Raw genomic sequence first — 243,793 nt, 5'->3', positions numbered from 1 at the left:
TCCTACAAGCATTTGGTTCATGTGCCTCTCTGTGTTAAGTTGTTAACTGCAGGCTGGCAAACCAGAAAGATGTCTCGGCCAGCTGCTTATTTTGCAGCAGTGTGGCTCCACAGGCAGAGTAATGTAATTAGTAAGGTAACTGTGACACCTTAAGGTGTAACACTTGACCAGGTAATGGCACTGAGGTTGTTGCGTTTGTTTGGTATTAGGGAATATGAATAATTTTATGTATAGCACCCATCGCTGCCATCATGAGCAAATTAAATTGTGTTTACTCTTTGCATCACCAAAGCACTCAGGGATGTCCCAGGGTGAGAGATTGTGCTGCTAAAAGCCAGAGTTGCACAGAGTCAGGCTCTTGTCTTCCCAAAGATGTTGTCCAGCAAGGGGAAGGGTGGGAAAACACAATGACATTCCTCATTTTGTGCAGGGAACCATAGATTCAGAGAACTTTGCTCTCTCTAAGATGCTTGCTGTAGGCTGAGACTAATAGGAAAATTAAGGGAAAGGCTCTTGGGTCTCGGGAATCAAAAAGCTGTACCTGGAAGGAGAAGCAGCAAGATGTGAAGGCTCAACAGGCAGCCAAAGAAAAACTCTTCCAGGTTGTGTCTTGATCTGCCTTTGAAAGCCCAGCTGAACTGATGACAACCAGCCCATGGTAAGTTCTCAGCCTAGTCAGGACCATTTAAGAGAGGGAATGACTCTCTCAGTGCAGTAGCAAGAAAACACTGCGTTTGATACCCTGACAGGTCCTGCTTTCATGGGCTCAAGACTCTGGGCATGAGGAGCAGAGAATCTCTGAGGAATGGCCCAGCCAGGGCTGGGGCTCTTGTCCTCCCCAGCAGCAGGAGAGACAGAGAAGGGCACTCTCAGGGATAAGGCTTTCCCTGAAGCATGAGAGTAAGTGCTTACACCTCGTGTCTGACCTTCCTCTGGAAGACAGACATGGAAAGCAGCAATAAATAAATGATTCTGCACTCTATTCCTAGAAAGCTGACTTGAGTTTACTTATCACTTCCTCCTTGCCAAGACTCAAATATGTTTCCTTCGTTGAAATATTCATTTTCCCCATCCCTTGAAAGGAGCATTACAAACGAAAGTGCAAATTGCTCCTGGGCAGAGCTTTGCTCCCTCCCCGCTCGCCTCGGGAAAGCCGTGTGCTAACAACTGCAGCGTTTACCTTGTGAGCCTGCCAGGTGCTGGTCAGCTGCTGTTTACAGGGTGGCAGAGCAGCTCGGCAGTTCCTCTTTTTTTTGTGCCTGAACCCTGTTGGAACACAGGGTGGGAGTGTTGGTGGTGCGGGATCGCCAGTGGTGCCTCAGCGTGATGAGTGTCCTACTGCTGCTGCTCTGTGCTGTGCTGGGCACCCAGGCTGCTCATGGCTTTGGGTGAGTGAGAGTTTCTGAGGCCGCATGCACGGGAGGACACGAGAAACCATCAGGATCAGCACAGGCTCTGGTGTTGTACCCTAATTGCTGTCGTGAGTGATTTCTGGGTCTCTAATGAATGGCAAAAGGCGTCGCTCTGAAGCCAGCGTAGGGCGGCGTTTTCCGCCTTCCTGGTGATGAATTGGAGCTGACAAATTGCCACGCTCGTGTTGTAACGTGGAATTGTTTGAACATGCAGCCTCCTCCCGTGCTGGCTGCCCCACAGAGCGCTGGGCGCACAGGGGGTTGTTTCCTTCGAGTGCAGAAAGGGTGAGAACGTGGCTGAGAGCTGTTCCTTTCTCGGCTGGTGTAATAGATTTTGCTGTTTCAGAGAACTGCGTCTTGTAATCTTTCCAATCTAACTATGTTTTTGTGCTGTTCTCTGAACTTTGAGCTTTGATTTCATGCCTCAGCAAGCTGATGAGGTTTTGTAATTCCTTTATTCCATGTGATTTTTAATATGCTATAATGGGAACCCCATGCTAGGCACTAAATCATACTTAAAGCTTCAGCTGATGCTGTTCCTTGTCTGGGTGGAAGAATTGGGAACATCGCTGTGGTAGTTTCCTTGTCAAACTGAGTATGAAAAGAAACTAATTGTCAACATTTTCCTAAAGCTCCCCACTTGAAGGAGGTACAACAAGGGAGCATTTGTCCGGGCAAGGATTTAATCAGAAATCCTGAATCCACCAAAAGAGGAGGCAGCATTTTAACTGTGGCATTGTGGAAACCTTGGAGACAGCTGTCACGTGAGGGAGCGAGATAGCGGCTGGGGTTAAGAGTAAAGTCTCACACTTGGGGTTCAGGGTTGTTACTGGGTTGAAAGGAATTAATGGGTTAATGACTAGTGAACTGAGAGTAGAATCTAAGACTAGTGGCTTGGCCAGCTTGGGGGAAAATGGGCTGCTGGGCAAGGAGAGACACTTCAGCCTGGTTTTCAGAAACGCTGAGTGCATGCCAGGCCTTTCCTTGGGACTGATGTTTGTTGTGGAGGTGTCTGACCTTGGAGCCACGAAGCGAGGGCAGCAACTGGTGGTGGAGGTTTTACTGCTTGCACAGCTTGAGGTGAAGCTCAGATTGGTGGAAACTAAACCCATGGTTTAGTTTCCCAGCGGAGAGTGGATCAGGTTTCACGCAGAATCAGTGCCAGTGGAAATCAGTGCCATCAGGATGAGGACTGAAATCCAGAGGTTGCATGCAAGGCGTGGTGAGTGTTCGTTCTCCTTGGTGTGTGGTTTCACATGGGCATAGGCTGAGATGCCAGGTCCTCGCAGCTCACAGTTTCACAGCCTGAAGCTCTCGTGTTGTTGGGCACAGTGGCCAGGAGTCCCCAGGCCCCAGGGACAGGCACATCCGCTCTGTGAGTGTCCTGCCGCAGCCCCGCAACTGCGCCCTCTCCTCCTGGTCCTCCTGGAGCAAGTGTGACCCCTGCCAGAAGAAAAGGGTGAGTGTCTGAGGTCTGGGGACCACCCCAAAACCAGGAGGTGGGACCTCCTTCGAGCCTTGTCCTCTTTGTCCGTGGGGTTGGGCAAACCAAGGGGGGCTGCCGAGAAAAGCCCTGTACAGGTGAGGCTGAGGGTTTTGCTTTCAGGTGGTTTTCAGCTCACCCACCCCCAGTAATTCCAGTGTTTCCAGGGTGCCTCACTGTCCTGAGAAGGTGTAAGGCCAGGCTTTGCAGGGACTTACCAACAGTCCTGTCCTTCCACCATCAGTGCGAGGCACCTTCCCCGCTTAATGGTCCCCTGTGGGACCTGGAGACACTCGGTGCCTCTGAGGATTAAGATGCTTTTTCTTGTCTGCCAGCCAGAATTTTCCACCCGAGAAGCCCCATCAAATGAAAGTAATGATCCCAACAGTGTGAAAAGCAAAATCCCCGTTGCTGGAGAGACCTCTGCTAACAAGTTGGAGAAGGTGTTCCCAGGCTTAAGCAGAAATAACCAGTGATGGGAGCTGGGGGGAGAGTGAAGCTTCGTATCAAAGAGTTAATCTCAGAAGCCGGGGAAAAAAGGAGGGCTAACATATTGGACAGAGTAATTGACTGCTTCACAGCAGTGTTGTGGGCGGAAAAAAGTCCCTAATGATACAGAGGGACAAGTAAATACACTGACAGAAAATAACAAGGGATGTCGTTACCAGCACTAATTGAAAGAGAGGAGATGGAACTGAATCCTTCCTTACTCTTGCAAAGTCCCGCACTGCACTGTCAGGCTCATTTAAACAAACTGTCAAAGAAAAGCAAACTTTCCTTCATCCCTCCCAATCCTCAACCCTCCCTCAGTAAAATTAAAACTGTCGCAGATCAGAAACCTTTGAAACGAGGCAAATTACCAGCACCACACTTCTGTGCTGACACTTTTCTCTTTTAATATGACAGAGTGCGCTTAGATCAGATCTCGGCGACACCGAGTTTGTTTTTCAACCAGAGAGGCGTAAAATTCACCATTTCTGTGCACTTGAGTCAATATTTTTTATTTCATCACAGTACAGGTTTGCCCGCCTGGAACAGCCCTCTCAGTTCAGTGGAGATCCCTGTGATGACTCTGACAGAGAAGCTGAGGAGTGTGACACCAGCAGCCCTTGCAGGAATAGGGTTCGGTGTGATGGGTTTGTGTGTGCAGTCACAGGTGAGGATTTGGGGACTGGGGAGTGCTGCTGCTCAGGCAATCAGGTGTCACTTCTGATGCCTCTCTGCTGAACTTTGTGCTCCTACAAGAGTTTGCTGGGCCAGAGGGATGCCAGGAATTGACCTGGCTCCTTCCACGCTTGTGTTTGTGTCAGTGGCTTTGAGTGAGTCTATTAGCCATCTTCAGAATCCCCAAATAGGGAATTACGACCTGGTTATATCAGCAAAATCTGTAGCACAAGTGACAGCAACAGCAGCTCAGCACCTGAGATGGGGCAAGGAAAAGCCTCTGCTCTCCATCTTCCAGTGTTTTGGTGACACTGAAAACACTCAGTAATTGTGGACATGGGAAGAGAGAGGAAAAAAAAAACATATACAAGGCCTGCTGAAACACCATCTTCATCCTCTCAAAATGAAAAAAAATTCTAAAAACACTCTATTTTATTTTCTTTTTTTTTTAATACTTTTAATTATTGTGGATTTTTTCCTAAGATGAGCAAGGAATTTTAAGATTATGATGCTTCTGAGTGAAACAGAGCAGATGGATTTGGGAATCCATGCAGATAGAGAAGAATTTTTTTTTTTCCAGCTAGATTTGAACCATTAATTCCAGGAATTTCCTGTTTTGCTCCTAGACTCCATGTCAGGGAGTGTGATCACAGATTGTTTTATGAGTGGCTTTCCCCTTCCATCCCAGGGAGATGCATTGCTCGGAGGCTGCTCTGCAATGGGGACGACGACTGTGGGGACCAGTCAGATGAGAAAAACTGCAAAAAAGTGTTCAGGAAATGTGACCAGAAGATGGAAGAGTACTGGGGAATAGAGAATCTGGCAAAAGGGTAAGCCTGTGACTTTGGTGAGGTGCTCTCTTCCTTAAGGCTGAGAATGATCCGATGTGACTTCAGACAAACACTGAACAGAGAAAAGCTGGAGCAGTTGCTGTATCCAGGAGTGAGTTGGGATCCAGGAACCTGACCCAAAGCCTGGGGGACAGTGACCTGCTGGAGCAAGTCCAGAGGAGAGTCACCAAGTTGATCAGAGGGATGGAGCAGCTCTGTTGAGAGGAAAGGCTGAGAGAATTGGGATTGTTCAGCCTGGAGAAGAGAAGGCTCCGGGTTGAGCTCAATGCAGCCTTTCAGTACCTGAGGGAGTCAACAGGAAAGATGGAGAGAGATGATTTACAAGGACCTGGAGTGACAGAACAAGAGGAAATGTCTTCCCATTGCCAGAGGACAGGGTTAAATGGGATACTGGGAATAAATTCACTCCTGTGAGGGTGGTAAGGCCCTGGCACAGGGTGCCCAGAGAAGCTGTGGCTGCCCCATCCCTGGAAGTGTCCAAGGCCAGGATGGGTGGGGCTTGGAGCAACCTGGGATAGTGGAAGGTGTCTCTGTTCATGGCAGGGGGTGAGACTAAATGACCTTTAAAGATCCTTCCTACCCCGAGTCATTCCATGATTCCTTGGCTTTGTGTTCTTACACCCTGTGTTGGTTTGGTGGGGAGGGGGAAAGGTGTTCAAATTCCTTTGATTTCTTCCATAGCATAGACAGTTGGTGGAATATTTGTGCTTCGTGTGAGCGGGGTGGGGTAAACCTGCATATTAGCAGCTCTGTGGGGATTAAAATCTAAGTCTGAATTGATTCAGCTTTTGCAGGCTAAGATTGTGACAACTTTCTGTAAGATCAGACTGTGTGAAAAGAGGGGTTTTTTTTTCTTACTCTGCAGGGAAAAAATTGCTTTTTACATTAAAAAAAAGAAAAAGGAAATCATATTGCAAGGAAAAAATATAATTTTCTCATTATTCTCTGGAGATATGGCTTCTGCACATGTCATTGCTAATGCTTTGTACTTCTGAGTTTAATCAAAATTAAAAATAATGTTGGACAATTATAGGAACATGCTTCTCATCTCTTTGAAGCTACAACTGCTCACTAATTTGCTTTTAGTGGACTTCCCTTTTTTTTTTTCCCTGATAGTTCTAAAATTAGAGTTAATTTTTTTACAGCTTCGGAGTCATTATCATGCAGCTTCTCTCCCCAAAATCAGGAAAGGCAGATCCAACAGAGTCCTGGAGTGCTGGTAGTTTTTGGTGGGTTTTTTTAATGAAGTTTCATCCCACCAGCAGCAATGGGAAAAGCGAGTGATGGGGTTTAATCTCCTCATCTCCACAAACTGAAGTGTTATTTCTTGGAGCAGACAGGTTAAGGTGTCTGTCCATCATCCACTGAAATAAAAGGAAAACTCCCTGTGGTTTCAAGGATTAGTTGAGCTGCTGCTTGAGTACCTCTTTTCTTGTTCCCCAACAATTTTTACTCTTATCTACTGGCCTCTGGCTGACCCTTGACCAACCTGGCAAAGGTTTTGGCTGATAAACCAGAATGAAGAAGTGTGAATTAAAAATCAGTCTGGATCGATGGCATGGATTGGCAAACCTGCCGTTGAAGGTTCTGATGGACACTGTGGATATTTGGGGATGAGCAGCCTCGTGGGGTCGGGGTTTGGCTGCTCCAGTTTGTTCTGCCTCTCCTGGAGAGTTCCAGTAAAGGCCACAAAGCTGCCAGTGCTGGTGGCAGTAACACTGGTGTCATTCACAGCTGGGGGATGCAAATTGCCATTTATATTCATCAGCTGTCAAAATTCAACTCTGTCTTTTGCTTTCTCATTAGTCAGGTTCTTCTGCAGCACCTGGGTTGGTTGGACAGTGAAAGAGGCCAAGCTTTTTTTTGGAGTTTCAAAATAAAGAAGTGTGAAACAAAGAGCCTGTGGCCAAATAAAACACTCTTTTGCCTTTCTCAGCCAAGGCATTTGGTGTTTAGCTCTGAATTGATGGTACCATAAAATATTGCTGTGCTGCTTCACCTACAGGTTGAATATCTTCACAAACAGCTTGGAAGGGCTGGTCCTTGACCACAGGTACTATGCTGGGGGATGTTCTCCCCATTACATCACGGACACGAGGTTCAGGAAGCCGTACAACATAGAGAGCTACACACCAGAGGTACGTGCCAGGTGTGCCTGCAGATGGACTTACACACACATGTTCCCATGCCTTTACTCCCCAAAGCTTCACTGCTGGATCGTTTTGTAAAAAAAACCTCACAAAATTCTGGACACCCAGGAGGATCAGGCTGATTTTTACCCTATTCTAGAACATCCTCATACCCCGCTGCACTCCACGATGTTGAACGCAGCACATGCTTTGTGTGAAAAGCTGTTCCTGTCATGCATCAAAGCTGCATTCCAAATATTATTTATTTGACCTTAGTGCTTCTGGTGACATGATGTTTTTGAGCGCTGCCCACTAGGAAACCTTTTCCTTTCAGAATTCGTACTTTAATTGGTGCTTGTGTTGAAGATTTCACCTTCTTTGCATAAGATTGACATATTAAGTGAAAGCCTGAGGACCTTGCAGTATGGAGGAGATAGGAGCTTTCCTGCTGCTGTAAATGAAGTATTCTTGAAGTACCTGTGTTAATAATAATAGTGCTTTGCAATTATACAAGGCTTTTCATCTTCAAAGTGCAAGCATTAATTCACAAGTATGTTTGTGTCTGCATTCCTTCCCCACGCTTCAGGTGTACAATCACTGTGCAGGAAATGAGACGTGTTGTTTTTCCTTTCTGTTTAGACCAAAGGCAAATATGAATTTACAATGACGGAATATGACTCCTACTCAAATTATGAAAGCAGTGTCCTGAAGGCAAAAGCTTCACAGACAAGCTTCGGCATCGGTATAAACATACCAAAAGTGTTTGAACTTGGTTACAATTCAAATGACATGAGGTTCAAGAAGTTCATGCGGAGGATGAAAAGATTTTCCTCAAGTGTAAGCACTGCTCCACTTAATTCCCTGCTAACGTGTTCCCTGTAAGTGTGTGTGTGTGTGTTGAAGCTCCTCCTCAGGTCAGCAGCCAGGACTGGGATAAATCAAATCCTTTCCCCAGCTGGATTCTGCCATTTGTTCAAGTCTTGACTATCCGCACCATGCCTTCCTCTGTGTTTGCAACATCCAGGAGCTTTTCCATTCAGCTCTCAGCCAGGATCTGGGCTGCTTGGCCTTTGAAATCAGCCACAGCTTGTTGAGGGGACTCAGTGGTCCTTGTGGGTCCCTTCCAGCTGAGGATATTCTCTCATTCTCAGTGTGGTCTGTCCACTGCCCTGCTGGGCATCCGCCTTTGAATGTCTATAGTTAAAACTAACTTTTTTTTAATTGAAAAATTGAAGCTAAGAAGCTTGTTCAACTTGAATCTATAACTCCTACGACTTCCATAATTTATTTTCTTTTTTTTTTTTCATCTGTTATTACCATAAACAAAGGTAGCTCCTATCAGTGGTGTAATAGTATCAGCAATCTGTGTGTCCTTTCAGTATAAAGGGTACTCAGGAATGGCAAAGTATTCCTTGCATTTGCTTCCTGCATAGTGGGAATTCTCACAACAAGATCAGAGGTTGATGAAAAGCATTTGCAACAGATATCCATAAAGAAAACCAAATATTAAGTCCTGATTTCATTATTTAAGCTGCAGCATTCTATACTGATCCCTCCCTGATGTGGTGGTCCTGCTGGCCCAGACAGCTGAACACTAAATCCTTTGAACATAATGAAAGACATTTTCTGTTCCAGACTTTAATGCCAGAAAGGGAAAAGAAAATAATTATCCATGTTTACATATTTATCTACACAGAGACATATAAATATGTGTGTGTATGTGAGAGAGAGGGAGAGTGTTGGTGTTTTCTTCTTTCTTTTCAGTTTTGATAAGGGCATATTCTGTGAAATACAAATATGAATCTGGCTCAGCCAGAGAATGACCATTTCCCATACAAATCGTGATTTCAGATGTCAGAACTTTTCAGGTGAGAGCATGTGAGAGGTAAAGTTCTGTTAGGGGTAAGGCCGTCCTGCAGGGTGCTGAGGTGTCCTTGCATTCTGGATGTGCCACATCAGAACCTGGACCCTGCCTTTTCCTGTGTCCCAGCCATGGCCTGACACTCAGGAACTTTTACTACTAAAAGTTTTGCTTTAGCAGAAGTTAGGACAGTTCCAGTTGTGAGATTCCCAGTCGGAAACTGTGAGAAGAATAAATCCTGACCAGCGCTGATAATAATAACTGCAAATAACAAATTCCCGTTGCCATGAGAGTGACATCCCTGACTCCTCCTGGCTCCTGCTGTGCCTTTCCCGCAGTCCAGCAAGTTCATCCATGCCCGTTCTGAGCTGGCTGTTGGTGTTTACAAGCTGAAGCCCCGGGCCCTGATGCTGCACCACGAGTTCCTGCGGCGCCTGCGGCAGCTTCCCGCCGAGTACAGCTACGGGGAGTACCGGGAGCTCCTCAGGGATTTTGGGACACACTTCATCAAGGAGGCCACTGTTGGAGGCATCTATGAGTACACCTTGGTCATGAACAGCGACGAGCTGCGCAAGGCAGGTGTGTCTGATGGTGGGGAAGGAGCTTTGGGGATGGGTTTTGGGGTGGGAAAACCTCCCCGCGGGCACACAGGGATGGCTCAGCTCTGAGGTCAGGAGACGGGAGAAGGAATCCACAGCATCTCAAATAAATCCTGCAGGAAATGTGGGAGTAGAGGTGCTCGTTGGCAGTGAGTAAAGAGGTTTTCAAGGCATGCTCAGCGTCACGGGCTGGGTTTAGTTCGCAAAGAAAGGCCCTGTGGCAAGCATTTTAGACAACACGTTTTAGAGGCTGACAAGATGTTGAGATGAATGAGAATCGCGGATCTTAACAGTTCTGTTAGCTTTGAAAACCTTCACCCAAGTCCTTTTTCCACTGCCTTTCAAATGGCAGTTTTGAAACACCTTTAGCCTGGAGAGCTTTTCCAGCACGTAGGAAACAGTAAATAATTTGCTGGGTGACTCTTGTGCCTGACATTGCTCCTGCTCTTTGGCTCTGGCTCTTTCTTGTGAGAAATGATGATTGTTGTGTAGGACAGAGCGAGCAGTGTGACATTAATCAATAGCTGCACTCTCAATTATTTATTCATTGGCAGGGGAGTGAGGAACTGCCTCTGCTGTCTGTTTGCAGAGGCATTTACTGGACTCTGCTTTGTGTAATACTCTGTTTGTTCTTCTGCTGTGTGGGAAGTTCCTTACCCTAGAGTCAGAGGGAGGGACAGAATTTAGGTTCACATTTCAGGTATTCAGATTCTAACAGAGTTTCCCAGTTTCTCTGCTGTTGCTGTGGGCTCATCACAAGCCACGCTGGTTTGAACTAAAGTGTATTGTTGTTTGCATCAAAATGGTCAGTGTCTGCTGACCCAGATCAGGATCCTGCCGCAATAACAACATTTTCACACAAGTGCTGAACTGGGCTGTAAGTTCTCAGCAGGATTTTGTAGGCCCAGTCTGAGAATTCAGGTTTTTCCCTTCAAATCCCTCATTATGTTTGTACTGTCTGTGCTGGAACTGGAATTTCCTTTTGCAGATCTGGTGTCACACACTGTGTGACATGGTTGGCACTTGCTCTGCTCTCACTCAGAATCCAATCTGCCACATCTTAGACTCATGGAATCCTTTAGGTTGGGAAAGCTCTCTAAGATCATGGAGTCTGACTTAACCCAGCACTGCCAAGGCCACCACTAAACCGTGTCCCCAAGTGCCACATCCACTTGTCCTGTGAATCCCTCTGGGGTTGGTGACTCCACCCTTGCCCTGGGAAACTTCTTCCAGGGCTTGAAAACCCTTTGGGTGAAGAAATGTTTCCTGATATCCAGTCTAAATTTCCATGAAGCACTTAAGGTTCTTCTGGCAGCAGAGGTTTGGAGATGTGAGCTGGTAAAAGGAGGAAAAGCTGTTTCATCTATTCCTCTTAAAAAACCTGGATCCTGGGGATGGGGAGGGGTGATGGGTAGTCTGTGGTTAGACATCCACTGTTTTCCTACCCACTGCAGCTCTGCTTAACCCAGTACAGCTGGATGGGTGCATAAAATCCTCCTCTTCCAGCATTTACCTTGCATTTCCACTTGGCTTCAGAGTTCTGTAAAACCCAGAGATTTCATTTCATATGGTTCTGTTAAGTATTTAAAAAAAAAAAAAACCACAAAAATAATGTTCTTCATCATATCTTTTTTTCTTTTCCTTAAGCAAAAATACTTCTCAACTCTCAATTTCTGCGTACGCGGACATAAAACATGGAACATTTGTATTAAAACCTTCCAATTTTTGTGTATTGAAGATTTTTCTCTGAGCGATGTCCAGAAATGTGCACAGAAGGGCTTTAACATTGCTGTGAATCTTCGTATGGTCTCTGTGGGGCTTGGAGTAGATTCAGCTGGCTGTAAAGCCCTTCTGAAAGAGATTGGAGGTAAGCATGAAGCACTTCTGCCCTTTCATTTCTTTGTCACAGTGGAAGAAAGATTTTGTGATCTTGCCTGCCTGAAATATTTCCCCACTCCCTCACAGCCACTTTTGAGTCTGCTGGCTAACCCCAGCCAGGCTTAAAAGAGGGGGAAATATCTCAGAGCTCGGGGTTTTCCCAAGATTTTCTGTGCAGAGAGTAAATATCTGCTCAGCATCCCAAGGAGAAACAGGGACAGATCAACCATTACCCACCTGCTGTGTTAAATATCAACCCCCACCTCTCAGCAGGGCAACCCAGCAGGGCTCTTTCTGCATCCTGATGGGGAGAGCAGGGAGGTGATGGTGTTGTGGGAGCCTCTGGGGGTGTGCAGGGGAGGAAGGTGCACCTGGAAATATGTGGACAAGAACAGAGAATGTTCCTGGGGCTGAGGAGCATCGGGCTGTGGGAGGACCCGTGAACTTAAAACCGTGGGGAAGGAACTCAGGGGAGGGATGCAGGGTGGGGAATTCCTGCAAGGGAGCAGCAGGGACACAGGGCACACTTTGCAGGGAACCAGGTGAGCAACACCTGTGGCCTTTCTCCCTTGCCCTCTGAGTGGGGCAGGTCCTGTGTGGGAGCATTTTTGCTGTGAGCTGATAACTGCAGCCCACAGAGGCACAGCCTGGGCACTTCTCCGAGTGCATTTTTTTGCAGACAGCACTGCCAGGAAACAGTTTGTGGAGGATTTCCTGGTGCTGGTCCGTGGTGGAGGGAGTGAAGACATCACCACTCTGGCCCACAAGGACCTGCCCACGGCCCAGCTCATGCAGCAGTGGGGAGATGCTGTGCAGTACAACCCTGAGATCATAAAGCTGAAGGTACTGCACCCTCCACTCTCTCCATCCCCAGCTGAGCCCCCTTTGGAAAGCTCTGTGCTTAAAGAAACAGGATTCAGAGAAAGATAAAACCCCCAGGAATAGCAGACCTTATTGTGCAGCGTAGCTTCTGGAAGTGAGTGCTCAGAAATGCAAAGGTGAGATGCTTTAAAGGGACTGTGGTTGGAAATACACAAAGTAATCAGCTTTAACCCTTTAATTTGGCTGTGCAGGTGTCATTTCTTGCTGCCTGCCAGGCACATCAGATGATCCACCTTCTGTTTTACCAATGTATAACTTACTAAAAGTTGTATCTGGCAGGATATATTTTATAAGGACTTCTGTTCTCCTTGATGGTTATCAAATTCTGGGAGCACCAGTGACTGTTCTTTCTGGTTCAGAAGGTCAGGTGGTTCATTGTGCAGCTTTAGCTGAACCTTAAAACCAGGAGTCAGGCTTTGAAGAGTCAAGGATTTTTGATCCTGGATAGTTTTAGAAATGGAGAAAAGCAAGCAGAAGTGTGCATCAATTCTGCCTCGTCATCTTTAGTGTCAAAATGAGTGAATAGTACAAAGGTGCAAGGGAACATCCTTTTAAACAGGAGTTTGGACTTGTAGAGGTGGAAGTTGATTTACAGTTGTTTTTTCATTGTGAAATTTAATTTTAGGCAAAAAATCTCTACATTTGTAGAAGGGGGTTGTTTCACAAGAAAGAGGTGAATTCTAAAAAAGGTGAAGCAAGCAAAAATCAGCAATTTGGAAATACTGCCAGTGCCCATCTGGCACTTGCTGCAGCCCCTGGTGTGCTGTGGATTGACCTCCCAGAAATGCCCTGGGAGGTCTCAGGGCAGGAGGCAAGAGAAATACAGCTCTCTGCACCAAATCCCACGCACAGAAAAACCTCCCATGAGGAGCTGAGGTGTTCTTTGTCTTGCCTGGCATCACTGACCAGGCTGCCCAGTGAAAAACCTCAGGCGGATGTGATTTGGATTTGGTATCTTCATTTCCATATCAATATCCCTGTGGGGCTTGAAGATCAAAAGTACCAGTGGAGTGTGACTAAATGTCAGCCCAAGAATGCTTAGTTAGGGAAAACTAAAGCAAATCAGTTCATAAATCATCTGCTGGAGGGACTTGGCAGGTCACTCTTAGTGTATTTCCTCATTTGTATGGTCTGAATTCAGAAAAGCAAAGTATGGATCACAGATAATTGATGAAGAGTGGATGTACAGCAGCAGGAAATGAGCTTTTTTTTATTATTGTTGGAACATTCTTTAGGTCGTGTAGTTTGAGCCTGTGATAGCAGGAGGGTGATCTTTCTTGCTTCCTGTGTGTGCCCTGCATGGCAGCATCTCTGCAGTGAGGATGGGAATTTGGGATGGATCCTCTGATGGCACATGGATCATCCCACTGGCAGCAGTGGGTGACTGGCACTACTGACACCCCACTTTAACTTTCCCTTGTTCTCAGGAGGAAAATTAATGAGTGAGCCAAAGTCTCCTCAGTCCCTGCACTGTGCTGTCACTGTGCTGTGCGCACCTTTGTCTGCTCTCCCTGACCCCATCTGCAGGTAGAGATTAAATCCTCTCCCTCTGGGAGGCAGTGAAACCCTGATCTGGGCTCCATAAGGATGGAAACCAGCCTTGAAATGCAGGAGTGGTGAAGGTGGAAGTGCTGATGCGAATCCCTGTGGCTGGTGCCTCTGGCTGTAGGGGGAGATTTTTTGTGGACGGTTTTTAGGGGATGTTTTTAAAAACACAGTAGGAGATCACTCAGAAAATGTAAGTTCGAGCAAATCTGATCTCCAAATGTCTGTACCAGAAAAATGGATGAGAAAGGATTTTATGAAACTCCTGTGCAACTTCACCTGTTTCTTATCCAACAGTTTGGCTGCTGTATTTTGTTACACATTTCCAAGTGCTCTGGTGTTGGAAAGCAAGGGGAGCATCCTTGGGAGTGTTCCTGGTGCCGTGGCCTTGTTGTGCACAAGGTTTTAGCAAATAGCAGTGGGAAACCTGGAGATTTTAACCACACAGCCTCCATTTCCCCTTCCAGCTGTGCCACCTCTGAACCTTGGGATGTTCATGGCCTTTTGAGCTTGGGAAATAATCCAGTTTCTCCCCTCCCTTTAGGCAGAGCCACTCTATGAGCTGGTGGCTCCCTCTGACGTGGCTGACTCCACCAAAATTAAGGAGAATCTGCGCCGGGCTCTGGAAGAGTTCCAGCAGGAGACCAGTTCCTGTCGCTGTGCTCCATGCCAGGGGAATGGCATCCCCTTCCTCAGAGGTACAGGGCTCCCTGCTCCTCCTTTCTACCATCTGGATTGAAATTAGTTGGGGAATTTGTGGGGAGCACGTGGCAAGCAAGGTGCTCTTTAGTTTTCTCCTGTCGTTTCTTTATCAGGGAATTACTCCGTGTTTTTAAAGTTGCTCTGCTTGTAGAGTCCTGGTAAGTAAAGACAGTAAAATCCCTTTATTTTTCAAGGGATGTCCTTGTCATGGGAGTGACCATTATCTGTATCAGTTTTACAGAAGAATTTGTCACTTGTCAATTATGCATTTAAAAAAAAAGTCCTTGACATCTTTAAGTCTCCTCCTTTTGCTTTTAAGATTGCTTCCACCCTCCTGGAGAAGTGACTACTGTCTCAGCATCAATTAGTGTTTGTAAAAGGGGTTTTGAAGATGAAAAGCACCATATAAGTGCCAAGCACAGTGATCACCACCTCCCCCTGTTTCTGATAGAAGCTATCCTCCTCTGTAAGCAGCCTGTGATTTAGAAAAAAAAACGAAGGGGAAAAATAATCAAATTAAATGAAAACCGCTCTGCCTAAACAAGAGATATATGATGTGATGAGAGCTTCTAACAAAGGGACCATTTTGTCAAGTGCCTAATTTCAATCTGCATCCGCAAAAGTCCTGATGAGAATTGTTATCATCAAATTGTATCTAATGCAGAAGGCATCACTTCAGGTACCAGCCAGCTGATTGTAGCATTTCAAGCATTTGTCTCATGGTGACCTCTGTTTAAATAACTTTGTAGGAGCTGAGTCCAGTGTTCCATTTAGGATCTTCTCAGCAAAGGTTTTAAATGACCATGTGTTTTCCTAAGCGGGAACACTTCTCCAGGTTCCTGACGTGGGATGCACATCCCTGGGTAGCCAGAGCAGGAATATTGGGCTTTTCCTCTGCCACAAAGCAAGGTTAGAATATTCCTGTCCTGCTCGCTCTTTCTTGATGCTGCAGTTTGTTCTTTATGAGCTTAACCAAGAGCTCTCTCCAGAGACCCCACCTGCAGTGCTGTGTCCAGGTCTGAAACCCCAGATTCTAAAAGGACATGGAGCTGCTGGAGTGAGTCCAGAGGAGGCCACAGGGAAGGCAGGGTTAGATGAGATGCTGGGAAGGAATTCCTGGCTGTGAGGAGGGTGAGGCCCTGGCACAGGGTGCCCAGAGAAGCTGTGGCTGCCCCTGGATCCCTGGAAGTGTCCGAGGCCAGGTTGGATGGGGTTTGGAGCAGCCTGGGATAGTGAAAGGTGTCCCTGCCCATGGCAGGGGATGAGATGAGAAGAGTTTTAGGGTCCTCCCCAACCCAAACCATCCCAGGATCCTGTGATCTCCTTTGGAGAAGAGCAGGAGGACTCTGTGGTCCCCTGTGGAATCGCCCCAGCGAGTCTGAGGTTGAGCTGCGGGGCAGGAACAAATCTCTAGGCAAGTGAGAGGGGGAGCAGGGCAGTCACAGCTCCCCTCTTTATTGGTATTGATCCCTTCAGCAGTGGAGAAAAATTACGACATTTCACCCACTGTCCCTTCCTCCCAGAAGATGAAGTGCTGGAGGGAAGTGGCTGCCTGCTGGGAAATGTGTCCCCAGGTCTGTAATTCCCACCATCTGTGCTTCCTTTCAGGAACAGAGTGTGAGTGCCTGTGTCCCCTCGGCTACAGCGGCACCGCCTGTGAGATCAGCAGGAGGAAAGGTGAGAGACAGCCATCTCCTGTCCAGGGGACAATCCCAGCTGTGCTAGGAGTGTCCAGGGATGGCAGGTCATTTGTGGGGAGTGATGCCAGCCCTGGCTGTCCCCAGTCTACCCAGCCCAGTGCACCCAGCTGGGCCCCTGCAAGGGGGACAGATGTATTTTCCCTGTCCTCCTCTGAATTCCCCCTTGAGGAGGGGGGTTTGGTTTTTTGCATGTACATGCCTTGCAATTGTACCAAAATAGGAATTCCTGCTTAGTTCACAATCCCTGGAAAGCCTCAGGTCTCCTCCTTAGGAAACAGCTCTGTTTCCTCAGTTTTTCCCTTTGATAAAAGCAGCATGTTGCAAACTGTTCTTCCCCAGATACGCCACCGTGCATTTTAATCTTAAAATCTTATTATGCTGTTTTGAAGCATTTATTAATGCTCCGTGGTCACTTCATGTCTCCGCTGTCTCCTGACTGATGTTCTTAACTCCTTCCAGTTTAGGATCATCTATGAATTTAATCATTTTGTTTACTTCTTCCAGCTCATTAATTTAGATGCTAAATAATACCAGATCCCAGGCACCCGGAGCTCTGGCACCAACCCACAATTTGATGCACTGCATTTATCACTGGCTTTGTTTACAGCCTCACCCACTACTCATTCTGCATGGCTGTGTCCAAACTGAGCCAGGCTGAAATGCACTTTGGGCCAAGATTTCACTGAGCAGGGGCTCATTTTTTGGGTATTTCTATGGCAGTCCATGGAGCCTTGAATGGTGGAATCACTGACACCTTAGTCCAGTCTGTTTTACTCACTCATAGTCACATCCAGCCCTCCCAAAGCTCACATCCATCCATTTGTCAACACTATAACTTCATTTCTCACTTGCATTTCCTCCTTTTATGTGTTGCCTCCGTGATTCTTAGGATTTTGAATTTATGTCACTCACATGCTCAGGGTCCAGAAGAATCAGTGTAATAGGAAAAGCAATGGAGGGAAAGCTGAATAGTCAGGCTGTTGTTCACTGAACTGCTAACACTGCCCCTACCACCTTGAAATGTGGCTAAGTTTAGTTGGTCTGTTTCCTATCTAGGCTTGGACTAAAACAGAGAAACATCCTTCAAACAAATATAAAGCTAATTGCCTTTTCTTTTTCCCCCCTTTCATGTCTTCCTGAAGTTCAGTTTGAACAAACACCAGAAATGCTGAACAGGGAATTAACATCTCTGAAACAATCACTCGTCGTTAATGACTCCAGTAGACTGTTGGTGATGTGGACAGGGGCTGAGCTGTTTGTGCTCAAATACGATTCATGGGAGCTGGCATCTTCTCCTGTGGAAAGAGCGGCTTGTTTCTGATGGTCCTTTCCTGCTTTGTTGTTTTTTCTTTTCCAGATGCTGCTGTTAATGGAAACTGGGGGTGCTGGGCCAGCTGGTCCCCGTGTTCAGGAGGCCAGAGGACAAGAAGGCGACAGTGCAACAACCCTGCCCCACAGAAGGGTGGCTCCTCCTGCTCAGGGCCAGACTCTGAGACTGTTCCTTGCTAGAGGGAATCAGCAGGAGCTCACACAGAACTGATGGGCACTTGGCAGACTCCTTGGGAAGACATCACCTCCCTGCCTTTCCGAGCTGGCCTTGCTCTGCCCATGGGTCTCATCCAAATCAGAAACATTTCAGAAGGCACTGGGAGCTGGGAGGGTGTTGGGAGCTACACCTTTGGACATGCAGCTATCCCATGGGATTGAATGTGCTTACTGACCTCAATATTATGCCTTTTCCCTGTCTTTATTGCAATGGGCTATATGAGACAAGCTTTATCTCTGTCTGTATTTGGTAGCTGCATGATTTCAAATTACACTGTCTTGTTGCTGAAGGTTCCTTTGAGATAAGAAGAGACGCTTTGATCTTACGTGCAGCAGGATGTGCACTGATGCACAGCTTCTGTGAAGGCAGCTGTGTCATGTGGAGCAAAATCCAGCACATTAAAGCCTAAATCTCAATGAGCACAACAGTATCTAACGTGACATTCAGAGCCCCCGTGCCTCACTACCCTGCTTCCCCAATTTATTGTGTTGTTCCCACCCCTGCCATGGGCAGGGCCACCTTCCACTATCCCAGGTGGCTCCAAGCCCTCTCCAGCCTGGCCTTGGACACTTCCAGGGATCCAGGGGCAGCCACAGCTTCCCTAGGACCAGTGGAACATTTTGAAAAAGCTGTCTGCACATCCCCTGAGCTCTTCTGCCCTTAGTAGCTGTGTTTTTCCCAGACAAGCTCTGGTTAATAAGTTTGATCCCATGAAATCCAGTATTCCAGCTGCTGCTGGGTCCACCCAGGGTGGGACATCTAACCCAGAGAGAGTTCACTATGAAGAGAAATTGGTTTGCCTGTTATTACCATCCCTGGAGCTGTGCACCAGAGGAACTTTAAAACTGTGCACCATTTAATGAGCCCGCATCCTTCCAGAGACTCGCCTCCTACAGCTTTGTTGGTGGCAAATGATTTTTGCCAAGACATTTGCTTGGTCCTGCTGCAAAATAACCAGCAGTAGAAGTTATTTTGGCAATTCCACCAGTGCAAAAGTTGTTCGTGAGGGCCGTGAGTCTTTCCAACATCTGCAAGGTCAAACTCTTCCTCTGAGGGAATTTTTAGCAGAGCTGGTGATGGTGGGCTGGTATGGCCCGTTCCTTTCCTTTCAGACTGACGTTGTCTGAATGCAATTCCTGTGAGAGCAGCTCAGGCTCCCTGACACCTGAACAATGGAACATGCATTTAGCTGTAGCCCTCACGCCGCCTCCACGCTTATCGACAGGGCTCCTGTGACAGCTGTAAGAAAGGCAGAGCACGTTGCATATGTAAAACAAGAGGGCTCTGTGCTCATTATGGGCTTCATCATTAAGCTGCCAACCCAAAACATTTCCCTTTCCCACTCTGTAGCTGCAATATCTTTTGTGTGATGGAAATTTGCCAAGAGGTTCTTTTTTGCGGGGGTCATGGTCAAAGAGGTCACTGCTTGTGTGGAGTGGGATATTCCTCCAGGTTTTTTGCAGGGTCTCTGTAGAAGCTCTGGAGGTGAGGGCCCTGAGCATGGTTCACTTCTGAGGACACAAACTGCAGTGTCATTGCCTGCCCTTCTTGAGAATCATCGGTGTAATCTGATTAAGTACATTTCCCAGATGAGTCAAGTGGCTTTTGGAAATTTAACCACCTTTCCTGCTCGTCCAGCTGGTTAAACACACAGCAGTGGTGCCTCTCTCCACTGCCGTGGCAAGGACAGCCAAGTGCAGTGACCTGACTTGGGACTGTTGTTCCCAAACCAGAAAAACGCAGACTTTTTGAAGTGATGACAGTACCTGAGTTTGTATATTTGGGTTTGGGGGGTTTTTTTGGAGGAAGAGAGGAGAGATTTGACAGTCACCAAGATCATCAGGATAGTCTGAATGAAGTATGAGTTCAGCAGTGGCTGAAGAGTCAGCCTGTAGGTTTAGAAGCCTCCCATAAAGGGCATAACTTCATCTTGTCCTTGTGATTTTGTGCTTTGATTCGCCTAACTAATGATTTATTATAAACCCGGAGGGTCATAAAAAATACTACGCTGAAGCTTTTATTGTTTCATTTTGGTTGGCATTAAATTTTGGTACCATCTTTTTTACTGGTGTTCCTAATTCTCACTGCCTGTGTAAGTTCAGATTAATAACCCACGTGTGAGGGCTCGGGAGGGCTGCAGGCAGCTGTGCACGTGTTCAGCACTGCTGCTGCTGCTCTAGCCCATTCCTCTGCATAAGATTCTCATCTCACTGGGCTCTCCTACATCCCATGTTGTATTTTCACCAGTTTTCTTGAGGAAAAAGGAGAGGATAAACACAGAGAGGCTGTATTTGTTTGTACCTCACTGCTTGAAGTCGTTGCTGCTGGAGTGTGGTGGTACTCAGGAGCTCCCAGAAGGGTATTTCAGGTGAGCTGTAATTGCCTCCTCCAGCTTTCCCAGGACAAAACCAGCTGGAATTTTGCCACCCCTAATATCTCCATCAGCAGTGGGAAACTGGACTGCTTTCCAGGCTGGATTCACGTGCTCCCTGTTGTGTTGTGTCACGCAGACACTTCACCTGTGAGGCTGGGACCTCGTCCAGGCTTGCAGGCTTGCAAACTCAGTATTGCCAAATCACTTTATCACACTGCTGTTTCTCCCACTTTGGGATGGATGTTGTTGTTCCTGCCCAGGTTCTCTGCCACATCTAGATGTTTTGTTGAAAGAAACTCAGAAAAGGCCATGCAAAGGTATTAGCAGTCCCCAGATTTCAAACTCCTGGCTTTACCCTGGTGGCTGCAGAGCCCAGTGAGCCACCCAACACAACTGCCAGATTTCAGGTCAAATCATGCCTGCAGATACATCAGACTTTTACATCCTGTTTTGATACCTCCTGTTTCTGTAAATCAAAAAGCTTGAGTTGAATACAGTAATTATTACCATTATAAACAAATATTTTTACTTATTTGTCATGTAGCAACACAGATCCCACTGTGGTGGACGTGATAGGGCAGCACCATCGAACTCACCAACACCAGTCCCTCCCCAAACTCACCAGAACCTGGAATTTCTTTTGTTTCCGGTTTTTCTGGTGGGATTAAGTGCTTTGTATCTGCCTGTGGCCGTGCATTCCTCTGTATAAAATGGGAAGGCAACAATTTTTGAGCTGCCCCCGGCAGGGAATTTCTGCCTGCTCTAAACTCCCAGGCTCAGAGGGACGCAGGCGTTGGGGCAGCTGATCTGACTTTGACCCTGAGGTAGAAAACAGCTCTGTCTCAAGCACTGCCCTTATCTCCTCTCCTGTTAGCTGGTTATCTGGAGCCTACACCTTGCAACCTCAGGTGTATTGTCATCAATCATTTCCTATTTTCTTCTGCGTGCTGGTTCCTCTCTGCCCTTCCTTTGTTAATAACCCGGTTTGCCTATATCCATAAAAATATCTGATTGTGATACCATTTATCCAAAGCGCCATACATCCATCATGTGCTTATGAGCGAGATAAACAAGGTCTCCTGGGAAATATGCCGCCAGAAATATATAGGATAAATAACTATATCAAATGTATGTCAGCGTGCAAGAGGGGGAAAATCCATTCATTAAAACCCGGCTGGAACTGCGGTGTTTTATTGTACCCTCCAAGCTTTTAGTTTAACTAAGAAACATACATTTTTGCTGCTTATCTCATCTTGCACAACTCTCCTGCTGCCCACTTCAGCACGAGATATATTAGCTTCTTCCACTGCCATTGTAAATGTGTAATTGCTCATAATCTTTTCTTCTTTTTTTTTTTTTTTTTTTCTCCTAGACCTTACAGGCAGCTTCTTCCTTTCTTCTGACTTCAGCTTTGCTGCTCATGGCATTCAGCATGTGGATGTTTGAGCTCTGGGGTGGAGGGAGAGGAGAGAGAGGGGCACTGCCCACCTGCCTTTGGTGTTTGAAGGAAGCCCATGGGTTTGTGTCTCAGTGCCTTGGGCTGTGAAGTGAGTGACGAGGATGAACAATTGAAGGTAAAACATTGTTTTTCTACTCTTATTTATGTGTTTCATGGTCGGATTTTGCATGCAGTTCCTTTAATCACTTGGATTTATTCTTTTTTTTTTTTTTTTTTTTTTTTTAAATTTTTGTGGTTCTTCTGTGATTTATCCTTCTGGAAGCAGCTCTAAAAACTGAGGATGCAGGTTGTTTTCCTGCAGGCCCCATCTTTTCCCAGCCTCCAAGGCATCAGATCTTTCTGTTCATTAATTTCTCCCCTCTGGTCAAAAAAAGAAGCGCACTTGGTTTTCTGACTGAGGTGACTTTGTATTCATTTACTTGCAGGTATTTTCCTGAGTCCTAAGAAGTCAATGTAAAGGTAAGAATTGCTTGTGAGCCAAACTGGGGCTTGGTGTAGGAGCCCTGTCTCGTGTTTCCACATAACCTGGCAGCCAATGCCAAACAACATTCATTAAATCATCTGTTGTGATCCTACATTTCACTTTCCTTTGGATGTCTAAGTCACACTGATCCATGGGTGCTTCGTGCTGCTGCATTTCCCAACACAGAAGACATCAAATTCAAGCTCTAGGGAGCAAATTCCACTATGGGTGAACAGCTCCTTCACCTGGAATAGCAAGGTTGGCCCAAAAGGCCACAGCTTTGCCCCCCAGCAAAGGGATTTTTCACAGAACAATCCATCTCAGGGTTTGAGACAACATGGTTTGTTGTTTTCAGCCTGTGGTTTCATTTACAAGCAAAAAAAAAAAAAAAAGTGGTGAAAAATTCGGCCTTTGGCAAACATGCCCACAAAAGAAAATATGGGGCCAGATCTTCAGGTGCCATAAATCAGCTGCAGTGAAGGAGCAACACTGATTTACATCAGCTGAGTGTCAGCCTGTAAATCCCCACTGACACACAGTTGAAAAACAAATATTTCCAAGCACCTGAGCAATTTCTTTCACTAAACCACGAATTCCTTTCTACTCCCTCTCTCCATTCAAATGTCTACAGAAGGGCTGCTTTGTGCTTTGAGGTTTTGGTGCTGTTGTTGTTCATAATGCCTGATTCCTTCTCAGGGCTTTTTTTTCCCCCCCTTTCTCCCCCTGCAATGAAAAGCTCAGTAAAATGAAGTGCCATTTGCCTTCCGTCCATCCCGGGTTTTTGTGGCAGTTCATTAAGGAGAGGGAGCTGCAGGCTCTCGCCGTGGTCTCTGGACACAGTTCAATACTGTGTGCATTCTTGTGCTGAGATTTACGTCTCACATTCAAAAAAGCCCCTTAAATCAAGCAGCCTGTTAGCATCTTCTCAGGCTCTGTGTGCCTGGGAGATAAAATGCCTGCGTGCTAATAGTCAATTTATCACTGATCTTACAGAGGAAAAGCCTTTGCTTGTGTGGGAACATCCTCTGCCCAACGGTTGCGCTCGAGCCTCCCCATTTATCGCTTTACTTATTTATTTAAAACCCCTCACCAGCTCGGGCTTACATTTTGCAAGGATGCCTGGGCATCTTTCGGCTGAGGCCTTCTCCATGCAGAGCAGCATATGGCTTTGCTGCAAACGCAGCCCTGGCCAATATGCTGGACTTACAGATCTGACAGCGCCAACTCACAAAAGTTTCCTGCTACATATGTCAATACCAACTGCGTGGATCGTGAGCTTTTCCTGTGTCTCCCAAAGGAAAACACATGAACTCCCTGAGAGTCACGCTCAGCTATGTAAACACTCGCAGTGAGTTTATTTCATGACACGCTGCAAGCCCCAGGGTCACCCAGCAGCTGCACCTCCTTTGGGTGCTATCTCCTGGGCTGCAGCAGCCTTGCTGGACACTGGTGGGGCTCCCATCACGTCTGGTGGGGCTCCCATCATGTTTGGTGGGGCTCCCACCCCATCCTCTGGGGCAAAGCCACAGGAGCAGTTGGTCAGGTTTTACACAGCAAATCCAGCACATGTAGAATTGACGCATCACCGGGCAACTATTTCTCCCCGGGGGTAATTCCGTTGCATTCCTGGAGTATCCATGGCCCAGCTTGGGTTCCAAACCTTGCTGTCCCAGGCAGCTTGGTCTTTCAGCAGGCTCTGCTCTGGAGGTCTCTGCCAGCACAGGGCTGCCCCCCGTGTTGCGGGGCAGGGTTGGAGCAGTGCCGGCTGCGCCGTGACGTCCCCGCCTGGCACGGGGACCAGCCCGACCAGCAGCTCCAGCGCCCGTCCGTCTCACCGCCTGGGAACACAGAAAAGAAAAGGGGAAAACGAACAAAAAAAAAGAGGATTTCAAGTCTGGCTGAAACTTCTCTGGATATGGACTCCCTGCTCTCTCCCAGCCATGGTCAGGCTGTTAAGATCAAGGCGCTTTGAAGCCAGAGTGGATGAATCAGCATCACCCCGAACGCCAAGAGCTGTTTCTTGCCCAGCTCATCTGAAACCCGCTGCCTTTCCTTTCACAGCTCTCTCTGCAGCAACTTTTCTCCTCTGACCAAGGCAAAAGTCTCCTAACGTTGTGGGGATGTTGTGAGAAGTCCTTTTGGAGATGGGGCATTTCAAAGCTTTTTCATTACAGGACAGACTGAGTTGTCAGGAGCGGTCGATACTATGGATTATGGCTGTGCTCCTGAATGATGGGAATGCTTGATGGCTGTCATTTACTGTCGTTTTTTATTTACTCATCTGGCCTTCATGCCTGGCTCGGGCACTTTATTAATCCAGACAGCACAAATGGATGCGTGTGCTCTTGCTTGGTGCTGGCTGGGAAAGCTGCGTTTTCCATCTGCTGGAACATTGTGCTTTTTTTTTTTAAAAAAAAAAAATAGATTAGTGTGGTCTTCAATGAGTGTTGGAACTGAAAATTTGAAACTAAAAATTGCCCATGAGTTAGAAGTGTGCCTGTCCCCACTGTTGCTAAAATCAAGGAGCACAGGGCTGGCTGGTCCAGTGCTCTGCTTTGGTGGCAGGTCCTGGGCTTCCCAAGCAAATTCCTGAGATTTGGAGGCAACTTAAAGAACCTGAACTTTTTTAATAAATCTACTTTGCAGTCACTGAAGCAAAGCTTTGGAATCCAGCCTCCTAAACCATCTTTGCTCCAACTCCTTATCTTGTAACAGCTTTGATTTTCCACTGGTGAGACCCCAGTGATGAGCCCATGGTTGGAGGCCTGGAGCTCTGCCTGGTGGAACTGCTCTGAAGATGGATTTTTCTGCCAGCTTCATGTGCTGAGATTTAGATATTTTTTTCCTTTTTTCCTTTTTTTCTTCTTTTTTTTTTTTTTTTTTTTTGTCAGCATGAATCAGGACAAAAATATTCATCCAGAACTGCAACTTTTTTTAGAAATGAAAGAGCCTGTTCCGACCTCGGCTTTTTTTGCTACCCACTTAACTTTCAGGATAGTATAGAAAGTGACAAAGAAAACATAAATATAAGCCTGTCACTTTGGAAAAACATATTTTTCCACCCCAAAATAGACACTCTAGTCAAAATGCATTCTGGGAGGGGGTGGGAAATCTGGCAGTGTAGCAATTTTTTACTAAAACAGCTTTTTTGGTGGTACGTTTTGTGAGCAGTTGCTTCACCTGAGCCTTTCCCCTTCCCTCCCCTCCGTGCCTGCTGAGGTTTGTGCTCTCCCCCTTGGAGCAGCCATCCTTAGTGGGATGCTATGAGCCCTCCAGAGGATTAATCCAGCAATTAAACACACCCTCATTTCCACCACCCAATTTATAGTAATAATAGAATACAGAACGGTTTGGGTTGGAAGGGAACATCTCATTCCAACCCCTCTGCCATGGGCAGGGACACCTTCCACTATCCCAGGCTGCTCCAAGCCCTGTCCAACCTGGCCTTGGACACTGCCTCACCACCCTCACAGGGAAGATTTTCTTCCTCCTACCTAGTCTAACCCTGCTCTTTTTCAATTTAAAGCCATTCCTCCATCTCCTGAGCTGCTAATCTCAGTCTCTTGCAGGGCTGCTCGGCATCACACGGCAACAAAACACAGAAGGGAAGGTGAGATCGAGGTGTGGGTGCCAGGAGCTGTTGGTTTAGCCACGTGGAGAGGGAAATGCATCCCCTTGGCTGCCTCTCCCCCTGCCCTGCTGCAGCCTGGGCTCTCACCTGGGCGCTCACCCTGCTCACAGGCAGAGCCCCTGTAGCCGGGGCGGCACTGGCAGGAGCAGGTGTCCCCCACCAGGATGGGCTCCCCGTTGTTGTGGCACTTCCCGCAGCGGCAGGGGCTGAATTCCAGCAGGAATTCCTCCAGAGCCCTCTTCAGGTTCTGCCTTTTGGTCTCCACGTGGCCGAGGAGGTCGCTCCTGCCGAGGATTTCATGGATGGGCTGCAGCTGTGGGGGGAATGGAGATGGATGGTGTGGAAACAATTTCAGCTGGGCATCAACTTGGGATGCTGTGACATTGCTGGATGAATTCAGGACTGGGGGAAAAACTCATTTGTCTTCCTCGACAGCTGCATGTACATCATGCAAATGTGTTGCTGCCCCAGCGAGGAGCCACCGGTCCAAAACCTTCCTCATCTTGGAGGTTTGTGTGGGATTGGCTTTTCTGGACATGCTTTGGAGTTTTAGCACGGATTGGAATGATAAGTTAAAACACCCCAGTAAGCCTGGGGGGTTTTTTTGACTGATTTCTTAGTGCTGTCACAGTCTCTGAGATTTTTTTGCATGCTTTTTGCCTTTTTGAAGAAAATGTTTTGGTAAGAGCTTTGGACAGAGGGTATCATCAAAATTTATTGCCATCCTATCGCTTGCAGTGGCCAGATTGTAAAATATCCAGTAAATGCTGAGAATGAGGATTTTTGCCTATATATTTTTTGCCCTTTGATGTAGTGAAATAATACTGTCATCTACAGCTTTGGGGATGTAACTCGCTCATCATATTTTCCAGCAGCAAAATACAGTTCCTATATATACCAGTCAGCAAAAATAGTCCAGTCTGGGCAGCAATTAAAACTTGCCCAACTGAATATTAATATTCAATGGGTAGTAAAGCTAAGAACTTGGGACTGTGTGAGGACACTTGTTTACACCTGTGCAAACACTCCCTGTCTAGGCCAGGAATTTGTTCCAGAAAAGCCCTGGGTGTCAGCTCACTGTGCAAGGCACTGTGAGAGTGATTCGTGGGGAGGATCAGGATCAGCTGGGCTTTGGGACGAGCTCTTAGACAAATTTGCACAAGCCTGTTTGACAAACTGAGGGGGCTGCAGATAAGAGCTGCTGAAGTGGGCGGTGGTTGCAGGGTGACTGCTCAGCTCTGGAGCAGCCAGCAGAGAGGTCGGGGCATGGCTTACTGGAAAAGGGCAAGAAATTCTGCCCAGAATTGATGGGAACTTGTGCGAAAAGGTGAATAACCTGCAGCTGGAACTGAAAGCACTTCTGTGTTATCAGATCTTTCTGTCACCAGGTGCTGCCCAGGAAGGCTTGCACAGTCCTTCTTGCCCTGCCAATAACACAGATAATTCCCAAATCCATTTTCCCTTCTCCCACTCTCTGTCAGAGCTTTCAGACCTGCTTTCAAATGAAGACAAGAGGGATAGAAAAGGCATGACAGAGATCCTTCCCCCAGCATCCAGTGAAACCAAAGGGAGACTGGAGCCTTGCTCATTTTTATGGCCACAGACCTTCTTTTTGGAGTGTGGAGAAAGGACCCACCTGCCAAAGCAGCCAGGAGCTCCCTGCTCCGAGAACTCCTGGAGGGGGCCTGTAACGAAACACCTTCCCCAGCCCTCAGTGAGTCCCCTGCTTACACAGGAGGGCAGACAGCATCAGGGAGAATACCAGGGGTGAATAAAACTGCAATTCATTGTGAAGCTGTTGGGGAACACATCAGAAACTTAACCTGGCACTAATCCAGCATTAAGCTCCTTGTCCATCTCCCTGTGGATGCAGTCGGTGGGAGATGTACTCCCCATTGTGAAATGAATAAGAGGTTACCAGATCAGTGGCCCATTACATTTAATCTTGTTCTGTGATGGGATCACAATAAAAATACGAAATGATCTGCTCGACTACACTTTCATTCCTTAGAGCGGCAGAGTTTCTTGGACTGCAGAAAAGCCTTACCTGGAAATCAATAACTGCAGGATTATATTTTAATGACCTGCCCCAGTGACGATACATTTTGCCATCCCAGCTGTTCAGGAGCCCTCCACTGTAGCTGGTATCTCCCCCTCTAACCCGGGGAATAATATCTTCCACAACTGCACTGTGGCTCCCAGCATCTGCAAAGTTGAATTGCACACGTGTTACTCAGCTGCTGTGTCCACACAGGCTCCAGGAACTGCCAAATGGAGCTGAGATCGGGGCTGTCAGGGAGCTGCCTCCTGGGATCAATGTGAGCTCAGTGCTCCCTGCTTGTGGGGTGAGCCCTGCCACCTTATCACAAGGTGACAAGTTGAGCATCCCAAATCCTCTAAGCTGATAAGGCCTGAAGAGGCTGAATTCCTGCAGCCTTGGTTTCTGGGTAGGTCATGGGCAATAGATCCCACTGTCTATAGCTCATTATGAAATGTACAAATCTGGGGGTTCCACCCTCTCTGAGTACTTTTTAAAGTAAATTTTGACTTTCTATCATTACTGAGGACTACCGCCTCCCAGCCTTCCCAGAGCCTCTGCTTCTAATCCAGATACTTGCTACAATAATTCCGCTCTTTTAAGAGGAGTCAGTGCTCCTGGAGACATGGACCCAAAGTTTCTGTGGTCCCACCTTGTCTGGGGGATGGCACTAGAGCTCATCACACCTTGTGTGACCCTACACAAATCTCTGTGCCCAAGTGACCAAAACAAGCGACCCAAGGAGCCTCAACAGCCCCCTGCCCTGCTGCTGTACCAGTTTCCAGGAATCCTTTCTTTCTGCAGTCAGAGTGTGTCACAGTCGCACCCAGTTGCAGCATCTCCTTGCTGGCTGTAATCCCAAGGGACAGACCAACACAGGCACTTATCTCCTCGGTGCTGATGGCTGCAAACCAGAAAGCAAACAGGTAAATTCTGTGACTCGTGGTCTTCATTTTTCCTACTTCTTTTTTCTATCATTGAAGAAAACATTCAGTTATTTTCATGGCTTGTGTTTCAAAGCCAAAAGCTATTCTGGGCAGAGGACAGTGGAAAACCCCAATATTTTGTTGGGGTAAATTGGGCCTTTCATATAATAGGTGTAATGTTTTTTTCCTTAGAAAATATTAGAAGAAAGTAAAAATCTTAAGGCTTCAGGCACAAATGTCCCTGTTTGATCTATATATTTAACAACAAACCTCTGGGTTTTTTACAGACTAACTCATAGCTACAGTAAAGCCAGGAACAGCAGCTGAAATCAGTAGATCCTCACTAATTTTCCTAAATTCATTTTCTGACCCACCTATTAATGGCCTAAGCAGCACCTTAAGGAGTAACTAAGAAAAGGCCTGTGTGCTGAGAGCTGCCAGAGCTTTCCTGCCTGCTGCTGCCAGCACCACCACATACATCATGAAAATATGTAACTGGAGAGCCATGAAGCGACTGCAGAGGGGAGAAGGGAACTAATGAGGTGGTTTCACCAAGGTAAGCAATGTGCATATTTCATACAGCCTGGTTTTATGTAAGCACTTCAGTGTACTGCAAATATAAGGCTGTCCTCTTTAGTAGTTAAAAAGTCCATTGATTTCAGTAAATGCGGGTACTGTAAGTAATAGGTAACTTTTATGTTGCTCTTTGTTGTCAGAGGACCTTAAAGTGTTTTCCAGAGGGGCCTGGTGATCAATACCATGGTACTGGAAGGAGGCACCGAGGTCAGCAGGGTTTGTGTGTTGTGGTTTAATGGTCTGAAGTTTAAACCTCTGCCTCAGTCCCACCCTGGAGCATTGTCCGCTGAACAGCTCTCACCTCAGCTCCGGGGAGCAGGGCCTTGCCTTGCTTGTGTTTAAAATATTGCTCAAACATGCACGGTTCTGGTTTCGTGCAGTTATGGAATGGTTTGGGTTAAAAGGAACTTTTTATGGGCCAGCTGGTCCAGCCCTTCTCCCTCCTGGGCAGGGGAATCTTCAACTACACGAGTTTGTTCAGAGCCCCATCCAACCTGGCCTTGAATATGTCCAGGGATGATGCTCCTACCACCTCTTTAGGCAACTTCTGCCAGTGTTGCCCCATCCTCACTGTAAAAACTTCCTTCTTTAGTCTGCATTGACCCTCTTTTAGTTGAAAACCATCACCCCTTGTCCTATCACAACAGGCCCTGATTAAATCCTGTCTTTCTAACAGGCCCCTTTTGAGTACTGGAAGGTTGCAGTGAAGTCTCTCTCCTTTTCTCACAGGAGAGGTTCTCCACTCCTCAAATCAGCTTTGTGGCCTTTTCTGGGCTTGCCCCAACAAGTTCCATGGGGACCCCAGAGCTGGATGCAACACTGCACATGGGGCCTCACCAGAGGGGCAGAATCCCCTCCCTTCACCTGCACGTGGCTTTGTTGGACCTCATGAGGTTCCCAGAGCTTGTCCAGATCCCTCTGGGGTGTCACCTGCAAACTTGTTCCCTTCTGCACACCCTACAGGAGAGGCTCACTGGAGCCAGCTGGGATCTGCTCCTTGGCTTGGTGGATCCAAACCCTGCTTAGGTCCTCAGCATCCTGAGAAAGGGGTGCAATCCTGGCTTCAGACTGGTGAAGGAGACCTGCAACATGCTCCAGACTTGAGTGGGAACTGCATCCCACTGCAAAACTGGGCCCTTGAGGAAGATTAAACGTGTAGCACTCAATTACTCGCACTAAACTGTTCAACAGTTGTAAACACAGTGGGTAAAGTTCATTCACCCAAAGCAACATGAGCGATTGCTTATCTTGGTGCTGGAGTGCCATAAAATTAAACTTGAGGAACGCCCTGATTAATTGATTTGCCATGGTTCCCGTTGAGTAATTATGTTCAGTGAGGGGCTGTCGATACCGTTCGCTATTGGTCTCAGCCAGATCTGGTCCTGATAAATGAAAAGTGGTGATCACTGCAGAAGGGTGGCCTCAGTAAATATTGGCGCTTGGAGGGGGGGGGAGCTCTGATAGGGTTTATTTTTTTATTTTTTCATGTGATATAATTTGCGATAGTTAAAAAGCTCGAGTGATAAGATTTACTGCTGCGTTTTGAATTAATCAGAATATACGAAGACCCTTTCTAATTTACTCCGCGCATAATGTTCCTCCCATAAATGTTCTTGTAATGTGTGAACACATTATACTGTTTTCTGCTAAATAATAGAACCATAACAATCTATTTTAAAAACAAGTAATGAAAAATATTGATGGCAGAGCAACCAGGGACCTCGTTCTGACACATGTATTTATTTCACTCATGACCACATCCATATAAGCCCTTGCAGCCCTGGAAGCTGGGAATGGGTCTGGCAGCAAAACTGCAGCCCTAAGCTCTGCAGCGAGCTGTGGGTATCTAAACAGAGAGGGTGCTTTCATTTTCAAAACTCGGGTTTCCTAAATGCTCGAAAGTCCAGCTCTGTGCTCAGTGCCCACCTAAGCTGGGTCTCATTTAGGGAGGACTCAACCAAGGGATCTTTCTCCTGAGTTTGTGCTTTAGGCACTGCTCTATAGAAAAATGAATCTTCTCTGTTGCAGAGCGTTTAGCAAACAGCCTCGTGGGCTGGGTGGGCCCTCAGGATGCAGTGGCTGATCTAAAGCAGCTCCATGCTCAGCCCTGTGGGGACTCAGTGATGCATCTGCAGAGCTTCAGACTCATCTTAGGAAGCTCTGATTTTAAGACTTGAGCACTCACATCCTGATCCTAACCATTCCTCAGGGAAGGAGGATAATCCTCTTGCAAACACAGCCTCCAAGCATGGCTGTGATCAACATTAGAGAAATCAGGGGGGGTTTTTGCTAAATGCTTTTAGACAGTGGCATATCAGACACTGCAGGTGGGTCCTTCTGGGTCAGCGTTGTGTGACACAGAGCACTGCTGGCTTGGGAAGGGTGGACTTCCTGACAGAGCCTGGATTAGATGAAAATTACGGAATGGTGCTGCATTAGAATGAAAATTGCATCTCTACTGGGCGCATTTTTGTCTTTTGCTGGACTTCAGCATCTTTCTTTCCTAAGATAAGGCATCTCCTAGCAGTAAATCTCCTTACATACACAGCAAGCACAAGATAAAGCAAAATAATAGCCTCCCTCCACATGCTCTTGATTAATTCTTCCTCTGAAATTGGCAGTCTGCTTCCTGAAGACTTGCTTGCCAAGACCTTGTTCACTTCTATATCACTCACCCTTCAAAGTGAAGAAGTAATTTGAAAAAGCATCATGTTTCCAAACATTAGGGGTGCAGGAACTTGATGAAAATTCTCTCAATCAGTAATTTCTTGTGGAAAAATTGGCGTGGTTAATGTGCACTATGGAGTGCATAGTTATCCTAATGCTGATGGGGCCAAACCATTTCGGACCAGAGGCAGAATCTGGGGCAGCACCGTGAAAATTATGGAAATTCCTGAAATAACAGGAATTTGCACCTGTTGTCCAAGATCACAATTTCCTTCTGCATCAGTGTCTGGCCAATGCAGTGGTACCCTCAGCACAGCAGAGTGATGGCCCTTAGGGGGAATGGGATCTATTGCATTATTGACACCTTTACAGAAGTTGGCAACCTGGTTATTGAGCTAAAATCCCATATTATTGCTCTGCATCCCATGTTTTTGATTAGGAAGAATGTTATGCTTTTGACTTGCCAGCAATGGCAAGTCTCACGCTCTCGGCATCTGCAGTGGGTGTTCTGTATAACTGAGATTTAGAGGTAGGGCTCTCCAGCCTCATACACTCCAATTTGTTGAGAACTGGAGCTAACAGGGGTCTGTTAGTCTCCAGATGTGGCACTAAGCAGAGTAAAGTGGCAGAGGTATTGCCAAGTGCACTGTGATATTTCCATTTACAGAAAATTGTGCTGTGAACAGGCTGGAACGTGAGAGGGCTGATTTGCTGAGCTCTGGGTGCCTTTGCAGCCTTCAAGCATTCATGGTGAACAAAGATGACAAGAAATAGGAGAAGATTAGCAAGTGACACTGAAAAAATTGTGAAAATAATGCTCAGGTTCCTTCCTTAATGACCAAACCCTCACCCAGGCACTTCTGAAATCAGAGCAGGAAGCATATTTGGTGACACTCAAGCTAATCCCAAGCCACGTGGCCAGTAGTGCCAGCAGGCTGAAAATGCCAGGTTTAAAGCAGAAAGCTGAGAACAGAGAATACATTTTGATTTTTCTGACCTTTTCTTCTCATTTCCTCCTTATTGATGACGAGGATGTACTCAAAGACACCCCCCATGGTGCCAGATGTCATGAAGTGGGTGCCGTAGTCGTTGATGAATTTGGCATACATGCCATAGTTGTAGGTGTCTGGGAGGTCCTGCAGGGACAGCAGCACATCTTCATCCAGAACAATGTTGTCCCTTCTCATCTTGAAGCGGGCTGTCTGCACCTTGGTCACAGCTCTAAAGAATCCAACATCCTGCAGGTAAAGGAGAGAGGAGCTGCAGTCAAAGTTAATTTAAACAAATGAATTTCTAGTCTTTAGGCTTGCAGGGGAGTCTCTGACTGTCAGTGCATGTATGAAAACAAGCCAAATTTTAAATGAAATAATGGTAATTCTTTTTTTAAAGTCTCTTTCTGGTGTGCTGTGGAGGTGGAGAGCCTTGGGGGGTTGGATACTGCGGGGGTTTTATTGATGTGTGAATATGATCAGAGCTGGGCTCCACACGATTCCCCTCCATTCTCTGTTTCTGCGATTTCTTTTTCTGGTTTCCTTTCCATACTGTTTATTCCCTTTTTGCTTTTTTCACAAACTCCATGAGTGACAAAGGGTCAATCCCAGCCCAGCAGAGGAGAGATTCCCTGGCCGGAAGAGGCTGATGGATGGAGAATTTCCTGGATATACCACTAGCTCCAAGGCTCCACCTCTGTATTTGCTATTGCTTTGGACAAGTCTCCACTGCAACATGAGCAGCCCTTTAAATGATTCCTTCAATAACCGATCATCATTTAGCTGCAAACATCATGTGAGTCTGGACAAGGGCACAGTAAATACTATAATGGTGCTCATTTCAAACAGCTTTTAAGGGCATTTTAACTCGGAACACCACCAAAGTAATTCTTCTTTATTGTTTTCTGTCAGCAGCCGGGAGAGAAGTGGAGATGGGGCACGGTAAATGTGGGAAATACCAGCACTCATGTTATTAGATTGGAAAGAGGTCAGCACAGCCAGTCCATGATGTAAACCCTCTGTGAGAAGTACACCCTATTATCAGGTACTATTTTTTCAGCGTGGTATTTTAACCTCCTGTAAAAAGTAGCCTATTTCCCCGTCACGAGGCAGCTCGTATTAATTTGAGCAAGATATATTTGCTACCAGAGATCATTCCTCGAGGATAATTGTTTTGATCAGCATCTTGATATTCCCTCCTCCCTCATCGTCACTTTTTAAGCATTTTTTTATTTATGTGCTTTATGTAGCCATGAAACAGGATGGGGTGAGATGACATGTGCCGTGGCACTCCGTAATTCAATTTTATTCCCACTCCCTGTTTGCTGAAACATACCAAGAACAGCAAACAGGATTACTAACGATCATACACTTGCAATTACGTGAACAAATTAAGGTACAATTACCCTGTGTTAAAAAATGCAATTGAGAGAATAAACTGACATAAGTTACAGCCACACCATGTGATGCGCAGATGATGCGACTGGAGCAGATGCAGCACTGATTTGGTTGGGGTTTTTTTTGGTGGGTTTTTTTTTACCTTTGCATCATATTGTGTGAAATTCTTCAGGGATCCTTTGCCACCTGATAATGTGAGGCCCAGGTTTAGCATGAAATCTGCACCTCCAGGCCCAATTCCAATGGTGAAGCCTGTGGTTTTGGATTCATCTCTTTTAAGGGCGTCAAGCAGGTCCTTTGAATCGTCATAAAACTCAAAAGTAAATCCAGAATCAGCATGAGCCTAAAATGCAAGGAGCAGACATTAATTTTTCAGGTGCTTCCCTTCCTTTTTAATCTCTATTTCTTGAAGCAATACCTCTGTTAAAACCCATGATGCTCCTGACAGCACCAGCACTGACTTCAGTGAATGTGGAATAAGGAATTACGTCCCGTGCCATTTCATTTGGAAATATGTGAGAAATGTGGATGAAACCAAACATTTTGCTTCATCCATCTCCAGGCAGGGGAGAGGTTTGTGTTTAGCCACTCAAAGCCAGAGCTGGTAATGGTACCTATTAAGACAGCCTGACACTTCCCGTTATAAAACCCTCTTTCCAGTTCTTTACAGCTCCGCCAAATCCCAACAATTTGGACTGAATTTTTTTCTCTCCAGCCTGCTTCTGGATGAATTTATTTAGGTAAAGAAAAATTCAACATCTATTTACAATGGCAAGGCTAGAAAACAAACACTGTTTTGCCTGTGTTTTAGAGAAGTGACCTTTTCCTTGACAGCTCTACTTTGCTGGCACGTGGAATCAAGCAGCTCTGCTGAGTCTGGGCTGTGCCATTTGCCAGCTGTGTAAAAACCCAGCCCCAGTGTTCAAACTGGGGGCTAAGGGACTCTGCCTGCTGGGTGGACATGAAAGCTACTTGCATTGAGTAATATTTCCCAGGAATAATGTGTCTTTATTCACTCATTCATGTCAAAAAACACGGTAAACGCTTAACAGTGTGGCCAAGGCATCCACTTACGATGTGGGAGACCCAAATGAATCCTTGCTGTGCTTGGATCAGTGCCTAGCATCAGACATGACCGTATGGACTGTAGGTGTTGTGATCCCTGGTGATGGGTTTCAGGATCCCTGTCTCACTCAGAATTTGGATTTATGCTCCTTGTAGCCATGCCACAGACGTCAAATGCTTTCAACGATTGAACCAGCAGCATTGTTACCATTTTACACGTGGCCAGCTCCATCCCTAGAGAGGCAAAAGGCTTGTACAAGCTCTATAGCTCATTAATAACAGAATTTAGAGAAAACACCTTGCTCTTGGCTCTGGCTGGGCCAGAGGAAGCAGTGGGGATGCCTGGATGATAAAGCGAGTGAGTTCCTTGACGTGCCATAAACCAGCATTTCCACCATTGACTGCCTGTTGAGCTACCTTAAAAACAACCTGTGCTTGGTTTCTTTGTGGGAAGTTGGGCTTTTTCTTTTTTTTTTTTTTTTCAGGAAATCGCTGCTGTGTTTGTCTTCCCAAAGCACCCACCAGGAACTGGAAGACGTGGAAGTTGTAAGGCTTGCGGAAATACTTCTCGTCGTCCCTGTAGTGCAGGCGCTCGCAGGCGGCGTCATAGTGCAGCTCCCGCCACTCCCCGTTGTACACGTACTCACAGAGCCCTCCAAAAAACCCAGGGTCGTAGATGTTCTGCCTCCCTTCCTGCGTCAGGATGTTGTACCTTGGAAAGGATCAACAGTTTGGGAGGCTGAACTCTATTTCAACCCCCCATAGCTTATCCATAGGTTATCCATAGCTCTGAGGTTTTATTTCCTCGGTCGCTGTCACGGGGTTCTCCTGACACTACAGGTTATCTATGCTCAGGCCTCTTGAGGAGCTGGAAAAGAGCTTAAAGCTGGGTTGGGTTTGTTGTCTCATTGTTGTCTCCTTCCCAAAGCTACCAGGAGACAAACAGCCATTTTATTTCTAAGGCATTAGTTTGGACTCGACATGCGAGAAATGGAAGAAATCAGGGAAGTTGCCCAGCCCCTCCCAGCAAGTGCAGCCATGAAAGTCTCAACGTCCTGGAATTCCTCCAGGTTCCTCTTTAGCCTAATGCATCTCATTGTCACAAAGTGCTTCCTGGCATTCTCTGCAATTATTTTCTATCTTAATTTCATCTCTTTCTTTTTAATAATGGTCCCCTTTCTCAGGGTAGTTAACACCCTCCCTAGACATGAAGCCTGTGCTTTGCCAAGTCTGTCACTTATTATTTCCTTATTCCTCCTTCTTCCTGCTCTCCAGCCCTCACAGCTGCTGCCCTCTGAAATCCCTCCTATTACTTAATATTCCATGTAATTCCGTAGCCCAAAAAGAAAGCATTATTCAAACTAGACAGCAGCACTGCTCTTCTCAACAGGGAACCATCTTTTAGGACTAAGAGAGCAAATGCCTTTGCTTCTGTGTGTTCTGCAGGAGAAACACTTCAGAGAGCAGAATTAAACAGGGTTCTCACTGAAGATTAATGCATGCCTTGTAAGACTTTTGATGGACCCTCCCAGGCCCTGGGCCAGAGGGTCATTTATCTCGGGGACTCCAGCGAGTGTTGGATTGAGCTGATGGGAAAATTACACAATGGCTGGCTCCATTCTCATCCTGTAGCCCATGTTCATAAAATCCTAGAATGGTTTGGGCTGGGAGGGACCTTAAAGATCATCTCATTCCAACCCCTCTGCCACAGGCAGGGCCATGCTCTCCAAGGGAAACTGAGCAGTAGCTTGGTTAAAATACAAGGTCTTCAACAAGAGTGTCACAGTCACAATTTGCCTTTCAGTTTCATTTTATTCTGGGTTTCTCTTTTGCCTGTATTACTTAATAAAAGTTTGAAAATGAACGGGGAAACACTTTTCATGGATAGGAGTATTTACTTATACTCGTGTGGAGCTCAGGCTGTCTGCCTTGAATCTGTGCTCGGAAGTCCTAAATCCTGGAGTTAAATCTCCTTAAGGATGAGTGCCAGTAGGGTGCTGCACCTCCAAAGTCTGCTGTTTGCTTTAGTCTATTGCTTTTAACAACAGGAGAAAGCTGTGAGATAACTGGAATCTACTTTTTCAGGAGTATAACAAAGGGCATCACAAGTGCTGTGGTCAGGTAATAGATCCGAGACAGAATTTGAAACAAAAGCTTGAATGAACCCATGGGACATGGGACGGCTCCTCCCCTTTGGGTTTTGCACAGCCCCATATCAATTCATGGATCACCGCTATTACTAAGGAAGAGCAATGGAAGAAACATAATCCTGTTTTGATTGCTAGAGGAGCGGCTATTGATTAATTACTCACCCTTGGACTGCTTTTTCCACCCCTGGGATTGGGAACAGATGTTCACAAGGGCTTTCAATATCTTCATCCTCACAGTTATCCTCATCAGACCCATCTCTGCAGTCTCTGTCCCCGTTGCACACAAGATGCCGTTTAATGCAGCGCCCTAAAGTGCACAGATGCAGGCGGTGGCTTATCCGCCCTCCAGAAATCCTGGCTGGCAGCTCGCATTGATTGTGCTGTTTTTCACCCACCGCTCAGGGCCACAAGGACTCATGCTGGGTGTTAAACATGGCGTTATTCCATGGGGAGTTTGCTTTTCCAAACTTCTGGGACCTAAACACAGCACAGAGTCCAAGCTGGCCACTCCCATGGGCTTCTATCAGCTGGGAATCAAGGAGAGGTCACCTCACTGTCCTGACTTTTATTTTCTAAAATCACACTCTTGGAAAGTTGCTATAGGAATAGCTTCACCCTTTGCCTTAAGGGAGTCAACTCCATCTTATTAAAGTGCAAGTTTCCCTCTTCCCATTGTGGGAGGCATTTGGGAAGTTTATTGCAATAAGAATGGATATTTGCAGGAAAGGCAGTGTGGAAGGGCTTTTGCTTCTGGGAGCGTGCAGAAAGCCTTAAGGAGGGAACTGGCACTGCTGAGATTAGCCCAGTGGAGTGATGATAACCTGCTCCAGCTGATGAGCTGGTCACAGAGCTGACCTGTGGCTCCAAATTTCGATAGAATTTTTGTGAAATGCTCGGGAAAGAAGTTTGAGCCATTTGTGTAGAAACAAAAATCTGTCAAGGCTAGTCAAAGTTTCAGAGAACAGCCGTTTTATATAGTAATCCTCAGAGCTGGAGGTGGCTAAAAATAACTAAATCACCCCAACAGATTGCTGGTTGGATTGATGATTGAACTCTGTCTCTAGCAGGGGAGAAAGCAGCGCGTTGTGGGAGCGCTGTGCCCGCCGAGGGGAGTGTGAGCGCACAGCAGTTGGAGCAGAATATTCCCACTCTCTTTGTTCCACTGAAAAATTCACATTCTCCATGCCACACAGCCTTCCTTTCTACCCAAATCTGAGCGCAACATGGATGGATTTCTGTAAAAGCGGGGGAAAACACTGAAGAGGGGAAAAAAATTCCTGCTTTCTCTTGTACCAGTTCACCTTCCTGCTGCCTGGGGCAGGGGACTGATACCCCCAGGGACCAAAAAAAACCTCTGTGGCAGGGGTTTGTGCCTGGCTCACTCACCTGTTTCCTCGCACTGGAAGTCCTGCCCACACCCTGGTGGCCCTGTGCACGCTGTCTCAGCTTGGCAGGCTTGTTCATCCCAGAGGTGCCCCGCGCAGCGTCGTCCTCCAAACTGTGCCGGCTGCTCCAGCCGCCGGTACCGGTGCTGCACAGAGACACAACCACCTGTATCCCCCACAGGCATCCCCTCCAAGGGCCATAAAGCCACCAAAACTATCCTTTTAATACACATTGCTATTCTTATGTGTGTGTGTGGCTTGAAGACTTTGTACCTGATAAAGGCAGGGGGGTCAGCAGAGAGTTGGGGGCTCAGATTTGCCTGGAGTTCATCCATGTGAACTTAAAGGGGGCTGGAATGGCCGTTTTAAGAATGTCTCTATTTTATATCTTGGGAAAATACGGCATTTTTCCAGCTGCACGTGCTTTGTCCTGCAATGCACCAGGCTCAGATGGACACAGACACTAATTACGAGACTGATCCTGCAACATTTCTGATGGATTATTAATGAGAATCGCTGCTCTTTAAACTAGGAAGGGGGAAAAAAAAGGAAGGGAGAAGAGCCATATTATTTACTGATAATATACTGTCTGTAAGCACAGGAACAATAAAGGAAGGGATAAAATAAACTCAGTAGAAAGCAGAAATATGTCAGGTATTTGAAAATAAATTCTCCAACTATGAAGACATATGTGAAATGATATAAAAATATGAGAACAGGAGCTGATGCATGAAGGCTGCTCCTAATTTCTTTTCACTGGACTATTTGCATTAAGAATCGGGGGATACTTAATTAAATCTGAGACAGAAAATGAAGAAAGTCTTGGGCAAGTACTCTGGCCTGATTCTTCCACCATTTGCCTTGATTTTGCTTTTCCTGTTTTGCTGCCTCGAATAAATTTATTCCCCAGTTTACACCAGGGTAAATAAGAGCCTCTCTAGCAGAGGAGCATTTCCATCATATTTGGATGAGTTTACTGGATGCTTCAGAATGATGAATATGTATAATATATATAATTAATGTGTGTACATCCTCATCACAGACACATCTGAAGATAAATGAATACATTACAGTGGATCCTTACTTTTTTCTCTTGGCAGGGGAAGCAATCAGTCCATCCTGACCACTGGCTCAGATGACAGTCGACAGGGGCTGGAGAATTAACTTCTCTGCTGCTTCTTCTAGGGAGGGGAAGAAAGAGTGGTCTAAGGTCTTTGAAGCTGTGTTTTGAGAGGGGCTGGAGGCTGGAAGGGAGAAAATTATCTCTCTGTGTGTGTTTTTCCACCAGGAAGATGGTTTGTAGGAAATGGGAAGCATCCCAAGATGTCCCATCCAAATATTCACCATCAGAATTGAGCAGGGCCTGCAGGTGCTATACCTCGGGATTTTTTCTTGGGATTCCTGTTCTTCCAAGATATCTTTGCCTTTTCCAACAGGTAGATTGCAATTTTATATATATATATATATATATATATAACCAATCATCCTTAGTAAACAGAAGTAATGTTGTGAAGGGACAGGTTTTAAAGAGAAGCTAATTTTTTTGCCTTTCTTTTCAGAAGCACATCACAATCTCCAGGAGCAGGGATGTTTATCATTACTGAGCCTGTTTTGAGTTCACACTTTCTTTACACCAGTGTGAACTCGTGGTCAGGATTTTTCCTGGTGAGTTTGAGATCAGATCCTGGTTTCTGTGGGGTTTGTGGAGGGGTGGGAATGGCTGCACCAGCAGTGCTGAGAGAACAAGGTACAAAGCACCTTGACTAGGAATCTGTTGGCTATTTCTGAAGCAAACTACACAAATTCTGAGAAGAAGAAAATAACTCAAGGAATATTATAAGGAGAAGAGGGCAAAGGTAAGATATTGTAGTGGCTCTTGGATCAGAATCTCTGCACATACTCCAAATATCACTACACAACAGCCAGAAAATACTTCTCCTTCCTCTCAGCCCAGTCATTACAATCTCTAGTTCTGTCTCCACTCCTAAAACCTCAATTCGTATGAGCCATTTCTTCGTCTTGAGGAGCAAACTGTGGCATGCAAATACAACCCTGCTTTTGCCACAGCCTTTGAAGCATTTTGAGGGTTTATTCTGAGCCAGAACATTATTATTTTTATTATTATTTTGGTGATTAACTAATGAGCAGTCTGTTTTACTTCCAAGACTGCAGTCCAGAGAGAAATATTGATAATTAGCAGAGGTATATAACTCATGGGAGATTCATCAGAGGCTGGGGAAGAGAGATTTACTAAATGAAAGCCACAGCAGCTCAGTAAGGGAGGCTGTGGGTGCAGATCCCTGTGTGAGATGGAAACCCAGGAGCCTGCAGATGAGCCCAGAGCTGGAGGACACGCAAGTATTGATGCCTTTTTTGCTCTGACAGGAGAGGATTTGTGGGCTGCATCCTTCAGCACTTCGCAAAGTAGTTAATTGGCTCACCTTCGATTGGATTTTACATTTACCTCTTCATTATTCTGCCTTGTTTGATAAGTTCATCAAACATCAAAAATCTCGTCTTTGTTCATTTTCAAAAGGGATTATCGGAATAAGCCCTCATAATTAAGTGTATCACTACCACAGTTTTTTTTCCTTTCTGCCTTCTCCTTGTCTCCATATTCCAATTATCACCGATACCTTTTTTTGATCCTCCTAAATCATATTTGCCTTTACAACAAGCTTGAAATTAATAGCTCTAGAAAAAAAAAAATAAATCCACCCATTTCCCCATCATGACACTGTAGCTTTAGAAAAAATGTAACTTGTTTATTCCTTTCCTTCAAAGCCCAAGTGACACTCAGATAGGTTAATAATATTGTTCATGGGGAAAAAAAAACCTGAGGTATGAGGATCTGGCTGGGACTGAAAACTGGGTTATTCACATGCACTTGTTAGCTTCATGTTGTAGAGTGTAAAATAATTATAATGCAAAAGAATATGAAAGATATTAACACATAAATCATCCTGTATAGAGAATTCATTTCAAGTGCCCAAACCCAGCCTAGGTAATTTCAGTAAGGGACTTTAAGAAGGCTTAATAGTCATCTGTAAAAGGAAAACCGTTGTGCAAACAGTTCCTTTAAGAAGGAATTACAATGCCTGGCTTGGGCTTTGGACAGCTGCCAATTTTTAATTTTTTCTTTTTTCCCCTGGTAGCTTTGTGCACATGCCTCAAAAAGTCAGGACAAAACTGACGGGCTGATTGACGTGCTGGTAAAATTCCTGTATGGAAACCTGGGGAAGGGAACAGACTTACCTGTGGGAAGGCAGTGCCTGGAGCTCCCCGCACGCCGTGGCCTGGACTGGTGTTAAAGCCAGTGAGCACATAGACAGGATCAAGGCACAGAGCTGAGCCAGGCCCCACCACATTGCTTTGCCATATGTAAATGTTTGCTATAGATCAGCTGCAAACCAAAGCTTTTAAGTTTTCAGGGCTGCTGGAAGGAGCAGGGAGCCCACCAGGCTCCGAAATGCTGCAGTAAATCATTGACAGCAGCACAGATCGAATCACAAAGAATCAGGACACATCCCAGAGGCCTTTGCCCTTTTGGAAACAAATTCCCAGTTTTCTGGCAAGGAAATATATTAAACTGTGCAACTGTTTCCACATTAAAGTCAATCAACTCCTATTGCAGCAGTGTGTTTCTTCTCCACCCCGCGCCCTCTTTTAATTTGAAGGAGGAGGAAACTCGTGTTATTTCCCACAGTGACTTCACTGTAATTTTGATGTGTCTGGTTGCTGACCAGGGAAAAGCCTCCCAGTACAGCAAATTGAAGATTAGCACAAAATTGTGTTAGGAGGAACGTGTACCTTCCAGATACATGAAGGAAATGTCAGTTCAGCTTCCCGCCCTCGCCAGCCCCACGAGGCAGTTTCCAACCTCTTAAAGCTGATGTGAGTTATCACCTGGCTTTTGGATGGCCCTACACGGCCACTGCAACATGAAAATCAAATTCCTTGTGCTCTAAAGTGATTTGGGGGGAGGAAGACACCCCCTACATCTGAAATTTTTGTGGCCATACCTTGTGCAAACCCATCTGCTCGTGGTGGCTCCAAGGCTTTTAGCTGGGTGGCATCTGAGTGCATGTGCACAGGTGTAGGACAGCAATACCAGAGAAAGCAAGAACACCACAGGTTATTTCCTTTTAAGATAATGGTCACAAGATGACAATATTAAATTCTGTCATGTTAGAAGAAAGTAAAAACGGCCATGGGAGAGACACTTGGTCACAGCTCAAGTTGCCTCATAGCTGTTTCTTCAAGCTTTTACAGCCTCCAAAGTGCCCCTAAGGGCCCTGGGCAGGCACAAAAATGCACAAGGAATCTGTATCTTCATTAGGTGTCAGTTAAAAAAGGAGTAAGAGGTATATGGAGACAGACAAGTGCCTGTTTCTCCCTGCTTTTTCTTCTGCATAAGCAGGCTGAGCTGCTTCGTGCATAAATGAAGTGTTCCCAGCAGACAACTGGAAGTTTGAACCTCAATAAATTCAAGAGAAAGTGTAATTATTGTAGGAAAGTCTGGTCTTGGGATATTATAACTGTTAAATAGACAGTGAATTGTCCTGTGTCCACAAAAGGCAGGGCTGGAAGTGTCATTTTGTGTATTTCCCAAATCAATTGCAAAGCTCATTTCAATAGCTGGCATTGTGAATTATCGAAATGAAAGGACCTCTTAGCAAGTTATTTTCATGTAATTAAAGGTCAGACTGACCCTGGGGCTTGTCTTTGCAAACCACTAAGAAATGTAGCACAGGGGTAAACTCAGTATTGAGATGAAATGAGCAGTGCCCTTGTGTGACCTTGGGGAGTACCTTAATGCAATCCTTCACCTACTAATGCACTGCAGATGGGCTCAGAAAGTCCTTCTCCTCTCTTTGCCTGTGCTAGAAGAACTCCAATAAGGGGTTTAATATTTTTTTAATATACTATTAAACCTAAATTGCTTTTGCCTGGGAGAAAAAGTAGGGAATTGTAACTGGCCTGAGGCGATCCTCCTCGTCACCTCCCTGTTGCACATCACAGCCTCTCTGCAGGTGGCTGGTAAGGCAGAATGACACAAAAAGGTTCTGGCCATGCTTATAGAGGTCTGGTGGGGATGCACCCCACTGATTTCCATCCCAGCCTGGGCTGTCCTGTGATACAAATGGCTGTTCTGCACAGCCAAGTGCCTCCTCAGCATCTGAGCAAGGCTGTCGAAGCATTAAATCTTTTTTTTTTTTTTTCCCCCTGATAGCAGCATCAGAAACACCCCCCCTGTATATAATGGAAGTTGTTTGTGGCACATCTCCCAGGTAAAAGGCTGGGCAGGTTTGTGCAATCAGGCACAACACCAATTTCTCACTGATAGGTGAGGTCGTCTGGGGGAGAGGCGTTCAGGAGAGATTTAAGCAGCCAGCAAGGCACTCCATGCCAGAGGTGAAATTAAAGAACCTTTCTCAGAGGTGTTATGTTCCAAAAGTGAGATATATAGAGATATACAGATATGAAACCTATGGTTCCATTTAGAAGGTTTTGGGTTGAATGTGTCTAAAATGTTTGTGTTGGATCCTTCACTCCAAACCTGAATTAAATTCTGGACCTCTGGCTTGCAGTGCTGGCTGTGCTGTCCATGGTGATGCAGTCACCTTCAGGAGGATGGAAAAAGGGCTGTGAGCAGCCTGGGGTGGGCAGTGAGCTCACATCATCACTTTGTGGCTCTTCCCACCACCCTGACACTGCAGAACCCTTTTTAATTAAAAGACACACAATTCCTTTCTCACAACTCTTAGGTAACTAAAATCAGAGCAGATTAGCTAAGTGTAAACCAACTCCATGATAGCAACACAGGATTTTGTTCCACTTCAAAAAAGTCTCCACTTCAAATGTGTTTGGCCCAACAAAGGGAATTCATTTCTGCCTGAAGAGTGCATTGATCTTTTCGGTATCACCTGAGCAGCCCGTGGGTAATGAGGCTGGCTGCACAAGCCTAGCCCCAGGGTGAAGTTATACAGAATATAACATATCCCTTACGTTATTGTTATCCAGCAATTTGCATTTGTTCCTTCTTCCTCATATCTGGATTTTTATTTTTAGTATATTCGTATAGCTTTTGCTGCAGGCAATACAGTTACGTTTTAAAAAAATTCCTCCTTTTTTAATTCTAATATTCTATTTATATTTTTGGTAGTGTATTATTCACTCGGTACTTTAAATCTGAATTTTGTTCCTACTTGAGGACCATGAACACCTAAAGGCAGAGAGGCCTGCTCTTTTTTATTCTGCTCAAGCCATCCTGCCCACAAAGTCTGATGTGACTGACACATGCCACGTGCTGTTCGCTCTCTCGTGGTTCACCAGGGAAAAGGGCAGAGCAGGCAGCCTTTTGTTCAGGGGTGGTGGGGATTTTTTTGAACAATACAGAGGTTGTTGCAATGTGCAGAGGTTACACAGGGCTATGGCAAGATCAAGAAGCTGTGCCTTGCAGTTGGAGCTCTGCCCTTAAAAAGTTTGCTGTTTCACACGTGCTTTTGCAGCACACATGGGCTTTTCTCAGCTCATCCCCTCTCTCCCTGCACAGCAGCTGGGTGAAAGAACTTCTGCTTTGCCAAGGAAGCCAAGCTGGCTACTGAGGTGTTCATCCCTGAACTTCAAAAATCAGAATCCCAGCACAGATGTCACCAAGAGAAGGACTGAGATTCAGAGATGGCTTTATATTGTGGAGCAAGCAGGAGACCTGAGTAGAAGGACGAGATGTTTGGTGTAGTTCACCCTGCAGGTGCTGGGATGATGCTCCTGCAGTTTGAAAAGCTGCATTACAGCAGGAAAAAGCTGCTGCAGGCTGTGCCTGATCCTGCTCAGTACTGGTGTCAGAGAGGGGACAGCAAACGCTCCTGCCCAGTGTTGGGAAAATTAATCCACCAACGCCAGAGGTTTATGTCCAAATAGGAGACAGAGTCCTTTTACTTTATTCAAATAAAGGGAAAAGCCATGGGGCATTTCCCCTGGAGTCTCTCAGATTTTTGGAGGATGCAGTGTCCTATTTATCCCAATTTCCCGGCCACATTTCCCTCTCTCTTTCACCATTGGCTGAGGTACTTGAGAGGTACAGACTTCCCAGAGTGCCTAATACCTAAAATTCCCCTTTAATGTATAACCCCCTTTTTAATTTTCAATTCTTATGGATTTTACGGGGTTTCCCCATTGTTTCTTTCATCTTTCCATATCCAATTTCATTTATCAGCAAACCTACAGTTTGTTTGTAAAGGCAAGTATCTTCTTTTCCATTCATCAATCAGTGGGAATCCTTCCCATTGTTTCTTTTATCTCTCATTGCTGGTTTTGTCTACCAGCAGTCGCACTGCTTGTTTGTAAAGACAAGTCTGTCATTCCTCTCACCACCCCCTTACCACCACACTTTTCCCCTGTGCACCACTGCTGCACCCCAATTCCTCAGGTACATCTGGTTTTCATCCCCAGCTTAAATTCTCTGTGCAACACTGAGTTTGTCTCTCCGTTACTGAGACTGGCTCAGCGGAGATATGTGGAAAAGGTCCACCCAAGGGCCAGCAGATGACCACAGTCCCCTGGCTGGACCTGCCAGTCCTCACTTGGTGCTGCTGAACCCAGAACTGCTCTGATGAGGGATCTTCCACCAGGGCAAACACCTAGCTGCAAACACTCAAGGGATTTTATGGGCTATATTGCTACAAGAAGGTGTGCACTTAAGTGTGGGGTCAGGGCCATACTGCAGAGACAACCGTGTGGCTTGGACAGATAGAACACCTGGCACTTTGCAAGGCTTTTAAATTAATTTTCTTGAGTCCTACAGCGCTTTGATGGGGCTGATCTTAAAACTTTTGATGGAACCGTGTGAGTGCCTCCACGGACTCCCAAACAACGCTTGTCCTATCCAGCCACAGCGAGTGTTGGCTTTTGGAATGCGAGGATCAATAATAACACTGCGTTTTCCGAAATCCCTCGTTCCTGCCAGGAATGAAAGGGCAGGCAGCTCGATGGTGGAACAAGCGGTCCTATTTCCCCCTCTGCTGGAAAACCGGGATATCACCGCCTGACAGGAGAAGGGTGAGATCCCAGCCATCACCGTCCCTGCCCATGGGGTGGGAATTTGTTGATTTTAGCGTCCCTTCCAACCCAAACCATTCTAGAATTCTGCGAGATGTGGAGGGAGCCAGGTTGGGGGGAGTGTCCTGGCCCTCCTGGGATCAGAATAAGGCATTAAAACCGAGCCAAATCCTTCCCTAGCACAAGGCTGTGCTCCCCTTTCCATTTCCCCCATTCTGGGAGGTTTTGAGGTGTTTTTTTTCAGAGATATGGACCCTACTGCCTTTTCCCAGTGTTGTCCCACATGTGGGGCCACAGTTTTTTCTGTGACAAAGGAAAACAGCTTGTCCAGCCATCCCCAATGTAAAATATCTTAACACTGGGCTAATGTTTTCACCAATTATGTCATGGGCAATACCTAAATCTTGGTATCTTCCAAAAAAGACAGGATTGCCACAACATTGGTCTCATCTTCAGTCACCAGTCATGCTGTCCTATCTTTCTAAAAAGCTGAAATATTAAGAATAAAGCATATTCCCAAGATCTGCTGTTGTTCTTGGCTTCCAGTAGCACCTCTGTAAAATACAAAAATGATAAATAAATTGAAAAAAAAAATCCCAAATCTCTATAACAGGTTTATATACAAACTCCACCAGTCCACTAAGTAGTTGAAAAGAATAATTCAGGGAAAATAAGTCAGCTGGATGCTGCGCTTGCAGCCTTCTGACTGATGCAACAACACAATGTACTAAATGCTTCACTGCAGGGAAAAAAACAAACAAACACCCAAGAAATGAAATTTAAAGCTTTTAAACAGGCTGAAATTGTTTGTTCTGGGGTGGCTGTGCCTGTGCAGGGAGTGTTTGGGGCTGCTGCTCTCAGTCGTGGTGTTTGGGTTTATTCCTCTTGGGGCTGTGCCTGGGAATTCCCATCCTGGGTCAGTGCCTCGGAGATGCAATCCCAGGGCAAGCCCCAAGCTCCTGCCCGAAGGAGGGCATCACTGTGTTTCACTGCGACATCAGAAAAAGATTTGGCTTCTGCTTGTGCGGTGTCTGATGCTCACAGCACCGTGGCTGCCCCGTGCTCCCTGTGCAGTTGTTGGAGCCCAGTGTGATTTATTGGCAGCCCTGGTGGGGCGAGTGGGGTCCCACGGGGCTAGCACTCACAAAATGCATGTTTTAAAGAAACTCCTGGCATTTTACTTTAATTTTAGAGTGCATCTAGAGGAATCTACCCTGTCCTTTTCCTCGGGACTGCAGCTCTGGAGTCAGAACCTCCTGATTCTCCAACAGTGCTTTAATTCATGGTCTGTGTTCACACCACTGGGCGGGTCATAAATCCTCCCCAGCTACCTGTACACAAAGCTGGCATTGATTCCCATCACACTGGGACTCCAGCACTGGCCTGGGAGACTTCCCTGCCGGCTTCCAGCTCGGCAGGATCCTCCTTTCTTCTCCCAGACCTCCACACAGCAGCAGCAGCAGCAGGGCTTTTCATGTGGTGAGGAGCCAGACTCATGCTTCCAGTCATGTCTCTGACAAATCAGCCTTTTTCTTTTCCTCAAGTTTCCCTGCCTGTTATTTTTCAGCTCCCCTCACATTTGGCTCTGGAAGGCAGGGTCAGTTCCTGAAGGCAGCAGGGATGCTCGGGGCAAGGATTTGCTCAATGCCCATGTGCAGAGGGGGACAGGACACAGGGGAATGGCTTCAGACTGAAAGGGGGCAGGTTTATTAGGGCAGAGATTTGGAAAATAAATCTTCCCTGTAAAGTGGTGATGCCCTGGCACAGGCTGCCCAGAGAAGCTGTGGCTGCCCCTGGATCACTGGAAGTGTCCAAGCCCAGGCTGGACAGGGCTTGGAGCAACCTGGGACAGTGGAAAGTGTCCCTGCCCATGGCAGGGGGTTGGAACTGGATGATTTTTTAGGTCTCTTTATCATTTCTTTTCCAGGCATCTTACTGGGAAAGATCTATAGGAAAGGGGCTGAGTCTTGGTATGTGGGATTAGGGTCAGCTCATGAGTATTGCTCAGGCTGTCTGTGGCTCCTTGCCCTCCCAAACCCCATCAACAGCCACCTCTGGATGCCACCAGCACCCAGGCTCCGTGCAGCAGCTGTCCCTGCTCCAAGGAAAACACCAAGCGCTCCTGAAGAGAGAGATGAAATAATATTTGACCAGTTACAGAGGGAAAAAGGAAGTCCTGGGGCTCTCAGCTCTCCTCTTGCCAAACCAATCAGCCTTGCTTTTCCTGGGAGACATGCTCTGTAAAAACATGGGCTCAGTGTTTGGACAGATGCTCTCAGTCTGTTCTCCAGGGCAGAAATACCCAATGATAGGAGAAGTCTTGTTCGCCCTGATTTAACTGGCCTGTCCTTAGGACCCTGAGGAACAGCTTGCCGTGGAGAGGAGCTGCTTCACCAGGGAGCGTGTGAGCTGCAGCAGGGACAGCTGGCTTTGGGTGTCCAGAGATGAAGGAAACACTTGGTTGCTCTGGGGAAATGTCTGCTTTAATCACTCTGAGGTCTCTGGCATCGCTGTGGGATGTGTTGGTACAGCAGGGTGGGTGTCACCTATGGGAAGACCTGAAATTTGGGGTAAGGATTACTGCTGGGCATGGTGGAGCTCCTCATCTCTCCTCAGTTTTGCTTGCCCCAGGCCTGAGAAGGGACCTGAGAACACACTGGGGGGGTGGAACTGGACAATCTTTACAGACCCTTCTTCCCCAAACCACTCCAAGATTCTATAAACCTCCACGGAAGTTTTTATGGACATCATATGGACACATGGGGTGCTGTGAGGGCACCTATGCCAAGGGCAAGGGCCATTCTTTCCCTCAGAAAGGGAACCAAAGCTGATCTCTCCCTTTCCCATCCCTCTCCCATCCCAAGCCTGCCGCGGTGCTGACATTTGCGGGAATGCTCAGGGAACGGCGGGGCGGGCTGAACCCTGCCCAGGTGATGCTCTCCCCGCCCCGGGGGCAGAGCCAGCCCCAGCCCAGGTGTGTTCAGGGCTGGCTCCGCCTGGACTGGCTCCGGGACGGGCATTGGAGCGGGAGCAGCTGTGGGACACGGGGCACACGGAACATGCTGGGCTGAGCCGCTGGAGCTGGCACGGAGCAGCGAGGGATGGACCTGGTAACTGCTGGGGATCTGTCTCCTCTGCACCTGGGGAAGGATTTCTGCTTGGTTTTCTGCTGCTGGTTCATAGCTTGGGGGGTTGTTTTTTCCATGGAGTGCCGGGAGCGTTTTCTCCTGGGAGTGAGGTGCTCCTGCTCTGTGTGTGCAGAACACACAGATACTGCTCTGCTGCCCCAAAGCAGCGCCTGCTTTCTTCCCGTCTCGCTCTGCCATGAGCTGCAGTTGTGCCTCTTAGTGTAACAAAAAGTAGAGTGGGTGTTTTTTACATTTATTTATTTTGGGAGAATAAGTTTTACAAATATTTATTTCATTTGTCGGGTTAATGAGTCGATGATATCTGCAGCCCTCCCTCCTCAGCCTGCCCGAGGTGCCTGGGCTTGGCTCCAGCCAAGTCCCACGCCAGGGCAGAGGGCAGCACAGATTAAACATTTACCCACCAGAGCTCCCCTGGGAATCAAGATAAAGAATGGAGGAAACCAGAAAAATTCCAGGAGGGGAACAGGCAGTGCTTCCTCTCGGCTGTCCGGTGTGTCACGTCTTGAATGGGGTTTATCTTCCTGTGTTGCTTCATTTTAGAGAAGCAACTTTAGGAAACTAATGAGAATTCATTCGATTTAGTTAATTAATTGAGAAGGCTTTGGGGTGACCTTACTGCAGCACTTCAGTATCTGAAGGGGCAACAGGGGAGCTGGAAAGAGGCTTTTGGCAAAGCCCTGGAAGGACAGGGTAAGGGCAATGGCTTCAAACTGAAAGAGGACAGGGTTGGATCAGATATTAGGATTAAATTCTTCACTTTGAGTTGGGAGGCCCTGGCACAGGTTGCCCAGAGAAGCTGGGGCTGCCCCACCCCTGTAAGTGTCCAAGGCCAGCTTGGATGGGGCTATGAGCAACTTGGTCAGTGTCCCTGCTCACGGCAGGGGGTTGGAATAATCTGGTCTTTAAGGTCCATTGCAATCCAAACCATTCTGGGATTCTGTAATTCAGATTCCTTTTGGCTAGTCCGAGGTATCAGCACAAACCTCCTGCTGGTGCTCCTTCTAAAAGGCGCCCTTATCATAGGCTTAAGCTGAGCTTCATTCTGCTTCCTAGACTGATCTTGATGTTAGAGGAGCATTTTATTTATAGGGAGAAAATATGGAAAGTTTCACTGCCCCCTGACTCCTTAATGCTCACAGCTTTCCGGCCAGTGGAAGTTTGTTTCCTTTTTTCTCTCTTCCCCTCTCATCCTGCGTGGGCTCTTGCCAAATGTAGTATTATTCACAGTCAATTATTTGGCCAGATGTGGCTGTAATACACATTGTGAGCTTTTGGCAGGTCTTTAAATTTACGAGTGTATTCTCCCTGCCTGTCAGCTGCTCTGATTTTCAGGGGACCTGAGCCCTCCCTGGGCTCCTGGGACACTGGGACTCCACGTGTGTCCTGTCCAGCACTGTGTTTAGGCTGAGCATCTCCCTGGGCCAGCTGAAGGTGCGTGGATGAAACAGGAGAGCTGCTTGGATGGGTCTGTGGTTTGAAACAGACCCAGCTCTGATGGGGAATCATCCCTGCAGAGTCCGGGAGAACTCACTGCACCTTGGAGGGTCTGGCTAAGCTCGGCCCTGTGGAAGGAAACAGCATTTACAGGAGCTTTCTGCGGAGGGATGGATTGCCCAGCTGGGTGTGGGTGTGCAGGAGGGGGCCATGGGGTGTAATTTAACCCCATCCACCCCAGCAGTTCTCTGCATTTGGCTGGGGGCTGTACTTGTCCCTCCTTCCCATGAGCATCCCATCGGGCTGCGCTTTGGAGGAACCATGTCCTAGTGAGGGGCCCTGGGAGTGCATTGAGCACAGACAAGCTCCCTCTTAATTAGGCAAATCGGTTGTTTCAAGGCAAGAAGAATAACAGTTTAAGGGTGGGAAAGGAAAGCTTGTATCCATCCCTCTTAAATTCAACTCAGCGCAGAGCTCGTGACTGTCACAGCCCATTGCTGTCACAGCCAGTGCCAGGGAGAGGCCTGACCAAAAACCCCGTGTCTGCCTCTCCTGGGGCACCCTGAGACAAGCAGGTTATTTTTTTTTCCGTTCTCTTTTCTTTGTCTCTGAGGGCGCTGATGAGGAACTGCTTTCTCAATAAAGAAAATCAGCAAGGGGAGGTAAACAGCGCTGAACTCTTCAACCACTGCTGCAGCACATGCAGCAGCTCCCTGCAATTGCATTAGGGCACCTCACTGCTTTATTTCCTGTCTGGCATCGCTGGAGGCATTGGGTGCATGTAGCATTTTTTTTTAAATTTTTTTTTTCCCCCCAAAATCTGATTCATCCTCTGTGTGCCTCTGGAAGCTCCCATTCCCGTGGCTCGCCGCTAGGTTAGCCTGTCTGGGCAGCTCACACTGCATCAGGCTGCTGACCACTAATATGAAATATAATTGGAGCAATTCAAACCTCTCCCCCAAGGGCTGCTTCTTTACATCATGTACTACCCTGTGAAAGTAATAAAGTCAGTGAAAGGGGTTATTCAAGAGAAATTGTCAGTGTTTAATAAATCGTGCAATTAAATGCAATAAAACCTCAGTATGCTATTCATCTGTTCTGTCTTAACACTTAAGGCTGGAGCTTTTTTCAGAATAACGAAGTTCTGTCCTAGATAATTTTTTCCAATTTCCTCATTAGACAGGTTCTCGTGAAGCCTTGCGCTGAACTAAGCTGCCAGAGTAGAGCACCTAATGTAATCATGGCATATAAAAAGTTATAGAGCAGTTCAAGGACTTAAGTAGCTCATAAATTTTTCTTCATATTTTCTCCCTAGTTCAGTTCAGGGCTGAATTTAAGCCATGGCACTTCAGGCAAAAACTGTGGTCCCTTTTCTCCAGCGTGGGATGGTGGGAGGCAGGGGAATGAGGGACTGAAACAAAATGTTAAGTGCCCTTTTAAACTGCACTGTCACTGATTTTCTCCTTTTCTTCAAGAACCTGGGGTCCGGTGACTGTGCGGGAGAGGAATTGAGTGTCATGGCCAGTATCCATCACTGCACTGGGAGATGCTCTTGGTGTCTCTGGGTGCCACGTGTTTGGGTTGTGTGTGCTCTGCTTCCTGGAGTGGCGTTAAAGGCAAGGGGAGAAGCATCCAAAGATCCCTGGGGACCTGGGCTCAACCAGCACCATGGAGGGAGAGCATTTTGTCCCAGGGTTCATTAGGACCAAGCAGCGCCAAGGAGGATATTTCATGCTTCTCTTCTCGCGGTGGAGTTTTCTCAAAGGAGGATGGGGATGGGCTGGGCATGTCTGGAGCAGCACTGGCCTCTCCCCTGTTTGGTGCTTGTGTACTGAAAATAAAGTGCAGCTTTCATACCCAGCAGGTGCATAAACAGCATTGCAGCACCTCTGCCAGGAAAGCTCTAACATTCAGTTCAGTGTTTGCCAGATCCTCGTGAGGGAAATTCTCCATCACTGGGCAACATTGAGGAGCTGGAGGCATTTCCCCTGGCCACACAGGTCCTGCTTGGTCTCTGTGCTGTGCTCCTTAATTTCCCTCCTCTTTTTAGCTCTTTTGTCTTCACCAGAAGTGATTTGTGAACCTTTGGAGTTTCCTTTGAAAGAGCAAGTTCTCCCCCACTGCTTCTAAATTTTCACCAGGATCGGCATATCCTTTGTGACCGAGGTTGAGTGTGCAGCCAGTTTCTCTCTGAAAACAGTATGACTGTTTGAATTGCCTGTTGCCACCTCTGTAAGCAGCTGTTCTGTGCTCTCCTCTCTCCCCTCACCCAGGAAGGTGTGACTGACTTCAAAGCCCTCCGAGCAAAATTTCAGAATGACTCCAACTTGGCCAACAAGCTGCTGCAGAAACCTCCCACGGAGATCAGCCCCAAGCCTGGCTCTGCAGGGAGCACCCCATCCAGCCCTCTGCCCCTGACTAAGAGAGAGGTCAAAGTGTCCAAACCTGCCCATCCCACTTCCCAGTCCCCTGTGCTCACCCAGCACAAGCCCTTGGCACGGCCTCAGGGTTGGACGGGGCACAACAAAGAGCACAAGGACAGCGCCTCGGAGAAAGGGCTGAGTTCTCCCAAGAGCAGCCCAGAAAAGCCTCTCCTATCCCATGGCACTGACCAGCAAGGATCAAGCCAAACAACTCCGGAGGACCCTTCTCTCCAGGATTCTTTCCAGCACATCCTGCAGATCTGGGAAGAGACTTTATCCCACAAGGAGAAAACAAGCCCAAGAGTCCCAACCCCGCGGGCAGCAAACCCAGCTCCTGCTGCATCAGGCAGTGACAGGATGCCACCCTCTGGGAGCTCCCCTGTGCTGAACTGGCATTCCCAGAGGAAGGATGCTCTGCATGGCAGTGGGATAGCTCCTCCTCAGGCTCCCAGAGGACACAGGAGCTGTGATGGAGCAGGTGCTGAGGGTGTGGTGGCATCTGAGCCCTGCCAGTCGGGTCATCGTGCACCAAGAGAGCCACCTCAGCACCAGGAAGGTATGCTGGGGTGTGTTCTTCACACTGAATATATAAATATAGGAGTCTATAGGGGATCTGGGAGTGCAGGATACAGCAGCAGGAGAGAAAAGCTCCTAAGGGCTGGGACCCTCAAACGAGAGGGCAAACTGGCCCATTGGCATGCTCTGTTCTTGCTCTGGAGGTCCTGGAGAGAAGAAATGGGTCTCAAACTGCTGCTCCACTTGGGGAAGGGGAGCATTCCCTGTATCCAACCTTTTTTTAAAAAACTCACTCTAAGAAATTGTTCACGTTTTGAGTAGGATGAAAACTGCGTACAGGAGACTATCTCAGCTGTAGTATGCTCTGGCTGTTTGCAGTCCCAAGGTAAATGTGACTTCACACAGATGTGAAAGGCTTGGCTGGTCTGCAAAGACAGTTTAATTCTAATTAAAAGAGCTTAAACCTGAATCCCACCCCTCCCCCCCATCTCCCCCCTGCACCCTCCCAGCTTTGCAAAAGGTCATATTCAAGATCTGAGAAGATATTTCTTAGAGAAAATGGTGCTGGGAAACTCAAAGGCTGTGAAGTTCCCCTTGCTGACGTGACAGGGCACTGAAAACCTTAAGTCTTTGTTTACCCTGGAAAGCCACCTCACCTGGACTGAGCACTGCAAACAGCCACGGCCCTAAATCCTGGTGGATTAAGCTGTTATCAGCACAGAAAATTGGGCTGGTATTTTATAATCCAGAGGAAGGGAGCTGTGGAGAGCTGAGACCCCAGCACGGCTCACGTGGTAAAAATCTGGAGAAATGGATATTTCCTTTTCTTCTGCCAGTCTGGTAGCGTGGTGAGAGACCTGCTGTGTGATGGGGACACTCAAACTGGGAGGAGGCAGAGCTGGTTGGAAATGTCAGCATAACAACTAATGATCCTACATGGATTTTTGCTTAAATCAGGGCTAATTGCTGCCTGTCCTTGTGCTTCTCTGGAGCAGAATTGGAACCTCCCTTCTGGCAGCCTGGAGCAGGAAAATGGTCTTACAGCCCTGGGAGCAAGTGGCCAAGGATTAAACAGATTAAACCTCTCCCTTCAGCTGAATCCCTGGGTCCTGCCCCTGGGAAGCCTCCAAGACCCCCAAAGGTTGATCTCAGTGCTTTCCAAAGCACCATGCCTTTGGTCCACAGAGGAAATGAAACAAGTAAGAGATATTTAGTATTTTTTTTTTCCCCAGGTCTGTTCTACAGAAAATGAATTAAAATGTGCAGTTTATTGAGGTCTGTAAGGCCGTGATTTCCAGCACGGAGAAATCAGGCTTTGTTACTTGTTTATAACTTCTCCCCCAAACATTAACAGGAGCCCAGCAGTTTCAGTGGGGCCGATTTTAGCTCTTGATCTGGAAAAGGGATCTGGTTTTCCAGGCTGGACGCCATCCCATGCTCAGAAACCCATGCTGAGAGCAGTTTACAGCTGGCTGTAAAGCAGCAGCAGCTGCCTGTGAGCTGGGCTGATCTTTATCACTCCTCTTCAATGGGAAATGCCTTGACTCTGGAGCACACAACTGTGGGAAGGCACAATAAAATTGTTAGAAAATAGTCTGCTAATCCCCCCCCCCCACACACACACTTCTGTTTTGAATACAACCAAGGGCAATGTCGTTAAGTGTTCCGACATCAAGAAATGCAAAAGTTCAGTTTCCCATAATAAAACCTTATTGATGTTGCATAATACAATATTCTGGACCACTTATTAAGCTGCTAAGTGGTGTTTCTTTGTAGATACAGCCTTAATTATAGCCAGATCTTTAGGCACAACTTTTGATGAATTTAAAGGGAGCTGCTTTTGTGAGTAGGGCTCTGCTAAAGTCTCTTTGGCTTTACGGTGCCAGGGCTTATTGGTGTGCCCAGGCTTTGATAAGAATGAGAGGGAAAGAGAGTTTTTCACTGAAAAACTTTTTTTTTTTTTTTTAGGCTACGGTTTTTTAGCCCACTTGCCTTTTCTAAATATAATAATACATTTATCGGATGGGAGAGAACTAGTTACATTTACTACTACATGCCATCATCTCCATGCCCTCCCAGTATTATGCATCTCTAGAAAGCCTGAGGTTTTTGCCTGGAAATGTGAAATAATAATGATATAATAATGTGAAAGAATGGAAATATGAAATAATAATGGCTTATTAATGGAGCCAGGTCCCCAGTTTGTGCTGGCAGTGCTGTGTCACGCCTGCCTTTGTGTGCAGCCAGAAGGACTGTCCCTGCCACACCTCCCATGTGCTCTGTGAGGCCGTGGGCTTCCCTCCCAGCACTAATCCTCTGTGTGTTTGTGTGCAGCTGCTGGAGAAGAGGATTACCTGACCCCTGAAAGGTGAGCCTGGGGAGAGCCGAGGTGTGGCTCACAGCTGATGGGAACTTCCCCATCCCATTTCTTGCTCAGCCTGGAGGGAATGTCCCACTCCTGGAGGCAGCAGCTTGCTCCAGGGGCTTTGTTCAAGGAAGTGGGAGTGTGCAAGGCCAGGTTGGATGGGATCCTGAGCAACCTGGTCTAGTGGGAGGTGTCCCTGCTTGTGGGAGAGGGAGGGTTTGGAACCGGATCATCTTTAAGGTTCCTTCCAACCCAAGCCATTCTAGGATTCTGTGGCTGTGTGAACCTACATGGCAAACTCAAAGCTGGCTGGGGTGACCCTCTCCTAATGGAGAAAACTTCACTCCTCTTTGCTCTTGCGGGCTCTTAAAGCCTCATGGAGAAACATATCCATGTGTCTTTAGGTGTGGTTTAGCTGGGGGAAGTAGAGCAGTGCCATGGCTTTAGTGGCACAGTCACCACTCCCCCGTGTGTTTTTTGCTTCCTGTTTGCTGTGTACTCAAGTTCTGTGTTTTTAGAAAAGAAATGCTTTGGAAAACTGTTGCTGAAACAAAGCCCTGGCATAACCAGCAGGTGTTGGGGCTCTCTTTGCCAGCAGCAAAGGAATTTGTGTTCCTGCACGATCCTGTGATGCTGTGTTTGTGCAGCCAGCACAACCAGGGCACAGGAGCCACTGCCCTCCCTCACCATCCCGGCCCTTCAGCTGCCTCCACATGCTGAAGTGAGGTTTTTATGGAGTGGTGGTCCAAAATCACTTGAGTTTTTCTGAAACAGCTCAAAAATCCTGCAGGCACAATTCTTTTTTGTGCAGGGAGATCCTGACTTTTTCTGGTCTCTGACTTGTCAAGAGTGGTGGTGCAGCAGCCTGGGTTTTGTACAACAAGAACAGCAAAAGTGGAGGAAAACATTCATACACAGGTTTTGTCATAGTTGTGAAAAGGGAAAATGGAACAGCTGAAGCACAGCAAAGAGAGGGGAATTCTTCAAATACTTTCTGTGCCCAAACAAGTCCTCCAGCTATCCACAGCAAGTTGTTCTTGACATCGTGAGGTGCTCCTGCCAGCGTGGGCTGGTGTTAACTTTTAACCTGTACTGGTCAGAAGAGAGCTGGTCAAAAAAATAACCCCCTCCAAAGCTGTCCTGCACTGCAAGGAGCTGTTCTAGCAATGTAATGCAGCAGGATCAGCTGTTCTTGCTCCAACACTTGTGATACGGTCTTTACAGTAGGTCACTTGTTAAATATTAACTGTCTGATAACGGGGGAAATTAATTAAGTAACTCTGGCATAAGGGCAAAATAACAGCAGTCTGGGGACAGGAATTCCCCTCCTCGAAGCCTCACCTGGAATGAAATCTGGTCTCTTAGAAACTCCTGGCATAGTTTCTTGTGCTGAGTGTTCTTGAGCTCTGATTGCTTGTGTGGGACCAGCGGGACCAGCAGGGCAGTGTCCCCAGTGCTGGGGGGCTGCAGGGGACACCAGGGGGGCTGGGGCAGCCCCTGCTCTCAGCACAGCCTCCTGCTTGGCTTTAGGGCTTGTTTCTTTCTCTGATTTCACTGCTGTCAAAGTGCACCTTGAGTTTCTTGTTCTGGTTTGCCCTTAGTCCTTTCCCTGTCGAAGCTGAGTTGTGTCAGCGGGGTGATTCCAGGAAAAACGGACCCTCCCTGAGGTTTTCTACAGACTTTCAGTTAGGAGAGAGAAGTTCCTGCTAGGATTTTTCCCGGTGCTCTCTCCCCACCTTACCCTGTCCCCCACGCGTGTTACAAGCTGTGTCTTGTGCGTTTGGAGCTTCCTGGTGCATTCCTAAAATGCCAAAAACTGGGCGGAGGGGAAGGCTGGTGGATCCGCCTGGGTAATTCAGGAATGCTGGGTTTTCCCTCTGCATCTACTCCCAAACGACACCGATTTCTGGAGGAGGGAAGGAAAAAGGAGGATGGGGAGACGGGAAAAGGACTGGGGGCTGTGTGGAGCCCCCAGCACTTGAGGCTGCCTGGAGCTGGAGCTGTGGTGCTTTCCCTCCTCCTGTGGCTGGCACGTGCCACTCACGGTGTTGGCATGGAGTGGGCAGCTTGATCAGCTCAGGAGCAGGACCTTTAAACCTCCCCTCTGCTGTCTCTGCTTTCCCTTTTGCTCCCTTCCATGAGAAGCCACGTGCCAAGCAGTGCAAGTGGGAATTGTTATCAGTTTCAAAGTACCTGAGTAGGCTTGAAAAGTGCTGCACTCCGATTTCCTTGAGTTTTGTTTTTTGTTCTGTTTCTACTTGAGGGATTATTGTAGGCAGGAGACTCCAACCCTGGTAGGAAGTCTCCTGATGTGCTTTGAGCCCTCCAAAAGCAGCCTGGCCTCCCAAAGGACAAGCAGTGGGAGCGTGGAGTCAGGGGGGAAGGTTCAGCTGAGCCCTGCATCTGCCACAGGTCTCCTCTCCCTCCCAGGAATTCCTGATTTCACTTTGGTTTTTTGTAGGCTCACTATCAAAGCACTTGATTTCCTTGTCCTTAAGATGATTTTTTTTTTCTTCATACTGCTAAAAGGGACAGGAAAAAAAATTAAATCTTTTCTCTCTTTTTCATCTTCTCAGCGCTCAGCTTGAAGAGGAGAATAATTATGAAGAAACCCCGATGTACCTGAATCAGTCTGGGGACACCACAACCTTGTGTGTCATTGAAGGTACTTTGAAAGGCAGGACTGTGAGGTGAATTCCGTGCTAGCTGGGGGGAAAAAAGCCTTTAAAATAGGAAATAATGCAGTTTCTTGTTGAGGAAAGTAGTTGAGAAAAGCCGTTGCACAGTGGTCTGGGAGAACAAGAACTGTCCTGTCTCTCTGTGCAGCGTGAGGACTCTGGGGCAATGACAAAAAAAAGTTAAAATTGTGGGGGTAAGATGATGCTTATAGTAAAACTCAGTGGGGAATACCATAAGACATTAGCCATGTAGAGGAGAATAAAAAGAAGACAGTGAGGCAAACCTCAGCATCTTCTTGGGAACAGAAGGGCACAGGCTGCAAGACTTTTCCAGGTCCATCAATATTTTTTCCCAGTAAAATTTTCTCTATCAAAGGTGCCACTGCTCTGCTTTTACATTTTCCAGTGTTGCCACTTTTGGGGAGGTTATTTCTGCCACGTGCACAGATTTTGTCTCCCAGTGGGAAAGGAGCCAAGCAGCTCCCTTCTGGGGGACTGCCACAGCCCCCTGGGATTCCACAGATCCCTCAAAACTGTGGCCAGTCAGGCTGGGTGCTGCAGCTCCCTGCATGTAAACCGATGCTCAAATAGCAGAGGGAAGGAGCTGCAGGCCATGGTGAATGTCCATGTGAATGTGTGCCTGGATGCTGAGCATCCCAACTGAAGCTGAGTTTTGGACCTAAAAGTGCAGTAACTTTAACATGGACTAAAAATTAATACCTGTTCATAAATATCTTTCCTAGTACCTAAGGCAGAGCCTCAAAAACACAAGGTAAGCGTCTTGAAAACTCCCAATATCTGTATTTCTTATCTGCCAAGAATTTCTCTGTGTGTTGTCTGTGAAGACTCTCAAAAAAAATAAATGAGAAGTTGCAGAGGGGACACAAAGACTAATGAGATTCCCAAACATACCAGTGGGAAGTGTCAATTCCCTTGACTTCCTCTGCAGAAATGTAAGGAAGTGATAACATCAGCTGGGTGGATGTTGGTGGTAGACCAAGTGTTAAGCACCAAACATCAAGAATGTGAAATTTTGGAGAGAAAAAAAAAATCCACTGAAATGTTCTAGAATTTCCTACTGAGGGTGAGCTGCTGCTGGTAACCCCTCTGTGAAGATGCAGAAGCAAGATCGAGCCAGGCTGCTTGGCTTGGCAGCACACTTGGAGCTCTGGCTTGTAAGTAAGGACAAGTGTGGTGGGCACAGCTGTAGGGGCTTTCACCCCTGCTGCAGGGAAGTCTCTGCTGCAGATCACCCTTTTCACATCCCCCTGGCTGCAGGGGTGGCAGTTTCCCCTGGCAGCGGGGACATCCTGCAGGGAAGGCAGGGTCCTGCAGGGCACAGGGCTGGAAGTGCTGAAGCTGTTCCTAGGGAAGCCCAGCTTGGCTGAGCTCAGCTGAGAGCACACGTCACCTCGTGCCAGGAGATGTCCATGTCCTGCTGGCTACCAGCTCTGGCCCTGCTGAAACAGGGGACATTTTACTCTTTGTAAAATGCCAAACTCCACTTTCAAGCCCGGGCTTGCAGAGCCATCAAACTGCCTGGTAAATAGTACAGCTTTCCAAACTTATTTATCTCTCTGTGATTTGCAGAGAGATTCTCTGGCTTGGCTTGAGTCTCATTTTATGGCAGGCTGGGAAATCTTTATTTAAATTTTAAAAACTTCCTCCTCCTCCTCCTCTGCAAGCTCTCCTTTCTGTAATAGCTTCCATGCTGACCAGTAGCTTCACTGGTCCAACCCTGGCACTGTTTTATTATCCCTGTATAGTTTGTCAGTGTGTGCATTCCCTGTCCTGCAGAGTAGCTGAAATATCCTTAGTCTGATGACTATTCCAAACATAAAATACTTCTGGGCTTTCTAAAGAAATATTTCTTTAAATGCTAGTTGACAGTTGAGGCCTTGTATGAAAGCTTGACTGCTGAGAAAATCACAGTGGCTGAAGGCTTTCCTCTTCTTTATTCTAGAAACAGAAGATTTTTCCTTTTGCCAAATCCAGGTAATTTCCTTTCCTCTCTCTCAGACTTCTCTTAGCCCCACAACTGATTCGGGTTAGGAATTGAATATTGTAACACTCAGTAAATAGAAAGAAATTTCATATATTTCATGACCAAGACAGCACGGATGATGCTTTTTTTATGCCAGCACTCATGGTTTCTAAGATTCTTTTTATTCTAAAGCATATCTGGAGGGGAGACTGTGAAAAACACTGTCTATTCCTTCTGAAACCTGAGCAGTGTAAACAGGGAGAGCTATGAGGCTCTCAAACTCGGGCACCTGGTTCTAGGTCCGAGGCAAGGCAAGGTCCATCCTGAATTTCACCCTACAAATGTCACACTTTGAGCTCCTTGTGGTGTGTGTTTATGGTCACTGTCTGAAGACCGGGTTTTTTGGGGGTGATGGAAGAGTTATGTGATAAAAAGGGGTCATTTCTGTGGGAAATGTTGTGGTGCTGGGAAGGAAAGTTATCAAGTCCTGCATCCTCTTGCTGTTTCTTCTTCCCTAAATCTCAGTGCAGCATGGTGAGAGGCACATCCTGTGATCCAGGTGCCTCTCACCACAAATGGATCTATTTTGTCCTTTCCTGCTATGAGGAAACAATCCTATTAATTTGTCTTTCTTTCAAGAATGATTTGTAGTATCCCTGAGTGACCGCTATATCCTTTAAATTTGGATTTGCCCTTACTTTACTGGTGGTCATTTGGGCATCTCCCTCATTCAGAGGGAAAATGAGCTACTTGTTTGGGCACTGTCATAAGGCAATGTGTTTGTGTCTTTGCTGAAGTGTCTGTGTGCTGAGATCTCTCCCATTTCTGAACATTTCAGCCCAGAAAGAGCTCTAACAGAGGATGAAAAAGAGGGAAAACCAAGTCATGAAAGAACAAAACTGGAAGAGAACGAAATTTTCAAGGTATTGTATCCTTGAGGTTAATTTTAATAATTATTCTAGGATGTCCCTTCTCCTTCTGTCCTCCCACTCTTTGGGTAACAGTTGAAACTTGAGCCCTTAATCCCAGGGGGTTTCCACCTTCTCTTTTGCCTGTTCATCACTCAGCTGCTTCAGCTTCAGCCTGAAAGGTTGATGGAGAAGGGTGTGAAACTGTTTTAAGCCCACAGATCATTTATACTCTGATGGATGGAGAGATGTATAATAGAAATATGCATTAGAAAGCTGTTCCTAAGGACTGCACTGACCAACCCAAACGTTTGATCCCAGACAGGTGGAAATGAGTACATGTGTCCCACCAGCCATGCCCGGGCAGATGGCAGAGGTGGGCTGGAGGTTCTGCAAGGGCAGCAGGATGTGACCAGCCCCCAAACTGCAACATATCCAACCCCACCAGGGCTGGCAAAAGACAGAGCAGAGCACTGTGAGTATCTCGTTGCACCACTGAGTGTTTCCTCAAGCCCCAGCCCCATCTGCTGCCCAAATGTCTCTTCCATATGGGAAATAATGTTAAATTTGGATGCAACTCTTGAACCAATTCAGTTAAACCAGGGCAAAAGGTTGCATGAGCGTTTGCATTCTGGTCTGAATCATTTATTTTGGCTTTGCAAATCGCTTCCTAAGTTGGTTAACCATCTGCATAACTCGGGCGGAGGTGTTTGTTTTTCTAGCAGATTGCCCTTATCCGTGAGAGCTGAAATCCATCTCCTCTGCTCCTTGTAATTTATGGAGTCTCAGGAAAGGGGCTTGGCTAAGGCTTGGGGTGGAAATGCACATGAGCAGGATGAGAGCCTGAAGTCTCCCTCTGTCCCTCACTGAGGTGGATGATGGCTTCTTGTTCCATCCCCTCGTGGTGCCAGGCTGACTCTGGGCTCCTTCTCTCAGGATACTCTGAGGCAGAGACCAGAGCTGCTGACAGGCACCTCAGCTGCACAATTAAACCAAATCCCATCCCCTCTGTAAGCACAGGTTTGCAACTTCAGCTAGAAATGTTCATGGGCTCACCATTCTGCAAAGGCTCTGGAAGCCACTGGTGTTATATGGCAGCATTTCAAAGATGAAAGAGAGAAAAGTAGCTCTTTTGGGCTCTGGGGACAGACCAGGAGTGAGAAGGAGAAAGTGCAAATTGACTGTGACCGTGGTTATTTTTATTGGTGTGGTTCTCAGGTTTTTCTCCCTTTTTTTTTTTAATTTTTTTTATTATTTTAAACCACCTCATAATAAATTTCTGGTTTGGTTGGTGTCTGTTTCTGTAAAAGATCTTGCTGGTTTTCTTGACCTTCAAACAGCTGGAGGTAATTTCTGTTGGGATTTTTTTTCCCAAAGTACTCCTGGTGAGCCTCCTGCTTCAACAGAGAGGCTGATTTGGAGCATTGTTTGGTCCAGCCCTGCCTGCTTTTCTAATTCACTGAATTTGGAGGTTTTGCAGAAGTTTTGGTCTTTAGCTGGACCATACTGAGGTGGTGCCTGTGTCCAGCAAGATCTACTGCATGAATCAGAATGGTTTGGGTTGGAGGGACCTTAAAGATCCTCTCCTTCCACCCCCTGCCATCGGCAGGGACATTTTGCACTATCCTAGCAACTATTCTAACCCTAGCTCAATTTGCTCCAAGCCCTGCCCATCTGGCCTTGCACACTCCCCACGTTCATTTACAAACACTGTCTGCTTTTATTTGTGTGGCTGTATTTCTGCATTGCTCCAACCCTCTTAAATCAATTTTAAGGTTTTGACGTTGCCACTTAAGAGTTCTTCAGTAATAATCTGTTTCTAACCTCATGAGGTGCAACTCCCAGGCTTGATTCCAGCCCTCAGTGAAATCCATCCCAGGGATGCTCATCCTCCTTGGGTCCTTTCCAAGGTGCTGATTTACAGGTGTGTTCCAATGGACTGGTTCATTATTTGGATCTTAACATTTCCACCAACCACGCCAAGCTTTCCCTCCAATCGCTTCTCTGGAGATCCAAGAATAATCTCTTGGATGCTTTTAGGTGAGGAAGATTTGGGTCAGAGCTGCCACAACTGAAAAAAATCGACAGACATTTTGAGTTTTTTAAACATAAAATATTTTTATGACTTTTAAAAGTTTTAAAGCTAAAAGCTTTGAAAATGGTTCACTTTTGTTTCTTGAAGTGTCTTAGAGCAGAGTTTCCTGGACTCCTGGAATGGAAAATACATCTGGAGGCTCTTATTTGTTTTTTTGCCCTCAACAGTTGTCTTTTCTCTGGGAGAAGTGTTTCAGAAAAGCTCCTAAAGCACAGGTCCTTTCTCATTTCCAGGGCACAGCGTGGGTGTTGGTGCTCCACAGGCAGAAGGAACAGCCTTGGGCCAAACCCCTTGGCAGCCTCTGCAGGCATCAGAGGACATCTATGATGACATTGAGGAGCTGCAGGACAGACTGTGAGTGTGGACCTTGCAGTGCCTGTGTCTGTGAAATGCCATTTTAAATCTCTCCTGCAGCAATGTCACACTTGTGTCTTCCAGCAGCCATGGCTCCGATGCCTCAAGTTCCTTCACTTCAGACAGCAGTAAGTGGGGAAACTCAAACAGAAGCTGCTTTTAATTTGAGCTGGTCCCTGGGAGATGCTGGGAATGGTTTCGTTTCACTTTCAGCATCTACAGTGTCTCTTTCTGGCCGGGTTGTTCTGAATTCGCTTTAAAACCAGTGGGGAGTAGCGTCCATGTCTAGGATGGAATTCATTTGAGCAGCCCTGAAGCCTCTGTAAGAGCAAAATGTAAAAGGCCTGGGTGCAATTTGTCCTGCAAACCTCACCTTATTGCCGCTGAACAGGGTTTGTCTTAATGGCTTGCCTTGGTTTTAAGTTTCAGGAAACAGCAACGAGGAAACATACGAAGATGTTGAGATTGGGGGTGATAACCCAGCAAAACCAGAGTAAGTTGCAATTTCTTAGGCTGTAATTTGAAATTCTGACCATTCAGCCTTGATCTCACATGCCAGGTACTGGCTGGAAGCCTTTTTTTTTCTTTTTTTTAACCTGACTCAACTGCAGAGAAGTTGTTGTGTGGGTGGGTGTCCTCCCTTCTTCCTCCCTCTTTCCCCTTTGGCTAACACTTAGGGAGCAAAAGGTCGTTACCAAAATGAAATCCCAAAGCAGTGAGGGGGATTTTTCTTCCTGTAAAAAAGGAAAAAAAACCCCCTCCATCCTTTGGAAGTACTGCCTTCCCAGACCTCTTCCTGCATCAAGCACAGAGGACAGTCTCACTTGATGAAAAGTGTTTTCTCTTGATGAAAAGTGTTGCTCAGCTGAAGCTGAGAACTGGCACCTTTTCTGTGCGTGCCAAAAGAGGTGACGCTCGAGGGACAAATCGTCCCTGGAAAAACAGGACAAAACGCTCACAATTTGAAATCACAGAAGGCTGGAGAAGAACCTGATGTGCTGTAACTAACTTGCAACCTGCTCTTTCCTGTGTAGCCTCTCAGGATATTTGCTTCCAGGGGGTGTGTTATAAAACCAATGAGTTTTGCAGCCTCGGGTTTGTGCGTTGCCGGCGCTTCCCAAACGGATTAAGAGGTGTAACGTGGAGTGGAGTTGTGTTTTGTGCGGTTCCCTACCCTCGTGCAGTAAAAAGTTGCCTTTGTGAGGAGTGGAGACAGCCTTTGGGGAAGGCATATGTGGCACGCAGTTGCTTGGAGTGCAGCTGGTGGCTCTCTCCTGAGAGGCAGCGTGGGAGGAGCAACAAGGTGTTGCAGTGCTTCTGCTTCTCCCTTATGGATGGGAGGCTTGCGCTGGAAAACTGCATCTGCATCCCAGTCCAGCTTCCATGTGGATGCAGAGCCTGCGTGTGTGACAGAGAAGGAGGAAAAAGGGGGAAAGCTGAACCCCTGGAGGTGACAGGATGGTTATTAAAAGAAGGAAGCGTCATTTCTCTGCAAATTATCTGTGGGGGTTGCGTGGTGGGGCTTCTCCATCCAGAGGGAAGCACATTCCCAGATGGATCATTCACATCCCCACCCTCTGGGAAGCACATCTGTGCCTCTTCTTCACCCCTCTGCGCATGGGTGCAGAAATTAAACCCTCTTGCTGACTCCCAAGGGGAGCAGTGCATCATGCTGGGGCTGCAAAGGCATTTCAAGACCTTTTGGGACCAAATTCACGGGTTCCAGAGGTCGGGGTCTTAATCCCCACACCAGCCTTTCTGTGATCTCTTTATTGATCCCACGTGCAGGATTAGGTGTGCTGAGACACATAAAGGGTTTTTAATGGTCCTTGTGCAGGGGTAATGACCTCCAGGGGAGTATCTTGGTTGCTTGCAGACACTTTACAAGAAAATCGCTGTGTAGATTCGCAACCCTTTGTAAACTTCAGAGAGAAGTGTGTGCCATGGACCGTTCTCCCCAAGGACACACACAGTAGAAATGTTTGATGGAGGGTGGTTCAGAAAGTGCCCCTGATGTCTCCTTTAATGGTCACTGCAGTGCTTCTGGGTAATGCTGCCCTTTCCTCAGGAAATTTCACTCCAAAGAAACCTGGATCACCCTCTAGTTGTTGGGTTAGAGGAGAACAGCTTCAATTAACACAGAAAAGTTTAAAGCTAATCAAATATATGAGCTTGGGTTTAATAATTAAGCACCTTTTGCTGTGCTGGTGCTTATCCCAGTGAGTCTGTCAGCCATATGATGCTATTAATGCTTAAATTCTTCTTCTGAGCTGAGGTCTGGGGTCTGCTGCCCTTCCTTTCCCTGCCTCAAGATCTCTGGGGCTGCTTCTGCACCTTGTGTCACTTTTAATTTAAAACCTGTTTCTCTTTTGGACAGAACAGAAAAACAAAAGAGATTTGGAAACCTGTTTAAGATAGAAAAGTTGAAGCTGAACAATTTCAGGCTCAAGGACAACCTACGGTAAGAAAACGTTGGTGGTCCCACCCCTTTCCCTTTCAAACCTGAGCATTCCTCCTGGCAATTATCTGAGAGCAGGAGATCTAGTAGTAAAGAATACAGCATTTTTGGGGAAATTGGGCCAAAAGTTCTTCTATCAACTCACTAGGAGCTACTAGGGCAGATGTGGCCAAGGGTCCATCTGTGCAGCCTCTCCAGAATCTCTGGCACCAGGAATCTCCAGGAGCTGGTCCTACAGCAGTTTTCAGGTCTTCATAGATTTTCTGCTGCCTTTGGTACCTTTCTGATACCTCAGCATGACACAAGATGCACAAAGGAATGTAGAAAAGTGGTACCTCCTGCCTTGACCTGCCAACCAGGATTAGGGACAGCCTTGCTGATGTTGGGTTTTATTCCAAGTTCCATTCAAAGCCAAGCTGGCAAGAGCATCTGCTGAAGAGGTTTAACAGTGAGTTTTCATTCTAACAGAGCAGAGAATATTGTGTAACTCCCTACAGCGCCTTTTTGGGTACTCTAGTATTCAAAACCATCTGAAAGTTTCCAGGGAAATTTCCTTTTCCTCAAGTGTGCAGAACCTGTCCTCCAGTGCTGCCAGTGAGGGCCTCACGCTATGCACAGTGCCTGAACTCCAGGAAAGTGCTGCCTTTTCTCATTTCTTTGGAAATTCCAGGTCAAACCTTTCCTCTTTTATGTCAGGAAAGGTTTGTTTTCTGTACAAACCATTTTCACACGAGATGCCCTGCAGTGGCTCCTTCAAATATAAATGTCCTTATAGTGAAATCCCCTCCGGGCTTTGTGCCATTCTCCTGCCTCAAAGAACCCTTAAAGCTCCTGAAATCATCTTAGATGTCTACAGACATTGTCACCTTTGAATTCCTGGACAACCCCTGATGTTTGCAGACTTGCAGGAAGGAATTACTACTGACTAAAAATTCCAACTATCCAGCAACCCCCTTGCTGTTGGGAAGGGCAGCAGGAGTTTGGGCCGCTCTTTGGATGCAGTTTAGATCTTTCCTGTTTGATGAACACATGGCTGTTGTTGCTGTCAGGATGAAAATGCTTATTTAGCAAGGGATATCATCTTGGGAAATGCTGTTGTTGCCATGAAGCCCACACACCTTGACCTGTCTCTGTCACTTGAGCAGCACCACTGACAGCTTTTTGGGGCTCCTCATGGCTTTTTGGGCATTGCTGATGCGCAGATTTGTTTCTAAAAGCCTTTTTTTCTATCCACAGACTGATTTCCATTTCAGTACCAAATTTAGGTAAGCACATACCTGGACCTGACTCCTGGGGGTTTGTGTGTGTTCTGAGAGGCAAGTGTTTTGTACAATCAGTTTGGTGCACTGTGCCTTTCTGAAATTCATGTATTGTGGCAGCAGGGGCTTGGAGGACTTGATAGAGATTTGTGTTTCATTTGAGGGTGGGGGTTTTGCCCATTTTTGGGTGGTTTTGGTTTAAAGTAGAGCATTCCTCCTGCAGATCTGGAGATATCCAGGAAGGTAACGTGTGAAACAATCCATGCAGGACCACTGCTCCCAGGCTGGCAGTGGTGTGTGAGCCCAGGGCACTCTAGCAGCTCTTTGAAAAACTCTTCATTCCTGCCTGCTGGAGGGTCAAGTTCATCCTTTACATAAATGGGGTGGATATAACCTCAGCCTTGAGGAGGTGCTGGAGTGAACATACCCAAGTCCTTGTGTTGGGAACCCTGCCGGTGCTGGCTGCAGTGCAAAGCTGGGGCTTTCCTGCTGCTCCTGCCCCATCCGTGGGGCTGGATGGCCAAACCCACGCAGAAAACCGCCCATAAACACAACTGACCAACCCAAGCATCATTCACTGTGCTGGACCTTTGCTGGATGTTTGGGAGCCCTGGGGCTCTTTTTGCATTTCCTTGGCCCCTTTGGGTTGAGTGATGAGCAGCAGCCCAAATTTTCCTCTGTAATAGATTATTTGGAGTGCCAGGCTCAGAGTGACATCTCCTAATCATTTTCTGTCCTGCTTTTTGATTGACAGCAGCTGTGTCCCAGGAGGACAACGTGTATGATGATGTCGAGGTGGGGCAGAGAGAGACCAGGTGAGGAGGGTGCCCTGTCCTGGGGTTGTCCTCAACCCAAAGAGATTTCCCTCCTGGCACAAACCTGTGCCTGGTGCTGTGCTTGAGGGCTATGAGCTGGTTGGGATTCAGTCCTCTGGAGACAGTCCAGGTGCCCTCCCCGTGTGTGTTTAATTTGGCAGGATGTTTCCTCGCTGCTACCCCGTTAGTGCCAGAGGCGTGAAAAGGAGAGAGCAGCTCCCTGAGACACATGAAAAATTCAGATCTTTTTCCTAAGGAAGGAAAACTCCATCTCCCAGATCCGACCATCAGCCCAGTCCTGGCAGGCTCCTTGTCAGAAAAATTGCTTTTAATGGGAACAGCGTGTCCTGGTGTGCTGCTGCCAGATGATTGCGGTGGCCGCGCGTGCTGGTGTAAATCACTGCACGTGTTTGCATTTCAGGGCAGGCTGTGCAGGGAAAAGGGAGGAAAATCACAGGCCTGGGGAGGGGACACGATCTGCTGGGAAAAACCTGAATTCCTGCATGTCTGTTCCCCTCAGAGGGAAGGATGAGAAGTACAGAGTCCGGATGCCAAGACTTCGGATGATGAGGGAGTACAAGGACAAAAGGAAAAGCATCGACGACGTGGACAGGTCTTGATTTCCATTCTGTGTTCCCATTTTGTCTGACTTTGTACATGTCTCTGAGTGGTTTCAGGAGCAGTTGATATTCCAGGGCCCTTTCCTTTTGAACCCATATTTCAGGAATCTTTGCAGAAAATACCTCAAGGGTGAAACAAAACTCTTATATCTGAGCTGAAAGCAAGGGGGGGATACCCAGAGGTCTTAGCCTGAAGTCCTGTCATGACTTTCCACTGAGCTGAGACAAAAAGTTGCTACTTGCTGTATATTTGGCTCCTTTTTACTATTTTAATAGGTTTAGATTAGATTTTAGGAAGGAATTCCTGGCTGTGAGGATGGAGAGGCCCCAGCACAGGTTGTCCAAAGAAGCTGTGGCTGCCCCTGGATCCCTGGAAGTGTCCAAGACCAGGCTGGATGGGGCTTGGAGCAACCCATTCTGTAATTCTGTAATTTTGGCAAGAGCCTTTCATTTTAAAGTATCGCTTATTTGCCTGATTGCATTGACTCTTGCTGTGCCATTTTTGCATAAAAGCAATTTTTTAAAAATTTTTTGTTGTTGTTACTGATACTGCAAAAATTCACGTGGGAGTGGGAGATTTCCTTTCCCTTTTTAGATCACAAAAACGTGCACCACAACGTTTTTCATGACCTAATACCTGGGCCCTTCGAATGTAAATCAGAGACCCATTTTTCAGGTTCTCACCACGGAGATCCTGTATGGGGCTGCTCTAACACCACTGGCTGTGCTGTGCAAAGTCACAGGTACAGCTTTACAGACCATCAGGGAGTCCGTGCAATTTCAACTTTCCCTTAGAGATCACAGGTCCTGCCCAAGGAGGAATCTCTTCACAGCTTAAAAGTCCCTAATTTCAGCTCTTGTTTCCCTTCCTCCTTAATTTTAAGCACATCAAAACGAGCCAAGGATGAATAATTTATTACAAATATGGGTAGGGGATTTTTTTTTTTTTGGTGTTTGTTTCTTGTCTTAGTTTTAAAATGAATGCTACAGCTGTAATTTTGTGTATCAGAAAGAGTGGCATCCCCATATGCAGGGAATGCCCCACTCCCTTTAAGTGGGTTATAAGAACTTGTTTTCCACTTTACAGTGCCATATAAATGTCCGCTTGGGAGACTTTCTCCTCCATGTGCTAAAAAACCCAAAGAACATCTGCAGAGTTGTGTCAAACCCCACTTCTATAAATGACTCAGGATGAGAGTTATCTGGGGACCCTTTATTTCTGAGTATAAATAAAACCAGAAGGAGACAAACTGCTGGGGGAAAAGTGAATTGTTGACTTCCATAAAAATGGGGCTGATTTGAAACACTCAACAGAGAGTTTATTTGTTCCCACGCTGCTTACAGGCCAAAATAAAAAAAAAAAATCCCAAATGGAGATACAAAATGGCTCAAGTTGTGCCTCACTAACTAATTTGAGTTGTCTATTCACCCTTTTCTGAGAAATAGGGATGTGAATAGTGTGTTTTGCTATTCCAAGGGTTCCTTGCAGACAAGGCTGGAATTAGGCTCTGGGTTGCAATTTCAGATGTGCCAGGGATTGTTTTAATGGAGCTCAGCAGTGTATATGTGTGTGTGTGTCTCTCTCTCTTGTTGCAGAAATATCTTCAAATTTAAGAAGAGCAGTGAAGAAAAGAGCAAGAAGATGGACAAAGAAGAGAAGCTCTTTAGGGAGACATTCATGGTGTGTGTCTTTCTGACTGTGTCAGGGGAGGAAAGCAGCTCTGTGGCTTGTTTAAAATCAAATATTGTTGATCCTCAGCTATGCTGGGAAAGTTGTCCCCTGACCTGTTGCCTTCTCACCTAATCTGGGGTTTCCAGAAGAGAAAAGCAGCTCCATGGTTTGCTTAAAAGACGCCTGGTGGAACCTTCTTGGTCCTCGGCTCTGCTGGGAGAGTTGTCCTGATGCCTTAGGATTTAGCTTTTATATTTTTCAAATCCTGTACTGCATTACTGTATATCTCTAAATTCCATATGGAGTGTTAGTTACTGTCTTCACATTTTGGTCAGACAAAACACCCCCTCTAGACCTGATATTCAAGGACACCTCACTGCCTCAGGCCCCAAAAGTATAAACAAAAGTGAATTGAGGGGGAGCAGACTGGGGGAATATGATTCCATTACCCGAAGCTGTAATTGGAGGATTAACCCCTGATATGTAAATGGGCCAAACTTATAATTCCCTGAAAAACTTGTGACCACTGTCCAGCTTGGGTGTAGCCTCTGGGAGGGTTCTGACTGCTCGAGGTGTGCCTACTGAAGTCCTTCAATAAATACTCACTTTTATTCTCTTAAATTTGTCTAGCCACCAGTGGTTTTAGGAAGCCACTTCAAGGCATCAGTCCCACTCACCTGTTGCCTTCTTCCCTAATGTGGATCTTCATCAGGGGCCTTGCTGGGGTTTTTCTCCCCAATGCCTCACAAACACAAGGAAGGACGTTGAGATGCTCCAATGAGTCCAGAGGAGGCAACGAGGCTGGTGAGGGGCTTGGAGCACAAACGCTGTGAGGAACAACTGAGGGAGCTGGGGTTGTTCAGCCTGGAGAGAAGGAGACTCAGGGGTGACCTTATCACTCTCTGTAACTTCCTGAAAGGTGGTTGTAGCCAGGTGGGGTTGGTCTCTTTCTCCAGGCAGAACGAGAGGACACAGTCTTAAGCTGCACCAAGGGAAATATAGGTTGGATCTTAGGAAAAAGATTTTTATGGAAGAGATGATGAAGTACTGCAATGGTCTGCCCGGGTAGGTGGTGGAGTCACCATCCTGGATGATGCCTTGGGAAGGCCAATCTGGAACAGAGACTAGACAGAGCTAGAGAATAAAGTAGATATTTATTGAAAGGCCTTTGGGGTACACCTTGGGCAGGACAAGAGCCTGATCAGGGCTACACCCAAGGTGGACTAAGAATGGTCACAAAATGGACAACTGGTCACGAGGTCTTACATTTTTATAAGTTTTGGTCCATTTGTATATTGAGGTTTAATTGTCCAATTACAGCTTCAGGTTGTGAGGTCTCATCCTTCTTGTTTCTCTCTTCAGTCCACCGTTGTTTGTACTTTTGAGCCTGAAAGTTGTACTCATTGTCCTTGGTCTTCAGCAGGAAAAGGATTTGTTTTGTCTACCTACTTTGTGAAGAGAGCTGGCTGACACTTAATATGAAGCTCGGAACTACACCCCTAGGCAGCACAGAATCTAAAAACCATGAAAGTTAAAACTTAAGGCATCAGGATGAGTCCAAAACAAGACAGGATGTGGCAGTAGGTGCCATGGTTTAGTTGAGGTGTTGGGGCATGGGTTGCACTCGATGATCTCGGAGGTCTCTTCCAACCTGATGATTCTGTGATGACCCATCCTGAAATCCCTTCCCTCCCTCCCTCCCTCCTACTGCCCTTGGAGAGGTTGCACACCCACACAGACTAACTGCTGGCTCCCCCCTGTCCTGCAGTATGACAAGGAGATCCGTGTGCTGGCCACAGCCAGCGCCCAGCACTCGGTGCCCAGCCAGCGGCGCGCCGACCTCCCGCTCACAGCTGGGGAACAGCTGGATGTCATCGACGTCCTGCATGGCCACGCCGTCATCTGCCGCAACGCCCAGGGCAGATGTGAGTCTGCAGCCTAGTCCTGGGTGACAAATCACCTCCTAAACCACAGCACGCTCTTGGTGCTCAGCCACATTCGCTCAGATTTTAATTCCGTTCCTCTTTCCCTCTTCCCTCAGATGGGTACGTTCTGGTGGAGCACTTGAACTTCAGGTAAACTCGGGTTTTTATTTATTGTGGTGTGTGTTTTCCTCTCTTTCCTGTGTGGAGATAGCTTAGAACTACTACTACTTAGAACTTCTGAAGGCATTTTAACACGTGGCCAGAGTGTTATGAGCCACGTGTAAACGCATCAATCTCTGAGGGTCCAGCCCTTGCAGATTGGCTTAAAAAATTTAGGGAGACTGCTCTTCAGAGGTGTTTTGTACAGTAAAAGGTTTAATAAGTGAAAAATAACAAACGTTTCAGAAAGCAAAAAGAAAAGCTGTGCACAGGCGTCTGAGAAAACCTCTGACACCCTGCTAGAAACACTCCAAAAAGGCCTCTTAGTTCCTTTGTGCTCCTTCCTAAATGCTTAATGTTTTAGGAGGGACAGTTTGGCTTGCTGCCAGTAGGGAGAGGTGCAGGACTTGAAGGACAGTGACAAGGTCCAACAGGCTCTCCTCTCTTGGCCCTGAGAAGGGCAATGAGAATGGACAATGAGAAGAGCGCAGAACTTCCTAGTTAAACTTCCTAAAATGTCTAAAGGTAAACTGAAACTCTTTTCTTATACAGAGATGCTTAACTCAGGGGTGGGGGATGCTTTACTACAAGGGGGAGTTTATGTAAACAGCCAGTATTAAATATTAAATAAGTATTTCCAGTTTTGCTCTGCTGCTGGAGAAGTTTCCAAGTCCAACTGCAGCTAAAAAAAGCCCTGTCCAGTCATGACTTGTGTAAATTGGAGATTCCTGACTTGCCTTCAGAAGTGCCATATTAATCCACATCTGCTGCAAACATGGGCCACTCCGTGTGCTTTGCCTTGCCAAAACACACCCTTAAATTCCCTGCTGCAGCATTTCCTTGCATGCTCATGCATAATTCATGGGAATGAGCCTCCTCTTACCCAGGTGGCCCTTGCTGGGAAAATTTCTTTTTTTTTTTTCTCTTTGAGACAGACAATACTAACTGCCCTGAGAGCTGCTCTCCCCTGGAGCATCCCTGAAGGTCTCTTCGGTGCTTCCTGCATCCGTGACAGCCCATGTTGGTCAGCTGTGGGGTGATGATGGGAATGTAAATAAAGCTGGGGTTTTTTTACACTGTTTAATGTGCAAGAGATGTTTCCTTTTTTTTTAATTTTTATTTTATTTTAATTTTATTTTTCCTGCCATTTAAAGCATGTCTTCACTGATTATTAGTTACTTTCAGTATGTCTAACTTTTTGGAGTACCTTGTTGGTCAGCTCTGAAACAGTCATTGCATTATTAAGAAAAAGAATAGTGCAGTTTTCTTGCTCAGTCCCACTGCCGTCAGAATTGCAAGTTCCCCCGAAAGGTTTGCTCCTTGAAAAGCAAACCATATAAATTGGAACTGGATTTGGCCTTAAAAGTATTGGGAGAAGTAGTACGTATCACCACTCTTGCTGTGTTAAATATATAAAATAGTGGAAAAGTTGACTCATTTCTTTGCAAGAAAAAAATATGAAAAAAGAGTAAATAAAGCATTCAGTCAAAAATTACTTTATTTTTGTAAGCTAACTTAGGCATCCCAGATATGTAAAGGCTGACTCCTGGCTCCCAAGGACTCTCAGCAACAGGGAATTACCCAACAGTTGCCCCTGTGTTCAGGCTGTTCTCTCTCCACTGTGGGCCTGGAGGATGATTACTTATTTTCAGAAAAATGCTCCTAAATGTAGGAAGAGAAATATAAATTGCTAATGGCTTCTCCTCCATGTGTTCAGTAGATACCTTTTCAAAAGCGAAAAAAAAATGTGGATAAAGTTTTTACGTGACTTTGAAAGAAAAAACCCTTTAAATCTGACTTTGGTGTACAACTTTTACCCCCTTCCTGGCACATTTTAGGAGCCCGTATCAGTTTGCTCATAAATATCCTAAAAATGTAAGATGTTTTAATTAGAAATTATTAAATGTTCCAGGCTTAAGAAAAATAAAAGCGCTCTTTGCCACAGGGCCATTTCAAAGCTGGTATAGGAGACATCAGTAAAAAAACCAGAGCAAATATTTAACATTTACTTTTAAGTCTATACAGGCATTCTTATTTATTTTACCATGTGGTTACTATTAAGTGCATTGGCCTGCATCCATCCTTGCAGGAAAAAAAAAAAATAAAATAAAATAAAGCACTCCCCTGTAAGCATGCGCAGCTTTGCAGCCCTGCCAGCCCAAATATTTGGATTTTTCTGGTGGAGAGTTTGGGGAGCTGGAGTGTTTGGCTTTTGGCACAGCCTGGGACATGCTCCGTGCCCTTCACCTCCATCCCTTTGCAGGGAACCGGCCCCAGGGAAGTGCTGGAGATGCTTTCTCCACAGCTTTGTTTTTTTGTTGTTTTTCCATGGTGATGTTTAGGATTAAAACCTTGAAGAAAACACGCCCTTCCCCCACTCCTTCCTCATCCTCCTCCCCACCAGCACTCCTTCACAACTCATGAGGTCTATTCATCGCCCCTTCAGTAAACACTATGGGCAAATCCTATATTAACCACATGCACAAGCTCTTTTTTTTTTTTGCCTCCCAAGGAAGTTATTTAACAAGTTTGCCTTATTTTAAAGGAAGGGCTTTTTAGGAATCTCCCCCTGCATCCTGTGACAGACGTGATGCAGCCCCGATCCCGGCGTGGTGACGCACAGTCCTTGTGGGGTTGTGCCCCAAATCCCTGTGAAACACAAACTTCTGCAGCTGATTTAATGCAAGCATGCTTTGCAATACCCTTAAAAATGGGGTTTTTTTGCCCTCATGGACACATTCCAGTGCATGCAACGAAGAAAAGAGCTTGCTATGGGCTGACTCCAGATAATACAAAAATTCTTTAGATACAGCAACTTAAATTTCCTCAAATTCAACCACAGGTTGAATTTAGGTCAGGAGAGTGGTCCGGAAATTAATCTCATCCTTTTTTTTTTTTTCCCTTCTCTTTTATAGTTGTATTGGTACATCCTAACCACATCAAAACTTAAAATAATTCCCATGTGAGTGCTAAGCCCTGTTCCTCCACGTTTCTCCTCAGAGGGGAAATAATCATGGTAACAGCTGTGAGTTGATGAGTCTGGGGGAGAACTGAAATTGTGTGAAGAGGGGATAGGACAGGGACAAATCTGGAGCACTCCCTGCAGCTGTGTGCTTGAACTGGAGTTACATCCTCCTGCCTCACAGGCACAGAGGAAACAGGTGCCTGAGTTCTGTCCCTAACACTTTTTCTGCAGTGCAAGGTTATTTCTGCATGATGTCTTTCTTTAAAATACTTCTCTCTCTCTTTACTCCTTGCTGGAAGGAGTCAAGGTCTGAGTCAGCACATGTAAATGCATGGGCCTGGCTCCCGGCACGAATTTTGGGTTGGGGAAGTTGTTTAAATTACTCACATAGAAATTTTAACTCCATCCCTTGCCCCTTTGCCCCCCACCAAGCCCTGAGGGCATCTGTGCTCCCCCAGCTGGGACGTGCAAGGATCTCCAGAGGGAAACTCCACCAGCCAACCCCAGGCTGCAGAAAGGGACTGTGCAGGAAGGAAACACGAAGGATTTGCTGCTTTTATGTCTTTTCATCTCTGAGTTTATTAAAGTGCAAATGTCAACCATGGAGACAGCTATCACATGCAGTGCAGTACACCGAGAAACACTTTCCACGCCATAAATGGAAGGAAAAAGGCTCTGTTGTGATTATCTAATGCACAAAGGACAAAACTGAACCAGGGCTCTGTGCCCTTCCATAACATAAAGTACTACAGCCATGAATTGGAGAACAAAACCTTCTCCAGGCCCTCAATTGACAAAATAGAAAATATCGAGAAGGATGGAGTGTTTATAGAGCTCTGGGGTTTTTTTCCTGAGCTTCATGTTAATGATATGTTTGAAGAGATGCTTCTATTCAGAACTTTTAAAAGTTCAGCATCTTTTCCTTAAAATCCTAAATACATAATATTATAAATCATAAATACTCTTTAGAGTATGATTTTAGGAATTACAGTGGACAAGTCCAGTTCACCTTTCTCATTCTGTCTGCCCAAAGATGCTGGGCCACGGACACCACAGAAATCCTGGGATTCAGTTTTGCTTTGTGCTCTAAAAGAAAAAAAACAAAACAAAACAAATGCATTGAGGTACAAACCACGTGAATATAACATGATACAGAACACATGAACATGCTTTCAGCAACAAGAATAAATATTACCATGGCTACAGGATCTACTTCACAGCTTTGTGAGATGAGGATAAATAAACTATTTCCAAACTTGAAAAAAAAAAAAATCAGAGATGAGTCTTACAAATAAACTTGGATTTTTAAATTAAGGCAGCTTCAGCAGGAACTTCAAGGCTTTTGTTGAAAACAGACTTTTTCTAACACCAAAAGTGTACTCGTGCTTGCAGGTAGAGCTCGGATTCACAGTCCAGTTCTCCTAATTTTGATAATTAAAACCCAGCAAAGATCTGTGCATCAAATACCAAGTGTGCTCTCTGCAAAAGTCAGTGTTCCATCAGTAGGTGTCATGTGGGAACTCTGAAACCCAGTTCATCTCTCAGGCATGGGAGTGAGGTACCTCTGGCTGAATCAGTAACTCCACGGCCCAGAGGCAGACTGGGAATTCAGAATTACGAGAAGCTGTTGCATTTTTTTTAATAAGTGAATGATGAAAAAGGGATAAATAAGGGGAAGGCTAAAGAAGCCAAAGGAAAGCACTAAATGAAAAAGCCCATACCAAAGTAAGACCTTAAGCAAGGTGACTCTAGTAAGGTACATCATATACCTGGAACAAAACCAGATCCTAAAACTTTCCAGGAAAGAAACAGCAGGAGCTCGAGCGGGGGTTGGTTTGGCTCATCCAGATGTGCGATTCCTCTTCCCTCTCTCCTCTCAGCTAATAAAAAGGGTGAAGCCAAATAATTGCACAACAAATGGTACTTCAAGTATTTAGAAACACGGCCTGCATGTCTCAGCGGGGGGATCCTGCGTGAGCTGGGGAAATTGTGCACCTCGTGAAACAAAGCTGCCACTTCCAGCAGCCCCAACGCGCAGCGAAGGCACGAGTTCACGTCCTGCACACAGCTCCCTCTTCCTCCTACAGGGGTGCATGCTGACAGTAAAGAGCAGTGAAATGAAAAGGAGTAGACAGAAGGGTTATTTTGTTCAAACCTCATCAATTCCAACACGAATGCCACTATAATCACACACAGCAACGTACACACAACACGCACGAACCAGCCGGTTCACGTTTTTTACAACACTGCCCATATATTCCCCTGTGCTTGTACACACCTCATGAAATGCTAAACTGGACACGCAGCTGAAGATGCATTTCTGACCCGTTAAAGGGGAAAAAAAAAAAAAAATCCTGCTGCCTTTACCTGCTCAGCTCCAGCTCCTGAAAATAAACCTGCCCCAAACCCCATCGGCACCAGGGCTTTGGTCAGGGGGGTGGAAGGGCAGGATTCTCGCAGCTCCTGATGCCACTTCCCCTCCCATCCCTGGCCAAGGCCATGCTGAGCCTGATGGGGTCAGCTAAGCTACTCATGAGCTTTACACTTAAAAGAGGGTGTAAAAACAGCATCCCCTTTGTCCAGGTCCTCTCAGAGGCTGGGATTAGTGAGTGGTGGCAGTGTCCAGGGCAAACACCTGCCCTGCTGGAAGAATAAAGCTGAGAGGCCAACAACAGGGATGCCACCTACATTATATATATATGCATATATAATATTTACATATATATAACTTTCAACAAGAACAGCACAAGGTATTTCTGAATTAACTCATCCAGGAGCTGGAGGTTTCTGTTGGAGCCCATCTGAACTCTCTATCCTTTGCATTTTGTCTCTCTCCCACTTGGGCTGAAGCAAAATTTGGGTGAGTTTGTGGCTTGCAAAGCGCAGCTGTCCAGTGGCTTCTGAAAAAATTGCACTTGGAGTAATTCAAGTTTCTGTAGGTCAAATATTGTCTACCCTGCTTTCCCCGACGCTTGTGCATGTACCAGCAAAACTCAAAAAAGAGCTGACCACAGTGTAACAGTGTCAAAGTTAAACTCTTGCTCTGGAAAATGTAACTGGAGGTCAGCAGCTCCTCTGCAGCTGGGAAACAGAACACAGCCTTATTTGAAGGTAAAATAAATAATAAAAAGAAGTTAAAGTCCTCAGAGTGTTTCAAAGTGCAGCACAGATTTGGGTAAGGCTGTGATGGACTGTTCAGACCATCAATGTGGTCACTGAGGAGGTGCTTCCACCAGTCCTGCTCCCTCCACTGTCTCTGCTGACCCTGAGCAGGGAAGTGCTTCATCTCCTTGTGTCTCTCCGCATGGAAAGCCAAGTAATTCTGACTTGCCCTCCAGGCAGGACTGTTTTTGCAGATCCACACAGCAGTTAATGCTTGCACGGGTCTGAGAAGATGCCAAATGCCACAAGGGGCTTATTCTACAACCCAGAAATCCCTCCTGCCTCCAGGAAGCAAATATTTCCTCCCAAGGGCATTTGCTGCTGCTAAATACTGTTAGTTCTGCTGGGGAGGAAATCCCAGAGGACAAGAGTCAATTTAAAATAAGACATCAGTACATCTACCTGCTCCTGAGCCCCAGATCGTAACACACCAGCCCCTTATCAAGGGGGCTACAGGTGCTGCCAGGATTTTGGCAAGATGCTCAGTTGGCAGTGAAGATTTGAAAAGCCTTTAACAGTTCAAACACATTTCACTCACTGCTGTTTTCTGGATGGGAATTAATGCCTGACCCTACAGCTGCTCCTTTGCAAAGGGGTTTCTCTCCATCACCCCAAACCATTCAGGGCTCTTTGCTCATCTCCGGCTTGATCCAAAAGCTGCTGAAGGGCTGGGTGCTCCTCAGCTTTGACTCTGGGGTGAGGTGTGGTTTTTGGGGGGTTTTTTTTGCATGCAGGAGTTTGGATTCTCCACCCAAACTCACACCACAGCACTGGGGACACAAATCACCTGGCAGCCACCAGGCACAGCACCAAAGCCATCCTCCACCCCAGAGTATTTATTTAATAATCATAATATAATAAAAGGCTTGTTACAAAACCTAGGAGCACTACAAATATTTCCAGTATTTCTTTTAAAAACAGAGCTGTTCTGCTGTGGGCTTACAGTCCAACCACTGCTGTGTTGGATTTAGTGTTCAAGAGCTTAACAGCAAAACTGATTTTTTTTTTCTTTTTTTTTTTTTTTCTTTGGAAGCTTTCTACTTTGTGCGGCTTCTGGAAAAATTGGAGCTGTAAAGTCACGTTAGTGAGGATCCAAGCACAATCTGTAACAAAAGTAAGGCAATTTTGTGGTTCTTTTTTTTTTAAAAAAAAGGACTTCAAGCTGAAAAGGTCTATTTAACTGCCAGTAGATGGCAAAAATATCCTGTGTTTGTCTTGATTACCTTAAATGATTAGTAAAAAAAGGCTTAATGTGTTCTCTTCCTTGCTTCTCATACAAACTTGCAGAAAGTATAAATTAAAGTGCAACTGTACAAAAAAAAACAACCTAGGAAAAAACCTCAAGGGGTCATAAGAAGCTATCAAAAAGACAGATTAATTTTTTTTTTTTCAAGTTGAATGACTGCATAACTGGGACCAGCAGAAGTTCTTTGCTTTGTTTCTTGAAACAGAACACCAAAAAAAGAAAATCCAGGACAAAACCAAACCTCCCACCCAGGATTTTTTTGGCAAAGCTTTCATAAAGCATTTGTTCCTTGATTAGACTATTACTTCATAATCAAGTAAATGGAATTAAATACCATGTCAAAGCCAAGGAGATGCCAACGCTGCCCATTAGATTAATCCCGTGTAATAAAAAAATAACAACCCTTTTAAACAAAGAAATCACATGCGTTAAGGGTTTACCCTTGGGTAACAAGAATTTAACCTTAAAAATCCCCGTGGTTCATCTTAAAAAATAAAATCCCATCCTTCAGACAGCCAGTAGCAAAGAACAGTAAAATTCCAGGTTGGGATTTGCCTGCCTGGTCAGCGGTGTGGCGAAGGTCACAGTCCAGTGGGCAGCAGCAGGACGGGAGAGCCTTTGGGCAGGGGCAGTGAGTGTCCAGCAGCAGGGAAGGCAGATTTGGCAGTGATTTTGGGGAAGGTGACAGCAGGCAGAGCTTCCTAGGGGAGAGGTGAGAGGTGAGTGCTCCAGAGCTGTGCGCTGCTGACGGCTCCTGCCCATCAGGGATGATCCCAACCCTCGGGTGAAGCGCTGGGTTTTCAGGTGGGTGATCCACATCCTGTCCTCTGCTCACCCTGTTTGGGATTCAGCCCCTGGAGCCTGTGGTGAGGCAGGGGAGGGGGAGCAGGCTGGGGGGAGGTGGTGATTAAGGGCTGGGGAAAAGGCAATCTGCCTTCAGCTCCGAGCATGGTGAGCAGGTCAGCGCTGTCCGGAGCTCTTGGGAGGAAATAAAGCACCTTAGGGACACTCCTCTGCCAAGGCTGGACATGGGGAGGCCTCCCGCCAGTAGGTTTGCGCCAGGACCTTTGCACATCCCACCTTCCCTCCCCAACTTAACAGAGGGAAAAAGAGAGGGGAGGGAGGTCATATTGCACTAGAGCAGAAGCATCCCAGCAGCTGCTGCTTTGGGGAGGAAAGTGTCAGAGAGGCTGGTGCCTGGGTGTGAACACTGCAGAGCCGCTTCATCACCCTCCACTCCATTTCACAGAGCTCCTGGTCAACCCCTCTGCCCTGGCTCAGCCCATCCTGCTCCTGCTCTGCAGAGCATCAGGGAAACACCAAACTCCCTGCAGGAAGCTTGGCTATGGCTCCACTACCTCAGGATGAACCAGGGGGGAGGTGTTTCCCAAAAACTCAGTGATACCTTTGTTACTTTACAGCCTTGACATTTCCCATGGGGTTCACAAGGAAAGAAAAAAAAAAGAGGGTATCGGATACATTTCGCCAGGCACAAGGAGAGAAATGAAGTTAATTTCCTTGGTGCCTTGCTAGAGGGGGGGCACGTTTTGGGTCTGGACTTGGCTCTGCGCCACGGGCTGTGGGGTGGTGAGAGGAGGAAGAACAAGGACGCGAAAGAGAGGAGGGGCGGACGAGTCAGCGCGGATCCTCACAGCAGAGGCGGCCGTCAGCGGGCCAGGGCCATGATGAGGCTGGCACACATCTCGAAGAAGTCCATGGTGTGGCTGCCCAGGCGTGGGGGCACCGAGGGGATGCTGCCCACGAAGGAGCCGCTCAGGGAGCCCATCAGCGACTGGCACTCGGTGGCCGCGGCCGCGTCGATGCTCAGGCGCGGCCGGTGCAAGCCCGCGGCCGAGCAGGAGCGCTGGGGCGTGGAGGAGCCAGACCTCTGCTCCATCACTTCGTCTTGAAAAGCCCAAAGGAAAAAAAAAAAAAAAAAAAGAAGAGAAGAGAAGAGAAGAGAAAAATTTGGATTAGTTTGGCCGCTGGAGCGCAGGTGTGGTAATGAAATGGGGATGGCAGCAGAGATGGACGGCTTGAAAGCGTTTTTGCTGAAATGACACAGGTGTTGAGCGCTTCAAGATGCTTCTTAAACTTCCAGCCTTGCCTCCCTGCTCTCCATCTACTCACCATCGATGCTCTTGAAGTCCAGCAGGTAGCTGCGGTTGTCCACCTGGTAGAGCTGCAGGCTCATCTTCACGTAGTTGCCGGTGACGGGGTTCTTGCGGCGCACCCGCAGGTGGTAGGCGTTCACCACCTGCAAGGGGAAAGCTGCCCTCAGCAGGGACACTCCAGCCAGCAAGAGGAACACTTATTTCCTTACTTGTTCTACATACCAGCAAGACGTCTTCTGGGAAAAAAAACAGTTTCTCAAAAGGACAACGCCTATAAAACGAAGCAAACGGCTTCATTTCCTCCTATCTTTAAATATTCTTCTTAAGGCTGTGATTCACCAGCTGCTGGCTGAGGAAGCTGCAGTGACCCATCTGCCAGGCACAAAAATGATGTTTGCTCCTCCCTCACCAGCAGCCATGGCCACATGAACCAAAAAGGCCACTGGTGGACCCACGTACATGGACAGTGCTCATGAAATCAGGGCAAGCTGGGCAGAGCACAGCTCTCCCACCAGCACAGCTGAACCCACTGCTTGTAGATCAGCCTCAAGCTGAGTATTCCCCCTGGCTGCTTCCCACCTCACAATCTGCTGCATCTCATTTACAATGAGATCTTTTCTCGGAGCTATATTTGTGAAGCAACTGCGTGGATGGGAGAGTTAATTCTGATGAAGAGTCACATCTGAAGTTATTCTTAGGGTGGGAAAGGCTATTGTGAAACCTCCTCGTATGAAAAAAGCTCCACTGCCTACACAGAGATGTTGGGCTGAGTTGGTTTTTGAGGCTGTACCAGAAATACAGCAGGTTTGTTCACTCCCTGTAAAACCATGCAGCTAACAAATGTCTGGCTGGTGTGGGCAAATGCACCTGGCCACGGTCCATCTCCTCCCTGGTGCAGGGAAATGAGGTTTCTGGAAGCTACTTGGCTTTAAAGACATAATAATATCAAAAATAAGGAGGAGTCAGGAGGTTTTAAAAAAGCAGCGCAGTGAAATTCACACAGTACAACGCTTGGGAGCTGGAGGGAGGAGGGGAGCTCCTCTGGTGATGAAGATCTGGGCTGAAATTCGCCTTACCTGGCTCCCAATGCTCACATGATGCTGCTGCCAAAGGCCACGAGCCAGGAGAGCTCACCTCAGGGGCTGCACCAGGATTTGGGGAGTCAGGCACAGCAGCAGAGATCCAGGGCTGACTTAAGGATTTATTATTCCAACTTTGAAAACGACTGTGACTAAATGTTACACAGCCCTGGAGAAATACCTGCAGTGAGTACTGTCAACTAAAACATCTGGGTTTAAATCAAGAAGCTGAGCCCTAATTTGAGGGAGCAATAAGTGTCTGAAAACACATCTGGTCTGTGAGCACTGCTTCATCTCCATCAAGGAAAAGGCCACCTCATCAATGATACAAACCCAGCACCCAAGGCCCCCTGCCCCTCATCTGGGCATCCTTTGGGACAGCTTGTACTGTGCCACTTCAGTCCTGACAGGACCAGGCAGAAATAATGAGAGTTCCTCTGCTCAGGAGCACTGGAGATGACCTCGCAAGGAATTAGCCACTAAAATTAGCAATGTGAACAGCTCCTCTTATCCCTGCAGCTAAACGAGGCAGAGTCATCGAGCACTCAGGAAGAAACCCCTCATTTCAACGCCATGAATAAACACTGAAGCACACAGCTGGCACCTTAATTCAGTGAGTTTGCCTTGACAAGGAATAGCAGGGATGACTGCAAGGTGGGGGCATTTATCAGGAAACAAGCGAGGCTGTAACCACACTTAAAACTGTGGGCCTGATATTTCTGGGTCTGAGAGATTTTAGCCTGCTAGCAGCTGCTAACTTTTTCCCAAGGAAAAATTTCTCAAGAAAGCTTCTTCTCAAAACAATCTTGGCAGACAACTCTCCTTTCTCAAAACAATCTTTCTCCTTCTCCAAGTGGTGTTTTGCTCTTTCTCTAGTCAACCAATAAGACTGGAAAGGTGTTATTCCTATTCACCCACCATGTTAAGTCTGTATCGGAACACCTTATAAAAGGTAGTAAGAATTAAAAAATAAAGCCTTTTTTTTCTATGCTCTTTGCCTTCTGAAGTACTTGGAGTCTTTCTTTCCTGTCCTACAGCAACAATAAACCTCCCTGAGTTTATGGGATTAAGGATGCTGGGGCACCAACACCCCCTTACCTTCCACTCAAAGTCCAGCTGCTTCATAGCCCGGTACACCTCGGCCATAATGTCATAGGGTTTGCTCTGGCTGCGGATCCCCAGGTGCCACTTGGCCTTTTTGACAGTCAGGGGCTTTGGCTTGGTGGTGTTGAGGGCGTCCAGGGGGCAGCGGGCCTTGGGGCTGTCGGCGATGAGCGGCGGCATGCGCTCGGGGTGCGGCTTCACGCCGGGAGGGATGTGCAGGGCGCTGTCGTCCATGAAGGAGCCGGTGGGGGGGCTGGAGGCCAGGTAGAACTCGCTGGCCTGGTTCATGATGCGGCGGTTGTCGATGACCAGGTGGTAGGCCACGGCCAGCTGGTCCTGGGGGTCACCGCTGTACAGGCTGTTCATCACCTCCGACTCGGTGCACTCGAACTTCTCGCACACCTCGCGCACCGCGTCGTCGTCGATGACCGTGGCGTCGTAGGAAGGGTCCTCCGGGAACAGGTAGCTGGGCAGCTCCTCCTTGAACCACTCGTGTTCCCTGGGGGAAGGCAGAGGGGAGGCTCTGTGTGAGAGGCAAGGTGGGGAACCAGGGCCAGGCAAGGATAAATCTCAGCTGATGAGCTGGGAGCACAACCCAGCCCGGTACAGGGACGGCGATGGCACCCTGTGTGGACTCGATATTTCCTGAGCTTGAGAAGAGCTAGCTCTTCTCAAGAGAAACCTTTCAACAGTTTTTCTCTTTCCCAAAACAACCTTGTGTAAACAATATTGCTTTCCCATAACAACAGGGAATATGTTGTTTGCTAATTTTGTTACTTAGCCAATGGGAGAGGTCTCAGTCCTATGGACCAATAATGTCTTCTTAGCGCAGCACGTTACAAAAGCGCTGAATGAATTGTAAATAAAACCTGATTTCTACTGCCTTCTGACTGGAGTCATCTTTATTTCGTGTCCTATTGTGACAACCCTGCACATTGGGCTTTGAAGTAAGAGCTCAGCACTTCCAAGATCCTCACACTTTGGGATTCCCATGGGGCTGATGGACATACACAGCACCAAACCTACCCAATTTACAATGATAATTAATTGTCTAAAACTCATACACTGTCTTGTCTATAGGTTCTATGCATTTGCAGCAATTTCGACACATGTGCTGCCTCTCTACCACGTAATTAATCTAATTAACTAATTACTAAATGAATTACTAATTAATCTAATTCTAAGGAATTAAGGAAAAAAAAGGAAGTTTGAATGGGTTTGCTTGAAGGGTAGAATTAAGGCTGTCCATTGAAAATGCATTAAAAACCTGAGAACTCCTGGAAGCCCTAGTGACATTTATGTTGAAGCTTAGCACACCAGCTAGATGTAATACATCCAATATTTACATATTAAGTTAGTAATTCTTGGGTTTCTCCTCCTTTTCTTTTGGATATACAGCAAGTACAGATTACCCTATTCATCTGGTACCCATAGGGGTGTGGTCTTGTAATAAAGTAATGAAAAATGGCTGTTGGATATTAAGTTCTTGGAATGACTTCATGCTGTAGCTGGTTTTGCTGAGTGCTGTTAAGAGATTTTTAAGGCTATTTTATAATGCAATAAAACAGAATTTTAAATATTTGTGTATATATATATATATAAAAATGCTCATCCTGTCCATCATCACGCACTTCCAGCCAGCACAGAAGGGGTGCAGGGCTGCTCCTTGAATCACTTGGGACAAAAACCATCTGGATTAGCTGACTACTCCTGAAAACCACCCTGCCCAGGACAGTCACCAGGGGCCCCCAGAGTCAGCCAGCCCACCCCAGCCCACCCGAGCTGACCTGATGTCCTTGATGGTGGCTCGTTTGAGGGGGTCCACCTGCAGCATGTGCATGAGGAGTGTGGCCACGGAGCGGTTGAGGTACTCAGGGATGTAAAACACTCCCCCACGGATCTTCTTGAACAGGGTGGGGACGTGCTCGTCATCAAAAGGCAGAGTGCCACACAGGAGGGCGTAGAGGATGACACCACAGCTCCAGATGTCCACCTCTGGGCCAGCATAGAGCCTGCAATGAGGACAAGGGCAGGGGAAAGCTGTCACCCCCATCCTGTCCTCAGTCAGGGAGCAGGTTCTGTGTCACCCTCACCCTCTCCTCAGTCAGGGGGCAGGTGGGGGGACCCCCTGCCAGCTCCACCAGGGACAGAGCTCCGGCCCACGCCAGGGCTGCTCACGTGGTTGCCCCCAAACCAAATCTGCCTCAGCCCAAACTGCTCAGGAGAAGGAATGCCAAGGCTGGCATGGCTGCCCACACTCCTGTGTACAACCCTGCCTCCACCAAACTCTCCAAAAAGCCAAACCCCACATTTCCAAGAGCCCTGCCTGGCTGTTTGCTCTTCTGCCCTGAGGGCTAAGCCAAAAATTTCTGCTCATTGAATGAGGCAGATCAAACAGCAACAGGTAATTCTATCTCTGAGTGTTTATTTTTGGTGTGCTGGTATGTAAGTGCTCCTGCTTCCGACAAGCTGCCAAATGTGTTCTCTGCCATCACCAACTCGGGACACCCCAAATATACAGTTTTGCTGCTCCTGTTCATCTCTTTTTTTGCTACAACTGACGTCTCCTCAGAGACTCTGGGAGGCAACACTTGCCCTTGGGCTGTGAGGCCCAACCGAAATACAGAAGTTGAAATGCAGCTACAGAAGTCTCTTCATGAAACCTCAGCATCCTGCACTTGCTCCTCCTGAAAAGCATCACTGCAGACATATCAGTGTGGAAATCGTGCTGGTCATGCGTGTGCCCATTCTCTGAACACCCCCAAAACACTTGTCTGCTTCTCCCTGGGTGAGATTTTCCCTGCTGAGGCCAGGGGCAGCAGCAAAGCCATTTTGGACAGGCAGAGGCTCGGCTGGATGCCCCCTCAGCCCTGCCTCCATGCCCAACTCCCACAGATCAGAAACCTGATTCTTTTGCTGATAAGTGCACTGCCTGAACAGTCTTTTGGGCCTTTAAGCCCAAATGAGATACACTTTTATGGCTTTGAAACCTGAGCTGTCACGCTCTACTACTTCTGTGCTCTAGCAGGGAAGGCAGCAGGAGCCAGGAGTCAGCTCCCCGCACCCCACACAGCCACCAGCAAAGCAGGGAGGGTGGATTGTGCCTTTCCCCCTCAAATGCAGCTCTGAGAAAAGGCCAGCTTGGCATATTGAGCAGGGGCATGAAACTCAGGCAGCCCTGAGCCTGTAGGTGGGAGTGATGAGAGAGGGATGCAGCTGCTGCCAGCAAAAAAGTGCAACATGTGGGCTTGGTTTTGGTTTTCCTTCTTACTTTTGCTGTTACTAAGCTGCATTGCCTGTACCCCTGGAACACTCAGGGACTAAATCCTTCCTGCTGATCTGCCATGTACCTCGCCTCCTATACAAACTGAAAAACATGTGTCTGGCCCTCACTGAGATGGAAATACTATTAATATTTTTTTGGAATCCCAGTAGTTTCTGGCTTTGTCCCCTTCTTGACAATGAGGATTTACTTGGTCTCATTTCACACACAGAGCTGTAGTCACAACAGGGTTTTTGGATGCTAGTCTAATTCCTAGGACGCTCTGCCAACGCTTGCTCTGGTGTAAACAGGGATAAAATAATCATAAGCACAGCAAACACGTTATGAACAAAATGTTCTATTTTGAAGTTACAGATATAGGCAAAAAGACATTGGATTAGGAAAAGTAAAGCTCGTGGCAAAGGGAGATTAGAAAAAAAAGGGGGGCAGATAATGAGATGGGCAGTTTGAAGGACCATTCAGAGGACTGAAAATTGGAAATCTATATTTGCAATCTTTGCTAAGGTATTACAGAGAGAATCAGGGGGAAAATGTACATTCTATGTCATTTCTGTTCCTGACAGCAAAATATAGGAGACAACACTTCTACATCAACACATGGAAGTCCAATTCAACCTTGTGGGGTGTGTTCAACACTCCATATGCTCTACAGATGTTTCATGCTGAGAGATGCAACCACAGAAGAAGTTTGTCAATTCAATGAATCAGTTCAAAACAAAGCTCTGAAGGTTGAACAGACTGCCACAGCCAAAACCCCAGGCTTAAGGAACCAGAAGACAAGTATTTTCATTACACGTGTTGGGAAGTGATTAAAGACCTTCCTGGTTCTTTTGTTAGTGAATGGTTTTCCTCATTAACACTGTGTTTTATATTACAGGTGGGCAGGAGAGGAGGGGGTGGCCTGGAAAAGCCTTTCCACCTGGAACCTCAGTATTTGCATCCAAAGAGTCATTTTCACCCTCTTTAATTAGCAATATAAACAGTCAACATCTGGTATTAATAATTCCTCCAAAGTAAACACCTGTAGCAAAGCACAGTTTGTTATTACAGCTACTGAGAAGTAAAATAACCAAGAAAACCCTCAAATCTTTGCCAACAGATTCACCCAAACATAAAATCCAGGTTGGAAGGATTCAGCTGCTTTTACTAGATGTGCAGAGCTGCTTCCAATACCAAGAACAAATTTAAACTCCATGTGCTCACACAGACTCTGATGAGAAATGGAATGCCTTACCTTCCAGAGATGACTTCAGGGGCTGCATAATTTGGGGAACCACAGCTGGTGCGTAGAAATTCACCATCTGACATCATGTTGGACAGCCCTAAAAACAAAATGCCTATTAGACACTGATGTTTGATCTGAAGGTCCAGACACGCTGGACCCCAGATGAAAGGCAGGGAAGTGGAGTGGGATATTTGGAAGGAGACTGTTGATGCAATTTAGATAAACTTCTCTGAACTGATTGGAAAATTATTACTTTTGTTATTGTCGTTGTTTTTGTTATTTTTTAGTTGTTGTTCTCTTTTTCATGCCCAACCAAGGAATATTCACTCCAGGCTAATTTTGCTCCTCTAAGTTGCAAATCCCAGAGCATGGAGGAGAAGAGACATAATTCATCCCAGAGCACTTACTTCATCTGGCAATTGTGTGGGGCTGTGAAATGAGTAAATCTTCAGAAGGATTTACATTGCTAGAAAGGACTCACCAGGACAGAGTTGGTAGCCCGGGTATTTTAATGGATTTCAATCCCTAATGCCACTTAAGAGACTCCTGTTACTGCTTGTTGTAAAATGAACTGAGGCCAAGAGCACATGGCCAAACAGAGGGAGAACATGCACGAAAATAAACACACACAGCCAGCTCACCCTGAATTAGCTGAGCCTGCCTCAAACACAAATTAGGTAAATTTTATGTCACTAAAACACTAAAACACAGCAGAGATTTACAAATTACTTTGCTGCTCCATTCTCAGTGCCAGTGCAGGAGCAGCCTGCAACAAGTAAATCCCTGCTGCTGCAGGAAGGGCAGTGTTTGGAAGGGTGGGATTTCCAGGTGGAGCAGCTGGTGGTGGTGGCTGGGGCAGCAGGCTCTGGGTTTTGTACGGCTGCTCCGCAGCCACGCTCCGGCGGCGCTGGCTGCGCCTCTGGAATGCTGCTGAGGGGTCACATACCAAAATCTGCTATCTTTGCATTCATGTGTGCATCCAGCAGCACGTTCTCTGGCTTCAGGTCCCTGTGCACCACCATGTGCCTGTGGCAGTAATCCACAGCAGAGAGGATCTGCTGGAAAAGGCGCCGAGCTTCTGCCTCCTCGACCTGCGGGAAGAGCGGAGGGAACAGCGCTGGGGGTTGGTGGGCACGCAGAGCTGCCAGGGGAAGGTTTGACTTAGCAAGGAGCCAAAAAGGCTTCCAGAGTGCACAGAGGAAAATCCCAGCTTGCCTGTGACCAAAGGCAGCAAATAAAGCAGGTTTCTCACCCTTGCATTTTTATAACGTGGCAGTGTTTGAAAATGATACGGCCCAGAGATGAAAGGTGAGACCTCAATTTAGCTGAGGTGTCAAGAATTTAAAGGTGGCACCTATCACACAATAAATGGCCTGCTGTCCCAGTGGGACTGGTACAGATCCAGGCTGGACAAAACACCACAGAGGATGTTGCTGGGAGCGATTCCTCATGGACTTCCTCTGGAAGCAACAGGTGAAGCAGGAATATCGTGGTGATTTTAATAACCTGCATAGCTATAAAGTTGTATGAGCTGTATCAGAGAAACTGTATTTTCAATTATTGCTTTTACTGATGAATTTCAAAGACTGCCTTCATGAAAAACTGAATTTATGAATGCAGAAGCTCAGGAAAGGTCCAAATCAGTCACTGAAAAGATCTAGATGGGTAAAATAGAAAAGAAAATTGAGTCAGCTCCATTGACCACTATACTAACCTAACCCAATTTGCTGTAAATGTGTTAATTTTGTAGCACACAGAGGGAACATGTGACAGGCTGATCCTTCACATGAACCCTTATTCTGGATGTCCACTTTGGCCCATTTTTACCTCCTTGCCCTGCAACTGCTCCACGGGGCAGACACCAGCGATTTTCCTTGTAACCAAAATCTCACATTTCACGGGCTCAACCCACACCTCAGGTGATTTACACCCAGTGGGACTGCTGGCATCTGAAAATGTTGTTCAGATAAGCCACATCCTTGAAAAGTCTTCAAAGAACTTGACATGGAACCAAGAGGGGGGTCTGGGAGAGGTGAATGACTGGGGCAGAGACCACACCAAGTGGTCTCCCCCTCCCATGCCATAAATTTGCTGCTGATCCATGGCGGTTTTGACAGGCAACCCATAGCTAAAAATCACAAAAATAAGCCAGTTTTCCAAATATTTGCCCTAAGAAACACGTTACCTTGGATATTTTGGTTTGAGGATTGAAAATACACCAGAGAACGCTACGAAAAATCACACACAAGTTTCGTGCGAGCCGCTACGAGACACCCCAGATGGGGTTGCTGTGAAGCAACTTCTATTTTGGGCCTTAACCTTAAGTGTGCTCCCTTGAGCAGTCACTTTGCTCCTGAACACCATCCTCTTCCCACACAAGTGTCTGGGCTGACTTGGGACTGGCACTTACACGTCCGTGCTTACAGATGTAATCGAACAATTCCCCGCCCGACACGTACTCCATGACCATGAAGAAGTCTGTTGGTGTGCTGATGACCTGGTACCTTCAAAAACACAAGCAGATGTAGAAAAAAATAAGTAATCAGGAACAGGGAAAGGCTTTTAAACAGATTATTAATTCCACATCAACACTTCAAATAAGAATTTGTTTGGATCTTGCACTTGTAACTGCTTTCCACTTCTGAAAAGCCGTCTCTTGTTTCCAGTATAAACTTTCACTTGTCTGTGAAAGGACCTCTTTTCCAGACCTATGATCTTCCTTCAGCCCTTTAAATAATCCTCTGAAATATCTGCCAGGCAACCTCATCACATTTAGAACTGCCCTTTGAAATTTCCATTTTGGGTAAGATCTGCAACAACAACTTTAGAAATGAAGCCCTGGTTAGCTGGGGGCAAGGAGAGGATCCATCTGGTTTCCCTCACATCAAGAAAAACGAAGATAAAGAGCTCTAGGCACTAGAGACAGCTTCCTCTGGGCAGGTACAGAAATGAAAAGCAGACCCCCAAAAGCTGTCTTTCCAAATATTCTCTCTAGAACGGGGGGAAAATCCTTCTAGAATGGGGGGAAAAACCCAAAACATCACCTTCAGCTTGCAGATTTATTCTCCATTTTCCTTCAAAACGACCCCTCAGTGCTGCAAAGGCATTTCAGTGTCCCAGCTGGAATAAACTTCAAGTGATCAGTTGAGGTCAATGCAGCCCCAGGAATTCACAGCAGCACCAGCTGGGACCTCCCTCTCTTTTATTTCAGATTCATTGTTTTGTTGTTGTTTGCCTTTTTTTTTTTTTTTCAGATGAATTTAATGAATTTTTACAGGGCTGTAATTTGAAACAAAGAGATTTCAGCAATTTTCAGAGCCTGGCAAGGGCACGTGGGATACTCCCATAAAGATCAATAGCATCAACCTCATTTTTCTGAAGAGCTTTGGACCCAGACATCTAAGTTACTGTTAAATGCCCCAATATTTCTTTTATATACATTTAAAAACTTATTGAAAGGTTTGTGTGCCCCAGTCTCCTCACATCTTTGTCACTGTATTTCATGAATGCAACATGTATCACAGGACACAGATATTGTCAAACTGGATTTAATTTTTATTGCTTTGACAAATGTGTGAACAGGATTTGACTTGCAGGATGCTGGGCACACAGTTGAGGAGTCTCGCTGGCGCTTTTCTCGTGAAATAATACCAATCTGTTCTCCAATAAATCCATGGAACTGTGAAGTTACTCTAAAGTCAACAGTTGCTGCATGGTTAGTTATTTAACTGTAGAGAGAATTTGTTTTCCCTTGCCTCTAAGTCCCAGGTATTTGCTATATCTCATGCCAGTTTTAAGGCTGACCTAAATGTCAACTTACCCTTGCAGTTACCATTCAACAGCTTTCTTTTATAGGAATGCCAAAGATATTATCGAGTGCCTCATTAATGTGGGCTGGCTGCACAAACTGGGGATTGAGCAGGAATCCCAGAGCCTGCAGTGCAGGTGCTGATTTACGACCCCAACTCAGGTTCATCAAAGTGGCGACTTTCAAAACTTATGTCTGAATAATAAATTTCGGGGAAAAAAAGAAAAAAAAAAAGTGTTCTTTTAAGCTCTGGATAATCAGTCCATTAAAACATAAATCCTATTGACTGGAGGCCGAGGTTTCGCTCTCAGAGCCTGACCATGCTGCAGTTCATGGAATCACAGAATGGTTTGGGTTGGAAGGGACATTAAAGACCATCCAATTCCAACCTCTGCCACGGGCAGGGACACCTTCCACTACCCCAGGTTGTTTGAAGACCCATCCATCCTTGCCTTGAATGCTTCCAAGGACGGGGAAGCCACAGCTTCTCTGCAAAACCTATTCCAGTGGATCACCTAATACACAAAAACTCAACCACATTTTTTACTGCTCCAATCCATCTCCTGGAAGCCAGCAGGCTGTGCCTGAGAGCCCTTTGTGGCCAGAGGAGCAGCTGAGCACCTGGCAGGGAGGGTACTCACAGTTTGATAATGTGAGGGTGCCGGAAGAGCTTCAGGTTTTGAATTTCCCTTTTGATCTTCCCCACCACATCCAGGCTGCGGATTTTCTGCCTGTTCAGTATTTTCACTGCTACTTTGTGCCCTGTCAGCTGGTGTTCACCAACTATTGGAGAGAGGGAGAGAGAGAGAAAGCATTGCAAAGTCACTAAACAGTGCAGCAGGGTTCACACGAGCAGTTTAGGGCACTATAAGCAAAAAGCCACTTCTGAAGGGGGAAAAAAGCAAAGAGGAGGGTGTGAAATATTTCAAAGGTTTTGTCTCTTCACTGTTTTCCCAGTGGAGTCATAGAAGGGAGAAGAGAGGGGACTAATCTGCCAAAACCACTCCACTAAATAAAACAGAGTTGAGTTGCTGGAGGAGGTCATACCCCAAGCTAATTTGCAAGGATTTATAGCATGTAAAAGCTAGATTAATCAGAACCAGATATATTTAAATGGCAGAGGAGAATCTCCACCATAACACACTGGTAGACAAAATCCCTCATAAAACCCAGTCTTAAAACTAGACCATCACACTTCTGTTTTAAAAAAAATGGTATGGGGATTTTCCCTGCCCAAAATAGGACTGCGGGATTTGCATTACTAAAATGAATTTCTATTTATACTTCCTCCAGCGTGCTTCTTGCTTTGATGACAAGCTGCAGGAACACTGCTGGACTGCAAACTCTGCTTTTAGGAAGGATGCAAACTTCAACGTGCTTTTTTTTTTTTTTTTTTTTTTTAAATGCACTTGGTGCATTGAGATGCTGATGTTTATCTCCTGTGTTCAGGGAAAAAAACCATAACCATAAACTGGGAGGAGCAGCCCCACTGTCACTGGGGGAATTGTACTTAATGATATGAAACGAATTCAGCATGGGATCCATTTGTTATCAACAAACAGACCACACAAAAAAACCAAAAAGCTCCCAGGAAGCAAGATTTATACTGAATTTGAGAGCAGAAAGAGCTTGAAAACAGGATGTTTACACCCAAAAAGGGTTCTCAGAACGAGCAGCCCCTTCTCAGTGTTTTCTAATGTGATATTCAACAGGGTGACACACAGATGGTTTCCTAAAGCCTGCAGAGAAAAAAAACCTGCTTACAGTAAATATTTGTGCTCTCTAATTACCAACGTCGCCCTTCCAGTAATAACACGCGGTGCAAGGAGTTAATTATTGTGAGCAAACCTTGTTATTACATTATTAGAGCCTGTAATTTTGGCAGTCCTAATGAGCTGATCAGAAGCACCCGGGGTAAGCAGGAGGCATGAGAAGGGCAGGGCAGCAGCACTCAGGGCACACCAGGTCACTATTATTAGCCACCAGATAAGACCTGCCAGAGATTCTTTCCTCAATAAGAGCATCCTAAAAATAAAACACTTTACTGCCCTTGAAAATTAAAGCACCACTTTGCATGTCCATTTTATTCCTCGTAATACTGAAAACTACTAGATGATGGAATGAAAATAAACTCAGCTTTGCAGCAGAGATGCAATTTAGGGATTAGCTGAGGGCTGGAGGAGGCAGATAATTCCTCTGGTGCAGTGCAAGGAGAGTGCTGTAAATAGTCCAGGGAGGCATTTTCCCTGGTGAATCCTTGGGGAGAGGAGAGCAGGGCAGTGCTGCAGGGAGGTAAAGCAAAGTTTTTTCACTGAACTAAGAGGAAAACCCTGATTTGTGCCACCCTTTGTTTCAGGACAACTCTTTCTGGCCTTGCCTCAGCATACGCTTTGAAAAATTTTTATTATACACTAGGGGGAAAAAAAAAAAAGGCCATGCCCAGAATGAATAATTACTGTTTTTAATACTATTGCCAAATAGTTCATCCCCTTTCCCATCCGTGACAAACAATGTGTAACTCTGCGAAGGTTTGCTAGCACAAACACATTAATAATTAAAAATAAACAGCCTATTTTGTAATCCATCTTTTGCTTACAGTAAGCATTAGATACAGAGATATTATTGTTTCTGTCCCCAGTGACTTGTTAAGCCTCCTTGAACTCGGTGAGAGAGAGAGACAAAGAGGGAACACAATTTCCTATGTGGTGGGAGACTTTTAAGCCTTTGAGGGCTCTTTGTAGCTGCAGGAATTTGGACACAGGCAGTAAGGACAACCCTCCCTCTGCTCACAGGGTCACTGTCCCTGAACCTCAGATCATCCCAGAAGTGAGGGGCAGGTCCCAGGTCTCCCACAGGCATGGAAGAGGATCCTCACCCCAAAGGCGGCCTTGGCTGGTGGTGAGGACACCTCCTTCCCTCTCACTGCCTCCCCGGATTAAAAAAGTGGAAAGGAGGCTCCTGACATTTACTTATCTTTATAGAAGAAAAAAAAAATGAGGAGGAACAGTGATTTTGGCACCATGAGCAGAGATAATAATGAAAACCCCTTGACAGGATGGGATTTTACATCACTTTCTTTATCCTACCAGCTCAGGCAGCACAAGCAGTTAACATTTTTGCAAATGCTTCAGGGCAACGTAGAAGCTCATGGAGGGGTGAGGAAACTCCTTTCCTATCAGCTCTGCTGGCCCTCATCTCAGCCCAAAGTTAAGATGAAATCCATCCAAAACATATGTTTAGCAACGCAGCATTAATTCTGCCCCAGTGCCACTTGCTGGTGTGTTGTATCAGCCTTTCCCCGCCCTTCATCTGCTCAGTCTCCTTTAGTTTATCTTCCCTCTGACACAGAGTTTGTCTTTCAGCAGCAAGGCCATGGTGCCTGGGAAAAATGGGATCTGCCCCCGACTGGAGCCCGTGGAGGTGACAGAAACACAAACCAAGCGCTGCCAGTCCTCCAGGGACCACAGATTTGCCATTTTTGTGGCAAACAAGCGAGGGAAAGGAGCCACCAAGGCCCCCAGGGATGCTGTGGGTGGCATCACAGGGAAAAAAAACATTTGGGTTACTCTGCTGGATTTTGACTGAGGCTCTCCAGGCAGCAGCCACTGTGAACCTCGCTGTGTGAGGGCTGTGGTCACAGGAGAGCTTTTGGGGACACACAGGGTGGGAGGAGCCCACGGCACACACAGTTTGTCTCATCTGTTCTTGCCAACCTCCAGGGAAGGAGATGCCACCTCCTTCCTCCAAGGCTTTGCTGAACTCCAAATCCAAGACCTTCTCCACAGTCCTGTTTCTGCAAATTATTCTGATCTTTGGCCCGGAGGACAGGGAAAACAATGCTATTTGGTAAAAATGCTGCATGGTAACTTCAAGGCTTGACATGGCACCTCCAATCCATCTACCACACCAGCTCCTTCCACCCTCCTCTCTTCTAACAGATGCTGTGTCCTCATCACAGAAGGACAGAATTTCTACAGATGGAATTTCAGTATTATCACCAAAATCCTGCCCTCATCTGCCAACCTGTTTGCTCCCCTCTGTGCCTTGTGTGGAGTTTCTCTAAATGAGATCAAGAAACTGAATGGGCTTAAAACAAGACAGTTTCTTGCAGAGTTCAGGCAGTTTTTTAAGAGATCAGTTCCCTGATGACCCAGGCAGTCAGGGACTTTTTCCATCCTGTGTCCAGCTTCTGATGACTCAAAATGACTACTCAGCTCCAGCCATGAGTTCAAGCTCTGGTTTGTACCCCATGTCACCAAATCCTCCCTCTCGTTGCCAATTCTTTTTTCTTTAATAACAACAGCCCTGAACAACTGTAAATTATGATTTCTAAACTTTGACGAGTAAGGCAGGAAAAAGTGCCAGAACCAAAACCTTGTGCAAGGCAGAATTTGAAGACAACACACCAGCAACAAGAAATGTCACTGATGGCACCTGACTTTTCCCTGAAAAAGCAATTATTATACCCAACACACAACGCTTGAATCAATCAAAAAACCTCCTATTTTTCTCATGGAAATACAAATTTTCCTAAAGCTCATTCGATTAAAATGCTGTAATTCTGTATAAATGGGAGATTCCTTTCCTTCATTTTAGTTCCCAGTCTCAAACACAAACTTCACCTGCCAGTTGTAGGTAAAATATTAAGGGGAAAAAAAAAAACATATAAAGGGTACTACTCACCTATAAAGTATTTTGAGCTAGGAAATCTCTTTTATGTTATTTGAAATATTTCTTTGGAAAATGTCCATTTTCCCCAAACTCGGGTCATACGTAAGGTAGGGGGTATTTGTGCTAGTTAAGGAAAAAAAGGCTATTGATGGCAGCTTTAAATTGGTCTGCAAGGAAAAAACCTGCCTTTGGAGGAGTTTTGAGGTCTGCTAGTACACATCAGTGATTTAAATGGTCCTCACTGTTAGAAGTATTTATTCTGATAATTCTTTAGACAGTGAATTTGTGGTTTGGGATTAAACACAGCAATATATTTTTAGGGGCGTGATTAATGGCCACAGGTGGACTTAGCTGCAGTGGTTGTGGTGGTTTCTTTCATCTGCTGTCAATTTGGGTTTATTTTAAAACTCCAGGCACTGAGGGCAGGCACAGCACCCCGTTGCCCAGCCACATCCCAGTGGGGTGGGGGGACACTGAGTGGGACAGCTGCTACCCCAGCTCCAGCGAAACCCACTTCCTACTGAGAAACACAGCTTAGACACTGAAATTTGTTGGTTTTCTGTTTTTCCAGTATCATGTTTAAAAAAAAAAATGAAATTTGCAAGTAATGGCAGAATTCACAGGAAAAAGAAATACAAACATTTGCAAACCTCACAGCCAGGTAAAGCAAAGCCTTCAGGGTGTGAGTTGGCTGCCTTGTAATGACCGGCCAAGGAATCCCTGTGTGGAGCCCCAACCTGACACAATCCCCCCATCCTGGAATGGTTTGGGATGGAAGAGACCTTAAAGCTCATCTCATCCCACCCCCTACCATGGGCAGGAACACCTCCCACTGTCCCAGGCTGCTCCAAGCCCCATCCAACCTGGCCTCGGACACTTCCAGGGACGGGGCAGCCCCAGCTTCTCTGGGCAACCTGAGCCTCACCACCCTCTCAGGGAAGGATTTTCCCCCAGTATTTCAGCTAACCCTGCCCTCTGTCAGCACGAAGGCATTCCCCGTCGCCCCGCCACTCCACGCCCTGCCCCAAGCCCCTCTCCAGCTCTCCTGCAGCCCCTTTAGGCGCTGGAAGGTGCTCTGAGCTCGCCCTGGAGCCTTCCCTTCCCCGGGTGACGGCGGAGCCGGCTCATCCCCGCCCGCCGCGGTCCCTCCATCCCCGCGGGAGCCGCTCGGGGGCTGCGGGGCGATGCTCGGAGGGGCGGCAGCACGAACCCCCTTCGCTGCCCGCTCCAGGAGCCCCCGGAGCACCTGCCGCCCCTCGGGAAGGAAAGGAGCGAGGAGCGCATTCCCGGGAGCGAAGGGCAGGATGCCGCTGCGCGCTCCAGCCTCCCCATCGCCTCCCTCCGAGCGCGGCAGCGAAGTTTTGGTGGGTCCCGCCCGCAGCACGGGCTCCGGGGGCTGGGACAGCCCGGAGCACCGAGGGGCGAGCGCTGCATCTCCCACCAGCCGCCCGCCGCCGCCGCATCCCCGCCGCGGGCAGCGGCCGCCTCCCCGCCCGTGTGCCCCGGGCACGGCTCCGCCAGCCGCTCCCCCGGGGATGCTGAGAGGAGCCGCCGAGGCAGCGGAGCGGAGGGAAGGGAGGAGATGCCGGCGCGGAGGCCGCGGGAGCGGCGGGAGGGAGGCGGCGGCGAGGGGCGCACCCGGCCCGGCCCGGCCCCGCCCGCGGCCGCGGTACTCAGCTCTTGACTTTGCCGAAGGTGCCGACCCCCAGCGTGTCCCCCAGCACGTAGTGGCCGATCTTCACCCGCCCATCGTGCTTCTGCTTCTCGGCCATGTTCGCCCCCCGCCGCCGGACCACAATGCACAGGGCCGGGCCGGCGGGGCGGGGAGCGGAGCGGAGCGCGGCGGGCCCGGCCGCGGAGGGGCGGGGAGCGCCCGCCGCCAGGTGCGAGCGGCGGGGAGGGGACAGCGACCGCGGCGGGGGCACCTGCCGGGCACACCCCTGGGGGCGGCACCTGCCGGGGTGACGCCCTCCCCGGGTGACACTGTGTTCGGGGTGCATTCTGTATTGCCGTGCACCTGCCTGGGGTGACGCCCTCCCCGAGTGACACTGTGTTCGGGGTGCATTCTGTATTGCCGTGCACCTGCCTGGGGTGACGCCCTCACCGGGTGACACTGTGTTCGGGGGTTACATTCTGTATTGCCACCCATCTGCCAGGGTGACGCCCTCCCCGAGTGACACTGTGTTCGGGGTGCATTCTCTCTTGCCACCCACCTGCTGGAGGTGACAGCCTTTTAGAGAGGCACCTGCAGGAGGTGACACCCTCTCCGAGTGACACTGTTCGGGAGGTACATTCTCTATTGCCACGCACCTGCCGGGGGTGACACCCCTTGGGGGCAGCATCTGCCACAAAGGACATCTTCCTCTGGTGGCCCTGTCCTCCGTGTACACCTTCAATTGCCATGCACCTGCCTGGGGGTGACAGCCTCCTTTGGTGGCACTGTCCTCGGGGTACACTCTCTCTGCCTGCAGCGACACCCTCCTAGGGGTGGTGCCACCCTTAGGCTCCTCTCTCTTCGTGGGTAAACCTGCCTGATGTGGGGACACGGCCCTTTAGAGTGCACCCTCCTTTTGGGGCACCCTCCTTGTGGTGTGCCTAACTTGGTGTGGCACACGTCAGAGAAGTGCTGGTGGCACCCTCCTTGGAGTGACACCCACATGAGGTTCACACTGTCCTTGGGGTGCACCCTCCTCTGCCTGTGAGGGATGTCACACCTGCCCAGGGACGTGCCCATCAGAGGGTGGCACTGTCCTTGGGATGTGCCCTGCTTTTGAAGCTGCTTCCTTGGGTTGATCCCTGCTTTTGGTGACACTGCTCACCAGCCAGGGGAGCTGCTTTTGGCACAAAGAGCAAATCCCCACAGGAGAGATGCTGGGTGTGAGGGGCAGGTGTCCAATTGCACCCTCTGAGGCCCAGCTGTGCCTTGGGCTGGGAGACAAGGAGCACTCAATGGACAGTTTCAGCCAGAATTCCAAAAGATTCAACAGTGAAAGCAGGATGTTCTCCCTCATCTCCTACACAGAACATAAACTTTGTCTGCACCACATTTTATGCTTACATAAAAAAAGGATGGATTCTCATCCCAAAAGATAGCATGATTGAACACCAAAATCGGCACCTAGCGTATCTGAAAAGTGGTCCTGCCGCATTTTAATAGTGTTAATTTGTAGCTCTTTGTTTCTAATTCATCTGCACCAAGTAGCAGAAGGCAGTCACAAATGCAATCCGTGCTCCAAGGTAAAAAAGAGCTGTTTGGGAGGCTGGAACAGTATGTGTAAACACAAGGTCCCTGATAAAATAATGGCTAGCCAATGCAACTGTGCTATCATAAATAATAAAGCGGCAACTTAATTCGAGAAATCCAATAACATAAATAACTAGAATAACAAGCTGGGGGTAGAACAGGAAGGTTGCTGTAACACAAAGCCGTTTGTAGTATAATGAAACCATCTCTGCTCAACCAGAACAACTGATGTACGTGAAGGCATAAGAGAAACAGCTTTTACAAACAGTAAGCTTTGGATAAGATACCAAGCTACAATCTCCTGGAACGCCTGAGAAAGCTCTGCCTTCTTCAGGCAGCCGCAAAGCTGTCAGCCCATGCAAAGCCTTTACCCTGCAAGCTCTGGGCAGCTCTGCTCTGTCTTTGGGGTTTGTTTGATCTCCTCTTCCAGTCCTGGCAAGCCCTGGCTCTTGCCTGAATGAAACACCAGACAATGAGGTGTGAACTCGAGTGGTGTTTGTTTAATGGTTAAACTAATATGTTTAACAAGAGCTGCTGCATGGAGATGCACTGTTCTGCTGTCCTGCATGTTTCCTGAAAGCTGGTCACTAAATCTCAGAGCAAGCTGATGTCACGTGTGTTTCCACTGCCTGTTGACACACAGAAGCTGTCTACTAGAAACATCAAATTAATCAGGTTTTGAACTTACAGGATATATTTTGGGGACTTAAGGTTTGCAGGAGACTCACAGAAAGGCCTTTGCTTGGCAGCAAGGATGTCCCCAGGTGGGTCAGTGCCTTCCACCCTGTCCACTGTCGGTGAGAGCTGAGCCTGGGATGCTCCTGGAAAGCAGTGCCAGGGCTCAGGCTTGAGAAGGTTTACTTAATTTCCCTCTGGCTTTTAAGAGCATACATATATGTGTGTGTATCTCTCATGGGTACCTCATTTCCAGACACGGGGGAAGGGAGCTGTGCTGGCAGGCAGGAGCTGAAGGGTCTCAAGGAAAAGGCTGGGTGGGGCGTGTTGCTAGGAGATGGAGACTCCAGTGTCTGGCAAAGTGGCGTTTTTATTTTTGGTGCAGATCGCACAAAATGGTATTTGACTGTGAAGCAGGGTAGAAATCTCTTCTCCGTGCTTACATTCATCTCTGAATGATCTGTTTTGTGTAGTAGCGTTGCAGCTCATTTAAAACACAAATCAAATGTAGACTGTATGTCGTGCAGTCCAGCTGGAGGTTGGGTGTTTGCAATCTCCAAGAAGTTTTTCTTTTTCTATTTTCTTTTTCCCTGCTCATTGAGAAATCCCTTGTCTGAGAGCAGAATATATGTCTCTCTTTAGGGGAGGGCATCCTCCAATGCCTCTGGTTCCTTTGTGGCCAGTTGTCTCCTGTTTTTTCAGACACTGCGAGTTAGCGGTCAGGTTTTCTGGGTTTGAGCTGATTAAATCCATCCTGCCAGGGCTTGTTCTCTCTTGCTTTGCTGCCTGTGCCTCCTGTTTCACCCCAGTGCCAGCCAGGAGCCCCCCCAGTCCAGCTGGCTGCATATCCACCCTGCTCACAGACAGGGATTGTGCGATGGCACAGGGAAAGCTGCCATGGAATACCTGGCCCTTCCCTCTCCCTGCTCTGCTGCCAGGGCTGGATTTACAGGACAAATTACGTCTGAGTGCTAAAAGATGGAAATTTTTTGCACCCTTTTGTAGGATGCAGGAGTCCTGGGCAGAAACACAGATCCCTTGCAGCTCCCACAGAGGCTTTGGCTCATGCTGACATTTTGCTGGTGATCCTCTCAGGCACTAAACTGCCTTCACTGGATATTCAAAAGGAATTTTTTTTGAAATGCAGGGTGCTGATGGGCTGGGAGGGCACCAAGGAACAGCTGTGTGCTGCCTGTTGCAGCACTGACTTCAGCCACCATCATGAACCTACAGAAGGGTTTGTAGCTGAATATCTCCAGTTGTGTTCAGCTCCCACCTGAGCACCCTGCCCCTGTCACCACATTTGGGTGCTGTATTTTTCCAGTTCAATGTCACCAAAAAGAAATTCCAGGGATGCTGTACATCTGTTAACACAAAAGCTCAACTTCTGGGACATGCCATCCAACCCTTGTAAGTGCCCTAAATCTGTGGATTTTCAGTAGGATTTGCATTCCCAGTCTGTTTTGGGAGGAGATAGTTAATGAGATAATGCAGCAGTGGGTAAACTGTGACACGTGAAATGGGTTTGGTTTTTTTTTTTGAATGTTGGAGAAACTGCATGCATCAGAGGTAGCTTATGCACATTAGATTTGTAACCAAGCAATTCCCATTTATATTATGTAAGTGATGTCATTTATCAAATGCCCATGTAGCAGCCAAGAGCAGATGTTGAACCATTTGCGCTACAGTGTTGGAAATTAACTTTTCTGGGGTTTATTAAAATTATTGGTTATTCAAATACAATCTTGTGAGAGTGTAATATAATGGAACAAGCAGCATTATTCAAAAAAAATGTAATGGGTGTGGGTCCAGAACCTATTATGGCCTCTTGGTATTGGCTGAAAATCTGCGTGGTGATGCTCTGGTGGGGATGTGAGCTGAAAACTCTGTATGAGAGTGGGGAAGGAGGACGGTGATACTTGCATTGAGAATAGAACATTTTAAGCATGCACATCATAAACACCCATTTCATGAGGAGGCTGCTGAGGAGACACTGCCTGCCTGTGCAAGCACTGGGTGCACAACACTCTAACCAGCAGCAAGAGAAGGACATTATTTCTGAGAGGATTACTCCTACACGAGAATGAGACTTGTGGATAAGATTTTTATGAAGGGCACAAATGAGTAATTGGATTCCTCAACCCATTATAATGTAACAGTGATGAACTCCTGTTATCTTTTTATATGCCCTGTGACTAGTGTGATGATTTGGTTGGGGGGTTATTTTTAAAGCAGATAGCTGTGGTTGGGCTCTATGATCCTAGAGGTCTTTTCCAACCTTAAAAATTCTATTATTCTCTATGCTCTAGTCCCTTTAGTGCAATCATGCAATCAATCTTTTAGGACTTATCCCCAAATACAAAGCCCAATATGGGTATGAGGTGAACTATATGGAAAAGTCAGGGTGGTTTTTTTTTTTTACTTTCATGCTGTTTTACCCCCCTTTTTTTGCAAGTTGTGGGCAGTACAGTTCCTGCAGAAACTTTGTAGCCTCAGCAGCACATCCTGGAAGACAACTTGTGAAGGGTGAAGGCAAAATCAGAGACTCTGTGAGTTGCTTGTAGTAGCATTTTTTGGCTCGCCAAGTATGTTTTCTTTTTGGGCATAATCTATGAGATAATCCCAGCTCCACTGGAAAAGCACTTGCTGCTGAGGAGTTTGAAGTTTATCCTCATCCTTCACTTTGCACCCATGAACATCTATTCCAAGGACAGACTGAGGAAGAGTTTAGACCTGTACAGTAGACCCAGCCTTTTTTGACCTTGATATGAAATGCTGTTTAAAGATCTGTGACCTTGCAGCCTCAGGCACTATTTCCTTGCCCCATCTGAAGGATTTTCTGTATCAAACAGGGAGGAACAGCATGTTCTCCACGTCCACAATGGCCAGGACAAGAATAGGGCTAAAATTAAACCACACACAGATGGCATGAGATGAAGAAATACTTGAAGTGGGGTTCACTGAAGTGTCAAAATCTGTTATTTGGACGGGGCTGTGGAGTGCAGATGTTCCTGCCTGGGGTGGAGGGATGCTGTCAGCTCAGTCCCTGCACGTCCAGTGCCTGGTTCATGTCTCAGCCAAGACCTCAGGATTTGAGTTCAGCCCCTGTGGGATGCTGGGCAAGTTCTCAAGGGTTACGTGCAGTTAAGGTTTGGAGTGCCCAAAGTAGGAGAAGTGGAGCTGAGCTAAAGTCAAAAAATCCCCATCCAAACCTTCCACTTGACTGCTGCCAAGCCTTAAATGTTTCAGTGGCTTTTGTTGGGGAAGATGTTATTTTGTTTTTGCTTTCAAGCTCCCCATCTGGGAATCAGCCAAAAGTCAGACCTCTCTTATTAACCCAAACTGCTCCACTTTTAACAGGGTTGAGCTGGGAAGTCACTAAGCCCAGAACAGCCCATGGAGCTGATATTCCTCTGCATCTTAGGAGCATCTTTTGTGCCTTGTGGTACCTGCAGCTCAGGACAAAGCTTTACCTGGGGGAAATCAGGAGTTCTAGTTCCCATTTCCAGTTGTGTCAACATATCACCTCCAATCACCATTTTTTAAGTAAACCTAGGTATTATATTATTTTTATTTAGCTCTCAATCTGTCTGCATTTCAGTTCCCCATCCTCGTAACTCATTCCACCTCCCTGCCTGTGTCTGAGAGGGCATTTTAGGCTGGAAACTCTCAGACCTGTTCTGAAAAATGTCTGTATTTATGGCAGGGCATTACCCTTGGTGGCAGGCTGTGAGTATGATGGGTTGGCTGTACCTTTGACAGATTTGTCCCCGCTGTTGTCCCTGGGCTGGGCTGTAGCACATAGTCCTGTTTGTGTGTGTGTGTGTGTGTGTTTTTAATAACCGTGTTGTTTTAACTGAAATGCCTCTCTCTGCCTGGCCCTGGCACTCTCAGGGAATCGCTCTCACCCTCTCTCATCACAGTGGCAAACTGAGAAAGGTTTCCTTCAGTCAGCTGGGGGAGAGGAGGAGGATTTATGAATCGGAGAAACACATTCCTGATGTGGAATAGGCACATTTCCCCTTCTCCCCCCCCCCCACCACCACCACTGCCCCCTGCTCAATAAAAGCACCATTTGTGTGGCAAATAGCCAAGGGTTTTATGAATACAGCTCTTACTTTGCCCAGCTGCTAGAAACCTTTCTCAAATATGAATTAAAATAAAAAGACTTGCTAGACACTTTTAACGCTCATAATTCTGCTATTTTTGGTCTGCGGTGGGGAGTTCTTGCATCAGAAATCTTGGTTGGAGAGGCTTGAGTGGCTTCTTTCAAATATTATTAAATTGGAAAAAAAATCTGGAAGATGGATGACTTTAAATAATCCCCCACATTATAAGGATCATCAGGAACTCGATGTGATTATGTCCCTAGATTTGATGCTTCCCTCGCTGTTATGGCTGTGAAATTCTGTCTCTGATATTTTATGGAGGCTTCCCCTTCCTTCAGAAGCCATTGGGGTGAGTTCTTGAGGAACTGGTCCAGTTGAGATTAAGTAATTTTAATAAATCAGCTACTGGGGAAAAAAAGATTGAGAGATTCCATGCATAAGAATATCTTACAGGTTTTAAGAAAAGCATTTTAGGTTCCATCCTGGGAATGAGTTTTGGTAGGAGATGTGGGAAACCACAGTAGCATTAGCAAGATGGTTGATTAAAAATCAAATTAAAAATCCATTTCTGACAGCTGAAGTTTTTCCCCCTCCCCCTTCCCCCCTGAATATACTTTTGAGAGAGCAGCCTGAATAACTTTGGATATCCACAATCAGTGACAGAGGGATCACCTTCCAGGAGGGAAGGGGCTCACACTGTGGCCATGGGTTCATCAGGACCTTCCCAAACATTTTGTGCATCTGTATTCCTGCCATGTGGCAGCCAGCAAGGCAGGGGAAAAAAGTCTGGACAAATATAAAATCTCACTCACTCAGATTTTGAACATGAATCAAGAAAATGTGTCCGGGGAGTGGAATCTAGCTGTGTGTAGGTTGCAGTGGCATGAAGATGGAGTGGGTGTAAGTTGCAGACATTCATTGAATGGTCTCTCATATATTCCTAGACCTGTGCACAGCAAGGAGAGGTGGAACTGAGAGCAAATCTTGCCTTATGAATTAGGATGGCATGGCAACAGGATGGCTCGATTTATTTGCAGGTTTATTTACAAGAGAAGTAGAGATTTTCCCCTTCTGTTGCATCAGCCTGAAACTCAACCAGATCGGAAATAAATTGCAGAGCCTCTCAGAGATGGAAAATCAGCCAAGAGGGTTTTTGCATTGGGATGTACACTCAGAAATTCAGATTTTTTTTTTTGACTGGTTGAAAAGTGTGTGTTCCCCTCATTGCACATCAATCCTGGCAGGATCATCTTTGAGGACGACAAGTGCCATGTCTGTAATGGCCTTCAGAGGCTGCCACAAACCAGATTTTGGTTCCATGAGTGGCATGTTAGTGTGGCTGTGAGCTGGAGGCTCATCCCAGGCTGCAGCAGCACTGTTTATGTGGGTCACTGAGCTCGGCACGGCCGTAGTGGGGAACGTGCGGGAGCTGTCGCACTCATTTGGAGAGGAGCCTTAATTATCCAGCAGCTCTGATGAGAAATAATTGCTAAAGGCTTTAGCACAAGTTGCCATTGTCCAAGAACTTGTTGACCCTCGGCTGCTCTGCAGGAATTTTGTGCACCCAGGCTTTCCCTGGCATCGATGTGCTTCCATGGGGAGGTGAGACCTCTTCCATGGGCAGTGGTGATCCATCAGCTAAAGCGGGGGAACACTTCACAGCACAGCAACCTGGCTGTGTACAAAACCCTCTAAAATGTCTGTACCAACACCAACTTGCAGCATTCCTAATTTCCTAATTGGAAATTCCCCTCCAACCCGTGTGTCCTACTGCCATGGAAAAATCACAATGAGTTAGGGCTGAAGGGCCAAAGAATTGTCACCAAAAGGACGTTTCTCTTACTTTTACCAATCAGAAGATAAACCACAAGCCCCACATATTAAAGGCTGTCTTCCCTGTTTCCCAGGCTTCTGAGTTAACCTCTCCCCAGTTCTTTCTTTACTAACCCAGCAGTGTATTGGGAAAATAAACATACATTTAACCATCCATGTTAAAAACAAGCAACCCAAAACCTCCTCCATGAGAAATAACAATCTTTTGTCTCTATTTTGTGTTCCTAAGCAGCAGCCTCATGACACCCTAACTGGATGTGTGCAGCAGTAGAGCTAGATAGTCAGGGATATCATATTTTGCTTAGGCTGTATTGTGTGTTTGTCCATCAGTTTTAATTTTACAGTCTTGCTATGGCTGCTTTTATAAGCAGGGATATCATTTTACTTGTGTCCTATTACAAGCCTGTGCATTAGGATAATTTTCCACTTTTTTTTTTTCCCCAATGCCTGCTGAATGCAGTTGGCTTTTCCCATGGACTTCAGTGTATGTTGTGTCAGGAATTTACTGATTGATTGGAGAAACGCTATATTGTAATAATCCCGCAAATATTTTCTAACCCACTCATGTGATACCAGACATCATCCTACAGTAGCATTTTTGGCCCATTCTCGTGCCTTGTGTAAATGAAAGCGATTTTCACAGCTGGCCTTCCCATCAGTTGCTCCTGCTGCCTCGAGATTAGATCTCCTAATCTGGTTTTATCATTTCTGTCAGTCAGCCATCCTGGTTTAATCCCTCCTGCTCTGCTGAGGCCGTGGAATGCTTCCAGCCTGAGGATGCCCTCTGGGATGGGAGCCTTGGGGCTGGCGTGGCTGTGGGAGCCGTGCTCGCATCCTCTGCACAAGTCTTTGGAGACCTGCTCTCAGATGAGAATCTTCATTTTTTCACAGCCCACTTGAGGAGAAGTCAAAATGTCTTTGCCAAGTTTCCTGGGCCAGGAGGGAAAATCTGGAAGGCGCAGATGGAGGTGGAATCTTGTGGGCTTCCCCTGAGAGCCCTACACCAGCACGTATTGCTGTGCAGGAATTACAGTGACAAAGCTTAATTAGCACAAAATGAGGTCCCGTTGAGTAATTCAGTGACATATATGGACCAGGCTGGGGTGTGTAACAAGTAGGAAACAGCAGATGACTTTGGGCCTTGTAAGCCTTGCACGTGCAAATGGAGCCTTGCTGTGTTCCCCCACCATCTGAGTCGCACATGTTCAGTGAAGGTGCCTGGGATTTGGCTCTTATCTCTGCATGGGAGGAGTGGGAGATAAATCTGAAGGGTTTTCCAGACAAAAGGAACTTATCAAGTAATACCGAAAGCAGAGGGCGCAGAGCCAGGCTCGGATTTGGCCCTTGCTTTGAGCAGAGTGGAAAGAAACTGTGGCCAAGGATCAGCTGGAAAACCATTTAACCCTCCTTGAGACTCAACAGCAGCTTTGCTGAGGAAGTCTGATTTGGAATACAAGCATGAGAAAAACAAAGAGAGCAATGATTGATACAGTGATTGGCAGCGTGTCTTGTAGGACAACCTGCAAACCTGGCTGCTGAAGGTTATCCCATGTGTGATCATGGGCTCTGATGAGGTAGAGCTGTAAAATACAAGAGGTTATAGTGGAAAAAATGCTGCTCCTGATCCTTTTCACCTCTTTTGATGTGCCTTTAACTTGCCCTGACTGCATCTCAAATTCTGGTTTAGGCATTAAATAAGTTAGGGTGAGTAGAAGCAGAGAGATTAGCTGAACAAATTAATGCATCCTAGTATTGAGGGCTTTTTTATTTATTGACATCCTCATTGTATGTTACATCTCAATTGTCTCATGCTCTACGTTCACTTGACCATATTTGCTGTGAGTCTTTATTCTCAGTTTATAAAGTGTCCAGTCTGACTAATTTCCCTTTTTTTTTAGATGTCCTGCTCCTTCTGAAGATCCTTGAATGCATCCAGAGGAGGTAACAAAGCTGGAAGACATGTCCTGGGAGGAAGGGCTAAGGATGCTGGGCTTGTCTCATTTGGAATCAAGTCCCTGGGACATGGAGAGGAAGGTGCTGAGCTCTTCTCCCTGGTATCCAGTGATAGGACATGTGGGAATGGCTCAAAGCTACACCACAGGAGGTTTAGGGGTAAGTATTTCATTACCAGGAGTGTAATTGTGTTGAGGAATGGTATTCACAATAATAATTGATAAATAAACGCTGTCTGTTGCTTTTTCTCCTTTCTAAAGTGATTGTAGCTACACCGGTAGGGAATGGTAGATGGGATTTTTGGCTAATGGCTGCTTATGCAGTTTAAGCCAGGTTTGGGCTCTTGCACAGGGATGCTTTTGGGTCTCCACGTGCAGAAGGAGCAATTTTTACTCTTAAGGCCGCCCTGGTGCTTCTTGAGCCATAATGAAGAAAGCCTGTGTTTTTTGGGGTTTTTTTGTGGAACTCACAGCTCGAAGTCTGGATTCTTGCTGCTTATCCTTCATTTGGAGTCCAATGCTTTCCTTTTTTTTATGAAGGATGAGGCTCTGTATTATCAACACAGTTTTCAGCACAATCCAAAACACAGCTCCATACTAACTCCTACGAAGAAAATTAACTCTACCTCAGCCAAAGCCAGCACAGAATCCTAAGAAAAAAATCCCACAAGAACTAACCTCATATCCCATCCTACTCCAGCTGCAAAGCAGAGGTTTTTGGTCTGCCTTCTCTGACATAAACACTGAGCAGCGTCTATTAAGACAGCTTTCCAAAACAAAACCCCCATCAAAACAGAAGGAATTGTGTATAATATTTCCAAGGGCAAAAATGAGACTCATTGCTTAGTGAGAATTATTTCAGTATTCAAGAGATGCGAACCTGTGGGACATGTACTTATGATTACTTGATATTTCCCAGTTATTTTTAACTGATGTATCATCTGATGTAAATCTCTTTTTTATAAAATGCAAAGTAGCTTGAAGAATAGAGCACCTCAAATCTTTGGAATTCAGCAAAAAGCTATGAAGAAATTAGGGATCTGTGTCAGAAAAATTGGGCATGTAAACAGCTGCCCGGTCTGCCTTTTGCATCCTGTAGGGAGTTCATCTGCTTTTCATGGCAGCTCTTGTCACCTAACACAGAGGGACTTTGAGCCATAGCTTGCGATCCCTCAGCACTGTTGCACAGCAGTTAGCTAATAGAAAACATTGTTCCCTGTAATGTAATGCTATTATTGTTTCAACTGTTTTGTTCAAGTTCTTTAATCTCTCCTCATCATCATCTCCTCCTGCATTTTTAATTATCAATGCTTTACATGAAGAAATGGTGAAGTGTGAAAGATTAGATAAGGGAACATCCAGCAGCCCTCTGCTCAGAGGGGCTGTGATCAGGGCTGTTGCACTGATTTGTTAAACCACAGCCTGTGTTTTATCAGCAGCACACACATCAAACACACTGAGCACAAATAAATACAGCTTCTAACAGGAAAAGGGACCCCTTTCAGCACGGTGCTTCTGCTTTCTGGCTCATGTGAGAGAGCAAAAAGAGTGAGTGTTTTTCTGTTAATGAGGAATGATGGAAGAGGTCTATGAGAACAAGACTGGGCTCATTTCAGATCTGGGGGTGGCTGGTTTGCTCCTGATTCAGAGTGATTCCTGAGCTGTCACACATAAGATGGCCTCAGCCAGTACCCAAGGGAGAGGGCAGTGCTCAGGGCTTGCCTTGGGACCCCGTTCTAAGGGGGAGCTGACTCTGATCCAGCTAGGACAGCCTTAGGATATTCTCCTGTTCTCCCAGGCTGGGGATTTCAACCATGCCATGTAGACCACACTTACCTTCCAATGTAACTGCTGAGACTGGCTCTGCCCATACCCTGTTGCTTTCCTGCCCAGAATTGCTGTGCAGAAATGCACCTGTTTCTGACAGATTTGGTTTCATTTTCTTGTTGAACAGTTCCGAAACCATTTAAGCCAAGCTTTACTAGGGCAGGTCTAAGCCAAAATGAAGTCTCACTACCCTTCTGTGCAGGTTCACCTGAGGTTAATCTTCACAGTTTGACCAGGTACAGGTTGTGCTGTTCCTGATGTGTTGAATGAGGTTGGGCAACATCTACCAGCATCTCCAGCTGCCTGGGAGGTCTGTTCTACCTTAAATGGGGACCTCAAAAAGTGAAGAGGAAAGACATTTTTGCAGGGCCTGTTGTGACAGGACAAGGAGCAGTGGTTTCTAATTAAAAGAGGGGTGATTCAGACTCGATATAAGGAAGAAATCTTTTTATGGTGTGGGTGGTAAAACACTGGCCCAGGTTGCCCAGAGAGGTGGTGGATGCTCCATCCCTGGAAATGTTCAAGGCCAGGTTGGACTGGGCTCTGAGCAACCTGGGCCAGTGGAAGGTGTCCCTGTTCATTGCAGGGGGGTTTGAAGCAGATGGTCTTAAAGTTCAATTTAAACTATTTCATGGTTCTGTGATAGCCACAGCCCCATTTAAAATCCTCCTGTCCTGCAGAAGCGAGGGGGGAAAGGGCGCATGCGAAACTGTTGGTAATATGTCGAAGAAACAAGACAGAGTGTGCACAACATCTTTAAACAAATCGCAGCTGCGTATTGCTCCAGGAGCCCAACACAAACATCCCACATGCTGGTGGGAGATGGAGCAGCCCCCTGCCTTGCGTCCTGCCCTCTGTTTGTCCATTCAGGACACTCTCCAGCTACTCCTGCTCTCCTCAGGTCAGGGCTATTCCAGGTATTCCACAGGCAGCACTATGCAGTGGGTTCTCTTCAATACACTGCAGGGCCTGACCAAGATCACTCAGGCAGGTATGTTCTTCCCACATTAAAGCCAATTAACTCTGGACGGGGATGAGTGAGAGCAGCATTTAGTCCAGTTTTGCCTTCTCCGCGGGTCGGCTCACGCTGGCTGGGGCCGAGTCTCACCTCTCGGCTGGAGGCAGGGCCTCCCGTGCGGGTGAAGGCCGAGCCATTAGAGCAGGGCAAGGCTTTGATCTCAAAATTGCCCCGCTTGAAGCTGCAGATGAAAAAAAAAAAAAAAGAAAAAAGAAGAGCTAATAAAGCAGCAGGCAAGGCTGCAAGTGAATCATTTCAGCTTCTCCCAGAGCAGGCTCAGTCCCTCTGTGCCCCTGAAATGAGGCGGGAGCCACGCACGACCCAGAGGTGCTGGAATGGCCTCATTGCAGAAAGAGCAGGGACATGCCAGCTCTGGGAGGGCAAAATGCCAGTGGAAGCAGAGGAAAGCAGGAGGATGGGTGGGTGGGAGCGTGCCACAGCCCATGGGGAGCTGTGGAGGAGCAGGAGGCTGTGGAGGGGCAGCTCTGTGCAGCCTCCTGCCCTGGCCCCGAGCTGTGGAGCCGCTGCGGCAGTGCCCAGGCTAATTCGGCTGGCTCTGCACCCCAGAGCCATCCAGCAGCTCCCAAACCAGACCTGACTTGCTCCCTGCCAGCTCCAGAGCAGCCTGAGCGGGGTGGATAGACGTGCCCTGAGGGTATGTCTGCATTGCAGTGCAGAGGTGAGACCTGGGCTGGGTGAGACGGAGCTGGGCTGCTCCCTGGGAGCACCCAGAACATGGGAGGTGTGGAGGAGGAGGGAGGGGTTTCACCTCAAAGAGCCTCATGATGCTTTTGGGAACTGAGTGTGGGTGGTGGAAGGACTTCATGGACTGGCATGTGTTGTGGTCACCAGTGGGGTGGCCATTCTGTAGAGATCACATGGAAAAATCATTAAATTATGGAATAATTTAGGTCAGAAAAGCCCTTTGAGGTCATTGAGTCCAGCTCCTAGCCCTGGACCACCAAGGTCACCACCAAGCCATGTCCCCAAGTGCCACATCAACACATCCTTTAAATCCCTCCAGGGATGGTGACTGCATCACTGCCTCGGGCAGCCTATTCCAACACCTGATAAACCTTTTGGTGAAGAAAGTTTTCCTAATATCCAGTGTAAACCTCCCAACCAGCAGCACTGGGAAATGGACAAATCGATAGTGCTGAAATTGGGAAAAATACACTGCCCTCTTCCTCAGAGTGCCTGGATCTTGGGGTTTGACTGAGGATCCTCAGCCCCTGCAACCTGGCAATGGGACCAACCCCAGCCCTTCAGCTGGTTGGTTCATCTCCAGGGAACCAAAACCATCCAAACAGATTTTGGATGACTCCAGAAAATATTTCCTTTTAAAGGTATCCCATCTCCTGAGTCTGTGCTGCAAATGTGGTTGCTTATTCCTGAAATTCTTCTGAATTAGAGAAAAAAACAAAATAAGGTAGATAAAGAGGTGGTTAGAAGAAATTTTATCACTCCAAATCACAGGTGATTTTCAGTGGGGTCTTGGGAAATAAAGTCTGGAACCAGCCAGGAGACCCTGGAAGAGGAGTGGAGATGATTTTCCTCCTGGCAGCTCCAGGCACCTTGGGAATTTCCTCTGCTCTCAGCACTCAGCACTAGATGGCATCCAAGGTGGGAATTTGGGCTCCCAAATGCAATCCTGGACTCTGAAATTATAATGGCACCTGGATTAAAAAATGAGGATCCCATCTGGATGAGGGGGGAAATCGAAGGGCTGAGGAGTTGGGAGTTTTTCCATCTCCTGCTGCCATCTCACTGTGCTGCAGCCCCCTCCAAGGTCTGTTCCACCACCTCAGCTGAGTGCTGGGCTGCCAGGACAGGAAAAAAATTGTGACAGAGGGAAAAGCAAAGGCACCATCCAGAAGTCAAGCCTGCAGGGATGCACTCACCCATCCTCTTTTTCCTTTGAATGCTGCCAGCCCTGTGGGTGCTTGGACACACAGCAGACTGCACACGTTGCTCTCTGCTTGTGTGGTGTCCCCCAAGGTGTGCAGCCTGGGGTGACTGGAAATGCAGCTGCTCTGAGCTGGAAAACATTTCCCACTGAGGGAATTACCTTTGCATCCTCCACCTTGTTTACTAAATAAGCCAAACAGTCCCTAGGCCATTGATGGGATTTGGGTGAAAGCAGAAGCACCATGAGAGACAACTCTTGCCTGGGAGATTTTTCCTCCTCTTTCTTTACCTTGCAGGTGTCTTCCTGCTGATGTGAGATAAGCATTTCTCCCTGTCACCCATCTGTGTTCTGCTGGGTGGGATTAGCCCCCCCCAGCCCTCCAGCTTGAGTAGAAATTTGTTCTTATCACCTCTCAACCAAGCCATGGACATGAACAGGTTCCTCAGGAGAGGCAGCTGTGCTTGACCCCTGGCTCAGGGCAGTGGCACTAAGGGCCAGCATCCAGGAAGGGGCTCAAAAGCACACGAAGGTGTGAGGAGCAGACAGGTAATGGTTACGTGGCCGTGGCCGTGGGTGGCTGCCTGGAGGTGCAGGAGCCACAGGAGGGACACCAGGCTCCCTCCCTGCCCTCTTTGCACTCTGCAGGTGACCTTAACAGCTTAATGAGCACTGGGTGATTGCCAGCATCATTTCCTGTGCTCTGGCCCTGCTGAGGAGGGTGCCCAGGACCAGATCCTGGAGGTGACTTTACAGCCACCTCTCCTGAGCCTTTCTACTCTGTCTCCAGCTTTATCTCAGGTCTGAGTATCTCACCACTGCCCAGAAACCATTCTCCCTCTGAAACACCTCTGTGTCCATACCTTTTGTTTTTCTTTTCCTTGTGCTTTCCTGGTGCGAACACAGCATCAAGCAGGGATGCAGGAGAGCTTTATTGAGGTTCTGCTGGAGTTTGAAATACTTCTCTTCCCAAAAGTATATGTACCTACAAGAAATAGCTTCAACCCAAGCCCTGAGCAGGCAGAGGCACTACAGACTGCTGTTTGTGTGCCCATTCCCTGTGCCTGCAATTACGGGGAAATTGCCATCATGTAAGCAGCAGCTGTATGAATAACTCTATTATTTGTTATTATTAGTCCTAGATGTGTGTTTTTCTTGAGATCATATCTGCACAAGAAGGCACATTAATAATAGCCTTTTGAACTGGCCCAGTTTAATTTCTATGGATCGTGAAACTTTTGAAGCAAGGTGCTGTTTATTGCTTTCTTCTGAAATCAAAGGTCTTAAGCCGCAGCAGAGAGAGCTCTGTGTTGTCCAGGCTGAGTTCTTGTAAGGGCAGGCGGTCATGTTGAGCTCACTCTCCTCATCTGGCATCAGCTAAAGGGTCTCGTGTTACAGCCTGGTGCCAGCCTATTTTAGGAAGCAAGATTCCCCTTTTATGCAATTATTTTTCATGCGAGTTTAAGTTCTGTTCTCCTTTGCTCTTCTTCTGTTTTGCTCTGTTCCCTCTCCTGCCTTCAGGTGGGGTATGTGATACAGGGAACAACAGCTGCTCAGCCACCGAGGTGCTGTCTGAGTGTGGAAAACATGAGCAAGAATGGGTCAAGAAATAGGAAAAAACCATGTGGAGTGTCCATAAAAAGACACGGAGCTGCTGCAGTGAGTCCAGCCACAAAGATCATCTGAGGGCTGCAGAACACTGTGGTGTTCAGCCTGGCGATGGTTCCAAACAGACTTTAGAGCCCCTTCCAGTGCATAAAGAGCCTCCAAGAAAGCTGGAGAGGGACTTTGGACAAGGATACGGAGGGGACAAGGGGCAGTCGCTTCACACTGACTGAGGGCAGGGGTAGATTAGGTAGAAGGAAGAAATTGTTCCCTGTGAGGGTGCTGAGGTCCTAGCACAGGTTGCCCAGGGAAGCTGTGGGTGCCCCATCCCTGGAAGTGTCTCAGGCCAGGCTGGACAAGGCTTGGACCAACCTGGGCCAGTGGAAGGTGTCCCTGCCCATGGCAGGGGCTGAAACAAGATGATCTTTACTATCCCCTCCAACCCAAACCATTTTGTGTTTCGTGTTTTCTCTTTGAGGGCCATTATGAGGAGCTTTTCACCCAAGTACGGTAGAAAAGAGTAAAATCAGGGCCAGGTTCCTTAATGCCTGTCATGACCTACCAGTATTTTTTGGGCTGCTTGTCAGGTGCCCACAGAAGCACACGCAGTCACAGAGCCACCCAGGCTGGCGGTCCTTGAAGAGCAGATAAAAACAAACCCAAATGAACACAGTGCCTTCTCAGACTTGTGTGATTTGTGCTTTTGCAGTTGGGGTTGTCACCCCAAAAAGCATTTTGCCCCATTTTCCCAGCAGCCTGTGGCACGAGAATTTGCTGCAGTCAGGAGGGTGTAAAGGTGGGAGTGTGCCTGGTGAAAGGTGGGCAGGTGAGGACGGGTAAAATGAGAACCCAAAATGCATCATTTTGAGGGGGGGAGGTTCTTTTTCTTTCATTTTTGAATACCAGCGTTTCAAAATAGTCTCGTGGTTTGGAAGCAGGAGGGTTTTGACATTCAGTGTTTGATGTTGGCAATTCTGATAAAGGAGATAAAGGGTCCTTGATGGAGCACTCGAGTTATTTGTGGACTGTTGGGCAATGACAGTCAGTGAACCTGTGTCTTTGTGTGTTTAAAGTGTAGTCCCTGACATTTGCTGCCAATTTTAGAGGGATTTACTCTTTGCTATTTCATAATCCCTGATTCAGAGCAAATTTGCAGATTTTGAAGATCAGAAGAGACCATTAATGCCATGGTCTGAGTCTCCGGATAGCTGAAGCCACCTAATTTCATCTTCTCCTGTACTGAGCCAAATACTTTGTGTTCAGCTGCACCACAAAGCAAGACATGAAGGTAGAAAGATCGACCACTAACCCAATACTCAAAAAAGTGTTCCAAGGTTTGATCATTGTCACTATTTAAAATAAAGTGGGCAATGTGCTTCTCATTTTTCTTAGTCCATCTTTGGGGGGAAGAGTAATTTATGCCCAAAAATTTATATAAAAGCAAGTATTTCTTCATCCCGTTCAAAATAAAGGAAAAGATAGGCTGGATATATATCCCAGGGAATCTGCTTGGCTTTACAGGGAAAATAGCCTCCTTCTAGTGGTTTGATGCTATGGTCTGCAAGGCAACTTTGTGTGCATTTGTAAAGTCATTTGAGCTGCATTAAGGTCAATATCATTACCTGAACAGATTTTTTTTTCTTCTTTACAGACATTTCTTCAGCCTCTGCAAATCCACTGTCCCAAGTAAAATTAAACTGGCACAGAAAACTGAAGCCAGAAGGGAAGTTTGGGCACTTAGAGGGAAAATGAAAAAGTTTTTTAACTGGAAATGTGTGTGACAAGTGTGACAAGGCTTGAGTATTAAAATGTTGTGTTGCAAGAAAATTTTTGGGGAAAGAATTGCAGCTAGAATGGGGGTGTGAAACAACTGGTTCATGCTGAGTCAGTAATTGGAGTGCTGTAGTTTTGTAATGCTCTACTAACCCACACTGTGGATCCTACCACTCCTCAGTTTTTGGGCCTGGCTCTTATCACGGAAGCAAACAGCCTCTGTGAAAGGGTTCAGAATACAAATGGGAGAGCAAATCCTTTTCAGAGCTATAAAAACCCTCTTGTGTTTTAAGGAGCCTGATCGTTTCTGGCAAGACTTTCAAAGGAAACAGTGTCTAGATCCTCTCGATGAATAGCGACATTAATATATTAGGTGTGTATTATGTAAATCTGTGCTTCAGTGGAGCACTGGATAAGATAAATGGGAGCAAAAAGCGGGCTTTGAAGGCTGCTGGTGAGATTTTGTGTGTGTGCTGTGCCCCTTGAAGGCCTGGTGCAGAACTCAGAGCCCAGTGAGGTCCTGCCCTCCCCTCAAGGAGCTGCTGCCATGGAACCCTTAAATTTTGTCACCACATGGCAAAACCTTGCTCAGCCACAGCACTGCAGGGCTGTGCCTGAAAAACTTCTTTTCTCCGTGTTTTGGTGCAGAGGCAGGGAAATTCCTCCATGGCAGAACTGGGCTGTGTATCTTCTTTACATCCCCCTGGCACTGCATGGCACAGATAGATGACCAGCAAACCCAGTCTGTGTGCTGGAGCAAATATTTGGGGAGGGTCCAGCCTGGCCCTGGCAAACACATTGAGATTCTTGAGGCTGGTGGACAATGACTTCTCAAGATAGAGAGACTTGGGAGCAGATAAGCCCAGGGACTCGTGCATTGTATACAAATACCTGGGCTGGCCCTTGCAGGTCATGTGTGGAGTGATGCTGGAGCTCTGCCCTGGTGAAACTCCATTTCTTGTTGTATAATTGTGCAAGACAGGATGGACAGAGGGTCCCCACATGTGGGACCACGTGCTTCACTTTTTTCTTGTGCTGCTTCATCACTTGATGAACCCCAATCTTACCAATCACACTTTTTTCTTTTATTTTTTTTTTCCTTGTCATGTCTTTCAAAAGCCTTTCCCTGCTTCCCCAGTTACACACACACACACACACATCCCTCCAGTACCATCCCACCAAAGCAGAGTCTTGATTCACTTTGGGAAGGCACAGCCTCATGTTCAGCATCACTTTTCCTGCTGCCCCACGGTGGCCACCACACACCTGCCCCACCAACACCCGTGTTCATCGTCAGGGCTTCACCCCTTGAAGGTGGTGCCAAAAGCTGCGGGGTGGCCCATAAAAACGGCTTGGTCTAGACGTGGAAAAAAGATATTAATTTTTCTTTCGCTTTTCACTTGGATGCGGAGCATTTTCAACCAGGTCATTGAGACGGTTTGCGACCAGAAATAAATCCAAGCCGAAAAAATGTCGGCGGACCTGTTTACTTTATAAACCACAAATGTTTGTATCCTGCAACAAATACCTGGGAAGTGCCCGGACCAGACATTACAAACGTGTTAACTACCCCGAGTTAACCAGTAATCAATTGGGGGAGAAAAACCCGAGCGTGGACCTCTCCTCTGAGACTGCTCTTTATAACGGAGCTTTCATTTAGACTCTGGCCTAGCAGCGTAATTAAACCGTGGCACATTCTTGACTTTCAAACAAACTCCTGGGAGCTGGCCAGCCCCGAGCACAGACCCGGATTTTACCAGGCTGGAAACCAGGGTGATGTTCCACCTCTTTCATGAGCTGTTGTTGACGGTGAAAATGCCTGCCCGCGGTAGAAATCGGGAATTCTACAGACAGCCCTTCAAGGCTACGCTAATAAACACGTGAAAGGATTTGGGGGAAATATATCAAAACACTGCTCTGTTGAAATGCTTTTTTCAATGCCACAGCTATGGGGGGGAGGTGTGTTACTGAGGCCTGAAATTTTTCATAATTAGCACGCATCAGTAATAATTGAGACTGTTGATTTTTGATTTTTGCAGTCCAAGTTTGGTCGTTTCTCTGTCAATACTGGGCCATGACCTGCCGAGGCGCCTCGATGGAGCTGGAGTTTGGCATTTCCAAGCGAATGCTGTGAAATGACAGTAGATGGTGCTGTTATTCTCCTTTTCGAAGACAGGGATGGTAGACGAAAGACAGGCACAACCGTGACTGTACACAAGGTGTTACCAGTCCCCAGGGTCCCCAAATTATAAGTCAGGCTCCTTCAAATCATGGGATTTGGTCTTTAGAAAATCTTAAATCAAATAACGTCCTTTATTACAGCTTCTATGTTTTGATCTTTCGGATGAGATTTCGAGCTCGCATTTTCAAGCTTTTTTTGTTGTGATCATGTCATTTGAAATTTATTTCCTTTTTTCATTTCTGCAATAATGCGAATTGAAATCCTCCAGTCATGTCAAGAGCCAGCAAGATTTAGGGGAACTAAATTAAATTAGGGAGAAACTTCAGGGTTGTGAAACTTGGCAGGAATAGAGATGCTGGTTTCAAAACAGGCTGGACTTTAAGTTGTTGGCAAATTGAATGTTGCTGACCCGGAGTGATTTGCGATGCCAGGAACGGGTCCGTGACCACACAATGTCCCACCCTCGGGTCACTGAGGCACGTGCCTGAGGGCTGACCCTCCTGGCCTGCATCAGCCTGGATCTCCAACTTCCTGAGCAGCACCAAACGCCGCATCAGCATGACATTTATCAGCTAATTCTTTTTAATGACCTGGAGGTTTATGAGGCTTGATCCTTCCCAGCCGCCCTGGGGAGGGCAGAACTGGGCCCCCTTTGGATTTCACTTTTATTTGCCTTTCTCTGCAATGACAGGTCTGACCGCAGCCTTTGTAAAAATTTAACAGGGCAGTGTTGACTGTGCAGGTTGGACAACCTGGCGCCGGTGTCCAGCATGGGGACACGGGCAGGGGACACGGCAGGTGTCCTGCCCTCAACCTCCTCCTGCCACGGGGTGAGCAGGGCAATGCCCCCACTCGCCGCCCCTCTGAGGGTGTTTTCTCCAAGCAGCAGCAGCTGGTGATGCTAAAAATACCCCTGAACAGGGTAGCGGTGGTTGAGCTTCGGACTTTTCAGAAGTTTACTGGTATTTCTGCCTTGTGACTCCAGTTCAGGCCACCTGGTGTTGCAGCACGTAACTGTGCTCCGATTTCCCCCTTCGGTGGGGAACAATCTCAGATAACGGATAACAATCAGCTCGCTTTCTTATTTTAGGATTGCTGTAGCCACGGTCATTAGCAGCTCCTAGAAATACAATAGGCAGGGCCTGGTCCTCCCACACTGCGTGTCCCCTCTCCCAGAAGAGCTGCTGCCAAAATCCTCCCTGTGACAGAAAAGCAAAGCGGGTTCCCAAGGAAGACCTGGCTGTAGGTCTGAGGGGGAAGGGGGGGCTTGGAACTGGGCAGCGCATCAAACTGAGCATCCCACCGGGCACACTTCAGGCATCAAACTGCTCTGCAGCAGCATCCACATCAGGAAGAGCAGAAGGGTTGCAACCTGGAGAAGAGAAGGCTCCAGGGAAACCTTAGAACCCCTTCCAGTACCTAAAGGAGAAGTGGAGAGGGACTTTGGACAAGGACACTGAGTGATAGAAGGGGGAATAGCTTTGAACTGAGAGAGGGCAGGGTTACATTAGGTATGAGGAAGAAATTCTTTCTTGTGAGGGTGGAGAAGCCCTGGCACAGAGAAGCTGTGGCTGCCTCATCCCTGGAAGTGCCATGGTGGAAGGTGCCCATGGGGAATGAGATGATCTTGAAGATCCCTTCCATCCCAAACCATTCCAGGATTCTGGGGTACTCTACACTTGTAAGTGGAGCAGCCCAGAGCACCAGGGCCATGTCCTGCCTGGCCAAGGAGCATTCCCAGGAGCTGGCCAAGGGCAGTGCTGCTGCCCGGCTGTCTCTGCACCCCAGAACTAATGCTGGACTGATGGAACACGTTGTGGGGACACCTTAAAGCTGTCCTGGGCCAAGGGGAGCAGTGTGGGGTAAGCAGGAGCATAAGGGCAGGCTACAGGTTCATGCCCTGCTCCAATAAATGGTTATTTTACATTAAATAATGTGTGGTATAAACTACTTCTGCAAGCTTCAGAGCAGAATTTGGAGCCTCCTCCCTTCCCTTCTCTCTCCCCACACCAACCCTGTGCAGCTGGTGGAAACACAAGCTCTCACAACCTCTCAAGCAAGAGGTTTGGGCTCCTCTTGCCCCAAACCAAACCTTACTGTCCTACTTGAGCACCCTCTTCTATGGAGAAGAAAGAAAAAAGGGAAATACAAGAACATTTTTACTGTTGTTTTTTGGTTTGGGTTTTTTGGTTTTGTTTTTTTTTCTTTTGGCAGATACCCTTTGGCCGGGATTATGTTGACTGGTCATGGTAAGTAAGTAACTAAAACCTCCTCTCAATTTTTAAGTTCTTGACTCGTCATGAACAGGTTTCCACATAGTTCTGTCCCACTAATACAATGACAAAGGGCCAGCAACAAGTTCCTGCCCCTTTGCCCATTCCAGGAGTAGCCTTAAAGAGATGATTCTCTTAAAATGACAAGACTGAATGAATAGAACTCAATTCCCTTTTTCAAATCCCAGTTGGACTGGGAAATAGATCAGGGAAAGAACAAGTGGTACAACAATTTTTGATCTTCCCTGAAATTTTATCAGTGTATTCCTTGCTCACCAGAGGTTTGGTCCAGTTGGGGTAGGAAGATGGTGAAAATCAGTCCTTCTTCAAAAATGCAGAGAAAAATTCACTAGAAATACAAACTCAGTTAGTTCAAATAATTAATATAAAACAAAACCTCAGTCCACAGTGAGAATTTCAAGACTGACTGAAAGGAAATGCTGAAGTCTTGAAGGATACTGTTGCATGGTGTATTTGATAATTCCATTTATGAATAAACAATTAATTATTACCAACGAATCTCTTGCATATTATTGACAAAGGCACAGAAGCTGCTTTTTGGCACTGCTGACTTACCCAATGTCAGATGTGAACTGGGCAGTTGTGGCTACTGCTCCCTTAAGAAATTGCCCAAGATTCAGATTTGTGTGCCCTGGCTTGCATCAATTAACAGCACAATCTTTTTGTTATGAAAATGCAAACATAAGTAGCCTGAGGGGTCTTGTAAATGCAAATACAAAACCCATAATTTCAATTTCCATGAAAGTACAAGAAAGCCTCTTTTTTTATTTTTATTTGCTGTTACAATGATAAGTCTCAATTTTTGTTTATTTTTTTTTCCTCCTTGCTTTGAACGCAAAATGGAATTTAAACCAGGGAATCGGGAGATTTGGGGATGTGGGGAGGCTGGAGCCAGCCGCTGGAATCTGTGGGCTCCCCTAGGCAGGGCCAGGCACTGAAGGGTGAGGGGAAGGTGGATGCTTGGCCCCACAGTGGACATGAGCTGAGCTGGGCAGTGTGCCCACAGCTGGGGCAGAATTCCCACGTGGAGATTCTTTCCGCTTGCTCCAGCCATCCAAGGAGCCTAAATTAGGCACCCACACCTCTGCCACGCACAGGGAAAATACAGAGAGACTTAGAGATGTCTCCTTCTTGGGCAGCTCGGCCCCCTGGGTGGGTGATTGGCACCATTTTGGGCCAAAAGTGATGCTTTTGTGTTCAGTGCCATGGGGTGATAACGGGCAAAAGAGTCCCTCAACGACAAGGGGAGAGGTGGCGTCTGATTTCACCTCACTGAGGCATCAATGAGGCTTTAATGAAAGAACTGGGGGAAGGTCTAAGATCTGTCCCCCCCCCCCCCCTTTTTTTTTTTACACCGCACATATAAAAGTAAAATTTGAAAACAGCCGGTTCACTTTCTTCCTCCCTCCCGGGCTGGCCTCAGTGTGCCCATGGATGTGTCTAAACAGATTCCTGGAAAACCTGCCCATGCCCAGGCAAGGGCACTCTCCAGCGCTCGGGTTATAGTCCGCAGCTCCGGGAGGAGCAGCAGGGAAGGGGGGCCTTGATGGGGGGCTCTCCTTGCCTGGAAAACACCAAGGGATGTAGCAGGATGTGTGCCAGCACACAGGTGAGAGCCTGAGGTCAAATGCACGACCCAAAAATAAGAGAAGTGGTAAACACTGTCCTGAGGTAGCAGCTCTCTCCCCACCTCCTGCACCCCTGCTCGGAGCAGAGCATTGCCCTCCTGCCAGCTCGGGAAACCTTTCCTTAACTTCCTTGATGATTTTTAATTAGCCCAAACGAGCGATTAACCAACAGAACAATCCCTCACCCAGCTCTCTCGTTACACTCATTTGATGGAGGTGGTGCTGCTGCTGCGGGAGGGCAAAGCCGCCACGGTTCGGAGACGGCACCTGGCAGGGTGGCACAGCCAAAAACTTCAGCCCGGGGTCGCCCCGCTGGGGTCTGCCAGGGTCTGCGGGCACCACACACATCATGTCCCGTCCCCTGTCTCAGCACAAGGAACAGAGCAAGAGGGCAGGAAGAAAAACAAACATGAGAAAAATGTTTATGAAGTTATTTGTTGTCAGTATTCTGCCCCTTGCACCGTTCCCAGCTTTCGGGAGTCCTCCAGCCTTGGATCGGCTGGTTGTTTTCCTTTCCCCCCTGCACTCCTGTATGAACGAACGCTAGAGGCTCCCTCCTTCTGGTTTGCGAGAGAAAACTTTAGTTCCTAACTCCTTTTTTTTTTTTTTTCTTTTTAAACTTCCCTCAGGAAAAAAATGTGGAGTTAATTATCTATGTAAAATGTCAGATGCAGGAAAGGGGCTGTGCTTACTTGGATATCCCATCCGAGGCGAAGTGACTGATTTTTTGCCCCCCCCCTCCTTTTTTTTTTTTTTCTTTTTTTTTTTTTTTTCCTGAGGGGTGGAAAGCCTCGCGAAATAAAAGTGCAGAACCGAGCCGGTGGCTCCCAGAGCGGCCGGGGCGGGCGCGGCGGGAGCCCCCAGCGCAGCGCAGCGGAGCCCAGCGCGGAGCCCACCTGCCCCCGGGGCAGCATCCCCCGCACCTTCTCCCGGACTGAGACCTTGATACTTACACATATACACACACACACATACATAGAGAGAGATATATAAATATATATATATATATACACACACTTTTTTTTTTTTTTTAAATCCTTCCCCCCGGCTTTTCCTCCAGGACTTTTCCACCGCCTTTGGGACAACCCGCAAACTTCTCGCTCGCTGCCCCTTTCGCTGCTTTCCTGGTGGTTTTGTGTTTTTTTGGGGCTTGTTTTGGTTTTTTTGTTTTGCTACTTTGATTTTTTTTTTTTTTTTTTAAAACTCGTCTCTCCTTGGGAAGACCCGCCTGCCTCTCTCGCCTCCCGTGCCCCACCGGAGAGGCCGGGAGCGGCTCCGGCGGCGCGGGCAGCACCTCCCCGGCGCACGGCGTGCGAGCCCGGCGGCGGCGCGGCTCAGCTCGGCTCGGCTCGGCTCCGAGCAGGCTCCCTGCGGCCCGGCACGGCCCGGCTCGGCTCGGCACGGCTCGTCCCGGGCGCTCGCCCCCGATAATGCAGAGCTACAAGTACGACAAGGCGATCCCGCCGGAGAGCAAGAATGGGGGCAGCCCGGCGCTCAACAACAACCCGGCCAAGAGCAGCAGCAAGAAAGCCCTGCTCATCTGCCTCGACTGCCTCTGCCTCGTCATGGGTGAGCACCGCGGGCTCCGCGCCCCTTCTCCCTGCTCCCGCACCCACCCCCCACCACCGCTCCCCGGGAAAAAAAAAAAAAAACTTTTGGGAAAGTTCGGCGGCGGGCGGGCAGAGCTCGGCCGTGCCCCGGCCGCGCCGCTTCACAAACAAAAGCGGAGCGGGGCCGCCGGGAGAGCCGGGCCGGGCAGCGAGCGGGGGAGCCGGGGAGCGGCCGGGCCGGGCCGGGGAGCGCGGGGGGCGGCCGGGGGTCCCCGCGGGGAGAGCCGGGCACGGCACCCCCGCACCCCGAGACGCTCATTTCTCGGTGATTTGCTCTCATTTGTGCCTGGCTGCCGGCGCGGCCCCGCTGCCCGAGGCGGGGAGCAGCCCGGGCGGTGCGCAGGGGGCACTGTGGGCTCGGGGATGCGCCCCGGGGGTGCCCCCGGCACGGGCCCCGCTCCCGGCGCTGGCTCGGCGGCGCCGGGGCCAGCTCCAGGTGGAGGCAGCGCTCTACGGGCAGCCCCGGCTCGTGTGTTTAGTTAATAATGGAAAATAGCAACTCTGGCCGCTCTGGTTGCTGTGTCGCTCTGCTGGCGGCTTTACCAGCGCTCCTCTCTTTCTCCCATCTCGCTGAACTCATTCCTTTGCAAGTCCGGAGCGCTCTCGCAGCCCCCGGCAGAGGTTTGGGTTTGCCTGCCTTGCTCGGCTTTTGGAGATGCGATGGCTTTTTTGGAGATGCTGTGGCATGGAAGGGAACTGTCAACAGCGCGTCTCAAAAAAAAAACAACAACTTTTCGCATTCCAAAACATCAACCCTTCCATTGTGGCTGCGATGCTGAATATTTAATTGACAGACACAGGCAGGGGAAATCAACTGGCTTCCAACAAAGAGATTAATAACACAACAGCACGTGAGTTTAATACTCCAGACACCACAGTCTTTAAAACAATTGTTTCTGCTTAGAGCCCATTTTTAAAAGACTGTCAGTTTGATTTAATTTTTATGCAGTTTATTGATCATCTGGTGTATATTAGGGGGCACTAATACATTAGTGGAGAGGCATGGTTTTCTCTTTATATTCCCACAAGAACAGGGGCCAGTGCAGAAAGCTTCATCTTCTCGGATCTGGAAAAAATAAAAATACTTGATGTCCCATATATGAAACTAATAAAAGTAGAAACCTAACTAGCTGGACTTACCTCACTTATTTGAGCAGAAAGTCGAATTCCTAGTAAAGCAGCTCCTAGGAGTCAGAACTTTTAAACTTTTATTTACTCAAGTTTTTCTTAACTTGAGGCATTCCTGGCATGAGTAGGTGCTGTTTGAATGGGGAAAGGGTTTTGCTTCCCCTTCTCTGGACTAAGGGTCCTAAATGAAAAAGCAGTTGGTTGACATGTGTTATTCTACTTGTGCTACTTTGGGTAAACAGGACTTATCAAGCATCACTGGAAAGTATTGTTAGCAGGGAATAATGTGATGCAGCAAAACTCTGATTGTTGCTTTGTTTCAGGTTGCTACAGGTGGAAATCGGGAAGTAAACACCAGAGTTTGGCTTCTTTAAGGGTTTTTGTTGGGTTTCTTCGTTGTTGTTTCGTTGGGGTTTTTTAGGGTGAGGAGCATTTTAAAAAAAGCATGAATGCAGTAGCTAAAGGAGAGTTTAGATCTGGCTGATCACTGGCAAGTGAAGAGCATGGGTGAGGGAGGTGATTATGGGATGGAGAGCCCAGGATGTGTGTTTGGGGATGGATAGCTCACGATGTGTGTTTGGGGATGGGCTTTCCAAATACACCCGGACCAGGACCAGGAGTATCAGACCTGCTGGTGGATGACTGGACATGAGTTGCTGTGAAAGCTGCCCCACTCACAGGAGGCTTGGCTTGCTCTTCCCTCTCCTTTTGCTGGGGAAGACTATGAGTTTATAGTTTCCAAGCACTTGATTCCCATTTTCTTTTAAAAAAAATCTCACGAAAAACCACTTGGAAAGTGGGAAAAAGGTGCCCTAGCTTAACCCTTCCTGTAAGAGAAAGGTGAACAGGTACAAGTTGATGGATATTTACATATTCACTGGGGAAGAAAAAAAAAAGGGTTCTTTTTAAGGTAATGAGGAGCAGAATTGGGCGAAGTGACCTTTTTTGGGGTGGAGGGACCAGCAGAGGTCTTCTGCTGGTGCATGTGGGCACATGGCTAGTGGCCTCCAGTGCAGTCAAACTGAGTTACGCCTCTTGAGCAGCTGCCCGAAGACTTTCAGAGAAGCAGGGGAACAGAAGGCTTTTTCTCATCTGAGGACCACTTTAGGAAATACTAAAACTGGCCATTTGATTTGCAGAAACCTGTGACGCTGCACTGGCTCCTTCTGCAGGTAATGCCATAATTCGGCCTTGAACTGGTTTCCTCTGAGGGGAAAAGGAAAAGAGTGAACTATGGCTGAAATGTTTTTCAGAAATGACACACGCTCTCTGAGGCTGTAGATGTCTACAAACCCTTTGTTTACACATAAATTTAAACAAATTACCCAGAAGACAATTACCATAAACATCTGAGAAAGTCTGAATTAGTAAAGCTGAGCTATCAGGAGCTTCCTTCAGCTTTAATTTGGTGAGAGTAGTTAGAAAGATCCACTTTTGCCTTTCATCCTTAAGCAGTATAATGGTTATCTTGATAGCAAATGCGTAAGAGGAAGATGTGTATCTTCTTTTCTTGGGAGCCATGGGCAGGTGAAGTGGGTTGGATGAAGATCCACTGGACCAGACCTTCTGTTTCTTCTGCATTTCCAGCTTGAGCTGAGTTGGCAGGGAGCTGGATGTTACTGAATGACCAACCCACTCCTCTAATGAGTGCACTTGGCACTCATAAATCCCTGGGCTCTTACATGAACAAGAGGTTTGATCGCCGTCACTGTGAACTTCCCAGAAATTCCATGCCTGTGCCTAACTCAGTAAAAAAAGGCAGAAAAGAACTGAGTGTGCATTTATTAAAGCAGGTCATGCAAGGGGGGAAAATAACTTTCCCCATCTGCTTCCTCCTCTTGGGAGGGCTCTGTTTTGAGAATTGGAAGATGCTTCCTGAAATTGTTAGGGCCACGGGCGAGCTTGGTGGTGTGGAAGAGTCCCTGCTGCCCTGTCCCTGTCTCCTGATCACTGCAAAACATCTGAAAATGTGATTGAGGGCATCTGAAGTTCCTCCTGCTGAGCTGGTTGGTGTCTTCACTTTGTAGAACAGCGGGGAACTCTGAGCAGCAAAACAAGAGGTGTGATGAGTGGACCTCACTCCATCTGATCATCCTCAGCCCATCCCTCTGCCAGGAGTCTCCTGCACCTCCTACCTGGAGCTTAGAGTTGTTACTGAGGGGAACTGGGGTCATCCTGTCTGGGACAGATCTTGGGGGGGGGGGCAACCTTCCTTGGTGCCATGGGGTTTTGCTGTCCTGCAGCAGCCACCAAACCTCCTCCTGATGCAGGAGATGTGGCCAGGTGGGGAAAAACCTCCTGCCCTGACCCTTGAGGTGGGATGTTCTGGAGCCTGGCCCCAGAGATGCAGCGTCTAGGGTTAAATTTACTCCTCTCAGACCTGCTGTTTTCCCTTGGCAGGGACTCCTGGTGTTCAGCAAGCTCTGAGCAGCCACCTGTGCTCTGCTGACGGGTGCTAAGTCAAGCATTTAATCTCGGAAGAGGGGAAGGCTGTGTCAGCAAGGGTGATAGGGCAGATGAGGGTCTTCAGTAGCTTGTATTTGTGCAGCTTGTGCAGGTAAAACAGCTTCCAAAAAGTCCTGCTTGTGCCATAAAATAGAAGGATTTCATCTGGCATACCTGCTTCTGAGGCTTGTGGAAATTGGGTTTATGGGAGCATATGTTTCAGGCTGGTGGGATGTAAACTGCACATAATTTACTGCCCTTCTTCTTTTCTGCCTCTAATTTAATTTTCTCTCTTCTGTCAGTCCCAGTTAATCTGTACAACACAAGTTTTACTGCCTTGGGGAGGTTATTTGAAGCAGCAGACGGATAGACCTCTTGCAACCTTAATATCTCTGCAGCTTTCTCACAAATTTGGCATCTCCTGTAGGGAGCTTGATGCTAAAATGAACTTTGAAAGTAAATATTTATGCTAGCTGGACCTTGACATGTTTATGTAAGTGAGGATATAATCTTATAATTTGGGCTAACAGTTTAGATTACTCTTGACTTTCCTCTTCTGTGCAGAAAATTGTGTAGTCCTCCAGCTCTCAGAAGCAAAAAGGATTTGAGCTCTGCCAGGGGCCCTGTCGCTTCATCACAAAAATTGCTGCAAACAGGCCTGGGATTGTCATTTAAGTGTAAGGAGTGGGAGGAATTGAAGATGAGGGGTGAGGTTAGAGCTATTTGGATGGTGTAAAGCTGGATGTGATGAGCTAAGCAACTTTGCTTTGTTTGGGTTGGGGCTGTTGTTTTTACTTTTAGGACTACCCCACTGCGCAGCACTCACTTGTCGCATGGGTAGCATCTGTCTGTGCACCTGAAGAAGACGCTGAGCCAACCATTTCTTGTTTTCTGCAAGGGAGAGCTAGACCTGGCTGTGCCAAACCAGCTGGACAGTCCCAACCCCTCGGTGTTGCCTTCTCCACGCTGTGCCAGGGAGGACTGAGCCCTCACCACACGGGAGAAGCTGTGTGGGTGGAGAGTCATCATTGTGTTTTGAGCATCCCTAGGTGGGGTTTGGTCGTTAATGTTTATGTATCACTCCAAACCTGCAGGATCTCCTGGTGGCAGCGAGCTCCTGGCCAGGGATGGCTGCTCTGGAGGTGGTCTGGCAAAGGCAGGTTGGCAGAAGTGGCACCTTGGCATGGGGTTGTTGTGCAGGTGGACTCTGCCATAACTTGGAAGTAAAGGAGCTTTTTTTTTTTTTTTTTGAGTCTGGAAAAGCTTATTGAACCAACAGTCAGCACCTAAAGTGTGATACCCATCTGTTGTGCCTCCCTTGAAAGACCAAAGGAGCCAGAGATGACTGGAAGTAAAGGCGAGAGAAATATTTTGGAGGTGTTTGAAATCCACTTTTTCTGCATTTGCTTTGTGAATACAAACAAACAAACAAAAAAAGACAGCCGACCTATCAAAAAGAGATTATTAGTGACAATTATACTTGAGGTGTTAATTGCAGAACAAGGAAATGCTGTACCTATGGCAGACCAAGTCCTCAGGGGTATAAATCTGTTGGCTTTCCCGAGTTGGTGGAACTTGGCCAGCCTGAAGATGTGTCTCCAGGAAGAGCAGAATTACGTGCAACTGCTTCATGGCCAGGAGTGCTTTGAATCCCGTGTACCTGCTGCTGAGACAGGCAGGAGATGGGAATCACAATTACAGCAGATGACATTTTTTTAATTGTCTGTTTGTAGTGAGCACAGAAAATAATATAAACATCGCTCCCAGATCAAACGGATTATTTTTATACCCTTTAAATCTCGATTTAATATGCATGCCTTTCCTGGGCTGCTCTGGTCTGACTCTGTTTGTCTGGATACAGGCTGGTGGTGTCTCTCCAGATGTGTGTGCTCCGTGTACCACCCAAAAAATGGTTTGCATACCACAGCTGGGGGAACCTCTGGCAAACCAGGGCCCCTCTTCAGCCTCTGAGATAGGCAGGGTGTTTGTGTGGCTCCATCTCTGCCTGAAATGCCTTCAAAGAGGGGGAGGCAAAGGCCCAGCTCTGCTGCATGGCTCGCTCCGGCGGAGCAGGCTCCATCCTCCCCGTTCCCTTCATACAATGCTCCCACTTCATCCATAGTAATCCAGAAGGGACCCTTGTGGTCTCCCGGCCTGCCTGTGCCTGGAACAAGGGCCTGCCTGTTGAAGGCAGCGTGGGGAAAGGCAGCAGCCTTCAAACCCTCCTATCCCAGCGTCCACACAGCCGGCGCTGGGAACAGCAGCGTCCCTGGTATCCCAAGGGGCTGTCTCCCAGTGGGGGAAGGAAATGGGGAAACCCCCTCCCAGGATGTGGCTTTCCCCCCTGCCAGCTGGGGTTTTGTATGAGCACTGTCATAAATATATATATTTGTTTTATTTTTTTACATTTCTTCCTTTTTGTTCTGTCTTAGGGCCTTGTTCGGCTCTTCCGATAGGTCGGGTTTCGTATTTCAAACAAACAAACGAAAAAAAAAAGGCTCAGAGTTGAGAATGATAAAACCTCAATGAAAGAGGTGAATTAAAGTAATCCTGCGCTTATCCTGTAATTACAAAAGTCTGAAGTCAGAATGTCTGAATGCACTTCTGTGCTTCCCCCCTTGCCAATGTGTCTGGAGGCCCAGCCTGTGGCCAACCTTCCATCTGCCTTTCCAGATACCTCAGCTGGGTTGGTTTTGCCAAAAGCTGGGAGGAGGGTGCCCTGTCTTTCACATTTCCTTATGGATCAGTGGGCTCCTGTCTCAGAAGGGCATTTGCATCCCTTTCAAAGCCACCCCAACTTCGTTTCACTCTCTCCCATGACCATCCACCTTGGAGGGGCACTACCTGCTCCACAGCTTTAGAGCAGGTGGAAAGTTCCTTCGTGTGGATCGGTTGTCTGTGCCCAGGTTGTCTGTGCCCAGTTGGAGCAGCTGTTGGGAAACTGGAGAACCCCTTCTTGCCTCTCTGCTGCACGCAAGGGCTCAGTTGCAACAGTGGGATCGTGATCAGCAGAAGCTGCTCCTCCAGTTTGACCTGCGGAAGCAGAATGCCACGAAAACTAGGGAATTTGCAGTGTTTTAGTTTGGAGTTTGATGCAAACAGTTTGAAAGTGAGCCTTAAGCATAAGTTTGTTACCAAGAGAATGCATGAACGAGTTTGAAAACTAGCTTTGTCCTGGCAGGTTTGGAAGTATCAGAAATTCCTGTGGAACTCCATCCTTTGGAGTCAGTCATGTAAGTGGGCTTGTTTTTCACATGTGTTGGATGTTTTGGAGACAGAGGGTTGAAAACAGACTCTGCATCAAGTCAAGTCATCAGCAGAGCATGTAATTTAACTCCAGAGCTTGTGATGCTCCGAAAATGCCTGTGCTCTTCGTGCTGTGTGTTCCTGTTCCAGCCCTGGAACAGGATTGCATCCACACACGTCCTTGTCTCCTCTGAGCACATGGTGCCCTCCATCAGGGCCAGGCTGGGGCTGCCAGCCAGAGCCCAGATGGAGCTGCAGCTGCTCTGGGAGGGGTGGTGTCACTGAGTCAATGGGCACTGCTCACAAGCCTCTACTACTTTCCCATGGTTTTGCGTCTCTTGGCCAGAAGGGTGTGAAAGTTCGTTGATCACAGCTCTGAGAAGCTTGGGAGGTGCCTCCAGGCTTTCTGATAGAACACACCAGTGGGCATAGCCTGTGATGCTTGGAAAACACAACAAATTGAGGCTGGAGCAGTTGGCATTGCTGGGTTCACCAACACCTTTGGTGGGTGGCTTTGGGACAGAGCCGCCCTTCACTGCCTTGGGAGCTTGCAGATGTCAGACTGCACCTCTTGGAGCCTCATCACCTTTGCTGGAGCTGAGAGCAGCGTGGTTCTTCCCTCCATGGCTTTAAAGAGAAGAAGTGAAAGTTACTGGTGGGATGTTCTGAGCAGCGATCCCTCCTGAAGGAAATGATACTCCTTCAGAGAGGGAGCTTCTGTCTCCCAGCAGTGTCAGTCCGGTGCTGCGCAAAAGAAGAAAGGAGCTGCTTTCACCTGTGAAATCACAAAAAAGGACTGCCATTTTTGACCAGCCAGCAGTGCCCCTGTGTCTGACCATGCAGGCACTGCACGCAGATATTAATCACATTTCTGTTAATTCAGTATGTGTTCCTATGAAGCTGAGACTTCACCACATCCTCCAAGTGCCCGGCCACTGAATTTGAAAGCCAATGTGCCAAATGGGGTCGGGGCTTCCTGTCTTCTTGACACTCAGCAGGTTATTCATGACTTTTTTGGGGTGGTGTGGTGTGATGGGTTTTCCTTTAAGCCTGGAGGGAGCAGCCAGCCCAGTCCTGGTTATCATTCCCACCCAGCGGACAGCACGGTCTTCGCTCTGGTCTTCGTTGCAGCGCAGCAGCCGTGGCAACCAGTCCCACATCCCAAGCATTTTGAGGGCTTCCAAGGCTTTTCTGCAAGGCCCACCACCCTTCAAAGTGCTGGTTTCCAAAGGGAAAGTCACAAACAGCGTGGTAAAATGCTGATAAGCAGGTCTGGTCAGTAACCACTGGCTGCATTTGTGTTCTGAGTGATGCTCAGGGAGTAATTTCAGATGGCTGGTGAGCTGATGGCAGGCAGCAAAAGTCCTTTGAAGTCGATAGCTGTGAATCAGTTTGGTGTTAGCAGGTTTCTGGGGCGGCTCTTTGATCACTGATCAGATGGCCCTTTGCTTTTTTTGGGGCAGCTGCTTCTCCCTGAATTCAAGTGCTGGGCCGAGGATCCCTGTGCCAGGCTGTGCTGCCCTTGGTCCTGCCCGGGCACGTCACGGGAGGTTTGTGCCTCTGGGAGTTTCTAATCTAGGGAGACAGGGAGCAGAAGGAGCAGCATCACCTCGGTGCGTGGGCAGGCGCTGGAGCCCGGCGAGGGCTCACTTTGAAGGCAGTGTTTCCAGTACAGAGGCACCCAGGTGCCCAGTGGGGCTTTCAGAGCTGCTGAAGTACCTCTTAATTCCTTCCTGAACTTCCCCATTGAAGCTGAAAACTTCAGTGCTTCTGCCAGTCCTGCCAGGCCTCCCCAAAGAATCTTGAAATCAGATTCCCAGCGACTGTGGGGGAGTCTGTGACTGCCGGGGCTTGGGCTGAAGTGTGTCCCTAGGACATGCATGCACCTGTCCTGGAGCTTCCCACCTGAATTCCTGTGAAAGCTCGCCCAGGTGCCTCTGTTCTGGTGCTTCCATGTTCTGCAGAAATGGGAAACGACCTTGGATTCACTCACTGCAGCAGGAGCTGGCTTGTCCTTTTCCCAGAATACGAGCTGGAGTTTTTCAGGTTAAGGATATGGAGGAAAAGGTGCACTAAGGCATCTGCCAGTTGATAACACAAAACGAAAATGGATGATTCTCAAAGGGAAGGGCTTGGAGGGGCTTTTATCCTACTCATACTTGCCAGGCTGAGAGAAAGTTCCCTTTCCTGCCTGACCACAAGAGGCTGTGGGTTTTGTAGAGAACTGAGGAGTTTTTGTTGTTGTTGATTTTTTTTTTAATATGAACTCTCATAAAAATTTGCAGCATCAGTTACTATCCCCTCAAAAAATCCCATTTTCCCCCCCCACATAATCTGGGCCAGATATTTTTTCATCCAGCACTCCTGGATTCTTGACCATCCCTGCAGCTTTAGCATGCAGCTGTCATTCTGCTGCAGCTCCCACAAAGCGGCTGAAAACCAAGGTAACAGCAACATTTTGAGTGAAGGGGATGAAATGTGGGATAGGTTCAGCGTATTTCTTTGTCATTGTTGGAGTCCTATTCAGTTCCAGACTGAATAGGAGGCTGATTAGCATGTGGAAGCATTTCTAAAGCATTGGGCTCTGAGGGTTGGGTGGTTTGGGTTTTTGTTTTTTGTTTTTTTTTTTCCTTAAAGGAGAAGTTTTGTGGCATTTATGTTTCTGACTGACGCGGTATGAATCTTTGTCAAATGCAAAACAAACGCATGGAAAAGCTGGATAGCATTTTGGAGAGAGCCTGTTTTGATAAATTACCATGGGCACAAAGAAGTTTCCCAGTGTGTAAAACTCTCAGAGCCACTGCAGAATCTAGGCAGGCAGCATGTTTGAAATTGCCAGACAAGTGGGATAGTGTTTGGGATACATCAGGATTGTGGATATAACAACAGGTACTTTGCTGAAGTTTTCTGCCACAAGTGGGTATTGGGTCCACAGCCTGAAAATCCACCTGCTTAAATCTCAGTGTTTTGCTTTTACAGGGAAAGATGTAACACTGAGGTAAATTAAAGCTGCCTGCAAGTGAAAACCATCATCTTCCCCTGTGAAATTGCTTCAAGTCCTGGGCCTGAGGCTGGTTTTGGAGAAGAGGGTTTTCCCTTTAGTGTCAGGGTGAGGTGTCGGGCTGGTGTTCTCATTAACACCCCCTTGCTGCAAGATCTGCTGTTTTCTCTGAGGGGGGAAATGACTGCCTCGGTGCTTTTTGTGGGTCTCAGCTGGGTCAGTGCTAGAGCAGAGATCCTGCCCTGGGAGTGCTGTACCTCTGCCTTCTGTGGGAACACAGGATTTCGGGGCAAGCCCCAGGGGACACGGGAGACCCCTGCTGCCTGTCAGGGGCTGTGTGGATGTAGCAGAGTTGTGCCCTGAGCTCGCAGGCGGAGTGGGCAGTGCAAGAAAATGCATTTTATTTCTGTGTGCAGTGAGTGCTGGGCTTGAGGTCTGTCTTGAAGGCCTCGGTGAGTGATGGCCTCGGGGTTGCCTGGAAAGCTCAGGGCAGTGCTTGGAGTCAGACCCTCCTGGTGATGGGTGCATGGTGCAGACCTCGTGGCTGGGTTTCTTCGATGCCTCGTCTGGTTTCCTTTCATTTATGCCACTTTAAGAAATACAAAAGGGTCAGCTCACTGGTGTGCCTTGATGTCACACAATGGAATGGTTTCAGCGGGAGGAGACCTTAAAACTCACCTTGTCCCACCCCCCTGCCATGGGCAGGGACGCCTTCCACTAGCCCAGGTTGCTCCAAGCCCTTTCCAGCCTGGGCTGGGACACTTCCAGGGATGGGGCAGCCACAACTTCTCTGGGCACCCCGTGCCAGGGCCTCACCACCCTCTGAGTAATGCCAGCTATTGAAGGCTGATTAAAGCTATTGTTTAATTAAGGAGAACTCAGCTCCTCTGCTCACAATTCATGATTAAAGGATCTTTTGAAGTAATTCTGCAATACTTTCTTGCTCGCTGCCTTCCTCTCCTTTATCGTGGAGAAAGTTCCTCGTGCTGAGTTGTGCCCCGGCTCCGCGGGCTGAGCGCGATTACGGGACCGCAAACCTGCTGGCAGACCTGGCTGCTGCCAAAGGCATCCCAACATTAAAAAGCCCTGCAGAGGGGTGGAAGGGAGTTCAATCTCAGGATACGCTGCTTTGGAAAGGGAATCCAAACAAAGAGGCTTTTCAGCAGAGGCTGAGGCTTGGCTTCTCTCAAGGGCAGTTTGGGCTTGGGGAAGCATCCGGGAGGCGGCGAGCGGAGCAGGAGTACATGAGCTGGATGCTGCGTGGTGTAAGGTTTCCCAGCACAGCCTGGTTTTGTGTTACAGGCTGGGGACCTGGCTCTAAGCTCTCCTCTCCTTTCTTTTCCTTTTTTTTTTTACCCCCTTTTCTTTTATTTCTGTTGGAAACAAAGGAGAGGTTTAGGGGGGTTTTTTTGTTGTTTTGGTTTTTTGTTTTTAATAAAGGTTCCCACCCCCTGCAGGTTTGGCGGTGCCTCTCGCTGTTGATGCTGGAGGGGGACCCGTTGGTGACTGTGACCTGGAGAAACCCTTCGCAGGGTCCCACGCAGGCCTCACGGGGATGTTTTATTTTGCTCAGAAAGCTCAGCCCTCGCAGGGGCTCACCCAGGGCACTCTGGCAGGAGCTGGCGTCCCTGAGGGGACAGGCACCTCGTAAAGAAGTTCTGGCTCAGATAAGAAGTGAAATGGGGTGGATGCTGGGGCACCTTCTTTGCAGCAGGAAGGGTGCAGGGTGGAGGGGGTGTCTGCCAAGGCTCCCTGTTCCCATGGCAGCCCCGTCCCTCGCTGTGACACCTCTGGTGCCACCGCGTTCCCGCGAGGTGCCAGGAAGAGCCGAGTGGGGAGGAGGTGCTACCAACCATCCCAACCAACCAGTTGGGGTTTTTTATAGGCACCAGATGGTTTTAATAGAGGAAAGCTGAACTTCTTATGACCCTTCCCCACAGACGTTGTTTGTTGTTTTGTAATTGTGGCCAGGACAAAACCCTGTTCCAGAACCTGCAGTGAATCGAGAGCTTGGTGCCTTCTTCTCCATCCCACCATAAACCCCCCGCTGTCCCCACGCTCCTCTGCCTGCCCCGACTCCAGATGATCCAGGGGATGCTGCTGGGTATGGAAAACTTGAGGCTTTCCACTGATCTCTGGCTAAAGAGATTAGCAAGAGTACAAGCTGGAAGAAACCGAAACATCTAAAAGCAAAGCACAAGGAAGCAATAAAATGTCAGGCCATGTTTTCCCTGCTGGTTGATTAAAAATTCTCCTGATAAGCAGGAAAGCTTTCATGGCTGGACAAGACCTGTATCGTGTCAAATGCAGTGAAAGGTTTATTAGAGGAGGATAAGGCGGTGCGAGCGTTGGGTTGTACTTGCAGCCCTCCTGGAATTGTTATCCCCCAGGGCTGAGGAGCAGTGGTTTTTTTTGGAAAACAGAAAGTCAAGCAGGACGAGATGAGGCCTGGGTCTCCATGCTCCCCATGGGAAAACCATCAGCAGTGGCAAACCAGTGAGCTTGGAGACCTGTGCCCAGTCAGTGCCAAGATGCTGCACTGGGCCCATGGTTTCTCTCTAGCCTGAGAAATCTTGGGATCAAACATAAGACAAGAATGACAAAACAGGAGAACAAAAGGCTCACTTCCATGCTGTTGTGTTTGACTTCCCAAGGTTTTAATTGCCAAGGGCTACACTGGGAGCCAGCTGGCTGCAAAGGGATGCAGATCCCCAGTAAGAGAGGCAAAGGGATGCAGATTTCAAGTAAGAGAAGAAAGGCTCTTTTTTGTTGTGGGTTTCTTTCTTAATCTTTTGTCAGAGAAACGAACAACTGTTATGTTTTCTTACAGGAGTTGCAGTTTTGTGTACATTTCCCCTTCAAAAAATAAATTATCACTTTTAGTTACCTGCTTCCTCAGCTCCCCCAGCTGCTCTTGAAGCTTCTGCTGTTATTGTTTTGCTACCCGTAGGAGTAAGAGGGTGCAAGCAGCAGGAAAGCCAAGTATAAAGTGCAAACGGTGCCTCAATTTTGTAATTTTTCTCCCTGCAGCAGAAAACCTCTGCTTTTTACAAAGGGGAAATCACAGTAGGTGGTTTAACTTGCAAGCCCATGGCCCTTGCTCCAAGGGATCTGCATTTCCCTGCAGACGTGGTGCGCAGTGTCAGCAGCCCACCAGTGTGTGGCCCTGGGAACAGGCTGGACAATCCCAATTTTACTGCCAAAACCTTGTTTTTTATACCATAACTTGAAAAGAGGGGGGGAAAGGCCAGCTTAAAATAATAATAATAATAATACTGATAATATTAATAACAAAAAAGCACGGGCTATTCGGCCCGCCGGATGCATAAATCTCAACATTAGCTACCTGTGAATCATCCAGCAGCACGTTAATTGGTACCCCTCAGTAGATGAGGATTTGGCACCGGGTCTGCATGTAATTACAAGCCACACACAGAAGGACACAGGCAGCTAATGAACTCCTGCCAAACTCCAGCTCCGCTCCTGCGGCTTTTGAAGTCCGCTGGTCTTTCAGCGTTTTGTATGGTGAGCACTGAAAGGCATCAAATCACTCCTTTGACAAGTGTTTAGAAAGGGCTGGTTTGTTGAATAACCCAGTCCCTCCAAAGTCCCAAATCTGAGAACTGGAGCATCTATAGGCTCCTTTCTCAACAGAGCAGTAAATAGGCTGGAAATAGAGGACACCCCTGAGGAGCTCCTGCCTCGCTGACAGGAGCCAGAGGGCTCCGGTTGCCACGACGGGCTGCAAGAAAAGAAACTATTTCCACTTAAAAAATACTTCAAAACAATCCCACCAATGAGATGCCCTTTTTTTTTTTTCCCCCCAAGCCTCAGTGTTTCAAACTGAGGCTGTGAACTGCACCTCTCGTGGGTTTACAGTTGCGCTGGTGTTCTGAGTGAGGTGGTGAAAGGGTTTTTGGAGGGTTTCTGCCCTGTTGGGAGGGCAGGTTTTCATGGTGCTGGGTTTGGAAGGTCGTGGTGCTTTTTCACGGATGCTTTGTTGCTGGTATGGGATTTGAGCCTGAGCCCTTCTCCTCCTCTTTCCACGTCTGAGGTGACAAAGGGAGTAGTTGTTGAGATAAAAACAATTTCCATGAAAACCTGTGATTTTCAGGCAAACATACCAGGAGGGTTTCATGGCAGTACCATGGTGAAGAGGAATAATGCAGCTTGGCACAAAGCCCTTCCAGAAAAATAAGAGGGGAGGAGAAGAGGAAACAGAAGAGCCTTTGTCAAAATTAACTGCAATAAAGAAAAAGGGACTCCTATTCCCTTGGGCTCCTTTAACCTTCTTTCCTCAATTTATTCACACGTTCCTTGACAGCAGGGCACAGCATTGTTGCAGGAGACTGGAAATGGGAATTGGGAGTTCTCCATTTTTGGCTTTAAAAGGCATGGTACATGTTGTGTCCCTCGAGTCAGTGTGAATGGAGCCTTGGCCCTTGCCTGTGCCATTCAGATGTGGCCCAATTCATCCTGTCCCTTAAAGAAACAGGGTTATGGGATGTCACCTGGCTGCAGAACGCAGCTGTTACGGGCAGGTTTGGGCTGTGCATGGGAAAGGGGCTGGGGTGACAAGGTGGCTGTGCCCACCCTGCCTGGCGCTGTGCTTGCAGAACACGGTGGTGAAGTTTCCAGTGTTACTATTACACTGGATTTGCAGAATTTTCAGTTTCATAGAGGGATAAAAGCACCCAGAAGTCCAAGGTGGTGTGCAGCACGGAACCACGCTGTCCCAAAAAAATCTGTTTGGCTTTCAGGGGCACAAATAATTCACAGGGTCTCATCCAGGGGCAGATGGGCCAGGGTAGGTAAGTCCTTGTGTGCAGCATGGGGTGGACACCTCTGTCACTGCAGGTGATGTCTTGCCTCCAAAATACGCCATTCCCAGCTGCTTTCCACCAAAGTAACAAACTTCTGTGGGCAGGGAGGTGTCAGCATGGCCAAGGCAGCCGCTGTCATACCTCCTCCTTCCCCTGCAAAATCTCCTTTCCCTGTAATACAAAGCTGTTTTAATTAGGAGCACGATTTTCATTTATTTTTTTTTTTAATATTACCAGCACAATCTCAGTTGCACCATGTATTGCTGTGCAATAGGATGCCACTCCTGTGCAGTCAAAATAACAGAGGAACAAGAAGAATGGTAACATTGCACTTTTTTAACCCATTGATAAATAGGCAAAGCTTTACAGAGCTCTGCTCTGGGGACCACCAAGATCAACCCCCATCACTTTAAGGGCCTTTGGATCACTTCCACCCACATCTCTCTGCCTTTCAGCACTCTGGGCCGTGCTTTATGTCCTGGAAATTCTACCAAATCGCGACTACCGAGGGGGAAAAGCTTCATTTCCAGTTAATCAAGGGAGTTGTGTAATACCATTTTCTCCTGGGGAACTTCCAGAAAAAAGAAAGGAGAGGAAGGGGGGGGTGGAGAAAGGGGGGCATTACATAAAGCAAGTATATTAAGAGGAAATAAATTATGAATTAAAAGTGATTAGTGAACTTTTAAGGAAGAGGTCAGAAGTGCTTTTTGGAATACAAACTTTTTAAGCTTCCAGTGCTTGTATTGGGTTACAGAGTTATAACCCAGCCTTATTTGTGCAGGTGGCTGCTGCTTCAAATCCGAAGAAGGATTTTGCATTTACAATAGGTACATTGACAGAACTGGGTCAAAAAGCTACTGGTGGCAGGCTCAGGGCTATGGCCAGGGGCTCTGCTGCCTTCCTGCACAGGGGCACTTGCTCCCAAAAACGTGCTTAATTACAGTGGCACTGCCTGGCCGTGGTGCTCAGGAAGATGTTTGGGAAGCTCAGTGGCAAAGTTTGATGAATTTTTATTTAAGAGACCTAATGTTGACTAGGCTAACCGGCTTTATTTTTGCTTCATATGCTTTGTGTCTTTACTGAGTTAAAAATAGTAGAATTTTGTTGGCTGCGTTACACTGGCTGCAGTTTTATATTTCTACCTGTTCTTGTTATGGTTTGGGGTGTCTGTGCAAAGAGGAGGAACCAGGGCTTCTGTGTTGGTGTGTTTGGGGGCAAGAAGCTGAGATAAGGAATTTTTGCTTCCTGTTTTATGTTTTAAAACAGCACCTACAGCTCAAAATTTTTTAAAATTTTTTTTTTTTTTTTGAGTAGAGGGTGATGAATTGGTTGGATGGGGACTTGAGTGACCTAATCTAGTGGGTGACATTCCTGTGCACGAGTTGCAACTGGGTGATGTTTAAGGTTCCATCAAACCCAACCTTTTCTGTCATTCTGTGATTCTATATGAGTAGAGCAGAGTTGTGATGTTAGTGTTCACCCAGCTAGTGGGATGTTGAGGACGCAGGGGAGCAACTGCTTTTCTCATCCATCGGTTTGGCAGAAATCTCCTAGATTGCCCCCGAAAGGGACGGGGTGTTGAGTGTTGCTGGGGCTGGGCAGTGGCCCGAGCCCTTCCTCGAAGGCAGAGCCCAGAGGAGTGGTGGTGAGAGGCTCGTTCCAAACCTTCCAAACCCTGCTGACCAGCAGAACAAACCCTGCTAGCTCCATTTGTAATTGAAAACATAGTAGTCACCACAGTGTGTTCTTCACACCAGCTGGTTGCCTTCACCATTGCAGAGTCCACAGGCACATCTTCGTTTTTTAAAATTTTTTCCCCCTCTCTTCTAGCTGGGTCATCCTAGGTCAGGCTTGTCATATCTGTGAGACTTCCAAAGCACATGGGTGTGCAGAGGGTGCCTCAAAAGGTGTTGACACTTCGGGGTTTCCATGGGTGTTGCATTTTATCCCTTGCTGTGGACAATGTGAAATGATGGCTTTGTTTCCATCAAGTTTGGCTGGAGCTGGCTCTGGATTCCTGTTGGTAATGTCTTTTATATTCACCCTCTCCAAATTTGCTGGTTGGCCAGTCTGGTTTAAATCTGTTTTACCCCACAAATGCAGATTTTTATATGGACCTACATATTGTGGCTTGGATAAGACTTTTTGTTCCTATTAATGAATTCTGAGGTATTGCAAATAAATGTGCACTTTAATATAAAGGTTTTTTAATGAATCAGCTCACGCCAAACTCCCACGAGGAACAACTTGACACTCTTTGTAGAACTCCCTTCTCTTTCTTCCTTTGTTTGTTGTCCTTACCTTTGAAAATAGGTGGCAGCTACTTACTAAAAGCACTTTTTCTCCCAGAAAAAAGCCAGTGGCAGCATTCCTGTTCATCTGCAGCTCTTGTAGCGTGAGGCTGGCACATTGTGCTCCGGCCACATGAGGAAGTATGTCTACTCTTGGTTTCAAATCCAGAGGAATTTGCAGTGCAAGAGGATAATTTGGCATTTGGCTTAAAGTATCTGTGACCAAGAACCTTTTTGTAATAATACCCTCCCAGGATGGCTGGGTTAATGAATATGCTCCAGGTTGCATGGGGGAGTATTAACCACAAAGGATGAATATTGTGGAATCATGAAATGATTTGGGTTGGAAGGGATTTTAAAGCTTGTCTTTTTCATGGACGGGGGCACTTTTCCACTAGACCCGGTTGCTCAAAGTCCCATCCAGCCTGGCCTTGAACACTTCCAGGGATGAGGAACACTTCCTTTGGGCAGCAGGTAGAGACAGCTGTCACTTCTGACACCACCTTTGGTTCCTTTGAAAGGCACTTCTCAAATCCCTCTGCAGCCTGGGGTCATCAGTGTTATGGGGTTGTCCATACAGAAAATATTTTTTTTTCCTTTTTTCTTGTTTGCCATTGCACTAACAGGCAGGAGAAGATGTTTTGCCCAGTGTTCCTGATTAACCAGTTCATACTAACAACAAAGAAACGCACCCCAAAAAAGTAAGAACACAGAAAATAATCATCTAAGTCAAAATGAACCTCTATCTGCCACTAGGAAGTCTTTTGGAATCTGTAGCATCTGGTGGACCTAAAATGGTGAGGTTTGCTTTGAAGTTACTACAATTTAGCTGAAAAATAAAAATAAGAAAATGGACAACAAATGTCACTCTCTTCATAGGAAGGATGCCAGACAAATTAACATAGGTGGGGCAAATGTTCATGGGAGTTACATGAACAAACCAGCAAGTGGAAAAGTAACTAATTTTTAAATTTCTTTTTTTTTTTTTTCCTTTTTTCTTTTTTTTTTTTTTTTGGTGGAAATCAACCCATTGTGCCCAAGAACTTTTCCAAACAGGTCAAATCAGAGGAATGCGATATATACTGATCCTTGTTTATAGATTCTTTAGTACTCTAAAGCAGGTACCTGTTTTACAGTAAAGTCTAGGGTTTGTTTGTGTGGAGAATTTTCTCTCCTCATGTGTCTGTGTAGCTGAGAGCAGTGGAACTGTAATCGAGCTGAATGGGAATCTGTTTTGCAAACAAAGATATTAGATGTGTTTCCAAAATACAGGCAGATGCACAGATCAGTCTGCTGGACTGCTGGAATCAAGGTGAAGAACAATTGAGACTGTACAGGTAATGAAATAGCAGAGCTGATGGTTAGCCCAGTTGTCTCCTGGTTCTGGTGAATATGAGGTCCTCAAATATCCAGATTCCGTCAAAAAACATTGGGATGGAGGCACATCACTGATGCTTTCAAGACCTTAAAAAATCTGAATCTAATAACTTGATCCAGTCTGCAGTAGGATCCTTATTTTGGCTGATACTGGGCTGAGGATCTGGTCCCTTAAGATTATTTTTTAGCTGACCACACTCTGACCATTCCTTCAGATACACCCAGTGCTGGTGCACAGCTGAGTTCTGTTTTGGTTGACAGCACATACCTGATATGGCAGAAATGTAGAAATACTTCTATCCTTTGGGTTATTAAATTTTATTTACATTTTTTAATATATATTTATACACGTACAGTGTAAGTTGGCTTCAAGAGTTGCTCGCTCTTGCAGCGGTTGCCAAGGCTGGCCTTGCAGTGCTGCAGTTCTCCTCTGAAAGTCTTGGGAAGCCAACTTTTAAAGCCCCAATAAAAGCCTACCATAGGCTAATCTAGTTTATATGAATTCTTAAATATGTACAAATATTGTAAACCAAATAAGGTTTATATGTACCCAAGATCAGCCACTAAGTACTTCAAATAGAAAGCCTGTCTCTCGTAGGTACCCAAATATTTACAGAGTCTGACTTGAGTAAGGAATTAGATACCCCACTCAGCCCTGCCAAATTAATTAATGGTCGTTTTCACTTATTTAGGTAGATGTCTAATCTAGTGAAACCCTAAGAGCATTCAGGGCCTGGACAGTGACAGGCAAAAGCATCATGGAACACTTGTTAGAAATTACCATTGCTTTGTTGAGACAGCCAGCAACATCCCACTGACCTGCAGGGTTAAAGAACAAAGATTTAATGGGGAAAAAAAACCCCTAAACTCCATCAAAACCAGAAGTTTAAAAAGTAAGAGGTGGTGATGGTGCTTAATTTGGTGCAAAGGTTGGGCTGGGAAGATGAGAGTGGCCTGCGTGGATCACTGCACAAATGCCTCTTGCCTTCCGCTCCATCCACTTCTTGATGAGTAGCCAGTGAAAGCTTATCCCCTTTTAAAGTTTTTTTCCTCCCATTAAATCTGCAGAAGTGTTAACTTTTCAAAGACTGTGAGATTCAAAGTGCTGTACCCAACACAGAGCCCTTTTTTCTCCTGCCTTTGATTTTTATGCACATTTCAAGCTGGTCAGAGAGTACACGGGGGTTTTGTTTAGGCTTGGTGGTGGGGTTTTAGCTTTCAAGCTGCCAGCCTTCCCAGGATTATTGCCTATTAACTGCCCCTTAATAAAGGTGCTGACCAAAGAAAGGAATACTTTTTCCTTGGTGCTAGATTTCCAAACTCGATGGGCTTTATTAAATGGAAAGACAAATAAATGTAAACCCTGTCCTGAAATACCTTAGCGCAGGACACCAGCAGTTAGAGGTCACCAAGTCACTTGGACTTCCTCCCAACAAAAGCAACATCATTCCTCAATGTCCAGCCCCACAGCATCCCGCAGTGCCTCACACAATTTCTCAGTGTCCACACCTGCTCCATTTGGATGGGGCAAGATCAGTCCCTGAGAGAATTTTATTATGCTCATAGTTTGGAGCCCTGTTTGATCTCCTACAGCATAGCTGGATAAAAGCTTGTGGTTGGGATTTCCTTGTTTTTTATTAAAGCAAAAAAATCCCCGTTGTACCAGCAAAAGAAACTTTCCTTCACCTAGTGAGGGATGTTACAGGTCAGAAGGTAATTTCAGCGCCATTTACCTTTATTGCATGGAAGTAGAAAATCCCTCTGTTTTTTGCTTTAGTTTCCCATGAGATGGGGATATGCAGCCCTTCTGCCGTGCACAGGTCCCTTTGGATGTGCCAGTGTTGTGTCCATGCTTTAGGACATGGGGCACAGGCTTCTGTGCCATTACTCAGCGTGGAGATACCAGTATTAAGGAGGATGTGAGGCCCTTGTGCAGCGTTCCTAAAGATTTTGCAGTCGGTGTGCACACGCAGGTGAGTTGTACCCACAGACAGAATGACCAGATAGTGCCATTTTTGGAGAAAAGTGAGCATCCCCAAAATCAGTGTAATTTTTTTGGCTGCCCTGTACATCTGTCATTCACTTCAGTGCGAGTCACTGTTTCCTGAAATGAACCTCTTGCATCCTTAATAGTTTGGTACTGTGTGTAGGGATGGGAAGTGGTGGAGGTCCACCTTTATGGGGTCCAGCTGTTGAATCTGTAGATCCAAACCACTGCAGCCAGGGGTGCAGAATCTGAATACCCCTGTTAAAATGCTGACTCAGAGAGGCGGACTGAGGTCAGATGTCCCATCCTCACAGTACAGCCCTACTCTGCTCGCCTTCCATTTCCAAGGTGTGTGGGCTGTAAGCCCCACTTCTGGATCCTTTTGCCTCAGGCAGATCTCCTAGTGTGAATAATGTCTCTGTGGTGTTTTGTTTGAGGGATCCCAAAGGCATCTCTCTCTGCATTTAATTTTCTATCTTCTCCCAGACTTCCCTCTGCAGTGTTTTTTCTGCAAAGCCCATGCTCTGGCAGCCTTTTGGCACCACTACAGGTTTCTCCGTGCTTTAACCCCCTTGCCAAAAAAAATGTGGGTGGTGACCTAGTCCCCCAGACAACCCATCCTCCAAGAAATAACCTTGTGGAAGAAGAGTCATTCTTGAGCACAGTTTATTGTTTGCCATGGGCTGGGGTCTTCTATTCCTTGGGTGAAGGAGCAGCCTCTCACCCAGCCCTCAAAATCCAGCACATGTTATGTCTTCTAAGTAATACTCATTCAGTTATAGGGAATGTGTTTATGTTTCTCATGTTAAAAAAAGGGGAAGGAAAAAAAAAAAAAAAAGGGGGAATCTGAGGTTAGTGTTTTGCTGGAAAAATATCAAGACTTGATTGGCAATATCCCACTAAACCACAAATTTGTAGAAGAGAAAACAAACCCATTGGATTTTCCAAACTATGCCTATGTGCTTTATGAAAATGCGTCCCATATAGGTCACTTACGCTCTTATTATAGCTGTGGCAAGTGTACATATAATTGAAACACGGAAATACTACCCCATGCTGCTCAGTGAATGAAGGAGAAACAAATCTTTATTACTCCTGGGTTCACAGAATATATAGGAACACCATTGTCTCTCTTTCTTTTTTTTTTTTAATTTTTTTTTCAATTTTTTTTTTTTTTAGGGCCGGTTTTAGCTTTCAGATGTATTTTATTGTCTGTGGGAACATGTGTTTTACAGACCTGTCATGTGAAAGCCATTAACAAGAGGAACTGGAGGAATAACAATGAGCCACGTAACCCCGTGGTGTGTCTGCTCCCCGAGTTCAACCCTGCACGGGGCGCGCGCAAAACCGGATCGTGCCCAGCGCTCTCTCCTCCCCCTGCCATCCCTCACAGGGACACCTAAGGATTTTTTAAGTGGCCCATTAAAATGGGATTGCTGGCACCAGAGGCAGGCTTCTGGGGCCGAGCTGACTGGGCATCGAAATGGTTAAGTGGTGGAATGAGGATGAGCTGGATTTGCGTGAGATGTCCGGTGTTATTTACCGAATCTGAGCTGGGCGGGCAGTTCTGAAACTCTTCCTCGCTGGTTCACACGTGTGGTGGAAACTGTCCCGCCTTGCCAAGCAACGCGGGGCCTAGAACTTGCAATTAACCCATTTTTCCAGAGTTTTTGAGAGGATCTGTAAGGGGTCCTGAGCAGTGGACTAACCACTATTGAGTACCTGAAAATTTTACTTCATTATGTGCTGTTCCTGCTCACAGGTGGTGGAGTTTTTCCTTAGGACTAACAAAACCCTGTAGTAATCCTGGCTTAGGCAAACCCATTAACATGTAGAAGAAGGAGCCAAAGTTGATTGCACAAAGTGAAATCCAGAGAGTGGTTCATGTGGAGAACATGGGGAACATTATTTTGGTGACACTTCTGAACAACGTGGATCGTGCTGCTCACATCTAGCAGGTGGTGTTCACTACAAATGCCTTGTGGACAACTTTGGGTCAGACCCAACAGCGCTTCATTTTTTTTATTTAATATTTTCATTCATTCTAGAAGGAAAAACCCTCTGATGTCTTTGACTGCTAGCTGTGTAAACAAACCCACAGATACTTAAGCGAGTTAGTGGTCGGCAAGTATTCCCTAATGCCTTCTGTAGGATCGGGGTGTGAGACCTGTTGTCTTGGCCCAAGGACAGCTGGAACCACTGTGCATTTGTTTTTCCCCTTACCTGGGTTTCGCTCTGCAAGTGGGAGGAGGGTTTCCTGTGCCTTGTGGCTTGTGATTTACTCTGAACATGGGTTTCAGGGAATTTGGGGCTTGGTTTTGTGGGGATGTAGTGCTCCTCTCGATGATGGGCTTAACAGCAAAGATGGATGGGGAAACTGAGGCAAAGGGAAGGAAGATGCCCTGCCCAAGGTGACATTGTGGCTGGGAAACACCCTTCTACGTTTTAGGCAGTGCTGTATTTGTCTGAAAAACTTTAAAAAGTATGGAGCTATGGACATGCACAATTTTCCCTCCATGCTGTGTGTCCCGACCCACGTTCTTGAGCAGATCAGCTCCCTGCCTGGTGCAAAGATCCAGCCAAGCTGTACTGACACAGGAATCCTGCAGAGGGTCCACAGAAAGTATTTAAACTCCAGATTTCACGTGGCTTTATTGTGATTGAAGGTGAACAGGCCGTGATGGGAGTTCATCGGCTTTTGTGGATGCTCTGGTCCTTGCATGGAAGGGCGTCCCAACAGGTGCTCAAAGCACATGGTTGATGCAGTAGCAGGTACAAACACCCGCAGAAAACTGTCAATACTCCCTGTAAATACAAAGAGGAGTGAGCCAAGGAAGGCTCTAAAGTCAGGGAAGGGATGGGGATGGAGAGTAGCTGGGCTGGCCAGGTAGGAGAGAAGCCCTGCGGATATTCGATCCTGCCGTGTTTGTTTGCACAGCCCCGGGCTGCTCTGCCCGGCACACTGGGAACAGCATCGGGCCCTCCCTGGAGAAAAGTGCCAGATTGGTTTTCATGGCGTTTTGCAGAGGGATTGCTCCAGGGGTCTGTTCCTGTAAGTTAATATTTGCAGCACACAGGGCTTAACTGGAACCAGGCTGCACAGACATCTGATAACCATAACAGAGGGGATGCTTTTTTCCCTGCAAGGCCAGCTTGGAAAAACAAATCCCAATGCTATTCCCTTTGGAAAGATAGCGGTATGGAAAGAAAAGCACCAGGAACGGTCATGTGTGCTTTGCAAGGGGTTTTCTAGTTGAATCTTGGTGGGGGGGGGGAGGTTGTGAGCTGCTCGTTTTTGCCTGTATCACTGATGGGTTTGGTCGTTGTCTCCCCTTCCTTGTAGCCGGGTTGCCGTTCCTCATCATCGAGACAAGCACAATCCAGCCCTACCAGAGGGGCTTCTACTGTGACGACGACAGCATCAGGTACCCGCAGAAGAACGTGGAAACCATCAACGACGCGGTGCTGTGTGCTGCGGGCATCCTCATCGCCATCCTGGCGGTAAGTGCCACCTCCAGAACCTCCTCCTCTGTCCCGGGAGGGGCTTCTTGGCACCTCTTTGTCCTGCTAATGCTGCCATGATATTGACCGGGTGCGGGTGCGTATCTCCTCTGTGATTGTTTGACTTTTGTAAGCGCGGAGTTGCAAACATTTATAAATGAAAGCTTGTAATGAGAGGAATGAGATTTGCTCTTGGAGCCTGTAAACAGGCCCGAAGCTGTTTGGGCAAGTCTGTGAGCTGCACAAGAACTTTTTCACCCTCCAGTAGGAGTTCAGAGTAGAGGCAAGAGCACTTGAGTGTCAGTACAGACTTGGCATGGTTTGTCCCTATTCAAATAACTCATGGTATTTGCCTACTTTATAAGGTTTAAAAAACAAAGAAAGGATACATCTTTTCAGCTAACCAGTGCCTGGAAAATTTAACAGGTTAGCATTAGATTTTTAAGAGATTGCATATTGCAGGCCGTTTTTAAAAGACAATTAAAACATTCCATGGGGAGCATACTCCCAGAATCCTCGCTGTAAAATGTAGTTAATGTCCCACCTTCCCAATACCTCTTCATTTTCCTTCTGCCAGTTTTTCTAGAGCTGTGCTAGGAAATGATTGCATGGCCAGAGCTTTGTTTGTCAACCAAAAAGCTGAACTCAGCCCATGAGTTGAGCCTCCAGATGCCCACGTGTGCCTGGTCTGGGGCAGAAGACAAGAGCTGTCTCCTGGTTGTTGCTTAAACACTTCCAGCTAAGATGACATTCCTCTATGAAAAGTGCCTGTATTTTCCTTCTCACCTGCTGCCAGAACAGCTCAGGTGCTTTCCCAGAGGTGCCACCTTCCTCTTGCTCCTTCAGTTGAGAGGGATGGATATGGAGAGGTCAGGAGCACTTGTTCCCCTTTCAGCTTTCCTCACAGATGGAATGTCATGAGCAATGGGTATTATAGGATGGCACAGTGCCTGCTTTGATGATATCCCAAAATACTCCCAGTATCCTCAGCCTTGCTGCTTTGTGATGTGAATATCTCCATCATTTTCTCATCTCTCCATCATTCCCTGACCACATACATGCACTCAGCAAAGCAGGTCCCCAAAATTGCCCCGTCCCTCTGCCCCCTCCCTCCCCAAAACAATCCCAAAAGGTGCCAGGCCCCCAGTTCTATAAACACAGCAGAATTTCACCCTGCAGGTGAGTGACCCCTGAGTGTGGAAAAGCCATAAAAATGAAATGAAAAAGCCTCTCATTTTCGCATTACTGCCGGAGCTATCGGAACGCCAGCTCCATGCAGAGTGTGCTTCTGATCCCTATTGAGGCAGTGGCAAATACAGGAGTTGGAACAGAAACTGGAAACATAATCAGCTGCCTGTGTGATCCATCAACTCTCTACCACGAAAATAGCAGGTCAATTAAAAGAGAAGGAAAATCCCCAAAGAACTGGATGTTTCTGCCCCGGTTTCACTGTGCCCACAACAAATGTAACTTAATAAGGTAAATTCAAAAGCTCAGTTATTTGCTGTTGAGTGACACAAATGGCTAACGAGGAACTGAAGCAACAGATTTCTTTGCTATGGCAGCCTGCGTGGAAAATTCAAGTCAGCCTGACCTCCTTTTTCAGATGTAACTCAGATACCAGAATTACTGTAGCATAATAGGAATTCCTTCCAAATCCACAGAGCACTGACTCCGCTCCTTTCGCTCACATCGTTTGCCTTTGGAAGGCAGGGCAGTGGTTGTGAGGACTTCCAGGGAGCTGGCTTTTGGGAAGGAGCAGCCAAAATTTCATTCCCTCGCTTTACGTGGCGTCACAGGCAGTCTAGCCTGGGGTAAAAAGGTCCAGGTCATGTTTTAAGTGGCTTGAGGACACCCAGAGAGTTTGTTAAGTAAACGGCAGAGGCGAGACCTTTGCTTCCATCAGGATGGGAGAGGATTATGCGTTTGGTTTTAATGTCTGTGTGTTTACTGACTTCAGGCAGATTTCCATGCAGATGACACTGGGGAAGCTCGTGCCCCTGAGCTGTGCACTCTCGCCTCTCTCCTGACTGCTCTACCTGCTAGAAGGTGGTTGATGTGATGTTGGTAGTCCCTTGGGTGGCCAGGGGAAGGTGACATTCCTCTTCTTGAGCCTTGTAGGGGTAGCACTGCTATTGGGACTGTGTCCCCCCACCTGATAGGTCTTGAAGGGCTATGAAAAATTCCCTAATAAAATTAATTTGCTAGGTGATCTAAGTTACACACCTGGATTGGCTGGCTGTTTTACAGTTGAAGGTGATACGCTGCAGTGTGATTAGCACAGCGGATGTTACACCAAAAGCAAGTGGCTAGAAAAGCTCTAGAAGTTATTACAGCTACTTGGATTGCTGGTGATACTTTATAATGACAACAAAATGGACTTGACAACTGAAAGTCTGCAAAAAGCATTCACAGACTAAAGTCTGATGTTGGCTTCTCTCTAGTGACCAGCTTTTTAAGATATGTGTGCCAGGGAATTGTGCCCATCACCTGGGAATGGCACATGTCCCATGTGGATGGTTTGCCAGGAGTGCAAGTCATGAGAAGGGCTTGATATCTTTAAAACTTGTTTTCTTTTCAGGATGTCCTTCCAGTCTGTGCACATCTGTGCTGCATTAGTTTTTCACCGTACTACTTTATCTGGGACAGCACTGCCAAAAAAACAAGTTTACCCAATTTTTATCTTCTCATTAAGTTGATCCATGGCTTTCACTAACTGGGGAGGGTTCCTGGGTACCCAGCAGCACTTTAGTGAGGGAATGAAGGCTCCAATTTACAGTCTGCTACATGTGTGCAATTACCCAGACCACCAACAGTGAGAGAAAAATATTAATCCCCAGACTTTTGTTGGTCCCTGTTTAAAATGGTCACATGCCTTTCCCCAAGCCAAGAGCCTCAGGTTTGCATGGATCTGCCTGTGAGTTTGCAGTAATGGCACATCTCCCGGTATCAGATGTCGTCCTTAATCTGTCTGCTCTTCACTCTGTGAAAACCATGAGGTTTGAGCCTCAGAGCTCCTCTTCTTGTGAATTTAGGCTTTGGGGAGTGGATCTGCCCTTGTGCAGGAGCCTCTGTGTCCATCCAGGACAACCTCCCTCTGCAGGCCTCACTCGGGTAGATTTCCTGGCTGGCAGCTTGTGCTGGAAAGTGATTCAAAATGGAGATAAACCATGGTCTTTGGGGACTGTGAGGATAAAAAGGATGCAGCTCCCTAAACAAGCCTTGGCCGCTACCACATTTCCAAGAGGAAATCTCAGCTGTGACATGTAAACCCCAAACGGTGGTGGAGCCACCCAAAGCATTTCTGTGCATGGTAGAAGAGCCTGCTCTGGTTTGGTATTTATTTTCTGTTATTACGGTTGTATCTCTCTTTGATAAAGCCTGCTTAGCTGCAGTTTCAGCTGCCTTAGGTCAACCTTTGTTTTTGCAAGCCCTGGTTCGAGTGAGTTCAAACAATGATACAGCTTCAACTCTTCTTAGTCTAATTGCCATACTTTTCCAGTTTATTAGTTTCCAAAGGTTGTGCCAAGCTTTTAAACAAGGTAGGCAGGGGAGCCTCGTCTCCTGCCTATGGCTGGCAGGTTGCCACGCCGGGAGGAATATTGCTGGCTGCTCCAGAAAGGGATTAACATGAAGGCATTTTTCCTGACAGTTAATTTTACATATCACAGTCCCCATGACTACAGAGAGGCAGGGACAAGGGGGCATCCAAAAAAAAAAAAAAAAGAAAAACCAACCAAAACCTCTGCCTCGATTTATTACTCAGGTATGAAAACATTTGGAGTAATGAATGAAATCCTAAAGCTGTAAATCTGGAGCTTAAAATTTAGGTGTGTAGCGTGACGGAGAACAATTTAAACCTTTGGCTCTTTGGGAGAGGTGAGACATTTGGACTTCATTTCACAGCCTGATTTTCATTAACCTGCCTTTTAAGAGTCATGAGTGTGAGAAGTTGGATCCTCTGCTCCCTGACAGTGATTTATGGCTGTATTGTCAAACCTCAGCACCCCTGACACAAGGAAAACATAATCTGCTGCCATGTAATAGCAATACCCCCTGAAATGCCCCCTAAGTAGCTGGGCTTTATGGAGGCCTTGAAAGCTCTGGATTGGGTCTGCTGGCAGCAAGTTTTGGGCCAGAATCTGAAAAGTTTGGGGCTTTCTGTTTCTTCCCCTGTTGTGTTAATGATTTTAAGAGAGGAAGATAAGCAGGCTGTGGGTTTATTTTCCTCCAAAATCAGTTTGATAAGAGGGTAGTGGGTCTGGCCTCTCCTTCCCAACACACACTAATTCTTTATCTGGTTCATGTCAATTTTCTTTTCCCACTACGCTGGGGTGTTATTTCGCTTTTGTAAAGATATGCCAACGTACTAACCCAAAACCTAGCCTTCTTTGTTTTGTTTATTGGATTTTTCCATAAGCGACATTCCGAGCACTGGGAGGGAAGAGGGGGGAGGATGGAGAGACAACTGGGCCGTGGCTTTCCCATCCTCACCACAGAAGCAGATTCCTGGTTTGAGATGCCAGGGCTGGCTCAGCCCTGCGCTCACACCCACCCTTGACTTTTGCAGAACGTTTTCGCTGCTCTCTGACCCCTCTGCTGTGCTTCCTTCACAGATTATCACGGGAGAGCTCTACCGCATCCACTACCTGAAGGAGAAATCCCGCTCCTTCATCCAGAACCCCTACGTGGCAGCTCTCTACAAGCAAGTGGGCTGCTTTGTTTTCGGCTGTGCCATCAGCCAGTCCTTCACAGACATTGCCAAAGTGTCCGTCGGGCGCTTGCGGCCGCACTTCCTGGCGGTCTGCGACTTGGATTTCTCCACCATCAACTGCGCCAAGGGAGTTTACATCCAGAACTACACCTGCAGGGGAAGTGACAGCAGGGTGCAGGAAGCCAGGTGAGAGCCCCTGGCACCAAAGGGTTGCTAATGTGCTGCTAAATGCGTCTCCGGTTTCTCTGTCAGCTTGAATCTGAAACTGGGAGTGGGGTTAGTTTGGATATCAGCATGAAATTCTTCCCTGTGAGGGTCGTGAGGCACTGGAACAGATTGCCCGGAGAAGCTGTGGATAGATGTCCCATCCCTAGAAGGCCATCTTAGATGGGGATTTAAACGACCTGGTCTAGTGAAAGCTGTCCCTACCCATGGCAGGGGGGTGGAATGAGTTGGTCTTTGATGTCCCTTGCAGCACAAAGCATTTTAGGATTCTGTGAAATGCTGCTTTTTCTGCGAAGGCCATAAATCTGTTTTGCAGTGAGCAGCAGTTTCCCTTGGGAAGTGTGGCACCCAGCTGAATAATACTTCTTTTCCTTTCTCTTTACTCCTACACTATTGTTTCCCTGAGCTGCTGCTCTGTGTGGGAATTCACCCCCAGAGCTGAGCTCATGGTGAGCAGCCCAAGCTGTCCCGTGTGGCAGAGCAGAGCTTCTCCTCAGGAAAGGCTCCACCACACAGGCAGGGCTGCCAGTGCCTCCCCTTGGCGCTCTGTCACATCCATCAGATGCCCAGTTTTGACTTTTCCAAGGGCACATTCCTCATGCTGCAGTGAAGCGACTGGAGAAGTTGCACTCTTCTCAGTTCTTTCGGGTTTCCCGGTTATTTGAGGCGAGATGATGAGTTATTGGGTTATCCTGGAAATAACTGCTGCCCCATGAGTAGGCCAGGAAGGGACAAACAATGCGAGCATCCTGTCCATCCGTTTGCTTTCTGCCTCAGCAGCAAGCAGGGCGGATAACAGAGGTTTTATAACCCAAAGAGTTGGGGGTTGTGAGTTCCTCTGGTCCGGCACCCTCAGATGCCACAGGCGTGTCACCATATTACAGGGAGAATTATCATATTGAGGATTATACTGGCTGGTTCTGAGCACCTGCTTTGTTTTGCAGGAAATCCTTCTTCTCCGGGCACGCGTCCTTCTCCCTGTACACCATGCTGTATTTGGTGGTAAGTGACCTCACTGAGCTGATTGATCCCCTGTCCCACATTCCATGGCAGTAATGGCAGGATGAGTGCTGGACGTGGGAAGTTGGTTGAAAAAGAAGAGTCTGAGCTGTTGGTGGGAGGATCCACCCTCAGCTGCTGTGGTGTTACTTAGGACAGAGACTCCTGGGATGATAGCTGAGCTGTGTGTGCAGCTTTGGGATGTGGCCAAGGTGGCAATTAAATCCAAATCCTGCTAAATTTGTGGACGACCTGTGCAATTTTGTTTGCCCCACATTGTGGTTTCCGCTGAGGAGAGTTTGGGGCGAGCGAAAACGTTTCCTGGATGGAGGAGGAGGATGTGATGCCTTGGCCATGTCAGGAGGTGATGCCTGGCTCCGAAATGTGCCAGAGGAGCAGGTGGAGCAGCCTCTGCCCGCCTGGTTCCGGAGGGGAGGGCTGGGACTGGTTTTCCTTTGTCAGTGAGAAATGGCTCTGCCCTTCCTGCGCCGGGGCTGGGGCCGGGGTAGCTGCCAAGGTGCTTCCTGCCGGGACTGCGGGAGGCAGAGCTGCCCACAGGGGCTGGACACACACACAAGCCCTTCTAGGGGGGGCTCAGAGGGGTTTGTGTCCGGTTTTCCTTCTTTATAAGTTTTTTATTTCATTTAAAAACTCAAGTTTTGTGTTGCTTTTAAGATTTGTGCTCCTCCTCCATCCCTGGTAATCTCGGACTTGCAGCACAGCGCTGATAAAAACATGAAACATGAGCTTTTATCTATGAGCAGTGCTCCCCCCGTCCCTTACCCTCTGGAAAGATAAGTGACCGCTGCTCCCTCCTGCTTTTTTCAGCCTTGGATCCTCCCTTCTCCGTGAGCAACTCCAGTAACTGAATGACTGAGCTTTCCAGGCAGTTGTGGGCGGCATATTAAATTCTTTCTTTGTTTTCCCTCTTATTTTGTTCTTGGAAAACTTTTTGAATTTCTTCAACGAGAGTTCTGGCCATTTCCTCCCAGCTGTATTACAATGAAGAGCTGCCTTGGTGGTGCTTCACAGGAGGCTCAGCCCATCGTAAAACTTTCTGAGCTGAGTTTGGACTGCTCGCACAGGCAGTCATTTATTTCTGGAAAGGTCTGTGGGCAGTCAGAAAAGTCAGCCCTGAGGTATTTTCAAGCTCAGCATCTGGGGACAGCAAGGAGTGCCAGTCCCTATTAAGATGGTGATGGTTTCTCTACCAGGGCTTGACCCATTTTCTGCAGGTTGCTGAGCAAGCTTTCTTTTTTCGTGTGTTTTTCTGAAAATCCAGCTCTTGTGGAGCAGGTGAGAAACAAATGGGGATACAGAGCTTGGGGGGCTGGTGGCAGAGACCCCAAAACTGCAGAGTGGGTTCCAAGTTCTCACAGGATGCACAGAAAACCTGTGTGGCTCATTTTCCATTGCTGCTTTGCACCAATGCCTGCTGCCTGATGTTCTTTTAAACTTTGCCAAAGGCTTTAGAAGTGGTGTTTAGCTCCTGTGTGATGCTTCAGAGCACAGAGATGCCTCTGGTCTCTCTTTGCTGCCCTTCCCTGTCGCCATATGGGAGCACTTGAGCTGTCAGCACTCACCAGACTTTGCCCCACACCCCCTGACCCAGGACAACTGGCTGCTCCAATTACCCCTCTCTATGGAGGGGGCAATCCCTTTAAAATTATTTTATTTTTAATTTTCACCTTGTCCCAAAACTGTGATATGGCTGGCCGCAGACTCTGTCTGACCAGCTGAGCAGTTGCCTTGTGCCTTAAGAAGTCAGGAAAAATTACACCAAGTATTTGGTGATGAATTGAAGGGAGAAAGAGGCAACTTGAGCAATGATTCTGTGATTCCAGCTTGTCTATCAGCACCCTGCTCTCCATCACTCCAGCTCCCTGGTCACTGCCAGAGCCTGACAGAGAAATCTCGTAGAAAAAGGGAGGCAGAAAATCTGACACATTGGAGAGGCTGATAGTAATCAAAAAATAATTACAAGAAAAAAGAGATTATAGTAAGCCAGAGGGATTTCATTTGATGCAAGATAAACCCCTGCTGTCTTGCTCACCTCAAAGAATGAGCTGGGGTTTTGAAAGCATGGTTAGAAATGTGGCATCCACCACACCAGTGCCTGCAGGAGGTGTGTTTGATGGATTTAATCAGGGAATCATCCCAATCAAGACAAAACAAGTGCTCCCCTGTTCCTGGGAAGTGAGGGCTGTGCTGCAGCAGGTTGCTGCCTACACTTTGGATGCCAGGAGTGTGCCGGGAGCTTCTGCAGAGTGGGGGATCTGTGGGGCTGAGCGTGTCCTGCAGAGCCCTGGCAGATCGGCCATGTCCCGAGCGTGTTCCTGATTGAACAATACTTCATATTTCATGGATAAGTCACTTCCCGTCTTTCCTGGCGTCCCCTGGCTTCACTCTCAGAGCCCATTCTGAATTAAAATGTTTTCAAGTTTGCTTCACCTGGTGGAGACGCGTGCCAGAAAATTCCCGTCAGTCTATTAAAAGATCCATGGATTCCCACGCACCCCACAGGGCTCTGCCTGCAGCGTGGGGCTGGATTTGTCCAGATATTTGGTGAACAGTGGATGAGTGACCACAGCTTCCCCATTTCCAGCAGAGCCCTGTGCTGTCCATGGGCTCCTAGTAGGAAAACACTGATGGATGCCAAGCCCTGGAGGGCTTTGAGGGAAAAGCCCCAGGGAGAGGCACTTGCAACACAATAGAATCCCCTGGGATTTAGTTCCAAATGCTGACACTTAAGGGCTAAGTTTCTCCCAGCCTTCTTGTCACCAGGAATACTCAATTAACATCAGGCCTTTGTATAAAAAATTTTAAAGGGGAAATAACTCTTGGGTAATCCTCTTTGTCCTAATTTTCCTTGCTTTGTTACTCCTTGGCTGAGCGAGCTGTAATACGTATTTATAGCAGGCTGAGGAAAGAGGAGGTATGGAACGAGCTTATTCCATGCAGCCCTCTGGAGCTGACCCACAACTCTTTGTTTTGTTTCTGTGGATGTGGAGGAGCCTTTGCAGGGAGCAATGGATGCTTTCCACTCCCCTTGAGCATGTGAGACAGTATTGCTGATTTATTCATGGCATGAAGTTGCCTAAAATCACACAAAGGGAAAAGCTAAATTTATCAGAAAAGCTGAATTAGTATCCCTCAGCAAGGTTGGCTGATTCTGGATAAAAGGCAAGCAAACCTTGTGTATTTAATATGTGTCAGTGGGTGAGGCAGAAGACTTTAGAATGGGCTGTGGTGTGTTCTAGTGATGTAAATGGAAAATGAGAGATGGTGCTGGGTTTATGTGTCGGGGAGTGTGAGGTTTCTCCCTGGAAGAAGGGTGGAGAAGGTGCCCTGGTACAGCTGAGCAGTGATGTGCCCTTGTGAAGGAACCTCTGTGGTGGTTGTGGACTTGGAGTTGAGTTCAGTGGTGACCTAAGGAAGAGGATAAAATGGAATTACATCAGAGGCCAAGGCTGAGCTGTGAACTGAGCTGCTGAGCTGCTGGGGGTATTTTTGATGGGGTGAGAGGGTGCTGTGCACTCAGCAAAGACAGGGAAGAGATAAACAGCACTTGCTGAGAGGTCTTTACCCATCTCCCGTCCTTTCCTTCTGGCCAGCTTGGTCAGAAGAGGCAAATTCTGCATTCCCCAGCCTCCAGCTGGCTTTGTCCAGCCAGGGCAGTGCGTTACACTGGGATGAGTTTGGGCTGGAGAGGTTTGTAGCACTTTGGGTACCACTCTGCTTGCAGATGGGGCTGGAGAAGGAGGTCACTTGGGGTCAGGCAGCCAGGAACAAGCCCAGCTGTTTCCCAGAAGGAAACTTTAGGTGTGACTAAGGGCTGTGGTTGGTGGAGTCCAGCCCTGCGGCGGGGACAGTGTGAAGGGTTTGGGATTTCTGGAGAGCAGAAAACCCCGGGAGGCTGGAGGTGATGCTCTGAGCCTGTGTCCCCTGCCAGCTCCTCCTGGGTTTGCTCAGAGGCTGTGTGTGGCTGTGGGCTGTCCCCACCAGCCCCGTGGAAGTCCCCTGGCACAGGGAGAATGATGGGACGTCCCTCCAGCCATCTGCTTTGTGGTAACTCAGCCTGTGCCAGGAGACAGCGGATGGGAACTCCAAACAACTCCCACTCTGTGTGATCCCATTTCACCCACCCTTGCTCCTGTTGGTGCTCCTGGTTTTTGCTGCCCTGTGATGATCTGTGGTGGAATTAACCCCAGTTGTGGTCTTGCTTTTCCACCCCCTCCCGGGAAGGGCTCCATTCCAGCTCCACATTCCCACCCAAATCTGTCAGTCCGTAGCAGGCAGCATTTCAGTTTTGCTCCCAGGAGCAAAAAAATGAAAACCAAACACCAAAACAACATAAACACCTTGATAAGCAGATTTTCAGATAAATTTCCAGGAACTTCCTATTTCTTGGTAATAGCACTAATTCTTGCTTTAGGGAAAATCTGATCCTTTCAGCCCCTAAATTCTACTTTCACTTTTTGACCTTGTCTTACTAACTGGCGTTTTCTTTCTTACTGAGGGCAGAGGCAAAGTTTGGAGCACCCCATGTCTTACCTTGAAAGTATTTAGGGATTCCTGGTGTTTGAGAGCAGCTTTTGTAACACTGCATGTTCATAAAATGCCTGTGGAGTATGAGGAGTGCTGTCATCCTCTTTTTTTCTCCTTATGAATGGGGAATAAAGAGTAATTTTTCCATGGCCTTTATTGTGGCAGTAAAAGGAACTCAGCTGAGATCCTCACACTGGTGTCGCAGTGTCTGAGGGGCACCTGTTCAGGTGGGTTTTAGTCCTCCAAGACACACAGGTGTGGGTGTAAGTTGGGTGCTGGGGAATTGGGGGACACCCAGCACACCCCCTATGGTGCCACACTGCTTTTTACTCCTTTTCCAGGGCTAAAGATTGCACACGAGGGACACAGTCCAGCCCCAGAAGTGCCTACTTTATTGTGTCTTCAAAGTTGCTGTTGGCTTTTAATTGCTAATTTTTTACTGATACTTTGCACCCTCACCTCTGGAGGACTTTTTTAGTCCAGGCTTGTGGGATGGAAAGATTTGAGAACATGTCCAGACTTTGCAAAAATGGCAAATGTCAGATTATACAGCAGTAGATTTCCTTCTTAAGGGACTTGATGGGACAAAGACAGAAGATTAAAATAAGACATCAGGTCTCAAGTCTTCCTGGTAGAACTGAGAGTGTTGGTTTATATTATATAATACTTGGAGCTCCTTTTGCTCTGCAGTGGCAGCAGCACACTGGAAGCTGAGTTTTGCACTGTCACCTGGGCTGAGCTGAGGCTCCTGAACGTGAAAATAGAATCGTGGAACGGTTTGGGATGGAAGGGACCGTGGTGTGGGGTGTGCTCCATGGGGCCGTGGCTCCGTTCCCAGGCTCTGGCTGGTTTGCAGATATATTCCCCAGAATCACCATGTGCATTAGCCAGCACCGAGCTGTTTTGGTGCTGCTCCCTTCCATGTTAATTGGCTAACAATCTGGATAATTTGGAGCATCTGCTCCATTCAGACTATGCCATGTTTCATTTCTTCTGAAGAGCCCAGTGTGTGTTCTTTCCAAAAAGGGGTAGATACAGCATTTATGCAACAGCCAAACATACTAAATTGGCCAAAATGATGCTTCCCTCTTATCAGGGGGAGAATTATTCCCCCTTCCCAATCAGTTCTGCTTTTACAGATCATTTTATGCTTTTATGTTGTCAATAAGTTACTTGTGGTCTCAGGGAACCCAGTGACAGCTCCATTCCCTTTCATACCAAGGCAGTGCAAACTGCTCTGGGTGTGTGAAAGGGATCATAAACGGGGAGTAAACCCCTTTTGCAGCCCTCTGATGTAGCAGAGCCCCTGGAGGACTCCGGGTCTGACTCCAGTGCTTCCTTTAGGAGCAGGCAGGGCAGAGCTGCCAGGCTGGGCTGCAGGAGCTGAGCAGCTTTTGCCTCTTTCACACCCGTGGAGCCTCTCTGCTCCCCGAGCCTGGAGGCTGCTCCCTCCCTTCCCGCAGCCTTCCTGAAGCCCTGCGCTCATCCAGGGCAGGAGTTGCTGCTTTCCTGCCCTCTCTTCCCACCCAGCTTCCCGTTTCCCACAGGAACCGGCCGTGCCCGGCAGCCGCAGCGGAAACGGGCCAGATAGTCACGGCAGGGCTGCAATGTCTGCTTGACATCACCCCAGCGGAGTCTTTTTGGGCTGAGCCAGGCTTTTGCTTGTCATTCCCACCCAGGGAGGGAATTCCCAGGCTGTGCAGTGGGGCAGCTGCTCTCTGTGTCCCTGAAAACCCCCGAGGCTGGGGCTGGGAAACACAATGGGAGTGTTGGAGGGTGGCATTGTGCACATTGCCGGTGGTTGTGGCCGTGTCTGGGAGACCTTGGGATGGCTCTGAAGGTTTAGCATGCTGCATTGGCTCTTCTTTTCCCTCTGAGGGATGGTATGAGTCCTAAATACCCCAGATTTGGGCCTTGCTCTTGTTGTGCATTAATGAAGCTGGGGAGGAATTTCTTTACTCGGATGCAGTGTTGTGTGGAGGCTGAAGCAGAGCTGGGGCGCAGGGGATCCCAATCCCCTGGTCCTGGCTCACTGTGGAAGGGCTGTGCCCATCCACCTCTGACCTCGTCCCCTCCATGGGTTAAAAATCCAAAACATCTTTGGACACTCCTGGGCCTGTATGAATTGGGCCCGGGGGGATTTGTACCCCAACATCTCCCCCCTCTCCTTGAGCCCTGAAGCCTCCTTTAATTGCTTTATTAATCATTTGTTGAATACATTGGAGTAAACAAGTCATCAGCAGCAGCACAATCACTATGATGACTAATATGTATAGACTCATTCTTAAAAAACTCTTTCACCCATGATGTTAAATTCCATCTCTCCAATAGCCTATCTATCCAAATCCCATTATCAATTCCAGTTTTGACACAGCCTCCTTAAGTTGCTGTACGCTTATAATGGGTGGATTCTGAGTGATTACATAAATTCATACCACACATCCCTTCAAAATCCAGCGGCCACACAGGTGCGCGGAGCATCCTTCCTTTTTGTCAACTCCCCTTCCCTGAGCCACGGTGGATGCCCCACAGCCACCCCCGCAGAGCAGCTGCCTGCTGCATTTTGGGCGAATTCAGGCGAATTAACGCAACTTCTTTTGTTGTTTTTTGTTTGTTCATTTCCCTCTCTCCCCACAGTTCTATCTGCAGGCCAGATTCACGTGGAAGGGAGCCCGCCTGCTGCGTCCCCTGCTGCAGTTCACCCTCATCATGATGGCCTTTTACACCGGGCTGTCCCGCGTGTCCGACCACAAGCACCACCCCACCGACGTGCTGGCAGGCTTTGCACAGGGAGCCCTGGTGGCTTACTGCGTGGTGAGTGTGGAAAACAGGGCTGGGAACGGTGCTGGGGAACTCCTGTGGGAATAACAGTGCCTTTGCAACCCATCAGTTCAGCTCAGGTGGTTCCCTGTCCCAGCTGGGAGGCACTGTGCTCCAAAGGCTTGGTCCAGGCAGCCTGGGGCACTGGGAAGATGTTCAGTCATGGAGGGTATTTCCCTCTCCACCAGCAGTTTGGGTTCTCCAGCTGTTCTAGTTAGCAATGTTTTACTCCAGGAGCTGAGCAGGGAGTCTGGGGTGCTTGGGATTATGGCTCTTTCACACACAATCCATCCAAAAAACTGGTGTCAGCCTGGTGAGGGGAGGCTGCCTGATGGCTGGTGGATTTTCACGGAGCAAAAGGGCCCATGAGAAAGTGGCCAACAAAAGCTGTGCCCACTTCTCTTCAGCTGCTGGGCTGCTTCTCGTGCCACTTGCTCTCCAAAGGGTGAGCTGACTGCACAGCCCTGTAACTCCAAGTGACACATGAAGATGTTTTAAGTTGGCAGGATGGGGAGCACCAGGTCAGGAGCTGGGGTCTCTGGTGCTTTCTGTGTCTGTGTGAACTCCTGAAAGCAAGATTTTTACAGCTCACCACTTTTTACGGGGTTTTTTTGTTGCTGTTGTTGTTTTTTTGGTGTTTTTTTTTAAACTGTTCTAAAAGTAAATCAGCCTTGGGAACAAGGAGTTAAGTTCACCAATATTGCATTTTGCAGGGAGAGAAAATAGGTTATTTATGTACTTCCCACTCGTTGATAGTATTCCAAAGCCAAAACAAAAATGTCATTGTTGGGAAGCCTTTATGGAGTATTATTAACTCTGTGAGCAGCAGCTGCTGGGTTTTGCCACTGCCTGGTGCCTGTGTCCCAGGCAGGGCTGGCAGATCCCGGGGGGGAGGTGGGAGAAGTGTGTGTCTTCATGCTGGGAGGTGGGATAACAGCCATGGGGAAGGGGAGTGAGGACCAGGCAGTGCATCTCTGGATCCCAGCAGCGGTTCCAGAAGGACAATAGCTCTCCGGATGCTTGGGATGGGTGTCCGGATGCTTCCTGGCTGGGACCAGCAGCAGGCCTGGCTGTCCCCTCCCAGCCTTCAGGCAGCTGGAAGCTGTGCTGGGAAGGGGAGGCTGTGGCAGGGCTGGGATAGTTTTCCTGTGTCATAGGAAGCAGCTGCCTGGAGTTTCCCAGGCAGGCTCGGGTTTGCCTGCGAGCCTGGGGCAGCCTGAGCTGCTCTCCCAGCCCGCTGCTGGAAGGGGCAGTTGTGTCCAAATGCTTTGCAGGAATGGCTCAGTAACCTGGAACATCTCAGGACTCAGGGAGGGTTTGAACCCAGCCCTTGTCCCATTCCATCAGCCTGCAGAGAACCAGCAATGTGCTGTTTTCCAGAACCTGGCATAGCTGGTGGGGTTCTTTGCCTAGTAGGGCCTGGCAGACTTTCCTCTGTTTTGGGAGGTGGCAGCAAGGGACAAGAGGAAGAGTCATCCCAAAACACCCTAGAGTTTGCACTGAAGGAGCACTTCAGCAGCTTTTTGCTGAAATTCCTGGTGTGTCCTGGGGGTTCTTGCCCAGCTCTCCTGCACGGGCTGCTCTGAAACAGAGGGAGGGACCTGAAAACTCATCACCTCTGACCCTGGGTGCTCCAAGCCACCCCTTCCCCTAGCAAAGCCTTCAGGGTCCACCCTGGTGATGGTCAAGGGCTGTAAAAACACCACAGTTATCAGACCATAATTTTCAGTAGAAACCAATTGTGGATTTCATCCGCGAAGGCTGCCCGAGCTTAAACCCAGGTCGTGCTGCAGCAGACACGTTTGTCTTCCAGTGCCTGAAATAACAAGCAGAAGACATTAATGTCAAGCACTTCCAGCTGATGAAACACTCAGACTTGGACCCAGGGTGAAACACAACGAGAATTTCTCGAATAGAAATAGTTTCTGTGCGCCTTGTAGGCAGCTTGCTGTGTGTTGTGTGGTTTATGTCTCATCTGAGGGAGAGGGAGAAGGGGAGATGTCAGAAGGACACGCTCCCAGTGTTGCTCTGGTTAGCTCAGAGGAGTTGTTTTAACCTCCCTCTGTATATGATTAAAAATTGCCTCATGTAGGATGAAAAGTAATAGGAATTGTTAAGTGGGAATGTGAGATATTGGCTTAAAACGCTCTCAGTCTTCTCCCATCAAGTTTTCTTTATGGGTGGAGAGCACCTTCTACAGGAAATGGAGCTAATCCAAGTGAAAAACTTAGCACGTTTATTAGTCCTTTTTTCTGTTAAACAGTTCGAGCATTAGGAGGATTTAACACACTTTTAACCCCCAAAGATCACGTTTCATGATTCCTATAAATGTTTATATAACCTCCAGCCATGTTAAAGTGAAATACAGTTTAAAAAGAAATGAAACCTCTTAACTGGTCTCTGAATGAAACCCTGAAAAGCAGCACAGTAAAAGCAAAAACACCCAGGATGACACTCCACCGTAACTCATTCCTGTCAAAAGTAAGGACCAGACTCAAAGCAATCCCCAGATGCTTCTTGAACTCAGCAGTCTCCTCCCATAAATTGATTTGTCATGGCTAGCTCGGTGCAGAAGTTGGACACCTTTTTGATTGAATCCAGCTCTCAGAGGTGGGCAAATGAGCGAGATGGCACCAGAAATGCACCAAACCAGACAAATGGGGGTTACAGTTATTAACAACCCAAAAGAAAACCAGTGCCAGAGCAGTTCAGCGTGGTTTTACACTGGGATGCTGCAGCAAGGGGCCAGACTCCAGCTTGTGACCCTTGGGAGCATCAGCTGGATCCTGTTATTTACCCAAACATACAAATGCTGCCACTTGGATGCCCTGTAAACAACTTTATCAGCTCTGTCACACAACCAAACAGCCAGACACCAGCACGTAAATCAAGAAAAGAGCTGTTGTGTACATCAGCTCCTTCTCCTCTATTCCACAAAGTAACACCAGCTCAGCTTCCTTCATCGCTGGTTGCAATTGTAGGAGTAAATTGCTGCTTACAGGAGCTTTGCTGCCTGTCCAAATTGAGTCTTATCTGCTGTGCTGATAGGGACTTGAAAAAATTATTTCCAAGGACAACTTGCCCTGCTGCACAAGGCTCTGGGTAGTTAGAAAATGTGGAGATGCAGGTAGGCCAAACCTTTGCTTTCTCCCTGTGTTACCCGGCCTGGAAGTTGTGATCTAATATTATTTCTTTAAGCACCTTGGAATTATTTTTCCCCCTGATTTATCTGGGTGCTTAAATGCTGCATTTGAGTAGTGTGGGAGAAAAAACAAATGTACTGCTGATTCCTACAGCCATGTGCTGCTCATCCTGGGAATTCAGCTCAGCAAACCCATGGCTTTAGTCCAGATTATTTGGGTTTAAGGATTTCTGAGATGAGAAATGATTGAGCTGGCAGAAGCAGTCGGTGGCAGGACATAAGTTTGGGGCTGTGGCGCCAGGTGACAAAATGATGAATCCTTGCCACTTCTTGCTCCATCCAGAGGATCTGTGCTGTCTGACTCTTTTCCCTTCTGGAACGGGGCTGAGGTTTGGCAAGGGTGAAAGTGCCCCGGTCCTGGAGGACTGATAAGCTTTGTGCTGCTGCTGCCAAAGGAGGATGTGGAAGTTTCCTCCCAGCACTTTGTTTCTTATTGTGTTGCTGCCTTCCGAAATTGCCAGGCTCTGGCTTTTTCACATCCGGGAGAGGGGTTACATCACGGGATATTTAGGAAGAAGGAATCAGGAATAGCTCCTCCTCTCCTTAGCCTTTGGCTTCCACCAGACCCCTGGTGCTCTGTACTGGTGCCTTGGTGGGCCTGAGGAGCATGCTCACCACTGACTCACTGCTGATAGCTTTTAACAGCTTTGACTTGAAAGCTTTTAATTGCCTACCTGATGTCTGGCTGAATGAACTGTTTCACACCAACTCCATCCCTGAAACCACTCAGGATGAGTCAGGCCAGCCCTTTGGAGACCTTTGTTATTTTATTGGAGTGCAGGCAGTGGATCTGTTTCCTGGCTTTTCAGACGGTTCAGCAGAGGTCTGGGTGTTGCACTCGGTGATTACGCAGTGAGAAATTAGGTTGTCCTCTCATGTTTTTACAGTTTTGAGAGGTCTGAGCCTTTTGCTGCGCTGTACAGAAAGGTGGTAGCAGGCGCTTGAGATTTCTCAGCTGTTACGGGCAGGCATTCAAAAAGTGCTATTTTTGCGGCTTAAAGATGTGTATATACCCTGTAAACCAACTTTTTGAACAAAGCATCTCCCACTGTGGCTAAGTTTGCCTTTTCCACTTATTCCTACAGGTGTTTTACGTCTCAGATCTCTTCAAGCCCAAGACAAAGACTTGCCTGCCTCCACCTCCCATCCGGAAGGAGATCCTTTCACCTGTGGACATCATTGAGAGGAATAACCATCACAACATGGTGTAGAACTTCGAGGAATCAGATGGGTGTTGTATCTTAAACCTTTTTTTTTTTTTTTGCGAAAAAAAAAAGTGACTGCTGACAGCAACTACCTGCTGCTCTCAAATCTCATCAGACAGTAGAATGTAGGGAGAGACTTTCTTGCCCGATCAGTAAAGTCTTACTCTGTGGTCTTTTCAACTTGCGACATTTGGATGAAAGGGGTGGTGGTGGTCAACTAAGGCAAAGGCGACAATGAGAAAGGAAAAAAAAAAACAAAACCCCACACAACACAAAAAGCCGAACAAACAAAGAGAGGTGCCGGAGTTCTGGATGTGCAATTGGTTTGAGTGTTCATGTTGTAGTGAACGCCAAATTGTTCCTAGTCCCGTGAACACTAAGGGATTTTTGGAAAGCTGGCCATCCTAGATTTTTTTTTTCCGACTACGAAGATTTCCAATGCCCGCGAGGAAAAAAACAAAAACAACTCACGACTAAATTGTATAGCACTATGTATGAGCAACAGCACTGAGACAAGATCTGGGATTGGTTTGTAAGAGTTGCCTTTTTTTCTCTTTTTGATCCTAGTTTATTTTTGCCTCCTCTCTTCCATACTGTGACTTAATTTAGAAGAAGCTTGCCCAGCCCAAGATCTCCGAAGGGTCTCTGTTCTCTCTGCTCACAGTACACGCCTTTAACGAGCGGCCCCGAGACGCGCAGTGAGGCCGGAGAGCTCCTTCCTCCGTGCAGAGAAGCCACATTTCTTCCTCCCCGCTCGCTCCCTGGCCAGGGCTCATCCCACCCGAGCCCCAGAGCATCCTCCACTTCCCAGCCATCCCTTTTGTCCCCTCCAAAAGCAATCCCAGCAGGTTTTGTGTGCGGTGGTTTGCGCCAGGGGAGCGGCGGCTCTGCCGAAGACTCGTTCGCACTACGACCCCGGGGCTGAGTCCTGGGGAAACTTTTATTTCTGCAGTTTTGGGACGGGCTGCTGGGCGGCACGTCCCGGCCTGGGTGTCAGTCGGTTTGTGCATCCCCTCCTCTCCTCCTCCTCCTCCTCCCTGGGGCACCCCGAGGTGCGCCATGGCAGTACCAGGTCCTGTGCTCCGCTGGGTCGCTCCGGTGGGAAATCAGCTGTGCCTCTCTGGGGCGTGATGATGAAATTTTTTTGGGTTTTTTTTGCCCAGAAGCCACAGGTGCTTGGTTTGCAGCCCCTCCCACGAAGCGCGTTTGCAAAGGGATCCCGCAGAACACGCAGAACGGCCATTTGCACATCCTTCTCACAGAATCCGTCCTATCATTTCAACTTATAGCAAGCTATGTTTTTTTTTTTATATTATAAATATTATATAAATAATGTATAAAACCTTAAAAATTAACTATGTAAAATATTATTTCTGAAACAATTTTAGATATATCCACTATGACTATAAACTGTGTCCTGACCTGTGTTATTTACATTTTGCTGCTTAAAAAAGCATTGAATTAATTTTTTTATAGTCGACTAAAATATTGTAGTTCTGTGGTAGTAATATTTTAATGAAAATAACTACAATTAGAGACATTTGTATAAAAAAAACATATTAAATTGTCTGTATTTTTGTAATGTTCCATTTTGTAAAGAGAAGAATATTCAAAGACTTTTGTAGAATACAAAATTGAAGTTTGTATCTGCGAAATTATTGCTGTATAAATGTGCTTTTTAAATAAAAGCTCATAACACAACTAAACATCCTGGTGCAAGCTGCATTCTGTCTTTGGGTTGCCCTTTCCTTGCCAGAAAAAGAGGGTCCTTCCCCAGTGGGACAGTTGGATGTGTGATGTGGATGTTGGGATGGCATTTTGGGATGTGATGATGCAGGAGGGCAGCTGGATAAAAAGGATCCGATGCCATTTTTGATGGGAGTGATGAGAAGATCCCATCAGCTCCTGGCTGGGGGAATTCATGGGTTTGCATTGATCTTCTCTATTCTATGTCCAGTCTTAAAGCAAATCCCATTTTACTGAAGGCATCCTTTTTTCTTTAACAATCTCATAAGCTTTAAAGAAATATTATTGAGGTAAAATAAGGTCTGAAGAGCCACAGCCCAGCTGCTGGTTGTCCTGGACAGCCCCTGCCTAGGAGGGCTCCCTGCTATGCTCTGCAGAAACACCTTTCCCATGAAAAGCAGGCACTTGGCAGCTGAGCCAAAATCTTGCAGCTTGCTAGGTAGAAAATGTGGGCAGAAGGGGAAAGAAGAAAAAAGAAAAAAATCTCACAACAGCATGGGCTCCGAGAGGCACATGTGCACAGCACAGTTATGAGACAGCCTGGATTTTTTTTATTATTATTATTATTTTTTATTATTATTGTTATTTTCCTCCTCCTACAGAGGCAGATGAATTTGTTGGTGGTGACACACGGTCAGAGCCGCGTTTCAACCACTCCTTGAGTGAACCACATCAGCGAGATAACACGGCACAGAAATAATATGCAAGAATGCATGACAGGAAGCAAATACCACATCAAACTGCAAAGAAAGAGCAGGTGGAAATTAAGCCAGCAGAACTGAGCTAGCACTTGCTATTATTATCCTAATTAGGAGTACAATTTTATTACGCGTGGAAAAACTTCGTAAACCCGCACCTGTCCCAAATGCAAAGGGAGTTTTCATGGTGCCACGTGTGATCCGAGCCTGAGCGTTTGGGGGTTGAGTGTGTTGCAAAGGTGAGACTTCAGCTTTGGGGCAATGGCTGTGAGGACAGGCTCTTAATCCCCAGTTTATCTCCAAAATGCATTGCCTGGGTCTAAGTAACCCCCACGGGAGAAGGAAAGATGGCCCTGTCTGCTGTGGAGCCCTCCATGTGCTGAGCCAGCCCCAGTGCAGCAAAGCACTGGCCTCAGAAAAGTGTTTGCTTGCATCTTAACACCAGCTACTTGGAAAAAAACAGGAATACAGATGTCTGGGTGAAAGAGGAGGGCTTGGAGAAGGGTCAGAGGGCAAGTGGCACAGGAGGCAGTAAGAGCCCGGGCAGGGCAGCAGGGCTGGCAAGTCACAGGATCTCACTCAGGATGTGTGGGTCAGCCTGGGGAGAGGGAGAAAAGGCTCCTAGGATTCCATAGGATAAACCTATGGAAGGCAACAGGGTTGAACTCTATAATGTGGGGCTGTGCATCAGCGGTGCCAAGTCCTATTTGTGGCTGAGAGATGGTTGTTTCCTCCTCTGCTTCCTGCCTGCCTCTCCTGTGCTGTCCCATTCCATCCCATCCTGGGGGGATAAGGGCAGCTTTGCACAACAGCTGGGAGGGTGAGTGGATGCAACTGTGCTGGATCTCACCACTCACTGCCTGGGGATTAAGGGAAGTGATCATTTCTGGCAGCATGGGTGGGAAAAGGCAGGGTCCACGAAGACCTTGGGCTAGCCTAGCACAGAGCAACGTCCCAGTGCTACAGGAGGAACAAGGACTGGTTTTAAACAAGCATTTCAATGCAACCCCACAGAGAAGTGAAACCCAAAGGAGCAGAGCTGTAGGTACCACAAACCACGAGTATGGTGACAGGGTGTATCTACTGCCATTGCTTCCCAAAGGGCAGGAAGGAAGAGAAAATAAATAGGTGAAGTGGAAAAAACCCAAACTCAAATCCGTATGAGCGCTGGGGTGCTAAGACTATCACTTCCTGCAGTGTCTGCAGGTGCAGCTGGAGCTTGCACCTCGCACTGCTGTGCTGCTTGGTCCTTCCTGCTGGGATGCTGAGCAGCCGGGACACTTCGGGGTTTGCATGCTGCAGCTCTCCTGAGGAGCCAGACGGGTGCACAGACCCAGATGCACTCATGCTAACAAGACCTGTTGCTGGAGCCTGGGGCTGGGTGCTGGTTGTGGCCTTTAGTGCTGCAAAGACTGGGCTCTGCTCATGCTGATGCTAATCAGGGGCTGCGGAGCACCCAGCTGTCTGCCTTTGATGCTGGGGCCTGGCTGGCAGAGCCTCTCTGCACAAGGGGACATTCTGGTCAAACCTGTCTTTTTTTGCACAGGGGACCGGTTGAACCCGTTTTCAAAGGCGGGGATTCGTGCGTGCACCTGACTGCCATGGGAGCAGGTCTTTTGTTCCAGGGAAAGGGAGGTTTACGCAAGCCCCGGGTCCGGCCGTGTCTGGGTGCACCTAAACAGCTTCACTCAGCAAGAATGCCTTGGCAGCCTGCAGAGGCTGGGGCTGTTGTACTTCTGCTCAATGATTTTCGGATATGAAGCCTCCCGATCAAGGGAGGGGGAGGGAGGAGATTGGCCCCACAAGCAGAGACCTGTTTTTCTCATGCTCCAAGCCTGCCTTGTTTTGGTTGTCCAGAGGTTTCACCCGGCTCTTTGTAAAGCCGAAACCAGCGTTGAGCCATGGAGCCAGAGGGTGTGTTGGGCTGAGGTCCTGCTGCACAGGAGGGTTGGTGTCAAGCCCACATCCATGGCTGGGGTGTGGCACAGCTGTCCCTGGAGCCAGCACCCCACTTCAGCTGCATTTCCCCCCCCCCCCCCATCTTTGCCTTGGCACCCCTTGCCTTCATCTACTGTTCTCTCAAAAGGCAAGCGATTCCTCCCATGTCTTTACCTTTTTCTCTGGACACCAGATCAGAGGTTCAGATTTTTAGGAATGAAGTGAATCACTTGCCTCCTGGCTTCTGTAAACATGGTCCATGCACCTGCCCACAGATAGGAGCTACTGCCCATCTCCTCCAGACTTCCCTGCCCTGGTTCCCTGGATGCCAGGTGATGCTCCGGGCACAGCCCTGACAGCTTGGATTACCCAGCAAAACTGAACAGAAACTGTCACCTTCACCCGAGGAAGCAGAAGGTAGAAAACAACCTCCTGTTGACTCAGCAGGGGGGGGGAAAAAAAGACACACAAACAAACCCCAAAACCCAACAACTTTCAATTATCACCTTTGCACGCCACCCCCACTGGCACCAGCCGGCGCAGGAGTGCCTGCGTTAGCTTGTCTCGAGTTACAATTTCCTCGGGGCACAGACTACACCTATGTGTGTGTTTGGGTAATAATGACCCGACTGGTTGTGATGAATCCACGCCTCATCCTATCTGTAGCTAGAAGGGAGCGAAGTCACCCGGGAACATCTCCCAGTTTCCTTAGAAAGTCTCGTTCTGCGAGTTCCTGCCCCGCCGGAGCCGCCGAGTGCCACCGTGGCGGCACCTCGCAGGCAGTGCTGCTTTTAATATATAGTGCTGTGGCCTCGTGGAGAGTTTAATTCTTGTCTTGAACCCAGAAAATAACCGTCTTGGCTTCTTTATTTGGTTTTTTCCCCACCCCCAGTTTCATGTCAGGTGACTCTGAGAGCTGAGTTTTGGGACCCGTGAAGCGCCAGGCCGCCCGGTAATTCAGCGCTGGTGGCAAAGGGTGTCTGAAGGCACGAACTCTGCGGGGTTTGACCTGGCTTTGTGCAGAGGGTTCATAACCAGCAGGAACAATGGGCTGTTATTTAGGAAAAATACCTTTTTAGTGTTCCCACGTGTCAGCAGAAAGTCGAAGAACAGAACTGCCAAGACGCCAAACAGTGTACACGCACATCCACGGATGGGATGATTCAGCTCATGTGGTGGATTCAGCTCATGTGGTGGATTCAGCTCGCTCCTGAATCATCTGAAATGATTCAAAATGTACCAAAACTTGAAATAAAATATCACTTCTCCTTCCCGTCTGAAAAATGAATAAATTGAAACAAAGCCATCTGCTCGTTTGGGCAGGAACTGGTGTGAGAAGCTGGGCTTTCCCACCACACTTTGACGTCTCCATTTCCAGGTGTGTGGTGTCAGTGCATGCGAGCTGAGGTCAGCCTGAGATATAAATTAAATAAAGGAGCATTTAATTCTTCCTAGGCCGATCTTTCCCCTGGAGAAACACTGTGAATAGAACAGAAAGAATGGTGCTGTTTCAATAAGGAACTCAGAAAGGAAACAAAATGTTAAAAAAGAGAAGAAAATCTAAAAAAGAAATGCTCTTTTTATCCAAAGAAGAAAGGGAGCCACATCTCCTGTGAGCACCATCCTTTCAAAGGGATCTGCCTTCTGCACAAATGCGTAATTTGCTTATTTTCAAAGAAATTTTAGTGGTGTTGAAGGCAAATTAATAACACTGCTCCAGCCTCCCAGGGCTTGTCTGAACAAGAAAAGTTGTTAATGTTTAATATGAGGTAAAATTTTAATCCATTTCATTAAACTGAGTAGATATTCTTAGTTCATTTTTAAGCAGGATTAGCAGTGTTTACCTCAAGTCAAGTAAGCACAAGTATAACCTCAACTGATACAAGCCTTGCTTAAATTAAAGGAAGAATAACTACCAAGGCTTAGGGGAGGGAGGGAGGGAAAAGCCCGCTGAAGTTTTCATTTAAAACAAAAAAAATTGGGATTTTTTTTTTTCTCTTTACAAGGTATTTCTTTCCATGGGAAAACAATAAAACCCAGAAAAAGCCTATGAAAGTTTTGCTTGTAAATGATGAGACGATTGCAGCTGAAAAAACACTGCTTAATTCAGGAGAGGTAATTCTTTTCAGCAGGGCCAGCCTAAGCATCCCCTTGAATGGATCTGGGCCTGTTGGACGTAGCTGCTCCAGCTCACCCATCTAAGAGTCACCAACACTGTCCATCAGCAAATTAATGATGCTCCAGCCCTCTCTGAGGAATCATCCAGCAGCTCTTAGATTTAGATTTGTAGCCTTTGTAGCCAAGGTACTGCAAGTCCTTTAGGAAGAAATCCAGGCTCAGTGTGAAGGTGCCAGATTAAATGGGATTTACCACATCCCTTGGCCAGCTGTCCCACCAGCTCATTGGCCTCACTGTTAAAAACATGTTAATACTTCCCTTGGTTTTCATTAATTACTGCTTCTGTGTTCCCATGCCCCATATCCCTTTCCTTTTATTTATCAAAAAAGATTTTTAAAAAGGAAAAAAAAAAAGAAAGTCTTTTTATTATTAAATTGTGCTATTTTCCCAGCGCTGAATCCCCTGGTTAATTTTTCATGGGGTTTCCTCACAAATAATGTTTCTCAGTTTAAAACTTGCTCACGTTTTTTGCTTCCCCTACAAGAACATAAGAAATGCTGCAAGTTAACACAAAGTCAGTGAGGGAGGGACCAGCTGGGGACCAATTTTCCTTTGTACAAGCAATTAAGCAGGAATACCTTCTTGTAGGTCAGATTTAATCTGATGCTCTTCTAAAGGAGAGATTCCTTATCAGGTCTTAACCCCTCCACCTTCCAGGCCCTGGGAGAATAAAGGCTTGACTTTAGAATAAAGAATTCGCCTTCCCTCAGTCTTCCTCAGTCAGGCACCTTATCTGCCAGACCTGGGGGTACTTCTGAACTCAGGGTACCCCTGAGCAGCAAATGACCCTCCCCATGGGGTTTTCTGTAGCTGCAGAAAAATCCCCTTTTAAAAGTGAACATTAACGACTTCCAGTGTGTAAGATGAGTTTGTCCAAGCAGTGTTGAGGGTGGGCAGCGTTTCCAAGCTGGTGTGGGGTGAGATAAATCACATTGTACTTGGCATAAATTTGGTATGACACTGTTAGGCAGGTACACTGGGCTGCTACGAGTTAGGCTAGGGTGTCTTTAACAAAAATCTTTGAGGTTTGGAGGAGACTCCTTGGGGTGATGTGAAGTTGCAGAGTTAAGTCATGGGAAGAAGGTTCCGTATGGACTGACAGGCACCTTGCACCTTAAAACTCACACAGCACAGCTGTCTCTAACCACCTCAGCTTTCCAAGGGAGCTACAAAGGAACTGGAAGTTACCTCTGTGCTAAATTCTTGCACTGCAGCTGATGTTCCAGCAGAGACAAATGCAGATGTGACCTCGCAGTGAGCACAGAGCAGCACCCTGGGCTGAGGGTGAATAACTGCACAGGCACCAATGAATGTGAGCTGAACAAAAGCCTGCAGGACACTTTCCACCCACCCCGTGCTGCCAGGCTGGAGGGGTAAGAGGAGGGATGGCTAAACACAGGGTTACATCTTCGCTTTTATTTATTATGGACAGAATATTCAAATAACTGTGTGCCTGCTCCCTGCCTGAACTGGCATGAAAAGTAGGAAGACAATTGCCTGGCTGAGCTCTTGGAGGAAGATTTGAATAAAGGCAAGTTGACTGGAGGCACCAAGCCATGCAGGTCTTATCTTGCAGCGAAGCCCTGCAGAAGCAGCTGGGTTAGGCACCCAGCAGGTGGATTAACTGTTCAGGGGAAAGACATGGAAAGCAGCTTTCTTGCAGAGCAGGTCTCCATACAAATAAGTCCGAGGCAGCCGTAGATTAGTGCTTTAAACTAATGAACCAGCCTCCAGACCTCACTGGGAGAAGATATTAGCACATAGCGGGACAGCCTTCGACAGGCTGGCACCTCTGCAAGCAGCCAGAGGCTCTGGGAGGGAGCAGCCTGCCTGTAGCCAACCTCCCAAAAACACACATTGTGCTTTAATGGGAACCTAACACAAACATCGACAGCCCAGGACCTGTAATGAGCTTCCAGTTTGCCCCAGGACGTTTTCTCCCAGTTTGGTTGTATTTATGAGCAGCTATTTTTTGCTTAAGTGGAGAAAGAAGGGGGGGGGGGGGGGGGGGGAAGTGGCATGGGCAGAGTTCCACTTACCCCTGCACCCACAGTGGTAGAGGGGTGACCTTTTTGGGTCCACTCATCACCTGTTGTGCTTTTTTTCTTTTTTTCTTTTTTTTTTTTTTTTTTGGGGGGGGGGGGGGGGAATATATACATTTTCACAGATAAAAGCCAGGCAATCAAGGGGTTTATTGAACAGAAAATGAACTTAAGAACAAAGAGAGGCAAAATTAAGGTGCCAAGGTGAACAGGAGTGGGTTGAGGTTGGGGCATGGAGGTGGGTTTGGGTGTAAAGCAGTCATCCTGCTCCACCCGTGGAAAACCTTTGGTGGGTGGGTTTGAGTTCTCCAGGAAACAGGGGCGGGTGGCAGGAGTCAGAAGGGAAGTGGATCCTCAGGGGACATCCCTGTGGCATTTCCCCCCATCTGCATTATCAGCCAAGGTAGGTAACCTTGTGAGGGGGAAGCCAATCTGCTGGTTTCTCTACTGACCAAAAATGCCTGGGGATTCTCCTCACCATCCTCACATAATTAGGGCAGTTATGAGTTTGGGGTTTTCCCAGTATTTCACTGTGTGTCTTCCTTCTGTATTGAGTCAGAAAATCAAAATATTAACCTTTTTTATTTTCTTTTTTTTTCTTTTTTTTTCTTTTTTTTTTTTGTTGTTGTTGTTGTTGTTGTTGTTGTTGTTGTTGTTGTTGTTTTTCCCATGGAATGGGAAATTCCAAACAATCCTTGTTGGGAAATATTAAACTTTTTTTTTTTTTTTTGTCCAAATATATTTGCCCATCTAGTGCAGTCCCACATAGCTCCAGACACCACAGAAGAAGTGTCCTTGACTCCGACATCACTTACAACCTCAAAACACTGAAGGAACACATTTTTTTCTTTCCTTCAGTGCTTCAAGACGTGGTACGAGCAGGAAAAGAAGATTAATTAGTTTAAAGTGTGGTGAGCTCGTGTTCACCCGACAGCAGCTGTGCGAGTGCATTTGCTTACCACCAACCATCCTGTGAGACATTGCCTGGAGTGTCAATCCTGAGCCCAGGAAAGCTTGGTCCTCCTGGCACAGCCGCTGGGTGCCTCAGCAGGGATTACCTGCCTCCTTCTCCCCTCGAGCTGTGCTAACCCATCCTCAGGGATTTATCCATCCATCCATCCTTTAGGGGATGCTCAGCAGTGGTGAGGCCCCTACAAAGCCTCCGGGCAAGGTGCTTTTGTTGTTGTAAGGACCCATTTCCTCTCCCTAGAGCAACGCAGGGAGGTAACGTGGGAGCAAATATTCCAACAGGAAAGAAGTGATGGGGTTAAAATGACTCCTGCAGTAACACAAGTCGCCGGGCTCTGGTTTCACGTGTAGTTTGCTGTGTAGCATCTGCCCAGCACCTAAAGATCTCAGCGAATCCCGGTGGTGTTCTGTGAGGTTGTTCAGTCACTCTGCTCTTTCAGATTTTAACAGGAGCTGAAGCTAACTGGGCTAAAGGGATCCAAACAACCTTTTATGTCCAAGCAACCTTTTATACACAGAGCCCAAGTCCTGAGCATGAGCCCTGCACGCTGCACCCATGCCCTGCTGCCATTAATGGCACGAATCATATGACACTTAGCTGCACGAACCCATGAATAATCTGATAAAAGTCAAGCAAAACATCCTTCACTCTCCTGCAAATAACTCAGGTCGGAGTCAAAATAAGTGCCAGCAGAAAGAGCGTGTTCTTGCAGCAACGGGATTTCCAGGAATGCTGCTTTCCTCACCCAAAATCCTCCCTTGTCCGAGGGCTCTCGGTGTTCGAGGCAGCCGGGGCTGAGCCCAAGTGCTGGGGCACAGCAGCACGTTTCACATTAAGGACCTGTTTGAGGGGCTGTTTGTGGCTCAGTGGATAAATCATCAGGTTTGTCCCCTTGCAGCTCATGTGTCCAGAATAGCCTGTGGTCCTAAAGGAGGAAAAAACCCTCAGCCTAAGCTCTGGAGCTTCCCATCGCAGGGGTTCTGCTCTGGTGTGAAACAGCCCGTGGTGAGGAGACCAAGTCTGGGTGGACCCGTGGGAAACCCCAGCCTCACTGTCACATCCTAAAACTTCTCCCAAGGTTCCTTGGTGGGGACCATGGGAGAAGCTTTAGGATGTGACAGTGCCAGTCCTGCCATCCACGGCTCCTCTGTGGGCCCCCTCCTCCATCCATCCACAACCCTCTGGAGCAAACGGAAACCTGGGGAAAGCGATGATGAAAACTCATTGGAACACGAACTCGAGGATCTAGCACATAAATAGCAAAGGAAGGAGAGATAAATACCATTATAGTCTTTAAATATCTGCGAAGGAAACCAGCCAGGAGCCAGTTTGGCTACAGGGGGACGGCTGAAAGCTGAGGATGGGTGATCCCTATCTTAGCCAGTGGCTAAGTGGAGTCCTAACCACAGTTTTCACCCAAAAAAAAAAAAAAAAAAAAAAAAAAAAAAAAAAAAAAGGTGAATGATCCGGGTTCATTTTCCTGGGTGGGGGAAAGAACTGCTAAAAGCCTTTAATAGCTCCTGTTCAGGCAATCGTGATTATGAGCAGCTGGGAGGAAGCCGGGCCTGAAGTATGAGATGCCAGAGTTGAAGGTGGTAGACAGGGGCAGGGGAATATTTGTTTTGACAGCACGCTGAGTACACAGGAAACATCGAGCAATGAGAGGGACGGCTCTGCACAGGAGTTGCCAGTCCTATATTTAAGAGCAAATCAAACTTAGGGAGGACCCTGCAAATTACAGACATCTACAAATAACCCCAGACCTTTTTTCTGAGCTGTGGGAAGATCCAGAGGACACTGATAACAGACACGGCATTGCACAACCTTGGGAAAGAGGGGGCCTGGTGGTGTGTCCACTCTGCCCAGGATCTTGGCTCTGGTTACAGGCTGCAGGGAAAGGTGGAGAAAGCCCAGGAGAGGATAATTATGGAACTACCTGTTGATGGAGGAAGTGGCTTCCCAACCTCCCTTTACTTAGGGCCCGAGTTCTGCTCTAAAGCAGGAAGATTTATAGCCCTCCCCGTGGTTGTGTTGTGTTCTCCTTCTGGCCAGATTAGTTTAATAAATGAGAGGTAGGGGAAAAAACCTGCTGAAAAGCAAATCCCCTACAGCCATGCTGTGTCACATCATTAAATAAGGACACTTTTTACTTAAGAGGAGTTGTTTGACCCGTAATTACAGCTAAACTCCCATTTGGCTTTTGGTCTATGGGGGCTTCTCCTGTAATTTTTAACTGCGTGCAGCCTTTGAATCCTCACCCTCTATTTTCCAGGGCAGCAAAAAGTGATTATATAATATTAAACAGCAGCTGTTTCTCAGGCTGGAAGGGGCTCTTCACTGCTGTTATCCACAGCCCCTCTCTGAAATCAAACACTGTCTGTGAATGTCAAATAGGTGTGCACACAACTCGTTGTGACAAAGCACAGGCTGAAAACTGACCTGACTTGTGTGACACAGTGAGTATCGACTGGGAATTTCCAGATCCCAGCATCACTGGGGCACCTGGAGCTCCGAAGATTGTGAAGGTGTCCCAGTGCCCTGAAACATGGGTTAACAGCAGTATTTACTGTCCCCCGAGACTGGATTGGGCATAGCAAGAATGCAGTGGCATGTTTAGCCTTGTTGCCTCATCACCATTTTGATCTAAACCAATTATGAATCTATAAATCATCTCTGAGGTCAGCAGGCAGCTTCTTTGGTGATAATAATAATTACATTCCTTGCGTTTGCACTGTATTTTTCACTTGTAGATCACAGGAGACTTTATCAAAGCAGGCAGCAGTCATTGCTTCCCTATATTAGCAGCAGGGAAAATGAGGTGCAGGGATGGTAAACACCAGGTTTGTCCCAAACTCGGGGTCAGGTGAGGGGGGGTGGCAGCAATTTGGAGCTCTGTGGGACCTTATTCAAAGGAGAAGCCGCAGCTGCTGACCCACTCTTTCAAGTGGATTATCATGGACTGCTCAAAATCTAATGGTGAGAAGCCAAATGGGAAGTCCTGGCTTAAATACTTCAGCCTTGTCCTTTATTCTTGTTTTATTCCAAAAGAAACATTTCATGACAACCAGCTCTTTCTAACTGACCTCCCCTGAAGAAAGGTTTCTTGGCACCACAAGCTGCTTTGTGGTCCAAAAATTTGTGTATTTGACCACAAAGGCCTTTGGTGGAGATGCGGGAACCCCAGACCTGTGTCAGAATTTGTGGCCACATCTCCCCATCCCTGACAAAACTTCCAGTCTCACCAGATTGGTGCAGCTGGTCTGGTTCATCCAGCCAAAATAATTTCATTCCTGCTTTAGCTATTGCTTAAAAAAAAAAAAAAAAAAAAAAAGTATTTAAAATTATTTGATCCCCCAGTGTTTGGATTGTGACCATTTGTGGGACAAGACACGAGCTGTCTTCCTATCTGGAAGCTTTGAAAGGTGTTGGTCTCACATCCACTTCCCGGAGAGCAGGGCCATGTTTTGAAGCCTCAGCAAATTTTTCTGCCTGTCCTCATGTGGGAAATTTCCTGTCCATATTTAAGCCTTGCACAGCCTCTTTCTGCTGTCACTCCCTCTAACAATAGAGTTGCAAGAAAGGGAGTAGAACCCAAAAAGACAAGCCTGTAAAAATGTCCCCTGCATTAGACCCTTAAGAAAAACATTAATAGTGCATTATCCAATTGAACGTTTTCCTTTCACATCACTTTTAATCAGAACTGCAGACTCATTTCAAATTTGAGGTCTGGGAAAAATAACAATGTTTTAAAATAAGAAAATGTTGTGTTCTTGGTGGGAAAAAAGCCCACCCAACCACCAGAAAAACTCTTCTCGATTCCTTCTGAGCAATTCTGCAGTACTTGATCTGGAGTGGCTTACAACACATAAAGGCATTTGTATTTTGCATGCACCCATCTTTGGTCTTTTGCCTGTAGTTGTACCAAGTTCTGACAAAAATATCCCCAGCAAGAGTTATTTCAGTTTTTGATTCACATTTTGGTGTCAGCAAGGGACTGAGATCTCAAAGATGGAAAGAAGTAATTTCTCATAATTTTGCAAGTCTACATGTAATTTATTTGTCTGAATCAATTCTATGAAAGCTTTATTGCTATTACTGTCCTGGCCTCCTTCACTGGAACAGGGTATTCCCTAAGAAATGAGGAGACAAAGAGGCCAATTTGAGACAAGAGAAAGCCTGACACCCCAACTTCTTTTATACACAAAGGTTCACTCTGCAACTTTAATTCTTCTAGGTTTGTTTCTACTTGTTCAGTGTTGCATTTGAGGAGAGGCAGGTTCACAACAAAAGCCAAATAAGCTCCGTAGTGCTCTGTGCATCGGTTTGATTTTTCTTCTCCCCCCAAAAACCAGGTAATCCACTGCAAAGCGAAGAGTTGCGGACTCACAAACTCCAAACAAAACCCTGGTCTGGAGGTGAGACCCCCTCGTGTCCCGCAGAAGCAGCAGAGCATTTTATGGCGAGGTGGAGCAGCGATTTTTGTGCTTGCTGGCAGCTCCCAGGACAGATTTGTGTCTCCACTGAGTTTTGTGCAACCCTCGCCAAGCTTTGTGTCCCCAGAGGACCTGAAGTGAGCGTTGTTTTCTGCTTTCCTTGTGAGAGGAACCAAACCCCATCCTCTGCAGGGCAGCTTGCCCTCAGTGGAGGAGGATCCGGCATGGAGGTGCTAATGTGCTGAATAAAATCATCACGGTGGGAAAGAAAGCCCCTTTGTCGGTGAAGCCCATCTAAATACCAGTTCTCCACGACATTCTTAGGCTGTATAAACTAGCAAAGAGAAGGATCTTTGCATTGATTTCACTTCCCTACAGAATATTCCCCATATTCCAGCTGAGGAGCATCAGCAGCTGCCCAGGGAACCCATGCTGGAACTGGAGGAGAGCACAGTGTCGTGCAAAGCAACCACCAACTCCTCTAGAATCTGATATGGAGGCAGAAGGGAGAAGAGGAGCCAGATTTTCTTGGGAGATAGGACTGGCAGACCCGGGAGGAGGAGGGGGACAAATCTTCCTGACCTGGTAGATGATTGCCATCCTTGGAGGAGGCTGCAAAGAGGAGCCCCCGAGAGCCAAGCAGGACCAGCCTCCCTCCACTTCCAAGCAGATAAAACCAGCCTGTGGACAGCGTAAGTTTAAGCTGATTTAGACACAGCTGGTGTGCTGGGAGCCGAAGGTAATTTATTTCTCTTGGCTGGTGACCCGCTCCCTTCCAGGGCTGCGTTTTCCAAGCGCTCTCCGCTTGGCCGCAACGTTTGTACCTCTGGCAGTTATTGTTATTTTAATATTAGGCTAAAGAGCTAATGTATTAGGCTAATATATTAAGCTGGTAAACTCTTTAGCCATCCTGTCCTGGTGACACATGAAGGAGATTTTATAGATAGGCTTTTCAAACCCGGCTCAGCCCTGGTCTGGCATTTAACCACAGCTTGCAGAGTAGAATGGCTGAATGCACTTCGCCCGTGCCCACAATGACTCTCTTTGACGGCAGGAGAAGTTCCAATAAACATGTCATTCAAACGCGGATGTGTTTCGGTAAAAATCAGTGAAACTGATGCTATGAATAACCTGCAGTGCAGTTTCTATTGCTCTCCCATCAGTCGGGACCGAGATGATTAACACCGGGCCAGCCACGATATTTATATTGCTCGGATCATGGTGTGTCGTAAGCAAATGTGATATTGGGCACTCTATCAGAACAGCAGGGACGGGAAGAGCCACGTAATGAGCCTGTTTCACAGGGAGAAACAAATGGGATTGTAACACAACCCTGGAAACAAGGGAGGGCTTCAGGAGGGCTGGGGGAGCAGGACAGCGGTGTGTGAGAGCAGCTCTGAGGATGATTTTGGGGTTAAATCAAGTAATTTATATAAAGAGAGGTGTTGGGTGTTTTCTTTTCTTGCCACGACATAGCGCACATTTGAAAGAATGCTGTGAACAACATATTCCCAGACCTGACCACCTCGGGACAGCATTTTATTAAGTCAATTATTTTTGTCTATTTCTGCTGAAATAATCCCCTGCCTTTTTTCTTTTTTTCTTTTTTCTTTCTTTTTTCTTTTTTTTTTTCCCCCCTCTATTACCCTCTCTCCATCCCTTCTATTTCATCCATGATGGGGCTCCTGTGAATCTGCCCCTGCAAGCAGCGAGTCCCTCCCCCACCTGCGGCCCCTTTCCACCGAGTGCTATTTTGTAAGATCTCTTGTCACCAGGACTCTGCGAAGACTTAGGCATGTAATGGGAAACATGTGTCTTTCTCTGGCGCTTGCAATCTTACCCCGAGGAGCTCCAGCGAGGGCTGAAATGGGAGTGCTCTCTGTGGAGCCAGGGAGCTGATGGTGGGAGGGGGAAAAAGTTTGGAGCCAGAGACGGCGACTTGGGTGATTTTTTGTTGTTTGCTCCCAGAAGTGTGGGATTTCGCACCAAAATGACAGTGGCAAACGGTGGTTTCTGCTGAGGAGGAGGTGGGGGGATTGTTGGGCAACAGTGCTTTGCGACAGCCAGCCCAGACAAAAGGGAGCAAGGGACACATAAATGGCTTTTTTGGAAGATGGCAACAGCAAAATGATGGGAAAACAACCCCCAGATTGGAGCCTCAGCCCGCCACAGTTTTGCACATTTTCCCGAGCAAGAGAAAAACACAGGAAGGAGCTGAAGAAGATACAGAGAGGTTGGGAAATCATCGGGGTTGTAAAATAATGTTTTTGTGAATCATCACCATTAAAAAGAAAAGTGGCCATCACTATACTGCATGAATGGTATATGACATATATCATACACATAATATATGGGATAGCTGGCCTCACTCCTCATTGTTATTCCTTCTGGGTGACTTAATCTGTACTCTTCTGGACAAAGTTGATCCTGCAGAGAAAGTGGTGCGTGCACAAGGATGTCAGGCTCAAAGTAGATGAGGTTTGCTCCACTGATTAAAACTACTCATCACCTCGGCCTCCTCCCTCTATTTTTCTGGGGTGCCAGCCAGAAATACAGTCCGGAGCAATCAGGACCCAGACCCAATTGTCATATCTAAAATCTGAGTGTGACTTGGCCTCATCTGGGATCAAACACCAGAATAACAAAGCACGCAGGATCTGGCTGGTGTCTGACAGCCGGTGCTTCTGGGTTTGCGACAGCCAAATTCATTCTGAGGGAAAAAAAACAAAACAAAAAAAACCCAAAAACCAAAAAACCAAAAAAAAAAAAAAACTCAGGCTAAGGCTGAGGCACGTTGTTGTTTCCTTAGAGTTCACTTGCAAAGGTCACTGCTCCTCTCCCCCTCCCCAGTCTCTCTCTCTTTCTCTGCAACTCTTTTGTTTGTGCAAGGCTTCAGGAATTAAAACCTCATTTCAAGGGTTATGAGTAGACCACAGCAGCGATACATTGCCCTGATTATCAGCAGCAGGCGAGCTTTTCCCCGGCAGCCCTTCAGCTGTGCAAGTTCTCTGTGGCTTACACTGATTTTTCCTGCGTGTAAATTTTTCTTTAGAGTTAACAGGGACTCCATTGCACAGACTTACCGTGATAAATTACATGGGATTATATTGTTACAGAGAATTGCCATCACTTCAGCAGTAATAGAAAGGAAAGGTTAAAAAAAAAAAAGATAAGTAGATAAAGAATAGCAAGATGGCTGGGAGTACAGTGAGAAGAGAAATGGCCCTGGTGGGGAAGCTGATAGATGTCTTCCTCAGGTGAAAAGATTCATTTATGGACAGAGCACTCTGGGAAATCTTTGGATGGAAGAGCCAAACTATAGGAAAGTCATTGTCTTTATAAAAAAAAACTTGGAGATTTAAGGGTTCCTAGGGGCTTGAGTTTTCTAGGTCTGGAGTTCATGTTTTGGTGCAGTGATGGGAACACCATTTTCAGAAGTGAACAGCAATTGTCAGTGGCCTAACATCTGGACAGATAGAGGGAGAAGCCTTGGAAGATGCTGGATTTCCCAAAAGAATCTGTTCCCTCCCCTGGGAAATTCAGACTTCCTGCAGCAGGACCCCTGAAAACCAAGGGAGCCCCAAATCATTCAGTGCTTTTGCAATGGGCACATCATTGATTAAAGAACTGGCAGAAATGTTATCTTCCCTGGCCTCTTGCATAAGACAGGCTAGATAATTAAATTGTATAATCTTTGCATCAAGCCTGTAATTCCCTGATTGCATTAGAGTCTGTCTTGGAGAAAAAGCCCCAACCTAAATGCCCCCAGAAGCATTTTGCCTCCCTGAGCAGTCTTTACATTAGAAGGGGTCAGACTGGAGGTGATTTCCGCCTCCCATTCGCACTGATTTTATCTGGGCTCAGCTTCCAGCCCTGGCACCATTTCTGATGGCTCAGAGAAAAACTGATTTGCCACCAGCACCCCTTTCCCTTCTGTGACCACCATCCCGCTGCGATGGAGACACCTCCTGCCCTCCCCGGGGTACCTCAGTGGGTCTGAGATGCTCACCCCCAGGCAGGTTTTCAAACATCTTTTTCCAGGCATGCTTTCCTAAACCCTCAGTGGTTCACTGATGTCCTCTGCAAAGCCCAGCTGAGGCAGGCACGTTCCCAGCCGCTCCACACAGGAGCAGTGACGCTTGCATGCTTGTAACACCAACCTCTGCCTCTCTTTTATTTCTCTGTATCATTATGGTGATGTAATAAATATGCAGAGGAGCTCCAGGCGCTGGCTGTCTCCTTTTGTTGGAAACTCTGCCCCACGTTCTCCCAACTGGATATTATCCTCTGATTATACACATGCCAGAGGAATGGCTCCCGATGTCCGCGCAGCTTTTACACCGTGTCCTTCCCTTTGCACTTCCCATCCCACATTCACACGCTCCCATTACATGCCAAGCCTGTATTTTGCTCCCTCTGTTCTTGCTGCAGCCCTTCTTGGTAAGGGAAGTCTTGATTATACGTTTGGCCAAGTGACTTAAATCATAGAAGAAGGAAAAAAATAAAAGAACACGCAGTAGCGTTGCCTTGAGGTCAAAATCCATCAGGATTTAACCTCCATCCCAGGAAACTCCAACCCCCCCTGCTCCAAGCCAGCCCAGGGTGAACTGGGTGGAGAGCAAAATCTTCCACATGGGCTGCAAACTTCAGGCACTGGGAAGATTCCTGCCTATTTCCAGCAGTGGGAAAATGTACGAGCGGGGAAGTCGTATTTACATAAGTCAAGGAAAACACTGTTTCCTTCTTCGGCAGGAAACAGAAGTTATTCTCAGAGCTTCGGCAAGAGAACGAGAAATTAAATAAAGTGCTGGCAGCCTGAACTTGTTTTATTCCTGTGGTTTTACAATCTCTGAGTAAAAATAAACACATTTTCAATCTCAGGAGAATTATTAGGGTAATAATGGCGTGGGGGGGGCTGTTATTTACAGGCTCCAATGGAATCACTCAATGAATCATGTGAACTGTAACAACAGATCCAAGGCAAGGAAATTCACATTTATGCAACTGTCTGGTTTGAGTCTTCTGTACTGGGTGCTCTGATGCAGCAGTACAACATTGGGCAAACCTTTGGGTGCTCCCAGCAGGAGTTTTGCCTGGGAGAAGGGTTATGATCAATACTTCAGCTCCCAGCTTCTGTCATTTTGAGTTTTAATGGATTTTAATGGTCTTGGCCCTCCTTCAGCCTGAGATGGATTCCTGTTGGTGGGTACCAGAGCAAAGTTCCTGGGTGAAGGCTCCTATCCCAGGCATAATATGGTGCTAATTTACATTGCCTTATAATATCCAAAGATCAAATGAGGAATTTGAATGCTCGCACCTTGTACTTAACATCTCAGCTATTAAAAAATACCCCAGATTGGCATTGTTTACCCTCAGAACAAGAGGCCTATAGTCCATATAGTCCTTCATCTTCTCTTCTGCCTGGAACAGTTGTGTTTGCCCAGGATACGGCGAAGACATCGCTATGGGCAGCACCTTCCCATGTCCTCCAATTTGTGCTTTTCCCATGAAATTCTATGGTATTGCAAAGACAGTTCTTTTTTTGGTTGAATTTCTGTCTACCACTGTTTGTTTCCTACATGCCCAAAACATTGTGAATGAATGAGTTAAGCGTCCATCCATCTATCTATCTATCTATCTATCTATCTATCTATCCATCCATCCATCCATCCATCCATCCATCCATCTATCCATCCTCACAATATATAATATAAAATATACTAAAGCCTATCACAGGCTTAAAGATGAACAGCACCATTAATACATATATTTATATAAAAATAACATATATTTACACTGCGTGGTTTAGGCATTTAGACATAAATATATTTATCATAGGCATCACATAATCTGTCTACAGCCAGCAAGAGCTGCAGGTACAAGGGCAACCCAAAGCAATCACAAAAAATAGCTACAAGAGGTGGTTACAAGGGAAACTATAAGAGGTAAGTACAAGGGTAAGTACCAGAAGCAGGCTTAAGGCTCTCAGCCCTGGGAGCATGAAGGGCACAGGAAAAGGAGCCTGGTTTTGGATGCCAGGATGTGAATGATGCAATCAGAGAGCCCTGCAGCTCTTTGCAAAGCTCTCACCTTTCTCTGGAATCCCGGGAGGCAAAAGCAGATAGCAGCTAAGTGAGAAAATCTTCAATTGCTCACACCTCTCCAGCCCGAAGGAGCAGCTTGCCCTGCACAAAGCAGCTCCTAAGCTTAGGCTGCTGCTCAAAGGGCCGGGGTTAAACTCGGATGCAAGCCTGTAATTTTTATAAACAAGGCTCATGTTTCCCTTTTGGCAAAACATGTATGGAAACCCACGCACGCATGGAGCCCGGGACACGCACGGGAGGACCATTGAAGCCTCGTTATCTTTGCTTTTGTTCCGCTTTCCTGGTGCTTTTCTTTTTTTAAATCCCCGCACCGGCACTGCCTTGGGATCGACTCCCTTCTCCAGGACAGGCTTTTCACAGGGCTGAAGGGCTCTTTGTTCTCCTCGGCTGCCCCTCGGCGCTGTTTGTTGTGCCGTCCCTGGGGTGTGCTTTGCTCTTCCAGAGGGCCAGGAGTGCAGAGGAAGAGGCAGAGGATGTGAACTCCCGTGTTGGAACACAAAGAGAGAGAAAGGAGGACCTGTTTATCCTTCTGCTAAACGCTCCCTTAGCAGACAGCGAGGCTTCCTCGTGATCAAGGGTAAAACACAAGAGAAAAAAAAAAAATGGGGCAAGGGAGAGGGGGATGTGAGTTGGTGCTCTGGTGCTGGACTCCTCCCCATGGGTGAGCTTCTGGGCCTTGCTGGTTCTGCCATCATTCCAGTGCTTGGGTTGATACCTGGGGAAGGCTGACCTGAAACAGACACCGGACAGAGCTAAAAATAAAGTAGGTATTTATTGAAAGGTGTCTAGGATCCACCTTGGGCAGGACAAGAGCCAGGCCAGGGCTACACCCAAGGTGGACTAAGAATGGTCACAAAATGGCTGACCAGTCATGAGATCTTACGTTTTTGTAAGTTTTGGTCCATTTGCCTATTGGGGTTTTAATTGTCCAGTTACAGCTTCAGGTTGTGAGGTCTCATCCTTCTTGTTCCTCCCTTCAGCTGTCGTCGTTTGTGCTTTTGGGCTTGAAAGTTGTCCTTGGTCTCCAACAGGGAAAGGATTTGTTTTGCCTACCTACTCTGTGAAGAGAGCTTGCTAGCACTTAATATGAGGCTGAGAACTACATTTCTAGGCAGCACAGAATCTGAAAATATGAAAGCTAAAGCTTAAGGCATCAGGGTGAGCCCTTCAGACTTGTGTGGGAGTCACCTGTGGGACTTCCAGGTACAAAACCTGCTGGCTCCAGCAGAGCTGCTGCACATGCCACGGCAGGGAAAGGTAAATCCATCCGTGCCTTTGGCCTGGGAGGGAGGCACGGCCATTCCCAGGCAGGCAGGGCTGGAAGGGACCACCTGCACCACGGGGCTCAGTCACCAGCTCCTCACAAACACCTTCCTCAAGCTGGGCAAGCCCCAGCTCCTCGGTGATTTCCTGGTTAGTCCTGCAGCTGCTGCCCCTCACTTATTAAAAGCTTGGCATAAATATTGGAGCCCTTCAGTTTGCCTCAACATTTTTTTTTTCAAACTGAAGTCCTCAAATACTTTTTTTTTTTTTTTTTTTGAGGAGCATCCTGACTCTACCATCCACGTGCCATCACCTTTTTTTTTTTTCTTTTATTTTTTTTTAGAAAACGAGAAAAATACAGCTAGGATGCATGCTCACTTGTTGCACTGTTTTATGGGTTGGTTGGGGTTTTTTTCCCTGCACTCTTGAGAGCTAATACCTGGCGAGGATTTTGTGTTTGGTTGTCCACCATAGGGAGGAAAGTCGTCAATCATTTCACAGCCCTCCTCTCCAGGCCTTACGGCCCTGGTGGTCCACAGCTGAAGCCTGAGGACTGTGGGGTTGGTGGTTAGACCAGCCAAGTGCTCTTGTGCTCCTCCCAGCAGGTTGTCGTGACTGATTGAATCATTAAAGTGAGTAATTTGTTGTAACACAAGAACAGCTGAAACACCTTCTGCATCTTCACAATGGTGTTGCTCCACCATCCCCCTTGCCCAAACTGCACAGCCAAGGTGTGAGTCAGATCTTGGAGGGGATATGGGCTATAAACAATATTTTAGAGGGAGAAAGAATTAGTTTCAGTGGGGGCAATTTCTCCACAGCCCAACTTGCAGTTGGGAGAACTGGCAAGCCCTCGACCCCAGGAAAGGGCAGGAAGGAGTTTCTTACTTTGGTTCTATTTGCAGGCAGGGCCACCATGAAACCATAACCAAAAAAAAGGTATTTCAGGGGAAATAGATATGTGTATTTTCGGGATTGAGCTCGAGATGCTGTCCAGTGAGGCAGCCCTGCACAAATGTCATCCCAGGATAACAGTGATGAGACTTGGGGGTTCTCAGGACTCAGTGAAACTGGAGTTCCCTTGCATTTATTGTGGACCAAGGTGAGGACATGGATAATTAGTCCATTACAAATTGGTGCTGTCCCTGCCTGGTGGGAACCTGCTGGAGACGCTGTACCCGTGGAGGGAGTGGACAGTGGTTATCTCAAGGTCAGGCAGGCAGGAAACAACCAGGAGGACGTGAACATTGTGTAGGTGGGAGCTGCTGGTGAGGCTATCAGAGCTTCCCGGGTCAGGCAGGACACACAGGGAGTCACCCCGTCCCAAAAAAAAGCAGGAAGGAGTGAAGATGGCGCCAAAAAGCCTGGAGAGAAGGTTCAAAGTCTGGTCAGGCAACCAGAGAGAGACACAAGCTGAGCAATACCCATCACCCTTGCAGGGTGTCCCTGTCTTGCAGAACCTGCCCTGCTGAGGCTGGAATTGCAGAATATTTTGGTGTCTCCTTGCTTGATATTTATTTATTCCTTCATCTGAGAGTATCATGGTCCACGGAGGAGCTCACAAGCAAAAAGCAACAGGAATGGTAATAAATCCACCAACAGCAGCAATTGGACCTCCTCGAGACCATGATGTGGCTGCACAGCCATAAAATCAACAGCAGCTCCCAAAAAAAGCCTGAGGACAAGGACTTTGCTGGAGCACCAGGCATCAGGAATGTCTTTAAGGGTTAAAGCAGAAAGCTGACAAAACCCTTAATGTTTTTACAGCACACAGACATGTAACATACAATACAGGACAATTCGTTCTATTGATGTCTAAAAATTCTTAATGGAGAAACAGGCTGTTAAAATACAGGATACTTTATAGGTTAGCTCTTCTCCATACTTCATCCTCAGGTATTTGCCAAGTTAGCAGAGGATCAGACTTCAAGTCACATTTAGGCTTCTTTAGAGCAGTTTTTCCACTAAAAGCTTAGTTCAAAGACATACATATTAATGAAAAAAAAAGAGCCATTCATTCTTGTCACACATTTTGTCCTCAGAACAGTTGCAAATCCTGCATATAATTTTTTTTTTCTAATCAAAGGGAAATAAAACATCTTTTATATAGTTAGACAACTGTCCACAGTCTTTCCCAAGAATGGAAAAATGCCCTAAAAATGGAAAGCAGGTGGTGTTTCTCAGCAGCAAGTTTCTTCTTCTGCACCAGAACAAGAAGGCTGCATCCCTGTTTTCTGTTTAAAAAATTCCACAATCCATGTGGCTACAAAAGAGTCTTGTGAGCTGGGGTTCTCTTGGAAGTGCTTTTTGGTGCCAGTATTAGCTGTATTTGTCTACAGCTCCTTTAACCAGATGGAGAAAACTTTCCTGCTTTCCTACTGTACCACAGCAACCTTGGCCTCCCGCCTTTCCTTTCCACTGCTACTGACTTGGGAAGCTCTGCAGATTTCTTTGATGTTGCTGTTGGCTTGGCAGTGTCACAGCTGAAGAAAAAAACAGGGGACATCATCAGTGATTGTTGGTGGGGCTGGGGGAGAAGAAGCAGTTTTGGGTTTTGCTTTAAAGACACCAGAGAAATGCAGAGTATAAGGTATATAATATATATAATCCCCACTGCAGAACCTGGGGTCTGAATCTCACTGGTATTTCGCTGAGGATTTGCTTCATTACATCTAAAGGTCTTCAAGAACTCAGAAGCCTCCTCGGTAGGAACAGAGATGTCAAAATTGCACCCCTCTGGCAAATCCTTTTTTCCACACCCAGGTGGATCCCAACGAGTCATACCGTTATTTCAGACATGGGTTATCAGCAACACACACAAAAATGCAGGGTTAGAGGAGCAACTTCCAGAATAAAAGCTGCTGATAAACCTGGAAATACTCTCAGACCTCCCGTAGCACAGGAACAGCCAGGAATAGTTAAGTGAGTGGCAAAGCAAAACCCTTGACCTGACCAACTGCATATCTCAGAGACATTTAAAACAAAATCTCGGGCTGAACTCAGAGGCATGAGAACAGGATAGAAAATTGAGATTATATTAATGAGGCACAAAAATGGGTCAGAGTTTATTTTGGGGTCAAATTTTGGGACCTTCCTGGTATTTCTGGATTTTTTTTTTTAATGTTTGAATGCTCTAACTGGGTGGGAAGTACTCAAGGAACACCTTCAGCTTGTTTTGCATTCAGCAGCACAGCATCCCTCCCAGATAAACCAGTCTGAACCACCCTTGCTGCCTGTGTCAGCTAATGGAGGGAAAAAGGCGGTGAGATGGTTCCATTTCGGTTTTTTCCTCCCACCTTTCTTCTCCACTGCCTGTCACCGATTCCCTTTCCTCCTCCTCTCCTCCCCCCTTATTAAAACAAAACATCTGCCACAATTTTAAGATGCTTTGGGCCTTTTCAGGCTTCTACCAGCAAGGACAGGACTTGGCAGGGAGGGGAGCTGAGCGAGAGCCACAGCAGGTGAAGGATTTTCATTCCCCCGTTACTTCCATCAGCTGCCAGGGCCACGGAGCATCCACGGGAGGCAAAAGTAATGATTTCCAAACCAAAAAAGAGAGCCCTGGCAGGCTGGACTGGGGCTTGGCCCCATCCCTCAGAGCTCTGCAGAGCTCAGCTGGTGACTAGTCGCTGCGTCACTCCTTTCTGATTAAATTCCCGTTAAGTTTAAAATAATAACATGTCCTTAGTGGAATAAGAGACTCTGGAAGAAGAAAGAAACAAGCCTTTGTGGGGTTTTTTTGGCTAACAGTGAACTAAGGGCCAGCCCTGAAGAATCATATGGGAAAAATGGCTCTTTGGACCGTGTTTTTCTTCTGTAAAGGCACAGGGCTTATCCTTGCATTTTCTGTGACCACAGAATCCAGATCCACCGGTGAACTAAGACCCTTTATACGATTACGACAGGGGAAAAAATGCTGGACAAGGCACAGAAATTATGATGTGTGAACTATGAGGCACAGAAGCGCCCAAGTCTTTCACCAGACAATTTCTCAGAGGGGTTGATCAGAACAACCTGCACATTTCTGTCCAAGATATTTGGTCTGACATTCTGTTCTCCCAGCTCCCTGACCCTTTTTTTTTTTTTTTTCATTATCTGTCTGCTTGCCGTCCTGTGAAGGAGCCAAGCAGATGGAGTAGAGGGGTCACCAGCTATTTTGGCATGCCCAGTCACATTCCCTGAAGGAAAATAGGTCCATGCCACTGGATCCCACGTCAGGGAGGTCCCACCACTTTTACCACCAGGAAAATCATTATAAAAAGTTATTACAGCGGCAATATTGATAATTATATTAATAATCAATCACCTTGGGTTATGTTTCTTCTTTAGTTCTTACAGTCCTGCTAGGGAGGGATTATTATTGGGCTAGACACTAGTTTGTGTCTAGCCCAATGATAATACCTTACTTGTTTTAGCACTGAAATGGAAGAAACAATCCTAGAAACTTTCATTAGTGGGTCAAAATGAATTTTTTTGGCTAGACCTGAGATAAAACTTTTAACTTCATTTGGGGGCCATATAATCTTTTTGGATAACCTTCTCCTTCGGTTCAAGTTAATTTTTGAAACTGAAGCATGATGAAAAGCAGATCTGAAGCAGGTGAACACTCAGAAAAAAACAACAAAATGAAACATTGCAGCATTTCCATGGCCAACCTTTGCATTTCAGGAACACTGACAGAAAAGTAGAGATGCTTTCCAGGGCTCTCTCTTTTCACCGGAACTACTCATCAGATTTGAATCCATTCACTGTCCTTCTCTTCCCAAAGCCTCATTTGGAGGGATGAACTTATGGTAGAATTTCCCTAGGAGCAGATGTTGCTGAGGAACTTTGGGTCAGCCCTGCCTCCCCATCCTGGACCAACACCCCACACAGAACCCCTGAATTTTGCATGATGAGTGGCCATGTGCACCATATTCCTAGTGGAAAGTGGAGGAGCTGCTGAAATTGTGGAATTCATGTGAATAGTAACACCATGCTCGGCTAATTACACCAAGTGCTTGGTCCAAGGTGTGTAAAACAGGCAGAGGAAGTATAAGACACTGGCAAATACTCATTTTTGCTTGTGATTGCTCACATGACTTCCCTACTCAGAGCTCATTCACATCAAAATCAGGTTACTTTTAAAAAGCAAAAGAAGAAGCTGTGGATCCTCTGGAGGTCAGGTTGGGTTCCTCAGGACCACAGGGTTTGGGGCCAAAGTCAGGAATGCAGCATTTAATGGCCTTGCTCATCCCCTCAGTGCTGTATCCCAGGGGTCATCATGGTGTGCAGTGACAGTAACTCCAGCTTGAGGGACAACACAATAAAAGAGGGTCCCTGCTCCAGGCAGCACAGCCAGGTCACACCAAGGCATCACAACCTCATCCCTGCTGCCCAAAGACATCCCTGCTCATCTGTTACTCCCACCCTGTGTCTCCTCTGGACACTGGTGGCTCCCAGGATAATTTGGCTCAGATTATTAAGGAATTAGAAAGCCAAAGAGAGCTCCTCAAAATCTTGGGGAACTCTACCTGGCATGCACAGAGGGGCTGGTAACACCACCCTCTGCACATGCAGGCAGGGGGGAGAAGGAGCAGAACTATTAATCTTGTGTATTCTAGCTGGAATTAAGTGACAGTGATGGAGTGCTTTGTAATGGACTTCCTGAATCCTCATACAAACGGAGGAAGTGACCACCCTTGACCAGGTTTCTGCTCATGCTGCCTGTTTCCCTGCCTGCATTACACATTTTCCCTTCTGCAATCAGCTGCGACCCCTGCTTGAGCAAGGCCAGTGAGTCAGTGCTCAGCCAGCCTGTGGGAATGGCTTCTGGAGGGGCCCTGGGGAGTGGTGTGCAGGGTGCCATGGAGCTGAAAGCCTCAGAAAAAGCCACGCTGTGTACCAGGAAGGCAGCTCTGGGATAGCCAGCCTCCAGTCCCCACTGCCTGAGGAAATCTGGCCAGTCCCGCTGGGCTCTCCTGGGCACACCAAGAAATGCAGTCCTTGGGCTGTCCCTGTGACATGGAGAATGTGTGGCATTCCTGGTGCCTCTGGTCCCTCCTCAGCAGCAGAGACATGTCCAACAGAGCCACCAGCACAGGAGGTGTTGGAGCCTTTCAAGCCTTTCTGGGGGAGAGGATGGCTTTATTTTTGGGAAGCAACATTTTGTCTTCATTGTCCCGGCATATCCGTGTCACAAAGTCCATGCTGGGGACACCTCCCCGCCTCACGCTGGGCTTGCACAACCCTCCTTGGTGCTGACAAGGGACCGTGACCTTCCCTTTGAGGAGCAGTGCTGCCCTGCCAGCTGGGAGCTCTGGCAGACAGGCTCTGGCAGGGTTGTGAATTCCCTGCCTCCCACCCAACCAGCCGGCCATGGAGAGACCCCGAAGGCTCCTGTAGAGGAGTCAGTGTGAAACAAAAAAGAGACCACAGCTCACAGCCCCCGGGAACTCCCAGCCACGCCAAAGGGAAGAGCCTGGGGATGCTGCAGCCACAGAAGGGAATATTTGGAGTCTGTTCCCAGCATCCCAACCTTGGGCTCGACACAGTCTGGCAGTCTGTGTGGGCCCTGCCTCTGGCATCAGGGCTGGCAGGAGGAGGGAACTGCGGGAGAAATGGAGCTTGGAGAAATAAATCCCTTTTCCAGTCCAGCCCTGGGAGTCTCACAGGCACAGGGACAAAGAGAGGGATGCAGAGAGGGAGCAGAAGTGACCTCACGAGGACAACAAGCAGCACAGGGAGATGTCTCACCAGCCAGCCCAACCCTCATTAATGTCACCCCCAAGAACAACAGCTGGTCCACCACACCTCAGCTCAGGTGTGGGCTTTGATTTTTACATCTTTTCCCACATCAAACTCCCAGGCACGCTGAGCAGGAGGGAGTTTGAGAGAAGCACCCCTTGACACCAGCTCTGGATTTGGCCCCTTGGCCCTGAGATGTTCCAAAACAAAAGTTCTGTTATCAGTGGGATTTTGCCCCTCTCCTGCAGCCTATCACTCAGCACAGAGCCACCTCTGATCTCCACAAATGTGGATTCACTCCAGGGGAGGGTCAGAATCAGGCACTCAGTTTAGAGTCCTTTGTTCTCTTTCTTCCTTTTTCATCTTCTTTTGGTCTTCCCTCAGCTGATTAAACCCCCACTCACTTACTGCCTGAATCAGGAAGGTCTAAAGGCTTAGTAAAGAGTTCAGCCTAGGGTCCAGTGGTTTTTTTGTCACTTACTTGTCTAAATAATGCAGGAAAGGCTCCAGCTTTGCAAGCCAGGCGCTCCATGAAAGGTGTAGAAGAGCAGAGGTGCAAATGGAAACCTTGGTGGCATTAGGTGCTGTTTTTCTAAACATTCCCCATCAGTAAGCACACAGTCTCTCAGCGCTGCACGGCCCCACCGAGGTCTTTAAATTGTATTTCTAGGATTTCTCTGAAACAGGGGCCTCAAGCTTTTAAATACAAAGGGAGCTGGGGAATGGTTTCTTTAGCAAGAGATTTGAGCAAATCAGTGCTTTTTGTCTCTCTCTCTTTTTTTCCTTTTTTTTCTTTTTTTTTTTTTTTTAATGGACATCTGCTGGGATTTGGTCGGTTGTTTTTTTTTTGGTTTTTTTTTTTTTTTTTTTTTTTGAGTTGTGGGGGTGAAGGAGGTTGAGGGCAAAAGAGAGGTTTGCAGACAGGGTGAGCACAACACATACTGGAAAAAATCCCGGATGCTATAAATGGGAGCCCCCTAACAGTGCAGCTCATCTGAAGCAAAATGAAAATATCAGGATCAGGCATCCAAGAAACATATGTGCAGATGGCTTGGAGCCCAGTCTCCTTACTAGGGCTCTGCATTAAATAAAATGCACCAGGTCATGTTGCTATAGATATAAGAGATTACTGGGTGCAATGTGCACTTCGCTGTGAAGCTGCAGGTTTTCAAACAATTGCAAATACAGACCTTGTTTATGGATGAAGTAAATGGCTTCAGTCAAGCAGGGCTTCAGTCAAACTTTTTTGAGGTTTTTTGGGTTTTTTTTCCTTGCCAGGGTTGGGGTCAGGAGGCTCCTGCTCTGTGAGGTTGTGCTGCAGTCTCTGCTCAGGAGGAGCAGCCTCACCACTCACGTGAGAAGCTGCATCCAAGAGGGCTCTTGACTGTGACCTGTATTTTTGAGGGATGATATGAATCAACCCAGAGCCTTGGCAAGACCTCTCTGCTGGGGCTTTTGCTTTCAGCCAATGTCAATTATGTCATTACTGAGCCTGCAGAAGCTATTACTAATGTTACTTTTACAGTTCACTGCCGACCAGAGAAAAGAGTTTTTCACACTGTTGTCGTTTTGTTGGAGCAGGACTATACGAATCACAGATGGCTTCCCTGCCAGATGTAGCCTCGCAGGACGGCAGTTTGGGGTTTACAAGAGGTTTAATGAAAACTTGGCACTTGACCAACTTTTGGCAAATACTCTTGGGCTGTCAACTCAAGCACACAAGCAAATCAAGATCCTAAAAAAAAAAAAAAAGAAATGTCTAATGACTTGTTCTCGCCGAACGAGGAGGTGAAAAGTTTTACCTGAGGAACAAAACCCAAATGAGCAAACCAAGAGTCTATCACACTGGGCCTGAGCTCATGATCACTGAGGTTACTGAAAGCTCTCACTGCACTCTGGATCTGTTCCCAAGTCCTTGCTGTTCGCACTTGAGGGGTCCAACATATTTCTGCTGACACGGAACACGGATGGTGAGCTGGGGGGAGGAAGTGACATCCAGGTGTGTGTTGAAAATCACCTCATCCTTTCTTTGATGTCTGCTGCTCCTTTTTTGTTGAGTTATGACTTCGCTGCTCTGCCCTGGCTGAGAGTTCCTTTGCTGGCCTTTCTGCTTGGTTGGTTTCTTCCTTGATGACATGAGCAGTTCATTAAAAGTGTGCTAAAAGAAATTCTCAGGTGTGTGCCTTCGGATGTAGGACTCGTCCTCTACTAAGCATGCTGAAATTGTGCAGAAATAACCAACATCTCCGGATGCAAGCTGGAAACTGCGCTTTTTTTTGAGTTTTCAGTCATAGTGCTTCCTTTTCTCCATTAATGAAAGTGTGTGCTAAGTGAACTTGCCATAGCACAGTGTCACTTTAGGCACAGCTTTTCTTTATGAGTCTCCACATTTATCCACTCTCATCACTCTGGACCAAATTTCATCCTGATCCCAATGGCCAAATTGAGTCAGCTGCAGTGATTTGGCTGTGAAGCTCCTTCAGTTATGGTCTGGATGAGAAATTAGTTCTTAAATCCCAGTAGCCCCAAAGTGCTGCCTCATGGGTGCAGCTTGTGCACCAGTGGGATGGAGGAGAAAGGTGCCTGGACATATAAAAAATGCATTTGAACCATTGAAAAAATCATCTCCAAACCCTGAAGCATTATTCACACCACAATTCGAGGCAGTCAGCCTGTCTCATCTGTGGGCCTTTAGCAGTCTCCCAGAACCAACTGCCTTTGCCTCAGCCTGTCTGCCTGCCTGCCTTTAAATATCTTCATCCTGAGCCTTACTTGAATGGTAGATCTTTTTATCACCACTGGTGCACAAACCAGATGACTGAATTCTCTGGAGGGAGGAGGAAGTAGCGCTTTACATCCAGGTGGCAAAGGAATTAATAAAAGGGCTGGAGAAACATAATCACAGAGATGTCATCCTTTTTCCACTGGCTGAGGTTTGGATGCAAACCTGATACTTAACCCTCCTTAGAGTCCCTGTGGATTCATCTCCTTCAGAATCTCTTTTAAACAGAGTTATTCTGACTTTTTCTGGGTCGGGTGCTCTGAAAGTTTACAGAAATGAAGTCAGTTTATAAGATGCAGATTGAATCCCTTCCTTCCTTCCTTCCTTCCTTCCTTCCTTCCTTCCTTCCTTCCTTCCATCCATCCATCCATCCATCCATGAGCCAGTAAGATGGCCATGGTAAATATCAACATCCAAGAGTGCATGATTGCTAATGTTTAACATTCCCCAGTAAAATCAGGGCATTATTAATTTTCCTGCTTTATATACCTCTGGAATGGCAAAAAGCAAGAGGAGAAACCTGGCCCAGTGATCCATCATCTGAGGCTTTGAAATAGAGCCAACTTCAGTGAAATTTGAGTGAGCCCTCAGAAACACAAGGAGGGCTGGAGCAACAAGTGCATTCAGTGGGCTATGATATCACCCTCTGCTCCTTTCTGGAGGGGAAACTGTTCCTCGGATGTGTAAGGGAGAAGAAAGAAGCAGAAAAGCACACACATACATTTAAATATTAAAAAAGCTGCCCCAGAAAAGAACTTAAAATATGAGGTCATTTCCTCGATGAGCTTAAAGCATTATTTGTCATCCACGCTGAAAGAGGAGAGAAAGGGAAATAAAAGAAGGACAGGAAAAGCACCCTGGGCATTTGTGGTTTGAAGGGAAGGTGCTGGGTTACACCAAGAGCTGAGACGGCCTCGAGGGTGCCCCTTGGATCTGCTCCTGGCTGGCTCTGAGCACCACGGGGGCAGAATTCCTGCCAGGGAACAGATGAGCCTTGGCAAAGGCTTGGCAGCACCTGGGCCTGGTTTACATTTCCTTACCACGCAGGCATTTGTCAGAGCCTCCAGCCAAACGGCCTCAGAGGAATGAACTTTCCTGTGGCCAGTCTGGGCTGTGGATAGCAAATCCCACCACCCCCCTGGAGACTGCCTGAGCAGCTTTAGCCCTGGATTAAGGGGTATCTTACTGGGTTCTGGGCTGGATTTAGTAGATTCCCCTGCATGTCAGAGCAAATTGGGTGCAATAAGGCGCCGTTACATAAGTGGAAATTTTAAAAGTGCCATGCAGGGGGCTGTTGTGACCCAAGTGCAGGATGCAGCTCTTGGCCTTGCTGAACCTGACTACAGGCACACTCTCCATGATTTGTGCTTTCTTCTGCTCTTGCTGAACTCCCCACAGAAGCTCTGGGCAGCCCCTGTGGTGGCAGAGCAGCAGGATGTGAGCAGTGTAAAAGTGCAGACTGGCACAGGCACCTGTGGGATGCTTGGCTCTGCTCCTGCTTCATTTTTTGGCATGGATGCAGCTGAGATGTCCTGGAGAGGATCATAAAATCATGAAACCAAAGCATGGTTTGGGATGGAAGGGAATTGAAGGCTTATCTCATTCCACTCCCTGCCATGGGCAGGGACACCTTCTGCTATTCCAGGTTGCTCCAAGCCCCGTCCAACCTGACCTTGGACACTTCCAGGGATCCTGAGACACCCACAGCTTCTCTGGGATCCTGTGCCAGGGCCTTACCACCTTCACAAGGAGGATGAAACCATGGAGAAGGCCTCTGGAAGGGGCCCTGGAAACTTTCTGCTTCCATTTGATCTGCCCCTGAACAACAGAGCAAGAGTTGCTCCACGAGGAGCCTGTGGTCTGCCCAGCAGCACTGAGCTGCCCTTTGGAACCAGTGATTTCTCTGGAGCTGAGCAATCCAGCTGCTGTTTGGCCTCTGGATTGTGCAGCTCCAAACACAGCTTTGGTTCCCTGTTATCAAGGGCTCTGACTCAGAGCTCAGGGAAACATTGCCATTCCAACCTCTGGGAGCAATCTCAGGGGATGTTTTTTCCCCTGGCAAATTTGGCTTGAGCCACACCAGTTATGTGTAAAAATCAGGATGTCTGAGAAAAGAGGAGTTAATTTTTGCATATTTGCCTATTGTAAAAGCTGCACTTCCAGCATCTTGTGACTTAGCTGAGGGAAAACTTCAACATTTCTTTTTTCTCCAAAGAAGAAAATAAAAATGGTGAAGATAGCAGCTACGTGAAGTATTTCTCTTTGTTGAAACTTGGATGAAGAACCAAAGGATGCTGACACAAATTCGCTAAGCAGTGTTTGTGCTTGGGACAGCAGCAAGTGCCATCTTTTCCATTTCTTGTGTTGGACATCCCAACACAAGCTTGGCAGCACAGCTGAGTGGATCTCCTGGCAGTGCCCTTCCCTGGAAGCTGGAGCAGCCTCTTCTCAGCCCTGCTCTGAACAAGTACCTCACATACTGGGGAACAGCACATTTTAGTGGGGTTTTTTGACAGCCTGGCCATACCCTAAGCAAAAGCTGCCCTGCCAGGGAGACACTCAGGCCTCTGAGTGCACCCTTGGTGCTGCACAAATCACAGAATTAAATGCAGGGTGCCTGCTGGAATTCTGGAAACTTAGGATTTTAGGCTTTCTGTGCTGACAGGCACTGACCCTCAAGCAAGCACTACATGTGACCTGAGGCTGTGGAAGAGGCTTCCCAAATTGAGTGATAGCCCTGGGGTTATGGGTGTGTAGTTTGAGTAGAAGTGTGTAATGTCACAGGCTGCAAAACTTAGGATTTAAGGTTATAGTATAGAGTAATATATATAAGGCAAGATGGAGAATTTAAGGTGTTGGTTAAGTTCTTCTTTCACCTTCTTCTTCATGGGTTTGGGTGGTGTTTTCTAATTGGGTGAAAAGGTCTGCATTGCAGACCTCGGGTGGTTGGTTACTGGGTTAAAAGTGGAAATAATATAGGTGTCATCTTGTTATTGGACAAATTATGCTTAAAAGACCTGGGAAAGAGACAGAGCCATTTTCTACTTTGATAGCTAGAGCTCACAACTCATGAGACTGTAATAGAGATAAGAATTAATAAAGACTAAGTCCAAACACGAAACTACGACTCCCATGTATTATTCCCGGCTCTAACACGAAGAAAAGAAGATAAAAACCCCACAGGTGCCCATGCCTAAATACAGCAGAGGGGCCTCGAGTGTCTCTGCAGCCCCTCTGCACCAGGGGAATGTCACACCCTTGCTGGCAATAAGGGGATGAACAATTCCTGTTTGTCTGTGTGCAGCAGATGGGCAAACAGCAGGGAAGAAGTGTCCAGCGAGGCAGCAAGGGGTCCACAGCAAGTCAGCACCTGCAGCTCCACAGACATTGCTCTGAAGCAATAAATGCTGCCAGTTTAGTACTGCACAACCCCATAGGGATGTGAATGCTCCCTGAGCACTCCCCGAGTTCATTTCAGCTCACTCCAGCTTCTCCTAATGCACATTTTAAAAAATAATATTTTTGAAGGGTTATTAATCCGTTTTTTGGGGCAGAAGGACCCTGCAGTGCAGCCACCTGTTTTACATGGATCATAGGGATCATCCAGCTTCAATTAGCAGCATCAGCATCACAAGAGCAAAGGTCATTTTCATCAAATACATAATCTTTTTTTTTCTTTTTTTGTTTTGGTATTTGAATTTAAAAATAACAGAGTGGATTTGTTATACACTTAAAATTGTTATACATTTAAAAATATACGCTACAAAACCAAATAATTGCTCAGCAGGATGAACTTCAACACGAACCACAAACACAGACCTGGCTGCAGGAAGCAGTGAGCTTGGAGGGCATCACCACTCTTTTAGTGTTAAAAGCAAGAAATGGTGAGGAAAATCTGTTCCCTGCTCGCTCCAAGTGTGCTGATCTCTGGCCAGCCTTCCCAGCCTGGTAGCGTGAAAATCAGCAGTGCCCAGCCAGCCATTCAAGCATAAAGAGGGAAGGGTGGATTTTCAACGGCACGTCACTAGGAATGATGGCATTGCCACAGTGAAAACCTGCTGAGCCTTCTTTCCGTGCTCAGAGCCAAATGAAGGCTGATGGAGGCAGGTTTGGTGAGGCTGAGAAGCAGATTTTCATGACTTGTGACAACAGGCAAGTGTATGTTTGAGCACCTGAACTCTGGACTTTCCTTGCTCACCTCCCTGCTGTCCCCTAAGTGTCCCCAGGAAGGTGTCAGAGGCACTCAGATTTCAGGGCATCCTGCCTTACATCCCCTGCCACTTCTAAAGGACAAAAGGACTCGGTTCACCTGGCACTTGGCACGATGCTTTGCTGCAGGAGCATCCATGGGGAAGCAATTCCCCAAAGAAAACTCACTCGGTGCCTTCCAGATTTCCATTGGCCTCCCTTTGCCTCCTTTTATTACAGACACCAAGTTGTTATTGATATTTTTTCTTCTTTGCTTCTGCAAAAGGTCACCGGGCTAAATCAGCTGTGTCCCACTCCAGCAGCCTTTCACTCACAGTAAGTGACAATTCCCTGCAAAATGCCTCAGTCTCCAGCCCTGGAGCTGAGAGGGTTGTCAGTCCAGAGAAAGCAATTTTAGCTTATGTTAAGGCTTGCAGACCTGGGAGCAGGAAGGTGAGCGCTGAGTAGTGACTTTCTGCATCATCCTGAGCAAACAGGACCTCTGAGAGTCCCATGTCTGCCTCTAGATTTCCTATGGGCCTCCTCCTTCTCCCTTTCGCCCCTTTCTTACCAGACCTTGCACCCTGACACGTGTGCTTTTCTTGATCCCAACAGATCCCAGCTTTTGCAGGCAATTTCCCCCCCACCCCATTTATTTTTTTTCTGACACCTGGATGAAAACGCATTTTTTAAAATCGATTTTCAGTTTTTGTTCTTGATTCTTCTGTGAGAAGGACAGGTTCCCTGATCATCCCTCACTGCAGCCAGCCTGTGGCCACCACAGTTGCTCAGGACACTCTGAGGCCATGCCTGTGGTCCCCTCACTGCTGTGCCCTTCTGAGATCCCCCGTGCAATACTGTCCGTGCTTTGGTTTGACTTTTCTGTCAATAACCTTGCTGGAACGGATCTGGGATTTGTCAGGAGAAGGATGTTTTCCTCACACACAGCTCAGTGCCCAGTTTGGGCCGTTTGTGATCCATCTCTGCCTGACATTTTTCTGCACTCTGGGAAACCCACAGGGCCTCGATAACCCTTTAATGGTGCTGTGGGCAGCAAAGCGATGGGGTAGGGGTGAAAAATGTCAGAAGTCAATTTCAACAATAAAAACAGCTGCTTTGAACCAAAGCAGGGCTTGTTTATATCACAACACAAGGTTCACCCAGGTTAGGTGTACTGGAGAGCGGAGCACTGCACTCCTCCTCAGCTTATCAGCAGAGGAGATTTTATTCATTCCTCAGACAAGCCCTTGGACCCAGTCAGGGCTCCCCAGAGGAGACACTCCTCAGACTATGTCAGATTTCAGAAAAACACGACAACAACAGCCTTGCTTCGCAGATACTGATATTTCAGAGAGGAAAGTGCATTTTTTCAAGGCAGAAGGCAGCAGCCTGGAGTTCAGTTACATTGTCTGGGTGATTAATGTGTTATTTAGGGAGCAGGCAGAAGCAAGGAGCCTGAGAGAGACCTCCTCCCCTCTATGCCTGCCTTCAAGTGCTGAAAAAAACCCACGGACCAAAAAAAGAAAAAAAGGCAAATTAACTCAGGCAGACACTGTTTTCTGACTATCTAAGGAGCATTTGAGGTACCTTGTGTGTATAACAGGAATGACCCAGACTGGTGCCAGCTGAAGGAAAATTCTCATGTTTAATTCCTTAACAGACACAGTTTATCAGAACACCCAGGCTAACAACAAGCAAAAGCAACACTGCAAACAAAAATCCCAAAGGAAACGAGCTATGTCTGGTTTATCCTTTTAGACATGTGAGAAGCAGGACCCAAACTGGTGTGAGTTTCATAGCAGAGCCACCAAATCTTCTTCCCCGTCTCCTCTCCTTTGTGTGATAGATGTGGCTGAAAGGAGAAGGAAATTTATCCCAAATATGAAGACCCTTTAATGACAGAGATTCAGTGGAACTTCTCAGCTTTAGGGTCACAGGGGTAGAGAATTTGCTGTCCACCTGGGGGTGTGCTGAGTGATGGAGGTGGGTGCCGGACAGAGTGTGGCATCTGACATCCACATCCAGGGATGGATTCAAGGTGTAAGGATCTCATTTTCCTCCTGGGTACCAGACAGAACCAAAATTCTCTGCACCAACTCAGAGCTGTCAGCCTCTGATTCCTGAGCGGGAAGCATCTGGGCATCTCCTGGGAGATTTTCTCCCTGGAATTCCGTGTCCATGTCTCAGATGTGCAGCCCTAGCACGTGGATTTTGCAGGGTATATTTTTCATCACATGGTTTGCCCTCTCTCCTCCCCTCCCCTCCCAGGGAATACAGCACAGTGCATGCGTTTGGTGCATGCCGAAATGTATAAATAAACCAACATTTTGCTGGGTCAGCCCTCTGTTGGCAACCTCCTTGTACTTTGTCACTGCAGGCCACAACTCCACTTACAGTGACCATCTTGTCTTGGCAGGACTCGTTTGCTTATTCACTCCCTCCTCAGCTCTGCTGCTTGGTGCCAGAGCACACCAAGAGCCCCTCAATTGCCTTTGGCTTCTCCTCTGCAAAGGAATGCTGAGCTGTGGGGACAGCCCCTGCCATAGGAAAGGAAAAGGGATAAAAATGTTACTCGCCAGTGTCCAAGGAAAGGGAGGAGCTCTCTGCTGTCAGGTCCTACTCCAATACGGTCCGTAGGGAAAATCGAAGGAGGTGTTTATGGCTCCCACCACTGGCTTCCACATGGGTTTTCAGACACCCTCACACAGTAATTAGGATAAATATCCCTTGGCCTTGATGAAGAGAGACATTTTACAGAACACAGAATCATTCAAGTTGGAAAAGACCCCTAAGATCATCTCTTCTATTCATTCCCCCAACACTGCCATGTCCACCACCAAACCATGTCCCCACGTGTCACATCCACACGCTTTTTGAACACTTACAGGGGTGGCAACTCCCCCACTTCCCTGGGCAGCCTGTTCCAATGCCTCACCACCCTTTCAGTGAAGAAATTTTTCCTAATATCCAACCTACTCCTCCCCTGGCACAACTTGAACCACAACTGCTGACAAAATTTCCCAGGTGGGTATCGTTCCTCTCTTTTTTTGTCCAGAAATGGAACCATCTCATCCCTTTTCCTGCAATTAAGATTAGAATTGCTTTTCACATCCTAACTCTTATATGGGTTTGATCTTTTTCAGTGCTGTTTCCAAGGTGCAAACTGTCTGGAAATGGAAAAGAAGGAAGTCATGGGTACCTGGCTGCCTGCCAGACAAGGACAACAGGCTGTTCATCACTGGAAGGGGGCTGCTGTGGGCACAGCATCCCTAGCTATACATGAGGTATTTAAAGAGGGAGGTTGTAATTTGGAAAACAGGCTGTCAGTTCCAGATGTACAACCTCAAAGTAGCCTCATTCTTTGAGGACAGTTCTCTCAAAAAAATCACCCTGATCCCAAGCTGGACATTGCTCTGGAAAACATCAAAAATTTTGTGTGGCATTTCAGAGCCACGTCCAAACCCTTTGTGTTTTGTAAACAGGAAGTCACTTTGTCTGGAGAGGACATTTTCCCCCCTTCAATAGCCGCATGCAGCCTTTTTACATAACCCCTTTTTGCAGTATTTTGGGACTGAAAAGCTCATTTCCCTCTCACAAGCACAGAGGAGAATGCAGCTGCCACCCAGACATCCTTTAAATGGGACCACATGTAAGCCACTTAGTCTCCAAAAATGAAAGCAAAACACAGAGCTGTCATCACTGCACGGCACCGTCAATCAGAGCTGCTCATAATGTGCTGTGCCATGTACATCTTACACCACGTTCATTATGAGCTTAGCCTAGTGTGGAATAGTGCAGGAGAACATTAGAAACCCTAGAAATTCTGCTTCAGTAAGTGAGGGATAAGCAGGAACAAAAAAGTTCTGACCCAGTCTTTTTTTTCCCTGGCTGCGAGCATTGGTGAGCACAAATCCCTCTGATTTTTTATTTTTTTCTCAGCTTCACCCTGACCAGGTTGGGTGCAATCTCCCAAAAAAGGACATTTTTTGTTCGTGGCACTCCACTGAACAATCCCAATCCAATAATTTTGTTTGCAAGTTCAGCCAAATGCTCTTGCCAGGGTCAGTCCCAGTGGTGTGGATGGGAGACACCAGGGTGGGTCATGCCCAGATGGTTTCATCTTCTCCCTTGTCCTCTTGGTCCCATCACTTTTCTTCAGGATGCAAAAAAGCCACAATGGGTTGTGCTGGGAGGGCAGATGGTGCCTGTCACCCCAAGGACCAGGAGAACAGACAGTGTCTACAGATAGGCCTGGGGCTTTGGGCTGCTGCTGGGACTGCCAGGGAAAATCACCTGGAAAACACATCCTATGCCATGACATGGTTGGTCCAGGTCAAATCCCTGTATCTCAAAACTGCTGAATGCTGGGAAGGCAAAGTTGCCCATATAGTACATTGGGGAAAAAAAAAAAAAAAGGGGGGGGAAAAAGGTGGCATCAAGGCTCTTGCCTTGTTTAGAGGCATGAAAGGCTGAGATGGAAAAGGATGTGTGCTTCCATGGGTGGAAAGAATGCATAAAAACGCTCACAAAAGTAAAAGTTATTGATAATTGGGCCTTTCCTGTAGCTGCACGCCTCCTAAGACTTCTTAAAGGCCAAATAGAAAAAGCCATTATTTTTTCCTGCTTAGCATCATTGCTGGGATCCCAGGCTTGGCATTGAAAAATAAATATCTGGGGGCAACAGACAACAGGAGAACAGTCATCAGAGAACAGGAGGAAGAGGACAAGGAGATGAGTCCAGTTGAATGCATGTGCAGTGGAAAAATATCTTCAAGGGAGGAGCAAAACCAGAGGAAAAACGGCTCAGTTCATAGCATGGTAGATCTATCGGAAGTATTGTTCAAAAAACACAAGGAAATTATTAAAATCTATTTGGTCATTTGTGTGAAGCTCTTCAAGTACCTTACCATCATCTGTAAAGTGCCTGAAAGAGTGAGGAGAGTTCATTAAGAAGGAGGGTAGGGAAAGAGGAGCCAAGGCTCTCTGGTGGGGACTGGTGGGTGGGTTGGTTTCACCGTGGGAAGGCGTTTCCACTCCTTTCAACATGCCCTGGCTGCAGAAGCAGTTACAGTCTTAAACAAACCAGCTGGCACAGGCTGAAAATTGTGTTGTTATTCATATGCGTCCAAGTATAAAACAAGGACTGTATGAGCTGAATAAATAAACAGACTCGCTGGTCTCTGGTGAGGAGGTCTGTGTCGTTTTATTCACACTTTTTGCCATGTACTCTGGGGTCATTTGCCAGACTGGGAATAAATGGCATCTGGTTCTTTAGCCCAGGCTTGATCTGCTCTCTCATATAAAGACTTTTCTTTACTGGCTTCTGGGATGCAAAAACCAGGTGAAATGGAAGGAAAATCTAGCCAGAAAGTGTCTAAAATATATAATAAACTTTTGGGCCTGATTCTGGCTGTGTTTATTCCCTTTTTCCTGCCATCATAACAGGGCAGAGAATACAACACCCTTGGTTTCATTTAAATTCAGCAAGAAATTAATGAGATACTTGCTATAAACTTGCTAAATCTCAATAGAACTAATTCAACTAAATCAGCTGCTTTCAAAAACTCAGCACATCTACAATCAACCGCCAAGCGTGCTTCAGTGGGAGGTTGTAACGAAAGTGATTTTAGAGAAGGAAAAATGCCATTTGCAGGCAGAAGAAAACCACCCATTTCAAGTCAAGTTTTTCAACTGCCACACAGAATTCACACCAGTTCACCCCAATCTGATTTTGCTCAAGCTGCTCTGTGTCAATGCCTCTGAGAAAGGCAAGTTGGCCCTAACGAGCTGCCTTCATGGGGATTGTTGGACTCTATTCTTTCAACAAACCCATTTTATTGCTTCATGATGGGGTTTGAAATGAGAGACAATTCAGATCTGGCTGCAGCTGTGCAGACATCCCCTGGTCATGTCCTCCTGTGGAAGGCCAGAAGTAGGAAAAGGAATGGGTTTGTTCATTAAACCAAATTCTACAAATATTGCTATATTTTGAAAATAATATGAAGGGGAAGGGAAGGGAAGGGAAGGGAAGGGAAGGGAAGGGAAGGGAAGGGAAGGGAAGGGAAGGGAAGGGAAGGGAAGGGAAGGGAAGGGAAGGGAAGGGAAGGGAAGGGAAGGGAAGGGAAGGGAAGGGAAGGGAAGGGAAGGGAAGGGAAGGGAAGGGAAGGGAAGGGAAGGGAAGGGAAGGGAAGGGAAGGGAAGGGAAGGGAAGGGAAGGGAAGGGAAGGGAAGGGAAGGGAAGGGAAGGGAAGGGAAGGGAAGGGAAGGGAAGGGAAGGGAAGGGAAGGGAAGGGAAGGGAAGGGAAGGGAAGGGAAGGGAAGGGAAGGGAAGGGAAGGGAAGAACAAGAAAAGAGTGTAAACTGACATTGCAGGTTACCAGGGAGCAGCAAGGTGGTTTGGATTGAGACGTGGGAGCCTGAAGACCATGGTCAGAGCTTTGACCGCCATCCCTTGTGCCAAACACTCACTTGCTGCCACCTGAAACCAGAGAGATTCCTTAAAACACAGAACAGAAGTAAAGGGGACATCTGTGAACGCTGCTGCTGGCAGTGCTGGATGGCCACAGCAGGAGAAAATTGTGGGCACACTGATCACCCACATCAAAGCCAGGGTGGCAAACTTTGGGCTCAGGCTGGTTTTCAGCGGAGTTGCTGGAAAATGCAGCACACTGCTGGTTCCATCCCAAACCTTCCCCGTGTCATTAATGCTGGAAACCCCTCATTATACTCCCATTAAACCTCCCTTAAAATGCCCTCTCTTGCATTTTCGTGCTGAGGGCTGTGCATGGCACGTGCAGTGGCTCTTGCTGGCGTTTCAGGTGCAAATCTTTGGCTGCCTGGCAGGGGAAGGAATAGAGCAAAACCAGAGGCAGAGCAGCTTCAACTCTCCCATGTGCTGAAGGCAGGGTGAAGGTGGGTATTTGTGTTCCAGTCCTGCTGTTGAAATGAATGGCAGCCATGTCTGAGGGAGCAGGATTAGGCTGGGGATGCAGGCCTGGAATCAGAGCAGGGCCCCACTGCATCCATTAGCGGGTGGTTCGTGGAAAAGCCAACCCCCAGCAGCACAGATTATTTAGTGGTGGAGCAACGTGGGTTCATGACTTCTGCTCCTGGGCTGCTCTCATCCCGTGTTCTGCCCTGGCCTCCCAAAAATGCTTTTGTCCTGTGTGAGAACACGGCACGCAAAGGCATTCCCGATGACAGCGCTGTGGCTGGCTTGACACAGAGTTTTCAAGGATGGTGACAGGGGAAGAAAGGCTCGTGCATGCCACAGATGTATCTTTGAAGACAGAACATGGGTCATGTCTTGGAATTTAGGGGCTGTCATATGGGAATGGTTCACTGGGCTGATAGAGTTTATTTGTGTTTCCTAGCAGGATGGATCCTCACCTGCTGCCCTTCACACAGACCTAATTGTGCATGTCATACCACGGGGGAGCATCTTTTTTGTCTTGATCTTGCCTCTTTGCCTGGTATTTTTCTCCCACAGTTGCAGGTGCAATCTTTATTCTTATGGGTGCTTCCATCTGTGCATCAGCCTCTCCCGTCATCCTAAAAGCATCCCACCTTGGTGAATCCCAAAATTCAGCTTCAGTCTTCAGGTATTTCCTTGTGCTGTGTGCTCTGCCATGCAGGGGAGGCCAGGCAGGGCTGAGGCAGCTGAGCACCCAGCCGTTGTGCACTTGAGTGCCTCAGCAGGGTTTTCCCTCCCATGTCCATGCTTGCAGGACTCAGAATCTCCTTTCTGACATGCCCCAGCAGCATTTGAGGTGTCTAAGGCACAGGGAGCACCCAGGAGAAGCCCCAGCCCAGAAGGCTGTGCCCACAGCAGGTTTCACTGAGCAGCACATTAATAGCTGCTGAGACGAATGTCCTTCCAGATATGCACATGGAATTAATGAATTCAATTAAGAATTTTTTTTGTTGCTGTTTCCTGGAAGCAAACATGGCTTTTAGCTCTGGGATATACTACTATTACACAAAGGGATTAAAAATAAAAACCAAAATCAAGGGGATGATTTTTGTGTGTGTGGTAAAGAGTGAAGCTTTTAAAGTGGATTAGTGTTATTGCTGGGTGCTGGGAAACATGGGACTCACCCGAGTACAGCTTGGAGTTCACTGTGATTGCAAACAGGCAAACCTGGGTTATGGCTGTGCATCAAAACACGGCAAGGGCTTGCTGGGCCCTGGCTGGTGCTCCAGGAAAGCAGGAGAGTTTGGCTGGGACATGCTCCAGTTTGGGTTAATAACACACATGACAGATGCTGAGACATGTATGTGGCCACTCAGTGCTGTGGACACTGTGCCCAACTCTGAGGAGCTCCAGTGGCAGACTAGGTTCCTTTGTTTTGGAAAAGTTCATTCCAAATGCAGTATTGTGTAATATTTACTCCTCTGTGTATTTACTCCCACAGTGTAGCAGTGATTCACAAGAGTAGTATTACATTATTTACTTTTTTCCCTCGATTTTTCTCTTCCCAGATGCTGCTCTAGAGCTGCTTCTGCTGTGTCACGAGGCTGAAATGCCCACTGCCTGCTGGCACATGACCCCTTTCACAAACAGACCTGATTTTATTTTAAAAGCAGGTTTTCAGAAATGATTCTCCTGGCCGTGAGGTTCCCCTCGACCTCGGTGCCCTCGTGGTTGCAGAAGAGCTGAAGGGAATTTGCCCAGAGCCCCAGATGGTTTGGACAAGGGGTTTGATCAGGGTTTGGAAGCTCTCAGGGGGCTGGGTGGTTTGTGCTGTGATAGCCAAGGACTATTGTCTGTCTGGGCACACGTGGGACTCGTTTAGAACCAGCAGTGGGAAGTCCTCCTTCATCCTCACACTCATCCAGGGAGGTTGCAGCAGCTCCAATTCCTCAGGGTAAACCCAGGCTTGAAATAAAGGCACATTTTCCTATCATCAGGACCAATTATTCAGGGAATGATCAGATGAAGCCAAAGCCTGGAGGTGCTGGGTAAGTTTTGGGAAAATCTCCCCATGTCACTGTCGACATTGAACACTGGAGGTGGTTTGGAAAGCCAGAAGGGGGTTTTTTGGGTTTTCTCTTTGCTGGTTTATTAATAAAATCCAACAATAACAACAAAGCAAAATAAATTTCCCTCATACCAAGAGTAATTTCAAACAACCAGGCTTAGGTGGTGACAAGGCAAGAGGTGCTGTAAACCTTCCTGTGGACAAAATTAGAGCCACAACCTGAACAAAGTGAGCTTCCTTCTGAAATATAAAGAACAGGATTTTTTGTGGGAAAAGGTAGACCCTGACATTCTCTAGGACAGTTGGGGAGAGTGGGAAAGAAACTTGGAGTCTACAGGAACAGACAATGATGAGAGGTCAAGAAATTTTGATTTCTGCAGGGAGATGACAAGAACCAAGCTCATCCTGTCCTGAGCAGGGAGGCTGGAGGGTGAAGACACAACATTGTAACTCAAATATTTAGATAAAGAAGAAATTCATAAACTGGTTTTGTGTCCACTGAGCAATGAGGAAAGAAATCGTAGGCTTAATCATAGGCAGCAAAAGAGCCTTAGGTTAAAATCTGTAAAAGAGACTTAGGGATGCTCTGGCATGGATTTTGCAGGCAGACTGCATTTGCCACTGCTGCAATTCCACACAGGGCACCTGCACCTCCCAGGCATGGCTCAGAGAGCTTTTGGCACCCATGTAAACTCACAACCTCCCTTCCAGCTCCATTTTCTCTGATTTTGAAATAACAGCAAAATTACAGCCTGGCAGCATGAGAGCTGGGATTATTTGTTTTAGGATTAACGTAATTAGGCTAAGCATAAATCAGATGTTTTGGCAATTTGCAATTAAAGCACACAGGAGAGATGTGGCTCTGTCTCTCTGCTACTGAAAGATCTACAGGCAGAAAGGAAGTGCTGACAGACACCTTCCTCTCACCTTCACACTTGCCAGGTAGGGCTGCAGGAAGGATTAGGCATCACCTTTTAATCCTGCTGTACGGTGCCAGGCTGAGCCCTGCTTGTATAACCATGGCCTTCCTGCAGTCAGACCTTCAGTGCCTTAGTTAACATCAATAAATGTTAACACTCGCTGGATTTGCTGGGAAGATTGGAACTTCCAGCTTAAGTCAGTGCTGACACATCAACGCTTGAACTCAGAGATCAGATCCCTCCTGGAGCTGCCTGTTTTAAGATCACAAGGGATTGCTCTTGGCTGCCTGCACCTCCTGCAGTGTGGAGCCCACGTGCAGGAGCAGAACGACGCTCTGGGACTGACACCCCATCTTGGCTGGAAACCTTTGATGAGAGTCAACCACATCCCTTGGGACAGCCCCAGTGGATAATTACACTCAGTTCAAAACGTGCCTGTTTTTATGGCTGGAAGAGCTTTAACTCCGTCTGCTGGATGTACCTGGGGTTCTCTTTATCTGATAAGTGACTGTATCAGTGGACAGATCAGGAAGGAGATGCTTATCCCCCGTGGGTGCACACAGCAGGAAGTGATCAAGCCAGGAATTTTCAGAGGGGTATTATAATAATATTCTATATAATAATAATAATAATAATCTAGAGATTATTCCAGCCTCTTTCAGACAGGCAAGGCATGAAGGCTTTTCCAGTTTTCCCCAGTTTTCCTCCTGCCAGCAAGCTGTTTGCTCATTACACCTCGCCCCTGGCAATGAGTTGGGTTCAGGGAAACTCCATCCATCCTTGCTGTGCATGAGCAAGGGAATAACATTGGGTTCTGACTGCTGTTGAGGGATTTATTTTATTTTGGTGACTGTTTGAATGCAATGTTAACCGGCAGTGCAGGGAGAGGGGCTGGTGCTCTTCAAACACATGCTGTGGTGCCTTTGGTGGGACCTGAATAGAAAACTTCTTAAGCCCAAAAATGTCCCCATTGTTGTTATGCCCCTGTTTTGAAATCAGCATCACCCTTCATGTCTGTGGCAGTGGATAAACGAAATGATGCAGCAACACAGACTCAGGAGAGTGGAAGCCCAACAACGCGATGTATTTTAGAGGCACCTGGACCTATCCATCCCTCCAAACTCTGTGCACACAAGTCTTTCTTCTCCTGAATCCCAGCACTAAAAGTCCAGAGGGCTCAATTTTATCCCATCCATCACACTTCTGGCACAATCTCCTCTCAGGAGAGGACACTGTGCTGCAAACTCTCCCAGTAGCAAAAACCATAGAAGGTTTTTGGAGGATTATATTTAAATGTACCAGCCCACAGCTCAGCAACACCACTGGTTTACTGGGAATCTCTCTCCCACTTTGTTCAGCATCTGCTATAAAAAAGATGCAGAGACATGGGCATTTCTCTGAAAATAATGGTTCATTTCTTTAAGGAAGAAGTGTCTACAGAAGGTTTGAAATCAGGCTGGAGTTCCTAAAGTTTAAAAAAAAAAAGAAAAGAAAAAAAAGCGGCCAAGCTTGGATCCCAACATCAAACTCCACTGAAAATCCTGGTTGGAGACAGGGACATGCAATCTCAAGGTCCAGGCTGCTGTTTGCAGACCAATTTAGCAGCATGCCTGCTCGACCCCTGGCTACAGTGGTACCATCTGTGGTCTATTACTGGGGATTTTGTACCAGCTGGGCAGCAGGAGCTTGTCTGAAATCCACCGCAGCTCTGGAGCTGATGAGCTATTTAGCTACTGCTTGTATTTGTCTTATAAAAGTAATAACACCATGTTCTGTTGCCATTAAGGTCTGACATTAAATGCATTAATTTCCTAATAGATCTCAAGTAAGAGCTAGGACGGCCTTTTATTTTTAATGAACTGAAGACTGCTGTGATCCCATTCATCCACCCATGAAATCCACTGACTGACAAGGTCCCATTTCTGGGCAGCGGGGTTAAATGTGCTTCAGACAAAAGCCAGATTTTCCTTTCTTCTGCATGCCATGGACAGGATCAAAGGAGTGGGGAAATGGACATTAAAGCACTTGTAATCAGGGACACAGACTGCATCCCAGCATGGGCCAGCCCCCTCCCAGGCTTATGGGAATGCTGCTGTGGGTTATTGCATGGGAAGCCTGGGAGCTCTGGGGAGAAAACAGGGCAGGTAAATGAGTCTGGGGGCAAGAGCTGCGTGGACCAGGCTCAGATGTCCTCACCAGGAGCTTCTCCACATGGGAGGGAATATCCCTTGCAGCTCTGGGGCTTCCTCCCTGTCCAAGGCTTTCTTAAGGAGCTTGTAGTAACGCTGGGACTCAGCAGATGGTGCTGCTATGGATAACCCTGGAATGGGATGGATGGACAGATGGGCAAGCAGGTCGGGGGCAGGGGGGAAAGGAAAGCAGGAATACCAGTCTGATTACATTTCTCTTTAAGAGCTGTGCTAATACACCAGAAAAGCTGTTCTCACTAATCACACCTCTCTGCAACCAGAACAACACTGTAGGAAATCCACCTAACTGTGGGATGGAGACCTGGATGGGTGGCAGGGCCATTCCCTTTGGCTTGCTAGGCAGACCACAGGAACTTAGAGGTGAGGATGAAGGTCACCTTCAGAGAAGTTGTGGAGTCACCCCCCTCTTGCCTTCAAGGCACCGTTTTTCAAGCAACCCTCTCAAATGGTCTCGAAAGGATCAGGGCAGAGACTGCTGATGTCTCCCAAAAGACAGCAAACTGGCAGTGGTTTGTTTTCCAAGCACATATGAGTTCATTTTCTTTCCCAAAATTTGCATTTATTTTTAACTGGATTAACATGCAGCTAATGGGGATGTCAACCAGTTGGAATGCAATTTTGGGAATTATGGAGGAATTTAGCACTGTTGATATAAACCATGTGATGGAGTTGGAAAGCACATGATGTTTATCTGCATGGGCTTGGTGTCATTAGTATGCTCGGTGTTTCTCCTAGGTTAACTCTTCAGTGATCCAAATGGGAAGAAATATTTCTACCACAGCTCCCATATGGCTAAAGCGAGAGAGTGAATTACTAAGTTTGGGATTTAAAAGAAATAATAGAGAGATTATTAGTCATATCTTTCTCCTAACAGGAGCAGATAATGGCACTATATATATAAAGTGGTTTTTTACTTGTTGGGCTGGGTGTTTTTTTCCATTTGTCGATGTTTGAATTATTGCAGTGCATGATGATTTGTAAGCAGATATGTATGAGCATAAGCAGGAGCTCTCCTCATCCTGCATCTATTTCAGGCATGTTCAGAGGAGTTACTGTGGCATGTGCTGAAACTTGAAGCTGAAAAGTCAGGAGAGGACTTAAACATCTTCAAGTCTGTACCACAAAAGGGGAACCACCTTCCCTTTAAATGGATGAGCCCCAGTGGCCTTTTCAGGGCTGAAATCCTGCCCCCAGGAAACAGGGACCAGGAAGCATCAAAGCAGGCAGGACGAGCTGTTCCTTAATGAAAATATTGTGAAACTGTGGTTCTGCCAATGATTTGGTGCTCGGGGTTTTTTAGATATGTAGGATGATTGGGGAGCTTCAAAGAAAGATGTCAACCAAATGTTTCCCCGAGTCACATGCACGGCAGAAGGAAATGTGCTTCCTAAAGGTCCTACCGGCAGATGAATTATCTTTTTGCAGTCATTAAAGCTGTAAAGTCATCCCCCGCCCCCCTCCCTACACACACATGAAAGATGAGGGGATTTGCATCCCAGACAAAGCCAGATTTGGGATCTGGACGTTTCCCTTCGAAGGAGCAGCACATGGATCTTGCAGTGGAGTGGTGGGGGGAAGCACAGCAAGGACCTGGTCGTGTTGGGCAGCTTTTTATGATCTGCTGTTGTGCTGCTGTGCCCCAACACCTGCTGGCATCTCTGTGCAGGGACTCCACCATAGACACAGGCCAGCCCTGGGATACAGGGCCACTCCTGGCCACTGCTTTGCTGTCTCCTCCCACACATGTGGTGGAAAATCGATGGAAGAGAGCTTTGGTTGGAACTGTCTCCAAAACCCCGCATTTATTGTGTGGAAGAATATTTCCTGACCTGTCCCTGCTCCACAGAGGGCTCATCACAGCACAGAATTCACTGTAAATCGTGTCAGAGTGGCCTTTCTTCAGGATGCTCCAGAACACCTGATTAGAGGATGCTCCCTGCTGACAAAGGTGGGAGGATTTCCATGTGGTAGCATTGCTCCCTCCTTCTCCCTGGGCACAGCCTCTCCCACAGGACATGATCCTGGACAGCTGCCTTCTTCACTACTCCATCATCCATCTGCATTCCTCATGAGGAAAAAAAATCATTTGGGAATGGTGAGGCTGACAGAGGCTTCTCACGTCTCTATTTCCATACAGTTGTGTTCACCCAGCTGTACTTTCTCGCCCCCAAAAATGCCCGGCAAGATGGAAACTCCTTTCATAAGAGGACAGGAACATGAGGGATGAGTTTGAGACCGCCAGCAATGAGATAAAGGGATGATAAAATCATAGTGGTGGTCTTTGGGCTCACACCTCTCTCATGTAGGGTCTGTAGTATCAATGGCAGGTGCTTTGATGAATGTGGGTTGGAATAGAGCTCCCAGTTTCTCAATTCAGGCCAAATTTTACTTCTACTTGATGGTCCCTGGGAATGCAGAAAGCGGATTTATGAATGGCACCATTGGGAAAATGACTTAAATTCATCCTTCTCCTCCTGATAACTCCTACCCTCCCTGAGTTTGCAGGAAGCTTGAGTCATCATGGCACTGTGACACCTTTAGTGTAAGGTTGAATCCAAGGTTACTCTTATTTTATTATTTATGCCTAATTCCTTAGAATTGCAGGCCTTTGGAGAGATATTACTTCTGCAACACAGAGCAGCTGAGCTGTGGTGGTGGCACTCTTCAAGATATCACATATCACTCTTTACTCATCTTGCAATTAACAGAACTGTTCCCTATTACATCCCACGAATGGCTAGAGGGCATTAAAAAGTCTCTTATCACCAACTAATTTCATAATTTTTAGAAACAGAACCCCCATGTGTTTTTTCAATAAGCTCTTCTCCTTCTGACAGTGCTACATCTTTCACAGGCACAGCAAGAGTAACCTCTGGACTTTGCCTGCAGCAGTGAAGTATGAAATTTTGAATTCCATGGGTCACTGTTTTTGCTGCAGCCAGATGTGGATAAAAGGCAAAGGGTGTTTTATTGTTGTTTTTTCAAGAAACAGAGAAAGGTTTGTGCTAAGGTACACCCTCTACCCCAAAAACAAGTGGCTAACATGTGGCTTGAATATCACCAATTGGCATTTCAAAAGATGAAACTTTTAAAAAAAAAAAATTGAATTTAAATACTCTATCTGCAGCTAATAGGATACATTATGACTTTAAATCGGATTTAGGAAAACATACAGGATAGCTACAACCTTGATGCCAAGCTGTGCTTTAGTTGGTTGTTTCATTGGCATCACAGGTACCAATGAGTTGTGATGGATATAAAAAGAAGATACTCAATGGCTCAGACCTTCCTTTAGCTCTGAACAGATTGGGTTATCCATTGGAAATAAATTAACAGATGTATCCAATCCCTGCGTGCAGTGATGGATGAGTCTATGAAAGCCCTCTTTATTGGTATGCATTTTATGCAAACTCTTCTGGCGACTGAGGCGTGTTAAAAAACTGCTTAGTTTAATTTCTCTGAAGCCCCAGTGTGCCACTGATGATTTAAACCCTCTGTTTCCTGCTTGGGGAGCTGAATATTGAGCAACCAGGAATGAATATCTCACTTCTGGAATTTTATGAGGAAAGCTATCTTCGTGGTAAAATTTCAGTGGATCTCTTGGAAACACTTTCAGAGAATAGTTGAAGCTATGAAACCCATAAATAACAAGCTGAGGAGTTCACTGTTTGTTTGTGGGGGGAAAAAGAAAATTGTATTTTTTATTATTTGATCCAGCCCTCCCAGTCTCACAGACATTGGACAATATTTGGGTTCCCAGCCACGGCCTGTGCAGCCCAGCAGAGAGACATGATTTTGGCTTCCAGCAGTTTCCCTGCTGTCTCCTGAAGTGCTCTGTTATGAAACAAAAAGATAAAAATGGTGATCACAATGAAACACAAACCAGAAATATTTGATCATCCTCCAGCTTTGATTACTGCTGCTTTTAGCCTGGTGCTCGACAGCACACTCGCCAGATGCACAAGTAGCAAGGTTGTGACAACCCTGAGATTTTACTGCTGCACTACACTTTTAGGATGATGTTCTCTAAATGTTAACAGCTGTAAGTCGGGGTTTTGGCAAGGGGGAAAATTCTGTAGAAAGTTTGATTTTTCTTTGTCTTTCTGCCCAAGTTCCTTTTGTCAGAGGGATGGAGCATCTCTTCCATGAAGATGGGCTGAGAGAGTTGGGGTTTTTCAGCCTGGAGAGGTGAAGGTCGATGTTGTTACAGCCTTTAAGTACTTAAAGAGAACAAATGTTTTAGAGGACAAATTTTTCAGCAGGGCCTGTTGTGACCAGGACAAAGAGTGATGGTTTTAAACTAAAACAGGGTCGATTGAGACTGGATATAAAGAAGAAATTTTTTTACAATGAGAGAGGTCAAACACTGGCACAGGTTGCTCAGAGAGGTAGTGGCTGCCCCAGCCCTAGAAATGTTCAAGGCCAGTTTGGATGGAGCCAGTTTGGACTGAGAAAGCTGATCTAGTTAAAGATGTCCCTGCCGTTGCAGGGGGTTTTGACTAGATGACCCTTAAAGATCCCTCCCAACCCAAATTACTCTGTGATTCTCTAACAATGGGAAGAAAAATGGGAAGCTGTCTATTTGTACCTGTTGAGAGCATTCATCTTTTATCCAAATTTTGTGATTTCTTTGCTTATGCCTTTACAATGTTTTCCCCCTGTGTGTGTTGCACACAGAGCTTCAGCAGCCAGACCATATTTAGCAGGAAATATGTGGCCCCACCTTGGATGAAATTTATACGACCATAGAGTGGTTTGGATTGGAAGGGGCTTTAAAGATCACCTGGTACAACTCTGCCACTGTGAGCAGGGACACCTTCAACCAGAGCAGCCTCCTCAGGCCCCACCCAGCCCAGTCTGATCACAAAAATAGCTGATGGAGGAGCAGATGAAAGCAGAGTAGGAAAAAATGTGGGCTATTCCAGATGGAAGCATAGAATAGGGGAGGCAGGAAAAGGATTTGGTGACAGGAGCCTTCCCCTTTTGGTGGCAGGAGGAGAGAGGACTCCCACAACCATCTGAGGGGGCACAGCTGGCCTCATGCATGTCCCTGCTCCCTGTGTGGAAGAGGCAGGTGAAGGAGAATCATCTTTCCCTGCCTCCTCCTGAACTGTGGGGTCAGACTCACCCTTTCAGATTTACCACCTCGTGGTCCCGCTCCGAGCAAAACCGCTGGAGCAGCAACTGCACCACGCAGGATCAGAGAAACTCAGTCTCACCCCTGGTAGCCTAATGACCTCAACAACTGAAGCCCTTTGAGGAGCAGGTATTTTCATCCCTTTCTAATTTGCAGTTGGGACCTAGGGCAATTTTTTGTTCCTGAAACTTTGGAGTTCCTTCAGCATCCTAAAGCCGCGGAACGACTGCTCATGTTCTCGCTCACACATTTGAAGTCTCCCCATGAAACAGCTGGTCTCTGATGTGCAAGATACCTGCTTCCCACTATTTGGCTTCCAACAGCAAGAAGATGACTTATGGCCGTGAACTATCCCTTAATTTAACACATCAAAACCGAGCAAAAACAAACAGAGCAGAGTGAAGAACACATGTAGACCATGAACTCACATTCTGCACCTTGCACTTTTGCCCAGAGCACATGTTTTTGCAGCTTATCTCCCTAGGTATCTGTGATGGTGCCTTCTTGTGTGTTTGTTTTCTTTGTGTGGGGATTCTTGGCAAGAAACTGTTTCTCTGGGAGAAAAAGCAGGTTTTGCTTCTCTCCGGCCATGGACCAAACAAAGACCTTAACTGGACACTTCACCACGAGCTTGCTGCAAAACCTGTCCTGACACATGAAATGGCTTGCACTGATTCCAGAGGCTCTTGAGGAAGGTTATGTCCTGACTACTTTGTCCTTTTGAGCTACATTTTCCTTCACTTACAACAGCTTCCTGTAATTTCTCTCTCTGTGATCTCAAAAAGCCCTTCTGCAGCCCCAAAATGCAATGTAATGTCGCAGCAGCAACTTCGTTTGAGTTTTACCTCGGTCTGAAATGGGGCAAAGATCCATCCATGGGTGTAGCCTTTGGAAGCTGGGATTTATCCCACATTGTGACAGGCAATGATCATCACCTCTTACCCTTAAGAGACTGTAAAAAGCTACTAGGATGCGTCCAACCAAAAACGATCCATTAATTCTTATTTTTATTTCCATGGACTGCTTTTTTCTCTACTGCTTTTAAGTGAAAGGTTCCTGAGGTGTCTCACTCGTAATATCAATAATATTAATATCAATGCATGCCTCTTGGAAAAAAAGATTGTGTTACTTGCAAAGACAAAGCTCAGATATGCTTTAGACCAGAGGTTCCCACCATGGACTCCAAGTCCTGCAGCTGATTTTTCAGCTGGAAAACAGACCTGGGACGCTCAGCTTCAAGTTGACTGAAAGAGACTGTCACACTTCCTGAAAACACTTTTAACTGCCTTCTAAATTTGTACTCCTCTTTGTACTGGAATAAGTGCCATTTAAAAAAGACAGTGAGGAAAAGAGTCCCAGTTTCTTCTGGCCAGCAGAAAGGCAGAGCTCTTCCTGTCAGTGCTGGGTTTGTGCTACAGCTGGCAGATGTTGTCCCTCACTAAACACAAAAATTCAAGGCTTCAACTGGCCTTGCAGGGTCCCAAAACTTGCTCAGAAACTGCTTTATTATCAGCAGGGATCTGCATGGATTTGTGGATACAAAACCACGCACATACAGCCAAGAAGGTGCCACATCCAGAACGTTCCCACTGCTGACAGAGTGAAAATACAGCCTTTCCTGTCTTCCCTGTGATGAATGCAGAATGAAAGGGTCAAATCCAAAAGCTAATGGCTGGCCGGAGATTCAGCTGGGCGAGGGTTAAGATCAAATCTTGTGGAGTCAGGAAAGAGAAAGGCCCCAAGTGTCCTCAAAATTTCCATATGACATTTAGGTATCAATAATGGCATTGTTCGGGAGCAAGAGCTCGTTTTCTGAGGAAGGCAGCCTGCTCCTTGCAGACCATGCTCCCTGTGGCTGGGGATGCCAGGCTGCTGCTTGGCAAAGGGCTTGTTGGTTCATTTAAAAAATGCCCAAGTTAAACGAGGTATAAATCAACTCCATCCCACTCGCATTAAGACACACCAACTTAATCCTGCCGAGGACACTGAACTGAAAATGTTTAACAAAGTCAACATTTCTAGGGAAAACTTTTCCTGTGCGGAATTTCCAAAGGCTTTTGGTTTTTTTGGTAGTTTATTTTTCATCTAAAAATCCATTTGCCGTATTTAATTTTTTTTTTTTAAGGATTATCTCTTAATCTTACCCTGTTACAAAATGTATTCATAATCCTCGTGGCAGTTACTTAGCAAGTCTTAAACCTGTCATTAAAATACCTCCTCTTGTTACTACAATCAGCAGCCTTAATCCACTGCAAGTCTCTCCTTTTTCCTTTTTTTTCTCTTCTCACTTTGTTCCCAAATGGCTTAAACCAAGGTATGACAGGTAGCAAACAATCCCCCCTCTAATTACTTGGAAGAAACAAATAAAGGGAAGGAATACGTTTGTGTGGCAAATTCCTGAGAGCTTGGAAACTAGAGGCTGTAGGAATGTGCCCTGGGAAATTTTAAACCCACTCCAAAGTTGTGGGTTTGAACAGTGGTGGATTTAGTCCCTGGAAGGCATGGATGGGCAGAGGAACTGCCAAAAGAGGGGGTGGCTCTGAGCAGTCCCAGTCCTGGGGCGAAAATGAAGAATCAAGGTCCTGTGCAGGAGGATGTGCAATGACTGGATGCAGGGAAATATACCTTGAGCTCTACCTGGAAGGGCTCAACAGCCTGGTGAGGCTCAGCAGCGCCTGAATCTCTCCCAGCACCAAATCCCCTGGGAAAGCTCAAGCTTGGGAGCTCTGGGAATAGTTGGACACCGCTGAGGAGGAGGGCAAGCAGTGGGAAACAAAGGGACCACATTGCTGGAGAAGTGGGTGTGAATATCAGGGAAAGGAAGGCTGGAAGCAGGATGTCTGATTCATGGGAGGGAAAAAAAAAACAGCTCCTGAACTGGAGAGGAGCAGAGGAAGTGCTGCAGCTCTGCAGTGCACATCACTGGAAGGGGGAGGATTGAGGAGTCATTTGGTCAGTGCTTCAGCAGGATGTAGCCCTAAGCACAGGCTAAATGCATCAGGCAGCTCCCACTTGTTGGAAACTCAGAGCTGGTTTCATACCCAGCCCCATCCCAGACCTGCACCTCTGCAGGGGTGGTGTCCAAAATTGCTGCCAGCCTGTGCTTTCTGTGAAGGTTTTTAGGGGAAAACACGAGCTCATGTTCAGAGTCCCCGGAGACCCCACGCTGTCCTGGGAGCCGCCGGGTAAACACAGCGCTGGTTTGAAATCAGATACTGCCTGCACGAAACTCCTCACAAGACAATCAGGCTCAACTGGGATTTTTTAAAAAGGCATTAACTCCATGAACTCTTCAATCTAAAACAATGACCACAATGACCACGCTGGGAATAAAGCATTCTGGCCCTTCTTGGGGATCGTGTGTTGAAGTTGTCTTGTTAGTAGGGAGGCGTTAATGCAATAAAGGAAAGCATTGTGGTCTGGAACAGCTGGGCTTTTCTAACTGCTTGCCTAAATGTGGATGATTAATGACCAAAATGCATCCTTGCTGAATGGCATTGAGAGGCTGGAGGTATTTCATGGCATTTTCCTTTTTCAATTTTTGTAAGAGATTTCTGGCAAACAAAGCTCCATTGATGTGGGTCCATTACAGATATGCAAAGTGAATTCCAAATTATTGCCTATCTGATGGATGACAATAATGTTACATTGTTGTTGCATGTTTCAGGCTGCAGGATCTGAAGATGCTCAAAAAGCCACTTTGGTGCTTTTAGAGACTGGAGCTACTCAAACATTTTAATGAGATTTGTTGTCACTGTTGTTGGAAAATGCTGCTTCATCCAAACCAGAACATCTTGCAGTGAAGTAGTCCCATTAACAACATTTTCATGGGAAAGTGTTCAGATTTTCTGGGGTCAATTTATAAGCAGAGAAGAATCTAAATGAGAACCCCGATCATCTCAGTCTGAAAGCAGATGTTTCAAATGGCAACAACGACAACAACAAAAAACATTTTGGGGAAGCGTTTGAAAAGTTTGGTTCTTTCTCAACGCCAGAAAGAAAACAGATTTCCAGACCTCAAAGACCTTTTTGGAAGTGCACTGCAGATCTCTGGCTGCCCCAACCAGAAACCTCTTGGCCCATCAGGAAAGGAGCTGGCAATGAAGTCCTTTGCTAGTCCAGCCATGGCATGGCCACCCCTCCCCACCCTTGGACGTGGGTGGGGATGTCACCCATCTGCTGCTGTCTGTGCTTCTCTCCATCTGCCCAGAAGCCTCTGGAAATGCAGCAGAGAATTTTGCTTGCCTTGCTTTTATTCATCTGTGGAAATGTGCAACGTGGTTCACAAAGAGTAGGAAGAGTTCTTCGGATGCGTGAGCAGCCGTCTGGGGGAGAGGCAGCACTGTGGTACCACGAGATGTGAAATACTGTCACCAAATAAAAGCACAGAGTAGGTTTATAACATAGCTGGTTTATAACATAGTAGGTTTATAACAAGTCTGCAAGGGATGTCCTAATTTCCCAGTGGCACCCTCAGTGTTGCTATCCAACACCATCCCATGGCTGCCAGAGTGCAGGTTTGAGTGTCACCCATCAGTACTGCACCAGCACTGGCTTGGGCACTCCTGGCTGGCAGGAGGTACCCAGCTAGGATGGGTGAGTATATATCCATGTGGGTCCCTTTAGGGTGGGACAGGCAGTTTTTAGTTTCTTGCTGACACTGTGTGCATGGTTGCAGGTTGGTAGGGAGGAAAGGACAACATTTTGACACCAGTTCTGCTGGCTGACCCTTCTGTGCCTGCAAGAAACACGTGTGAATGACAATTTCCTTCACCTAAAGCCATTGCTGCAGCCAGGCAAGGTATATAATGCATTTATCCAAGGCACTTAAAGGCATTTTTTTTCTTCCTCAGCCAGCATGTTGGCTTTTATCATTCAACAGGCCATGGAATTGTTTTCCCTAACATCCCCTTAAGAAGGATGTATTTTTCAAAATACTGCCATTCCCTTCTCTAAAACAGGTTTTGATGTGGCTACTTCAAATCAAAACCATGAGCTTTCCTCTCCTCACGCCCACTGACTTAAAACCTGCCCCCAATGCCAGTGGTTCAGAACTATCCAAATAAAGCAGTTGCTTTAAGGAGTGTTTGCTTTTCCTCTCAGCCTCCTTCTCCTGACGCTATATTGTTTGTGGAAAAAGAGTTCTCTGGGTGGGTCATTGAGCTGTCGTGGTTAAGGAGCTGTATTTGAAGTCTGGTTCAGTGTAGAAGAAAAACATGTCAAAACAGCCTTGAAAGTACAGCTCCCTTTTTTCCCCTCCTCCATGTCAGGATGTTACCTTTTCCCCCTCCGTGTAGCTGCTCTTTCCCATGAAAAAACAGCTTCTTGAGGATATTTGCTGGGTGGCTCCAAAATGCAGTGAAAATAACACTCTTTTCATGGCAGGAAAAAAAAATGCTTCTGGAATAAAACTGGGCCTAAACATCTCTGCATTTTAACTTTGCTTGAATGCTCACTCCTGAATATCTTTGTATCAGGGAAACATGCTTAATTATTCCTGAGTAATTTTGCCTGCTGGACTGCAATTCCTCAAATAAATGCTATGTGGGATTTTCCTGATGATGTTGTTCTTTCTGTTTGAAAGGATGCCAAGGAGCAGGTCTCCCTCTTCCATCTTCCCCCTCTACCTTTTGACTTTAAAGCAGATTCTTAGTGCTCCTTAAATAAACACTCCTCTGAGGTACTTTTTCATGGAGTGGCATGAATGCCACGAGCCCAAAAATGGCATTAATGCTTTTTTCTTCTGTGGCTTTGGAATGACGTGCATCTAATGTGGATGTGTGTTGCCTCGGAGAAGGCTCTGTTTTCTATTCCTTTATTTGATTCTCTGCAGCTGGGGAGCCACGTTTCACAGGTGGTTGGGAAGCTTATTAGATTATTCATAACTGGGTTTATTTCTTTTTTTTTCCTTTATTTTTCTTTTTTTTTTTTCCTCTAAGCAATTAAAAACATGTGTCAAAGGAGGCCTGAGATGATTAGAAGCACTGCTAACATCTCTTTCCCATTTACCTTTTGCTGTTTTCACTTGGGTTACACAGAGCCTGGTGCTGGTACTCACAGCCGTAAAGGAGAGAGAACTGAGAGTTTTTCCCATTAGAAATAGTTAAAATAAAAAAGATTTGCTGCTGGTTTATCAGGGACTCCTGTGTGAGAAAGCTCTGCTGCTTTCCTGGGAATGAGCAGCAATCACAGTCATAATTATCATAATGATGATGAATGTTTTCAGGCAGTTTTTCTGCCGGTGACCACAGAGCAGTGACAGACTCTGGGCAAGCAGCAGTTCATCTGAAGATGAATTCCCAATCCATGGCAGTCTTAGAGGAGGCACATACACCAGGCAGGGGAAAAGTACTGAGGGAGTCATTTAGGGGAGAATTCTCTGAGCCACCAGAAAAGCTGTTACTACACGAATCCCCAGCTGAAATTCGGTGTGGATGGTGAGGCTTTGCAAGCCTCCATCAGGATGGTCCAGACCATGTGTGAGCCAGATGCCAGCTTGGCATCCCCTCCACGGGAGGACTCTGGTGGCTCTCACGTGGCCTGTTCACCTCCTGATTCCCAGAGGAGCCCAGGATGACTTTTCAGATGTGTTGAGCTCTGACTGGCTCAGGCTCAGGCTGTGCTTGTGAATAGTCAGACCTCAAAAAGGTGAGCTGATTTTCAGGGAAGAGCTTCAAGCAAAGGAAATTAATTCAATGTTGTACATTGTACACAGGCTTTTTAAAGGACTTTTGTTAAAAATAATGATTTTTAAAAAAAGGTAGGATTCATATTTGTTTGAAACTGCTGGATTCTTAAAGGATTCATACATGCAATGGAAGGAGAAGGGGTAAAAAGATCAGTATCGGAAGTAGCAGTGTATAAGCAGAGATCATGAAATCATGGAATCATACAATGGTTTGGGTGGGAAGGGACCTTAAAGCTCATCCAGTCCCACCCCCTGGCATGGGCAGGGACACCTTACACTAGACCAAGTTGCTCAAAACTCCATCCAGCCTGGCCTTGGACACTCCCAGGAATGGGGGGTCCTGCCTGGGGAGATGGGAGAGGTGCCCAGCATACGTGTGGGTTGTGGTGATGGGCCAGAAACATCTCCTCACATGTCTCAAGTTAAGCTAGTCACCAGCTATTCACCCTTCTCCAGAACACCTCCCATCCCTGGGAACCCTGGAGTGGTTCCCACCAAAACCTGTCAGGCAGAAATTCTTTGTCTTCCTCTTCCTCCTCTTCTCTATATGTAAATGACAACTACATCTCCACAGTGCAGCCACCTGTTTTCACCATCAGCCAGCAACTCCCTCCTCACCTCCAACTCTTCTGCTGCTAAATAATTCAGATACTGAAAAGTTTCCTTTTAAAATGCTCCTGGCTTACATGTACCCCTCATGCCTCATGATTTCCTGCATTATGTCCTCCTCTGCCTTCAGGTAATTTCTTATACACAGGAAACGAGAACAGGATGGCAAAGCTTGCGTGAAATATCCATCCTTGTGTGGGAGAAAATGCAGACAGCTGAGTCAGGCCATGCTCACAAACAGTCCAAACACTGCAAAACATCCAGCCCCACCACTCCTCCAGCTGCAGGTTTTCCCAGTCCAACATCCACCACCACTCATGTCTACAGTCAGCCTCTTTGGAAATCGCCCACCTCGAGGAGCTGCTCTTTGGAAATACCAGGGTGAAATCGACTTTACAAACAGCTTGGACAGCAGTGGGTGTCTGAGGTTGAGCCTGGATTTACACCTAACCTCACCCTAACTCGAGGTGGAGCTGTGGAATGTGCTGCCTGCACAGAAAATGTCCCTGGCTGCAGGCTGCTGTCATGTTCAGTGGCACATCCACACTGCCATCAGCTGTGCTCCTCGGTGACCTTTCCTTCACAGACGGAAATGAACTTCTTCTTCTTCTCTTCATCCTGACATCTGCCAGCAATCTGAGGCTGCTCCATCCCGCACAGCTTGGTTTCCTAACGTTTTGGTGAGGAAAGGTCACGTGGGATGAGCGTAATAATATTTTCCAGTTAACCCATGGGTCTCACCTCTCGTTCTAATCACCTCTTGGCGTGGAAACCAACAGCATGTCTACGGCATCTGATCAGAGGAGAAGCCAGGTCCATCCAGCTTTTATTTTTTTTCCCCCCCACAGACCATTCAAACTTGTCTAAATTCCAAGAGAGGAGTTAGTGGGAAGGCTTCATTCAGTAGCCACGGAAACACACAAAGAAAAGAAGCAACCTAACAGCTGACTTACATGGAAGTAACAGAACAAACCTAGTGTCCATCAGGGGAATCTGGAGTCATTCTGGGATTTTATCGTGCAAAATACCAGTTCTTCTTTTCCCAGAAGTCACCCATTTTCCTGTCCAGAGGTCTGTTCCTCTCAGGCACTTTTCAGCTTTTCCACTTGCAGGTTTTGCCCTCTGACGTCCTGTGCAGCCTGTGGAGGTCACCAGCAATGTCACTCCTCAGAACTTGCTTTTCCAGCTTAATCAAGGCCAGATTCCCTGGGAGGGCTGTCATCCAGGAGACAACGCTTCCCGTCGCATCCGCTCAGGCAGCGCTGCCTGATGCTGCACAGCCCCGGCTGGGATTGCCCCCAGTGATGATCTTCCTCCAATTAACCTCAGTGAGATCAGACCTCGTTCAGCTCAAGAGTGATTCTGAAAATCCCATTTGCCTCATCTTCTTGGTCCACGGGTTCCCCCAGGATGATATCACTTCCTCTGCCTGCACCTGAGGTGGAAATGTCTTGCTGCTTGCTTATGTTCCTGTAGGGTCGCTCAGCAGCACCAGGAGACACAAATAAATAACAGTGTACAGCACCCCCTGAAGTTTGTTGGAGCTGAGATTGGGGGGTTAACTGCCTACAGCAAGGATAGGTTGGGTTTTTGGGATGGCTGGATTCCACAGTGAAGCAAGAAACCCCCATCCTACCAACAGCTGTGCCAGGGCTTATCTCCTTTCCTCCTGGTCTACTAACGTTAGGTGCTGATGAGCTGAGCTGCCAGCAATGCCTGTGCTTCCCTGCTCACATTGCTTTCACAAATGGTGTGACCTCTTCTTTCTCTGGTTACTCTGCAAATATCATTTTATACCAGGATGTGTTCCAGCCTGCCCAGCTGCAGCAAAGTGATGACTTTTGGAGGAAGAATTCAGTCCAAGGTGTTGATGAAGCCTAGCTGGACCTACAGGGAGCTCTCAGACTACACATTTTCTTACTTTTTCTGCAGCTTGTACTCTTTATTTTTCTCATGTGGACCCTACCTGTGCATTTCCTAGGGTTCAGCAAAGCCCCCCATCACTTCAGAGCTGGGAAAAGATGCTACTCTTCCCTTAAACCTAAAAAGAGTAGTTGGTGGCACAAACTGCAGAAAACCAGCTTTTTCTTCCTCCAGCTCCTCCTCCCATCCTCCCCATGGGTGCTGCTGCTCACCCAGATTTTCCGAGCACTTTCTCTGCTTTATTTTCATGGAGTCAAGGAAGCAGCTGGTTCTTTGGGATTTATATGCCTTTGGGTTTTGGGGATTTACATGCCTGCGATAAAGGCCTAGCAGCTTTGAGACTTGACTCCTCCTCTCTGCTACCTGCTTTGTGGCTGGCACTACAAACCATGGGAGAGGGATTTTCCCCAAACTTTGCAGCTTTTCACATTGCTCTCTGAGCTGACACCTTTCCTTTGAAACGGGGAACATGACAAGCACTTTTTGCTGAATGTATTGAATCTTAACCCAATTTTCGCTAGGGATTAAAGAATTTTGTGGGCAGGTGCTTTTTTTTTTTTTTTTTTATTCCTCCCCTCACCAACTTTGCTGCTGTGCTTGGACAAATAACTTCTGCCGAGAAGGAAGTGCAGCCAAAGCAAGTAGTTTATTGTCTTTTCTCAGTAAAACAATAAGAAAAATTATCAGTCTCAGATTTATTTTGACACAAAATTAAAACTATGTTCAGACACAACAGAAAAAATATCACAAGTAAAAACTGCACCAAGACCCTGTCTCCAAAGTGGTTGGTTCCTTCCTGAGTTACTTTACGCAGTAAAATTGTGATTTCAGTGGGAATATAAACGCAAAGGCTGGTGTTAAATCTGGAACTGGTTTGCACCCAAGCTTTGCCTGGTGGCCTCATCAATCTTGTTTGATCGATTCTTCCCATGTTGTCCCGGTAGGGCTGAATGCAAAATGGAGCAACAGAGGGGTTTTGTTTTGATACCATATCAGGTTATCCCTGAGAGAATCCTACAAGGCCAGCGGAGGGATGTTCCTCCCTGCTAATCCAGGCTGTTTACAGGCTGGAATCTCTCAGGATTTGCGTTTGAAAGTCCCTGCAGTGAGCGTGCCTCTCACAGCCAGAGGCACAGCTCAGCTCCTGAGACACCAGGATTTCCCTTTAGCACTGAAATTCAAGAATGAGAAGTGCAGCTCAGAGCCTCCCTAGGAGAGAGACCTCGTGGGTTTTGGCCTCTCACAGGAGGAGTGATGGGATTCCTCTTTGGATACTTTGGTAGCTCCTCCTGCGGCCAAACAATGGAACGTGTTCTTAAAAGGACTTTGCAGCAAGAAAATTATCAAGACATGGCCAAATCTGAAATATGGAGGCACCCAGTGTACTCTTTTTTCCATCCCTCTGGTATTTTTTTTTTTCCATTTGGTCAGTAGGTGATGCCATCACAAGGAAAGATTGGGATTTTCCCTGTCACCAGACACCCAGATCCCGCAGGGCAGATACCTGATCGTGCCTGCACACACTGCCAGCACTCCAAAGGAGCCCATCTGTAGATCTTAAAAAGCCTGAAGTTATGTCTTTGCTGGCTTCAGATAATCATGTAAAGCTTTATCCACGCCCCAAGGACAGACAATAAAATAAACAGAGAAATTCTGGAGGCAAAACATCACCTCAAGCTCACATTTGGTTAATGTAAATAAAGGTGACATTTTTTACTGTCATTACATTTCAGCGGAGTCCGTGTGCTGTCCCACCTTGCCTGCATGGCATTAAGGACCATTGCAGAGATTTTTTTTAGTACCTTCAAGCAATCTGGTAAGGTAATTTCATTTCTTCCCAGTACGCCTGTGATTAAAACACTCCCTTCCATTGTGGAAAAGACTGTGAAACATGTACTCATCTTCCCCAATAAAAGCCTTTATGGGGTTGAAGGGGGAAAGTAATGTTTTCCAGTACTCACCAAAGCTAGAATTTCATATGAAATTTTAATTCATGGTGTATTTTTAACCCTGGAAACCTGATCTGGGTAGGATGGTGTTTGTATATCATGTAACACGCACGCACACACACATCGCTTGCCAGAGATTATTTTGCACTTGGCAATGTGTTCCATCCACATATTGACATATTAATGTACTTATTTATGGGATTAATAGGATGAACTCCTGCCAAGAGCAGAGTGCACTGCATGGTGGATCAGCACATTCTGCTGCTGTCCCTCCACCTGGGATTGCCACAGGAAGAATTCCACACAGACTCTGGTGTCCCAGTCCTCCCCATAAAGCACCAGTGTTGGGCTGAGTGGCTGCTCTGAGGTCTCCTTTGGGTTTTACACCTCCTCTCTTGAGTCCAGCACACTTTTGACTCCTTGAGGATTCGGGTTTTGTGGTTCCCTGTGTGAAAATGATGCGTGGCAAGCACAGTTCAGGCAGGTGCACAGCTCGGTGGCCTTGAGCTCGACGCCAGCTCTTCTCTTCTCTTCTCTTCTCTTCTCTTCTCTTCTCTTCTCTTCTCTTCTCTTCTCTTCTCTTCTCTTCTCTTCTCTTCTCTTCTCTTCTCTTCACGACTGCTTGCTCACTGCTCCATCAGCACAGATTTATTTCCATGCTCGATTTGTAGGAATAAAAGAGCCAGATAAGAAATATGTTTTTAATAGTCATGTCACCAGTAAATGCCGAGCATCTCGATATCAACCATTAAGTAAAAGCAGGGGAGGAATGAGTATCATTTGTCTGTTGCCAGCTTCTCTCAACTGGCTTTCATTTGGAGGAGAAAAAATCCCCAATCATTTCTATCCAGGTAATAGTGAAATATATTCTTTGTCAGCAGCAGGTCAAAATGCAGAGATATGTTATTCACAGCAAGCTGACTTCACATTTTCTAACCTAAATGCTGGATTGCTTTCCTCAATTATTCACATATGTTTTCTGGTTTGATAATAACCCACATGCTGTCCCCTAAAGAAAACTACAGACTTCATGATGTTTCGGCTAGAACACATAAGTCAGCTCAGCCATTTCTTGTTCCAGAAGCTGAACCAGCCAGTCCCAGAGATGAAATTGAGAGAGGTGCCAGTTTAAAATACATCCTGTTAAAATGTAAAAATATGCAGTTTGCCCACCAAAGAATTGGAAGTAAGGAAAGTTCTAATAAGACAGTGACTTAAAAAAGAGGCAAAACAAGCCTCATGGTCACACTGTAATTGCCAGCCCATGTGTTCTCTGTTCCAGGCCTTCTGCAAAGGAAATTTATTTTCTGCTCACATAGATCTGGACATTTTCTATCAGTTCAGCAGCTGCAGTTTCTTACTCCTGGAATTCTGTGGGGTTGCAAGGGTCCATTCACCGTGGAACTGCACAGACAGAGTTAAAATAGCAAGTGTGAGGTGGCATTGTGCAATGCCTTCTTGCACACTGCTTTGGAGCTACATGTAAGTAATGATCAGAGCCATGGGCACGTTCTGCAGCTGCTGCTTCATGATGAAATTATGATCTATTACCCCATAAGGATACTGAAGGTGAAGTCCATCTAGGAAAAAACAGGGCAAAGAGCATGGTTGGCCCTTGATAAGAAGTAATTTGAGCAGCCAGGGATGTGCTAGACAAGAAATGAGAGGTGGAAACAGTCACAGTCAGGAAGTCCCCCTCCTGAAATCTGCTCATGTCATCATTCATTGAATCAGAGAATCAGGGAATGGTTTGGATGGGAAGGGACCTTAAAGATCATCGAGCTCCAAGCCAATGCACTTCCCACTAGACCTGGCTGCTCAAAGATCCATCCAACCTGGCCGTGGACTCTTCCAGGGATGGGGCAGCCACAGCTTCTCTGGGCAACCTGTGCCAGGGCCTCACCACCCTCACAGGGAAGAATTTCTTCTTAATATCCTTCCTAAACCTACTCTGTTGAGTTTAAAGCCATTCTCCCTTATCCCAGCACTACATTCCAGCCTCATTTTCAGCACTGTGGCAGCAGGGAGGTGCCAGCTCAGGAAAATATCACCAGGGTGGGTAATGCTGTGCTCATCACTGTTCCAAATCCCCTTGCAGGTGTTGGATGGGAGAACTGGGCTGCTCACCAGTGGGCGTTTCCATTTCCAGTAGAAAAACCCGAAATGTTCTGAGAACACAGATGGCGTTGACATAACCAAACACCATGTTCTCCCTGGAAAAAAAAGTATAGTGGGAGATTTTTGACCAGCACCAAAGACACTTTCAACCCAGAGAGCTCAGTGATCCCCACAAAGATGAAAGACTGAGGAGTTTCAGATTCCCTTCCTGCCAGGCATCAGCTCTGGGTGATGCCTCAGCAGTCTGGCATTAAACACTGCCCTGCGTTCCTCAAGAGATCGCTTTCAAGTGTAGTGCACTAAAACCTCATATGATTTCCATATGTCCTGCTGCCTGAATACTTTGCAATTGGTTCACAATGGGAAAAAAAAAACAACACACACACACACAAAAAAAAACCCTCACCAACTTATAAAAACATTACCTTGACAGGAACAATTCCTGAAGTTACAGGAGATCCGACAGCAGGGACTTTGAAAGGCGATCGTTATTATCCAGTAGCGTTTTCCCTCTGTAGTCTAAGAAATTTATGTCAGTGAGTCACATCCTTTCAAAGCAAAGAATGAAAAGTGCCCTGTAGGACAGGTGAGCTCCTCCCCAAGCCTCTCCATGACTGTTTAGCTCCGGAGCTGCTCGCAGCACTGCCAGCAAGGCTATTAGCTGAACAAGCCACAGAGCCAGATGCCTTGGCTGGGAGAGAAAATGCTCCAAACTTCCACATATGGGGTTTGCTGCAGCTGTAGCCACAAATGCTGACTCCTCTGCTGGAGGACACAGAGGGGCCAGATGGAGAGAAAAGCAGTCCTGCCACTGCTGCCCCCCAACATAGACGCTTTGAGGCAGAACAGCCTGCACTATGTTTTGGTGGAACAGCCACTGACAGTACAAAACCATCCTTAGAAGCGTGGCTCAGGAGGAGACATGACTCTTGTGAGCACCAAGTGCTGTGCCCAGCATGCAAAAGCCTCAAGGTGTGCCAGTCTGGGCCCTCCCCAGCATTCCCTATGAGGCTGGAAGTTGGGTCTTTTTAAGCCTTGGACATCTCAATCCTCTGTGCTGATTTTGTGTGATTGGACCTGTCTGCCTGCTAATGCTTTACGGGTTCATTTAACCCCTCCCCAACTCCTTCCCCACTTTATTTTCTCAAAAAAGAAGCAAATGTTCCTCTCTGCATCTGACTTCAAATATAAGAGATGCTCAATCTTTTCAGACCAAGATTTTTCAAATTCTTCTGCAGTGCCCAACCTGAAATTATCCGCAAAGCGGGGTCCTAGTGTTAGGAATAGTTGCAGTGACAGGTTGACAGAGTTAGCCTGGAAAGCCCATACTCCCACCCTAGTAGGGTGACATCTGGATGATCCAAATACTCACGTAGATGGAGGACTTCAAAATTCAAAGCAGAAGGGTAATAACAAACCTTTGACCTTAGCCACTGATCCAGAGAGTTTCTCCTGGTGCACCAGTGGAAACAGCTCTCGTACATGGACATCCCATGACCTGCCTGAGACAGCTCACAGGAGCTCAGCTGGCCTCTGCAGATCTCTTGGATTCCCACGTGGAAACTTCGGGTTAAATCAATGAATCCGTGAGAAGAGCCCTCATTTATCTCTCCTTCCCCTGAAGTGCATCCCCGCTTTTAACAGGGAATTGGAAGGATAGCTAATGTCATTGGGGGAATAATGTCGTGTTAACTGCTGAAAGCCCCTGGGAGGAGGCGGTCAGATGAACCTGTTTTCAGCGTGAAGGCTGGTTCAGCTCTCTGTGAATTTGCAGTAAATCAGCACTTCATAATAAGAACAAATGTTTCATTCTCACTTAAAAATTACCACGGTCAGAGCCTTGTAATGTGCAGTTTTCATGCAGGGCTTACATGACGGGAACTTAAGTCTGCCCCATTTTCATCTGTAATTTAAAACGTGTTATTTTGATCGATGAATTAGTAAAGGAACCCGGGATAATTTTGAAACTACCAGCTTAGTAAAGTTGCCTGACCTTGCAAATAACCTTTCCAGTTTAGAAGATTTTAATAGCTTAACTATTAGCTAATCTCCTGGGAAACGTTTTCCCTGGGCAAAACTAGTATGGAAATACAACACCAGTAATAAGGTTTCCATCTTTCTTCTATCTTGATCTTTTTAATTAATTGCCGCGCAGTAAAAACACAAGATTGGGAGGCAGGGGGTAAAAATCCTTGCAGGGGGAGGGCAGGAGTTAACTATAGGCTGTTTCTAGGCTTTACCTACCTTTTTTTGCATAGATTCATTAGGTGCTGAAATATATTAGCAATTGTTAAGGCAAAACTGCTGCTTGATTGCTTGTCACTCTGGGCTGAAAGCTGTGAAATAGATCACTTTGTAATGGAAAAAAGCTGCTCCTGCTTATAATGAATAAACATTAAAACCCAGAAAAGCTTGCAGGGCACCTCAACGAGCCCCGGAGAGCTCTTGTGTTGCAGTTGTGATGTAGTTGATTCTTGAGGTTTGTGGGTTATTTCTTTCTGTGGAAGGGCAGGGTTATTTCCGAGGGCAATGAAGGACTGCAAATACGGGATTATTTACGGGAAAAAACAGAGTCGTGTACAGGTGAAGGGGATGGGATGGAAATTCATGGCTCAGGTGGCATGTGGACTGAAATATTGGATAAAATATCAGCATCCTGGTTAATTGATTTCCCCGAAGTTTCTAGTGTCCTTTTATCTAACGGTCCTCTAACACAAACACTGTGCTGGATTGAGGAGAGGATCTCCCTGTGGTCTTACCTGGCTGATAAAGGGGTTCTCATTTTATTTCACCCGTGTTTTGCACTGCGTTTTTCGATGCTGTCTGGGGAAAAAAAAAAAAAAATTAAAAAATTCTGCTTTCTAGGCTAGCAGCATGTGACTTTTTCACTTCTGTAGCTCTCCAGCAGCACAGCTCCAGGTACAGCTGAGGGCAGCCCCAGAGAGGATAAGAGCAAGGACAGGGACATCACTCTGCCCAGCTCCCAGTGGGTGTTTTCATTGCTTCAGGTGCTGTTTCACCTTCCAAACCCCATTAACTGTTACTGTTCCAGTCACGGGAAACCAGGGACAAGCATGAAATGAAAGGTCCTTTTAAACCACAAATATGAATGTTTCCATTTTAAAGAGAGGTCTTTTTTTTTTTTTTTTTCTTCACTTTTTATGTGTTGGCGAAGAGTTTGCTGAGATCTACACTTTTCTGCAAACACTCTGCATCTTTAGCTGGGACAAAGATCCCCCACCTGTGCAGGTGAAGGCACAGTTTAGGCAAGGAATAAGGAATACTCCTTCCTGAATAAAGACAGTGTTTCGGTGCAAGGGAATGGGACCATGGGGGTTTATTTTACAGGTCTTCATTTCAACAGGTTTGCTACGTGAGTGAAGATGAATCCCCATCTCAGCGTGGTGACACCAGCAGCACCTGCCCTGGCACCACCAATTCCAGGTTGTTGATCTCCAAACCTCTCCTCCTCCGCCAAGGGCTGTGAGGGACTGAGCCCAGGGTGCTGCCCCGAGGGCTCTGTTTGCAGTGAAAATGAGCTTGGTCCTTGCTCAGCTGTGAGGTGACCTCTGAACCAGCACTTCAAGCCCCTGGAGCACAGAAATGAGACTTCAGCCTGGAGAGCCCTGGGCTGCAACAGATGACCTGTTGTTTTATCTTGAGCAGGATGAGCGTTGGCACATGGCTTTTAGAGCTAATCACTCAGGCCCTTTGAGGAGAGCAGGAATTTCCCTCCCTCCAGCAACCTGGGGCTTTATTGTGTGTCTGGATCGGTTCAGGCTGATCCTTCCTGAGCGTTTCCCATTTATTTCCCCCAGGTTCAAACTTCTGGACCTCTCTGGCACGTGTGATGGAGGCTCTTTGCTCGAGCCCACTGAACCCAACCCTTCCCTGCTGCAGGTCCCTGTTATCCCCCTCCAGGAGCCACCTACTGCGTTTTTCATCCTGCTTGGATCTCCCCGCTGAACCCTGTGTCTCTCATACCAAAAATCCTCCTTTTTTGCCTCTTTCACTATCAACATTCATCCTTGATGATGCACGGGAGGCAATCCAAGGAAGAGGTGAGAAACAGCAGCACTCTCCTGTTTCCTTTCTCTCCTATCAAGTCTGTAGGGAAAGCCTGAGGCTACAAACAAAATAGAGAAGGGAAGTTCCTTTTTTCTTTTCATGCCCTGAAGCTCCTAAATATTTGTTGTTTGCTCAGCCCAGTTTTGCTCTACTGAAGAAGGGCTCCCTGCAGGGACTGGAGTGCAGGGTAGCACCGCACAGGGCTGTGCCAGGAGGAAATGGCAAAGGTCAGAGGGGCTGACATTCAAACCAAGAGCCCTTGGGATTAAATCGTGGGCAGTCATTGGTGATGTGCCCAAACTGCCTCCAAAACTTCCATGGGAGCCGTGGTGAGCAGAGCAAGCCCCATGGCTGCTTCAGCCTCCCTCCTGACACCTCCTCCTCTAAGTGACCACCTTCAGGGTGACCCTGCACTACTGTCCATGGGTTATCCCCAAACCATTCCCATTCCAAGGCATGCGCACGGCCCAAACACTGGATGCACACACAGAGCTTTCCTGGAGGTCCCTGAGCTAGTGTGACTGTACCTGTCCCCAGAGCAAACTGCCCTGGAACGCACAGAAAAGTCATTTAATGCAAATGCTGCACTGTAAAGCTCCTGTCTGCTTTGGCACACTGCAACTGCAGAACAGAATCCGTGGCCTCTCGCAGAGGACTGTGCTCAAAGTAAATAATATTATTTCAGAAAACAAAATTCATTTTGCAGCCCGAGACCAACTGCAACAGGATACAAAGCAGGGGGAAAAAAAAGTAAAAATGCCTTGCCCCCGGGGCTATTTATTATTTATACACCACTGTGCCTAGATAAACTCCTCCTTGAAAGAGTAAGACGAAAATAATTCTGCAATGTGGAAACAAACTACCTATTTAAAGTGATTTTATGCCTGAATGGCCTCATTATAAAAACAGCCTGCATGCAATAACTTTTTACCTTTTTCTACAATATCCAATGAACTGCTTTTTGTCACTCTCACCAGTCTCAGTGCTTTCATGCAACCACCTTGGTGGAAAGCCTCCGTGGTTTCCTTAGAAACGTCTTCCTTCCTGGATGTTGACCCATGGTGGTTGAGGCAGCTAAAACCCTGGAGAGGTCCTGTTCAAACAGGAAAGAGCAGACAGTTTAATGGCCAGCATTGCAGCTCTGCTCCTCCACAGTTTACAGTAGTTGGGAGCTTTAAAAGAAAAAAAATATCACAAGGAAGGTTTCTTTATTTTAGAGTCAGCTCTGTGGGGGTGTTTCTTGACAAAAGCTGCATCTGCAGCTCACAGGCTGTTGTTGGGCAGTGGTGGGGTGGAGATGGTTCACTTGCAAAGTGCTGGTGCTCAGGAGATGGCTCCTCATGTGCAAATGGGCTTTGTCCTTCCGAAAAAAATACATCCTGTGTCCTTCTTAAGTGCATCCCTAACTCACTGGCACAAGGGGCAGTCTGACAAGCCATAAATAATGTCGCCTTTCAAGTGTTTTGCAGTGAATGCTCTGCACTGTCAGAGCAGGGACTCTGAGAGGCCAGAGTCCAGCAGCCCTTGAGAGAGGTGAGAAAAACACTTGTCAGGCTGTGACGTTTGTCAAACCAGGCCTATCTCCAGCTCTGCTCGTGGCCAGACAGTCATTCCTGGGGACAGGGACCCACCTCACAAGTTGGCCACTGCCACTGGCATTTCTGGAGACTTCAGGGTGCTCCTCAGGTGAAGGCACCTGGTGAGACCTTCCTACCTGCACCTCCCACAGAAACACTCCCATCAGCAAGAGTAAGAGCATGGGTAGGTCATGCAGGTGTTTTAGATTTGCTGCTTCCTTTCATTTTTAGTCACTTCCAGGGGAACTCGTGAAACCTTTCAACTATACTAAAACCTGCACAATTGTGTGTGTGCTTGTTTGTTTGTTTAGGTTTTGTTGGGTCATTTTTTGGTTTTTTGTTTGTTTTTTTGCTGCCTTAATAGTGATTCTCCAAGAAAGCTGGAGAGAAAGTGTTTCCAAGGACATGGAGTAATAGGACAGGTTTAGATTAGGGGTTAGGAAGAAATTCTTCCCTGTGAGGGTGGTGAGGCCCTGGCACAGGGTGCCCAGAGAAGCTGTGGCTGCCCCATCACTGGAAGTGTCCAAGGCCAGGTTGGATAGGGCTTGGAGCAATCCTGGGACAGTGTAAGGTGTCCCTGCCCACGGCAGGGGGTGGAACCAGATGGTTTTTAAGGCCCCTTCAAGCCAACCATTCTCTGATTCTATGATAACATTTTCCAAGTGCTGCTTGTTCTCCAGGTTTTGCTACCTTTCCATAAAGAATGGAAAAACCAATGGCAGTTCCATTACCAGCTCTGAGGTGTGTGACACTCCAGTGTCCACTCTCCAATCTTGTTCCAAATCTTGCTCCATGTAGCAGCTACAGGCTTGGAAAATCCATGGTATGAAGCAAAGCAAAATATCCTCAGGCTATTCACAGTCCAAGCTGCCCAGGAGCTCTGTGGTGAGCATGGCACTCATCCTGTCCCCATGCAAAGGAGCAGAAATATCTGTCAGCTCCAGTGCAGTGCAGTGCTTGTGCTGGTGCACCAGGTCAGAGAGCGAAAACCTGGAGAACTGTAATTAACAACAACAAAAATAAATTACGCAAGAGCGTTTCTCTTAAAGTTTTTAATAGCAAACGTTAGAGAGAGCAGGTTTTTCAAGCCAAACAGGAAGGAAAACAAATAAACAACTGCAGTCAGTGAATTCACAGGCTTTTAGAAGTCAGGTTATCAACCAGGGACCCACAGACAGGAACTGATGAAGCAGAAATCTTCAGGGAAACAGATGAGGTTTTCAAAGAACACAAACACATAAACCCCTGAGATGTGCATTTATAAATAAGTCCAGGGAGGAGCCGGGCATACAATTCCCAGGCTGAGGGTTATGAGCTGGAAGAAGAGAGCTGGTGTACACAAGTAAAATCTGTAAATGGTTGGGGAGGTATTCTGGGCACATACAAATTTGGAGAAGTTGGATAATCTAGTGAAAGTCACTGCTGCTGGTGTGGGTGTGACATCAGAAGGGAAGGGCAAAGAAAAGCAGAAGGAAAACTAGAAGAAGCTCCATCCTCTCCAAAGGACAGTGACAGCTGTGGAAAAGCTCTGCACAGGATTACACACAATCCTCAGGGCTGAAACACTGCCATGGAGTCACATCAGGAAACAAAAAGCTCTTGGGGATCTCAGGCTCTCTTTAGGATGACCTGCTGTGGGCCGAGCTGCTCTTATTCCAAACATCTCTCAACCTCCAGGCAGTTTATATTTTCAGTGGCACAGTAATGGATAGGGTTAATACCTACAGGAAAAGGTTCAGTGGCCTCTTGGTGATGTGTAAATTAGCAAGTGGACAGTTCCCCCAGAGAGAAATGGCAAACAAATATTTATTAGTTGTTTCAAAGAACCACAGCCATAAAACTTTGCCATTTGACTGCAGAAGTGTTTGTGTTTTTACTGAAACCAATGCTAAAGGTGATGGCTTTATTCCTAACTGAGGCAACCTCTGTAACCCTGTGATTTACTGCCTTCAGGTAAGAGAAAAAGCAACCTAGAATGTGTTTTAATGTACACTGCTCTCGCAGTGTGACAGCAAGATGCCAAGAATGAATTTGAATACCATTTTAACCTTATGAATGTGGATAAACACCTGATGGGGCAGCCTGGAGGAGGTTGAGCCAGGCTCTTCTCAGTGACACCCAGAGACGAAGCCAGAGGCAATACAGAAAAACAGAAAATTCCATTTATATGTAAAAAAATAAAAGCTTTTTATAGAGTGAGGGTGGTTGAACACTGGACCAGGTTGCCCAGAGAAGTTTTATGGGGACCCATCCCTATGTATTTTCCAGACTATCTCACTGACTATTTAAACTCAATAAAAAATATGTTTAGACACACACTTACATAGCAGGATATTTAGAAGTATTTAGCTTCAGTAGAAACCACATGTAAAGTGAAGCCCTGTCTAACAGGACTGGAGTCCTCAAAATCTATGGATACATATAAATTATTGTATAGGTACCTTAAACATATTAATGTGGAGATATATAGAAATATATATGGAGGTATATAGATATGGACATAGATATATAGATATAAATATAGATATATATGTAGATATAGAGATCTATAGATAGGTATATAGATATAGATATATAGATATAAAAACCAGATCTATTTCCTAAATTACACTAACGTCTAATAGGGTTTATGTTTAACAATGAGCAGTTTAACATTCAATTCAATTCAAGTAATTTCAATTCAATTATGAGTTAATTTTTTTTTCTTGAGTTTTTAAGATGTCACCAAAATGCTCTGGCCCTTGGTCAAGGTTAATTTATAGAAAAAACCCCTTCAGTTTCTAAACCCACATATAGGTTTCTAGGTTGGAGCTTAGACAGAAAGGCACCGTGAAGGATGAGGAAATGTTGAAGGCACCTGGGTGTGTGCCACAGCTGAAATCTCTGAGTTTGCCTCAGCGCATCATCAATAAGTGCTTGAATGGATGAATGGCTTGAGCAAATGCTCAGTGTCAGAGCGTGCGTAAATTTTGAGCTGAACTGCAAAAGTTATGGAGAGGCCAGAAATCCACTCCTGTCACTGTGTGCCGTTTTCTCATGAGCCCCCAGAGACCACCATAACCACCCCTGATCCGAGGGCTGCGGTTTAATTTGGATTTATAGAAGATCATGGCATGTACACTTTGGTCCAGCCTTTGAAATGACTTGTGTTTCAGTGACCCCAGCATCCTGAGTCAGCTTGGTTAAGGAAATATGCACTGAGAGGTCATAAAAGGGGCCAGGCCCTCTGTAACTCTGTGGAGACTCCTCAGTGCCTGTGAAAAGCCATGCCAGGGCTCTGCCTTCCTACCCTTTCTCTCCTATCTCCATGGGCAGCACAGTCACTCTGCAAATGGGTACTACTTTTTAAAATAGATGGTCTCTGAATGTTTTGAAGACTGCAGCAAAACTCAGGGAGAATATTCTGATGATCTCCAAAGACAAAAGGAAGTTTGATGATAATTATTGTCTGCAAGAATTTCCCTGTTTTGCAGGGAAGCTGTTTATTAACTGTCTGCAGAGGGAAAAGATGTAGCAACCAATGTGTTTACAGAGGGAAAAATACATTATTTTCAGTATGTATGAGTGAATTGTGACTAAAGTATTTCACTGCTCATTCTTGCTAATTCAGTTTTCAGGGGACTCTATGACAAACAAAAGCCATCCTCAGAGGAAGACTTGATTTCCTTGGGAAGAGAGGAATTAGCACAAATTAAAATTCTATTTGCCTAATTCACTTGGAATTCTAATTGAAATACTTTTGCAATCTTAATGACACCACTTGTTCCCCGCTTCTTGCGTAAGTTAAAAAGAAAAAGCTGCTGCATGACTTTCTTATGGGACACCTAAGCCTGAGTGAACTGTTCCTGGGAAGCTTTGAGTGTGTGTCATCAGGCAGCTGGTCCCAGCCTCCTGGGGCCATGTATCCACTCTCCCTCCTTAGGACATGAGAATATTAACTTGGAGAATCCCTCCGTGCCCCACCAAAAGCCAAAATCACCCAGGTGCCTTCAAGGAAGATTTTGCAAAATGAGAGGAAAAAGAAGGGCAGGAAGAAAAATAACTCCAGGAGGAATTTAGATGAGCTGTTCTTAATGATGAAAATTCCTTTATTAACCCCGCTCCAGCTTTGCTTCTGCTGTGGCAGGAAGGGGAAAGTTGTAAAGATAGTGAAAGGTGCTCCTGCCCATGGCAGTGGGATTTGGAAGTGGATGATCTTTAAGGTCCCTTCCCAAAACCCAAACCTTTCCATCTTTCTATAAGGGAAATACATTAAAGGGGTGAACTCCACAGTTTGTATTAAAAGCTGTGACACATCAGAAAAATCCCCGTGGACTCTGCACGTTTATGCTGCATTTATATCAAATAACTGCACTGTCACCCACAGAGCACTCTGCTTTCCAGGAGTGCCAAATCCAGAGCTGAGTGATTTGGCCTGAAAGTCAGATCTTTTTTACAGGGTCTCTAATCCCCACAGATTACTCTGCTCCATGAAGACTACTGCTCCATTGGTGCAGGAGGTGGATTTTATAGCAGCACCAAAATCCCTTCTCATCTGTTATCTTTGCCTGGAGAATCAGACTTTTGACATAAACCTGGAAGGTAGTTCAAAGCCTTGCTGCATAAACACACATCCATTTTTTGTACTTTAGGAATAGGTAATGTAAGAGTTGAAAGGTGAAGGTTATGGCAGTTCGTGTTTATTTCACCAAGAGCCAAGAGATGGGAAACATCTGGCACTTACACACCAAGCAAGTCTTAAAAACAAAGAGATCTAGACTTTAGTCCGGCTGAGCAAGCACTGGGATAAAAGCTAATGACAGGCTGCTTATTTAAAGGGATCATAATACAGAGCAGCCATGTAGGGAACCAGGGAGGATTCAGGAGGGGGAAAATGAGGGGAAAATTCAGCTTTGTGTTTCCAAGTTAAGGGTCAAAGCCTGACTTCAGTTACACTGCAGTGTCAATCCTGACCTGCAGGCCTCATACAGCA

At 47.0% G+C, this 243,793-nt stretch overlaps 5 protein-coding genes and 2 long non-coding RNA genes across 13 annotated transcripts; 4 read left to right on the top strand and 3 right to left on the bottom strand.

Moving 5' to 3' along the window:
• The first annotated feature begins 641 nt into the window (after positions 1–641).
• Positions 642–18,476, top strand: C8B (complement C8 beta chain). The gene is made up of 13 exons (XM_066191953.1): positions 642–658; positions 1,281–1,388; positions 2,745–2,871; positions 3,910–4,051; positions 4,748–4,889; positions 6,916–7,048; positions 7,679–7,876; positions 9,239–9,479; positions 11,238–11,366; positions 12,057–12,220; positions 14,349–14,502; positions 16,115–16,183; positions 17,564–18,476. The coding sequence occupies exons 1-13, from the start codon at positions 642–644 to the stop codon at positions 17,713–17,715; spliced, it is 1,776 nt and encodes a 591-aa protein (XP_066048050.1). The 3' UTR covers positions 17,716–18,476.
• A 4,904-nt stretch (positions 18,477–23,380) lies between these two features.
• Positions 23,381–42,322, bottom strand: C8A (complement C8 alpha chain). The gene is made up of 11 exons (XM_066192886.1): positions 42,129–42,322; positions 39,958–40,054; positions 38,875–39,019; positions 37,651–37,795; positions 35,861–36,050; positions 34,416–34,616; positions 32,884–33,124; positions 28,493–28,621; positions 27,727–27,884; positions 25,767–25,992; positions 23,381–23,886 (listed from the first exon to the last, which is right to left on the bottom strand). The coding sequence occupies exons 1-11, from the start codon at positions 42,239–42,241 to the stop codon at positions 23,735–23,737; spliced, it is 1,797 nt and encodes a 598-aa protein (XP_066048983.1). The 5' UTR covers positions 42,242–42,322; the 3' UTR covers positions 23,381–23,734.
• Positions 40,236–74,827, top strand: FYB2 (FYN binding protein 2). Of its 5 annotated transcripts, none has more exons than XM_066192882.1 (21): positions 40,236–40,309; positions 40,433–40,538; positions 53,791–54,496; positions 55,452–55,655; positions 56,791–56,824; positions 59,398–59,486; positions 60,243–60,271; positions 61,463–61,494; positions 62,322–62,406; positions 62,713–62,866; positions 64,720–64,840; positions 64,928–64,968; positions 65,264–65,333; positions 67,218–67,301; positions 68,535–68,563; positions 69,312–69,372; positions 69,893–69,985; positions 71,589–71,673; positions 73,433–73,589; positions 73,706–73,739; positions 74,680–74,827. In XM_066192882.1, exons 2-21 carry the CDS (start codon positions 40,461–40,463, stop codon positions 74,786–74,788), a joined length of 2,295 nt encoding a protein of 764 aa, XP_066048979.1. In that variant the 5' UTR covers positions 40,236–40,309; positions 40,433–40,460; the 3' UTR covers positions 74,789–74,827. The 5 variants fall into 5 exon arrangements, with proteins under 5 accessions (XP_066048979.1, XP_066048980.1, XP_066048982.1 ...); XM_066192883.1 differs by having other exon boundaries at positions 64,925–64,968; positions 69,315–69,372; XM_066192885.1 differs by having other exon boundaries at positions 64,925–64,968; positions 74,684–74,827.
• Positions 74,828–77,273: 2,446 nt separating this feature from the next.
• On the bottom strand, positions 77,274–100,225 carry PRKAA2 (protein kinase AMP-activated catalytic subunit alpha 2). 2 transcript variants are annotated; one of them, XM_066192878.1, is made up of 9 exons: positions 100,084–100,225; positions 94,376–94,517; positions 92,337–92,430; positions 90,873–91,017; positions 89,936–90,023; positions 87,206–87,430; positions 85,413–85,917; positions 83,252–83,378; positions 77,274–83,026 (listed from the first exon to the last, which is right to left on the bottom strand). In XM_066192878.1, exons 1-9 carry the CDS (start codon positions 100,175–100,177, stop codon positions 82,788–82,790), a joined length of 1,659 nt encoding a protein of 552 aa, XP_066048975.1. In that variant the 5' UTR covers positions 100,178–100,225; the 3' UTR covers positions 77,274–82,787. The 2 variants fall into 2 exon arrangements, with proteins under 2 accessions (XP_066048975.1, XP_066048976.1); XM_066192879.1 differs by having other exon boundaries at positions 77,274–83,020.
• A 25,040-nt stretch (positions 100,226–125,265) lies between these two features.
• Positions 125,266–168,895, top strand: PLPP3 (phospholipid phosphatase 3). Its single transcript, XM_066192877.1, has 6 exons — positions 125,266–126,020; positions 149,703–149,860; positions 154,477–154,760; positions 155,744–155,801; positions 162,984–163,160; positions 167,454–168,895. Exons 1-6 carry the CDS (start codon positions 125,882–125,884, stop codon positions 167,577–167,579), a joined length of 942 nt encoding a protein of 313 aa, XP_066048974.1. The 5' UTR covers positions 125,266–125,881; the 3' UTR covers positions 167,580–168,895.
• A 60,908-nt stretch (positions 168,896–229,803) lies between these two features.
• Positions 229,804–234,717, bottom strand: LOC136294311 (uncharacterized). 2 transcript variants are annotated; one of them, XR_010722360.1, is made up of 5 exons: positions 234,595–234,717; positions 233,602–233,695; positions 233,186–233,271; positions 232,374–232,462; positions 232,158–232,198 (listed from the first exon to the last, which is right to left on the bottom strand). It is a non-coding gene; the product is annotated as an uncharacterized lncRNA (long non-coding RNA). The 2 variants fall into 2 exon arrangements; XR_010722361.1 differs by lacking the exons at positions 232,158–232,198; positions 232,374–232,462 and adding an exon at positions 229,804–231,717.
• An 855-nt stretch (positions 234,718–235,572) lies between these two features.
• LOC136294310 (uncharacterized) lies at positions 235,573–238,041 on the top strand. The gene is made up of 2 exons (XR_010722359.1): positions 235,573–235,655; positions 236,541–238,041. It is a non-coding gene; the product is annotated as an uncharacterized lncRNA (long non-coding RNA).
• Positions 238,042–243,793: the final 5,752 nt, after the last annotated feature.

This window comes from Chamaea fasciata, unplaced genomic scaffold (assembly GCF_029207755.1).
Source record: "Chamaea fasciata isolate MVZ Bird 193981 ecotype frontalis unplaced genomic scaffold, bChaFas1.0.hap1 SCAF_10, whole genome shotgun sequence".
Taxonomy (NCBI): domain Eukaryota; kingdom Metazoa; phylum Chordata; class Aves; order Passeriformes; family Sylviidae; genus Chamaea; species Chamaea fasciata.
This window is presented reverse-complemented; position numbering and strand designations above follow the sequence as displayed.

Coding starts and splice junctions, on each gene's coding strand:
- C8B (XM_066191953.1), top strand. Junction 1,389..2,744: donor CAGGCTGCTCATGGCTTTGG/GTGAGTGAGAGT, acceptor TGTTGGGCACAG/TGGCCAGGAGTCCCCAGGCC. Junction 11,367..12,056: donor CCTTCTGAAAGAGATTGGAG/GTAAGCATGAAG, acceptor ATTTTTTTGCAG/ACAGCACTGCCAGGAAACAG.
- C8A (XM_066192886.1), bottom strand. CDS start 42,241: ATGTGGTGGGGCCTGGCTCAGCTCTGTGCCTTGATCCTGTCTATGTGC. Junction 40,055..42,128: donor CAGGCACTGCCTTCCCACAG/GTAAGTCTGTTC, acceptor TCCCCTCCCTAG/AAGAAGCAGCAGAGAAGTTA. Junction 23,887..25,766: donor TGAGCAGGGTGAGCGCCCAG/GTGAGAGCCCAG, acceptor CTGTGTTCCCAG/GCGGTGAGACGGACGGGCGC.
- PLPP3 (XM_066192877.1), top strand. CDS start 125,882: ATGCAGAGCTACAAGTACGACAAGGCGATCCCGCCGGAGAGCAAGAAT. Junction 149,861..154,476: donor TCCTCATCGCCATCCTGGCG/GTAAGTGCCACC, acceptor CTTCCTTCACAG/ATTATCACGGGAGAGCTCTA. Junction 154,761..155,743: donor AGCAGGGTGCAGGAAGCCAG/GTGAGAGCCCCT, acceptor TTTGTTTTGCAG/GAAATCCTTCTTCTCCGGGC.
- FYB2 (XM_066192881.1), top strand. CDS start 40,461: ATGTTTATCATTACTGAGCCTGTTTTGAGTTCACACTTTCTTTACACC. Junction 61,495..62,321: donor TTTCCTTTTGCCAAATCCAG/GTAATTTCCTTT, acceptor TGAACATTTCAG/CCCAGAAAGAGCTCTAACAG. Junction 73,740..74,679: donor GTGGAGCACTTGAACTTCAG/GTAAACTCGGGT, acceptor TTTCTCTTTGAG/ACAGACAATACTAACTGCCC.
- PRKAA2 (XM_066192878.1), bottom strand. CDS start 100,177: ATGGCCGAGAAGCAGAAGCACGATGGGCGGGTGAAGATCGGCCACTAC. Junction 92,431..94,375: donor CACCCTCACATTATCAAACT/GTGAGTACCCTC, acceptor GTGTTTTTGAAG/GTACCAGGTCATCAGCACAC. Junction 85,918..87,205: donor GCCACCATCAAGGACATCAG/GTCAGCTCGGGT, acceptor GCCTTCCCCCAG/GGAACACGAGTGGTTCAAGG.